Consider the following 288,358-nt stretch of genomic DNA (forward strand, 5'->3'; position numbering starts at 1 on the left):
CTTCCCCATTCGCTGAGAGTTTTTCCATGTCACTTCCTCCTACAACCTATCCAAGTCAAACTTGATCTTTGACTTTCTCTAACTTCTTCATATGAACTCAGATTTGAGTGTCATTCATACCGTTGGAATCAGGATGACGAGAAATTCGATCTGATGCTACATTTATAGAGTTTCTGCCACTTTCATTTTGAGCCTTCTTACCATGCCACTAGTACCTTTTAGAGATCCACCTGGATCAGAAAGAGATTGGTCTCTACTTCACTTTTTTTACCTTGAACCTTATCTTCCATCTTACTAATGCTCCTAAACAAATAGAAAGGCAGATTCAAAAGGATTTTTCCTATGAAATGCATCAATAGCCTAAAATGATACTGATAGATTCTCCCAAATCTACCTTCACAAGTGAAATATCTTTGTATGACCTTAAGAATTTTGATGTAGGGTTCTAGCATATATTCTCTTGGCACAATAGATCCATATTCCTTGTTCTTGTACTTTGACTTTAAGAAACCTTTGTAGTTGACTATGTCTAGAGGCATGCCCTTGAACCATTGTTCTCCTTATAGAGGAATCTTTGTAGCAGCTGAAATTGTGACATCTGACACTGGAAAACTTAGCTCTACAATATTAACATCTACCCCGGTGAAATTCAAAGAAAAATATTTGGTCAGCTGAAAACTATAACCTTGGATCTTCTCACAAAATCTGATGCAGTGAGCCTTTCAAATGCAACCCTAATTTTTCGATATGATTTAATCAAGGAAAAATCTTGAGACACAAATCTGACTGTCTCCTCCTTTGTGCTTCTTTCTATCTGAAGTTGCCATGACTCACAACAAAAGATGAATTCTAGGGTTTTTTAATGCAGTTTTTAGTGTTTGACAAGCAGCACAGCAATAGTGTAGCAATTAAGGAATTAGAGCTTCAGATGAGGACTTTATGGAAAATTTAGAATGAAAATCCCTATATTTACAGACTTGGACAGCAAAACTCAACTTTGAGACCCACATGCAGCAGCTACTTGTTTTCACCTATAGTGGAAATTCAAATACACAGGCGCAACGAGAAAGTGCAGCGCATGAGGAAAACAACTTTCTTGATGTTTGAGAGCAACAGCACAAGGTTGTTGAAACTCCTTACCATTGATATGGAATTGTAATACTCCGGGATATAGGTGGAAAGCAAAGTTTTGAATATTTGACATAAGAAAAACAGAAAACGCAATGATTATGTTAAAGCGTAGCGTATTTTTTCAGGCTCAACAAAGAAAACGCAACAAGCTAAAAGTTTGAAGTTTACAAGGTTATCTAAGTGTTTTCTTCGACCGGTAAGGGAAAATTAGACAAAATGCAAGACAAATCATCCAAGAAAATGAGGAATTGGAACCTATAAGTAGTGATAACCTTTCAACTTGAAGAGGCACAGTACCTCCCCTACAGACTTAGTGCAGTGAACTTCAAACGATGTCCAAAATGCTTTCAATGAAAAAAGAATGGATCTTCGATATTTTAGATGCTAAAACAAGTTTTTTAACTCCCAAGGTGACCAAACCTGAATTTCAAACACAATCATTGTGATTTGGAGCCTTAATCATGAAAGCACAACAACTGAAAGATGTGCAACATGTCTCATAACTGTTGTACTGGTGGTGATGTCATAGCACAATTTCATTTGACAACCTAAATGACTATCCTGACCCCACTAATTTGTGCCAATGATGAGAAGACAAGACTCACTATGACCTCACTCGTGATATTGTATGAGACATCGACCTAGACTCACTTAGCTCAATCTTCAAGGAATCAATGGCTATCTTGGCATTATCACTCAAACAATCTAACATAATTACATCAATAATAAAATCTTACATTATTAACAATGACCAGTAGCTTGATCTCTAAGAGATCATAGAAAAACCTTTACACATTACCAAAATAAATTTAAAAGAGTAAAACTGTGTTTGCCTACTATAATATAGGACACTAACAAACCCCACTGTCTACACAAAGAAAGTAGAAATTCGTCTCATAATCGTTGTTCTTTATGTTAATAACCTTATCCTCACTAGTAGTGACCCTAAACTTTTAATCCATGTGAATTCAAGCCTTAAGAAGAAGTTTGAAATGATAGAATTAGAATATTTGAATTATTTCCTTGACCTCCAAGTATTGCAAACTGAGGAAGGAATTTCACTTTCCCAATCTAAGTATCAATGTGACCTTATTCATCGTTTTCACGGGGAAGATTGTAAACCAACCCCTTGTCCCTTTTAGTCTGGAGTCAAACCTATTGTTGTTGTAAAATGTAACAAGTTTCAGTCTTCATAATTGTTATTGATGTCAATATGTATATCTTATGTAACAAACAAAAGAAGAAAGAAAAAATATTATTTTAGAGCATGGGTTTCATGCTTCTTGTTGATGGTCTTCTAGGTAAAATCATGTTCTTCATGCTTCTAGGGTTTGTTAGGTCATAGGATTTATTTTCATGAGTTTAGAAATTCAACATCATGACTATAAGACCCATCTGGGCAAGATGTACCTTGTAAAAGAATTTATGTTGAATCAAAGAAGTAAAAATAAGTCTACTAGCACACGCTGGCCCAAAGGGGTATTTGACCCACTCAAAAGACTATAAATATAATTTGTTCGACCTCATTTGCACACCAATTCAAGCTGCAATCAAGGAACTTGATCTGAAGTGTGAACATCAAAAATAAGGTTAAGAAAGGAAAGGAAAAGGGAAGCAAAAGCTACAAGGAAAAATCGAAGTTTTGCGCTAGTATTCTCTCACATGTGTGAGGTAGTAGTGTTGTTGCAGGGGGGTGAAGTTGCAAAACAACTACAAGTCCAAAATCTTGTTGCTAGGTAGTGAAATTATGAGTTTGGTACAGTTCTAAAAGGATTTGTCTCTTATCGATTTGGTTTGACTTTGACCTAATTAGAGGGTCTTTTTGGAGGGTTGACTTGGTGCAAGGAGGAGGCTTTGGTCTTGTTTGGGTATTGGTTGTCTCATTTGAAGCAAATTCTATAAGAAGAGAAGAGATTTTAAGGGTATTTCCCTTGGAGGGGTTTTACCCTATCTTGGAGCCTAACTTTTGTGTCCATTGTCTTTATTGTTTTGCTCTTGATATTTGTTTGGTGAAAAGATCTAATAAAAAAACACAAGAAGATAAATAAAGTTCACAAGCAAATATTAAGGAATAAGGAGAAATTGAATTAATAGTTTCCCTACTACATTCCCCAACAATTGTTACCTACGTTACACCCAAAATTGATGCCACTTTGTAATGTCAATTAGTTAGTAGCCTCTTATATTTGACTCATACATGGCTTGATATTTCCTTTGTTGTTGGTCTTGTTGTCCAGAATATGCAAACACCACATGAAATTCATTAGGAAGGAACAAAAAGGATACTTTAATATATTCAGAGTACAATTTAGTTTGGGACATTACAATTCAAGGGGGACTCATTGTTGGTTGGTTTCACTAATACATATTGTGTTAATGACCTCAATGATGGGAAGTCTACCACAAGTTATGTTTTCAGTCTTGGTTTTGGACTTGTCACTTGGGCTTGTAAAAAGCAACAAGCTATTGTTCTTCTTTGGTAGAAGTAGAGTATCGAGCAGTGGTTAATGCAAGTCAAGAAGTATTGTGGCTTCCACAAGTCCTTTCAGAGTTTGGATTCCCACAGCAACATCCAACATTAGGGAAATTTTGAGGTCTAAAATGGGCCTCCTAAGGAAATTATAAAATAATAGTGGAAATAATAAAATAATATTACATTACATCATCAAATTTTAGAGGGGAAAAGGTAAAAATAAAAATTTAACTCGTATTTTCAACTTATCTCTCTATGGGTTTACTCAAATTTCAAGCGGCAATACTCGTTGGATTTCTCATTTTTCGTGTAGCAGGTGTTGGAATCACAATTGTCGTTACACCAAAACCCGCAGGTGTTAGTAAACAGACGCATCGCCAGAGTTAACAGATCCTCGAGAGGCGGTTAGTCCATGTCACGAAACACACGAGGAGCATTGGATTATCCAATGCCCAACAATCTCCCCCCCAACACGAGCCGGGTGTGATTCGAACTCGAGACCTTTGGCTCTGATACCACTTGTTGGAATCACAATTGCCGTTACACCAAAACCCACTGGTATTAGTAAACGGACGCATCGCCAGAGTTAACGGATTCTCGAGAGGTGGTTAGTCCATGTCACGAAACACACGGGGAGCGCTGGATTATCCAATGCCCAACAACATGGTCCATCGAAAGTATGCAACATGGGTACTCCTTGGATGAGAAATTAAATTTTTCATCCAACGAGTACTCCCACTAAAAATTTGATTAAACCTTATGGAAATAAGTTGAAAATATGAGTTTAAAAAATAGTTTTATTATTTTTTAATCTTTTTACTTTTTTACTCCAAAAATGGTGAATCATTCCCCATGGTTGACATCATCATCTTGAATCCTATTGGTTCTTATAAAGTTTATTTTGATTGTACATTTTTCTTAGGAGGCCCATTTTAGACCTCAAAATTCTCCTAATGTCAACCTCTGTTGTATCAGAGTGCCATCAAGCTCGCCAAAGATCCAATTCAGCATCAGCAAAGAAAACACATTGAGCTACACATGCACTTCATCAAATAACTCATTCACAATCAAGTCACTGAAGTGCACGTTTTCACTATAGATGATCAACTTGTAGACATTTTCATGAAGTCTCTTATAGAAATGAAGTTTTGTAAACTTCGATCTATGTTAGGAGTTCAAGAAGTTGTCATTAAGGGGGGATAAGCTCTAATGCCTCCTTCCTTCTCCTATTGTGTCACCTTTGTAAATCCTTTATCCCAAGTTGTTCTTAAGAGGGGGTATTAGGATGTCTAGACACTTTGGAGTTAGTTAAGTTCAAGTTGGTCTAATGTGTGTATTAGGTAAAAATGTGTTTCTTAGTGTTTCTTTAGTATGCATTAGTTGCATTGTAATCTGACAGTCACAACATGTTTTAGACGTAGATTGATCTAATAGCTCATATTCTCCTTGATACTAATGGTTATTGATCCATGATATCTATTTAAAGGGCATGACAGGTCATGGTTGATGATTTATTGTGAGAACACTTATGTAAAATATTTTCTTTTTTCATTAATAAAATTGCCTCAAGTGGTCGTGTCGGTTAGGGCTGTGGATTGTTTCCCTCTCAGAGGGTTTTAACCATACAAAAATATTGGCATTGTGATCTTAGATCTAGGTCTGTGATTGGTTATTGAAGGTGTTCATATTGTATGTAATACCATGTTTACTCAAATAAATATGTTTGACTTAAGTAACATTGCACAATAGTTATACTAACTACCATAAGTATAGGTAGTGTACCCAAATACCATCTCAAAATGAGTTTAAACTCTTAAAATATTTTTAAAACAATAAGAAATTGAAACCCAATGAGTGTAGCATGGTGTGAAAAAAAAATAAAAAAAATTGAACATATGTTAACTAGAAAATGACACAAATAGAAGTTTGGAAAGGTTATGTATGCCTTCAATATTGATAAAGTAGAAAAAGTGATTTACGTAATTAAACCAATTTTTACTATTCAATTTTGAAATTTGGCGTTCAAGTGAAAATTCATGGCACTCTTCCTCAATGGGGGTGGGCTCAGTTCAAGAGAGGAGGACAGATAAGAGGGTGGTGGACTACCACCTCCCAGAGCTCTATCCTCATGGGAGGTGGCAGCCACCTTACCCATGCCCCCCCCCCCCCGAGAGTGGGCTTGATTCAGGAGAGAAGGATAGATGGTAGGGTGGTGGACTGCCACCTCCCGGAGCTTTAAACTCATGGGAGGTGGCAACCACCTGCAATGCGCCCACCCCCCTTCCCCACCCCACCCCACCCCACCCTGTGCTAATGGATATACCCTAGCATATATTTTCTCCTTGCATGTGCACATGAGATTTTCATACAACTCTGATATTGGAAAGCTAATTCATACCAGGGTAGTGCATTCAGTTTGGTTTGTTTCCACCACACAACCGTATTATCAGCAAGTATATCGTGCTCTAATTTGGGTAGACACTCTCATCTAGCTACATAGGAGCTCGTTAGGGAAACAGGTTCTAAGCCCCTCGCACCTAGACCTTGCCTTCTCTTACAATATCTGGTGTTGGTTCTCTCTTGTGTTTAGGCCTCCACAATGACTCAAAACTCTCTTAAGTCATGTCGACTCTTATGTAAACCTTTCTAGGTTTCTCTTTCTTTTTAGTGATTGCAACCCCTCTCCTATTTAGTTCAATTTGGAAACGTCCATTCTCTTGGAAATTGGGTTAAAGGAATTCTCCACACGTAGATCCCTCTATATCGGGTTGGTTTCACCAGATTATTTCAATTTTTTCAAGCATATGCCTTCAAAAGGATAGGCTCTTCCCACCCCCCATTGTTTTCTAGGGTCATATCTCTATCTGTATTTTCCCTTACAAGATAGGTTCATCCCCTACATGAGTGGCATCTCACAAACATGTTCATTGGAAATCATCCTCTGAAGATCTGCAAATACAATTCTCGCCACAATAATTTTAGTTCAGTTGTTTGGTTCTGAGTTTATGCAACAATGGAATTTGGTTCATGGTCACGTTGGAGTTGTTGGGTTTCCTTTTAGTTTCTGGATTTTCAACGACATCGTTCCCAAGTATATAATGAAGCCACATCGCGGTGTTGGTGGCCACGGAGTTGCATGGCCCTATAGCTCCAGGGAAGTTGTCTCATGCATTGTGTCTCATGCTAGGCAAGTGGCAAGGGAATTTTCTTCTTCTACTCCCTCTTATATGAGGGCGAAAATTCACTCAACTTAAGAAGAAATTTTGTAGGAGCATCCCTGCCTCTCTGACTCGGAAGTCAATGTAGCATCTATGGGTTGGGTCTCGAATGTGGGTCATAAAAGAGGAAGACGAAATCAATACCTTCAAGCTATACAACTTTACAGCCACACCAAGACATTGATTAGCAAAGTACTACTTGACAAAGGTGAGGAAACCTTTTAGCTGGCTTCGTCACTCAAAAATATTCATCAAGAGGTCAAGCATGTACACGCCCACATCCTTTCCATGAGCTCTCGTCTAAGCCCACTGGAACTACACCTCAATTGCAAGACACCTCTTAGTCCAACAACCCCAACCACCAGTGTTGTTCACATAGAGGTGCCCAATTCCTCTTGTTGATGTCTTTCTCTTCTTTTTTATGATGTTATATCTAGTCCTAGCTATGTTTATAAGTATGGCTTGAGTTCTTTCGGCAATAGAGTCTACTCAATATGCATAAATTTGTATGGTCTTTGTTTTGTGGGATTTCTAAGCTATTCAATTGTATGACTCTTTTGTTGTAGAATTATTAGGCTCTTTTGCATTTTTTCTTGCCCTTTAATTTGTGAGTCATTGTATTAATATGTTTAGACCTTATTAGGGGACCATATATCTATTATTCTTATTTTTTCGCCCTGAACCAAAGAAACAAGAATAATAGAACATAGTACCTTTCTTTTCTAGAGAAGGGCAAGATCTTACATATAACTATATTATCATTTCTTGAGAAAGGTTCACCAACCCAATTGAGGTTCACACAAAGGTGCCCTACAAGGTTCACAAACACCCCTATGAAAAAGAACTTGGTTGAATCCAAAACAAAAATAAGTTTAAAAAATTACCTATCAAAGTTAACATTTTTACTTGATGATGCATCAACTATGGTTACAAGTCATTTTATTGAAAAGATAGACATTAAAGCATAATAAGAATTGCACATCAAGAAATGGTTGACCTCTTCATGGCAAGTTCAATATTCAAGAAACCAATGTTTAGCTAAAAAAAAAGCTAAAACTAAGAAGATGCATTTTATTTTAACCAAGTTTCTCCCAGATGATAAGAACTATGATAAATTATAACCTTAACACTGTTTTACAAAGTTTCAATCTAATTATCATGGTTAATAGATCAAGTGGTGAACTGAACATTGATTTGACATTGTTTTATAAAATTGTAACTAAAAATAATGTAAAAATATATTTAAAATAAATTCTAGTTTCTCAAAACTAATCTAACTCAACAAAAGCACAAATCAGAAAATATTACTGTAATCATTTTTCTTCTATCTCAAAGTTGCACTACAAAAACCCTGCACTCAATTTGCTCCCCCAATTTTTATATATGGCACCCTACGCAATCTAATGGGAAATAGATTACATCCTTAGAATTTAAACAATCTCTTTCCTACATTGTAACTAAATGCCCAATATTTCAAATCTCATCTCCTTTCAATTTATTAAATACTTTTGCAAATATATATATTTTTTCAAAACACTTAAATTTTATTTATATATAACTTGTAATGGTTTTATTCACACACACACACATATATATCACCTACATATGGTGAAAATAGACAGAGTCCCAAGACCACATAAAAAAGTTCAAAATACACTTATATATATATATATATTGTTGAGAAATCTAGGGCATCGATAGATGGTTGATTTTTCTACTTATGATAACTGCTTGTGATAGTCTTTTTACTTCTTGATTACGGTCTTCTCTTCTTGAGTTCTTATTGTGTTCTTTTCATCAAGACAATTATCAAATCATGAAGAATAAAGAGACGAGATATAGTATATAGGCTTGTCAGCTAGGGCCAAAACCTCTCACTCTTTGAGAGGAAAACCCAAATGAAGTCTTCTTATAGAACCTTCAATTGATGAATACCAAGACCATGACAAAGACCTTTAACACTAGAGTCCTCCCAAGACTAAGTCACTAGCCTCTTCTTCTCTTCTGCTCTTCCTCTTCTTCTTCTCGACTTCCTTCAAATTCTCGGCCTCTTCTTGTAGGTCTACAACCTTACAACAAAAACGCTAGATGACTTTCGCTCCTTGAATAGTCTCCTTAAGAGAGAGACTCGTTACTCTTCTACTCGGCTTCTTCTAACAAAGTCTTCCACCCAAACAAGATCACCTCAATGTGGTTGCAATCCTTCGACTTCCTCTTGACACCTTTGGATCTACCATCTTTGCACATGAGAGGGTAAACTAGCCCAAAACAATCCACAATGATCTTCGCTATCCTTCCTTCTTGCTTCGTTGATGTAGAGGCTTCTTCTAGTATGTCTCCAAATGAGGACGAGCATCAGTATTTATAGTCGTTTGTCCATGGCAATTAGGCCGACATGATCTCTTGAAGTAGGCCGACTTCACTTTCTAGAATCATCCTTCGTTGTAGGCCGACTTGAGTGAGGGCTAGTGAGAAGGTCTCGGAGGGTTACTTACAAAGACAAGTATGACTCTTTACAATGTGTAGCATGCCATCGTTACATGACAATGACTCTTTAGACTTTTATGACTAGATGACAATATCCCTAAGGGCTCTCAATGGGAGCCTCAACTAAACATAAAATATCTTGCTTATGAAACCCATGATGCAAGTATTACAATAATTTTATTTTTCTTCTTTACATCTCTTACATAAAAATCACAATCACATGTCATTATGAATATCGAACCTAGTTGCACTTTTCAACTTATATATTGTGATGATTCCGAAAATGTCAGATCAAAATACACTAATATTCAAATTAAACATAAAGTCTCAACGCTCGCATTGATAGGCTTGAAAAAGTGATTTACTTCACCAGGCCTACTTTTTTTTCTTTTTTCTTAATATTATTGACTAGTTTACTCTATATTAATATTAAATAATGATTACCCGGATGCAGGTGACTATCGAGTTCATTAATGGTGTCAATTGGGAATGGCGGCGCTCGGCCGTGCCAGCTGCTGGCCTGCGCTTATTTCAATGTCACGACTCGGCACTTGATGGCTCACCTTAGGCGAGAGCAGGTCCACCTGCAGATTGAATTAAATGCACACTCCGGCCGAGACAAGGCCGCTACTGGTTTAAGCATGGCGCATTCGGCCCTCAACTCCAATGTTCGCACCCCGTCCTCTAGCCTTTGTCCGCCCTTTGCCAGAATCCCTTGCAGCAGAACGGTTTTTGGCACCCGTTGTTCACTCCTGTTGGCTCTGGAATGTGAAATTGGGTCTCCTTCTTCCCCTCCCCAGCCTTGCTCGTTGAAGCCTGATCAGGCTCCCTCTGTGCTCTCTCATCCTCCCGTCAAAGAATCCCATTTCTCTGAGCATCCCCTGCGCAGCCTTGCCATGGTTCGGCACTGTATGAGAAGCCGCCATGGCGGGAGTCGTGGTGGCCGTGTGTGTTCTCAAGCTCCTCAGTCCGTTGAGCAGCCTCCCCTCCCTGCTTCTCCGCCTTCATCTCGTGCCAATTCTCCCCCATCCAGTCCGTCTCGCAGACCCTTCCCGCACAATGCTTTCCAGTCGACTCATTTTAAGTTTCAGAGCAACCTGAACAGGCCCATTATCACGGCCAATATCACCATCATTTTCTCTGAAGAAGAGGCCCAGCCTCATGCTCCTGTGCGTATCTCGGCAGAGCTCTCTCAGGGCGCTCGTAGAATTGCAAGCAGGCATGGCTCGGTGCAAAACCTCGGTGAAGAAGGTAAGGCGGATGAGCGTGGCGATCAACATGAGGGTGACATTCCAAACGACACGCGGCCACCTGGTGGCAGTTCTCATGGCGCCACTGTTGCGATGGACATTACGGGTAGCGCAAGCGGCACCCGTCCTACAATGGTTACTCCAAGAGGCAGCGGAGCTGGTGATGTGGCGCGGGATGGTGAAATCTGGTATGGTAATGCTTGCCCTGTCGTTGAGGAGCCTCTGGACCCGGACATCCCCATGTGATGCCACCTGGACCCCCTTGCGACTTCTCAGAGTGTTTTGTTTCACTGCTCGCTGGTTAGGTTCGGTTGTTCTTGGTCTGATGGTTCTGGTTAAATTTTTTGTGGATTGGCAGTCTGTGGTTTCTTTTGTTGGTGTGTACAACATTTCTGTAATTTTGGTTCTGTCGATGTATTCTCACTCCTATGTAAGGTTTTTTGTTCTCTATAACTGGTTTTCCCAATTTTGGGACAGTTTTGGTGTCCTGAAGGCACCCAGTTGCTCTCGGCTGAGGCTTCTGCCTCTTTGTAATTTTATTCTTCTTTCCTTCTAATAGAATTAGTCTTTACCCAGAAACAGATAAATATATATATATATTAAATAATGATTGATTAAGTATGTTTACTTGTGGCAATGAAGGACTTGTATGTCTAATCTTCCACACTCATAGGGAAGCAAGGTAAGTAGGAAGATCGTTTTCTCAGAGGATTTGACGATGTCTAGTCATACTCTTGGAAGAATTGATGCTCAGTGGTTGGAACGTTCTCTCATGTCTCATGTGGATCAACTCACTTTTTTGGAGATTGTTGGGCTCATCTATTCACAATGAACATCGATATGCTAGATGCATTGATGCTCAGTGGTTCGAAAATTCTCTTATTGTCTCATGTGGATCAACTCACTTTTTTGGAGATTGTTGGTCTCATCTATTCACAATGAACATTGATATGCTAGATGCCTTATAGCGTGATTGGGAGTGGATTTTTGAATGCCCCTTGACTCAGTTTGATTACCATCTACCTTACTCCATATTGCATCAAAGGCATGTGCCAGACTTGGTTTTGAATGCTCAACAGGTTTCATCGGGATGCTGAGAATTGTTGGATTTGGAGACTGCATAATGTTTGGCCAATGCAAGTTTCCTATAAGCTCCCGGTGTTTGATTAGCTAGTGATCTATCAAGGTCCTTCCAAGGCTCAGTTGGCCAAGAGTGGCCTTCCAAATGGTCTCTACCTTTATTGTTTAAAACATAAATTGTGAAAAACATATTTTGGAAGTGTTTTTTTGTGAGTTTTGTTGGGATCAAGTTCAATCCCAATGGGCAAGTATTTTTGAAAGACATCTACACTGAAAGACAATGTTGTTGGGGATTCCAAATCCGTAATTTCAAGATTCTGCTGGTATCTGGCATTGTTGAGAATTTCAACATTATTTACTCTCTGGAAACTCTGCTGCAAATGTGTTTAATAATAAACTCAATGCTTTGAATGTTTTTTTCAGTTATAGAGAGGGGAGGTACATATGCAGCTGCTGTCAGAAGGCCAATTATTGATCAAATGCAACAATACGTTAAATTCCGCCACATATTCTGATTTCATCACTGTTTCAGTTGCGTGAAGGAAGAAGATGTAATTTACAAATAGCCCTATGTTCTTAATTTTTTGCTGCTAATGTAAATATTTTCCTATATATAGAAGAAGCAGCCTTTACAAATAAAGTATGTTTAGTATTTAAATTAGGCAGCTTTTAACGGATTATCCTGCGCATTTATCTTAATGTTGAAAAGCATTTGACCAATATGTTAAATTCCGACACATATTCTGATTTCATCACTGTTTCAGTTGCGTGAAGGAAGAAGATGTAATATACAAATAGCCCTCTGTTCTTATTTTTTTGCTGCTAATGTAATATTTTTCTATGTATAAAAGAAGCAGCCTTTACAAATAAATTATGTTTAGTATTTAAATTGGGGCAGCTTTTAACAGATTATCCTGCACATTTCTCTGAATGTTGAAAAGCATTCGACCAATACAACATGATATACCACCCAACTTTGATAGCTAACATGAAAATCAAGTTTGGCATTGAATGAAGTCATGTAAGCAAATCATGAAAATTAAAAAACTTAGTTTCTGTTTCCAGAAGTAGCTAAAACGTCTTTAATTTGCTTGCACTTCTCCATCTGCATTATACAGCATAGAGAATGAGATGTGCATCAAAAACATTAATTTGATCCAGAACCATTGAACGTACAAAAATTCAAACACTAGTTAGCAGCGTCTTCTAAAAAATTTTGCTACTGCCACAATTTCCTGCCCCTTTAATGAGCCTCTTTAATCAAATAGTTGACTCAATATCCAGTTACAATTTCTACGTCGAACCTTTATGCCCCTGCATTTAAACACTTCTGCATGGGCAATCTGCAAGATGGCATTCTCAATGCCATTTTCTCGCCATTAATGCTCAAGGACAAGCTGGATCAAATTTTCATTCATGCCAGTCCAAGGTCCTAGCTTAGATAACTTTAAATTGCAGTTGAGAAATCATCGGATCCAAGATGAGCTTCATTTCTGTACATCAACAATGATTTTGTGTGTAGCATCGAAATTAAAGAGTACTTCCCTCTAACAGATTTGGGTTAAACTTTTCACTGGCATTTCAATATTTTGATAACTGAGAGCCTTGCATTTACAACACGGATAGATAGATAATTTGTTTACATATAGAATATGTTCTACTAGCAAAAACTAGAATTTCTGTCATTCAAGGTGGTGTCACCAGGGAACTTGGGAGCTCAAAACTCCAGTAACAATGATCAATATTTTTAAGAACACTGAACAAAACGATCTCCTTAACAATAGATTTTACTAAGATCCAAGCATTGTGTAGAAAGCAGACAGCTTCAGCAGTAATAACAGAAAAGTAACGTAAACAATAAATGTTGTTACCAAATTGACCATTATCACCTCACCAGTTCCAGCCAACATGAAAACTTCTAATTCCCAGGCAACAGGTTACTTTCCAAACTCGTGGAATTGACCTTTGCCAACGATACAGGTTCCAATTTGGAACCTGGAAACTGCCTGGCATGGTTGTCCAATTTCACCATATTTAAAAGTTGCGTTGCAGCACCTCTAGAAAACTTCCTTGCAAAAAGGAAGCATGGAAGTGTTTTTCCGTTGCTGCTGCACCATTCTGTTCGAAACTCCGCCTCATAATAGACATGATCAATGCTCTGTAAATAAGAAACACTTGTAAGCAGAAAAGGGTAATAGGTATATTATGCAATAAAATTACAATCTCAAATTCAAGAACACAATGGATAACTAAACTAAGCTACAATAATGTTGAGGTGACACAATGGATAACTAAATTAATACTAATCTAGTCATCTTGATGTAGGTCCATAACCCCTGCTTGAGGAGATTACCTTTACCAACTTGAGTTAAATATAAATACACAACTCTCTCAATTGTAAATCATGTTTGTGATGATCTTGATCAATGGCATAATTATTTTAGAAATGTGTTTAAGAACACAGGCACTATATCGTGTATTGTGCTCTATCATTCATGGGTTTATTTCTCTCTAATGCTTGGCAATTCTCGCTAATGCACTCATGGGTTAGCTCTAGCATAGTGTGCCATATTTTCCCTTTTCATTGCAGGACTTTGGGTTTGTTGTTAGTTCAATTCAATCCCTTCTATTCTATTATCATCCCGACATGGTACCAGAGCTGGTGTGAACCTTTGCATACTATTTCATTACTGGTCAGAGTTTTTTTTTGCTGTTCACGCAGGTATCCCTTGTGATCAGATTTTGATGTCTGGAGTGCCTAACTTGAGATTGGGGCAGTTTTCATGATGTAGTTTTGGCTGGAGAAAGACACCTTTTTTCTTTTCTTTCTTTCTTTTCTTTCTTTTTTTCTCTCGGAGATCATGTCCATGGATTGGAGTGCCTAGCATTGGGGTTTACCCATTGATTATTTCTTCCATCTTTTCTTGAGCTGATCTATGACTATGAGTTAGTGACTATGTCACATGGTTCAGGTTCGAGTTTGGGTTCGGCAATGATTCAGTTTGGTTCGAATTCAAATTTTTTTTCGAGGTTCAGATGACATTGGCCATTAGGTTCGTCTACACACACACACATATTACCTTTAAAATGAAATATAGCATAAAATAGTAAGAAACCAATATCAAGAAACATTAAAAACACTAGCATGGACTTGGAAACTGCGAGGATAGATTACAAGCTTGAATTGTGACATGAGTTATGAGTTTTGAGTTATGGACTTGGTCAATAGCTATGAGGTTCATCCGACTTCAAAAAAAAAATTAGGTTCACCAAATTCCAAACCTCAAGGTTCAGGTTCAGTGAAACTTGTGACATAGGCTAGTGGCATCATCCTTTTTAAGTTTTTTGTAAATGTGGAACCAAATTTCCAGAGCATTTCATTTATTCTTAGTTTCAACAACAATCTCGGGATTTTTTGCTAGTGGCATTGTGTTAAGCGTTGTGGAACTAGGGTTTCTAGATCTCATTTTTTTCAGCAGCTGACCCAGAAAATTTTGGCTAGTGGCATTATCCTAAGTGTGATGGAACTAGGATTTTCAGGTCTGATATTATTAACAGATTCAGAGCTTTTGGTTAGTGTCATTGCCCTAAGCACTATGGAAATAGGGTTTAATAGCTAATCCAAATATTTTTGGCTAGTGGCATTACCCTAAGGGCTACAAACGTAGGGTTTCTAGATCTGAATTTTTTCAGCAGCTAATCTAGAGATTTATTGGCTAGTGGCATTGCTCTATAGGCTGTGGAACTGAGGTTTCCAAATCTGATTTTTTTCTTCCGTTAATGTAGATACTTTTTCACTAGTGGGATTTCCCTAAAAGCTGCAGAAGTAGGGTTTCTAAATCATCTCTCCCTATTTCAAACTCACCACTAGCCTTCTTCATTTTTGCAACAGAGTTTTTCTCTCTAGGCTATGCTCTTCAGCTAATGTTTGACCATCCTAGTGCAGATTTCGTACACCACAGATTTATGAGTAGACGTTGGGACTATTTTCTTTCTATGGGTCTAACAAAGGTGACTTCTTGCATACCTATCTATGTCATCTTTGAACATAATGGACTTTTGTTACAACAAAATCTAGCACCTCCATATGATATAAAGTGAGGGTACCTGCTATCACCTCTATTGAAAAATGTAACTAGTTTCGGTCTTCATAATTGTTGTACTCATTTCAATATGTATCCTATGTAACAAACAAGAAAAGCAGAAAGAACAAATTTTATTATTAAAGCATGGGTTTCATGCTCATTATTGATGGTCTTCTAGGTAAAAGCATGTTCTTCGTGCTTTTAGGGTTTGTTAGGTCTTAGGATTTATTGTCATGAGTCAATGGAGTCAACATCATGTTTATAAGACCCTTCCGGGCAATTTGTAATTGTAAAAAGAATTATTTTTGAGTCTAGAAAGTCCTAGAATCTCTAAGAGTACAAGTTGACCCTAGGATCCTCAAGTTGGCCTAAAGGAGGGAATTCGACCCCTTGAGAAGGCTATATAAAGAGCAATTCGACTTCATTTGGACATACACTCACTCACAAGTTCAATACCTCAAGAAATAGTTTAATCTGTAGCTCGGAAGCTGGAAAAGGAGAGTGAAGGTCAAGGAGAAGGAAGGACAAACTTTCCTGGTTTTTGGGCTATATCTCTCTCACATGTGCGAAAATCTAGGGTTTTTGGGCTACAGGAAGAGGCCAAAGTTGCAAGACCAAGTTGCAGTGGGACGAAATGCAGCATCTTGTAGCTGGGAGGAAGGAAACTCTATCCATACCTCACTAACCTTAGGAAGAGCTATCTTGCTCTTGGAAGGTCCCAAGAGGAGGCCGAATTAGGGTTTCTTCAAGAGCTATAAGGCCATAATTGCAGGGTCAAAGTTGCAGGTCGAGTAGCAATATTGTAGCTAGAAAATCGACGTTGCAGTGTGTAACAGCTTTGTGCAGATTCAAGAAAGAACTTGAGGAAGGGCTGACTTGGTACTAGGAGAAGGACTTGGTCTAGGGATTGGGTCTTTGTATCTCATTTGAAGCAGATTCTAAGAAGAGAAGAGTTTTCGAGTTTTCCCCTTGGAAGGGTTTTTCCCTGGCTGAGAGCCTATATTTGTTTCCTCTTTTGTTGTTGTTGATTCTTGATATTGTTTGATGAAACAATCTAACTAAAAGAACCTAAGGAAGATTAAGATTTACAAGAAAGTATCAAGGCTAAAGAAAATAAGTTTAATAAGTTGCCACTTTATCAATTTTCTAACATGGTATTAGAACTAAGGTGAGTAAGGAAGGTAGTCGGAAGGACACTAAAAAGAATTGTTGAGCAAGGGATAGGAAGCTCTCAAGGCCTAAAAGAAGAAGATTGTCTATTGAAGGGATCTGGTTGAAGACTCATTTATAGAATACCCTTCTGATCTATGGTTTCTACATTAAAGAAGATCAAAACTACATCCATCTCAAAAGGAGGATATTGATCTTGCAAAAAGGAAGTCTATTTGCAAGGCATCAATCTTGGAAGTTGTTGGTGGAGGAATCCCCAGGAACATCTTTCAAGGGCATCATCAAGAACTCTCCAAATATCTTCAAGACATCAATAAGGTTGGAGATATAATTCAATTAAGTATCACACCATGGCTGAATCTTCAAGTCATGTAGGTTATTTCTGCAAAGAGAGCAATAAGCTCATTGGGGCTTCAAACTATCTAGAAAGGAAGAAAAGGATTGACTTAATACTCACAAAGCAAGATGTAATGGGATATGTGACCAGAGAAGTTACTGAACCTGAGAAGATAAGACACAAGAACTAGAAAAGTACAAGAAAGGGGAAGTAAGAGCTAAGAGGATCATAGTTGAATCAATCAAAGATTCTCTTGTTCCATTTGTGGCAAACTTGAAGACTTCCAAGGCAATGTATGACAAGCTAGTGAATTTGTACTCTGTAAGTACCACAGGTCAAAAGAAGTCATTATGGAAAAAGTTGTATAGAATGAAGAAATCAAAGGATGAGGATATGGCATCCTTCCGCATGAGAGTCTCTCAGCTAAGAGACCATTTGCAAGGACTTGGGGTACCCATCACTGATTCAAAGGTAATCATATGTATTCTGAATGCATTGCCACCAAAATGGGGCACCTTTGCAATAAGTGTCTACTCCAAGAAAGATTCAACTCCCTTTGATGAGTTGTGGGCATAGTGCATTTAAAAGAATAAAGGATCAAGGTCAAAGGTGACACTGGATCTGATGAGAAAACTTAAGCCTTTCTAGCCCGATTTAAGAAGATGAAGAAGGGAAAGTTTGGCGAGTCCAAGAAGAAAGATATATCCAAGGTGCAATGTTTTGGATGCAATGAATTTGGACACTTTAAGAGGGACTATCCAAACTGTTGAGAAATCTAGGGCATAGTAGTTAGGGTTATTTTACATTTGATTTCTCTTTAATCCATGACATTTTCTTGTGACATTATTATTATCATTTACTTCTATTTTATCATCAAGACAAATGCCAATAAGAAGATCACAATACAAACACAAGAACACCAAATGTAGGCCACTAGCCAGGGCCAAAACCTCTCCTAGAGAGGAAAACCCACAAAATATCTTCTTATAGAATTTCAATGAAGACTTCCAAGACCTTGAACTTTACCTTGACCAAACCCCAAGTGATGAGCTAGCCAAAACCTCAAAGAATATCTCTACAGAACAACACTGAGGAAACCCTAGTTCCTCCTTCAAAACTCTCACGTGTGAATAGGCAGATACTGAATTTTCTTCCTTTCTTCCTTCGTTGGCTTCCACAGAAATTCACTCCTCCTTCCCTTCTTCGTTGGATCAGATCTCTTCTAATTCTCTCGTTGGATGAGAGATACTTTACTTGATAGATATCTCTCCAAATGAGGAGACCAAATTCCTTTATATAGGCTTTGCTTGAGGATGAATTGGGCCACCTTGGGCCAACTTGAAGAGGGTTGGTCGACCCATCACTTGGAGGCTTCTATACAATACAATTTACATTTATTATTTTTCTTTCTTGTTACATGGCCCTCCAAGGGCTAGTACATCATGACCTTGACCTTTTGACTTGTCAACAACACCCCTAGAGCACTCAATGGGTTCTTTGACCTAGGACCATAACATGATGGGCAAGAAACCCATTTCAATAATAATAATTTTATTTTACAAGAAGAAATTATTTTCTTTTCTTTTGACAAGTACATCAATAATTACATCAAGTCATGACTCAAGTACAATTTATGAAGACCGACACTAGTTACATTTCAACACTCCCTCTTAACTAGGGAGGTAATCCCATATGAGCACAGGTACAAGGACAGTACTTCCATTGAATCATGCTCATAAGAAGAGTTGGATTGGTATGCCATCTTAAGCATCAACATTATGATCAATATACAACCAGCATTGTCAAAATAGCAAGGCCTTGACTAACAAGCTCTATCTCTCAATAGATCAAAGCACAATGCTGGGAGGTTTTACATGGGACACCACACTACCTCTCAAGGCACATACCCCATCCGGATGTTCACAAGGTATGTCCTTCTAGGACCATTCCTGTCTTGGATTTACACATCCTCAAGGAATTTCCTCTTTGGTTACTCTTACCTATTGGATGCCCTACCTCATCCTCAAAGAGTATCAATCACCAGACTACTTCCTATCTCGAATTCCAAATACTCGAGGAGTATTTGTCTTAGATGCTTACCCAATCCTCTGAACACCATTCTCTCCTCATGGCCTTCACTAAGACTTCCAATTGTTAGTCCTAGTCTAGTGCATGACGCATGAAGCAGAGAACCATGTCCATCACTGCCTCTCAACCAGGGAGGAGCTCCCTCTCAACTAGGGAGAAGTGTCAATCATCAACTACTATGATGGTAGTTCTCAGAGCTCTATCGTTATCATCATATGTGCGAGCTTTCTTTGAACCTCATAGAGCCCTCTATATACAGCATTATCATGTTATAAATAAACTTCAACTTCTTCATGGAGACTTTCTTCTTCATAAATTCTTCGTACGGCAGAGGCCATCTTCTACATCACTTCCCTTCAACAAATCATAGTGTTGAACCAGCAGCCATGTCAACCTTTTTCTTCATCGAAAAGTGATCTTTTGGTCCACATCTGGTTATCCTTCATACAGTTACCTCTTTCAAGTCATGCTTCTTTCAGGGTCTTCCATCTAATCACAAGTACTTGGCCTTCTACAACCCTCTTACGGTAGCCCTGTTTCAACTCAGTCAGATGAGTTCAAATATCAAAATGAATATCAAATTAAAGTTACCTCTTTATGATGGCCCTTTGTTATGTCATCATCTTCATCACTTGCATATTCACAAACTAATCATCATCGAGCTCGAACATGGCTCCCTCTTGAACATCCAGAAAGTGATCCACCAAAACATGATCATCAAACCATTTGCAACTTGCTATCATATCTATCAGTATATCATGTCTTTATTAAGGTCTTCCTTCAATCTTCATCAAAGTCTTTAGCAAATATATCTCAGCTAGTTATCTAGCCCTGCGGCCTCATTTTCAAGATGAGTTCCATCATGTTGCAACTAAACCAGCAAGCTTCTTAAGAGGCCTGCTCCAAAAATAGAGAGAGTAGACTATAACAGTGATATCATCATGGTCATTCTTCTCAAGATGACGAACTCATTTCATGACATCTCAAAGGAGGATCCTTATTATCGGCTTGCAGCAAAATCTTTATATCGGCTAGCTGACTGCTATATCAAGCTCATGATTTCTTTCGTATGTTGTTATTAACTCTTTTCTTTCAGGCATCCACAGTTGTACAATTATACCGTAAATTTGTCTTTATACATTAGAGTGCCCAAGGATCCAATCATTATCAAAGTCCTTATAGTTCCCTTCTTCTACCATGCTTGCTAAAATAGAGGATTTGCTCATCCTTCTACCTGTACCTGCAACATTCCTTAACAAATACACCCAAGCAAAGTATACAAAGAACAAACCCTAAGGACCAAAGGTTAGGGTTTCTATGAGGGAACAGGGTTAGGGTTTTCATATGACTAGGGATTTACCTATATTAACAATTTTAACAACAGACCCTAGAGCCTAACTCTACAATAGTTTATGTTGAATCCTTCATACATACCTCAAAGTTACATACCTTTGTTGTAGTGACCTGTTATTCTGGATGCCATGGTCTCTTCATCATTTTTCCTTCAGATGTGCGCTCAATATATTCTTAACTGTATTTATTTGCTGACTTCTTGCTACAGGATCAATATGCTACTGCTCTATTGCTTGTTTATCAGTGATGCACAAATCTAGAGAACTATTTGCAAGGATATATCATTTTCCCAAGAACTTCTAGACGTTTCCAATATGTTGAAAATGATTGTCAACAAAACTTATCTTGTTGTCACCTACTGACGAAACGATAGTCCTTTGATCAAAACCTTCCTTAAAAGAGATGACTTGTCACAATTTCATGACCCTACTTACAGCTTCTGGACTATTATCTCTTCAAAGTACACTGTTGTTATTCTTGTTATTGTAGGTTGGCTTACTGAATTTTGTAGACTTGGATTGTTTATATATGTTAATTTCATCACTAATGCATGCACAGATCCTTCATACCTTCGTGGATCTCGTACCACAAGTTCTTTTCCACTCCACAGGTCAGTTCATCCTTTGATTGACTAGGCTTGAATCTTGTATATGTATACTCAGAACAGTGGATCAAAAAACTCGTCTTCTATACGTAGAGTTGTCACTTCTGTGTGGATCTATACTCCTGTAGGTATGCTTATATCATAAGTGAAGGAAATCTTGGCTTCCTTATTGTAGCCTTCTACAGCTTCTTGATAATACGGATCCACAAATACGATTCAGAACTTCGATCTAGAAAATGACGATCGCTTTGATGGACGTAGAACTTCTATCGGATAAGGGTTCTTTTCATGCATAGGTCTACACAACTTGAACTCTAGGTAAGAAGATCTCGATATTCTTATGCTTTTCATAGTCCTTCAACAAAGCCAGAAATTTGTAACTTAGTATTTCAAACTTATGCTCAAATTGGCCTTCCAACGAAACCCTAAATGAATTCAGTCTTATGCACAGGTAGGTCTTCTTTCAATAGTGCTTTTGCATCCTTCATAAACACACTCACAATTTCGATTTCTTTTAAAAAGTTATTGACTTGAGACTTCAAAATCTTTGCTTCTTCAATTCGGATTTGATTTTGCAAAACATGCTCAGAACTTTCTTTGAATGCACAGAAGTAGGGTATGGATTTTGTTTTCAATGAAACCTTGCTTCAGAACTTCAGTACTAGAACCCTTTATCAATTTTGTCTCGGATCTCCTTATGCACAAATGTAGAGCGAGAATTTTGATTCCTTTATTGACTGTCTTTCTAGGGCTATTAATGTGACATTTATGCCTAGAACAACACTCCAAAATTTCGCACTTTTGATAGAAGGCTTGGTGCCTTTCTAGGGTTATTGAAGTTGATAATAGATAGGCCTTAAATGCCTTACAAAACTCAAAACACACCTTCAATAAAGCTCAAACATACCAGAGATAGGAGATGTTCAGAAAATTCGGAGATTGCAGACCTTGTGAGGTCTCTTTCTACCTTTGCTCCACCAAGAAGTGTGGCCTCCCTTGATCTGTTAGTCTAGCCTTTTAGATCTTTATGAATAGGCCTCTTTAGGCCCTCGCTCTTCTAGATGGGTCTGTAGCCTTGTATCTACAAGTAGAGTTGGTAATCATGCCCAGTACTTTGATCTATTTTCCTCCACAAATTCGGTCTATGGTAAATGATTTCCTTGAAATGAAATGATGCCAAATTGATCTTCTTTTTGCCCTTTGTTCAAAGCCCTAGCTCTAATACCATGTTGAGAAATCTAGGGCATAGTATTTAGGGTTATTTTAAATTTGATTTCTCTTTAATCCATGACATTTTCTTGTGACATTATTATTATCATTTAGTTTTGTTTTATCATCAAGACAAATGCCAATAAGAAGATCACAATACAAACACAAGAACACTAGATGTAGGTTGCTAGCTAGGGCCAAAACCTCTCATAGAGAGGAAAACCCACAAAAATCTCTTCTTATAAAATTTCAATGAAGACTTCCAAGACCTTGACCTTGACCTTGACCAAAACCCAAGTGATGAGACAGCAAAAAACTCAAAGAATTTCTTTGCACAACAAGACTAAGGAAACCCTAGCTCCTCCTTCAAAACTCGCACGTCTGAACAGGCAGATACTGAATTTGCTTCCTCTTCTTCCTTCATTGGCTTCCACAAAATTCACTCCTCCTTCCCTTCTTCGTTGGATCAGATCTCTTTTAATTCTCTCATTGCATCATAGATATTTTACTTGATAGATATCTCTCCAAATGAGGAGACTAAATTCCTTTATATAGGCTTTTCTTGAGGATGAATTGGGCCACTTGGGCCGACTTGAAGAGGGTTGGTCAACCCATCACCTGGAGGCTTCTAGACAATACTTTACATTTATTATTTTTCTTTCTTGTTACATGAGCCCTCCAAGGGCTAGTACATCATGACCTTGACCTTTTGACTGGTCAAGAACACCCCTAGAGCACTCAATGGGTGCTTTGACCTAGGACCACAACATGATGGGAAAGAAACCCATTTTAATAATAATAATTTTCTTTTACAAAAAAAAAAAATTATTTATTTTTTGACAAGTACATCAATAATTACATCAAGCCATGACTCAAGTACAATTTATGAAGATCGACACTAGTTACATTTCAACACAAACAAGCAGAACAATAAAAGAAAGGATAGAAGTGAAGCTCCTATAGCCGAACCAATGGGAGAACCTGAGAAGAAGGCAAATAAGGAAGAAGTGAAGGATCTTTACTACTAAAGAAGGTTCACTAACTTCTAGGTTCTCTATGAATGTTTTCCTTTAGTTGATATGTTATGCATAAGCATCATAGGATAGAAGCATATGATAGTAACATGTTTTTTATGATTATGTTGCTTAGTAGAGATCATCTAGGATAGAATGTTGGACCATTTTGCATAGTGTTCATCCAGATATTATCTAACTTTATGTTAGAGGTTGTCATCTTGCTGAAATGGATCACCAAGATCTGAGAAGGACCATCATTTGGATATCCTTGGGAAAGGCATCATGATAGAAATGGTATGTATTCTATGTAATGTGGAATCATGTTGGTAAAAAGGGATGAAAGATTGAAATGGGTCAAGATACAAACCTTTTGTGAATTATAGCTAGATGATTGGATGAAAGCATAGGAATGTATGTTGAAAGGAAAAACTTTGGATAAGATACGTGGAATAAAGTTGGTTATAAAATTATGCTTAAGTATTTATGATGCTGAAATAGATCAGAATGTGACTTACTTAAGAAATGTATAGGTGATTGGGACTTGCTCCAGAATATGTATTTGATAATGATAAACATCCAGTATAAGTCTCCGCAAGAAAAGTTGTAACTTGGTAATCAAGTTCAATCCTTGGGCACTCTAATGCATGAAGGAAGTATCAAGTGGAGATGATCAATAAGGATGTTTATGGTACAAGAAGGTCACCATGGTAAGGTAAGTCTATTTCATTTATGGTTTAGTTAGTATAAGTCTCCGCAAGAAAAGTTGTAACTTGGTAATCAAGTTCGATCCTTGGGCACTCTAATGCATGAAGTATCAAGTGGAGATGGTCAATAAGGATGTTGATGGTACGAGAAGGTCACCATGGTAAGGTAAGTCTATTTCATTTATGGTTTGGTTATCTAGCTAACATATTATTTTTGGCTACCAGGAAAAGAATGTTGCAAGAATACATGATGACAGTTGGGGCAAGGTCAACTGTATGGACAAAGACTCTTGAGAATGTCTGGTACCTGGCAACTGTAAAGTCGAGATGAGTTCATCTTGGGATTGAAAGGGTAGTTGTATGAGAAGATAACCTAAAGGTCGTGGAAGATCACTTTCATGATTAGATTGAAGATCGGGAAGGGCAAATGCAATGCCTTCATGATTGAAGAAGAAAGTGGTGAGCAAGAGAGATGACAAAGAAAGTGGTGAGCAAGAGAGATGACCTGAAATTTGTCACAAGAACGAAGAGTGGAGATGGTTCCATGATACCTCAAAAGGAAGCAAGCTTGATGCGAAAGAGGGAGCCATGTAGCTATGGAGAACTAGTAGTTGATACTTTGATGAAGACAAGCAGTGAGGCTTATAATGTTGGCTTCCATTATTGAAGGAAGGAATCTCCTCTGGTTTGAGAGGGAGCAAAAGGTGTCTCCTTGAATATGGAGCAAGGATCTATTCTAAAGATTAAAGGAGAATAGGGATGTACTCTCTAGTTGAGAGGGAGTGATAATGAACATCACATGTGCATTCTCCTCTTCGAGTGATGAAGAGAGAATGACGGAGGATTGGATAAGCATATGTGGTTTCCTTGAGGATATAACATCCAAGAAAGGAAAGGGATTGACACTCTTTGAGGATGGGACAGGAATCCAAGAGAAGAGTGGTCGAAGAGGATCAATATTCTTTGAGGACTCAAGTTTGGAGATCCAAGATAAGAATATTCCTAAAAGGACATACCTTGTGGACATTCGTATGGGGTATGTACCTTAGAGAGGTAGTGCGGTATCACACATAAAGCCTCCCAGCATAATCTTGTTGATTAAAATAGAGCTTTGTCCAGTTAGGCCTCAGGGACAGCGTTGGTCACAATGATGATGCTTACAGTATAGCTTATCAATCCGACTCTTCTTGAGAACCCTTCAGTTTGAGATATGATGTTGTACTAGTTATACAATTATGTATCCCTCCCTAATTAAGAGGTAGCGTTGAAAAATGTAGCTAGTTTCGGTCTTCATAATTGTTGTACTCATTTCAATATGTATCTTATGTAACAAACAAGAAAAGGAGAATAATTATTATTATTAAAGCATGGGTTAGTGCTCATTATTGATGGTCTTCTAGGTAAAAGCACTTTCTTCGTGCTTCTAGGGTTCTTTAGGTCTTATGATTTATTGTCATGAGTCAATTGAGTCAACATCATGTTTATAAGACCCTTCCGGAGAATTTGTAATTGTAAAAAGAATTAATTTTTACTCTAGAAAGTCTTGGAATCTCCAAGAGTACAAGTTGGCCTAGGATCCTCAAGTAGGCCTAAAGGAGGGAATTCGACCCCTTGAGAAGGCTACACAAAGAGCAGTTCAACTTCATTTGGACATACACTCACTCACAAGTTTGATATCTCAAGAAAGAGTTTGATTTGTAGCTGGGAAGCTAGAAAAGGAGAGCAAAGGTCAAGAAGAAGGAAGAAGGACGATTTTTCTTGGTTTTTGGGCTATATCTCTCTCACACATGTGAAAATCTAGGGTTTCTAGGCTGCAGGAAGAGGTTGAAGTTGCAAGACCGAGTTGCAGTAGGACGAAGTGCAACATCTTGTAGCTAGGAGGAAGGAAACTCTGTCTATACCTCACTGACCTTAGGAAGAGTTGTCTTGCTCTTGGAAGGTCCCAAGGCGAGGCCAAGTTAGGGTTTCTTCAGGAGCTACATGGCCAAAATTACAAGGTCGAAGTTGCAAGTCGAGTAGCAAATATTGTAGCTGGTATATCGAAGTTGTAGTGTGTAGAAGTTTTGTGCAGATTCAAGAAAGGACCTGAGGAAGGGCTGACTTGGTACTGGGAAAAGCAATGTTGCACGAAGCGGGAGCAAAGCGGAAGCGTTTTTTGGAAGCGGGGACGCCGAAGCATCATTTTCCAAAAATCTAGGAAGCGAAGCGTCCGCGGAAGCGTCTGCTATATATATATATATTTTATATTTTTTTGCATTTATACTCAAAACAAACATCCCAAATACCAAATTAATTGTAGAAGACATGAAAACATGCATATTTTTGCATAAATCAAGATAGATATAACATCCATTGTACATTAATGATCTAGAATCTAGATTCTTCTCCTCTTGTCTAGCCTTTGCCTCTACCTCGATTGTCTAGGGATATTAGTCAACATTGCCCAATTTTGATCAAACTACCTAATTCAAGACTTAAAATATGGTAGAAAAAGCTTAACATGTTTGATCGATGATTTTGACTTGATTGAAAGGTAATTTTTTGCTAAGGGCGTGCCGCGTGACAAAGGAGTTCAACAATTAACACCACCAACACCAGGGTACATATAGGGCTTGGTGCTCTTGATTAAATGCTAATCGCATACCTTCATACTTGATATAATCTAATGAAATGCCACAATCCCATTGATCCTGAATAACTGAAAACTGTTAAGTCTGCTGAATTTTGAATAGGATATGAAATTCTATTTTCTCCATATGAAGTCCAATGAGGCTGGAACCACTCTCAAACATTCTGAGTCATTTCATGGTAATGTTAAAAATTTAAGTAAAAGGATGAAAATGAAAAATAAAGGAGAATGTCACTTTTACTTTAAGAATTTAACATTACCATGAGGGAGCATCTGCTATATTTCTATTTTTTTTTGCTTTCATTTGTCACCCTAACCCAAGGTGGACCCACCCCCAACAAGCAAACTCACCTAAAATTTAAAAAAAAATTGAAAAAAAAACGATTTTCTAAATGCTTTTCCGGAAGCTTTTCTGGAAGCGTACGGAAGCGTCTGGGAAGCGTCTGGGAAGCGCCTGGGAAGCGTCTGGGAAGCGCCGTACGAAGCGCGCTTCGGCGCTTCGGAAGCGCCAATGCTTCCAAATTTCCAGGAAGCGGCTAAAAAAGCCGAAGCGGCGCTTCCGAATTTCGGAAGCGCGCTTCCGGCCAAGCTTCCTAGGCGCTTTCGTACGGGACGCGCTTCGGGGCTTGGAACCGGGGGGGGGCGCTTCATGCAACACTGGGGAAAAGGACTTGGTCTAGGGATTGGGTCTTTGTATCTCATTTGAAGCGGATTCTAAGAAGAGAAGGGTTTTCGGGTTTTCCCCTCAAAGGGGTTCTGCAATGGCTGAGAGCCTATATCTGTGTCCTCTTTTGTTGTTGTTTCTTGATATTGTTTGATGAAAAATCTAACTAAAAGAACCTAAAGAAGATTAAGATTCACAAGCAAGTATCAAGGTTAAAGAAAATAAGTTTAATAAGCTGCCACTTTATCAATTTTCTAACAACCTCCATAGCTCTTCCTCTCTCTTTAGGTTGGCTCTTCTCCAACTCAAGTGGGTCTTCCCTAAAAGGTAGGATTGTTAGGCTATAGAATGGGTGCACAAGGTGATTTAATGAAGAGTTAGAAAAAGCAAAACAGGTCATAGTGTACTATATGAAATAGGATGACAATGGAAATAGGATAAGAACAAGATAGGAAAATGAAGGAAAAAATTAGAAATGAAAAGAGATAGAAGGTAATTAGTGCCTATTAGTCATGAGCTAATCAAGCCATAAGGCATTAGATAAATGAGAGAACTAGTGTGTCACAAACACAGCTTTGAAGTAGCTCATATTGTAGAAGAACCTTGTTTACGGTCTTCCATCAATTAGTAGTGAAGAAACTATTGGACACATTCATCTTTAAGGTGTGTACTTAATGTAAAAAGGGCCTAATGTGACATTCATTTGAACCTTACATATTTTCCAGATATGTGTTGTAAAATACTAGACTTGAAGGGCTAAGATTGCCACTCATCAATCAAATTAGAAAGGTCTTGTTTTATGGCTGTAGTGTGCTTCCAAATTTGCAACTTAAATGATAAAAGAAAGGAAAACAAATGCAGAAACAAAACAATAAATCAAGCAAAAGGAAGAGCCTCCTTAAAGTGCTTTATTTCTAGATGAATAAATTGATTGTGAATCCTCTATAAAGGATTGACAACAAGAAGAATCTATAAATAACAAGAAATGCAAATTGAAAAGCATAAATAAACCAAACATCAAAGTGGATCAATACCTCAATCTTCCATTAATCTTCAAGAGTGGTAGTACAAAGGAGCTCCATCAAGCTTCAATTCCTAAGCTTGATATCTCATCATTTCTCAACTAGTAATTCTCCAATTGCCAATTACAAATGAAATGAAGAGAAACTCCTCTTTATATAGACTGAGTTAAGTCTCTCATACAATAAAATATAGCATATTTCTAACTAACTCCATGACAAATCAACAAATAGTAAAATATTGGAATAGTAGATCCATAGTTGACAATATCAAGGCATGTGGATGTTATCCTCTTCAAGAAAGGTCACCCTCATCCAAAAATAGGCAATAATATGCAACAATAACCTCCAACTTCCAAGAGAGCAAGCACCATCCAGAAATAGCTATCTAGGTCAAATGCTAAATGGGTCCACATGGATGCATGAAAAATAGAACAAAATATTCTTCAATCTAGGAGGATGCATTCAAAGGTTCACCTAGAAGGGCTCACAAAGTGCACCCTCGAAGGTGCATGAGAGATGTAATAATAAAATAGTCCTCCTAAGACAATGCTCCATAAACAACCTCCAAAAATAGAAAATGATCCACAAGATGCATGCAGCCAATCCACACATGTGCAAATCAACTGCAAGGATGAATGTGCAAGATGAAGCAGTCAAACCCCAAAACAGTAAGTGGGAAACCTCCACTAAAACAAATAAATTATTAGGATTTTGATAATGTCAAAACTCCACAAAATAAATAAATATACACCTCCAAGAATAGTAATAGGTGTCTCCACAAGTTCGCCCTCCAAGGATATGCCCAAATCTAGTAAGATGACCAAGTAAATGCATATAATCATTAATGTGTTGCATGTGTAAATACATACAATGTGGCCCTCCAAGTATAGTAGAGATCTAATAATAAAAAAAGCCTGCATAACCATCTCTAGCTCAACCCTTCAAGTGTGAAAAGGAATCCAATGAAGTAGGTTCCTTAGCTATTAACATTAATATGGATAAATCAGATTCATTTAACCAATGAATAGCTATATCAATCTTAACATATGTGCACAAAATTATTGCTGAAATAAAACACAGTCCCCCTCCAAATAGTCACCAACTGATTAAATCACCATGAACATTTGTGTCGATGATGTAATGTCCCCTATGGATTAATTTCCAAGGGAATATGGAACAGCCTATCCAACCCCGTAGGGTATAGTCCTTCATAAAGGGGGGAACCCATTATCCAATGTTTTGGGGCAACATTGGGTAAATTTTGGGGTAGCTGGGGCAAAAAGCCCATATTGGGGGATGCACATGAACCCCTTGTTGGAAAATGTAACTATGTTCGGTCTTCATTAATGTACTTGTCCAACCCCGTAGGGTATAGTCCTTCATAAAGGGGGGAACCCATTATCCAATGTTTTGGGGCAACATTGGGTAAATTTTGGGGTAGCTGGGGCAAAAAGCCCATATTGGGGGATGCACATGAACCCCTTGTTGGCAAATGTAACTATGTTCGGTCTTCATTAATGTACTTGTCAAAAGAATAAAGAAAAGAATTTTTACTATTATTATTGTTATTGTGACTTATTAAAGCATGGGTTTCATGCTTGGGTCACCTTGTTTTAGGTAAAATTCCCCATTGAGGACTTCTAGGATTTATTCCGAGTCAATAGAGTCATTATACTTTTAAAGAAACCCTTCTTGGGCTTTTGAATCATGCAAAAAGGTTAAGTATTGAGTCAAATATGATTTATGTATCCTCCACTCCATGTCGACCTAGAAGAAGATCAAGTCGGCCTAAGGACCCTATTCGACCTCACATGGAGCCTATAAATACAAGCTAATCGAATTCATTTGGAGCATCATTCTCTCACATAAGTTTGATATCTCTTATAGCTGGTAAAAAGTGTGAAGTTCTCTTGTAGTTGGGAAAAGGTTCGAAGTCTGTTGTCGAGAAGCCGAAGTGAATGCGAGTTTGGGGAAGTCTAAGGAGAAAGGAAAAATCGAAATTTTGGTGCCTCTCTCTCTCTGTTTCGTGGTCTAGATTGGGAGATCAAAGTATCCTAAGTTTCGTTGTCCTCGAAGCCATCTGTTGCCGGAAGCTGCTACCTAGTCGAAGATCTGGAAGGCTGACTTGGTGTGGAGGGAAGGTTTGGTCTTGGTCTAGGGTGAAGAGTCTCAAAGAATACTATTGAAAGGAAGAATTATTTTGACTGGGTTTTCCACTCGAAGCGGGTTTTACCCTAGCATAGTGCCTATATCTTGTGTCTCTCGTTTTGTGATCTTCATACACACATAATATGGTAATTGCTTGATGAAAAATAAGATAATAAAGAAGTAAAAGAAGCCAACATATTCACAAGTAATTATCAAGAAAGGAGAATCAACCCCTAATATAATTACTTTGATTTTCCAACATGGTTTCAAACCTAAGGTCACGAAAAGTCGAAGAGCACTTTGTTGGCATGGATTCGCTCTCTATGATGAACTACATAAGAATGGGTTTCAACACTGTTGGAAGCTGGATTGAGAAGGTTATCTACTACTTGTTCAACAAGGGCAAGAGTCAAGGATTCTTGGTTGCTCTCACAGGTTCTCTTACTGATGATAATGCATGGATCATTGATAGTGTAGCATCGCATCGAGCCACATGATAGGTGAAAGTAAACAACTACATACACTATCAAAGGAGCCATCTTCTCATGTAGTGGAATTGGGTGCCAACAAAAGCTATGTTGCTAGAGGCCTCGGATCAACATCGTTGAAGATGGATAATGGATCGAATTTTCATTCTATATGTTCCAGGTTTGAAAAAGAATTTGCTTTTTATTGTTTAGAAGATAAAAGGGAAAGAATTTCTTTTGTTGATGGAAAAGTATTGGTTTGGGAAAAAGACTCTATTATTGATAAAGCTAGGGTTATTAGAGTTCGTGAAACTAGGTCTGAAGAGAAATTAGACCTCATCCATTCCGATGTGTGTGGGCCCATGTCTTACAAATCACTTGGAGGTCATCTCTACTATGTGACATTCATTGATGACCATACTAGAAAGACATGGCTCTACCTTCTCAAGATAAAAGATGAAGTATTTGATAAGTTCAAGGAGTTTAGGGCTGAAGTGGAAATAAAACTCTGAGGTCTGACAATGGTGGGGAATACACTTCTAAGGAATTGATTGCATATTGTGCTCATTGTTCCCTATTATCCCGAACAAAATGGATTCGCCGGAAGGAAGAATAGGTCAATTGAAGAAGGCATTTGAACGATGCTCCTTGATCAAGATCTACCAAAGTTCTTATGGGGAGAAGCAGCGATGACAGTTGTATACATTCAAAATAGAAGTCCTCATAAGAGTCTTGATAATACTACACCCGAAGAAGTATTCCCAGGAAAGAAGACGATTATGGAGCATCTCTAAATCTTTGGAAGTCCAGCATATATTCATGTTCCGAAAGACATCTGCTATATTCTCAAGGAGTATGAAGGAGGACCTCTCAAGACAAGGTTTGTCAAGGAACAAAGGTATGCTTTAAACACATTGATTTCTATATTGAAAGGATTATTCATTTGACAGTCTAATTACTAACATTGTTATGTCTAGCTATATTGAATCATAATGGTTCTTGTTTTGGGTGATTCATCTCTTGATAAATCTACCCACCCCACTCAACTGATTTTGTAGAACCATAGATAGGTTCTTCAAAACCCTAACCAAAGGGTATGTTAATGTGAATGTTTGAACCCTAAGCTGCTTAAGGATATTGTGAAATTATATTCGAAGTTTTATTGATGATGTCATGTTTTGGATTTTGGCATGATCAGGAAAATCTAAATTGTTAGGGTTGATTGATAAGGTCTAAAATCCAGACCCTTTGAAGTCTTGGTAGTGTTGGGTTTGTTATGTTTCTACATTGAAACCCTAGCTCATTAGGGTTTGATGGAATGTGTAAGCAAGACCCTTATAATGTCTTAGAAATGATTTCCTTGGTATGGGTGTGTTGTTCTGATCAAAACCTAGTCTAAAAAAGTTTGTATGTCTAACTCTTATTTGATATTATTGAAAAGTTGGGTTTGACTGACACATGATATGAAATGTATTTGCATGATGATGAAATCCAGGCATATATATATATATATATATATGTCCTTTTTGGTTGAAACCCTAGCTTGGTCTAGGTCAGATGTATTAATGTTGTTGGACATATGATATGCTTATGAATGAATATGAATTCCTAGATATGTGTGTTGACCTAGTCATTGATGGTCATAAGTCTTAGGATTTAATGGAAGTCCTTGTCTGAGATTCTAGGATGATGATATTTGGAAATCTAGGGTTTGCAGCTAAACCCTAGTAGTAGTTAAATTATCTAGTATATAACAATCTGAGATCTATTTATTTGATGATTGTTGAGATTGTGAAAATGGAATTCTAAGGTTTTGGAGTTGAACCTTAGTAGAAGTAAAATCTCTGATGTATGATGACAATATGATAATTTGAGATTTGTGTAAGATTGTTGAAAACTGAGTTTTGGTTGGGATTGATGGTTGATTGGAAATATAGGGTTTGCAACCAACCCTAGTGGAAGTTGGTCATGTTAATGACTAAGTTGTGATTGGTTTTGATTGACTCCTTTATGAAATCTAGGATTTGTATGAAACCCTAGTAAGAAGTCTAACATATGAATTTTGAAAGGTTGTTGGATGCTTTATATTTGTCTGAATTGTTTCTAGGGTTTGTTATATGTTGTAGTAAGGTATGTCATACCTTTGGAAGAAACATTGAAACCCTAGATGGAATGAAAGTTGTTATGAAGTAGTCTAGGGTTTATGACAAAGTCCCTAGCAAGATGTTGAAGAGTATATGTCTCTTGTTTGTAATTAAGTTTGGGTATCTGATATGTATAAAGTTGAAATGCTTCTGTGATTTTAATATGGCTAACTTCATGCTTCTATAGATTTGGTTGTACTTGCTATCTAAGTTGTGTAGGTACACAATCTTCAACTTGGTGAAGATGCTCGATGTGACAAGCATGATGAGGATGATAATAACTCTGATGAAATGGTTGGAAGCCGCAAAAGATTCTCCGATGACGAAAAGAAGAAGTTGATCTCCTTGAGGAAGCCTGCATAGAAGAGATCTCCCTAAGATTAAGAGGGAGTCCGGATGAAGAGATGCTTCCTGGTTGAGAGGGAGGGCATAGCTTGGTTGTGATCAATGAATTTCGGAGGATATGTTGTTGCATGAGAAGTAGGAAAGGAAAGTATATAATTGAGGAATCTTTTGACTAAGATTCGATTGATAGTCCTACTGAATTGAGGAGCAACATCTAGAAACAACCCCGGAGGTTTGTATGTGATTATGTACATGTGATAGTATATTATTGATTGGGGTTGTGTTTGTACAAGTGAATCTCTTAGAAGGTTTGATAGCGTGTTGGTTACCGATCAATTTATCGGGAGAGATTTGTCGTCCTTGATCTGTCGAATCAAGAGGTGTTGAGGCTTTGTGAGTGAAGCATTGCCTGGGAAGACATCTGGTTAGAACTTTGTGTTGATGTCTGGGTCCCGAAGTTGGAAAGGTGGTGTTGGTTATTGAGCTTTATTTTGGATACACACCTAGATGTTTGGGTTGATGGTTAGCAAGTAAGCCTTATGGTTATGGTACCTAGATGGGCTGAAAGTTTGAGTCCATCTTGTTCCCACTTGGATAGATAAACCTGATCAGAAAACTAGTCCATGGTATTGTGATGCCTAAATTGTTGAGAGACCAATGGATAGATTTCCCTAGTCAGGAATCTAGTCCCTGGCATTGCGGTGCCTAAATTGTTGAGAGATCAATGGATAGATTGCCTTGATCAAGAATCTAGTCCATGGCATTGCGGTGCCTAAAGTTCTTCATGGTTCATATATTTTGAGATCTTCCATTGTATTTGTACATTATGAATACCTCCCTAGTTGAGAGGGAGTGTTGGAAAATGTAACTATGTTGGGACTTCATTAATGTACTTGAGTCATCATGTAATGTATTTTTCAAAAGAATAAAGAAAAGAGTTTTTGTTATTATTATTGTGACTTATTAAAGCATGGGTTTCATGCTTGCGTCACCTTGTTTTAGGTCAAAGTCCCCATTGAGGATTTCTAGGATTTATTCTAAGTCAATGGGGTCATTGTACTTTTAAAGAGACCCTTCTTGGGCTTTTGAATCATGTAAAAAGGTTAAGTATTGAATGAAATATGATTTATGTATCCTCCACACCATGTGGGCCTAAGGGCCTTATTTGACCTGACATGGAGCCTATAAATACAAGCTCATCGAATTCATTTGGAGCATCATTCTCTCACATAAGTTTGATATCTCTTGTAGCTAGGAAAAAGTGCGAAGTTCTCTTGTAGCTGGGAAAAGGTGCGAACTCTGTTGTCAGGAAGCCGAAGTGAATGTGAGTTTGGGGAAGTCTAAGGAGAAAGGAAAAATCAAAATTTTGGTGCCTCTCTCTCTCTGTTTCGTGGTCTGGATTGGGAGATCGAAGTCTCCTAAGTTTCGTTGTTGCCAGAAGTTGCTACCTAGTCGAAGTTGTTGGAAGGGGTCAAAGATCTGGAAGGTTGACTTGGTGTGGAGGGAAGGTCTGGTCTTGGTCTAGGGTGAAGAGTCTCAAAGAATACTATTGAAAGGAAGAATTATCTTGACTGGGTTTTCCCCTCGAGGGGGGTTTTTCCCTGGCATAGTGCCTATATCTTGTGTCTCTTGTTTTTTGATCTTCATACACACATAATATGGTAATTGTTTGATGAAAAATAAGATAATAAAGAAGTAAAAGAAGCCAACACTTTCACAAGTAATTATCAAGAAAGGAGAATCAAACCCTAATATAACTATTTTGATTTTCCAACACCCCTCGTGTTTGATTGAGGAGAAAACCCCATGAGGAAATCTATAAATAAAGAAGAGTTGAAATCATTTTTTCATCATCAAATTGGAATTAAATTGTCTTTGTCTTCTTGAGCCTGAGGCTCTGAGGGTTTTAAGATCCCTTCTTCTTGATTAGTTTTAGTGGAGGTGATCCCACCCTAGCTAGACACTTCTTTGCTTTGTTCTAGCATAGCAATAGCATTGGAGCATCTCTAGCTTGGTCTGTTGGATTATATAATTATCAATCTATCTAAGAAGAGTATGCATTGTGGCCTTAGCCATGCTTGCAAGTACACTAATGATACATATGAATGGATCATGGCTACATGTACAAGTTGTACCAATAATTTCGACAAAACGTAGCTTTCATCTTGAAGCCTACTTAATGATAATGATATGTCCTAGAAGAGAAATGTCTTGACCCACCCACCTCTAATGCTTGTTATGAATTTTGTAAAGCATCTAGTTCAAAAGTGCCTTGATAAGCATGTCAATCCCAGATGGAAAGACTAAATATTAAATAATATGCCCTAGCTAAAGAAGTTCCCATCACACTTTTAGCTAAGTAGGGAAATCTTCCTAACCTATGAGGGAAGCACCTTTTCTCTAACATTATTTGGGTCTATATTGATGACTTCAAAGATATCCTCTGAGATAACACATATTGATGATGGTTTTGCCTTACACCTTGTTCCAATTTCATTGCCCCTCTTTGCAAATGATGTGGTTCTCCCAGCATCATCCCCCTATAGCAAAGATATTTCATTACATTGGCTCACTTCCATGATCATCATTAGCTTGAGGTTGAGTTTAACAACACTAAGGTTGTCCTCATGAACAAATCAAAGGATTTCATCTATTTGAGCTTCATTTCTTCTACAAGAGGAGCCAATTGAGATCATTGTACGACCCATACTTCATTGGGCATATGATTTAGAGGCCCTTATTCAACATGAGGTCAACATCTCAATCACAGTTGGATAAGGGATACATAGCTTTATCAATGCTTCCAAACCATTTTCAAGATATCTTATCTCAAATGTAGCCCTTTGATGCCATTATTAATCCCATTATTCTTTGTGGCCCTAGATTAGAACCAACGAAGTGGGTGTGCTTAGAGGGAGTCCAAACTATTCTACTCGAGTGGATATCTAGTTGTAACCAAAAGGTTCCTTAATATATTGTCCAATTTTGGTGCCCATATAGTATATACTCTATGTCTTGAGAGCATTTTCATACCAATCTCTTATCTTCATCAACTCCAATCCTTAGGGGATTCAACTTTAGATCAAGAGAGATAACCTCATTTACCCCTCTGCTCTTTAGAGGAGGTTTTCTTCCTAGAACTGCTTGGGATGGAGATGGAGTTGGTGCTCTCAAGTCTATTTGTTTCTATAGCGTATTAATATTTCCATTGACCATCTTCCAGTCCTTGGAGGATTCAACTATAGATCAAGAGAGATAACCTCATTTACCCCTCTGCTCTTTACAGGAGGTTTTCTTCCTAGAACTGCTCGGGATGGAGATGGAATTGGTGCTCTAAAGTCTATTTGTTTCTACAGCATATTGATATTTCCATTGACCATCTTCCCCTTGTGTGTTTTCTTTAGACACACCTTCTCATCTCCTTCCACCAAAAGGGAGATTAAAAGGAAATCGAGGACAACATTTATCAACATCTATCCTAGTTGACTTCCTCCTCCCAATCCCTCAACTCCAAGCTAGCCTTCCACAAGACATATTTTTTGCAAAATGTGGTTGGCCTTATTGTTTTACCCAGTGTCGCGAACATCTCAATAACATCCCGAACTTATCTCGAAATCACGATTTTTTGGCGTAACCGATGTTTGCCAATTTTTAAAGATATTTTTATGGTATCTTAATTTTGCTGATGTTTGCCGATTTTTTACCAATATTTTCCCGATTTTTACCATTTTTTGGTTTTCCAGACCCTTGCCGATTTTATCTCAATGTCGATGTTCGGAACATTGGTTTTACCCACTTATTGGATTCCATGGTAGCCAAATGGTCTTCAAATCACTCTTGGCGAGTTTAGGGTTTTCTCATAGTAGTTGAGAATTAAAATCGACCATTATAACCCTCAAAAGGACAAGATAGGTCAACTATGTTCCCTTCAAGAGGTTGAGACCAAGGAACACTTCAATTTTAGGCACTCCATTCACTGTGAGATCTTATCTTTTTAGAGACTCGAGTGGACCCTTGCTTAGTTTCTTCCACTATCCAAATTAGGTATGCTTCGCCTTATAAGTTAGAGAGGCAAATTTTCTTATATATCATGCCTTGCAAGCTAAGTAACCGGATTCGTTAATATAGCCTGGCGAACCTGAATCCCACGTGTCCGATATGATTCTCTTGAAAATTGTATCCTAAAATCAGATTCGATGTGTCCTATTAAGATTCGTATGAATCCTGTACGAATCCCGTGCATGGCCAGCGAATCCAGATTTTAGGATTCGTATCCCAGAAAATAACTAGAAACAATTGTCTCAGTGACCAATTTTTCAGTATTTCTGGAGAAGAATGTATGTTTTAAGTTCAGTGGACAAAAGTTTGCCTATGTAGTTTCTAGAACAGAGTTTCTAGGGTTAGATTTCTTTTGTTGGAGGCTTATTCTCATCCTCAAAAGCCAATCTCCAAGCAAATTTTGTACTGTAGATGTGTATTCCTATTCCTCCATTACTGGAGAATCATCAATATCATGTTTTCTCTAAAAAAACAACGAACTTGACAAGATTCAAGAAGTGATCTGAGATTTGAAAAGACTTAAACTTCACTGCTCATACATTTGATTTGTTTGACTGTTATTTATCCATGATATGTTTGTCCTTTAGTTGGAAAAATACTTTTAAGACTTTTAGAGAAGCGGATGTTTAATAAGTCACTGGCATTGTTGGAAGAGACATGACCCCAGATTTCAGATAATTTATCAGCAAAAATTATCCCTGAGATGCAGATATTTGAATTTTGAAATAAAAGTCCATATTGTCCAAAATTTTGTTCATCCTCTAGTAATAGGCATTTATGTTGCTAATATGCCTTAGATTATATTTCCCTGTAACCATTTGCCATTTCATATAAGTATCTTTGTCTTTTGTATGTACTATGCATGCTATAGATGAAGATCTATGTTTGAAATCAATAAATTTGTATCATTATTTAAAATTTGTGTAAGAAATATCTAATTTTTAATATATCTATATATAACAAATCCTACGTGTCCTGTTCCGGGGGGTCAATGTGTCCGAATCTGACACTACGAATCCCGAATCCCCGTGTCAGGTGACTTAGCTTGCAAGGATCCTTTCAGACTTGTTTTTTTCCGAGGTCCTTTCAGACGGAGACCTATTAAGGTGATCACCTCTTTTTTTACCTATTTCTCCTAGCGGGGGGGATTAAATTCCCAGCAGGTGCCATTCATATTAACAAAGTTAGTAGCCGAACAATCAAACAAGGCCCCCTCACACCTAATGATAGGAAATGCATACAGGTTTCTTCTTTATCCAATATATCCGAGTATCATAAGTAGGCCCATGTAATTAAGTCCAAATATGGTGCAAATAAGTTTGCAAAAGTCATCTTGATTAGTACTTCCTATTTTTCGTCATTCCTTGGAAATATAAGAGAGAATCCATTTCAGAGACCCTTTCCCGCATTCCAGAAACTCATTCAACATAGTTTATCCATATTCATTAATACTCTACATCCACTAGAAATTATCACAAACAATTAAAAAGGCATACACTAGAGTCTTTGGTTACAATTCTTTTACCTTAAATTCAAACATCAGTATTAACAGCGCCGTAAACAGATTTTTGCATAATTCTATCCCTTCATATTCTCATAGATTTCACTAGCAGTTTACTTCAAAATAATCTCATCCCCTATCTCACCATTTGGAGCCCAATGTTTCTACAGATATAATATGGTAACTTTGTGAAGCATCTAAGAACAGGTATATCATCACAGTTGACAACAGAAAGAAAACATTGAGTGGAGATTAAGTCAATTAAATATACCTAAATATTCTATATGATAATTACCAGCCAAAACTATATCTAAATATAGTATATCCATGCAGACATGCCATATGTCTCAGCTTGTGATCTTTCTGATCTACCATTCGTACAGTTGCCAAATTAACCTCTAAATTGGATCTGAGAATTGAAACTGAATAGAAAGATACATCCAAACCTTTAAAGCATCTCTAAAAGCAATAAAAACGAAAATTTCAAAAATAGTATTTCAAAGGGACAAATCATTAGAGCCCGAACTTCGGTTAAAAAATTTGCACTGTACCTTTATATTCTTAATAAGCCCGGCACTAACATCTGCCTGTCTAAACATAACAGGGTGCCAGCCCTGCACATCAAGCTTGTTTTTAGTCTGGTTCCACAAAGTGTAGGTGACGGTTCGACGTTCAAGTTCTCCTTCAAGACCTCTCATCTAAATATGACAAAACAAGAAAAGGAGTCAAAAAGCCAAATTGAAAACAAACAAGCAATAAAACAATTTGAGCACTTCTCAAACATCTAGGCTCAACTCCACTTTAATTTCCTTTCCCTGAGAAACATAGCAACTACACTGTTTCCAAAAGAGATGGGAATATTAAACAAGTCTTAGAAGTTAGAACTAATGCTGAGAAAGAAGCTAACTGCAAAGAAAAAAATGATTCCTGGACAAAGGAAAAAATACTTACAGCTAGCAGTGTTTGCACATAATGCTCATCTGGTATACAATCATGCTCTTTTTGGACCACTCTAGGCTGGACATTCATATCAAGTATACAGGGTCGTAAGCAATTAGAAAACAGATATCAATTTTAAAGGTTAAAATAAAGAAAGAAAGAAAGCAATATTTGGTTTGCAGTTAGAGAGAAAAAAAAAATCAACAAGAGATACTTGATAGTCAAGTCCATCTTATTGAGATATTTTAATAAAATACAGGCATATAAATTCTGGAGAAAGGTTTAAAGTCAGATATGATGACAAAAATAAGTGAGATATATTGCCACATGTCAATAGTATTTCAAGAAGGATTTGACAGATAGGGAAGATTAGTTCACAGAATGCATAAGGAGAAAGTTGGAATTAATTGTCATTGTAATGTTCAAAATTAATGTAAATAAATAAACTAGTAACTCGACACAGAGCCATGTGAGGTGTCAAATGCAAAATGGAAACAAAGGTCACTGCACCTTTATATTCACATACAACTGACATAGATGTTGTAATTATTCCCATTAACGCAAGCACCGTTTTTAATCTTTCTATTTATTTGTGCATGTATGTTTCTATCACAGTAATGGTACTAGAGCTGCAGATCCTACATGTGAAAGGATCCCATTCACAGTAACTTCTTGTCAGTTTCCTTTTGGAAACTGCGCATCGAATTCTGGGTCCTGTAGATTTTCTGTTTTCATTTCCTCAGCAACATATTACCAAATCCACCTGTGGACTCTAAATGATCCAAGGTCCTCATTTCCTTAGATTGGACCTGGATACATTAGGGATCTGTTTTCGGTTTGGAAATGCCGGAGGATCTGGTCAGGATCCATTTCCAGAAAAGTAAATGTTGTGGATCCTTCAGAAAAACAAATTTTTCAAATAAATAGACAACAAAAAATTAAAATAAAAGGCACAGTGTGGGGCTCAAAAGCCTAACCTTGGCCTATAGAATAAATTATGCTCCCATTCTAAAACACAGATTTCTGGGTGTTCCACGGGAGTGTACATTTCTGATTTTATGAGAGCACTTTGGGGCAAAATATATTTGGAGATCTAAAGTTTTTGAGTCAGAGAGAGAGAGAGAACATGTGCTTCCTCATAAGAGGTCATAGGTTCAAATCTAGAGGGGGGTAATGTATGTATGGCTTCATTGACTTTAATAGTCAAATCGCTGCATGGAGGTGGGTCTCTTGTCCCACAAACAAAAGGGTCTCATACACAGATAACATGTTCAAATATGGTACAGTCCCTTGTGGTAACTAGCCACTATTTGGCTAGTGGTTGACCCACCCTCCCTTATGATATTTCAAGAAAGAGAGGAGGGGAAGGGGATAACACATGCACACACAAGTCGATGTGCTAGTTCAAGTAGTTGAGTGCTTTGAGCTTCACGCAAGAAGTCTTAGGGCTAATTCCCCAAGCCAACTAAGTTTGTTGCATGCCTCATTCAGTGTCCTTGCAAGGTCAAGCATCATAATCAACACCTACAAGTTTACAACGGCTTACATCTACAAAATGCGTAGAAATGCTCAAGGGTTTCCCCACAAAGTTTTTCTTTGACAAACCAAATATATGTGTGTGTGTGTGTGTGTGTGTGTAATTCTAAATAAACACTTTGCAAAATTCCCTCTTCTACAGAATTTCCAAATGGAGGAAGGTGCCGACCACTAGCTACATTGTTAGAATGATGGTAATCTTCACATGTGCTCATTTATGGGTAACTTCCCTCTTTATTCTTTATTGTAATGTTTTATATATATGACTAGTTAGGCCTAGGGTGTGTGCCCTTGTTTTATGGGTCCATAACCCCCTCTTGAAGGGACACCCCATTTGAATTGTGCATAAACACACAATTGAGGTTATCATTTGTGTCATCTTATCACATTGATTCATAGTGATTGATTCTTTAGACTATGAGCACTATATCTTGTGTTTTGTCTTGTTCATGGGTTCATCTTCTCTCTGAGATATGCTTATGTTTCAAGCTAATTCAGCATTTGTTGGTGATTCCATTTGATTATTGTCTCTTTCTCTCACTCTTGTAATCTCAAAATGGTATCAAAGTGGGTGTGAACTTCATTTCCATTATTCAACCACTTACTCGTATCCGATTCAAAGTTGGGGCTAGTGAAAATTGGGCTAGTTTTAGGTCTAACGCTAGCTTTTTCAACCTGTTTTTAGGGTTATTTCAGATCTAAAATTAGGTTTTTGACATTTTCTGGGACAACACAATTTTCTAGGGTTTCTACCCTCTATTTCACCAACACCACTATTCTTTGGCACTTATTTGGTGTTTTTGTGGATTCAAAGACACCTTTTGCATATTTGTGCCCTCTTCTAAGTGCACCTATCATAGGTATACATATATCCACACACCTATTGTATTTGAGCATGTTTGCTCATATTCAAGCTCTTTGAGATACATGGAGTTGGATCTTCTAACTCTTACTTCAGCTATGACTAATCTTATTTGAAGTGAATACTCCCACCTCCTCTCTATTACAAGATGTTTCTTTCGACACCTCTTCAAATGGGAAATTCAATACACCCCCCTGATGGATGCCTAGCATAGCACGGATAAATCTTCCCACCTTCCATTGCATGAGCGGGTCAATGATAATTGTTTCCTGTAGATGAGCCAATCGGTGGATACATTCATTATTCCTCTGGAAAACACTTTTAACACCTCCTCAAATGGACAATTCTAGTAAGGGATATGTCTTCTTGTCCTCCAATAGATGAGAGCTCAACAATATATTTTCCAACAATTGAGCAAAATAGTGGTAACATTCTCCATTTCTATAAGGATGTCATAATTTTTTATGGTATGTTCTATGCTTGCAACAATTATGTCAATGTTTATTAGCCCAATAATAATTCCACTTCAGATTCCAATAGCAATCACAATAAATTGTAGTAGCAATCACTAGCATTCACATCATCAATAATGCATAAAAATACAAGCCAAGACAATGAACACGGTGATTTAGGCTAATGTCAAGGCAAAATCCCACAAGGGGGAAAACCCAACCAATCATTTTTATTGATAAATAATGTTGAGCAGAGAGAGAAGATCCAATTTAGTACAATGATGACAAAGTCAAAGTCATGACTTTGACTATCAAAGAAAGATGACCAACCAGTACTCAATACCAAAACAAGAAGCTCAATCTAATCCAAATCAATCTAGGTCAAAGTCTACAATTCTATAGATAACAGCAATCAACGTGCCCTAACTAGTCAAGTCAACGAAGGTCAAACAGTAGTCAAACAGCATCCAAAATTCCCGGTCAAGGCATCGAGGAACTCGGTCTCTTGAATAGGTCAAAGTCAACCCAAAACAGTGAAGAAAAACCAATCAAAATCTGTCAACATTGTGCGATCAAAGTTTGTGTTAAAAATTGACAGCCTAGGGATGAATTTATAAAAATAGAGTTTCTAAAAATATAAATTCTAAAAATAGAAAGTCTAACAATAGTAAATCACCTTCCATCAATTGGTAATCAAGTATCGTTGATGGAAAATCACTTCTGATGATAAATCAATCCTAATAGTGCAATTTCGCCTTAATCATCAATATTATCATTAATAATAATAATAATAATAATATTATTATTATTATTATTAATAAAAAGAAATTCAAGTCTCTCAATCATGAGACTCAATCATGTCATGTAACGCCCCTCAATTAATGCATATGTTACTCTCTCTCTCATTCCTCTCTCTCTTTAATGCTCTTACGCACCTCTTACACTCTCTTACACACTTGTCATAAAAAGATTCCTCTTACACCTCTTTAATGCATACGTTACACTTCTCTCCTAAATGCATAAGTTACACTCCTCTCCTTTATGGCATAAGTTACACTCCTATTTTGGCATATGTAACTCCTCCTCAAGGCATAGGAGTTACTCCCTCATGAATTCGACCTCCTTGCTCTTCCTATATATTTGTGCCTCTCATCCTCACTTGATACACTTACTTGTGCTTGTGAAAGGAGAATTTGAACTTGAGAAAGAGAGAGTTGGAGAGTCTAGAGGAAGATTGAGAGAGAGAGAAGGAGCAGATCTTGGAGAGGCAAAGTGATTCAGTGTTTGCATCAGCTATAGCGATTAGAGATATTCTTTAGATTTGGGTGAACTTCTGCATTCTCTCATTGTACTTTGTATCTCTATTGAACAATTGATTTCTAATAGAAGAAGAATTTGGTTGGGTTTTCCCCTTGTGGGTTTTGCCCTGGTCATTGACCTAACTTCTCTGTGTCTCATTGAGTTCTTGGTTGTCTTTCATTGTGCATATGGTTTATATGGTTTATGTTCTATCTACAATTATTTAACTTATTTTGCAGCATAAAGAAGTTCTGGATTTAAGTGATTATAACAACATAGAACATCAAAATTTCAATAGTTTGCGGTCGAGCCTGCAATCAACGCTGGTCAACCTGCCCAGAAATCCTCGGTCTTTGTGCCAATAGATGCGGCCTACCCAAACATAATATTTCCAAGTCAAAACAATTCAAACAATCCAAAAAATTCCTCGATCAACATTGGTCAAAGTTGGATGAAACAGAAGATAAAACAGCCCAAAAAAACCCTTTGCACGTGTGGGGAAGAAGTTGCCTCAGATATTGTACGAACCAATTAGAAGAGAGATGTTTGTGTGATGATGAGATACCAATATGAGGTGATCTTATCTTATATTTATATGGATCAACGTGGGGGTCAAGGGTCATGTCTCTTGACCAATGGAGTTGACTTGAAGATGGGGCCGACTTGAAAAAGTGCCATTTGTAGGTGAGCAAAAATTCTTATTTTCATGGTGAAGGAAGATGCCATCAAGGGTTTTTATAGGTGTAATGAGCCATCAAAGAAGGGGCTTCCAAGTGGGCTAAGTTAGCCCTTAGTTGCACTCTTTAACACTCCCTCTCAACTAGGGAGAAATTCCACCTATCAACATCCATCCACTACTATGCCACCATGTCCATCATGTAGCATCTCTGCAACTTGTCTCGTCTCTATTAAAGATTGATATCATAGACCAATAAGAAAGGATCGAAAGAGGGTGGTTCACAAGACCCTACCACCCTCGCCAAAATGACAGAGGCAAATGCTCATGTCCAGGGGGTAGAACCCCTATCAAGGTTGATCCTTAGTGATCAAGTTGTTGAACATCATGCATCTTAGTCATAGGGAATACAATAGTACTTGACGTGTCCGTTGATAGTACTAATTAACCCTAACCACATTTCCCAAATCATTGGCCAGATGAGAGGTACTTCCCAAGAGTCCCAGACTGCAAGGGTAGGATGTATGTTGGGTATTCACAAGGGAAGGTGAACCACTCACCCTGTTATAGCGAACCCCACTGGGGATGGTGAACAACTCACCCTGTCCTCAAACATGCTGGGGTATGTACTCCACAGGGGAAGGCGAACCACTCACCTTGTGCTCATATAGCTCCAAGAAGTACCCCAGCCCCCAGGAGCTCTCATAGCTCAATGTTCAACTAGGACCCTCATGGGAGGGTCTTTCCACGACTCCAAGTCTCTCTCTGAAGGCTAAAAACTTGACCTTCCCCAAAGGCTTTGTAAGGATGTTAGCAACTTGTTCATATGTCCTGATGTGTTGGAGCCTTATTGCTCCCCATTGTACCATATCTTAGATAAAGTGGTACCTAATATCAATATTCTTGGATCGGTCGTGGAACACAGGATTCTCTGAAAGGCGAATCCCATTTTGATTATTGCAATAAATGACAGTGGTAACCATCATGTGCTCAAATAACTCACTGAAGAGCTTCCTCAACCAAATGGCTTCACAACAAGCCATACTAGCTGCAATATATTTAGCCTCCATAGTGTTCAGTGCAACAGACTTTTGTTTCTAGCTCATTCATGAAATTGAAGCAGACCCCAAAGAGAAACATCATCCAAATGTGTTTTTTCTACCCACCACACTGCCACCCAATCAGCATCAGTATATCCATGTAGTCTTAGATCCCCGACAGTGTACCTCAATCCATGGTTGATAGTACCATGAAGATATCTCAAAAGATTCTTTGCAACAACCTAATGTATATGATGAGGCTCAACCATAAATTGACTCAATGTATTAACAGCAAAGCATATGTTCAGTCGTGTGTTCACCAAGAACATCAAAGCTCCCACAAGTTGTCTATATTCAATAGGATTTTCCAAATCCAGACCAGCAGCACTTCCACATAGCTTCTTGAAATTTAGTTCCATCAGTGTAGTCACTGACTTGCATTCAACCATGCCACATATTTCTAAAAGTTTCGCAATATATTTTCCTTGAGAAAGGAAAATCTCACCTGCCTTTTGCCAAACCTCCAAGCCTAGGAAGTAATGCATCAATTCTAGGTCCTTCATCTTGATTTCAGAAGTCAACTCCCTCTTACATTAATAAATGAGAGAGTCTGCACCAGTCAAAAATAGGTCATCAACATATAAGACCAAAACAAGTGGCATGTCCTTTTCAACCTTGAAGTATAAGTTCAGATCGGCATAGCTCCTTGTAAATCCTAGCTTCATGAGATAGCTATCAATCCTCTCATACCAAGCCCTAGGGGCTTGCTATAACCCATAAAGGGCTTTCTTTAACTTGAGTCTTGCATACATGTGTCCTTCTATCTTGCACTTCAAAGCCCTAAGGTTGTTCCAAGTAGACTTCTTCCTTAAGTGAGCCATGTAAGAATGTAGTCTTGACAGCGATTCGATGCAAGCTCCATCATTGAATTGCAGCAAGAGCAACTATGGACCCTGTTGTAGCTCGTTTTTCACTATGTTCAAAATTCAAAATATATGTGTGTGTGTGTGTGTGTGTGTGTGAAAGCCAAAATATCATATATATGACAAAATCAAAATGAGCAAAATATTTAAAACATGTTTATGGTGATTTCTCGAAGAAATAATCTAGGACCGAGAGCGATGCAGGATTAAAGTTCACTCAATATGGACTAGCAGGACCCAGGATTAAAGTTCACTCAATATGGAAGAAATTAAGTATCGCACAATTTGGGATAATGATGTCTCTAGTGGCATCGAGCCTCCCCACAAGAGAAACCCGACAGCACAAAATGCGCGATGGTTATGGACTTTGGTGCCCCCATAGAAGATTTGGCGGATAAACCACCTTTGTCCAATCAACGGTTGCGATTGTTTGCGATATCACTAGCCGATGGGTACCCCCGTGAGTGGTAAGCGAATTTTGTCAAAGTCTAGGACAAACAAGTGCGTTCAACAACAGGTGAGCAAGATTATTACACTACACCATCTGCCATATCATTCCTCCATGTCACCCGAGTTCCGACACCTCATCTCATATCCCCACATCATCATCACTACATCATCACAACGACATCACCAATACAACATCATCTCGAACATCTGTCACTTCCTCATTTAATTCTGTCTTTCCCCTGTTTTTTCCTGTTTACCCATAAAACCTCGTTTTTATGCTCATAATCATTTATCCGTTGTTTGTTTTGGAGCGTACCAAAATACACTTGCGTCCGCCAACTCCCCAGCTTGAATTCCAACATCAAATTAGAGTTTTCAAGTATTTATCCACTGTGTACACTTGCTCAATTGTTCAAAAATGTCAAAGAAAACCTCTATGGTGGGTTCTGCAACCCACATTCCTCTTATGGACATGGAAAAGGACATTTTTGACCCCATCTGCACTCTGAACCTTATGGAGTTGCGTTAAAACATCCTAGTTGGTCAATTAGATTCCCCTATATATTCTAGAGTTGTAAAATCAGGATTATTCTCTACAATTGTCCCTTAGACATATTTCTTCCCAGAATTCATTTCTTGGTTGACTTCTCTTTATCCTCACAAATGTTTTGTGATGAATTCACTGGAGGAAAATATCTTCCAAGTCTCTGCCTTATTAATTCAGCAGGCCCTTGATTTTCCACACTCTGAGCATTATACCTCTTTTTCTAAAGAAACCCTGGTAGCTAGTTTTCAAAATTTGTCTGTTAAGGGATTATGCCAGTTTATCCTTCCATCTTATGCCACCTAGACCTTCTACAAGCGAGCCTGCACAAGGATCAAAATTCATAGAGTGAAAATCAATCTCATGTTTTATTTAATGAAATATTTCAAAAGGACATTGTATTTTGTAATTTTTAAATTAAAGTATGTTAAGTTTTAAAGTTCAAGTCCTCACAAGGACCAAATAGGGTTTAGAGTAGTTTTCAAAAGTACTTTAAGAAGTTCATGGCAGCTAACATTTTTATAACTATCATCTTTGTAATGTAACTACAAAAAGACTTTGAAGAACCATTTTTGGGGTTCCAAATTTTGACTTCATAGAGAAAAAACTCGTGTAATGTGTTTATCTTTTCTTGGAGATTAAATAAAGCTTCCTGGATGATTCCAAGCTGCCTTTTGGATATGATATGTGTTCTTGCTATTGTAAGTCATTAATTGTTTCTTCTTCTTTTGGAAAAGTGTAATGAAGTTGTTGGTTATTTACTATAACATAGATTTACTTAATTCACAATACCTGTAAATTTTAATCAATTAACTTCAAATTGCGCTTCATTTTTTTGTGCATTCATTTTCTAAGTTTTTCATGTATTTTTCCAAGGTTTAAAATAAAATATTCTACAATTGCAGCCTTCTGTTCTAAACCTTCCACTATTTCTTTCTATCACCCTACTACAACTATTAAGTCATTTTCATGGTCAGTGAGGCCATCTTGAAAGATAGTTCTATCCCAGGAAGTTTCCTCTACATTACTGGTGAAACTCATCTCTAAATAATCATAATGGGACAACAAATAGTATTTATTATCTTTTTGTACAGATGTCCTAGGCACTGACCTCTTCTTAGCGAGAGGTTGTCTGTAGGGTTACAACATCTTTTGGCGTCGTTGCCAGGGAACTAAGAACGAAGTTATTTTTCCCTGGGTTTGTTTTTGAAAACCATTTCTTTGTTTGGTGAGCAAAGAAAGTGTGTTGGCTAAGTCTTCTCACCAAGTGAGATTAAAAATAGTAGTCTTGGATCCTAGAAGACCCCACACGAGGTTAGACACCCCACAGCGAAAAGCGCCAGATTTATCTGAACCAGAAAAATTGGTTTCACGAACAATTTGGAGAGAGAAATCTCCAAAAACCATAAGTCCCACTTTGTTTGTTCCTGGTTCCAGTTCTTTAGATCCCAGAATTCTTCACCTAGAAGAAATCACAAAAAAATTGGATTTTTCTTAAGATAGTTCCATTCCTCCTCAGTCCTTGTTTCATGAGCCTACTCTTGAAGAAAGATCTTTTGAATTTGTTTCTTTGAGGACAAAAACATTCCTTGAGAGGGTAAACATGAATAATAACGAATTAATTAATTAAATGAAAAGTCAAGGGGCATGTACCCATTCACCTTGTGACCAATCAATTCTATAAGTAAATTGTCCGGAGAGATTGTATCATCATCCATCATTTCTTATCAAACAATATATTTTATATTATAGAATAATTATGTCTTCAATTATAAACAGAAACTATTTATGCGATAATACAAGACATCATTTCAGCTCTCTTAATTGAAGAAAAGAGAACCATTGCAAGCAAAATCCTCATGATACAAAAGTAGTAGATCAACTAAGGATTGAAGGGGAGATGGAATGCCATTGTCATAAGAGAATGGATCGCATAGCACGGAACTATACATTCCAAGCTAATGATGATCTCTAGGGGAAAGTTCAAAGAAAAACTACATGTTAAATTCCTAATACCAGCTAGATTTATTCTCTCACAACAATTTATTTATAAACACTAAATCGCTGAAAATAAAATCACTAGTACTTTTAACTTCTAGAATCAAATATATGCAGCAAAAATAAACCAAGGAGATCAATCACACATTGCAAAATTAAATCACCCACAACAATTCTCCGTCATTTAATTATCTGGAAAATATGGGTTTTTCGACCCACAAAGATATAAGGAAAAATACAAAGCCCCTAAACCTGTAACACAACTCCCTCAGAATGAATTCATCCCATGGAACTCGGCCTATAGAAAATTAGCCTCCAGATGAAATCGGCCTAGAGAACTCGACCCAAATACTCAGCCAGTAACTCAATTCGCGCCCTCCTTGCGTGCCACTGATGCGCACTAGGGAAAACTCAACCCTCCAACAACTTGGCCTCCTCCAGATAAAATCAATCTCCCTCCAGAAGCTCAGCCCTGCAATCTCCTCCTACTCTGCCTTCTTGGATTCACCCCAATCCACTCGCACTTCTCCTTCATTGCGTTCCTGGTCCACATAGCCACTCACACTTCGAGAAAATAACTTTCTCTAAATGATGACTCACTCACACAACTTATGTTTTCACCTCCTCACTAGGCTTCCTTTATAATCTTCATTGAGTCCAAATCCCTAACAACGCCAATCTCCCTTCTAAAACCATCTCGGAGATCAACAATTGAGATTATTTCGAGTTTACTTAAATAATTAAATATTTATCCTTAGAGAATGACACAATAGTCCACAATAATTAATTTATTTTAGTTATTGTCCTTTTCCTAAGTTAGACTTAAGAAAGAAGACATAAATCACTTACTCCACTAAGTAAGCACCTAGAAGAGGCAAATAATGATCTTCCTGACCAATATCTTTTATTTGCCCCAACATCCATCTACTCATACACCTCCCCACAATTGTGAATCATTGTATACAAGTTCAAACCTAGTAACATATTTCCGCAATGGGGTTTGATCTTGTTTAGTTTTTGGGGCCTCATCATGTCCACTCTCTTCCTCCTCACCAAGGTACTCCTCTCTAGGGTTTTCATCAAATCCACTATAACCCACTTCTTCATCCTCTTCTTCCTCGTGATCAACCCTCCTTCTACTCTCTAACACCATAATAACCAAAAAAGGAACCAACAAGAAGAAAATTCCAAGCCATATAGCCATGATGTTTGAGTTTTGAGTCTACAAAAAAATGGAGGAATGGGAATGGAAAATAGAGAAAAAATAATAATTTATTTAGCAATGAACATAAAAAAACAAAAATGCTAGATTAGAGTGTAGATCCTACCACTTTGGCCTTCAAACCCAAGCTCCTCTCTCTTTCTCTCTCCAAGCTCCAAACTCTCTCTTGGTCTCTCCAACTTAGACAAATAGGTGAATAATGGGAGGAGAGGGGTCCTTTTAACATTTTCCCCCTCCCCTTCCCTCCCTTCCCTCTCCCTCTCCATCTACTGACCGTCGCCTCCCTCTCTTTGTCGCACGACCTGTTTTTGGCACCGATGAGAGCGCTTTTTTAAGAGGGGGAGCGATCGCTCCCCAACCGCTCCCCCTCTTGAAAAATCGCTCCCGAATCAAAGGAGAGCAGTCAATGAGCGATTGTTCTCAACCATTCCCCTAATCGCTCCCTCAAAAACAGGGAACAAAATTTTTTTAAAGGGGTCGCACTCCCAAAATGTAGCTCCCAAGCGGAGCGCGAATTGGGAGCGGATTCGAGGGGGAGGGTGCTCCCCCGCAACCCTGCTTTGGGCAATTTGACCTCATACTTAACTTCAGTAATCAACCCTATAACATAGCATAATGTTGCATTTTATGTCATTTCAGCTTCATATAGGCTCCTCGAAAGTCTACTCTAATTTGGACCCAACAATTAGCTTCAGTAATCAACACTATAACATAGCATAATGTTGCAATTTATGTCATTTTAGCATCATATAGACTCCTCGAAAGTCTACTCTAATTTGGACCCAACTATAACTTCAATTGGACCTTCCATCATTTTCATAACATGGCACTTAATGCTCTTCCATATTCATATGGTCTCTTTTCAAATTCCATCTCTTTTGCAAACGATACCTAGCATAGATATGCTTTATTTCAAATCCCATCTCTTTTGCAAACAATGCCAAGCATAGATATAACTTCCTTCTTATGTGCTTTCTTAATATTTTCATTGTGGAAATACCTACACTTCTTATGTTCTTTAATTTAATATCCATTTATACACTTGGAATGCACTGAGCACTCTCTACATACACCATCAATCCTCATATATTGTCATAAGTGAATCACTTAATGCTGCAATATCTTCCAACATCTTAGCATCCACATTATAGCATATGTTTTCCTTATCTCCAATTGTCTATGGACTTTGTTCAATTCTGAAATTCCTCTTCACTTCATTGAGTAATTTTACATGAAGTCCAATTCTGTCTATCAAGACTAATCTGCATACAATGGAGTGCTTTATTCTTCCATTGGCACCTTTAAAGTGAATTAAAGTTCATTATTCCTCTGATCGAATGCTTTACACCTTGTTCCATGCTTCTGCGATGCACTATAATATCATAGGTTGATGTACTGCTCTAAATTATTCATACATAAGTTGATGTCTCATAGCTTGCAAATTTTCAGGCATTTATATATTTTCCCACAGAGATGATTCACCCATCCCATCAGCTACACATCACCTCATGAGATCCTTGTTCTCTTGTCAGATTTTCTCTACCATACTATCCTCCATCACTTTCGTCTTTGCAAACATACTTTCCAATCATTATTACTCAATTTCCTTTCTCTATATCCAAGGATTAAGATACATACCTTACCCTTTTATGCATCTTGGTATTATTCTTGTGAATGGCTCCATGCCTCTTATTCCTATCATTGTTGCTTGGTTGTAACTGCAATGTTCATGATCCTCACAACTCTCTTATCTAACTATTGGTAACTTCCATACCTTCACTAAATATTCTCTTTGTAGCATAGAATACTAGATCCAATACCCAAGAGATCCTATGGATCTTTATACCCATCACCATTTCTTTGCTTCATACAATATACAAATATAATAACCAGGTCCTCATTATGGACCTAGAATATAGTCCTCAGTATGCACCTACCCCCTAAATTGGAATATAGCCCTTCTCATTATGGACCTACCCCTGAAATTTATCTTGAATCTAAGCTTTCCAACTCTATAAGGTTCTAGGTCAATTTTTCCCTATGTTTTCCTAGGGTTTCAACAAATTCCTCTTCCTTTTTATTTTGCAATTAATGATACAGAAAAAATTGCATAGTAGAATCTTCAAGAAAGTCATAAATAGCACAATACATATTCAACAAATCTATAGCAATTTCGACAGTCCAAACGTAATCCAGGTTCAACAATTCAATATAGTTCAATATATTCGAATTCACCAGAATTTAGACCATTGCAACTGACTAAATGTAATTCTGGTTCAACGGTCCAATGTAATCCTTCAGAGTTTAACCCACTATAACTGACAAAATCCAATTACTCACGTCTAACCCGCAATATGAGAAGACCCTTATCTGCAACCTGGAGACAACCCTCCTGCGAGTCCAAACCAAAGAGGATACCTGATTAGCCTACGACTGACAAAATCGTTTCAGGTTTCGTTTCCTGCTTCTGTGCTTCGCAAATCCTCAGGGGATCTTATTCTAATTATAGTTTTTGAACAAATCCTTACAATGTCCAGATGACCCCGAAATTTTGTATAGGATGCATGGAATCACTCCCGAATTTGGGTTTGCCAACATAATTAGTACCTTAGAATCCTCCACACTTGTCTCAGAGCGACTTGAGTGACTATCAAAGTGACTTCGATTTTCCACAGACTCAGCCAACCACCCAAATGGCTCAGTACAGGAAAGAGATCATTTCAAGGGTGACGTCTAGTTTCAAAGAATCTCCGATACATCCCAAAATAATTCGTTCAAGCAGAATTTGTATGGATTCCAATTTCAAACTTCGACCTATTCCAAGACTCACATTTATGTTTTTGCCACATGCACTAACATGGCTTTAGATAGAATGTGGTTATCTTGGCACTACAAGGAATTTCATCTTGTTTTGTTCCGCGACTACCTTAGAAATTTCGTCTAACCTCTAGATCAATTTGCATGGCCCACAAATGTATTCAAATTGACTTCCCACAAATGGACTTGTCTAAGAAAGAATTTTCCTATCTTGATGAGCCTCCTCAAACCAAAAACTTCAACGATCCTATGCCAGAACAAGTAGAAGATAGGAAAATTGTTAAAAATGGCAACTAGGGCCAAATTCCACTTTAGACAACTCATTTAATGGAGATGATGATTGCATTGAATTCCTCTTTTCAAGAGGACCAAATTTGATCTAAAGATCATCAAATTTGGACAAACAAAAATGTGTTTTTGAATTTATGCCCACACGTGTAAATTGTCAAGGTCGGCCACATCATCATGTAGGCTCATGAAGCCCAAGAGACATGTCACTTCACCCTCAACAACTTGTATGAATACAAGTGACCTCTCACCTCATTTGGTATTATCATCACTCACACATTCTTCTCTCTCCTTATCTCATTGGTTCGTACAACTATTTGGCATTCTCTCTCTCACACGTGTGGCAAGGAGGATGAATTTCAGAAATAAGTACAAGGCCGAAAATTTCAGGGGTTGACTGAAGTTTGACCAACATTGACCTGGGACTGTTTGGCCAAGTTTGACTGTGATTTTGGAGGGTTTGACTCTGTTTGACCAAGCCGCATTGATTGGCATAGAAACCAAGATTTTCTGGGTTGTTTGTCCTGCATTGACCACAGGCCTGTTACACTGCAGGGTTCACCTCATGTTGACCAAGTTTGACCACAAATTTTATGACTATTTTGGGTTAACTTTGACCACTGCTGGAGGATGAGTTTGATTGCCTTTGACCTAGCTTCAAAGGAGAAGTTTTGTTGTTGTGTTGACCATCTTTGACTTTTTGGTTGGGATTGAATTTGACTGCAAATTTGATAGGGTTGTTTTGACTTTGATTTGGAAAAGTCAACTTTGACTTTTTGTACTATCTCTATCTGTTGAACATTTGATATTATAATAAGAAGAATTGATCAAAGTGTTTTCCTCACATTGGTGTTTTTCCCCGGCTTCGGCCAAATCTGGTGTTCTCTTGTCTTGGCTTGTCTTCTGCATTTTGTTTCATGTTCTATCTACTTTTACTGTCAATGTGATTAATGGTTAAAGTGATTGCTATTGGAAACAAAATTGGAAATTGTCATTGGGTTGCTAAAGTACGTTGAAGTAATTGTGCTAAGCATAGAACATACAATTGTTGACTAAAATTAACATGGTATCAGAGCACAGGTGAAGAGAAATCCAAAGCAAGAGAGAGAAAAGCAATCACTAAGGGAGAGTTGTTAGACAAGATTATTGGACTAGCCTCAATGGCTACTACATCTTCAAATCTGAGAATCAGCTCAAGGACAAATCTGACTATCATGCATGGAAGATGACTTTGGATTTGAGTTTGGAAGAGCATGATGCCATGGACTATGTGCAGGGAAGAGTGGTGGAGCCTCCTTCAAATGCACCTGCTGCTATAAAGACGAAGTATAAGAAAGGTGAGGTCAAAGCTAAGAGAATTATCATATCATAGATTCAATTCAAAAGCATTTGGTTGCCTATATTTCTGATTTGGGAACATCTAAGGAGATGTATGATAAGTTGGTTGGGATGTTCAATGTAAACAATTCAAATCAAATCCTTTCTCAAGAACAAGTTGAAGGACATCAAGATAGATAAAGGAGAGTCTATCCAAACCTACTTCATGAGGATCACACAAATCAAGAATGACCTTCTATCTATTGGAATAGTTATTGTTGACAGGGAGCTCACTCTCATTGCACTTGGAGGTCTTCCAAGATCATAGGATGTGTTTAACACCACCATTCTCAACAATGACAAGATTCCTAGTTTCGATGAATTATCGGCTAGGTGCACTCAAGAAGAGATGAGGATGATGGCGAGAGACAAAGCTTCAAATGGAAATGAACCTACTACTTTCTCCACTCATGCAAAGAAGAAAAATATTGTTGGTCCAAGGAGACAAGGCCAAGGGTTCAAGTAGGGATTCAAAGAAGGAAGGAAAGGAAGGTGTTACAATTGTAACAGGTTCGGCCACTACGCAAGAGAGTGTCATCACAAGAAGGATACTCCAGGGGATGACGACAACAACAACAACAACAATTACAAAGGCAATGGCAATCAAAGAAACAACAAGTTCAACAATAAAGGAAAGAGGAATGCTCCTGTTGCTCGATACGGAAATGATCGACCTCCCAAAAGGATGAGAAATTCCAGGTATGAGGAAAGTAATGTTGTAGAAAAACAAAAGGAGTTTTATCTTATTTCCGCTCTATCTACTGCCTCTCCTCCGGATACTTTGGATCATTGGTTGATTGATAGTGGAGCCTCAAGGCACTTCACTGAGTACAAGGAGGCTCTCTCAAATTTGATTGAAAAGAAGACTAATTTGGAAATCATACTTGGAGATAATGCCATCTACCCCGTGAAAGGGATAGGTACTGTCACTCCTCACTTGAATCAAGGTCATATCATTCATCTACAAGAAGTGTTGTATGTACCCGATTTGAAGAAGAACCTGGTGTCTATTTCTACAATGGAAGATAAAGGCTTCAAAGTAGCATTCTTTGATAGAAAGGTATGTATTTGGCAAAGAAACCCAAAGATACATTCACTCTTGGATTTAGGGTTGATGGTCTATATCAAGTTAGAGGAAGTCCTTTGGGTGCCTTGACTTGCAACACTTCTCTTCAATCTGAATAATGGCACCAGAGATTTTCCCACCTTCATTACAAAGCCTCACCCGGGCGGGGTAAGAAAGATGGTCACAGGGATGCCCGAGTTCAACATGAATCGAGAAGGAGTTTGTCAGGCTTGTGCAGCTGGGAAACTTACAAGTGGACCATTCCCTTCTAGTGAAAGCCAAACTACCGATGTTCTTCCATTGGTCCATTCTGAGCTATCTAGTATGTGTTGCCTGTAACATCATTAGGAGGATACTTATACTATGCAATCTTTTTGAATGACTTCTCACGCAAAAACATGGATCTATTTCTTAAAGAAGAAGGATGAAGTGCTTAAATGGTTTTGCTCTTTCAAAGCATTGGCGGAGAATCAAACAGGGAAGAAGATCAAGAAATTAAGGACCGACAATGGAACTGAATATGAATCAAATGAATTCAATGATTTTTGCAGAGAGGCTGGCATTAAGAGGGAGACAATTGTTCCACACACTCCTGAGCAAAATGGAGTTGCTGAAAGGAAGAATTGAACAATCATGGAAGCAACTCGTGCCATGCCCCACGATCAAGGCCTATAGAAGTTATTATGGGGAGAAGCTACCAACATTGTTGTATAAGCTCAAAATAGGAGCCTGCATCAAGCACTGGATTTCAAGACACCCGAGTAAGTTTTCACTGGTAAGAAACCTGATGTTTCTCATTTTAGAATATTTGGTTGTCCTGTGTATTTTCATGTGCCTAAAGAGAAAAGAAACAAGTTGGAAGCATCTGGGAAGAAAGGTATATTTTTTGGCTACAATGAAAATTCAAAGGCATATAGAATCTATGTTCCTGGTCAAAGAGATGTGGAAGTAAGTGATGATGTCACCTTCGATGAAAATACTACCCTTGGGAAAGCCAGAGATCTCCCTATCCCAAGGAAAGACAATGATGATGCTTTGGAAAAACAGAATGAACCTCCGACAAATAACACTATGCCATATGTTAAAGGTTCGATGGATCCCATTGATCCACCTTCTGGTGATCCCTCTACCTCAAGGAAAAGACCTTTGTGGCTGAAAGATAGTCTCAAAGATGTTGAAAAACACACCGGTTCGAGAGGGACATTTTGTGAAACTACGAAGCCGAACAAGTATCAAGGGTACTTCACTGCTATGAGTACTATTATTCAAGTTGAGCCATGTACATTCGAAGAAGTCGTAAAGCACCAAGTCTGGAAGGATGCGATGAATGAGGAAAGGTCAAGATGAGTATGGGTCAGACGAGTATGGGTCAGATACAAAAGTTTTCCTACAAGTTGACGGTATAAGGTAGCATCAACTTCAGGGGAAGTACAAGTGACTGAAAGTTTGGCTCCAGACTAAAAGGGAGAAGGCGTTGGCTTACAGTCTTCCATGTGAAAGTGGCATAGAAGATCACAAGCGTACTTGGACTAGGAAAGGGAAATACCTTCCTTGGTTTGCAAGACTTGACCAAGAAAATAATGCAAGTGTTTTAAGTCTGTCATTTCAAACTTCTTGTTAAGGCTGGACTTCACATGGTTTATAAGGTGCGGATCACTACCAGTAAGGATAAGATCGTCAACATAAAGAACAAGAATGATAAGAGACTTACCCACTTTCTTGGTGTACACTGTAGACAGTATTGTTAGAATGACACCTAGAAAAGCCAATATCTAAAAGAAAGCTATCCATTTTGGCATACCAAGCCCAGGGGGCTTGCTTGAGACCATAAAGGGATTTCTTAAGCTGACATACAAGGCTGGAGTTTGTTTGTATATAACCAAGAGGTTGTTCCATGTAGATTTCTTCATGCAAGTCCCCATGCAAGAAGGCAGATTTAACATCCATCTGATGGACTTCCCATTTGAAAGAGGCAGCAAGGGAAAGAACAAGGCGGATAGAGTTCATTTTGGCAACAGGAGAGAAGGTTTTAGTATAGTCAATGCCTTCAACTTGTGAAAAACCCTTAGCAACAAGACGAGCTTTATGTTTATCAACTTTTCCATTTGGTCGAAACTTGGTTCTATAAACCCATTTGCATCTAACAAGTTTTCGTCCCTTTGGAAGAGGAACAAGATCCCATGTATCATTTGCCAATAATGAACGATATTCTTCATTCATAGCAGTGTCCCAATCTGGATGGCCTTAAGCTTCTGCAAAGGTGTCAGGATCATAATTCACCAAAGCTTGAGCCAGTAAAGAAGAGGCTCTATCGAACTGAGAATGTGTACGTCGTTGATCTGTAGTATCACCTGCAAGCGCACCTGCTGCATCCCGAGTAGCACCTACCCATTTTGGAAGCTGAGGAGCTCAAGGAGGATCTTGAGAAGGTGGGGGAGGAATGTCATCCTCGTTGTCATCATCTGAAGACAAAATATTTTCAGAAGTAGAAGGGATAGAGAGAGATGGCACATCCGCCGAACTAGGCTCGTAGGTCGATATATTTTCAACAAACTTTACATCTCTTCTAATGATAACAATTTAGGACTTAAGTGGAATAAGTCTATATCCTTTGACATCTTCAGAATATCCAACAAAAAAACATTTTTCACTCTTAGGTTCTAAAGCTTTATGTTTCTCATCTGGAATATGGGCCCATGCTTCACTTCCCAAAACACGAAAGTAACTTACATCTTGTTTAATTGAGCTCCATGCTTCTTCTGGAGTGATATTCTTTAAAACCTTAGTAGGAGTGCGATTTACTATGTAATTTGCACAATTAATTGCTTTTGCCCAAAAATTAAGACTAAGTCCTTTAGATTGAAGCATACAATTAGCCATTTCCTTTAAGGTGCGATTCTTCCTTTCAGCTACACCATTTCGTTGTGGAGTATATGGAACAATTTGTTGCATTTCAATTCCATGCTCAGTGCAAAAGTTGATGAATTTGTTGTTAACATATTCTCCGCCATTATCAGATCTTACCTTAAGAATTTGATGTCCAGATTGTTTTTCAACTAAGGCCTTAAAGGCCAAGAACATGTTAAACACTTCACTCTTGAGTTTTAAGAAGTATACCCAAGTGCGTTTGGAGAAATCATCAATGAAAGTTAAGAAATACTTGTAGCCAGAGAATGAAACAACTGGAAGTGGACCACATAAATCACTATGCACAAGCTATAAAGGGGTTGAGGCGTGCCAAGAGGCACATTTTTCAAAACTATCTCGATGATGTTTTCCGAGCACACATCCGGAACAAACACCATCTCTGCAAGATACCATAGGAAAACCTGTCACCATATTTTCTTTACATAGGTTTTGAAGGGAACGATAGCTTAAGTGACCAAATCGCTCATGCCAAAGTTTGCTCACTTCATCATTATGAACAATAAATACCAAGGGAAGAGTTGATGACCCAAAATTGTTAAACTTATACAACCTTGTAGAATCATCAACAATGCCAATAGCTAAAATCTGTTTAAGATCTCTTAGGTCCTTAATTACAACATCGTGAGGTGAAAATTCAATGGTTTTACCTTCCGCTGAATGAGTTATCTGATATACAGATAGAAGGTTGCAAGATAAGGTTGGAACACATAATACATCATTAAATTGACCATTGTCTAGATGAACAGTTCCAGTCCCTACAACACTAAGAGATCTATCATCACCAACATATATATTTTTGGTGTTACAATCATTTAAGAAAGAAAACATGGCTTTGTTTTTGGCCATGTGATAAGAAGCTCCAGAATCAATGAGCCACTCATGAGAATGAGAAGAAGAAGATACATTTAGTGCATAACCAGACCGAGATGCTTGACAACCACATGCAGAAAGTGTTATTCCTAAAGATGAAGTTGAAGTTGAAGAGTGCTCCAAATGGATGTTATGCTTCTTCATTGTTGCTTCCAAGGCTTCCATCTTCTTAAAGCATTTGGATTCTAAGTGGCCATCTCGATTACAAAAGTGGCAATGTCTATCAGTCTTCTTCCCTTTGTTTTTATTTGCCTTATCATTTGGTTGAAATGATTTTTCATTTTGAGACTGAAATTGCTTAGGACCCTTGTTTGGTTTAGTACCATTCTTTTTAGAGCACTGCTTCTTAGGATTCTTTGAATTTGGTTGTTGTTGGGCGGCTAAGGCTTTTTTAGAAGAGTTTCCAAGATTAAGAAGACCAAGATGTAGGAGTTTTTCTTGTTCTCTTAATCACAAAAGGCATCAAAAGAGGGGGACTTGTAGTCTTGTCCTTGAGAAATGAAGGCTTCTCTAGTAGAATGGAAGGTGGAAACAAACACAGAGTAGGTTGGTCCCAACTTAGTAATAATGCAATAGATGAGGCTACCATCTTCTTTCTTAAACTTAACACCTTCCAAGAGAAGTCCAAGGGTCTTGAACTTGGACAAAAAATCTTCAATGGAAGAAAACTTATTGGGGTCCAACGTAAGCAACTCATTTTCGAGTTGATGGGCTCTAATTTCATTTTGAATTCCAAAAACTTTAGTGAGCTGTTTCATTGCCTTAATAGGGGTATCAAGTTCTGCGATATGGAATCTACGGTCTGGAGAAATAGACATCCCTATCAACCCACGTTCTTGATCTTGCCTATTTTCCCATTTGGTTGCGTTATCTTCATCTTTAGGTTTAGTTTCTTGGCTTGAGGCTATTTTGTAAAGACTTTTACTTCTAAGTAAATCCACAATGTAGGACCACCATTGGAAGTAGTTAATGTTGTCAAGAGTAACTTGGCATGGACTTTCCATTTTAACAAAAACTAAAGTTGTAGATGTTGAAACTAAGTGTTACAATGGAAAGATCTCAAAAAATCAGGCTAATTAAAAAAAAAACGGCTTTGAAAATGGCTTCCGGATGAAGAAGTTATGGCTTTTTGAAAAAAAATTGTTGAAGATGCCGACAAAGTGTATGAATGTGCGGAAGTGAACGATAATGTTATATTTAAAAAAAAACTCCCCCCTTTCCAAACTTAATCTAATTAGCTCACTTAAAAAAAAAATTATGTGACCCACTTTTATAAATAAGTGAAAGTCACTTTTATAATGGTACTTTATGAGCTACCCACTAAATTGTAACTTAAATAAAAGATAAAGAGACTTTAGAATTATAAGTGACTCACTTTTTATAATGGGTTAGAACACTTTTACATAAAGTAACTTTAAAACGTAAGTTATATGTGCTTTTCGAAAAAGTAATTCAACAAAAAGAAAGACTTGAACTCAAGACCTTTATTCTCATAAAGTAACTTTGGACCAAGTGAGCTAGATTAAAAGGTTAGTAATTTTTGGAAAAGAGGAAGGGGTTTTTTTTAATCACTGAAGCTTTGGGGTGCGTGCTTACTTGAAAAACTCTTTTTGCCTGCAAGATAAAAAAACACACAACCCAACACGGACATACAAAAACAAAACAAACTTTATGGCTTGAAGTTAGCTTTCACCGGAAACTATATATTTTCCTCAATGTTTTTCCGAAATCACACTAAGGCGCAGCAGAAAATAGCATATGCATGAGAAAAATCCTTCCTTTTTGTTTCTGATTTGCCCAAATCGCACAGAGTCGCAGGGCAAAGAGCATACGCAGAAATGAAAGGTATGGATGCAGTAATAAAAAACAGAGAGCTAAATAAATCGAAATAAATAGAGAGATGAATAACTAAAACTACAAGTAAAGATTGTATACCTCCAAATCTTAAAAATGATGTAGCTAGGGCTACCGGAAATCTTTTCGCGTGAAACGAAAGGGGTTCCTCACTGGAACAGATGCTCTTAACACAATAGAGCAGCTATCTCGGCCCGAAAGCGGTCAGAAACAATAGATCTAGGAAACAACAGTTGAATGCAGTTGTACCAGCTTCCAATTTGGATCACCAACGAATGTGGCCCTCAAATAGCTCTGATACCAAGTAGGAATTTACAAGGTAAGTTCCTCAGATAGAACACAAGAAGACACCGCTCACAAACAGATCACAGATCAATACACCAGTATTCTTGATGTGGTTAAAACCTCAAAGAGGGAAACAGTCCACAGCCTAAGCCAACGCGACCACTTCAGACAATTTATTAATAAAAGAATGAAAATTTACATAAGCTTCTCTCATGGACGATCACCCTACAAATGACCCTCCATAGAGATCATGTACCAATCGGGTGTTAAGCCACGAATCAAGTGTTGGTAATACCGAAGAGAGAATGAACCGTTGGATCACTTCATGTCTAGAAGATATCGTGACCGTCAGATTGTAAGTTACAAAAGTACATAGTAAAGAAACACACTTTACCTAACTCTACACTAGACCAAGTTATACTAAACTATTTCCTATGTGTCGGAATATCCTAACATCCCCCCTTAAGAACAACATGGGATAGGATTGAAGGATGTAAAAATATGACACAATAGGAGAAGAAAGGAGGCATTAGAGCCTATCTCCCCTTAGTGACAACTTCCTGAACTCCAACCATAAATCGAAGTTTGGTAAACTTCGCCTCTGTGAGAGCCTTTATAAAGATGTTTGCAACTTAGATCATCTATTGAACAATATTGCACTTCAAGAACATGGTCATGAATGAGCTTTCTGATGAAGAGCATGTGTAGTTCAATGTGTTTGATGCGCTGATGTTGGACTGGATCTTTGCATAGTTGAATGGCACTTTGATTATCACACCAAAGTGTAGTCAGATGTTGCTGCTGAAAGCCAAACTCTAACAGGATCTAATGAAGCCACATGGCTTCCTTACTAGCTTCTACGGCACCACGATACTCTACTTTTGCTGAAGAAAGAGAAATGGCACTTTGTTGTAATAGGTCCTGAACCAAGAGTGAACACATAACCTACAGAAGACTTCCAATCATCAAGGTCACCAGCCCAATCGGAACCAGTGAAACCAACCAATAGAGGAGATGCTTTTACACTGTAATGAATCCCAAACTGAATTGTACCTCGAACATAACAAAGTATTCTTTTAGTTTCTTTTCCATGACTTTCATGTGGGTTTTCCATAAACCGAGCAATAATGCCAACACGGCCACTTCAGGCAATTTATTAATAAAAGAATGAAAATTTACATAAGCTTCTCACATGAACAGTGACCCTACAAATGACCCTCCATGCTCTTTAAATAGAGATCATGGACCAATCGGGTGTTGAGCCACGGATCAAGTGTCGGTAATGCCAAGGAGAGAATGAACTGTTGAATCACTTCATGTCTAGAACATATCGTGACCGTCGGATTGTAAGTTACAAAAGTACATAGTAAAGAAACACACTTTACCTAACTCTACACTAGACCAAGTTATACTTAACTATTTCCTATGTGTCGGAATATCCTAACAAAATATGAGTCTATCATGAAGAATGATGTCTGAGAAGTGGTGCCTAGACCCAAAGACAAGTTTGTAGTCACCTTAAAATGGCTATACAAAATTAAACATGGAGTTGATGGGAGTGTTGAAAAATATAAGGCCAGGTTCATTGCTCAAGGCTTCTCTCAAAAGGAAGGAGTGGACTATGACGAGATATTTGCACCGGTTGCCCGATATACCACTATCCGATCTATTATTTCTCTTGCTACCACTCAAGGATGGAGCCTACATCAAATGGATGTTAAGACTGCTTTCTTGCATGGCTCGCTTAAGGAGGAAGTCTACTTGGAACAACCTCAAGGGTTCAAAGTACAAGATCGAAGGACACATGTATGCAGGTTGAAGAAAGCCCTCTATGGGTTAAAGCAAGCCCTAGGGCTTGGTATGAGAGGAATGATAGCTATCATATGAAGCTGGCATGTACGAGGAGAGATGTTGATCCTAACCTATACTTCAAGGTTTAAAATAACATGCCTTTCATTTTGATCCTTTATGTAGATGATCTATTTCTGATAGGTGCAGACTCTCTCATTTATTAATGCAATAGGGAGTTGGCTTCCGAGTTCAAGATGAAATACCTAGGACTGATGCACTACTTCATAGGCCTAGAGGTTTGGCAAAAGCCAGGTGAGATTTTCCTTTCTCAAGGAAAATACATTGTGAAGCTGCTCGAGAGATGTGGGATGGTGGATTGCAAGTCTACGTCTACTCTGATGGAACTCAACTTCAAAAAGCTATGAGGTAGTGTTGTTGGGCCCGAGTTGGCAAACCCTTCCGAATATAGACAACTTGTGGGGGCCCTGATCTTCTTGGTAAACTCTCGTCCGGACATATGCTTTGTTGTGAATACGTTAAGTCAATTTATGGATGAGCCTCAAAACATACATTGGATTGCTGCTAAGAATCTCTTGAGATATCTCAATGGCACAATCAACTATGGACTGAGATACATTGCCAGGAATTTGAGGCTACATGGATATACTGATGTTGACTGGGTTGGCAATGTGGTGGATCAAAATAGCACATCTGGATGTTGCTTCTCATTGGGGTCTGCTTCGATTTCTTGGATAGCAGGAAGCAAAAATTGGTTGGCTTAAGCACCGTCGAGGCCGAATACATTGCATCTAGTATGACCTGTTGTGAGGCTGCTTGGTTGAGGAAGCTCTTTAGTGAGCTATTTGAGCACATGTTGGATACCACTGTGATATTTTGCAACAACCACAGTGGGATTCGCCTTTCAGAGAATCTCATATTCCACGACCGCTCCAAGCATATTGATATCAGGTACCACTTTATCCGAGATATGGTACAACGAGGAGTAATAAGGCTCCAACACATCAGGACTAATGAGCACGTCGCAGACGTCCTCACGAAGCCCTTAGGGAAGTTCAAATTCTTAGCCTTCCAAGAGAGACATGGGGTCGTGGAAAGGCCCTCCCATGAGGGTCTCGCTTGAGTTGGCCATTGAGCTTTGGGAGCTCCTAAGGACTTGAGGTACTTTTTGGAGCTATGAGCGACCATAGGGTGAGTGGTTCACCTTCCCCTATTTCTATGCTGTGTACAGGGTGAGTGGTTCACCTTCCCCTAGGATACCCCATGATGATTGACATCTGTGTAGGGTGAGTGGCTCACCTTCCCCTACGATTGACATATGCATAGGATGAGTGGTTCACCTTCTCCTATGGTATATGAGCAGGATGAGTGGTTCACCTTCTCCTGCTGATGCCCCAGCATACATCCTACCCATGTAGTCTAGGACTCGTGGGAAGTACCTCTCATCTGGCCAATGAGTTGGGAAAAGTGGGTAGGGACCATAGCACTACAAATGGACGCATCGTGTACTGTCGTACTCCCTATGTCTAGTATGCATGGTGTTCAACAACTTGATATGGTATCAAGTCTAATTGAGGTTCTACCTCTGGACTGACTTTTGTCAGTGGAGAGTACCTACACACGCCCAACTCCACCTGGAAGTACCCCAATGCCTCCATATCACCCTACTAGTCCACATGATTCACCGTTACAATCCACATCATATTTTTAGCATTTTCCAAAACTTTTAAATATAGACAGATAGATACTTTTTATATTTTCAAAAATTTACACCTGTTATGGACTTTCAAGGCTCAACCTCTATAACTCATCCATGTTATACTTTCATTCACTATGTTCTCAAATTTGACCACAGTCTCCCAATCAACCTCTTGATATCATCCAAAATTAGGGATTTTACCAATTTCAAGATTTTCCCCAATCTCCTATGCATGCCAATTTATAATTTCATCGATACTCTCCTACTGTGACTTCAATGTTCGAATATAATTTTGTCAACCCAAAATCTGCAATTGTAACCTCAATACTCTTTTTCCACAATTATCCTCGGTGAATTTTATAAAACATTTAAATTACAATCCTGTAACCTATAATTTTCCTCCTCTGCAGGCTAGTCTCTTAGCCCATGTAACCCTAGCATTGTAATCTTGGCTCCAATACCACTTTATAACATACACAACACCCTTCAATTGTTGAGGATATGAGCTAATTTTTGGAAAACACAAATTTTCTACTTCTTTTCTCTTGCTTTGATATCATAATCCTCTCTATCATGCTTTTAATGAATTAATGCATGTAATATGACAAGCAAGCTTATACAAATATAATTAACTCATTCAAAATTACAAATACAAATTATTCATGCAACATAACAGCATTTAAATCCATGACATACACAACATTAACTCCATAAATACACTAAACCATACCATTATTTTATGGAAATTACACATAAATGGGTTACAGATGTAGGATGTTCCACCCAACCATAGGCCCTCTATTTCCTGCAAACTTTCCACAACAGGGCCACGCCCTCTATTTCCTACAATCTTTCCACAACAAGACCACCCCCAAGCTAAGATTATGAGCCCAAAAAGACAAATTTCTCATATGGTTGGCTTGAGTTCTCACCAATGTTATCATAACTCAACCAGTGACTGAACTGGATACCCTTGTGGACTGGGAACCAGAAAAACTTGTGGACCGAGAATTGATTGGAACCAGTAAAAATACCAGACCAAAAAACCAGTTGACCAAAAACACAAAATATTCAAAATTTAAATAATAACATATATATACATGTCCATTCATATGAATACAAACCATTTATACACAAATAAGCAAAGGTTCTCATTTATACGACATGTAAGGGTGCACATAACCAAAATAGCATTGAGTGAAATCCATCTCTAAACTGAAAATACATCAACAAATAGGCTCTAGATGGCCTCTAGCATCCCAAAAATTATGCTACAACAAATCCCTACATATTATGAAATCAGTGCATATAAGGGCATCTTCTTTGTCAATACAACCCTCTAAGCATTAAAAAAGATAGAAAAAACGTAGCATGTCATATCAAGATTTTTGTTTGAGTGATGGGTACATTTTTTGTAGAGTCGTGATAGAGGAGTTCGACAACCAATGCAACTAACATCAAAGTAAATAGACAACTTGGTGCTCTTTATTAAATACTAGTATCATACCCTCGTACATGACAAAATCCAATGGAAACAATGCAATCCCCCCAATCCTGAAAAGTTGTTAAGTCCGTTGGATTTTGAGTGAAGTCTAAAATTCTACTTTCTCCATATGAAATCCAATGAGGTTGGAACCACTCTCAAACATCCTGAATAATTCATGGTAATGTTAAAAATTTAAGTATAAGGATGAAAATGAAAGATAAAGGAGAATGAATTGCATAACAATAGTAGGGACATAGGCTTGAATATTAGGCTAGCCTAGGGGAGAATTAGAAGTGGGCCAACCAACTGAAAAAATCAAAAATAAAAAAGAGCAAATTTTTTACGTTGTCCAACGCTGGTATAGACCACACAAAACCAATCCGGAACTAGGCGGTTTGGTACCGAACCGACCGGTTTTATTACAAAATCGGCCGATTCGATACCAAATTGGCCTATTCCGATTCAGAAACCCTAACCAAACCAGTTTTGGGCCCAAACCGATAGGACTGGCTAGTTCCCCCCTGTTCCAATCCAATTTTGATGACATTGGTCCTCACACAGTTTAATTTACCAACAACCATAGTATGTTAACTCCTACAAAAATTCCAACTTACCAACTCTTTCCCCTTCAGCGTACACAACCCCAAGAATAGGAGTCCTTCTCTGCAACATAATGCCTCAGATCCCACTTCTCTCTAAGGCTCCAACATAGACCAGCTAGAAAATCTCTCTACTAACTTACTAAGGGTTCCAGATATTCTTAATTTCTCAGGCTTGAGCTGTAATGGAGTTTCTTATTGGCAATAATTCCTCATTCACAAGGGGAAAATCACCACATAATTCTCATAACAAACATAACCAGTGTTTTGTTACAGCCATGGCAGCATAGGCTCTTCCTCAAGGCTTCCCATAGAATGATGGACATCCCTTGCATAACCAAAAGTCATGTAATATGTATGCATGCTCACAATTCACCATGTGGCTTCTTAAGAAGCCCACATATCTCACTTGGAACCTAATACAAGGTCGATATGACTTAAGGATAATACAAGGTAAATGACATAATCTTAGGAATGAATAATAATGTCTCTCTTCTCCTTGGGGCCCCCTTTCCTTCCTCTCTTGTGGAATCATAGCCTCCCATGTTTTTGTCCCTCTTCATCTGCAGCTTGTGATGTTTTTTATTATTATTAAATGTACATTTACATGTTACCTGTTAATTTGCCAGCTCGGTGACAAAATCCAACCATTGCATTAAATTCCACATTTGTTCAGGTAGGCCTAGAAGCAAAATGAGCAGGGCTCCATCGCATATAAATACAAGTCAAGTCCTCCTCATTTGGCATCACATCGCACAACACATTCTTCTCTCTCCTTCTTTAATTGGTTTGAACAGCTCCATGTTGCTTGGGAGCGGGGAGCAGAAGCGACCATTTTTAGAAGCTCCCGATTTGGGAGTGAATCCGAGAGCGATTTTTTAAAAATATATATATTTTTTATATTTTTTAATTTTTGATACATATATGTCAACAAAAACATGTAGAATGATGAATTAGACATAAAAAACATAGATTGATCATTGAACCATATCACATCAATCATCTAGAAATTATAATCGTCATCAACCATGTCCACAAGTTAGTAAAATACATATTACAACTGCAACATATTGAGTCTCATGAATCATGATTCATCAAATTCGATCTTAAAGTCTCAACTTCAAGCTTTCAAAATTGAAAATTCAATAACATTTATCATCATTGATCACCAAAGTTGTATTTGTAAGCTAAGTTTAACCATTACAAGAAGTAATATCTAAGATATTTCTAAGTCCTAACTTCTAACTGTTAACATGATATGAAATGTTATAAATTTATAAAATGAAAAGTGAATAATGAAATGAAATAAAACAACTTTAGTCTTTCACGAAGCATAATATTCATAATTCACAATCATTACCAATGAGTTATAATTACCAAGGCTCAACTTCAAACTTCAAATTTTTATTGTCATAGTGATATATTGTTTACAAAAAATATCATTATGATATGAAAGAGTCAAGAGTCAAGAGTCAAGGACTCAAAACTCAATAGTTATGAAAACTAAAGTCTAATAGAAACTAAAAAAGACAAGTAAACTGTAAATCTACATGTGGCCCTTGCCATGAGAGTCTCCAGGAGTATAAGCAGGTCATGGTGGTCTTTTAGGAGTCTCCCGCACAGACCGACGACCAAAACTAGAACCTCCACGTGAGGGTGTAGATGGAGGTGGCGACAACAAAGGAACAAGACTCGGACCTCGAGCACTGCTACTGGATGGTGGAGGTGGCATGGCTACTGCAGTTGCTTCATCTTCATCCCTTACAAGTTCCTCTTCCAGTTCTTCAATATGTACAATGCCATCCTCCAAATTGTCATCCTCTGGGTGATTGTCCCAAATTTTATATGTGGGATCCTCATAAGCCCAATCACAGTAATGACTCAACAACCTCAAGTTGTAGTGCACATAAACCAAGCTTTCTGCTCGGTTTTCATTGACTCTGTTTCTTTTCACATTATGTATGTAGCTGTAGGTGCTCCAACACCTCTTTGCAGAAGAAGTATTTACAACCTGCGAAAGAACTTTTTTTGCCAATTTTGGCAAAAGTCCATGCCTGCCATATGTTTCCCACCATGTGAGAGTATCAAATCTATCTTTTTCGTCCATTGCATGGAAGTTACCATACAAACCAGTGCCACTGAAGTATCTGCATATTTCAAAGCGCACAGCTACACATTCCTCCCTGTCAGGTACCAACTTTTCTAATGCTTCCAAATATCCTCTAGTTACCTCTGGATCTAAATGGGGTTTGGTCCTAACCCCACCCCCTGCTACAAGTTGGCCCAACCAAGATGTAGAGTAGTATTTTGGTGTAAGGATATACGCCAAGCAATGTAGTGGAAGATTAAATCTATTCCACCGTTCACACACACAATCGTGAATCAGTTTGTACAAGTCAAGATCTCTGTTATGAACAATATCTTTTATTTCCCCCAACATGGTATCCATCTGCTCATACACCTCGCTAATCACTGGTTTGTCTGTATCTGCAAACCGAATCATGTGATAAATGGGCTTGGTGAAATCCAATACTTGCCTCACACTTGTCCAAAACTGACCATCAAGAGTGGCCTCCTCCACCATTTCAAAACCTCCCCTGTCAGCTGCATTTGTAGCCCTTTCCTTTAATACCTGCCAATGTGGAATTGATACCATGCTAGCCAATGCCTCTCTTACCTTCAAAAGGCGCCTGAAGGTGAGGTAATAGCTACCAAATCTAGTCTTCGCAATCTTCAACAAATCCAATCTCGAGTGACTGCGGAAAAGGCCATGGGTATTGCTATGATTTGTAATAAATTTTATCATTTGTTTGCCTTTCTTGTACAAATCACCAATCCATTGGTATTGTTCATTTTTGTTCTTGACAATATCATGCAACAGAAGGTTCAATGTGTGAACCAAACATCCAGACCAAAATATGTTGGGGTATTTATCCTCAATAATTGTTCCCGCTGCCTTACAATTAGGAGCATTATCAATGATGACTTGGATGACATTGTATTGCCCAATACGCTCAATTGTTTCAAGTAATGCTTCTGCAATGTTGATGGCGGTCTTGAACTTGTCTGAGTAATCATGTGCAGTTAGAAAGATGGGACCACTAACAGACACAGCAAGAACACTTACCAATGGCTTGCCTTTTACATTTGTCCATCCATCAGATACAATTGACACCCCATGGTCAGTCCAAGAACTTGTCATTCTATTCAAACAATGTGATATTTTTGCTTTTTCATGATCAAGGCCAACAGTTCTTGCCTTGTCATACCCAAGGCTCTTGTATCCTTTAAGGGCATCATTTATGGCAGAAACCATTTCGTGCCAATAAGGTGAGCGAAGAACATTGAATGGTATCCCACATGCATAGAGAAACCTGTAAACCTTTGAATCCACATCATTCCTACACCCCTCATCAAGGAAATCTGATATGGTTCTACGCCTTAAAGATGATGACCCTGTGCCTCCATATCCACTGCCTTGGGAGGATGCTGAAGGAGTTCTTTGTGATTGTGAGTTTGGTTCAAAGAAACCCTTTGATTTTTTTGATTTGTATTGGGCTTCCTCCTCTTCCCTTATGTATTTGGCTCTATCCGCTGCTGACACCGTTGTACAAGTTTTCATTCCTATTTGTTTGTCTCCATCCCATGGCCTTTTCCCACAGAGGTGTCTTCTAGCACGAGTGTATGAACCTGTATAATCAGTGTTGCAATGGGGGCAATGAAATTTAGTGGTTCCACCCCCTCTCCCTGTTTCAGCCCTGTTAACATATTTCCACAATGGGGTTTGGTCTTGTTTAGTTTTTTGAGGGTCATGTTCACCCTCCTCCAGCTCCTCCTCACCGGGGTTTTCACCAATTTGACTTTCTCTAGCTTCTTCATCCCCCTCTTCAGTTTGGCCCCTCCGTTTCCTACTCTCCGACACCATAATAACCATAAAAGGGACCAGGAAGAGGAAAATGCCAAGAAATATAGCCAGGTCCATGGTGTTTGATGTTTGTAGGGTTTTGATTCTTGAATCTACAAATTAATTTAATTTATTGAGATTAATTAATTTAATTTAAATTCATGATTTTTAAACTCAATAAACTAAATTAAATTAACTAAATTACTATTTAACTAAATTAAACAAACTAAACTAACTAAATTACTAAGTTACTTACCTCTGCAGGCTTGCTCCTCGCTCCTCGACACTTGCTCCTCGCTTCTCCTTGCTCCTTTGCTCTTGCTCTCCAACAAACTCAACTCAATGAAGTGATAATGAAATTTTTTTAGGCCCATTGGGCTTTTAAAACAAAAATAATAATAATAATAATAATTAAAATTTAATTTTTTTTTAAGTCCGCGGAATTTTTTTCCGCCGGATCGCTCCCGGCGCCGCTCGAAACGCTCCCGGGTCGCTCCCGGGCTTAAAAAATCGCTCCGGGAGCGACAGAGCGACCGCTCCCGAAAATGGCAGGGACAGCAAAATTTTTTTCAGGAGCGCGCTTCGGAGCCACTCCCGCCCGGAGCGCGATTCGAGAGCGGGTTCGGGGGGGGCGCTGCCCTGCAACTATGGAACAACTCAAGAATTGCAGGCTTCTCTCACACGTGCGAAGGAGAAAGAGGACAAAATCACAAGTGACTGAAATCTGAAGCTGATTGCAACTTTGACCAACATTGATTTTGACTTTCTGAGGTGAATTTTGGTTTCATCTTTTGGGCATCTTTTTGATTGGGCAGGCCGCACTTTTTGGCACAAAAACCAAGGTGATATGGGCACTTTGATTTGGGCTGATCATAGAGATAAATTGCAAAGTTTGACTGTAGAGATTCTCTCTTTTGACCGAGTTTTTTGATCACTGTTTTGGGCTGACTTTGACCAACAATTGAGGCCGAGTTTGATTGTTGTTGACCAAGCTCTTGAAGGGTTGTTTTGATCGTTGACTGTTGATTGGTTAGGGCACACATTGTTGTTGTTGACTGCTATTAACTTGGACAGATTTGCACCAGAGTTGACTTTAGTTGACTCTTTCTCTCGTCTCTATTTTGGATAAATTGCTTAGCATATTGACTTGATTGGATACTGGTTTTGGATATTGGCTAGTCAAAGCTTGACTTTGACTCTTGGATGATGTACTCTCTCTGCTGAACATTTGAAGACAATCTAATAAAAGAAGAATTGCAAAGGGTTTCCCCCTTGTGGGGTTTTTCCCTGGTCATTGACCAAATATTATGTCTCTTGTCTCTTGGTTGTCTTTCATTGTGCACATTGTATAATTGTTCTATCTACTATTGCTCTATTGTTATTGGTTAATTGAAGAAGTGGAAATTGTAATTTGGATGCTATTGGAAATTGTTGAAGTGATAGTTGCAGCATAGAACAATTCTTGATGAAAAATTAACATGGTATCAGAGCTGAGGTGAAGACAAGCCCAAGAGACATAGAGCAAGAGCATCCATCTTCTAGCAGTTGATTGAAAAGTCATTTTGGTTTGGTAAAAATGTCTACCTCATACTTCAAGGATAATGAAAAGCTAGTTGATGCATCTACCTTTGCAGCTTGGAAGACCAAGATTAATGTCACCTTAGATGAGTATGATGTCTTGGAATATGTGGAAGGAAATATTTCAGCACCACCAAAAAATGCTCCCCAAGCTGCCAAATCCAAGTACAAGAAAGGTGAGATTAAAGCTAAGAAGATCATTATTGATTCTTTAAGAGATCATCTACTTGTTTATATTTCATCTTTGAAGACTTCCAAAGAGATGTATGATAAGATTGTTGGAATGTATGAAGTGAACAATTTGAGCCACATTATGGATTTGAAAAATCAACTCAAGGAATCTAAGTTGTACAAGGGAGAGATTGCGCAATCATTCTTCATAAGAACCACTGAAATCAAGTATCAACTCCGGACTGCTAAAAAAATTGTACCTGACAGGGAATTAGTGATGACTGCCCTTAGTGGTCTTCCTTCATCCTAGGACATGTTCATTACTTCTATCAACAACAGGGAAAGGATCCCTTATTTTTAGGAACTACTTTCTCTATGTAATCAAGAAGAAAGAACGATGGTATCTAGGGGGGGAATTCAAAGGCCAAATGAAAGAGAGCCTACTGCCTTCATTGCGCAAGGGAAGAAGAAGAACAAGAAGGAAGGAAAGGGAAATCCATCTAATGCAAGAAGACCTCCTCAAGCCAACTGAGACTCCAAGAACTCAAGAAAACAAGATAAAGATGTTGAATGCTACAATTGTCATCGAAAAGGTCACTATGCTCGAGATTGCCCTGAGAAGAGAGATGCTCCAAGAAGAAACTCTTCAAGGTCCTACAACAATAACTGTGGCTACAACAACAATAGGCCATATGATAGAAGAGATGATAGAAGCAATGGAAGAAGGAATGATAGAAGAAGGGACTCTCCCGATGATCATGAAGAAGGTTATCGTCCACAACAGAGGTCAAGAAATTCAAAGTATGAAAGTAATGTTATTAATCAATCTAAATATATCCTTATTTATGCTCTCTCTAGTTCCTCTCCTCTAGATGCTTGAGATGGTTGGTTAATAGTGGGGCCTCTCATCATTTCTCTAGGTATAAGGAAGTTCTCTCAAATTTAGTAGAGAGGGAGTCAAAGCTTGAAGATTATTCTTGGGGATAACTCCACTCATCTCGTTAAAGGCTTAGGGTCTGTCAAATTCCACTTAGATTCTGGGGAATCTGTTTTGCTTCATGATGTGATGTATGTGTCGGGATTGAAGAAGAATTTGGAATCTATATGCTTTGGAAGACAAAGGAATGAGGTTTGCTTTCATCAAAGGAAAATTACTTGCTTGGCCTGTTGGACCGTCTATGAGAGATGCTTTCACATTGGGACCTAGATTTGAAGAACTCTATAGAGTCACAGGAAGACCGTTTCTAGCGATGGTCCATGATACAAATCATCAAAACGGGTTGTGGCACCAAAGGCTGGCCCATCTTCACTATGACGCACTTCTGAAATTGAAGAAGTTAGTCTCTGGGATCCCCAATGTTCAAGCTCAACATGACGGAGTATGTCCAGGGTGTGCTAGTGCAAAGAAGACAAGGGGACCATTCCTATCTAGCGAGAACAAGATGAAAGACATCCTCCATCTCATTTATTCTAACATAGATGGTCCAATGCTCGTACATTCTCTTGGAGGCAATCTCTACTATATAACTTTCATTGATGATTTCTCTAGGAAGACATGGATATAGTATTTGAAGCACAAGGATGAGACCTTCGACATAGTCAAGGACTTCAAGGCTTTGGTTGAAAATCAAACAAGGAAGAAAGTTAAGAACTTTAGGTCCGACAATAGTGAGGAATACATTTCAAAAGAGTTCATAGATTTTTGCAAAAAGGAAGGAATCAAGAAGGAGACTATCATACCCTATAATCCCAAACAAAATGGAGTGACTGAGAAAAAAAACATGTCTGTTGTGGAAGCTTCCCGAGCCATGCTCCATGATCAAAAGTTGTCTAAGTTCCTTTGGGGTGAAGCAACAAATACAGAAGTTGTCGAAGTTCCTTTGGGTTGAAGCAACAAATACAGCGGTATATGTTCAAAACAGGTGCCTCATCAAGCATTGGACAACAAGACTCCTGAAGAAGTATTCACAGGTGTCAAGCCCAACATTGGTCATCTTCAAATATTTGGCTGCCCCATATATTTTCATGTGTTGGAAAAGATAAAAGAAACAAGTTGGAAGCCACTGGAAGAAAAGGTACATTTGTTGGGTATTGTGAAGATTACCAAGCATTTAGAATATATATTCCTGGTCAAAGGAAGGTTGAAATTAGCCTGGATGTAACATTTGATGAAGATGCTTCCCTTGGGAAAACAAGGGACCTTCCTCCGCCTCCTCCTCCTGACAAGAAGAGTGATGACATGTCTATAAGGTCCTTCCGTGCTGAAATCCAAGAAAGATATTGTTGATGATCCCATGGAGCCTATGGACCCCTTAGATCCTCCTCCATATGATCCTCTTTCCAAGAAGAGGTCACTTTGGCTTCATGACACATTACAGGATATCGAGGGACAAATTCACACCAGAGGGACCTTTAGAGAAAGCAAGAAGTTGTGCAGGTACCAGGGATAAGTTGTAGTGATGATGAATATAATTCACGTTGAGCCTCCCACCTTTGAAGAAGCCATGAAGGAACAAGTCTGGAAGGATGTTATGGCCGAAGAATATGATTCAATTATGAAGAACGACGTATGGGATGTTGTGCCAAGACCAAAGGGGAAATCCGTGTTGACTTCAAAATGGCTCTATAAAATCAAGCATGGGGTTGATGGAAGCATCGAAAAATACAAGGCAAGGTTTGTAGCCTGAGGTTTCTCCCAAAAAGAGGGAGAGGATTATGATGATATATTTGTTCCAGTTGCTCGTTACACCACCATTTGATCCATTGTTGCACTTGCAGCTAGTTAGGGATGGACTCTTCACCGGATGGATGTGAAGACTGTTTTCTTGCATGGTTTGCTTCAAGAAGAAGTATATGTTGAATAGCCTCCAGGATTTGAAGTTCATGACCAGAAGACCCATGTGTGTCGATTAAAGCAAGCCCCCTATGCTTGGTATGCTCGCATTGACAATTACTTGATGAAGTTGGGATTCACAAGGAGCAATGTTGATCCAAACCTGTACTTCAAAGTGATCCAAGGTATACCTCTCATTTTGGTATTATATGTTGATGACTTATTCTTGACAGGTGCATACTGTCTCATTCTTGAATGTAAGAGGGAGTTGGCTTCTAAATTCTAGATGAAAAATCTTGGTTTGATGCACTATTTCCTGGGACGAGAGGTGTGGCAAAGGCCCAATGAGATTTTCCTTTCACAAGCAAAATATGTTGTGAAACTACTAGAGAGTTTTGGAATGGTTGAATGCAAGTCCCTGCCTACACCTATGGAGATGAATTTCAAGAAGCTATGTGGAGAGGTTGTTGGACCAAACCTAGCAAACCCTTCTAAGTATAGACAACTGGTTGGTGCTCTGATGTTCCTCATAAACATTCACCCCAACATATGCTTCGCACTTAACACTTTGAGGTTATATGTTGAATAGCCTCCAAGATTTGAAGTTCATGACTAGAAGACCCATGTGTGCCGATTGAAGCAAGCCCCCCGTGCTTGGTATGCCCGCATTGACAGTTACTTGATGAAGTTGGGATTCACAAGGAGTAGTGTCGATCCAAACTTGTACTTCAAAGTGATCCAAGGTATACCTCTCATTTTGGTATTATATGTTGATGACTTATTCTTGACAAGTGCAAACCGTCTCATTCTTGAATGTAAGAGGGAGTTGGCTTCTAAATTCTAGATGAAAAATCTTGATTTGATGCACTATTTCCTAGGTAAAGAGGTGTGGCAAAGGCCCGATGAGATTTTCCTTTCACAAGGAAAATATGTTGTGAAACTGCTAGAGAGTTTTGTATGGTTGAATGCAAGTCCTTGCCTACACCTATGGAGATGAATTTCAAGAAGCTATGTGGAGAGGTTGTTGGACCAGACCTAGCAAACCCTTTTGAGTATAGACAACTGGTTGGTGCTCTGATGTTCCTCATGAACACTCACCCTGACATATGCTTCGCAGTTAACACTTTGAGCCAGTTTATGACTGAGCCTCACCATGTACATTGGGTCGCTGCCAAGCATGTATTGAGATATCTACATGGGACTATTAACCTTGGACTGAGATATGTCGTTGGAGATGTTAGACTACATGGATATACAAATGCAGATTGGGCTGGCAATGTTGTCGACAGGAAGAGTACTTTTTATGAGAGATTCTTCAGTGTAAATCACATAGAATATCATTTACGCTGAAGAATCTCTCATAAATTGATATGGATCACAGAAGCCTCAATTCGAGGAAGAGTACTTCTAGATGTTGTTTTAGTCTAGGATCTGACATGATATTGTGGATGAGCAGGAAGCAAAAGTCTGTAGCCCTTACCACAGTTGAGGTCAAGTATATTTCAACCAGCCTACCGACTTGTGAAGCAGTGTGGTTGAGGAAGCTCTTTGGAGAGCTATTTAAGCAGGCCCTGGACACAACAGTTATCTCTTGCGACAACAAGAGTGGGATTCATTTGTCGGAGCATCTTGTGTTCCACGACAAGTCCAAGCATATTGAGATCAACTATCATTACATCTGAGACATGGTGCAACAAGGCTCCTTCACATTTTGACAGGAGCAAATAGCCAATATCCTCACCAAGGCTTTGCCAAAAGGGATGTTCTTGGTCTTCAGAGAGCAGCTTGCACTGTTTGAGATGACCCTTTCGAATAAGGGTCCTGACTGATCAAGAACACTGAGCAGTGCTCTTCCCCCTAGTTGAGCTCCCAAGGTGAGGAATGGAGCTAATGGGCTCCTGGGGATGAGAGACCTTTGACCGATAGGGTGTAGAGACCTGGGATCTCCCCTAGTCAGAGTATGCCCCAGTTAGCATCTTGCCCACTCTATGGGATAACCTCCCCATCTGGCCAATGGGATGAGGGACTTGGGATAGAGTGTGATCCCTACCCCTTGCAGTAGGTGGATCTCGCCCAAGTTGGTGGATGCAAGTGTTCTACCATCTGACTCTTTAGGGTTAAGATGGATGATCAGGGACAATAGGGTAGAGTGTGATCCTTACCTCTAGTAAGTTGATCTCACCTATTGTCAGGGACTTTGGGATAGAGTGTGATCCCTACACTTTGGGGTAGGTTTGATCTTGCCCATTGTCTTTAGTTCCGGGTGGTAGTTATGGCTCCCCGATGATGATGGAGTCAGGGTGGTAGCTGGAGCTCCCCTACAGCGATTCTTCTTCTTTAGATTCGAAAGTGTTCAGCATGAGATGAGCAAAGACAAGCAGAGATGAGCAAGGATGCACAAGATACTTATGATGATCACATGATGCAGTTGGAATTTCTCCCTAGCTGAGAGGGAGTGTTAACTTGGCAGCTTAGTGACAAATTCCAACCATTGCATTAAATTCCTCTTTCTAAGAGGACCAAAATTGACTTTTGAAGTACTTTATTTGGACAAGGAAAAATATAATGATGGAAAACCCACATTGGCACATTTGTTCAAGTCGGCCTAGACGCAAAATGAATATCCCTCCAATGCATATAAATACAAGTCAAGTACTCCTCATTTGGCATCACATCACACAACACATTCTTCTATGTTACCGGATCCGTCAAGCCTGATGGCTGGATCCGCGGATCCCCGGATCAGAAACAGATTCGGATCCGGATCCGTAGAGATCCGTCCGTCTTCTCTCCGTGTGTAAATATATTGTATGTCGGAAAAAATTTCTCTCGGTGGGTAGAAAACTGTAATTCAGCGCAAAATTTTTAAACAGAAATATCAACGCAAGTGAATTTCGAATGTTCAGAAATGGATTAAAAATCCCTCTGCGAAAATAAACTGAGTTGTTGGACGTCATAAAATTTATTATTTTTACATTGAAATGTATTATTTTTAATACAATATATTATAAACTTTAATTCAAGTGAATGACGCTAATGATAAGAACGAGCGGATATGAAGTCCAAGAGGGATTTCTATGTTGACTGTATTATAAACTTTAATACAAAAATATATTATAAACTTTATATTATTTAATACAAATATATATTATAAACTTTAATACAAATATATATTTTAAACTTTAATACAAAGATATATTATAAACTTTATATTATTTAATACAAATACATATTATAAACTTTAATATATTATAAACTTTAATACATGTGACGTCAAGATTATAATCTACTTGTATTTATTTAGAAGATATTTTATTTAAAGTTTAAAAAGTAAGTTTATATTTTAATAAATTTTCAAGTTTAAAAATAGTTTTTCTAAAATAAGTTTAATAATTTGCTTAATATAAATAATTATAACTAATAATTAATGTTTAAATATTTATAAATGATGCATTAATTATATTATGATTAACTTAATAATTATTTTTAAAGTATTATATTGAATTTATATATTTAAAAATTTCCATATGTTTTTTTATTTTTATATAAATTTAATTAATATTTATAAATGATACCTTAGGAATTACTTATATAATAATTATTTATTGTATATAAAAATTACATATTAAAAAATTATGTTTTTAATTTTATATTTATATAAATTTTAATTTTAAAAATTATAAAATATTTTATATTTGCTTGTACTTGCCGTTTCCGGATCCTGGCTTTTCAAAAAACTGGCGGATCCGTATCCGAATCCGGATCCGGATCCGTATCCGGATCCGTATTCTGGTAACTTAGACATTCTTCTCTCTCCTTCTTTGATTGGTTCGTACAGCTCAAGAATTGCAGGCTTCTCTCACACGAGCAAAGGAGAAAGAGGACGAAAATCACAACTGGCCGAAATCTGAAGCTGACTGCAACTTTGACCAGCATTGACTTTGCCTTTCTGAGGTGAATTTTGGTTTGATATTTTGGGCATCTTTCTGATTGGGCAGGCCACACTTTTGGGCACAAAAACCAAGGTGTTCTGCACACATTGACTTGGGCTGACCGCAGAGATTCTCTCTTTTGACCGAGTTTGACTGGATTTTTTATGACTGTTTTGGGCTGACTTTGACCAGCAATAGAGGCCAATTTTGACTGCTGTTGACCAAGCTCTTGAAGGGCTGTTTTGACCATTGACTGTTGACTGGTTAGGGCACACATTGCTGCTGTTGACTTGGACAGATTTGCACCAGAGTTGACTTCTGTTGACTCTCTCTCTCTCTTGTCTCTATTTTGGATAAATTGCTTGGCATATTGACTTGATTGGATATTGGATATTGGTTTTGGATATTGGCTAGTCAAAGCTTGACTTTGACTCTTGGATGATGTACTCTCTCTGCTGAACATTTGAAGACAATCTAATAAAAGAAGAATTGCAAAGGGTTTTCCCCCTTGTGGGGTTTTTCCCTGTCATTGACCAAATATTGTGTCTCTTGTCTCTTGGCTGTCTTTCATTGTGCACATTGTATAATTGTTCTATCTACTATTGCTCTATTGTTATTGGTTAATTGAAGAAGTGGAAATTGTAATTTGGATGCTATTGGAAATTGTTGAAGTGATAGTTGCAGCATAGAACAATTCTTGATGAAAAATTAACATTACCTTGTTTGGCTCCCAGCCTCTCACCTTGTATACCTTTACATTTCTATTATGGAGATCCAACTAGGGGTATTACACTTCCCAGGCTCTCTCAATCACATCAGAGATCTGATGCAATCATTCAGCTCTGAGAGATTTTAAGGATGGTCACAACTCCTAGACCATACCTCTTGGGTGATAAAAGGGCACAGAACCAAACCTTCTCCTCCTATATCAATAACTTCTTATTTTAAATTGGATCAATTCAAATAAATTCAATCAGATTCACTGAGCAGCCAACATTGAGGCAGATTGGGTCACTAAAAAGGCCATACCCTCTAGAGGCTCTGTTCCTTTCAATCTCACCCTCACTCATACAAATTCTCAAACATTCACTTCTGAAATAGATCACACATGGGACCAAACATCATCCCAGCAGAGCTACATTCATACATGTGGTTATCTCAACTTCAAGTGATAGAGTCCTTCCCAGGCTCCCTTGATCATAACACAGATTCTAATCCAATCACTGATCACTGAAAAATTTGAAGGATCGTCACAGCTCCAAGACCATACCTCTTGGGAAGGAAAAAAGGCATGGGTCCATATGTTCTCATCCTTTATCAATAGCTTCTCATTTCAAATGGGATCGGTTCTCCATCTACAGTTGAGTGTGGCTTTCAGATATGCACTCAGCCTCTAATTCTCTCCATTAGCACTCCAGTGTGGCCCCATTCTTTGGATCGGTTAATGAAAAAAATGTGGGACATCATTCAACAACTTTATCATATGTTGAGGGGTGAGTGGAGGGATGGCACGGTGATGAGAGACAAGCTGAATTTCATAAGATGGTTAATGTAGTCCACCAGGATCTCCCTTGTCAAGGTTGATAGTAAACTCTCCCTCTCAAGCATCAATCTAAGTCCTTGGACAGTTTTGGGTTCTCTGGTTTCTATATCTTAATAGTCAAGTAGTATTTCCATAGTTGTAGATACCCAGTAAATCTTGGCAGTTTTTTGTATTAAACACAGACTTGTTCATGTACCATCAACTTTGTTCCTCTGGCCCTTTAGTTTTGTTAATGGCTTACACTGCAACATGCATTTATAAGCAAGTAGCCTTGGTGTAATCACAAGATTGTGACCTGTTTTCTCTAATAAAACATATTTTTTTCTAGAAAAAATAATATATAGGTATTCTTTTTTCCATGCAAATTCTACTTCATAATGTGTGGAACCATATGTAGTCAAGCTTACTTGAGTCTGCTTTCTCAAATGTTCTGGTAGTAGGGGCCGCCTTTGCATGAAACAAAAAAACAAATTCCATCAACATACGTTCTTGATTTGTTTTCTACACAATGTATCATTAGCTTATGATTAAAATACTCTCAAAGTTCCATTTAGATTCCTTCAAGCAATAAGTAACTGGCAAATAAACCAAAAGTGGGATTCAGAAATAAAGTTTTGCACATAGTGAATCTATAACAAGACTTGTGAAAAGACACCATATTATAATACAATAGAAAAACCAATCTTACAGTTCAGAGACAAATGGTATGATGTATTTCTATGCATTGCTACTATGACAGGAAAAAGTCACAATTCATCAGTTGTTGCATTGCAATTGGATATTCTTCTTCCATAACATTAACATCATAACCCTTAAAATCATTTTTTTAACATAAAAGCTTATATTGTATTAAAAAAATGCTGCAGTTGTATTGTCCAGCAGTCTAATAAATCATCGATACATATTTTTTCAGAAGAAAGATTCAAACATTCTCCCATCGATAGGTTGGAAGAGGGAAATCCAATCCTAGACCTACCATCACTTAGTGTTACTAGTTCCTGAGTACAAGAGTAAATTATTACAAATTTCTTACATAAAATGATGCAAAAGCAAAACATATTAACTTTTACACAGAATCACAGATCTCCCTGCCACACCTACCCCCCCCCACCCCCCTCCCTCCCTCCCCAATTAAACATGAGGGGATCCAGGGTTTGTTGGGTACCCCATGAAATTTCTGAACGTGCTTATTTCTCTCTGCACTCTCTATTTGATTTCCAGCCCCTTGTTAAAGGAGGGGAAAATGTCATGACTCATCAGCTGTCACATCACAATTGAAAATTCCTCTTTCATAATATTAGCATCATAACCTTTAAAATCATATTAACAACTTGCAATGAATTCCCAAAAATGTTGCTCCATAATGAAACGTCAACTTCTTATTATAAATGGTAAGTAATGCAGGGAGTGATCACTTAAGGCACCATATCAGCAGGCTATTCAAAGAAAACATACAAGTTATATGGAACAAAAACTATAAATTACAAATTACAGAGAGAAGTGGTATTTATTTCACACAATTTTTTTGTCATTCTCAAACACTCATTATTGCAGTTGTGACAAAAGTTCAAAACAGAGACCCTTGGTAGAATTAAATAAAATTCTTCTCAAACTATATGATAAAGGAGTTAACCACTTTATTCTCAAATTATGTATCCAGTTGATGCTTCATCATTTGAAAATTAAAATATTAAGAAACATAGGTTGACCATTAAGCCAGATAAGACATAATTGACTTTAGCTGTTTGACTCAATACAAGCGACAGATTCAGAGAAAAAAAGATAAAGGTTCATTGTTGAGGTTAAATTTGGATACCGTTTTCACAGAATGTTTTCCTAAAAAAATTCATGTCAGAGAACTTTATCCTGAAGAATGTCAAATAAAAGAGCACTGAATGATGAGTTAAACAATTCCAGGAATATTTACTAAGTTCTTTGGTTGTGCTTACATAGTCTCTCTCTTAAATGTACATTAAAACTTAACAGTAATAACATGTCCATAGTGTGCATGTACACAGCTCTCTCCTTGGAACTTAACCTAGCAACCTGCCATCTAGGATTTTTAATGAGTAGAATCGTATCCAGAGGAGGAGGATTATTGACTGATTATATTTTAATACATATAAATACACCAACACACATACCCTTAACGGAATCCCTGGTAAGTCGAGCTCCTTAATAAAGAGACCATAGTTACCAAGATCAAAATTAGAAGATCTACAAATCTAGAGTGTTGGTAAAATAATTTCAGATGCAAGAATGCATTCAAGTTTAGTTGTGGGCAAAGGTTTTCTTCCACCGAGTGCATGAGTGGTTATAAACTTATAATAGCCCAATTTTCCTAGCCCACAATTAGAACCAGGGATTCTCTAGAGAAGCAAATGTCCATTAGAAATAAAAATTCAAAAAAAATGATAAAAGAAATCTAATGCACAACCTAAATCCTATAAATGGTCCCACAAGGGAACTTTCAAGTTTGACCTCCAAAGTGACAACTCAACAAAACACAAAACGATTTCTGAAATTCTAATTAGTTGAAATCAAGTGGCTAACCGCTAAAATTTTAGGCTTTGGTATTTGTTGTCCACTGATGACAAGACTAAAGGATAAGAAGATATTTTTTTCTTGAATTTTTGAATCCAGTCAAATCAGCAAGCTTCTTTTGGTGTCTTGGTTTTCTTTTTAAATATTGGTTTCAAATATGCCATCCTTACCAGAAAATATTGCCCCTCAAGTACACCATCAACCAAGATTTTCAAAATGTGAGTCCAAACCCTTGAGAGGCAGGAACCTTGCAGACATCCAATACGTGCACCTTTGACAATAGGACATACTTACAACTAAATAGATGTAATACCAGCCCTAAGAAATTGAACTCATGGATGAGAGTTGAATGCCAAAAAGTCAATTCCTGGTTAAAATGTTGTGTATAGTGATAAATAGGAAAGGTGAACCTAGGTTCGTATCACTCTGAAACTGGGCTTACTCAAATACCTTTTGTTCTCTGAAACAAAATTTTTGCATTACCTTACAATGTCGCTTAAAAACTGGAAAGATTGTCTCGTCTGCAACCATAACTTCCGCATGCTTTCTTATTAATGTAACCCACTGCAAAGATCATACAAAATAAGACGAACACAAGTGTTCAGTCAATCTATGATCTATTTTTCATAGACTTGATCTAATCCAAATATCAACTAATCCAAAAGAACCCAAAAACAACTCACTAACCTGTGATCCTTTCCGCCATTTATCCTTTCGAATGGTTGGAGCCATTTTTGGGTTGTACCAACTAGTTTTTAGGTCTTTAAAGCTATTCATGAATTTAAATAATAGTTAAAATACATCAAATCTTTGCAATTTTTCTGACAACAATCGAAATCAACTGATTCTCCCATTGACACCATCCCCTGAGGTTTCTAACAATAGTATTAGAAGATAACAGTATCAAACCAAAACAACAAAATGCAATCTCCTATTAATGAAAATAGTCTAAATAATAAAGATTATTGACCTAGATAATACAATATAGATAGAGAATGGCACCCACATATGCACATTCATGCACTTCAAATGTTATGCTCTCTCACCTGTCTACAAAAATCTTTGGAGATGACATTACATACTCATATGTATAGCTGAAGTTGTACAAAGGTACACAACTGCAAGAAAATTTGAAAACAGGACATTAGAATAAATAATATTAAACCAACCACATTAAGAATACAAAATTACATCCCACTTCTCTAAAAACAAAACTTCTTTGGCACATAAGACATTGAAACACAACTAAAGTTGTCAACTCATGCATCTACTCTAACCCTCAATAAACCATGCTCTCTTCTGGCTTCAATATTCTCCATCACCCCCCTTTGATTGACCAAATTTACTTATTCATTATCAGATGTCAATCTGCAAGAAAATAACCTCAAAATTCCACAATTAACAACTTGTCCCTCAAAATTTGACACTCCTTGTCACCATCCATATTCTACTCTATTTCTGGTTTAACTATTGTGGGCTTCCTTCACCATTGTTGTCAACTGTAAGTTATAGACTTGGTTGCTTAAAGTTGTACATTGCAGTCTTGATCACCATCAAGTTACAATCAAATGCCCTATTCTCAACCACCACCCCTCACCAATATTCTTAGAAGTTTTAATCATTAAATCATTAAGAAACAATCATCTTTAAAAACTTGAAAGAATACATAAGCACGATCAACTCTTTTTCTTTCTTGAAAATACATTTTATTTTACATTATTCAACATTAGAGAGCACTCAGCACACAAAGTTATGCACATCATTAGGACATGCTGCTTAAATACTTAATTGATGACGACTTAGAAAATGACAAAAAGAGAAGCTTATTTTTTTTAATCATTTACTGAAGTCTGTGTTGGCAATACTGTTTATTTGTTGTCCAGATCAATAACATAATGTTGTGAGTCCTAGCATATTAGGTCACATGAATGTAAACCACTTGAAAATCAAAGAATATATATTAAGGAAAACATGAGGAGAACTTTTACAAGTGCCATTTAGAGAAGCCATATGTTATGAGAACAGAAAATGGAATGCTCACACGTGTGAGAATGGTGGTAGATGAGAAGTGACAGATGGCATTCCTTAAGAAAGTTAGGTCAGTCCTAATAATAGAATGTGTAAAAGAATGCAATCAAGCAGCCAAATTTAGAACACGTAGTATTCAAATTTCAAAACATAGGCCTTAATGTACTATAAATTTATGCCATGTGGCCCAATGTAAGAACTCTATTTATTCTATGGGCTGTCATTGAGTTTCATGAGTATAATTTGCTTTTAATGTTAGTCTTACTCTTCACAATTGGTATCAAAACACACAAACGCTTCAGAAAAATTGCTCCTTGAATTGAACAATTTAGATCATTTTAAAAATCAATTTGTGGTTGGCATAGCACCGTTAGATTTTACCTTGATCACTCAGACAAGGCTACCCCAGTTCCTGTGCAGTCATAATGAGGGCACAGCAGATCAGAGTGATTGCCCAACACTAGTCTTCTTGTGTTAATTTTAGACAACAATGGTATGTTCTATGTGTAAGACCAATTTTACTTCAATTTCTTTATTAGCCCAATATCAATATCCAGTTTAGCAATCACATCAACGTGATAGTAAAATGCAGATAGAACATAAACCTAAACAGTTGGAAGACAAGCCAAGACAAGAGGACACAAGATGTGGCACCAGCCAGGGACAAACCCCAATGTGGGGAAACCCTTGTTCAATTCTTCTTATAGTCTTCAATAATTCACCAGAGAGAGATAGTACAATTTACAAATCTGATAATTTATAACAGCAGCAAAAGAGCCTTAACCAGAAAAGTCAACACTGGTCAACAGGGCAGTTTTAACCCTCAACAACTCGGTCAACTTCAGTCATCTTTGGCCTCCAAACAGCAAGATGAAACAGCCCCCAAAACAGTCCGAAATCAGCCCAGTCAAAGTCTGGTCAAACAGTCAACCTGCAGTCAGCCCTAACCACAGTCAACGCTGGTCAAACAGTCAATGGTTTGCCTCAATTTCTGTGCCCAGAAATGTGGCCTGCCCAATCAGAGATAACCCTCACAAAACCGCAGTCAAACAGGTCAACGTTTGGTCAACGCAGCCCAAAACAGCAATCTGGAAATTCAGTCAAACCTGGTCAACATCCAAAACAGAAATTTTCTCTTCCTTTCCTTCGCACGTGTGGAAAAAGAGACTGCCCAGAAATCCATACCCAATCAATGAGGAGAGAGAGATGTGTGAAGATGAGTGTGTCCAAATGAGGATGAGGCATCATGTATTTATAGCAAACGTTGAGGATGAAGAGACGTGACTGTTGGGCTTCTGAGCCTACATGAGTTTGTTCGCTGAACTTGACAATTTGTCAATAATCAAAATAAATTCATAACTTCATTTGTACATGTCAGAATCGGATGATCTCTAGATCAATCCTACACCTCTCGGAGAGAGGAACCCAAGAAAAATATCAGCTGTCATAAATAAGATGACCCATGTGGAGTTTGGCCCTAGTTGCCAATTTTAACACTCCCTCTCAACTGGGGAGAACTCCACCTTCTAATCCATCTGCCAATCTATACGATCTCTCTCATCAATACACTGCTCTACGCCGCTGAACTATGAAGAAGAAGAAGTGATCGAGAAAGTATCATACCATTCTCCACTGACCCGAAATCAGTTCCGATCAAAAGAGAGTGTCTCATACCACTCTCACTGACCCGAAGTCAATTCCAATCAAAAGAGAGTGTCTCATACCACTCTCACTGACCCGAAGTCAGTTCCAATTGATCCAAGATCAATATCGGACATCCTAGCATAGGGAGTATGATAGTACACGATGCGTCCATCAGTAGTACTATGGTCCCCATCCTCATTTCCCTACTCATTGGCCAGATGAGAGGTACTTCCCATGAATCCCAAACTGCAAGGGTAGGATGTCTCGACAGGAGAAGGATGAACCACTCATCCTACTTACATGTCGCCAAGGGCTATCGCAGGGGAAGGCTGAACCACTCACCCTGTACACAGCAAACAACTAGGGGAAGGCTGAACCACTCACCCTATGGTTGCTCATCGCTCCACGAAGTACCCCATGCCCCCCTGAGCTCCCAGAGCTCAATGTCCATCTCATACAAGACCCTCATAAGAGGGTCTCTCTAGGACTCCAAGTCGTTCTCGAAAGGCCAAGAATATGACCTTCCCCAAGAGCTTTGTGAAAATATCAGCGACCTACTCATCAATCCCAATGTGATGGAGCTTTATTGCTCCTCGTTGTAACATATCCCAGATAAAGTGGTACCTGATATCTATATGCTTGGAGCGATCATGAAACACGGGATTCTCTAATAATCGGATCCCACTCTGGTTGTTGCAGAGGATCACAGTGGTATCCAACACATGTCCAAACAGCTCACTGAAGAGCTTCCTCAACCAAACAGCTTCACAGGAGGCCATACTAGCAGTGATGCATTCGGCCTCGGTGGTGCTCAAGGCAACCGATTTCTACTTCCTACTCATCCACGATATCAAAGCAGAACCCAAAGAAAAACAGCATCCAGAAGTGCTCTTGTGATCCACCACACTGCCATCCCAATTAGCATCAGAATAACCATGCAACCTCACATTTCCAGCAATGTATCTCAGTCCATGAGTGATTGTGCCCCAAAGATATCTCAGAAGATTCTTGGCAGCAATCCAATCTATATGATGAGGCTCAACCACGTATTGGCTCAATGTGTTAATTGCAAAACATATGTCCGGACGAGAGTTCACTAAGAACATCAGTGCTCCTATGAGTTGACAATACTCAGAAGCATTTCCTAATTTAGGTCCAACAGCACTACCACATAACTTCTTAAAGTTAAGTTCCATCGAGGTAGTCACAGGCTTGCAGTCCACCATCCCAAATCTTTCCAATATCTTCACAACATATTTTCCTTGAGAGAGGAAAATTTCACCTGGCTTTTGCCAGACCTCCAACCCTAGGAAATAGTGCATCGGTCCTAGGTCCTTCATCTCAAATTCAGAAGCCAACTCCCTCTTACATTTGTGAATGAGAGGGTCTGCACCTATCAAAAAGAGGTCATCCACATAAAGTACCAGAATGAGAGGTTTATTAATTTCAACCTTAAAGTAAAGATTCAGATCGGCCTCACTTCTAGTGAATCCTAGCTTCATCAGATAGCTATCGATCCTTTCATACCAAGCCCGAGGTGCTTGCTTCAACCCATAGAGAGCTTTCTTCAACCTACATACATGAGATTCCTAATCATGAACCTCAAACCCCTCGGGTTGTTCCACATAGACTTCCTCTTTGATTGAACCATGCAATAACATGGCCTTGACATCCATCTGATGTAGATTCCATCCTTGCAAGGCAGCAAGGGGGCTATGATCGAGCGAATGGTGGTGTATCGGGAAATAGGTGCAAATATCTCATCATAATCTACACCTTCCTTTTGAGAAAAACCTTGAGCAACAAAGCGAGCCTTGAACTTTTCTGCACTTCTATCAGCGCCATGCTTGAATTTGTAGAGCCACTTAGAAGTGACAACCGATTTGTCATGGGGTCTAGGGACCACACCCCAGACATCATTCTTCATAATTGACACGTATTCTTCATTCATAGCATCCTTCCATACTTGTTTCACGACTTCTTCAAATGATGAAGGCTCATTTTGAATGATATTGCTCATGGCGGTCAAATATCCTTGTTACCTGTTCGACTTCTTGCTTTCACGGAAAGTCCCCCTTGGTGCAATGTGCCTCTCAGCATCTTCAAGAGTCTCCCTAAGCCATGAGGTCTCCTTTTGGAGGAGGAGGGCTCATGAGGAGGATCAATAGGATCCATAAGTTCATCAACATCAGGCATCGTTTCGTCCTCTTTTTCACCCTGATTTCCGGTGTCAGCTTCTTTGTCCTTCCTTAGGATAAGAAGGTTGTTGATCTTCTTGAGGGCCATATCTTCGTCAAAGGTGACGCCATGACTTATCTCAACTTCCTTTTGACCGGCCACATAAATTCTATATCCCTTGGAATTTTCACTATAGCCCACAAAGATTCCTTTCTTCCCAAATCCACCCAATTTGTTTCTTTTCTCTTTCGGCACATGAAAATATACGGGGCTTCGAAAAATTCTAAAATGAGAGACATCAATTTTCTTACCAATGAACATTTCTTCAGGAGTCTTGGAGTCCAATGCTTGATGAAGGCATCAATTTTGAACATACACAATGGTATTTGCAGCTTCATCCCATAGAAACTTCGGTAGGCATTGATCACAAAGCATGGCACGAACAGCTTCTACAATAGAGTGATTCCTTCTTTCAACCACACCATTCTGCTCGAGAGTGTATGGCGTTGTAATCTCCCTCTTAATGTCAGCTTCTCTGCAATAATCTTGGAATTCATTGGATTCATACTTGGCCCCATTATCAGTCCTCAATATCTTGATTTTCTTCTCGAATTGGTTTTTGATCAAGGCTTTGAAGTGTCAAAACCAGGTGAACACTTCATCCTTCTTCAAGAAGTAGATCCAGGCTTTGCGAGAATAATCATCCACAAAGGTGAGATAATATAAGTATCCTCCCAAGGAGTTTACGGGCATCATACCAAATATGTCAGAGTGGATCAATTGCAATATGTCTGTGGTCTCGCTATTACTTGAGGGGAATGGTCCCCTTGTAAGTTTTCCTTCGACACATCCCGGACATACACCTTCATGCTCTACTTTGAACTCAAGCATACCTGTCACCATTTGTCTCACATCGAGTAGGGCCTTATAATGAAGATGGGTGAACCTCTGGTGCCATAGAGATGTGTTGCAAGACATGGCTCCCAATGGACTTCCTCCAACTTGATACAAAGTGTTAATCCTGAACCCAAGAGTAAAAGCATCTTTAAAATTTCTTTTCCAAACATGTATCTTTTCATCGATAAAAGCCACCTTTAATCCTTTATCTTCCATTGTCGAAATGGACACCAGGTTCTTCTTGAGATCGGGTACATATAGTACTTCTTGCAAATGAATAGTGTTACCTTGATTCAATTGAAGAGTAACATTCCCTACTCCCTTCACGGGATAGGTGGCATCGTCTCCAAGGATGATCTCTAAGTTTGTCTAATTTTCATACCTGGAGTTCCTTGATTTCTTGGAGGGTCGACCATTTCCTTGATGTCCCGCATTCCTTTTTCCTTTGCCATTGGACCTGCCATTCCTTTGGATCGTTGTTGTTTTAGTTGCCCCTGGAGTTGTTATGATAGTCATCATCTCGAGGAGTATCCCTTCTATTAGGACACTCCCTTGCATAGTGGCCAAACTTATTGCAAACAAAGCATCTTCCCTTCCTTCCATTTTTGAATCTCGATCTTCATTAACTTTGCTTCTTTGAACCTGCATTGTTCTTCCTCTTGGCATGAGCGGAGAATGCAGTGGGGTTGCTTCTATTAGAAGGCATTTCTTGCTCCACCATTCTTGTTTCTTCTTGAATGCATCTTGACATCAATTCTTCAAACCTTGGAATTCAATCATTGTTGAGTATAGTGGTTCTAGATACATACCACTCAGGTGGGAATCCTCCAAGGGTGGTGAGAGTAAGTTCCCTATCAGGAATGACTTCTCCAATCGAAAGTAGATCATTCTTGATCTCAGTAATCCTCAAGAAATAGGATTGAATGTCCTCGTCCTTGCCCTTCTTAATATCCTTCAACTTATTCTTGAGAAATAGAATTTGATTAGCATTGCTAACCTTGAACATGCCAACCAACCTATCGTAGATCTCCTTGGAGGTCTTCAATTTGGAGATATAGGCCACCAGATGCTTGTCAATGGAATCCCTAAACTGGGTACTGGCTCATTGTCGAAGTCCCCTGGAACAAGCAATGATAACGAGGAATGATGCCATTTGATGCTGGGGGGAATGTAGGAACGAGAGATAACCCTAGCCTCCAAGATCGAAAGAAAGGAACTCTGAATAGATCTTTGGCTGCTCCTATGGAACTGGGAGGTAATTTGACAAGTCGGGGGCACCCTGTTCTGTAATTGTCTAGAGATGGTCCCTCTAGTGCTCTAAGGACCTATGAACTAATGTGTGGTTCAGCATCACCGAACTCGTCTCATGGTATCCGTTGATCGCCTGGGGGAGGTTGAGAAAAGACCCAAGATCTCACTCGAGATCTGGTGCACCTTTAACCTCTACCCGTTGCATATGGTTCTAATTTGATGGGTCATAATAGGAAAGTATGAGGTGATCATCTTGGATGTCCCAAAGTGGGGCATGGTGTGCAAAAACTGAGATCTATAGCTAAAATTCTCCCTAATAAAGAGAGTTAAGCATCAATGTCCCTGGTACCTAAAGAATATAGAGAGGAAGCCTCTTGAGTCACAATATAGGCAATGATAGCATCCTTTGATCTCAAAGAGGGGGCACTTAAAAATGAGGTGTGTCTCTATCTCCAGCTCTTACAGGTGGCACATTTCGTAGATCCTATCCAACCATGGTATATGGTGGTTTGTCTCTATCATAGTTTAAAAACCAAAACCGGGTTTTGAACCAACCACCTATCTAACTGGGATAAACCGGATTCTATGAAACAAATTTGAAAAAAATACATAAAATAAATTAATAATTAATTTTAATGAAAAAAATATTTTTTAGATTTCAAACCATTAGAGACAAAATATGCAGAAATTGTTCATCCATATACCATGTAAGGGTGAATATATCAATATAGGGAGTCTCTCGAATCCCAATAGAGGCAGTGATAGCATCCTTTGATCTCATATAGGGGGCACTTAAAAATGAGGTGTGTCTCTATCTTCGACTCCTACAAGTGGCACATTTCGCATATCCTATCCAACCATGGTATATGGTGGTCTGTCTCTATCATAGTTTCAAAAACTGAAACTGAGTTTTGAACCAACCTACCTATCTCGCTGGGTTTCGAACCAGATTCAATGAATCAAATTTGAAAAAATACATAAAATAATTATTTTTTAATGGAAAAAAAATATTTTTAAGATTTCAAACCATGATTCCAAACCATTAGAGACCAAATATGCAAAATTTCTCTTTTATATACCATGTAAGGGTGAATATATCAAAATGGCACAGATTGCAATACATATCAACAACAAAATACATAATCAATGAGGCTCTAAGTGGCCTCTAGAGTCCAAAAACAATGCTACAAGTTATTGGGCCACTGGCCTACTACAAATCACTGATCAACATGATCACTCATCAAACTCATCATTGATTCACCACTACTAGAAATGGCATCATCAACAAGAGCTGTATAAACATCATCCAGCTCAAAGTCTTCAGACTTGGATACCTCAACCTTATAATATGATAGAAATTGAAAAAGCTTAACATGTCTAATCAATGAGTTTGGTTTGAGTGAAGGGTTGATCTCCTCAACCTTATTATATAGTATAAAAAGCCTAGTAGGTCTAACCAATTATTTTGCTTTTGAGTGAAGGGTACATTTTTGTTAAGGACACGGTAGAGGAGTTCAACAATCAATACCACCAACATCAATGAAGTTCAACAATCAATACCACCAACATCAAGGTACATAAAAGGCTTCATGCTCTTGATCAAATGCCAATCCCATACTCACACACACATGGCAAAATCAAATGGAAACATTGCAATCCCCCAAAACCTGAAAACTGTTAAGTCTGTTGGCTTTTGAGAGAGATCTAAAATTCTAGTTTCTCCATATGAAATCTAATGAGGTTGGAACCACTCTCAAACATCTTGAAACAATTAATGGTAATGTTAAAAATTTAAGTAAACTTTTACTTTAAGAATTTAACATTATCATTAATTCCCAGTTTTGCTAAAAGGTTGAATCAAGTTTTTTGTTTAGGTTTAGGGCTTAGGAGGGGAGGGTTGGTTTTATGGCCATGGGAGTGTTTTGGGAGGAAAGCAACCCCTAGTTTCCTCCAAAACAACTTGAAAACCCACCATCATGGGTCTCAGACTCCCCCACACACATGTGAGATCTAACCGAGCTAGTAAGGGTTGGTTTGTACCTAACTAGTAGAAATCGTCCGATTGGGTACCTAACCGGTACAAACTGGTCCTCCAACTGGTTTTTTCTATTAGTTTGTTACCTGATCGTATCTGACCGGCTTGTTTGACCAGTTTCCAGTTCAAACCAACCGGTTTTTAAAACTATGGTCTCTATCCAAAGTCTATGAGAACCAACTCGAAATTGTCCTAGTGGGATCCTAAGCAAATGCATCCAATGTTTGCATGTGCATGGGGGGCAGACTAAGATGCCATCCTACAGCTCCAAAAAGTGCTTTAGGTATGTTGCCTCAAAATCTAGCAGGTCTTGTGAGAGGCCTCACAAGACAAAAGACTAGACCAAGTGACAACACTATGAGGTGGGGCCCAATGTCACCACAGCCACCACCTCTTGCTCTTTAGTGGATTTTCACCACAAGGGAGGCTTCCTTATGTAGGTCACCTAATGGATATTCTAAGTTTAAGGCTAGGAGGTGACAAGGATAGGCCAAGGAAAGACACTCAACTTAAGGACAAGGCTCAAACTAGCATAGACAAGGCAAAGCATGCCCTCCAAAGACCTATCTAAGGCACAAGTGACCTAGGGTTTAGTGAATAAGCAATGATAACAAGCTTACCAAAGTACAAAAGGACAAGAAAAGATTGATAAGATGCATATGATTAATATTTGGGACAACAAGCATTCAAAAAGCCCCAAGTTGAAGCCTAGGGCTATAGTAGGGTTTAACCTAAGGAACAATTGCTTAGGGCTTGTGATGCCAGCCCTAAAAAGGAGGAATTCATTGTGGAAAAGGTGTGATTTTGAGGCAATGAGTATCAAACCACACGCAAAACCCTTCCAAAAGAAAAACATGCTTGCCCTAGTTGAATTCAGCCCTAACCCCAGCCTGACAACTTGCCTTAAAGGGCCAAAAATTTAGAGAAAGTGAAATTTTTGTTTTGGGAAAATTTTATGGCGTGATCACCTGTGGAAAGGCTAGTGCTAGATCAAGGGTGATGGAGCCTCGAGAGAGATCTACTTATGAAAAATCAAATCCTAGAACGTATTAAGGGAGAATGAAAAACCCTAGTTTTCATACCCTAGCTATCATTTTAAGAGGGGATAAAACCATTGAGGAGAGCTTAATGTGAAGGATCACTCAAGGGTAATCCATACAATGCTTTGTTGAGATTTCATAAAAAAATTATTCAATAAAAACTAGCACATAAAAATAACCATTCCATGCAATAGCAATAAAGATATTCAACAATATAGAATGCTTACAAGAAGATGTATGAACCAATCCTTTATTATTCCAAAATGATGTCTCCAAAGCAAGAGAATGTCTCCACAAGCAAATACTCCACAAAAGATCACAACTCCACAAGATACAAGTATTTTAGCTAGGCCAATATCTCTCAAAGAGGTCGAATTTATGCACAAGTGATGATGAAAAGACAAATGAGGTGACCTCTATTTATATGAGGTCTACCTCCACTAATTTTTGACTAATGAAACCCTTAAGACAAGTTTGACATAAAATAACCTTGGTTTACAAGCCAACCCACTAGCTAAGTAAAAAAAACCATAACTGCCCACATGTGTGAGTCGTAGCCTCTAGAAATGTTGACGTCATGCCCTTTTAGGGCTCCAAATGCCATGTCATGATGTGATGAGGTGTGAAGAAGCGTCACAATGCTAGGTTCATCCAAAATTCAAGAAATATCCCTCAAATCCTTCTCTAGGGTCCCAAGTCCAACTAGGGTGCCATCATGTCAATGGGTCTCCAACTGTCAAAACAAAGCCTCCTCTCTCCAGCTATAGGGATTCTCTAAGTGCAACAAGCCCTCCCTAGTCTCTCAATGGGAGACCATCCTCATCTAGGCTTTGAATCAAGTCTTGCCCATTAGGTTGTGTCAAGGCCAACCTAGGGGCATGTTGGGTCCAGTGGTGTCATCATGAAGAATCCTCTATGCTAGGTCAAAGTAGACCAACGTCCTAGGTCCTGAGGGTGCTTTGGGACATGCAACATCTACTCAAGTCATTAGGAGGTTGAACTCTCTCAACATTGCATCTGCTAAGCCATCTATCTCTTTGAAGAGGCCTTTGTACCTGTGGAGTGGGTGCCCTCAAGGCCTGGGTTGTTGTGGACCACTTGACAAAAACAACATGAATTCAAGTGAAAGAAACCATCCATCAAAGATTAAGATAATATGTGCATCTAAGTGGACCAAATTTGAATGTTAAGGGCATATTAATACTTCAAACAAGGATCACCTTTTGATATCTAACTAGACCAAGTCCCATAAAGGTGTTCCCTACCTTGATAGAGATGGCTAATGGCCAACCCTATTAGGTGTTTCCAACCACAAAGGGGAAGTGACAGTTCCAATGTCCAACCCTCAATTAATAGGTGTTAGTGTAAATGTATGACAATGGAAGGGAAAAGGCTTCATGGCCAAGTGTCATGGTCAAAGGGACCAACTGATAAGGAGTCCACACCCTGAGTGTATGAATGTAAAGGAGGGGGCATGAGTTATTATGCTCGGCCTACTTTTTCTACCCCTCGTGCTCCTTTTACTTCTTGATAACGCTTTGTATTATAGCATATATCTCAAGGGTTAGAGCTTGCTCTTTATGATGTAGCATTTATATTACCCCTTAAGATGAGACATTTTATCACTCATCAAGGTTGGGACACACAAGGGTTCCTTTTGATGTGAAGGAGCATCATGTGCTTAGTGTTGAGATTTATAGCTTGGGAGGTACTCCAAGCCCTAGGCTAAAGAGTTTTCGAGGAATGGGCTCCACAAATATGATTTGTGGGCTTAGAGCCCAAGCTTGGGGTTTTGTGCCCAAAGGTGTGGGGCCAAAACCATAAAGAGATTTGATGCCATGGCACTTGGAGATGATAGAGCACCCTTAGAGGAGCAAGGGGCAAATTCAAGCACCAAGAGAGCCCATGTAGTTTGAGAGAAAATATTTTTTGAATATTCATGTGGGCTTGTGCAACAAGTTTCAAGTCGACCTAAACTTAGTGATGCCCCCAAGAGCTAGTTGTTGCACACCCTAGAGAAAGATATAAACAACCCAAGTGCAAATCATTATTGTGGAGAGCATCTATAGTGGTCGCAACTCAAGAAGACTAGGGCGAGGATGAAAGGACTGGTTTGGGTATGTTTTGTTTTTATTGCAGGACCAAGTAGGAGCAGAGGTTATCCGTAGGCTCAAGGGACAGAATTGTGCAAGTTTTTGGGTTGATCTTCTTGGAGAAACAAGGTTGAAGTTTGTTGGTTTGCTACAAGTGGGACCGAGCCGTAGATTAGGGCTGGTCTGCGATCAAAAAGGAACTAGAGCAACATCCTATAGTTGCTCAAGTAGCAGCGAGGAAGGGCTGGAATGTTAGCAAGGGATAGCGAGCATTTTGGGAAGGTTTGAGGGTTGGTTGAGGGATGGTCTATTGCCCTAACCAAGCCAAAACTTCAAACTTAAGTGTGCACAGGACCATGAGTAGCAACAAGGAGGAAGTGTCTTCAAATCAGAGGTATGTTCTCCTAAGTTGATGGTTTTGCAAGGTGGTTGGTTGTCCTGGTGGAGGACAAATTTGTTGGCCACCTTGAGGCTATTAGGAGGGCAGCAAGTAGGTAACCCAAGTAGTCCTAGATCAGTTTAAAAAAGGACTTTGGCAGTCGTAAGAAGGGTGAAGATTGAAGGCTCAATGACAGATCTTTGAAGGACGAAAGAAGAAGGCCCAAGTTCATTGTTGGAGAAGGACTTTTGACAATGATAGGTGGGATCCCTCCATGTCCTAAGTGTGTCTTCATCAAGCAGAACAGGAAGGCTGGGAAGAAGTCCCTAAGAGTTGTGTCCTTGAAGGACTAACTGTTAGAAAATCAGAAAGGCGGAAAGATTTTCTTTTGTTGATAATTACTAGTGATTTCTTCGAGTTTTTATTATATTTCTTATGTTCTTCTTTTACCTTAGTTCATCAAGCAATTACCAAAACACGAAGATCAAGGACACCAGATGTAGGCACTCAGCCAGGGCTAAAACCCCTTTATAGGGGAAAATCCAGTCAAAGAACTCTTCCTTCAATAATTCAAAATGAAATAGACCAAGACCTTAGACCAACAGACCGTCCTCCTCCACCAAGTCAGCCTTCCAAGATGATTTAGTAGTCTCTTCTTATCCAGCAGCTTCAACCCAAAAATTCGACTTCCCAGCTACAAAACTTTGACCCCCACTACAGAATTTCAGCCCAACTTCAGCACTGCAGTTTTCGGCCCCTCCAACAGCTTAACAGCTTCACATATGTGATAGAGAGAGAGAGAGAATTTCGACTTCTTATGCTTGAGATAGACCTCCTTCTCCTTCGCTAGCCTTTCTCCTTCTTCCCTTGAATTTTGCACCTTTTCTTAGCCCCAAAAGTTGTAGATCAAACTTACCACTCTAGGAAGGGCTAAGGGGATACTTGGGTCAAGGTTTTGAGAATTTCTCTTGACAAGATGCATTCCAGACTTAAGGATCCCTAAGGATAAATGTCTTCTATGCAATCCTTGGAGAATTTGAATTACAAATTTGTGGGACCACGAAGAACCCAAGTGGATCCAAACTAGGTCAAGGGTGTGTAGTTGACCAACAATGGAGGGGCTTGACCTAGTTAGGGAGGAGAATAGGATCAAAGGACTAATTTTCTTTGGAAATCCAAATGCAACGATCCTAATGAGGACACTAACCCAAAGTGACCCAGGGAGAAGAATGATCCCTGAGCTAGGGCTTGCAATATCTCGGGGTCCCACCGTCGAATTGACCTCAAATTTGAAGGGCTCCTTGACAAGACCCTAGCACAGTTTTGGACCAAATTTCAAAGCTTTTGGATGGATAGAAAAGATTTTGCTTGATGCCCTAGGTGACCTACTAGGGTTAGGCCTAGAATTGGGGATAGTAAAGAAAAGAAAGATAAATTCGACCACCAAGAGGATGAGAGGATCAGTGCCTTGCTTAGGGGGCTTAATGGAGTCAAGACACACCTAGATCGAGGAATTTCGTGAGCTAAGGAGCCCTAATTCACCTTTGCTAGCCTACTCAAGGACAACAACTAGGTTATTAGAGATTTATACTTCAAATTTGCCAAAGAGATGAAGTTTCGAGGTCTTTCAACCTAAGAGGTGCCTCTAGGAACATTCACCCAATCCCTCAAGAGCAACGCATGCATTACATCACTTATTCAAGGTCCCAGAAGAATTTCGCATTACATTTAACCCATACAAGAATAATGATAACAATATACATGCATTTGACAAGTAAGATAACAAGAATAACATTAAAAGTTTACTGACATGAGAGAGAGAGTATATCTATTCATCAACTTTGCATTAGAAAGAAGCTCCAAAGACAATAACGAAAATCCAAACATCATAGTGCATCAAGGAACTCCAAAAAGTTCACCCCAGCAAAAAGTGTGAAAACCTCTCAAGAAATACTAATCCAATCCACGTGATGATGAATGAGAGAGAATGGCTTTCTTGTATTTATACAATCCTATAAGGGATTTGAATGGCCTAATTTGGACTAATAATGCCCCTAAAATAAAATAATGTGCATAATAACAATACCTTGACAAGGCCACCAAATAGCTCCATAAGATAAAAACAAGCCTCTGAAGAGGGCATAATAATCAACATAATGACTCGTTGGGCCATTGAGAATGCCTAATGAAGTCCAAAGTGTGCCATGGTGAGAGAATGGACTCCAAACATAGTGGACAAGGAGTTGGCCCCTTTTTTTCCAAGCAAGTCACTATGGTGCTCCCAAGTGGGTGCGGGGCACGATGACATCCTCATGGGTCTCCAAGTGAATCGATAATGCCTGTAAACCATCTGTAAGGGCTAGGATAATGACACAAGCCCTCCCTTTGTCTCCTGCAGTGAGACACATCCTCATCTAGACCTGGAACATCTACCAAGTGTATGGTGCAAGTGTGGAGCTAGCTAGGCATGGTGAACCAGGTGCATCATCCTCATCCAAAAGGTGGAACACGAGCAATCAATGAGCGGTGTTGGGGATCCATGAAGTAATCTTTGTTACGATGGAGGCCCATGGCTCTTAACGCTCACCCTACAAGTGCCAATGTGGCCCTCTGGAGGGTTGGACCCTGTATAGGGAGACCAAGCCCCAAATGGAGACCCACCTGCAATCTTGCATAAGATCCAATGCGTCCCCTTGCCCTCCAATACAAAAAATCTTTAGGATAATCAAGTAAAAGAGCGTACAAATCATGGAATCAATGGGGCACTTCATGGTGGCATGCCCTTCTATAGTGGGCTTTGGCGTGTACAAGTGTCTCCAAGCTCAATAAGGAGGGTTAACCAAGGACCCAATTAGGTGGTTTCAGCCTTTTAAAGGGGATGACATGTCCATGGTACATCCATCAAGTGGTAGGTGGCAAGTGATATAGTGATGGAATGGAGGGGATCAAGGGAAGGATCCAGGCCACATGTCATGGGGGCAAGGGTAGGTATTATGAGGGAAGCCCACACTTGTGTATATGAGTGCAGGAGGGAGAAAATCATGGTACATGAGTTACCCCGACCTTTGTTTTTCCACCCTTCATATGTCTTTTGTCTTTGAATGATTTTTCTTCATAACTGCTCGGGGCTCCAGGAGATGAGAGCTTGATGTGTGGTATATAGCAGTGAACACCCCCTTAAGGTGGGGCATTTCATTGCCCACCAGGGGTTGGGACAATCATGGGTTCCTTAATGTGGAGGGGGCTCATCTAGGGCCCATAGGAACTAGGGTGATGGCCATAAGTAAGGGGTAGAGCTCATGTTTGCCTTTTGCCCACATGCTAAATTTGTATGTCCTAAACATATTTTGCATTTTGTGCTACATTTCTTGTTGAGAGTGGCCAAATTGTGCTTTTTCCTTTCTTTTTAGTTGCATCAACCTTTGGGGTATCATTCTAGGCCCGACCCAAAGTGTGGGCAAGGGGAGGGGGAGGCTATAACCCCATGTGGACCCAGTGGACACATGTGGACCTGTATGGGAAAAATGATGAATGGGGTTAGAATGAGCAGAAAAGCACGATGTATATGATGTCGAGAAGCGGGTCCACACAACCAAAATCGGGATTTCCCATGTAGTGCCAACCCTAAAGCTAGTGATCAATAAAGAAGATCCCATGTGACTAGGATACAAGGCTAGCAACCCAAATCGGGCAGAGGAGACAAGAGTATAGACCTAGCCCCTCTTTCTGCCAAATCCCCCCACCAATCTAATACCCAAGAGTGTCCATAATAAGTAAGGAAAATTACTCAACTATACCAATGAAGAGTCATACCTTCAGGGTCAAGAGGCCCACCTTCAAACATACAATCATAACAAGTGGGCAAGGAACCACATGGTTGGCTTAGGTGGCAGAGATAATGGCACATCGAGCTATCTAGTGGTTGTCGGTTGAGGACCATCTAGGAGAAAAAAAATTCTCCTATACATACTACCCACATGTGGTGCCTAACAATACCATGGAAGGGCAAGTTGTAGAATTTCTTGGTGAAGATGAATTGTGGTATCATATGAATAAGGAGGTCACACCTCCCACAAATCCGAAGGCTTGGCAAAACATGCTAAGAAATCAGCCAAGGTGAAGCAAATCATCTTGATTTTGTGAAGGATCACTTGATCCCTCATCGCAGAGAAGAAGACAATGAAAGAGGTGTATGATAGCTTTGTCTCTTTGCACCATGTTTTTAACTTGTCTCACGAGATATCTCTGAAGAACAAGCTCACTGGTTCCTGCATGAGCAAGACCAATATTGTAGCAAGCTACTTGATGAATATCACGAAGTTCAGGGATCAACTCACTACTATTGGTAAAAAGATTGATGAGAGTTAACTAGTTCAAATAATTCTATCTGCCTTTTGTCCATCTTGGCATCACTTTGTGCAATGTATTTGTTCTCATGAAAAGTTACCCACTTTTGAGAAACTATAGAGTGACTTCATACAAGAGGAGGTGAGATTAGAGACGAGTTCAATGAGTTTCGAGAATGCTCAAGACCTAGGCCTCATTGGAAAGATCACGAAAGGAGGAAAAATGGAGCATCGAAGAAAGGTTGAAAGAAGAAGAAGACTCAAGATCTTCGAACCATGGGAAGAAGGATCTGAACCATGTGAAATGTTTGATGTTCCACAAGTTTGGTCACCATGCCTCTTAGTCCTTGGAGTCTATTAATGAAGCAATAGTAAAAGCAATGTGCAACGAATGCAGAAGCTTCCTCAAGAACCAATGAGCTTGCATCCAAATTGGCGACCTTCTCCATCGTTGTAAGACTTAGTACTAAGCTTTCTTTTATATCAAGCAAATTTCATTCACAACCAAGTTCATTTCTAGATATACCAAATTAAGCATCCTCGCATACCTGGTTTCTCCCGGTTGATGTCGATCCTTGGATGATGTCAATTCGTAGCTAAATCCAAGTCTTGAACTCCCACTTTGCTCCCAAACCGACTGATTCCACCCAGCCAATCTGAGACAAGCCTCTCTAGTTCCCAAACCCAAAAGACTTTGAGATCGAAGTCTTCTATTCCCGTGCCCAAAACTCCAAGAACAATGCCCAAAATTCTGTAGGTCAGTAATCAAAATACCGAGCCCCAAGGCCCATCCCCCAATTTTCCCCAACTCACAAAGTTTGTCTCCCAAAATTCTCAAATTTCCATGGCCCAAAAAAAAATCCCACACCTTCCCATTTTGGATGTTGTTTTATAGGAGGGTTTCTTCCCTCCAAAGAAACCCCACCCTCATACGATCCAATCCAATTCGTTCTTATCCAAAACAATTTATTTAATATTCCTTGAGTCAGTTATCCTTTTCTTTTAATTAAATATATTAAATGAAGTTCATTGTACTTTGTCGATTCAACTAACATGAGTGGAGGATCTTTCTAGAGTTCTTATTTTAACATACATTGACATGTCTTATCCAATTATAATACTAATAATTTATTATTTAATAAAAATAATATTAATGAAATTAAATTAACATATCTTATTGTATTATTTGATAGTTAGGGTATTAATTAATGCATTTAATAATTAATTCATTTTCCATACACTTAGACATTTTATACAATCAAATCGGTATGTATACTAGTGCAATGCATGTGTATGTAGATAGCATTCGCATACCTCATATGCATTCAAATAATCATATTCCATCGGTAACCCAAGATGGGTCATTACATCAGTGTCGTGTCTTTCTGCTAACATGATTTATGGTGTTGGGTGTTGTATGAATAATGGAGCTTCTAGACACATGATAGGCAACAAATTAGTGTTTTTGCAACTAGAAGAACAAGATTTTGATGCACAAGGGGAACTTGATCATGATGCGAAGTACTTAACCATTAGGATGGATTCTATCTCATTTCAAATGCCCACAAGAGAGGTTCTTGAGTTACATGAGGTATTATATGTTCTCAATTTAATTGAGAATCTTCTTTTGGTTTCTTGTCTTACCAGTCTTAAGTGTGTAGTTGAATTTGATGATTGGCAAGTGATCATTTCAAAAAAAGACTCATCATGGTCAAAATTTTGCCTAAGAAGTGTGTGAGGGTGGCTTTTAAAAGTTGCTAACAAATCCTATGAAGAATGGAGCTTTGGTGCATAGCAATCACAATTTGTGTGATCTTTGGCACAAATGATTAGATCACTTGTACTATGGAGCCTTGCCTCTTTTAATGGACATGGTGGAAGGATCACCTAATTTCGAGGCATAAAGGGAATAAGTAAGTAAAGGATGTGCACTCAACAAACATGCCAAGACTCTTTTCCCAAGCAGTGAGCACAGATCAAGAGGGATTCCTAATCCAATACATTCAAATATATGTGGACCCATGGCATCAACTTCGTTGATAGGTAATATCTATTATGCTCCATTCATTGATGATGCTTCTATAAAAACTTTGATTTAATAGGTTTCAAGAGTTCTAAATTCTTGTGATGAACCAAATAGGAAATAACATGAAGGTACTAAGATCTAATAATGGAGGAAAGTATACCTCTAGAAAGCTTAATTCCTTTTATAGAGAACCAAGGATAAAGAGGGAATTGGCAATGCCTTACAACCCACAACAATATAGGATTGTTGAAAGGAAAAATAGGTCCATTGTTGAGATAGACAAGGTTGTGGTTCATGACCTAGATATACGTATGGTCCTTTGGGTAAAGGCATGTAGAACAACCGTACACATCCTAAACAAGTGTCCTCACAAGGTAATGAAGGGAAAAACAACAAGGGAAGCTTTAATTGGTGACGAAGCCTAGTTATCACACTTTCATGTTTTGGTTGTCTTGTATATACGTATATTCCCAAGGAGAGAAGAACTAAAGTGGAACCCTCCAATTTGAAAATTGTTCTTACTGGATATAGTGAATCCTCCAAAGCTAACAATCAACGATCCATCACAGTAGAAGATAGTAGTGAGTTGAGACATGAAGTTTGATGAGGATGCATGGTCCTGAAGGTCTCAAGAGGCTTCGACAAATCCATAGAAATAAGAAATTTCATAAATTAATCAACAAGGTTCCAAAGGTAGAATCAAAGATTTAACACCTTCCAATTCAACCTAGTAGTGTAAGTTTTACAGAAAAATTCAAGAGTTGTCGCATGTTCATGGCCGAATGGTTCTTGGTCGCCTGCTATGCGTCCTTAGTGTCTTGTTGAGGGTTCCTTCTCCTTCCCATGTCCCCTTCCTCGTGCTCCCTCTGTTCCTGCCCCCCTCCAGGTTTGATGTTTTTGCTTTTGATTGGCCGGACAACCCAGATGGTTGCGTTGACCCAAGGAGGCTCTCTGGCAACTGAAATAGCTGCCTTCAACTCCCTAGTTGTTGCGGCCCCTAAGTTCTAGAAGCAAGGACCATCGCGCTTTGTTAAAAAAGTAGATGATATCCCAAAGATTAACATCAGCACCCCTCAAGATCATTCTCGTGCCCTGCAGCTAGCAAACTAGGGCCTTATTGGATAGTTCATGGGCCTTTGGCCTTCTCCGTGCTCGGTTCGGTCCTGGATAGAAAAGAACTGGAAGTCGCTCATTAAGGGCGAAGTTATGTCGACATTCTGTGGGAAGGGCTTCTACACCTTTGAAAACAGACTAGACAGAGATTTGGTTTTCAGGAGTGGCCCTTACTTCATGGGAGCCCAAGGGCTTTATTTGGATAGGTGGAGTCCCAGCTTCAATCCAGACTGTGATGTTCCTACCTCTGTCCGAATCTGGGTGAAGCTACCATACCTCCCCCTCCATTGTTGGAATGACGCAACCTTTCGATTGATTGGAAACTCTCTACGAAAGTATATATATTATGATGAGCCAAAGGATGGTCTATTCTCCTATGCAAGGATATGTGTGGAAGTCGGTCTAGAAAAAGGACTCCCTGTTGCAGTGAATCTCTGTACGGATAGCTAGACACATGTACAGGAAGTTGACTATGACCAGCTGCCATTCAAATGTAAACTATGTCATGAATATGGACACTTTGCCAAAAGTTGTCCAAAACAACAAGATACACCTGAAATACAACAAGGAGAAGCAAATGAACAATGGCAGCAAGTAGAAAGGAAAAAGAGGAACACAAAGCAAAGCAACGGGCCAGCAACAACCTCAAAATTGGCTCCACAGAAAGAAGGTCCAAGCCAAAGTGAGCCTACCCCCCCAATGGGGCAGACACTCTGGAGGGTGAAGTTGGCAAAGAAGAAAATAAGTATGTAGCTTTGGCATCGATTCAAGAGGAAGGTGGCTCTCCCATAAAAGTTACAGTCCTCAGTGGTACTGAGGCTGCTCTACTCTCCTCGACCTCAAAAAAGCAAAAAGAAATGCCCACAAGCCCAGAAACAACTAGTAACGCAGATGACACCACAGATGAAGAGGAAGACGACAAAGGGTTCTTATCCTCCAAAGAAATAATGGTAATTACAATATCGACGAGCTCAACAGACGAGAAATCAGAGGGCGCAAGAATTAAGGATATGGACAGAAAGACAAGAAGATCAAGATGGAAAACAAACAAAGAAATAAGGAAAGAAAAAATGGAAAAAGACAAGGAGTTGGGTTTTCAACACACCATTCCACGACAGTTAGCCGATTTGGGGGCTAAAGGAGGCAAAAAGGGAAGTGTAGCAGGCCCTACAAAAGGGATGTCATCCACAAAGGGTAAATAATGAATATTATCTCCTGGAATTGTAGGGGTCTAGGTTCTGGAAAAAGAATAATGGAAGTGAAATCACTAATACAAAAGGAAAGACCAGTAGTCACCCTCCTCCAGGAGACAAAGTTGAGCGAGATAGAAATCTCCTCCATTCACTCCAAACTTTGGGGTTTTAGCAATATGGAAGCGAAAAGCTTGAGAGGTGCTTCGGGAGGCCTCTGCACAATGTGGAATCCAGCAAAATTACAATTGGTAAGCTCTATAAAAACCATACACTGGATTGCAACTACTTTTAAGATTTTAGAGTTGCAACAGACCTTTGTGATCAATGTATATATGCCTGTTCACTTTAAAGAGAAACAGGAATGCTGGAAGTCATTGATGGAGTTAAAAAACATTGATTATGGGCGCAATTGTATACTGGGAGGAGATTTCAATACTTCCATGGGTCAAAATGAGAAGTGGGGAGGCTCCACTGTTAGGGATGCCTCCCAGGAGAATATGGAGGACTTAATACTCAATCTTAATCTTTTTGATGTAAAACCTCCTAAATTCCTTTATACTTGGAATAACAAGCGCTCAAGCCCGGGCCATATTGCGGTTAGGCTTGATAGATTCCTCGCCTCTTATAGCCTTCTCTTGTTGAATTCATGCCTGAAATCCTTTATTCTCCCATGGTGTGGCTCGGACCATCGTCCAATCAGCCTCCTTATTTCGCCCTCCCTTGATCTTGGGCTTATCCCCTTTCGGTTCTCTCCTCTGTGGTTGGACTTTCTTGGGTTCTCTAATATGGTCTCACTTTCATGGTCAGTTTGGGATGAGGGCAGCCCAATCCCTATCTGGGAATCCAAATTAAAAGGCTAAAAGGAGATATTAAACAGTTGTTAAAAGAAAATAAAGCGAAAAGGCAATATGCAATAAAGGATACAGAGAAACAACTAGTTGCGATTCAGAGGCAAATGGAGACGGCCTCGATTAATCTAACAGACTTCCAAAAAGAAGTTGAAACCTTTAGGGCTCTTCATGGCCACCTCAGAAGAGAAGAAGAGTACTGGAGACTAAAGTCCAGAAATAACTAGCTCATGGTTGGAGATAGAAACACAAAGTTCTTTCATAAGCAGGCAAAATTTAGAGAAAGCAAAAACAACATTTCTCAGATCCAACATGGGGGACAGACTCTAAGTAATTTCAAGGAAATTAAGAAAGTTGCGCTGGACCATTTCAAGAACCTCTATCAAGAGGACCCCCAAATAGATCTTGAAAGTGAGGAATATTTTCTGGAAATTGTCCCTGCTCCGGTTTCTTCTGAAATGAATGCGGCCTTAACTTCCCCTCCGACTTCTAATGAAATTAGATCAATTGTGTTCTCCTTTTTGCCTGACAAAGCACCTAGCCCAAATAGTTTCTTTGCTAATTTCTATCAAAATTTTTGGGAAGTGATCAATAAAGACCTGTGTCGTATGATAGGGTACTCCTTCAAGAGATATATAATGGGGGGAGGAATCAACACTTCCTTCTTAGCTTTAATTCCTAAGGAGTCCAACCCCTCCTCCTTTGCTAGATTCTGGCCTATCTCTCTCTGTAATGTCTTGTATAAGGTCATCTCGAAATTGCTTGCCTCTAGGCTCAAAAATCTTCTGCCTCTTTTGATCTCTATCAACCAAGGGGGATTTGTGCCAGGGCAACAAATCTTTGATAACATAATTCTACTGCAAGAGGCTATAGATAGAGGGGATCAAGGAATGATGATAAAACTGGATATGGCAATGCTTTTGATAGGGCCAGACATAGCTTTCTGCTGAAAGTTTTGAGAAAGTTGGGGTTTGATGCAACCTTTATAAAATGGATTGCTCTTTGCATCTCTTCTCCTTGGATCGCCCCTCTAGTCAATGGTTTAGTGGTGGGCTTCTTTAAATCCTCCAGGGGACTGCATCAAGGTTGTCCTCTCTCCCCTTTTCTCTACATAATAATGGTCGACTCGCTGAGTAGAAGATTGGAGATTGATCGGGATTCTCACCATCTTCCGGGGATCAAATATAAGGAGGGGATAAGAAGTATCAATCATGGACAATATGCGGATGACAACATTCTTTTAGGTGGTGCCTCAATTGTGATTGCCAAGCGCTTCAAAGTAAATCTAGAGAAGTTTCACAAAGCCTCGGGAGGAGCCACGAATGGCATCAAAAGTCATATATATACTTAGAATATCTCCCATCGGAGGGTAAAAAGGATACAAGAAATTTTGGGATTCAAAATGGTGGGGGATTGGAAAGATTTTAACTACTTAGGAGTCCCAATTTGCCTAAGAAGTGCAGCTCCCTATGCTTGGCAAAGGGTTCTTGACAAAATATAGTCAAAAATTGTGAACTGGGGAGGATTCTAGCTAAATAATGCAGGGAGGACTATCCTAGTGGAATTTGTGCTATCATCCATCCGTCTATATCAATTCTCAGCTCTACAGGCTCCCAAATATGTTCTGCATCAACTTGGAATATATATTCGGAAATTTCTATGGGAGGGAGGAAAGCAAGAGAATAAAAAATTTCACCTGGTGAACTGGAAAACTATTAGAATGCCAAAGCAACATGGGGGGCTTGGTATCAGAGATCCTGCCATGGTTAATTCGGCAATGGGAGCCAAGCTCTATTGGATTCTGAAGACGAAGCCAAATCACTGGTGGGTGCAAGTAATGAGAGCAAAGTATTTGCATCAGTATAACAACAAAGAGAAGCACATGAAAGTATCACAGGGTTCCCCTATCTGGAAGTTAATGCAATCATCTTTAGCTCTCATTTTGAGCAATCTCTGTAAAATTCCAGGAAAGGGTGATTTGATCAATATTTGGTCGGATTCGATCCTAGGACTTCCCCCCTTGGGTTTGGATCCCTCCATCTCCTCCCTAAGGGATCACTTGATGCAGTGTGGGGTGGTCCATTTAGATCAAATCTCCAGTTGGGATGGTCAAGGTCTATGGAAAGGGTGGAAATTGGAAAATATCCCGGAAAACCTGATACCTTTACGAGATATTCTAATAGAGAAACTAATTGGATGCCCCCTCCCTTGCACAATCAATGGAGGACAGGTGGCGGTGGAAGAACTCCACATTCTCGATCAAGGAAGGTTACTCCTAGTTGCTATTCAACTCCCAAATTCCCCCCAAATCCTTAATCTGGAATAAAATTTGGAAAACAAATGCTATCCCCAAAGTAAATTTGTTTTGTTGGTTGTTAGCTCATAAAAGAATCCTCACTGTGGAGAATCTCCAAAAAAGAGGCTTCATTAGTCCCTCCCGATGTCCTTTATGTGAAAACTCAGAGGAAAGCATCCCTCGTCTCTTCCTCTATTGCCAATTTACAAGATTGGTTTGGTCGGTGACCCTAGGGCCATTTTTCCTGAGAACTAGGTGGTCGGTTGATCTCCTTAACCTCTTTGACTCTTTGCACAAGTTTTACCGGGGCCAAAGGTTCCTTCAAGGACCTTTGGATTGCCCTCCCCAAATATGTTTGCTAGCAAATGTGGCTATCAAGAAATAAGGCAATCTTCAGTTCAAATCACCCTCCAGCCAGGATCACTACTCTAAAAGCTCTCTCATCTTATTTTGAATTTCACAGACCAACTCTAGAACCCTCTCTTGATCCTAATGAATTGGATTGGCTCCCTCCTTGGGCTTGGCCTCCGTCCTCCTCATCCCCAAAGAAACTGCTGTAATCCTGCCCTCCTTGGATCCTTCGTTTGACTCAAGAAGGACTTGTTGAATGGATGCATAATTCAAATTCATGGACTCTTCAATTTGATGGTGCCTCAAAAAGAAATCCTGGGGTGGCAAGAGGGGGAGGGATTCTCATTAATCCCGATGGAATAATTGTTGATCGGTGTGCTTGGGGTTTGGGCAGGAAGACAAATAACCAAGCGAAAGCCTATCAATGATATTTTGGCCTCATTCTAGTGCAGCAAAAAGGAATCAAGGAAATGAATATCTTGGGGGATTCTCTCCTAATTATAAAGCACATGAACTCAAGCACAAAAGCCCAGAATAACAAGTTAAATCAAATACTAAAGAGAGCCCTTTGCTTGCACCCTCTCTTTGATCATCTGCAATTCTTTCATTTATTAAGAAGTCTAAATAAGGAGGCAGATATGTAAGCCAATATGGCTTGCCAAGGGAAAGAAGGTTGCAACAAGGTAAATGGAACTGAAGGCCATCATCCCATCTCCTAAACCCGAGCATGAATGTCTTGAATTTGATGATAAATCTCTCGTACTACACTAAAGGCCAGACACAAAAGTCTTATGCCTTGGAATTAAAAGTTATAATAATACATGCCACCCCTCCCCTCCCTTGGAGTAAATTAGTCATATCTCCCCTTGTGCCCTCCTCTCTCCTTCTTCTCCCCCTCTTCTTCCTCCACTCCTCCCCCTCTCTGATCCCCATCATCCTGCCCCCTCTCTCCATTCCTCCCTCACACGCTGCCTCGCCTCCGTCACATCCAACATCCATATTGGTGCCCCCTCGTCCCTCCCATCTGGCAGCATTTGAGCATAAGCCTTACCTCCCCATTGACTCGTGGTTGCATATCTAAGCAGCGTGGGACACTTGGTGCGGAGCAAGGAATAAGTGTGAGAACTTTATGTGTGGATTTTCGCATTCAATTTCGTAGCAAAAGCAATCAAACCAACTCTATGTGGGATTCCTCATATCAAGAGCCTCATTTAATTCCTCTAAGCTGGATTAGAGGGCTCGCATGAGGGATAGTTAATTTGCTTATGGTGGAAGTCGTTTCAAGCCTCAAGATAATCATGGCAATGAATTGGGACCCCAAAGGTAAGCATGCAATCTCTCGGCTCGGCAATTACTATAAATTGGGGAATAAAGGTCTTAAATTCTGATAAATAAAGGATTTTGTCTAGAAGGTCATAGGTGGGAAGACTCTCTGGCAAAGCCCGGATTGTCTATGGACGATTCTGGTTGTTGAGAGAATTGTCAGAGAGTTTCAGTCTGGTGAGTGCTAATTGTTGGAGATAAGTGCCAAGAGAGAATTGTTGGAAATTTTGAGTCTTGCTTTGGCGTGATTCTAGGTGTTGTGGTGTCAATTGGGTCTTTGTTTTTTGTTCCACTATGTCAATTGGGTCCCTGTTTCTCATTTGCGGAAATTGGGTCTTTGGTTGTTGTTCCACTGTGTCAATTGGGTCATTGTTTGTTGTTCCACTATCTCAATTGGGTCTTTGTTCCTCCTCAGTGGCAATTGGATCACGGTCTTTGTTCCTCTGTGGAAATTGGGTCACTAGTTTTCCCTTGGTACATCTCTTTCCCTTCGATATCATGGATTCTTACTTGTGGAGCTATCGACGTCGACGCTCGGATAGTTCAGTGGGCCATTTTGATCGAAAATGGCAGAAGTGCCCACCTCTAGCTACATTCTCCCCTCGTGCTTGTGGGCCTTATGAATTGAGGGAGAGTTTGGCTGATCTTCGGAAGTGTTTTCAGCAGCAACGCGAGGAAGCTTGGGAAATGCAAGAGAAGAGCATAGAGAAGAACCAAAAGATTAGGCAACTAGAAGATGAGGTGCATGCCCTGCGCAGTCAAATTGAAGATCTGCAAATTCAACTGGTTATGAATAACTCTCAGAATGTCGAGGTATCAACTGGAATTGACCTTAATCGGCCTGCGGAAATGGATGACTAGTCTACCTCATTTGCCTGTGTTTTATGCTGAATTTTAAATGTATTTTGATTTTAGGGTAGTACTACAAAGTTTATACAAGTATACATGTAAATGCGCAATCACAGTTTGAAATTTTGAAAAGAAAAGGGGCTTGTTCAGCCAGTATACAATCACAAATGCCCTTGGATGGCAATGTAACCGAAATGTAACCTCCCGTTGTTTGCTGCAACCGGGTGTGGATTAATATAAATCTACTGCTCTTTACTGTTAAAAAAAAAAATCAACCTATTAGTGTAGATATATATCTTTTTCATGCATCCCTCTCTCTCTCTCTCTCGCTTCACATTAAAATTTTATTAGTAGAGACACTTGGATTTGCTAGCGTTTTTGTATTCATCATGTGTATTTCAAAGCCTGAAGATATCCCTCATTCAACTAGATTGATCATTGTTTTCTTGTCGATTAATGAACCCTTGTTGATAGATTGTTCTAGTTTTTCCTATTATATCTTCTTTTCATTTTTTAACTCCGTTATTTCTACGATCAAGATTTGACTATGATTTCTAAGATGAGAAATTTCTTCAATTTCCACTACTAAATCTTTGTTGAAATTCTTTTTAAGACCTCATTTTTTCCATTGAGATTCTGACGGTATTGATATCTTGCTATTCCACATTTTAATTTATAGATATCTACAACGAAAATTTTGTTTTGAATAAGTAGGCACTGATTATGATCCTTAAGATGAGAAATTATTTATCTTTATTCACTAAAACCTTGTCAAAATTTCCATGGAGTGCCCGCATCTCCTGTAATGACTTATAATTATCATGAATGATCACAGTTACTACATCTTTCAAATCTTTATATGAGGAGGCTTCCAAGTATGACTTCATTGTAATGTACTAGAATGTTATCTTCTTTTTATTGTAGGATAATGTTAAAAAATGTCTTCTTCATGTTTAAGATGAAGGTCCCTAATGTTTCCATCCAAGGTGAAATTAGAACTATGTCAGCTTCTTTTGTCACATTGAATCAGGATATGAAAATATAATCATCAATTGTTAGTTGGAGATTGTTTATTCCACATTCTTTTTAGTTAAAAAAATCACAGTTTTGTATTATACATATTTCTGAAATTAATAATTGATTTGCCAAATCAGCATTAATGTAATTGTCTTTTTCTTTCAAACAAATAGCAATGCTAATATATTTTTCCTAAATAATCCCCTTAATTTTTAATAGGCTGCAAATGCTCTTTTCATAACCATAATAAAATCTTCCTTGGTTTTGGTTGTTAAGCTTCATTTTGTTTTCCTCGAAACTTCCATAAAAAGATACCACTGTTATAAAAGCTTCTACCTTTTTTGATACCAAGTGGATACACCTAATCAATGTTACCAAGCCAACCAACCAACCCAATTCCAAAGGCTTTTTGAATGAAACCAATAGTTTGTTTTGTACGAAACCATGGTTGCTTTTGTATGAAACCGTGGTTGGATTTGTACAGAACCAACCAATTTCCCATAAAACTGGCCTTTTTGGTATAAACTGGCCAGCCCTGTAAAAAGACACTTGGGCCCACAAATACAACTTAGACAAACAAAAAATTAATTAAACAAAGAAAAACCTTAAACCTAATAACCCTATGCTATTTTGGTTATAGTGTAAGTTTTAAAACTTTTCAAGTGACGAAATGCATATAGTGTTGCTAAAACAGCACAAAACAAACCCATTTTTTTTCTTCAATGGGCCACTAACCCCCATGCCCCCCTAGCCACGGAGGTGATCGCTCCTACCAACCCCCTTGCACCAGGATGAGATTAATTCTACCTCAAAAGAATACAACACAAATCCAACAATGCGTTATCTCTCAAGGTTACTTTGAAAGTGTTACACCATATCTGAGGGTGCTTCATGACATGTGGGGTACATGGTGTATGATTAGCCCTTGGATGCTCCCTAATGGATTTGCAATTGGAGATGGTATACACAATGGTTTCTTGACCTAAATTGAATGCTTGTGTGACATTTTTCCTTGGAGTGTTGGAGATCTTTACGCAAATTTGTAACAATATAGTAACCACTTGTGATTCTAAATTCCAAGAATCACAATTCTATTGGTAGGATTTGCATTAAAAAAATCAAAACCCTTGGTAGGAGGTAGCATCGTTATGCAAATATGTAAACAAAATTTGGAAATGTGTATTGCACATTCCAAATTCACCCAATATTCTTTCAAAAAACACTAGGATCATACAAATCCTCAAAACGAAACATTCCCACTAGCACAACATTAAGTATTACATCCACAATCACACAACTGCGGACTTGCCATCATATTCTTTGTTGCACCATCCATCTCAATCTTCTTTGTTTAACTTTACACAACACTTCATGTGATGCTTCAAGCTCGGGTTCAAGCCCCATGCCATCATCTATCGAGTTATCGAGTTTCTTGTTTTCCTTCTAAAATTAATAAAACTTTATCACATAATGATATTACATCAACCTTTATAACTCCAACTTTTATTTATGACTTTTCTTAAGAAATCAATCTCTCTTGGGACAAGACATTGTCTCTCTCCTCAAACCCAATAATGCATTGCCTAGAAACCCTTGTAATGTCCTCAAAACTTTGGCAATCTACACGGTTTCATGGTCTTCCTCTAATACCAATTAGAATTTTTATATGGGTGCATACATAAATTCGAACAAATATATTTATGGAGAATAATAATGTCCAATATTAATGTTGTGACTATTACTTCTACCCTTATCACCTCAATGTTACAATGGTCACATATCTCACGTATAAAGTGGCATAAATATCAATAACTCCAAATATTATTGGAGTGTTAATACTCTAACATTGGGCGACCAAGAGTCCTTGAAAAGGGAGCTTATCAATTTTACATGGTGTCATGTCTAAATTTGCTATACCTAATTACATTGATAGGCATCCCTCATATTGGAAGGCAACGAAATAATCTATTTTTTTAATCAAAAATCCCAATCTTTAGGTCCAGAATCAAAGATGTTAGCATATTCTCCCCGTCTCCTTTACATCAATAGATTGATTTTTCAATATTAACTTCCTTGCATTTCTAAATCCAAATGTTTATCATTATTGGACCTGTTTACCTTTTCACATTTACAAATGGCATCGTCATGGCTTATGAAATGGATCGTGGGTGTGTGGCCTAGCTTACAAAACACAATATGGGTGCATTCTTGGTTGTGCCTCGTGTGTAGAATTCAAAATAGGGTTTTGCCTCTGCACTATGGTAGTCAATATGCAGGAACATCAAAGGAGGCTACTTACACTATTTTTCCCATTATAAGTATTGGTATTCCTTCACATATTTCCCAGTCAAAGTCTTCCAACTTTCAAAGTTCTTGATTTTCCATACTGATTGACATTATCTTCTCTCACCACTACATCATTCATCATATCATTTGTGATTAAGAGCGTATTTCACTATCATATCACATCATTCTCTCCCATAAGCCTAAGCAAACTCATAGATTATCTAGTTGTAGGTTCTTATCATGCCCATAGCTTCTCTTATTGCCATTGCCTACTAGTTGTGCTAGTTTAAATGATGTCAATCAAAGTCTTGAGATTAATCTTTTTTGCCTTTAAACCAACCCCCTCATTCAAAAAAGTTGGCAAGGAAAAAGCTCATTGCCTCATCTACCTCAACCATTCATATGAAAGGGAGGACCAAAAAGGAACTCAAAAGATAGGAAACAAAGATTTAAACAAGGCTCTAGGATCTCAACCCATTTTATTGGTGTCTTTCAATAAATAGAAAGGTTGATTTGAAAACCACTCATAAGTCTCTTTGCTCATTTTTTTATTTGTTGTTATGTAATCACTTTGTAGGCATGTTAAAGAAAGAAATCCTATTGATAAGAAGAAAAGTTCAAACCAAGGACACTACCATGAATTTCTAGGATTGATGTACAATTTGAAAATAGGAATCCTTAACAAGTATGTATTTTCCACCTTTAGGTAAAGTCAAGGAATTTTTTAATGATATGTTACAAAGTAATTGTTTCAATAAAAAACATTAATTTATATTATGTTATCATTGAGATACTATATTAATATTTTCCACAGAATGACCTTTAAGGAAAATCGTCCCATCAACATCTACCCACACTAAAAAAAAAGAATACTTTATCCAAAAAGTACATAAAATCTCCTAGATCACAGAGTTGTAACTATACCAATGCATGTATGAGCCAACCTCAATAACTACCATGTTGGATCTATATTAGCTTTGTACCTCTATTTGTTGAGAAATCTGGAGGGCAATAATTAAGATGATTTCTCTTTTCTTGATAATTGCTTGTGATGTCTTTTACTTTTTCGTATTTATTAGCTTCTTCTCTTATCATTATGTTTGTTCTTATCATCAAACAGCTACCAAAACAAGAAGAACAATAGTACACAAGAACACAAGATATAGGTTGCATGCTAGGGCCAAAACCTCTCCACTTGAGAGGAAAACCCATAAATCTCTTCTCTTCTTATAGGTTCTTCAATTGACGAATTCCAAGACCTCTAGACCAAGACCAATACCCTTCCAAGACTAAGCCCGACCTTCTTGATAATGTGCTTCCTTTGTCTAAGTCAAACGCAATCAAATATCTTCCAGCAACACAACTTCGACCCCTAGCTACAGAATTTCGACCTCTACTGCAAGTCTAAAATTTTCGGCCCCTACAACTGCTACTGCATCCACACATGTGAGCGAAATTTAGCCTTCCAAGGCCTCCCGGGAGCTTCACTTGACTTGCTTCCTTATCTAAGGCTAGAGAGTGACCTATTAGGCTTCTCTTCTAGCAATTTCAATCTTCTTCCTGCAACTTGAGAATTTCGACCTTGAAGTAGCAAACCCTAGCTCTTCTTCTTCGCACGTGAGAGAGAGAATTAGCCCAAAACTTCTTCCTTCGTCCTTCTCCTTCTTCGCTCGCCTTCTTGTCTTTCTCCTTCACTTAGATGATGTGAAGTGAATGTGTGTCCAAAGGAGGTCAAGTTCCTTCCTTTACATAGGCTTCTAAGGCAGACGTCGCTCCTCAAAATAGGCTGACTTCTTAGCTGCCAAGCCAACTTGGTCTTGGAGGGTATTTTGACACTTTTAAATACAAAAATAATTCTTTTTACAAGTTACAATGTGCCCGATGGGGTCTTCAACATATGACAATGACTCTTTTGACTTCTTGACCTAGGACAAACCCTAGAAGCACTCAATGGGTGCTTGACCTCTAAAATAAAAGACCTTGAGCATGAAACCCATGCTTCAAAATAACAATAATAATTTTTCTTTCATTTTACAATATACAAGAATCAAAAGTACATTTCATATTTATGAAGACCAAACCTAGTTACACATTTTTCAACACTCCCTCTTAACTAGGGAGATATTCATAAATAGTACATGGACATTCTCAATCTGAAGAGATCTCTTAAGAAGAGTCGGATTGGTAACCCATCTGTTTAGCGTAATATCAACCAGTTACCAGCATTGTCGCATAGCAAGGCCTTGACTAACAGCTCTATCTATCCACAAGATCGGAGCGCAACGCTGGCAAGACCAATGATTGATAGACACCTTGATCATTGTCTCTCAAGGCACATACCCCACCCGAGTGTTCACAGGGTATGTCCTTCTAGGACTATTCTTATCTTGGATTCCTAGTCCTCAAAGAATATCGATCCTCTACGACTACTCTTATCTTGGATGCCCTACCTCATCCTCAAAGAGTATCGGATGCCAGATGCTTAACCAATCATCCATTCTTTCTTCCCAAGAGAAGACAAGAATGATGTGTCTATCTCTCCCTCTCAAGTCTAAACTAGGAAGGATATATCAACTAATCCAAGTGTGTTGCTCAAATACCCAATCTTTGTATTAGGAAGAGATTTTGTCAAGATGTCAACTACCTGTTCATCAATGGAGATATACCATAGCTGCAACACACCATCTTGCACCAACTTTCGAATGTAGTGATACTTGTTTATATGCTTTGTCTTTCCAGGAAACACTAGATCTTTAGACAACCTTATACAGTTGGTGTTGTCACAATGTATCACTATAGGGTCCATTGGTCCTTCAAACAAGTCAGACAATAGCTTCCTCAACCAGACAGCTTCTTTGCTTACTTCACAGGCTTCAATATATTTAGCCTCAACACTACTCAAAGCAGTCGATTCTTGCTTTCTGCTCATCCTTTAGACCATGGAGGATCCCAAACTAAAACATACTCGTGTAGTGCTTGTTCCATCCTACTCAGTGCCTCCCCAGTCGGAATCTGTATATCCAATCAAGTGGACATCATTCCTTCTATCAAACTTCAGGCAGTAGTGGATTGTTCCTTGCAGATATTTCAGTATATGCTTGGCTGCTATCCAATAATCATGCTTCAACTCAACTTGGAACTGACTGAGAACATTCACTGCAAAACATATGTCCGATGGAGTATTCACCAAGTACATCATCAGCCAATCAATTGTCTATACTTGGTTGGATCCACTAGGCTCGATTTAGAACTCCTTAACCTTTTCAAGTTTGTGATCATGGGGGTTGTCATAGGTTTGCAATCCATCATGTCAAACCTCTTCAGCATCTCGATCACATACTTTCCTTGACCTAGATAAATCTCATCAGGTCCCTGCCAACTTCCAGTCCCAAATAGTAGTGCATCAGCCCTAGATCCTTCATGTCGAATTTTGCTGCCAGTTGCTTCTTGCACTCTTGGATTCGACTTTCCACATCAAGAGAAGATCATCCACATACAGAAGAATGATTACAGGCTCATTCTTCACAACCTTGATATAGAGATTTGGATCAGCATAACTCTTTGTGAAGCCCAATCTTTGTAGGTATGCATCCATCCTTGCATACCATGCCCTTGGTGGTTGCTTAAGGCCATATAATGCCTTCTTCAACTTGCAAACATAAGCCTCTCTATCTTTGACTTCAAATCCCAAGGGTTGCTCTATATAGACTTCTTCATCAATTGTGTCATTTAGGAATGCAGTCTTGACATCCATTTGATGAATATTCCATCCCATCGATGCTGCCAAAGAGACCAATGAACGTATAGTTGTATACCTTGTTGTAGGAGCAAATGTCTCTTCATAATCGATGCCTTCTTGTTGAGAGAAGCCCCTAGCCACAAATCTTGCCTTATACTTATCAATACTTCCATCTGTCGCATGTTTAATCTTGTAGAGCCATTTGGAAGTCACCACAAATTTGTCTTCAGGCCTAGGTATGATCTCCCAAACTCCATTTTTCATTATCGATTGATATTCTTCATTCATGGCATCCTTCCATTCTTGATGTTTGACAGCCTCTTCAAAGGTGGATGGCTCTGCTTCTATCAGCTTCGTTATGTATGTTGCATACCCAGAATATCTTTTGGGCTTCTTACTTTCCCTAAATGTGCCCTTGGTTTCTCCATGTCCCTCTGCATCTAAAAGAGTAGATTTCAACCAGTTAGGTCTCTTTCTAGTTTCGGGGATGACCACAGGTTGCACGGGTTCACTAGGACCTTCATCTTCATGATTTGATTCTTCATCCTCCTGTGTGCCTTCCTCTTCGAATATAGGAAATTCTCTATGTTGCGTGAGTTTTTGGAACGTGGGAACGTTAGGAACTTGGGCACAGGTGTCCGCAACAGCTAGAAGTTTCCCCAAAATTTACAGGAAATAGCTAATCAGGAGCGATAATATTATATAATAAAAAATTAAAATTATTTTTTTAATTCTATAATTTCTATAACAACCAAAATTAATATTGAATCAAAATATTCAAATATTAAAATCAATTTAGATATATAAATAATAAATATATAATCTCTCTTATATATAAATATATTTTTTGGGTGTCTCTCTCCCTTTTATATATATAAAATGTCAAGTTCATTATCAATTCTCTAACATGTTTCTTTAGTTATTCTTAAGAGAAAAAAACAACTCTAGTGTTTAAGCATTGACTGCCACATACAATATGCACACACAATCTTCTGCGATGTATATACATAAACAACAAAAAGAAATACTCATCAGCATGACATCCCATATATCGCCCTTACGTCAAGGTGCCACACGCTTCCTTAACCCATCATGAGATTGCTCCAGTTTCTCAATTAAGGATGTCTTTGGCCTTTCATCCTACGAAGGTTTCAACATAGGTTCATGTTTTGTGGGCAATTCAGCATATTTCTCTACAGGATTTGTATTCCCCAACCCTAAGGAACGCTAGAACTCCAAAAAAATCAGTCTTCAAAGCTCCCGAAACTTTCCCCAGCTCCCATTGTAGCTCCCGCTAAAAAGGAAACGTCCCCAAACAGTGCCAAAGCTCCCGAGAGGGCGAGAACCATCGAAACGGGTTTCCCACCTCTCGGGAGTGGTTTCAGTGTAATAGAGGAAATTCTTCATCATCAAAGTCCATCGGGAGATCCTTTGATTTCTTATATGCAACACTTTCATCAAATATCACATCTCTACTAACTTTTATCCAGTGTCCTTCCTTTATTATAGGCCTTAGAAGAATCAGTGTAGCCAACAAATGTTCCTTAATGCCTGAAGGATCCAATTTCTCTCTTATCCTTTGGTATGTGAATATAGACAGGACAACCAAAAATTCGAAGATGGTCCACACTTGGTTTCTTCCCATTGAATGCTTCTTCGAGAGTCATGTTATCTAGTGACCTGTGGGGAGTTCCATTTTGAATGTATACAGCAATCTTAGTTGCTTCACCCCACAAAAATTGGCAAATCTTGATCATGTAACATGGCTTTTACACTTTCTTCAATAGATCGATTCTTTCGTTTTGCAACTCCATTTTGTTCAAGATTATATGGCACTATCAACTCCCTCTTAATCCCAGACTCCTTACAGAAGGCTATGATTCTTTTGAAGTATATTATCTTCCATTATCGGACCTTAATATCTTTATTCTCCTCTCGTAAGGTTCTCCACTTCATCTTTGAATTCTTGAAATTTGACAAATACTTCATCGTTGGATTTCATCAGATAAACCCAAGTTTTTCTTGAATGGTCATCAATGAATGTTACATAATATAAGTGACCTCCAAGATGTTGAGAAATCAATACTAGTAGAATTAGGGTTTGATTTCTCTTTCTTGATAATTAATTATGAATTATGTTGCCTTTTTTTACTTCTTTATTATATTATCTTTCATCAAGCAATTACCAAATTTTGTGTGTATATATATCACAAGAACAAGAGACACAAGATGTAGGCACTCTGTTAGGGGAAAACCCATTCAAACTTCTTCCTTTAGTAGTTAAGACGAGATAATCCAAGACTCTTCAACCTAGACACAGACTTACCCCAACCACCAAGTCAGCCCTCCCTTCCAACAACTTCGATCTAGATCTTAGACCCTATAGCAACAGCACTTCAACCCAACAAATCCAGAATTTTGACCTTCCTAGCATCAAAACTTCAACCTTCCCAGCCACAGAATAATGGCCCTACTGTAATTAAGATTTGGTTACAATTAAGTCTTCCAAAAGTCTAAAATTGGTAGGGACCCTAAACCCCACACTCTTTTAACTTTTCCAAGAAGACAACACACTCAAACATATCCCACACTCCAAAATTTGATGGATAAGTCCAGAAAAATTAAGTTCTTTTCTTATGCATAATAGGCTCCCTTCATCAGAAAATTGATACGGAATGAAAACATTTTAGAGGCTAAAAAACAAGATAGTTATTACTCCATAGTTAATAATTCATTGTTCTAAATTGAATAATCTTTCTTAATATGCATATAGAGTAGGGTCTACATTGAATCATCTTTCTTAATTAGGCATATAGCTAATTGTTTATTAATCACTAATTAAGTTATCGTATTTACTAGCCTCTAGCTTCCATAACATTTCCTCCCAATATAATTAGACAATGTCTCCATTGTCCTCCCGATTTAAGAGAGGCACTACAGCAACGGAAATGTGACAATGGGTTGCATGTCCAATAAGAAATGATGTGTTGTCTTGTACTTGCTGAAAATGATCACTCATCAAACTGAAGAAGGTTGTGGGAGCCTTGAAATAATATTATATTGTTGGGGCTATGGAGGACCGATACTAAGGGAGTGAATACTTAATGATTACAGAACCCTATGGTACAAGGGCTTTGTGTCCTACATTACAAACACATGTGTCTTCTTGCATGGAACAAGACTTCTATTCCAAGTGCAAAACTAAAGTAGGAAAATATCAAGTCATCTTGCACTAGGCAAGACTTCTCGAATGACACTATGCTTCAACTTTGAGTGTGAAACTAAAGTAGGGAAAAAATTAAAATTCTCATTACAAGACCTTATTTAATCGTCAACTTTCTTCAATATAGTTGCTTATCTTGCTCTCTTCTTTCTAATTCTTGCTTTAACTAGTATATGAGATGTCCTCTCTTATGGAACACCATTTCCAACCTAAAGATCTTGACCAAGAATAACTTGACCAATGCTTACAATTTCTCCTTCTTGAGCCTAAAGAGACATTACCATTTCATTACACACAATCATTAATCCCTGTGCTACTTTTGCTCAACCATTCTTCTTCCATTGAAGTTGCGAGCAAAGGATCCCCTGAGGGTTTTTTTAACCATATCTTCATGATTTTAGCAATTGATTCTATCATTTGTACTTTCATCTGCTATAATTATTTGTGCTCTTGTACTTATTTACACAATGTGGATTAAGATAAGATAATTTTATTAATGTCCACAAGCTCATCTCATTCTTTCGTGAAAAGAAAAAAATAAGGCAATAGGTCAGGAGGAAATTAGAAACCCACTCCAACACTAGTTGATACTAAGTTATCATATTTACTATCCTCCAAATTCTCATACCAAGAATCATATACATTCTTGATATTTTAAGGTGTTTCTATTATGTTTTTTTCAAGGAAGGATTTCTCATGTAGGGTTACTATTAGAAAAGAAAACAACTTCTCACATATGCTAATTTCTAGAGTCCCCAATTAGTATTTATATTAGCTAACCCCCCTCATTACGTACAAAACACTAGTCCACTAATAAGCTTACAGGGAGTAAAATTATTTTAGAAGTTGTAAAAATTGAGACAAATTACATATTTTGGGCTTTTGTGTAATATTCTAATTTCTTCATATTGTATCTTTTATTCAACTCTTTTTCACCCATCTCTTAAATTTCAAAAGTTGTTAGTCATCTTTTTTTTGAAACATTGAAATCCTAAAGCTTTAAACTTTAATCTTTAAACTATAAGTTTGTTACCTTGGCCCCTGTTTCCACAAAATCTAGCAACCTGATGCAACACCTCACTAGGCACTCTAGATCTAAGGCAACAATGAGATCAACCACCATGGTTATTATCCCAACAAGGGCAGCTTTCCCAATAGGCCCGAGAGATTAACCCAAGGAATCCCAAGATAAATACCCTCCTAGGAACCTATTAATTACACTCCTTAGAAATGTATTCAATAAGGTAGGGCTCAGGGTGAAAATGAGGTAACGAGTTCAAAGGACCTATGTCTATTTCTAAAGGGAAGAGATAACTCTAGGAGATATTCAAATAGATTCCAAACACATGCTAAAATTAATTAAACAATTGTTGTTAGAAATTAGGGTTTGAAATAAAGACACCCTATATCATGCAAGTTTTATGACAGCAGCAATAAAAACAGCTTATAAATGATGATAAGCAATAAAATATCAAAATTTATTAAATAGGTAAACAAAAGAAAGGCTACAAAAAATCAACGGTTGAAATGCGCAAAACAACTATGAAATCTGAGATGTCAGCTCTAGAATTATGCCTGAAAAATGCATAAGAGATTATATTTTTCTTTTTCAACTTAGTAGATGACCTAACCCTAGGTATATGACATTGAAAATGTTTTATGCTATTTAATGCAGATTTTGCAAAAACCTTGACCCAATATACCATAAAAAATAAAAAAGAACAAATTTTAAAGAAGATTGACACACAATGACTAGTGCCTTCAATCAATTGGGTATATATGGCGTCAAAAGGATGAGATCAAAGGTGAAAGACCTTCAATAAATAAACAGAAAGAGAGAAGCTCTCAATACTTTCACAAAGAGGAGATTTAAGGTCGAGGAATGTTATTCTAAGTTTCCTTGATAGATACTCGATGACAAATCTTGCATATGGAGATTTTAGAGCCATAAAGACAAAACATATCATGAAGACTTCATAAAAGCCATAATTCTGCAACATTAGCAAAATGGAAGAAAATTACTCACAAAAAATTAGCACCATTCACCAAAGCATCACTTCAGCCATTCAAAAAAAGTCTATCCATGGAGTTTTATCTTTTTTAAGACAATTTGCTTCCCAGTGATCTATCGCTTCCAAGAGAAAGAGAAAGAACTAGTGCACACTCCTCAAGAGAGAAAAATGAGTGTGTGTAACAATGATCCAAGGCTAGAGCAACTTCCCTCTATCTATATTAGGGAAAGCAAGTCAAATTAGCCTTAATTTGCATTAAAAACCCTAAGAATATAACTTAAGTGTTCATAAGTACAATAGGTCATAAGTCGACCTAAAACATAGCTATCTCAACATAAAAACATAACAAAAGGCTCCCCTTAACCTAATTTAAATGTTGTCCAAGCATGATGTCACCCTCCATAGGTGAAGATCTCCCTCAAGCAAGGTGCCAAGGATGGGTCTTCGAGTGCTCCTCACTCCCAGCCATCCTCAACTCCCTCAAGCAAGGTGCCAAAGATGGGCCTTAGAGTGCTCCTCACTCCCAGCCATCCTCCAAACATCAAAGGTGCATCCTCAAGCCATATCTCTCCTCAACCATATGTCATCATCAATAAGCCCCACATCATCACTCGAGGCCATGCAAGGGGTGATGTCATCAAGAAGGAGAGTACCATCCCTCCAAAGGGATCACAAGTCATCCTCATCATCAACAAGGTCCAAGAACAAGGCAATGCCCATCAAGTAGGTGCAAACCAACCTAGCGACAATGAGGCTCAATAGAGCACATCATCAATCCTAGGAACATATTGGCTTGTTTGTGTAGCATTTCAACTTTCAGAGAGAGAAGGTGACAAATATCTGTGCTAGACCATCCCAAGGTCAATGCTTATCTCAAGGTGGTCAGCATTATGGCAACAAGGTATAGAAGTGCCATCATGTTGGGTTGGACATCCTCATCAAGTTGCCAGAGAAGTCTCGACTCTCAACCATCCCTCAAGGGATAATCAAGTGTACCTAGGAAGCAACACCTAAAACATACCCTCAAGATCAAGTGAGATCATCGTCATATGTAAAATAACCATAAAAAATTCACAGTGGACCATATTTAATGCAAAAGGCACAAAAGTACTTCACACAAGTAGTGTCTTCAAATGCCTTTCTAATTGATGATTTGTAAGCAAGTTACCAAAACTTAGATATGGGAGGGTTATCCATAGGTCCTATTAGGTTCTTCCATCCCTAAGGGGAGGAACAATTCCTAGGTTAACCCATCAATCAATAGGTGCATGTAAAAAGTGGTCATGGAATGAGACAACTTCATGGAAGAATGCCACAGTCTTGGTGCCAGCTTATGGAGTTCCAACATCTTGAGTGAATAATGTGAAGAGGGATCAATCGTGGGACCTAAGTTACCCCTTTCTTCGGCCTATTTTTACCACCCTTCTAGTGCACCTTTTACTTTAATGATTTTCTTTTCTTCGAAAAGCATAGCTTGGGCTAGAAGCCTCAATAGATACATCAAGTACCCTTAAAGATGTAACATTTCATTGCTCATCAAGGTTGGGACACTAATGAGGGGAATAGAGTCCAGTTTAGGCTTTTGTCCACACACTACAATATTGCCCCAGCGATATTTTGTTATTTTCTTCCCTTGTAGCTACATAGGATATTAACTTTCTTTCAACTACATCAACCTCTAAAGGGCAAAGTTTTCAAGCCCTTGCTCAAAGATGAGGACAAATGGGAGCTAGTATCGACGACAAATAACAATCAACCCAAAGAATGGAGATGGATCATAAGGGATAAGCGGAAAATGGTAGCATGTATTATCATGGACATGCTATATGAGTTAGTGCTTCCTATTCGTGTCCCTCCTATACAATGGAACGAAAGGCCTCAAGGAAGGTTACACTGGACTTGAGGCAAAGGATACCCACCAAGGTGAAGTGTGGGAACAAGAATACAATCAAGAGCATTCAATCATCCAACTTAAATGGTGATCCATACTAGAATTCCCTTAACATTAAATGAAAGCACAAAATTAAAGAAAAGGTTAAAGAAACCTATGATAGATGACACACCTTCCTTCAAGAAGTAAGCTAGATTTCAAAAGCACTAACTAGAGCATTGTTGGAGGGATTTACGAGATAGCTATTTGTAGAACATGATAGGGTTGTTGGCTGGCAAGCTTAACACGCAAGAGAAAAGTTTTGTCCTATGGGTCAACCATTTGGGTTGTTAACAGCGCCAAAGATCAAGAACTTTCCAACCTCTACCACTTTTTTAAACCTACATATATATTGATCTAAACAAGGGTCTTCCAAAAAAATTATGACCAAAATACTAAAAGTGTAGTTGGGCACAAGTGTTGGACTATGAATATATTGCTTTCCATTGCATGTTTTGTTGTGAGCATAGGGACATGGCCACTTATTGCCCAAAGGCTAGTGCTTCCTAGGGAAAAAGCAAAAGAACCGTAAGCCCACAAGGTGGAAAGACTTTGTAACCTATCACCATTGGATGCAACCAATCAAGGAGCAAGAGAACTTTGATACTATAGTCGTTACAAATGACCCCGCCCCCATCCCTTGCAAGGGTCTATGAAGTGATTGACCTCCTGAGGGTGAAAAGATGCCCCCTTTGCAGAGACCAATCTCCTTGCTTGGTTGCCTTGGCAAGGGAGAGCAGATGAGTAAAAAGGTGGATCAATTGAAGAAGGAAAAGGGACCAACCTCTTGGCAAAAATACTAATGAAATGCAATCAAAGTTGGCAGAGACTCAACATTCTCAAAGAAGTCTACTTCACAACTCACTCAAAAAGGTTGGATTGATATTAAAAAAAAAGGACTTGGGCATTTCATTGCATTGTATGACCCTTGAATCATGGAATTTGAAGACTACCCTTCCTTAAAATTTGTAAATTCACCAAGCTAGTACCAAATTTTCTTTGATAGAAATGTATTTATTTACAAAAAAGGGCCTTACAAGGCATTAATGCCAATATTGCCACACATTCAACCCCCACTTGAATATGAGGCAAAGAAGTCGATGTTTGTGCTTACGCTTCAAAGAAGATCCTTGCATTCCATTTCCAAGTTCCATCCAATTTTGTGTTGAATTATTTAAACATCAAAATTTTATGTGTTTGAACTTTGAGTCATTATACAAGTTGTAAAGTATTACCATCATTATGTGCTCAATCCCCTAATATGGGATGTAAGTCATGATTATATTCAAAAAAATAATAACATACCATTCATAGCTCTCCCATTGTACATGCACCTTAGATACCAACAAAACCTCCCATGAAGAAGACAAAGTGTTAGAATTGAGAAGATGAGCATGCACAATTTATAGAGAAAATCATGTTCCTAAGAAGAGAAGCAAGAGATAATTTTTGCAGGTGAAACAAATGTATAAAACCAAGCATGACAAGCATTGGACATAAGGTATAGTAGTGTTTTCCAAAAGAAAGATTTGAAAGTTGTCTATTAGAAGCTGAACCCTATAAGATACAAGCCATTCAAGATCTCAGTTGCAAAAACAGGTCCATCAATATACTTAGACATTCAACCTTGGATATGAACCAACTAATCCATCAATTTCAGACAAAGAGTGCAACCAGTTGTGCATCTTATTGGAGATTTAGTCCTAGATATTTATGATGTTTGCAACACATACATGATTCTCCAGATAGAAGGAAAACAAAGTTCAAACTAGTAAAAGGTGCCTTGGAATGTGAATGCAATGATAACCACAAGAAAAAAATGGCACCAAGTGTGAATGCAATGATAACCACAAGCAAAAAAATGTACGTTAAAACAACTTCAGCAAGGACCTCCACATCTTAAGGATCAATTAATGGCCGCTACCATCCAAAAAAAGGATGTTTGATCTGCCAGTTGTTGTCAGCCCAAGATTAAATTACGCCATTGACAAACCCAGCAACATGTTAGTCCAGGGCTCAACATATCAAGAAATAAGATATTAATGAATTGGTAAAACCTAATAACACAAATACTTCTTTAACAGAAACTCCCCATTCTTTGGGCCAGATTGAGGTCAATCTCATTGGGACCGGGACGTGTCACTCTCAGCATCCACAAGTAAACCATCTAACAGAATGAACTGCGAATTGAACCTGATCTATCAGTGGTGAACTCTCACAGATTTACCACTAGACCACAGCCCAACTAACACAGAAGTATTAACATAATAAAAGATCAGAAAAGCTCGAGAGTTAAAAAGGTAAAAATTTAAAATAAAGGGTGGGCCATGTCTTCCCTTAAGTGTCAATCTCGGCAGCAGCTTTAAAGACTACAGAAAGAAACTGAAAAGAGGCTTTAACAAGCGACTTCCAACAATTAAGTTTTCGTTGAAACTTGGCGATGGTTGGAAAAGCTTAAAAGCTTAAGTCTCTTACCTTCTTTTCTTCAGATCTTGTGAGAAGTGTTAAGATGGCAATGCCCCACCAGTGACTGTGATCGGAGAAGAATAAAGCCCTTCATAGCATGTTGCCAAAGCTATTTGCTTATCATTTATTCTAAGCCACACTAACCTGAACACATGTTCTGACTACCATTTTGAGAAAGTTCACAAATAGTTACCTATCTGAAACCAAAATGAATCTCTGGTTAGCTGGATCTTCGAGTGCTTTCCTAAGTAGAATACGTTCCGCTTCTATCATACTGGCTTCTCCCCAAAGTACCTGCAAATTTCCATTAATCCACAATGGTGTGAACAATTTCAAAAAATATTTGCAATGCTTTGTACACAGATTCTGCTGGCTATGCCCTTCCAAAATTGTTATAAAATTGATCTAATCTGAATATGTCATCATGTGCACTGCTGCTAAGATTTGCTGTGCAAGAAACATGGACTGAACTACAAGTACAACAAATATGCATGCTAATGCGTTCCTTTAAAGTGTGATTTTCAGCTACCTAAATCGGTTGTCCACTTCATAAAAAGTCAATTCATTAGAAGGGCACAATATCTATTATGCAACATGTGGATAAATGACAGACCTGTATGCTATCACTAAGCTGCCGACCGTAACAAAATGTACATGCTGTTGTCATCTCATTGTACACAAACCCTGGTCTTGAATGAATATAGATCGAAAAATTAGTCTCCTCTGCCTCCTGCACAAAGCCACCATACAATTGATAATTCCACCCTTAACATTATCTTTAGTACAATGCACTTAAATTTTTCCAATGTGAACTTAAAAATTAGATTCCTCTACTGACCCTCGCCAGCATATTGCATTGAAAATAACAACTCAAGCTTTTTGAACTAGTCAGTATTTCTCAATTTAGACAAGAGAAGATGGATCATCATTTAATTATCCTTTATTTTCATGCGCGATCGTAGCTGTTACAAATTGTGAAAACATCTTCACAGCAGTTTTTTAATGTAACAGAGGAATATACAGCTTTTATGCGTTTCTTACATACAATTGATCTAAATTTCAGTTATAGGGCATCAATTACAGATTCCTCTGCCTTCATCGTAACATATGAGGTATTTAAAGTTAAACCCGGTGAAAAACGTATTAACATAGTAATTCTTGAGAATTTTTGAAGACAGGAGTAAGAACAAAATTTAAACCTTGAAAAAATGTTGCCACATGAAATCCAGAGGAAGACGATTCCGCGCAAGAAAAAGAAAGGCGACCTTTGGCTTGATGGAGAGAGATTTGATTAAGTTCGCACGATTTGAACTCAATTGGGACCTAAATTGGGCCTCCAGCTTGAACATGAAAAACACAAAAACGGCGGCCACGAAGAGGACCCCAAACTTGTACATCCATCGATAATTTCGTTGGAGTTGATGGCTGGGCGCCTTCTTCTTCATCGCCGTTCAACGCCGATTCTCCCCTCTGCTGCTGCAACGCCGAACATTAACATACACAAATGCGATAAAATATTGCAAAGTTGGGGCGGATGCTCTTTCCGGACTGTCGCACGGAATGCTTTGGGAAAGTATCAATTCCATTCAGAAAAAAATGCATGGTTTGCTTCATTCATAATGACAGTGAAGCGAGAGAGGGTCCGAAATTGAGTCCCCAACCGCGCCTGCCATGATGTTGCTCTTAGTGGCCGGAAACCGAGTGTTTGTTGCCGGCGAAGACAAGCCGTGAAATAGAGCGAAAGCGATGCAAATTTACGCCACGCATCCGAATCGCTCTTCCCGGGGGTTTTACGCCGCCTCGAGAATCACCGGACGACACCTGCGCATCAAACCCTCCTAAATCAGCGCAATCAACTGAAGAAACACGGTGCGGTAAACCGCTTCTAAGCTGGCGGGACCCGGCAATAGGGGTTATTTCGTCGCCTTTGCATGTGGGTAAATAAAGCCGGTTTGCCGACAACGTTGATCGGGGGGAGAGATCTGTTAGAACACGACGTAAGTCTCCGTCGAGACAAAAAAGAAAAATGGAGTCGTCAAATTGGCGTGTGACAGAAGGAAAAGCGTGACGCTACCGCGCAGGCAGCATGGCAGTCCGTCCAGCGGTGCAGGTGAGGCGACTCTTCTTTTAGCCGTATCTAAAAAATAAAGAAATGTACTTAAATCCCCTCTTCCTGTCTCTTATTCCTTTCCAGACAAGCCGCTTTAAGACCTCTATTGCTGAGAAAGAGGGCATTGTTTCCACGCGGACAAGACGAGATTCGTTTCTAACTTCCTACGTGGAATTGCCAAGGCTACACTTTCCCGCTTTACGCGGCCACGTGTTATTAGAGTCTAATTTGTCGTTTCTCATGGTCTTCGTCGGCGTCCGCAACGCCAACATTCCAGAATGTTTCAACTGCACTGTTTATTCCTTGATTTATGGAATTGAATCTTTTTCATTTTAATTTGGAAATTTTCTCACACTCATTTCTCGTTATTGGTTCTTCCAAGGCACGAGTCTCACAATTGATTTGACCATGTGACATTTAGTTTCTTTTTAACTAACCTAATATTTATAGTTGAATTTTGTAAAATAAAAATTTACACTCTTATATAATTAAAAAAAAAAAATATTTTACAAAGTTTTATTAGAAAAAAACTTGATAGTTTTATTGCATAGGTCTAGTTGTATTGGGCATCAAGATAACAACTTCACATATATCTCGTATGCTCTCTATGTAAATATCATCAATGTAATAGCCTTGTGCATATGTAGTATGTTATTGACGTGTAGCAAGATGTTGTTATCTTGTATGTTCTCTATGTGAACCTTGTTATCTCGTAACAACCTTGTTTATATGTAGTATGTTATTGAGGTGTAGCAGGATGTTGTTGTTTGTGTTGGTCATGTGTCATTTATGATGTTAGTGAAAATGATCGAAATTTTTACAGGGGCCTCCACCACTGCCAAAAGTAGTTCACGTGCCTACTTGGCCTTGAGGATTGTTAGAACTAGCTAGCCTTCTCAATTATGGCCACTGTAAACCCTTATGGAGCAAACCCTTGTGCTTCTATCGAGATTGTCATGCCCACAACCACCAAAACAAATTGGCCTTCTTAATTGTGGCCACTATAAACCATTGCGGAGGAAATCTTGTACTTCTAGCGGGGCCACTAACTGTTTATCCAAAATGCCAAACAACTCAAGCACCTACCGGGCCTTGGACAACTGCCAAAACCAGTTAGACAATGTGTCCCTTTTGCAGAACTACCATTGAAATTTATTTCAAGGCCCTCTACCACCGTCAAAAGCAATTTGCATGCCTACTAGGCCTTGACGATTGCCAAAACTAGTTGGCCTTCTTGACTGTGGCCATTGTAAACACTTATTGAAGTAACCCTTGTACTTCTAGCAGGCCTGACATCCCTCAACGATGACCACTAACTGTTTATCCACATCGACACTTGCTTGACCATGTTCCTTCTGCATCAAGGCAACGATTCCGTGCAGTGGGACCGAAAAAACCTAAAAAGAGACCAAGACAGGAAACAACTCATTTGTGTTTGAATTGTAGAGAATGAGCATTAGGATTGTGGTTTTTTACTCTGTTGCTCTAGCTACGACTTGACTGCATGTTTCAAACTATCAAATCTATGGCCAACTAGCATGGTTTTCTGTCAGCGTAAACTCACCCTCATCCTTTTCTACGGTCAATTTAATTTATTTCCCCCTCAATTATGGTGATGTCATGTCTATGTTTAGTCTTTGTTTAATGCTTTTTGCATTAGTTAATTTGCCTGATATGACCCTTGTAATTAAATCATTGTAGAAAGTTTAAACCTTTATGGTTGTAGATTATAAGTGGGTTAGCTATGCACACAAGGTCATTCCTTCATGTTAATGCTTCAAACTTAATTTTTCAGACATTGTTTCAGGAATTGTAAATAGTAGGTTTTCCAATGTCTTGATCATGTTCTTTTGATATTAAAGAATCTATTGCTTCTCAACGGTGGTTTCAAGCATCTTTGTTAACCTCCAAGATCATATATCACCATTTTTAAACTTGCTTCTATTTAAGATCACTGAACAGGCCCTAGCCAACAAGAGCACTCAGAGAAAACTATGTAATTTGATGGCTATAGGTGGAAATCATTGTTGTAAAACAAAAGGGTTTTATCCTTTAAGTGGAAATCACTTTTTAATGTGACATATTGGAGTTTTTATTCCCAATGAAGGTTTTCTCAAGTTTAAAAATGTGTTAGTTGTGTGTTTTCCTATTGTGAGTTTAGAAATTTTATGCACCATTACTTCTCATCAAACCAATGAGCTTTTTAAAAAAATTGATACAAAGAGATAGGTCACACATCAATGTTAGACAAACATCTGCAATTTGATGGTTGTTGGTGGAAACCATTGTTGTAATGTTTTATCCCTTGAGTGGAACACATTTTTCATGTAAAATAATAAAGGTTTTATTCCTAATGAGGGTCCTCTCAAGTTTAGAACTATGTTCGTTGTGGGTTTGGAAATCTTATGTAACATTACTTCTTGTCATACCAATGGGTTTGCTGGAAAAAAATTGATAAGAGAGACAAGTCACACATCAATGACAAACGAACCTTTGTAATTTGATTGTTATTGGTGGAAATCATTGTTATAAGATAAAGGGGTTTTATCCATTGAGTGGAACACATTTTTTTATATAATATCGATTTAATTTGTTAATATTTAAAACTAATGACCAACTGTGAAAGTTGGTCATTATTGTATTGCGGTAGTAATGTCAATGTTCATGTATTTGTTGGGATTGTTTTTTATTGAGTTGTAGAAGGTTTGAGCCTTTATGGTTGTAGATTATAATTGGGTTGGCTATGCACACAAGGTCATTCCCTTATGTTATTTCTTCAAACTTTACTTTTTATATATTGTTTCACGAATCGTCAATAGTAGGTTTTCCAATGTCTTGATCACATTCTTTTGATAATAAATAATCAATTGCTTCTCAATCATCTATCACCATTTTTAAACTTGCTTATATTTAGGAAATATGTGTATCTTGGTTTCTAGGGCTTTTAGGCATCTATTCCATCCCTGTAGCTTTAATTCTTTTCAATTTCTAGGAGAACACTTAGCATCATTGGTGAAGGAAACAAATGTGGAATGTCGACGTTACCCTTTGTTTACCAATAGGCAAGATTCATGGTTCTCCTTGATTCACGAAGATGTTGTTTAACTAGATATTCTATTCTTATAGTTAAATCCGGACCATTGGGAATGAACTTCAACTGAAAAAGTGGCCCCATCTCAGTGTAAGACTGTCTCAGAAATTGATATCTATAAACATTCCCTTATCTCCTACTTAGAAATGAGCCTATCCTATGTAAGAAATAACTTCTTTAGATAAATGATTAAGTACTGAGTTGAATTCTCAACAAACATGAAAAGGGAAATTGTGTTAAAAGGCCTCTTATCCTCTTATGCTTGGGTCATTATAGGTTCTATGGTCAAATTGACAACTTTGTATTCATTTTTTGTATAATACAACATTAGTTTGGAATCTCGAAAGACTTGCCAACTCACCAACAGAATATGAAAGTTGACCAACGACTTAATGAATGGCATTGATTTGATATCCCTTCAGTAGAAAAGGTTTTGTGGTTTGCTTCTGCAATATACTTAGTGATATGCAATTCAAATTTGTAATTCAACCACTGATATGCAAATCAAATTATTTAGTGACACTCACATTTGTTGAGCCTTCTTTTACATCAATAGGAATTTCTGCTACAATTATAATGCAACCTCGAATGGCATCTGTAATATGTGGAATTACCTATAAACCATGAAAAACATATATAACATTTAGGAAACATTTATGGTAGTCTTTTATCATTACATAGTTGCAATCCCCAATACAAATAGAATACATAGTAGTTGTTGTGGAAAAAAGAATTTTATATATTTCTTCATTAAAGCAAAAAATCACACATACATCTCATACTTATACAATATTCTTTCATAGGTAGTTCCCCCTTTGTTCATTGTTGGTAACAAATTGAACAAATTTAAATTATGTGAGTAATATTAAACAAGAAAAAAATAAAACTTTACAGATTCAAGCATGTGAAGGTCACCTAATATATCTTTGAAGTGGTGGTATTTTTATTTCGAGTCAATGTCACATCTAAAAAGCACTCAGAATTACCAAGATCCAAACCAACCTTTCAAGAAAGGAAAAAAAATAGGAATCAATGGCCAATTTGATACATTACATTTGCTCGGAGGAAAAAGCAAAAATAAATGTATGCATTCCAGAAAATGAAATAAGTAGCTCTATCTCAGTAATGTATTGCCAAACATGATATAATAGATAGATTAACAAGTAGGAGAAACATAGATGGAGGGATTTAAATAAAGCACTCTAAGTTGGCAAGTAGGAGAAATAGAGATTGAGGAAATTAAATAGAATACTCTATGAAATTCTTTCAAAAACTAAGCCATGGATGCATATTTCCCTTGAAAAACACGAAAGAACACAAAGGCATGTCTTCCAAGGCTATAGTAAACCAAAACCTATAATGTGCCTACACAACGAAAACCAAGAACACCCCACTTAGAAGATCCTTGTTTTGGCGATTTTATTAGGCAGATCAAGATAAAGACCAATAAAATCTAATGTAAGCTTAAGAGCCTAGTATGGAAATCCTTTGTACTACAAACACCCAACAACACAAAGATTACCATCAAGAAGAAAGATATAGAAGCACAAAAGGGAAACATTTTTGCTAAATTCCAAAGGCATATCCCTACATACTTGATCCTTGCATACTATTTCTTTGTACTTATCTAGTTAATTATATATAAATTTCAATGATGATGGATGGTGTTTTCTAGCTCCCTATGAGTTGTACACGATGTGCTTGGTAGTTGTTGGGTTGTATGCCTCCTCATGTCTTTTCTCTCTCCCCTATAAGCTGCATAACCCCTCACACTAAGTGAATTGAATGGGTATTGCTCTAGAGTCTTGAGTAAGAATTCACCCTTTCACGGATTGGTGGATTAGAGTGAGTCTTAAATGAGTGGGCCTTGGGTTGATGGTATTGGCGTACAAGAGTCTCTCTGCTTGACATAAAACACAAGGTTGTGTCATCCATGTTATAATTTGAAATCAAATACAATGTTTACTTGAGAGTGTTGGGCTATTGGTATTTTTATGTTGTCTGGAAAGAGTAGTGTGTACTTTATATACATATTAGTTGAGTTTAAGAGTTGTTGTGTGTTACTAAGTAATGAGTTGTTCCTTGAAGTGTTAGTAAGCCTGTTTGAGATCATCACTCTAGGTTTTAGTTCAACCTTACACAACAGTCCAATGATAGACATAAGTTGTTATTCTTGTCAATGTCTTTCTCTAGAAGCACTTGAAGAAACCATAAGGACATTCTCCTATTTCTTAAAAGGTTGATAGTATCGTCTTCAAGAACCTTAGAGAATTGATTGTGCTTCCCTATGTCAAAGAAGTATACAAAATATCAGTCACATAGTCCATGTTGGTTGAGTGTAGTTTTAATTGAAATTGGATCTTTACTAAATTTAAGAACTATTTGATTGGAATCTCCAATTGATGACTATTGGCATAGGAGAGTAAGTGAACAACTTTGATCACACCTTTCTATTTTACAAACTGAACACAATCATGATTTGTCATATGTCAAATAAAAGGAAGATCTCTTTTGCATTGTACCACAACCACACATTTTGATAAACTAAGTCAAGACATAGGGAGGTTAGGGTTAAATACAACACTTTATAACAAAACCATGTGGACATAATTAAAGTAGAAGGTTCCAAATCTAAATAATGTCTTGCAAAGGCTAGCCAACCTAGAGACTATTGAAGATTTCATCTTGTTTTCTTTGTCTTGACTCTTGATATGGCAGAGGCACTATTGCTTTACATTATATAACCATTTTAATTTCACCTTATGTGCTCTGTCCTGATATGGCAGAGCTAGTATCATTTTTCTTTTCATATAAGTTTCAATGTTGTGTGTGCAATGTGAAAAATCCATGATACGCTTTATTTTCAGTCATAACACAATTGCTTTAGTGCATAAGTTTTTCTCAGTTTCAATTTGTCTATTGGTGTGTTTGATGCTCTTTACAAGCCACTAGAAAATCCTTTTCTACCACTCTTATGCCATTGTTGACTTGTGGCCCATCGAGAGTGCTCTTGTTGGCTAAGTGATGAGCACCAATAGTGCAGCAAGAATGTTGTAACTCCTGGGGCTGCCAACTTTACTTCATCAACCCGGGGTTCGTACAAACTTGGAGGTGGCAGTGTTGTATACACAAGTAGATGCAATGAGTACACTTTTTGTCACTGTTGAGATGGGAAATAGACCACTAGGGTTTCTCAAACCAGCCTTCTATTGATTTAGAAGAAGTTTGATTACCATCTGAGAAAGGAGAATTTTACCCTAATTGAGAGGATTGAAATGCTACCTACTACAGTAAAGAAAGACTGAAATAGATGCCTAAAACACACAACTCATATAGCTATTTGTTAAGATTCCTTGCTTTAGAAGAATGCTAATCTAACACATGTGAAATCCTAACTAATCCTAAGCATGCAATTTGATCTAATCAAACACTTAACTGTTGTGCACATGAATAAGCATAACAACCTTTTTCTTTTTGTCTTTTTTTTATGAAAACATGAGTGCTAATCTTTCTTGATTGTATGGCAGGGGGGTTAGGGATGGATAGAGATGGTTGTGATGGGTCAGATGGCTTGGGAGGCAAGCAGGGGTATTCTCCTAGCTTTGTGATGCATTTCTCACAAATCGGGCTCAAAACAAGCCACTACAGGTCGTCCTATAGGATGTCTACAGGATGTCCTAATTCACCTACAGGATCCCCTGTTTCTTATAGGAACAGGCCGAAAGCATAAGGAGTGATTTGGACAGTGGTATGGAGCTTAGGGAAGGTGAGTGGTGGCGGGAATAAGGCAAGGAGGTGGTTAGGACTCACTCAGAACTCAAACTGAAGTTGTATGATGGTTGGATTTGCTCAACAAGCATGGCAAGTTGTCCTTGTGAAATGATAACTCGAATTGTGAACTTAGTGGCCTTTGGAGATCATGGGTGGGTATGGTTTGGCTGAGACTAATGATATGAGGTCTTCCTGCAATATTGAAACTCCTGCAACATATACATTATTGTTGGCATTTATCCATAATTCATGTCAAAACAAGAAAGGTTTACATCAACATAGTAAAACAGAATTTCATCATTTATTTGCCTAGTTCATGCATGGAAATGCTTGAAGCCTATTATGAAAGCACCATGAAATCTAATCCAAAGCTTAAGATATCAGAAATGACAACTGCAACCTATCTCTTAAAACTGAAAGATGTTGACCTAATTAGCAAAAAAACCCTAAATTTCATAAGAAACCAAAATTCTGTCTTTTTGGGCTGAATGGGAGTTTTTCCTCAAACCATGGTCCTTGAAGGGAGGAATGAGGCAAGATACACCTGTTATCAGCCTTTTTGATATTTCTTTATCTCTCTAAAGCTACTGTTAAAGCTATGCACAAATGGAAGCAAACTAATCAAATTCACTAATACTTGCAATGTAACAATGCCAAAATCAATTCAACAAGTAATCTATGAAATAACCTAAGCATACAAGTATAGTAAGAGGAACCTTTGTTGCTAGGGTTGGGCCCTAACCCAAGAGATTCAGCCCTCTAAGTCAACTTAATGCTGGATCAAGGGAATGCTCATTTTCATTAACATATCAAAAAATTACATAACAATGTTTTGCCACAATCCTTCAACTCAAAAGTGCTTAGTTATCTTGCATAAAAAAATCTGAATCCTAATGAGGCTCTAGGCCTCCTTATTTATACAACTGAAGTTTCCAACAATTTCCTTAAATCCAAGGAGGATTGGCTCCCAATCTCAAGATAAATTGGTTCTTTAACTATCACTAGCTCGGCTACTAATGATCCACATGACTCGGCTGCCAATTATCCACATGACTCGGTTGCCTGCAACTTCGAGCTGGTGTGATTTGATTGAGGGATCTTCGAATGAGTGAGGACTTAATGAGGAATATCCATCTCCTATAATCTCTCCTTCTTATCTCATTCAAGTTCCTGCACCTTAGATAGCCATAATTTGCCATAACTTGCTCCCAAAAACCTGCAATCAATGCACATTAGAGCACTAGACATAACATCTTACTTTTACTCATCTCATTAAGCAAAATATAATTAAAACATGTAAGGAATTATGAGAAGAGTTGATCTTAGTAAGTTTGGAGGCGTATTAAGGTCCATATATTTTACCCAATGATGAGCCTCATCATCACCCCATATTGAAAGTGTTGCTCATGCTCTGAGCAACTCAATATATGTCCATGTCCTTCATTTCTCTGGTGGCTTCCCTGACATCCCATGCTTCTGTTGTAGTCTCTTCCTCCTGTGAATAAAATCCTGCCTTATTCTCTATCTCTTCCCATTGATTTCTTTCTTCTTCTTCTTTCCTTCCTTCCAACATTCCCAAAAGAAATGGTGGACTGAGCCTCAAGCCAATCCAATTGACTTTGAGTCTTTGTAGTGTCTACTTATACATTGGGGTTCTATTTAGTGCCTCACTCATTCTGTTAGGAGAATGCTATTCTCTGATTTTTAGGCTGTAAGGAAAAGTGTTCCATCTCCTTTGGCAGGCTTGCTGGTTGTCTTCTCCTAGCAATCTAAACATGTCTTCAAAGTGTGTGACTTCATGTTCCTATACAACAAGGTACCTTGGTGCAAGCTTGGGATCATTTGCAACGAGGTTGTGTTGATGACAGACATTGGGTTAGATTGTTCTACTCTGATCATAAGGGGTTTTGTCTCTTCTTTTGTCATTACCTTTTCCACCTCTGTAGCTCTTGCCTCCTCATGATTCATCCATGGTGTTAAGGCCATCAATTGCAAGTCCCCTAGCTTTGGATTTGGATCCCACTTATTTAAATCTATCAAGGCCAAATTGTGTAGGTAAAACTCAAATATTTTTGCTTTATCTTCCAAGGTGCTCTTATCACAAAGATCAATGAATTGTCTATAGTCTTGGAAGGGCATAATTCCCCTTTGTGCTAGGGTCTTTATCTGGAACTGTAGACATTGTTCCTTGAGGTACAAAGCATAAGACTTTGTTGGCATCCTGCATTGGATTCCTCCATGGACAAACTAGCCATAGTTTCCAATTGGCTTTCCCTTTCTTGTAGTTTCTTTCTTAGCCATGTGTTCTCAGCCTCTAGCTGAGATTTCATCATTTTTTCTCTATCTCTTATGTTGCTTAGTTCTCTGCGCATCTCCTACAATTTCTCCTCCATGTGGCCCACATCCTCTACCCCTTTGATTTGGCAATTTGCATCCACCTATGTGTCCTTGCCCTCTCTTTTTCAAGTTCAAAGAATAGGGGAATGGAAAACTTATGTGGTATCACCCTACCTCCTTCAATGAACCTATAGTAGGAGCTGAGGTTTGGCTGTGGGCTAGGTTCTCTCAGTTCTTGGCCTTCTTCCTTTGTTTCTTGTTGAGTAATTCCTTCTTGGTCTCTTTTTTGTGTTTCCTGTAGGTTTGATAGAGTTTCCTGTAGGATGGCCTCTACTTCTTGTAGGCCTGCCTGTGTCTCCTGTAGGAGACCTTTTCCCTTTGATGAGGCTGACCTCGTGACAAGCCTCTTAATATAGGTAGTTGGAGACTTGGGAGAAGCTTGTTTTGATGATCCTTCTCCTTCATTTTTCTTTAGAGGGGCTGCCTTCTCTTGTTGCTTTGGTGAATCCTCAATGACAATTGGAGTTTTGGTGGGGTTTTGAGGTCTTCCTTGTCTAATCCTAGTGCTCTTTCTTGTTTGTTTGTCTTTGCCTCTTCCCCTTTGATTTGACAGGTGTACTTAGAGCTGTAAGAGCAGTTGTTGCCTCTTTCTCTGTAGGCTCTAGGGATACCCTTGGTGATTCTTCTTCCTCTCTGTCTTGAGCTGTAGACCTTTGTTCATCCTTTTGTCCTCTTTCCTCTTTTCCATTTTCTTTCTCATCCTCTTCTTTGTCTCCTCCTTCCTCTTCTTTTTCTTCCTCTATTTCTTCACTCTGCTCATTTGTTTCTTCTTTTGTTTCCTCCTCTGTCTCTTCTTCATTTTCCTCCTCTGTCTCTTCTTATCCCTCTTCTATTTCTTCTTCTCCCTCACTAGCAGTAGGGCTTCTGTCATATTCAATAGCTTGAATTGCTCCTTCTGCCTGCATGTCTGTAAATGTTGTCCATGCAATAGGGAGTCTTAAGTTTTGTAGAGCATCTTCAAGGATGAGTTTGATCAACCCATGATGGGCTAGTTGTTGATGTTTTCCCTCCTGCACTTTGATGCTCATGTCTATCATGGATTGTAGAAGAAAGTAGGGTATACTCAATCTGTTATGAGGAGGTGTGTTCTCTCCAAATCTCAGTTCTTGGAGGAGTCTGAAGTGGTATCCATACACTACATTGTATCTCCCTTCACATGAAATATATTTGATGAGGTGGTAACTGACTTCATTCCAAGGGTATGGAATGCTCTCCCTTCTAACCCCATTTTTGTCCTCTATTGGTTCTTCTCCTTCCAAAAAGAAACTTTTCTTTGCAAGGGTGTTGTTACCCTTGTCTTCTTTTCTCCATGGTAACCCTAGGGGGAGTGTAGTGATTTTTCTTATAACCTCAGGGGTAATTGCTACTAATAAACCCTTCACCACAGCAGTGGCATTGGTCCTAGTGAGGGGTGCGAGTGAGTGGGAAAATTCTCTGGCCACATCATCATCATATACTCTCATCCTCTCAAAGAACCCATCCATTGATGTCTTGTGAAAATTTCCACCACATGAGGATGTTGGTGGATCCTTGTTGTGTTTGTGGGTTCTCTCTTGTTGAAACCTCCTGTAAACTTTCCCTGGTATATCCCTGGTAATTGTAGAGGATTGTGTGGATATAGTTGAAGAATTCTTAGTTTTCTACGTTCTAGTGAGGATAACCCTCGATTTGACCTCCCTTAGTGCCCACTAATAGCTCTGTAGGTTGATTCCTCTATATCTTGTAGGCTTCCTGTAGGTTTCCTGCAGCTGTAGATGTTGATTATATCCTATAGGTGTTATTTCAGGAAGGACGAGAGCAACCTCTTCGTTCGATGAATTCTCGAAGTTGCTGTTGCTTTCTTTGTATGGGAACCAATGTTTATTTCCATATATGGATGATTATGTGGGGTGGTACGCTGGTTGTTTAAGTACGAGCACCTCCTTTTGGACCATTGGTCCCACTATCAGTCCATCATTCCACCTTACCTCGTAATTATCTCCCACTCCTATCCTCCATAATTTAACCCTTTTTGGCTTTATTCCCTTTTTTTTATTTGACTTTTGCCACATGTGGAGTGGTCTAACTCTTTTCTTCTCGTCGACTAGCTAAAGGTGGCCAAGTTAATTGGCCACCTTTACTTATAAAATCAACTCTCTCATAATCCTACAATTTTGATCATATCGTACTAACGAGAGAGCATGAGTAAGATGACATACCTGTGGGTAAGGTGCTTCGTTGATGATGCATGCTGGAGAGTGGTGCCTCTTTGCTGTGCTTTTCAATCTGCATATTTTCACTGTGTATTTGCCTCTTTTGATGCTTGTTCCTTTTGATGTGCAAGTGTTGGACCTTATTTCTGGTGAGATCTAGAGGAGATTCTTCATCCTTGTAGTCCCAGTCCTGAAGATGGCTGCAATCTTTGTGGTTTCCTTTGTGGGATAGGCTGTTACAGGATGCCAACAAGATGTCTTGTAGCTACCTCTCCCTTAAACTTTCATATTTTTCCTCAACTCTGAAGCATAAGGGATGTTGAGATGAGTGGATAAGGGTGGTAGGGAATGGTAAGTGAGGGATGTTTCCCTCGAGTATGGTTCCTCTTTCCCTCTTCTCTCTCTTTTCTGTTTTTTTTCTTCTCTTCCTTTTTTTCTTTTGTAATCTATATTTTTGAATTGATTTCTTTGATGGATGCAAGGGCGACATGGTGATGAAAGGAATGGCTATGGTGTGGTGAAGTAAATGGTTTTTCATCTAGACACAGGCTTGTGTCATCATCTTGCTCCCAGACTGCCCTTCTTTTGGTTTTCAAGGTCATTGTCATTCCTATAGGATTACACAGAATCCTGTAGAAAACACAGAGTTTGTGTGAGATGAGCTGGAGGGGTTTAGAAATGGAAGACTAGGTGAATAGTGGAAGATATGAGATGGGTGGATTAAAAAATGGCTCTTGCAGGTCCTACTATCCTTATCATGTTGTGCTTATCCTCCTCTTGCTGACCTGCAAAACATAATTTCCATCTTTTGTATCTTTTCTCTTTTTTCTCTTTTTTTATTTTTATTTTTTGTAAAACAACTATTCTGCCTCCAAGGAGGTTTTCATCCTAGTTTCCTGCCTTGGGTTCCTCAAAAGAGGTTTTCACCCAGAGATATTTTTATTTTTCACCTTTTTTTTCTTAAACACCCTTGGGCCACCTCAAGAGGCTTTCTACCCAATAGTGGGAATCTTTTTTTTTTTTTTTAGGGACGTGGTGGGGTGGAAGCTGAGACTTGCTCTACCACCATCACTGTCTTGCTGATGTTATTGATGAATTCTTGCTTTGACAAGGGCTTCTTGTAGATCTTTAATCTATACCCATTGACAAGCAAAGGGATAGCCTCTGCATCAATGGTTCTTATTTGCACAACACCATTATCATGACACTTTTCTATTACATAAGGCCCTAACCATCTAGTCTTTAACTTGACTTTAAAATCCTTGTACCGAGAACAACAAAGCCCAATCACCTTCTTGAAACTGTTTGTCTTTTATATTCTTGTCATGCCAAATTTTCCTCTGAACTTGAGTCACCTATGTGTGCAGGAGGGCCTGCATCCTAAATTCATCTAACCCATTTAGCTGGAGCAATCTTTCTTGTTGTGCCCTAGTGATATCTAGATCCAATTGTGTTGCCATCCTTAAGGTGTTATATTCAAATTCAATGGACATCAGGGCTTTCTTCCCATAGACCATCTCATAAGGAGTGAAGCCAGTGGTGATCTTCCAGGTGGTATTGTAGGCCCAGGTGGCCTCAACTAATCTATCTGCCCAATCCTTTCTGTTGCTGCTAATCACCTTGGTCAGAATGCCCTCCAACACTTTGTTGGTTACCTCCACTTGCCCATTAACCTGTGGGTGGTAAGGAGTGGAGGTTCTATGCTCGCTTAACAGATTTTCAATCATGTGAGATGTAAATTGACTGCCTTGATCAGTGACCAATTCTCTAGGGTATCCAAAATTATAAAACACATTTTCCCTTAAGAATTTAGCCACCTTTTCTTCTGATGATGCTTTGATGGCTTTGGCTTTAGCCCACTTGCTTAAGTAGTCAGTGCGCACAATGATGTATTGCTTCTGTTTGGACGGAGGGTCAATGGGTTGGATGAAATCCATGCCCCACTTATCAAATGGCTCGAAAGTCACTTGAGGTTGTAGAGGCATCTCATCCCTTGGGGTAGGTTTCCCCATCCTTTGGCGCCAATCACAATAACTGGTATACCTCCTCACATATTGGTGAAGAGTGGGCCAATAATAACCAGCTTGTAATACCTTGAATGTTGTTCTTTTGGCTGCAAAGTGACCTCCACAAGGCCCATCATGATAGGCCAGAAGGATGTCGAAGACTTCCTCCTCCCTGACACATCTTCTTAGAATTTGATCCAGACCTAGCTTGAAGAGATTGCCCCCAATCCAAGTGAATGGGGCGCTCTTTCTTATGATCCTGCTCTTTTCCTTGGAGGACAAGTTTGGTGGAAACTGTGCAGACACCAAGTAGTTTGCTATGTCAGCAAACCATGGAGACAAAACTGAAATGGTGAATAAATTTTCATCTGGTAACTGATCATCAACCATTCCTTCCTCCCCTGCAGGAAAAGTCAATATGGATAGAAAATCTGCAACAACAGTCTTCTTGCCATGCTTATCAATAATAGTTAAATCAAACTGTTGCAATAAAAGTAACCATCTAATATTCCAGGCATTTACATCAGGTTTATTCATCAAGTATTTAATTGCAGCATGGTCAGTATGTACAAATGTTTGGTACTCGGTAATGTAATGCCTAAATTTATTCAATGAATGCACAACAACTAGGAGCTCTTTTTCAGTCACTGTGTAGTTTAGCTCAACTTTCGATAGATTCTTACTCATGAAATAAATGACATAAGGTAGCTTGTCAGCTATCTAGCCTAGACCTACTCCTATGGCTTTGTGAGAGGCATCAACATGTATTTGAAAAGGAAGAGCCCAATTTGGGCCTCGGAGAATAGGTGCAGTAGTCAACTTGTCCTTTAGGGTGTCCAAGGTCTCTTGACAACTTTCTGACCATAAAAATTTGGAGTCTTTAGCCAATAACCCAAATAAAGGAGAAGCTAACTTGCTGAAATATTTTATAAATCTACTATAATATCTGGCTAAACCTAAAAAACTTCTGACATCCCTCTGTTTTTGTGAAGTCGGGACCCTTTTGATGATGGATATCTTATTTGGGTCTACCTACAATCCTTCCTGGGATATTGAGTGACCTAGAACAGTCCCCGCAGTCACCAAGAACTCACATTTTTCGTGACTAAGGGATAAGTTCATTTGAATGCATATGTTCATCACCTTACCCAGGTTAGAGAGAGCCTCCTGGAAATCACACCCATAGGGTGTAAAGTCATCCATATAAATTTCTAGTGCATCATGGACCGACTTTGTAAAGATACTCAAGACTGACCTCTGGAAAGTGGCAAGGGCATTACATAGACCAAAAGGAAGGATCCTATAAGTGAAAGTACCCCAAGGACAGGTGAGGGTTGTTTTATCATGGTCCTCTGGGCTAATTTGGATTTGATTGTACCTGTTGAACCCATCTAAGAAAGAGGAAATATTTTTCCCTTCCAGGCCATCTAACACTTAGTCAATGAAAGGTAGAGGGAAATGGTCCTTCTTTGTTGCTTTGTTTAACTCTCTGTAATCAACACAAATCCTCCACTTTCCATTTTTCTTTGGAACCAACACCAAAGGAGACACCCACTCACTGTCTGAGATAGGGTAGATGAATCCTGCATCCAACAACTCTTCTTTGACTATATCCTTGAGAGCTGGATTCATTCTCCTTTGGGGTTTTCGGACTGGTTTGCAACCTTCTTTGATATAAATGTGGTGAGTACACACCGAGGGGTGCACTCCCTTCATCTCTTTGTAATTCCAAGCAAAGGCATCCAAATGGTCTCTTAACATATTACATAACTCTTCTTCTTGGTGTGCAGAAAGCGAGGGGTTGATTTTCAGTGTTCTTTCAAGGCCGAATTCTATTGTCTTGACATGAGAAGGGTTTGAGTCAGCTAAGCATAGATCAATCTGATGGTTGTTCCTGATTTCCTTCATTATTTCCTCTAGAGACATGGTGTTGGGAGTTGGATTTTGGAGGATGTGTTCAATCAAGTCATCTTCATCAGGCTATCCTCCTCCCATGGAAATTTCTAGGGTATAGAGTTGGGTGGAGTAGACTTCATCTTCTTCCTCCTCTTCTAGCCATAAAGGTAAGTCATGTTATAGAGATGGCTGAGTAGGAGGGTACATGACCAACTGCTTGGATAGATGGCCATTTTTATAGTCATGTTTCCAGCTCTGCAACTGATGTAGGCATCGACAGTGGCTAACCAAGGCCCCCCAAGTATGAGAGGATAACCATTAAATTTGGTCTTAAGTTGGAGAACTACGAAGTCTGCAGGGTAGTCCCAGGAGTCAATGGAGACCATCAGATCCTCAACAATCCCCTCAGGGGCTACTTTGGATCGGTCTGCAAGTTGCAAGACTGTCGTGGTCTTTCTTAATGAACCTTGTCTCATCATCCATGTGCTGCCCATGGTCAGAAACCAAGCAGCCTACATGTATCAAGAGTGTTTAAGTCTCGACTCAACCCATGCCCAAGTGTTGCCACTAAGGCATCAACATCGCTGCAACTCCATTAACTCCAAAGGTTTACATCAACATAGTAAAACATAATTTCATCATTTATTTTCCTAGTTCATGCATGGAAAGGCTTGAAGGCTATTATGAAAGCACCATGAAATCTAATCCAAATCTTAAGATATCAGAAATGACAACTACAACCTATCTCTTAAAACTAAAAGATGCTGACGTAATTAGCAGAAAAACCCTAAATTTCATAAGAAACCAGAATTATGTCTTCTTAAGTTGAATGGATTTTTTCCTCAAACCATGGTCCCTTAAGGGAGGAATGAGGCAAGATACACCTATTATCAGCCTTTTTGATATTACTTTATCTCTCTAAAGCTATTGTTAAGGTTATGCACAAATGGAAGCAAGATAATCAACTTCATTAATACTTGCAATGTAACAATGCCAAAATCAGTTCAATAAGTAATCTATGAAATAACCTAAGCATACAAGTACAATAAGAGGAACCTCTACTACTAGGGTTGGGCCCTAACCCAAGAGCTTCTCCCTCTGAGTCAACTCAGTTCTGGATCAAGGGAATGCTCATTCTCATTAACATATCAAAAAATACATAACAGTATTTTGCCACAATCCTTCAACTTGAAATTGCTTAATTATCTTGCATAAAAAATCCGAATCCTAATGAGGCTCTAGGCCTCCTTATTTATACAACTGAAGTTGCCAACAACTTGCTTAAATCTAGGGAGGCTTGGCTCCCAATCTCAAGATAAACTGGTTCTTTAACTATCACTAGCTCGACTGCCAATGATCCACATGACTCGGCTGCTTGCAACTCAGAGCTGGTGTGATTTGATTGAGGGATCTTTGAATGAGTGAGGACTTAATGAGGAAGATCTATCTCATATAATCTCTCCTTCTTGTCTCATTCGAGTTCTTGTTTATTTGTAAACCATCAAGAATTTTGGCCTCTATTGGCTTTGTTTAATGGACCTATGGTTATCTTTTGCTTTCTGACTGTAAAAGTTAGTCCTTATTGTATTGTAGTAGTAAGGTCAATGTTTATGTATTTGTTGGGATTGTTTTTGATTGAGTTGCAAAAATTTTGAGCCTTTATGGTTGTATATTATAATTAGGTTGGATATGCACACAAGGTCATTCCCTCATGTTATTGCTTCAAACTTAATTTTTCAAATGTTGTTTCATGAATTGCCAATAATAGGTTTTCCAATTTCTTGATCATGTTCTTTTGATGATAAAGAATCAATTGCTTCTTAATGGTGGTGTTAACCATCTTTGTTAAGCTCCATATCATCTATCACCATTTTTAAACTTAGTTCTATTTAAGAAATATATAAATCTTGGTTTTTGGGGCTTTTATTCGTCTAATCCATCCCTATAGCATTAATCATCCTCAATTTCTAGGAGACCACTTAACATCAGTGGTTAAGGAAAAAAATGTGGAATCATGGCATTGTCCTTTGTTTACTTAACATGCAAGGATTCTCGGTTTTCCTTGAATCACAAACATGTTATTTAACTAGATATTATCTTATTGTCTTGAACATCCTTTGTTCATAATATATGCTTTGGTGGGGTCAACATTTAATTATCCAAGTAACATGCACAACATGCTCTTGTTTTGAGTAGTATTAAGTTTTCCTCTGTGGTCAGGCCCAAAATATGATTACCCAGACAATATGCGTAATCTATTGTTTCCAACAACATGGAGTTTTTTGTCTCGTCAATGGCTATCCTATTAAGGATATATAAAGTTATATCTCATGGAATATTTGCCAACATTTCCATAAGTTGACTCTCTTGGGCATAACAAGTAAAACTCCTATTTCAAGTCATGAAAAAGAGAACTAACTTATAAACTATTTACATATCTCTTATGTTATCTTCCACTACTCACATAGATGTATACATCATTTAGTTCAGATTTGAACAAAAGATAAAAGTCCCTTTAGCAAAGTCCTCACAGAATACCATCATATTACAAATCAAAGAGTCCTCAAAAGGACCTTTTCAGGTCAAAATCTTAGTGCCTTTAGTGCCCTTAATGACTAGACATAAAACCCACGTTACTGAGCTTTAAAAAAGGTTAAATGGAGAGAAGGTTATAGGATATATTTTCATAAATATAGGGTTGTTGCATTTTTTGGAAATGTGATATTTATTAATAAAAATGTGTACATAAATAAATATACTGTTGTTACATATTTTTTTGGAAATGTGATATTTATTAACAAGATCAATAGTTGCAAAGCAGCTAGTCCCTACCTTTCAGCTATAATTTACATTTTTATTTCTTTTTTAATTTGACAATAAAAGGGAAAATTTTGGAATCCTAATTTCCTCCCTAAGATCAATGCCTTCTATTAGATCCTAGCTCATAAGAAAATTATGATTGCGGAAAATCTTTTAAAACATGAAATGATGGGGCCCTTCATGGTGAGTATTGTGAAAAAATAGTCAGGAGACGATAGATCATATTTTCCATGAATTTTCCTTTGCTAAGGAAGTTTGGGGATTGATTTTCAATCATCTCAGATCTCAAATCGATTAGACCAACAATATTCTAGATTTGGTGGGGGGATGGTCCATGTGCTATATGGGATCATTTATAGGGAAGAAGATGATGAAAATTATATGGGAAGAATCTTCAAAAATTGTGTGTTGGAAGCTGTGGTTAATTAGAGATAAAATTACCTTTCTAAATGAACCAGAAAACAACATTAGTGTAGTTGCAAGGGCTATCAAGCTTATAAGGGAAACCTTCTGAGCTAAAGAAATAAAGGAGAAGGATTCAAATATGGATGTCTAAGAAACAACCTAAGTTAACTCTTTTAGTATCTCATCCTCTCCTAAGGACTTGTATAAACCCAAAGAGACTTGGAAAATAAGGAGCTCTGATTAGGAGTTCAGGGAATATATTTCCCAACACAAGAAGTATACTTTATTTTTTGATGGGGCAGCAAAAGGAAATCTATGGGTGGCAGGAGCAAGGGGGTGATCATTCACTTTGAGAAACATCAAGAATTCAAATTTTCTTGGGGATTGGTGTTATACAGTATTTTGTCACACTCCCAGTCTCGTATCCTAAAGTGTCACACTTTATGTCGTCAATGTCGTAAGTGTCACAAAGTGATGAACGTTATCACAAACAATGTATTCACCATGAAACATGTTTGGAACATCCCTAAAGAAAAGGAACAAAACTTGCCTTGAAAGAATTATGAAGATCTTGTAAAAAATATTGTTTTGCAAGCCCAACGCTACTTTTATCAGGCAAATCGGTGTTGCTAACCTCTGGCATCACACATGTCTAGTGCTTCCAGGGCTACTTCTCTCAGGCAAATCTACCCTAGTCCTCTTCAGGCATGTTTTCCCAAAATGGAGGACAATCTTATCTTACTAGAAAGATCGAGAACGACGATGTGGCTTCAAGTAAATGAAGATTGGAATGAGATCTCCCATTCCTGGCCCTTGATCCTATTTCCATGGATCTCTCCCTTGAGATGTGGAACTCCTCCATCTTTTCATGGATCCTCAACTCCCTCTCCTTCCCTATAAATGAATTTCCCACCATCCACTAATTGTTAGTTGTTAGCTGTTGGTTGGTTGGTTGCCATCCTTGTGCTGAATTATGCTCAATGCTGCCCATTTGCAAAGGAGAAAAGGTGTTTGAAGGCTAAGGATTGGACTTGGAATCTCACTTAAAGGAGGCTTCCAACATCAAGGCTTCATTGGTTGTAATGCTCCCTTTTTCATCTATTAATAATAAAATATATGTCTTCTTTCCATAAACGTGTCAATTATTGTCCATTTATTGTAATGCTCCTTGATCTGTTACATAATTTGTATTAGAAAATGTTATGATTTGCATAGGTTTTGTTGTCTCCACTTGATCTTTCTTGCAGGAACTCACCTACACCAGCAAAGAGGAGATCGTGAGCTTGGAAGCCAAAGAGTCAAGGTTGACATTAAGGGTATTAACATCATAGAGAGGTAGGACATCTATCCTCCTCTACATTTTCTAGTATGAACTAAGAAAGATTGCATGTAATTGTCTTTTGTAGTTCCTATATCCTCCCATAGGACTAGAGGGATCGTTTTTGTCCGCAGAAAGGATTGCCTACACAACAAAATGGTGACTTCATTGGGGAGTACATAACCCTTCAAGCCTCCTTTGCCTTTGGTCTCTTTTGATAGGTTTGGCCAACCTATTAGTGATCCATAACTTTGATTGATTGTGGATCCACATTATGAGTGGTGTGCGTTTAGAGTTTCAAACCTAGGTCTCTACTCAAGTTTGTTTGTTTTCTCCTAAATGTTTCTCGCCCATTACCCTTTTTCCTAAGAAATAGAGCACTGTCAACGCGGATTTTGTTGATTACAGTTGCGCCAAAGATCTTGTCAACACGAATTTTGACCATTACAATCACGTTGGTCCAAAAAATGAGATTTTTAGGGTTTTTGACAGAAGACCTAAAATGTCTTGATCTCTAAAGTATTTCTCCTACTCTGTGTCCATAGAATTTTGTGGTTTGCAAAAGTACGTCCCATGTTTAAGTAGTGAAAATGAACTTTGGTTGAATCTTTAGTTCTTTTGGTAATCGAATTTACTATTTTTTTGCTTGCATGTGTTATTGATTTGCTGTCTGATAACCATTTTTAGTTCTTTTGGAAATGGGAAATAAGTTGCATTTTCATTTGTTAAGCCTTCATCTCAAAGTTGATCATTACTTCTGGAAATTGCATTCCACTAGAAAGTGGTCTTTGAGATTGTCATTGAGCTTATATTATATTGATTAGTGTTGAAAGCTAATAAGTGCATCCTCATTCATTTTAAAAACAAAAAGAAATCATGTAGGTGAACTTTAGTGAATTAAATTTATTTACTTTTTTGTTGTTGCATTGGAATTGTGAAATTGAAAGATCTGATTGGGAAGATCTTGTTCGCTGCATATTTGATTGCTGCATCAATGCTTGCACTTCTTCCCTACACTAGATAGCTTTCAACGAAAATGAAAAGAGTCAGTTTTTCATATTAGTTGCATCGTAGGCGTGTTTAGGTGACATTGATTTTGACCCTTGAAACCGAAACATAATCCAAGATCAGCTTTAAAATTCATCTCAATTAACATAAGGAGCATTTGGAACATTAACACAAGCATCTAGAGGTATAGGCTAGAGATGTGTTCCAACATCGTTAAACATAGGAGTTGTTGTTGTTTGTTGGCATTGCACCCCAAGGGTGAAATCTCGTTCCACGTACATAAGTGTATAGATTATTCTCCATGTACCTTCGGGTATATCAGACGACACTCCACGCATGAAAAGTATAAAGGAATGCTCTAGTTGAATGGTTACGCATTAGACAACACTACTACAGACTGCACTCCCATGTACCATCGAGTATATTTTGGGAGTCCCCTACAGGTTGTTATCGATCCATAGGTAACCGAGTCTGTCGCCTTGTTTACTGTGATACACCGAACACAAGGTTCAGGGAGATTCGCTGCCATATGTTAAGTCCTTGGTTCGCCAAGGTGTATATTGCAGATCACGGTTGCTTGGTAAACCCTTTTGCCTAGTTCCCCCTTTCTTTTGTTTGTGTCTTTAATTTATAAAATTAATTAATTGATCGCGGAAAAACATACTTCTTGTGGAAATACTCCTCAGTAGATCTTAGGTTGAGACTAATGGAAACAGTTCCTGAGTCCACCAATCAAAGAAACCCCTCTTACGGGAATCCTAGTCCTTTTCCTTCTTTTGGAGATAATTGTGCTCCTTATATGGCAATGTTGTCCCTTCCTGTATTTACCATTGGATTTCCAGTTTGGTTATTTTCAACCCCTATGATTCCGAATGTCCAAACTGCTTCTCAACCAGGTTCTCCTCCACCTGAACGATATCAATCTCCAATTGATCCTAAAGTAGACTCTTTGCCTCCTTCGCCCATTCAGTCTTCTTCCTCTTCATTTGGTGAAAGCCTGAAAGTTAGTAATGAGGTGGATAAGAAGAAGAAGAAAAGGAATATTAAGAAGAAGAAAAATAAGTAGGGTGACAACCAAGCAACCATTGTTATGGATGCAACTAGTAGGAAGGGGAATCATGATTGTCGTTAGACCAAAACCCACAAGTGTTAGTCAATGATTGCATCACCAGAGATAAGTATCCATAAGAGGCGGTTAGTCCATGTCGCGAAACACACAGGGAGCGGTGGTTTATCCAATGCCCAAAAATCTCCCCCCCAATAGGAGCCGGGTGTGTACCGAACTCATGACCTATGTTATGATACCACTTGTTGGGAATCACGATTGTCATTAGACCAAAACCCGCAGGTGTTAGTCAACGATTACATCACTAGAGATAAGGATCCATGAGAGGCAGTTAGTCCATGTCGCGAAACACACAGGGAGCGGTGGTTTATCCAATGCCCAACAAAAACTTTCCAATCAACCCCGCAAAGTCAAATTCCCTTGCAAGTTATGTAAGGGTGACCACCTTCTTAGAGATTGTCTTGGTATTCCCAAGGTATTAGAAGTGTGGTCCACAAGCTCACATCAACCTTTGCCATTAGCCTTTGGAGATCATACTGGTGATAAGCCCTCAACTAGTGATAGTAAGGTCCATGGGAAAAAGGGTAAAGTCAAATTTCCCTGTAGGTTATGTGAAGGGAATCATCCTATTCACCTTTGTCCTTATATGGATGAAGCCTCAAAAGTGTTGGACAACCTTGTAGCTTCTCAGCCTCGTCTACCGACTAGTTATCGAAATCTTTCCCCTGATCCTCCTCTAGTTGACCAAGCGATTGATTAGAATTCATCTCTAGTTAATCCCACTCTCTCTGAATGTGAATCCTGTGAGTCTGTTCTTGACCAACCATTGGTTGAGAAAATGGTTGAATCGATTCCACCTTCAGTTGACTGTACTTTTCCCGTAGAGAGTGAACTTCATGCTGGTCAAGTTCTTCTTGTTTCTTCATATTCCAATGAATTGGGGGGAAATCCTCACGTTCCCATGGTAGAGGGGGACGATCCTCGCATTCCCATAACGCAAGGGGGCAGTTCTCCAATTCCCATGGCACCCCCTCCAAGCTGTATGGTCACTTCCTTTGATTGGAGTCGATTTACAAGATATCGTCTTCCTTCTTACGTGCCCTTTCAAATCATAGTACAAACTTATAATATACCCATACCTAGCACAATCATAGATGAAGGCGCATCGGTTTGTATTGTGTCCTCGACTACTTGGTAAGCTTTAGGTTCTCCGTAGCTTGTGTCTATTACCTAGAATCTGTTGGATTTTGAAAGAGGAATCGGTCAACTGTTAGGGATCCTTCCTAAGTTGTCTATTACTTTGGGAGGAAAAATCATCTATATTGATGTGATGGTTGTCCAAGGCCCTTTGGATTTTAATTTATTCCTTGGTTGTGACTATGCTTATGTCATGGGGGCTCTTGTCTCTTCTATGTTTCGAGTAATGCGTTTTCCGCATCAAGGAAGAATTGTGATCATTGATCAACTTTCGTTCATTGGTCCTAATACGACTCCTAATCAACCATCTTCCCTAAATCGTCCTTGTATGCAAGTGATATAACCCTCGCCATAGGTTAATTATATGGCCACCTGTTTCGTGCCCGCGTCTACTAATGATCTAGTCAGTGATATAGTGCATCATGTACTGGGGGCATTGGAGCCTGATCTTTCCATTGGATCCCTTGATATGTATCTCTTCCAGAGCATTGTTCTCCCATCTGATGAGAATCTCTTGGAAGCCATGGCCTCTTATGGTCCATGATTAAAGTTTTCAGAGAAGAGTTCCTTTACTTGTGTTAAGCTCCTTAAAAACGAATCAAGGTTTTTGGAGCAGAGTTATTTTACTTGTGTCAAGCTCATTAAAAAATGAATCAAGGATTCTCATAGCAGAGTTCCTTTACTTGTGTCAAGATCGTTAAAAAATGAATCAAGGTTCTCAGAGTAGAGTTCTTTGTCTTGTGTCAAGCTCCTTAAAAAATGTATCAAGATTCCCGGAGTAGAGTTCCTTATATTGTGTCAAGCTCCTTAACAAATGGATCAAGGTTTTTGGAGCACAACTTCTTTTCTTGTGTCAAGCTCCTTAAAAAATGAAATAAGGTGTCGGAGCAGAGTTCCTTGTCTTGTGTCAATCTCCTTAAAAAATGAATCAAGGTTCTCGGAGCATAGTTATTTGTCTTGTGTCAAGTTCCTTAAAAAATGAATCAATGTTCTTGGAGCAAAGTTCTTTGTCTTGTGTCAAGCTCCTTAAAAAATGAATCAAAGTTATCGGAGCAGAGTATCTTGTCTTGTGTCAAGCTCCTTAAAAATTGAATCAAGGTTCTCGGAGCAAAGTTCCTTGTCTTATGTCAAGCTCCTTAAAAAATGAATCAAGGTTCTCGGAGCAGAGTTCCTTGTCTTGTGTCAAACTCATTAAAAAATGAAACAAGGTCTTGGAGCACAATTCCTTTACTTGTGTCAAGCTCCTTAAAAAATGAATTAAGGTTCTCGGAGAAGAGTTCTTTGTCAAGCTCGTTAAAAAATTAAACAAATCCCCTTCCAATTATAGTCTTTGATTAGATCTTGTAAATTCCCAGTCGAGTCTTTCACTTGATCTTGTAAATGAACCTTCATTCCATCCACCTGTTAGTAACCAATAGTTTACTTGGGTGAATGAAATGAAGCTTGGGAGGAATGTACCTCGAATTGGGTCATTATGCTGGGGGCATGCAATCTTATTCCAAGCATATTTTGTCTCTGTTTCAAGCTTGTGTAAAAATGAAACCAATCTCAAACATAGTTTTTCTTTGTTTCAAGCTTGTGTAAAAATGAAACCAATCTCAAGCATAGTTTTTCTTTGTTTCAAGCTTGTGTGAAACTGAAACCAATCTTTAGCATAGTTTTTCTTTGTTTCAAGCTTGTGTAAAAATGAAACTAATCTCAAGCATAGTTTGTCTCCGTTTCAAGCTTGTGTAAAAATGAAACCAAATCTAAGCATTTTTTTCTCTTCATGTTTCAAGCTTGTAAAAAATGAAACCACCTTCAAGTATCCTCAAGCATAATTTCCCATGTTTCAAGCCTGTGTAAAAATGAAACCATTCCCACTTTACCTCTCGTGATTTTCATTTTTTTCAACTTGTTTTTGCTAGATGAGCCTTTGTTTTTTCATTCCATCGCCATCATCTCTTTGGACGATCATACTCTTTCACTTGGTTGTTTTACTCTTGCCTGGGGAACATTTGCGATGAGTGTTCTTATTAGCCAACCTCTTGACCTTTGCATATTTTGAGCAGTTCCATCATGACCAAAACCATTTGTTATCCATTTATACCACTCGTTCCTCCAGGTGGAGTCCTCTTTTATCTCTTTTCAGACTCTCAAAATATGAAAAGATTGTAGAGAACTTGTGTTTTTGAACTTGTAAAATTAAATCAAAAGATGTCTACTCAGTATAATTTTAACCCTTTTCCAAACTGAGATAGACTAGCTACAAAAAAGGAATACCTTAGTTGAACATGGCTAAGAGGTTCTCTTGAGTATTGTTTTCTACCTTTTCAGACTTAAGAGACTATCTACGAAAAGGGACATTTGGAGTTTTCTTTTCTCCTCTTTTTCAAACTCTCTAAACATGAAAAAGATGTCGAGTTACCCCTCCATCAGACTCATAAAACTAAAATGATGAAGGACTTGTCACCATGATGAGACTAAGCTACTCCTTCCTAGGGATCGTTAAAAATACTAGGATGGATTCATCCGAAGGATGAACTTATACGACAAGCATATGGTATCCTCTTCAAGCTTGAGATTAAAAATAAAGAGGTACTCACTAGAAATAGTGGGGGAAATGGAAAGAAACATATATCCTGTATTTTGTATGAAAGGCAGTATGTCGCTCTTGAACATGACACTTATTTGTATCTCGTGTTAGGTTTGGGGTATCCTCACTTTGTCACTTGGCTTACCGGGTTTGGGAAATCCATTTGCCTCTCATTTGATTATATCTTATTGTCACCATGACCTATGATCCTATTTTGAGTCAAATGTTGCCAAATTCCGGAGTCGTTTCATCGATATGTTCAAGAGAAGTCCCATTTGCAAATTTAAACCACTTATACCTTGTTTGAATTTTTCTACAATAATCCTGAATCACTGTGGCCAACTCTGCAAAATCCTATGTTTTGTGTCGATGATGTGGGAAACATTATGGCCCTCCTTCGATTGATCACTTGCTGTTGACTCTAACTCATTATCCATGAAGATGATCTAGAAACTCCCTTTTAGTACCTTGGAGCTTACATGCCTCAATGGCAGGTTCTTTGCATTCAACAATAGGTTCACATCATTGCCTCCGATCAAATAATTCTGCGAGTGTTTGACTTCAGCTTCATTGTTCACACTCATGGATTGTGTTGATGTACCTTGAGAACCATCATCATCATTGGTGGTTTCTCTTGTGCATGTTAACGATTTAAATCATTGGCCAGTAATCAGGTGGTTTCTACCATGTTTGACTACAAACCCATTTATTCGCATGGTGAGATTCGTACTTTGGTTGGATCGAGACAGAGATGAAGACCATGGGTTTCATCTAATAAATCCAGGCTGCATGGAGTTATTAAGTATTAATTATTTTAAACATGATCCTTTCTATACAGATGGTTGCGTCCATGCTATGGATCCATGTATTGTTAGATGCTTACACTTTAAGCATACTTACATTGGAGATGTCAGATATATTATATTATGTGTGATTTGTAAGTCTCTTGACAGTGGTTCTCTAAGTGCTTGACATTTTTTGTAAAGAATTTTAGCCATCACTTTCCGTTCTGACTTCGCTTTAGGGGGAATCTATTATACAATATTTTGTTGCACTCCTAGTCTCATATCCTAAAGTGTCACACTTTGTGTCATCAATGTCACAAGTGTCGAAAAGTGATGAAAGTTGTCACAAACAATGTATTCACCATGAAACATGTTTGGAACATCCCTAAAGAAAAGGAAGAAAACTTGCCTTGAAAGAATTCTAAAGAGCTTGTCAAAAACCTTGTTTTGCAAGCCCAGCGCTACTTTTATCAGGAAAATCCATGCTGGTAATCTCTGGCATTACACATGTCTAGCACTGCCAACGCTACTTTTATCAGGCAAATCTACACCGGTCCTCTTCAGGTAGTTTTTCCCAAAATGGAGGAGAAGCTTCCCTTACTAGAAATCCTGAGAATGACAATGTGGTTTCAAGTAGATGAAGATTGGAACAAGATCTCCTATTCCTGGCCCTTGATCCTATTGCCATGCATCTCTCCCTTGAAATGTGGAACTCCTCCCTATTTGCATGGATCCCCAACTCCCTCTCCTTCCCTATAAATGAATTGCCCACGATCCACTAATGGTTGGTTGGTTTCCATCCTAGGGTTGAATTATGCCTAAGTGTTGCCCATTTGCAAAGGAGAAAAGGTGTTTGAAGGCTAAGGCTTGGACTCAGAATCTCACTTGCAGGAGGCTTGCAACATTAAGGCTTCATTGGTTGTAATGCTCCCTTTTTCATCTATTAATAATACAATATATGTCTTCTTTCCATAAATGTGTCAATTATTGTCCATTTATTGTAATGTTCCTTGATTTGTTACATAATTTGTATTAAAAAATGTTATGATTTGCATAGGTTTTGTTGTCCCCACTTGATCTTTCTTGTAGGAACTCATCTACACCAGCAAAGAAGAGATCATGAGCTTGGAAGCCAAAGAGTCAAGGTTGACATTAAGGGTATTAACATCAGAGAGAGAGGTAGGACATCTATTGTCCTCTGTCTTTTCTAGTATGAATTAGGAAAGATTTCATGTAATTGTCTTTTGTAGTTGCTAGATCCTCCCATAGGACTAGAGGGATTGTCTCTGTCCGCAGAAAGGATTGCCTGCACAACAATTGGGGAAGGCGATTACTAACGTTGCAGAAGCATATGCTCTCTACCAGGGATTAAAGCAAGTTGTGTAATTACAAATACAAGAGATAATAAAGGTTAGAGATTCGTTTCTCATTCTCTCCAAAATACTAAATGGATCTCTCTGTTTTGATCTCAATCTTGCTCAGATCATCAAAAGGATTCTTCATCTATTCAGTCTCATTCCTAGAAGGTAATTGCATAAGGGATAATAATGTTATAGCTGATGAATTGGCCAACCTGGGCTCCTCTCTCTCTAAAGGAGAGTTGGCCCCACTCACTTAAGTATCACATGGATTGGATGAATTTTGTAATAATGATCAAGATAAGACAAGGGGGAGGGTCACCAACCTTGGTCCCTCAGCCATCAACACGAGAAACACATGCACTCTCCCTAACATGCAATATATTATCAGTTTCTCGAAGTGATGCAGAACAAAGGGAACCTGATGAGCAGGGGGCATGGAGGTTCGGGTGATGTGAGGACTCCTCTCTTGACAATGTTGATCCAAAAACCTATGGTGAGGGTGATGTCATGTCCTACTAGTTTTAGGGGAGGAACATGATCTCATGACTGTTTGGACGATGAGGATCAAAGGAACAATACTTCATGGAGGACGATAGCTCCTCTGAAGAGTCCAACCGCAGGGGAAGGTACAATAGAAATTAATGATTTTTGTGTGGGAGATGATGGAAGAGTGGCACTGTCAGCAGTTGGGAATGGATTTTAAGGCTTATAGTTGGGAAATTATATATTTCTGTGAACATACAGTGAGAACCTCCGCCTGCAGATTTTGACTCTTCCTTTGGAGTTCTCAGATCAAATATTTGATGTGTGCTTCCCTGGGATTTAAGTTTTATTGGAAGAAGAGTGATGAGAAATGGGAATCTTCAACAACTTTGGTTCCCCTACTAGTTTTAAGCTTTAATAGTTGTTGTCAGATGTTCAAGTTAGTTTAGTTCTATAGATGTCATGGTCTCATTGTCCCTATTTCTTTTAACTGAATTAATTCTCGCTGGTAAAGTGTAACGCCCTCCTCCCACATCTACACAAGTAATCGGCCAATTGGGGTAAACATGTGACAAATAGTTACTATGATATGATTCAACTCCCTATGTGTCAGTTAAGGAAGTGGAACCGATGGAACACAATAATGCAGAAATTCCATACCTACTACAAAACCCCTAGGAGCCATCCAAACCTTCCAAGTGACTATCCCCTAAGAAAAAACTAACTTTTTAATGCATTAATCCCCCAGTCATTCCCATGACATGGACATGAGTGCGACTTGGACCCTACAATTGCTACCACAAAATGGGTATGCCTGCCACTGAGGACTTTCCCAAGCAATTTTGAACCTGCGACTCCGACTTCTATGCCACTTTTTCAGGCCTAGAGCTCAGGTCACTGCCCAAAACTCCAAGACATTTCCAGAAATGAAAGATAATAGTGAAATAATGATACAAATGTAATTAATTGAACAAGGAATTGACTGGACCCCTACTAGCCATGACATTCATTTTGTCAAGAATGTCACAAATATATATTCTCCAGGTTTAAACAACATATCTGAGCAGATGGTTCTCATACTTAACTGAGAATCACTAAGAAGCTTTGATGCCTCATCACAATAACTGCATTACCATCTATTAAGTCACATATTCATTATACATTAAGTGATTAACCAAAACATGATGAGAGCCATACATTTTCACTATCATAAAACTTAGTCATAACCAACATATGACCAACAAAAATATCAAGGATATAACAAACTTATAAGCCCCATATAAACAAGTATATTTACCCATAAAATACCAAGGAAGAAGATATCTCTTATTGATGATTGTATAAGTCGACTAGGTATGGGAATTCCACGAACCACCTGACCGTAGACTAGGATGAACCAGATATTTCTTTCAGCTAGTCACCCCTATGCCATATTCCAAGCATGAATGTGGGATTTCATAAAACAAATCAATAAAAACCATCAAGGGCTTTTAGAGGCCAAAATACCTCAACCCTCAACCAATGATTCCACCTCACAGTCAAACATTACTAACCATCACCATATTGATCTCTACCCAGGTTGTCTAGGGCTCCAGAGCGTTTGTTCCAACTTGAATTCTAGGACAAGTAACTCAACCCACTATTGTTGTTGGGATCCAGAGCGATTGTCCAACCAAGGCTCCAGGACTGGTAACTCAATCCACAACTGTTTTCGAGCTCTAAAGCATTTTTCCAATAAAGGCTTGAGGACTAATAACTCAACCCAAGTTGTTACAGGGCTGCAAAGCGCTTGTCCAACCAAGGCTCCAGGACTACTAACTCAACCCAAATCGTTACAGAGCTCCAAAGTGTTTGTCCAACCAAGGCTCCAGGAACTAATAACTCAACCCACAACAATAAAATCAGGAGAACAAACCCAAAAAACAAAAGAAAATGAACCCACAACACCATGGCTATCTAGGAAATGGCAAGTCTAGGCAAATCCATTGCCAATCCAGGCAATCCTCCATGCCAATGACAAGTCATAACTGTTAGAGTCCTATAATAATAGGATTCATAATTTTGAATTGACTATGGTTAAGTCTTGTAATATTGTACATACCTTTGCTTTCTACAAATGTTTTCCATATTAAAATTAAAAAATGTGAAGAGGGTATGTCCTAAAATAAATATCAAAGGACAAAAAGAATAAGAAAAGATCAAAAAAATGAAAAAATATGAACCCCAAACAAAAACAGATCATGAAAGTGTGCAAGTCCAAGTGCCACTACTCTTTACTTTACTGTCTAAAATAATGGTTGTGTGCAGCTTGTCATACATGCCACAACCTGTGATAGTCAAACTACTTAATCTTGACTACTTCATGCTTTAAATTTCCTGTTTATAGTTAGAGAATAAAGATCTGGCCAAACTGTTTAATCTTGGCAGATTAGTAGATAGGTAGAGAAATAAAATGTGCTCATAAGCTTAATCTAAGCCATTGGAAGATATAAGGTTAGAAGTAGATAGTTTACTTTTCAAAAGAAAAAGGAAAGGAAAGGGTCTGCTAGCTTAAATGCACCCAACAAAGTGAAGAAAAAATGTTAGGGTAAGTAGAAGAAAGGTTGCAGAAAGTACAAAGTTGATTGAAGCATAAGAACATCTATCATGTTTAATCATGTGTTTCAGTGTGCAGGAGCAGTTATGAAAGTAAAAGGATGCTTATAAGCTGATTTGGTTAACTTCCCCTTCATTTCATTTCACCCCCCACTAAATACTTACTAATTTCCCCTTTTACCCCTTCATTTCTTATGAAGACACCTTTTCCCTTCATTTTCACCCTTGCCCCTTGGTTTCACACATTCCCTAGCAAATTACCCTCCAAATTCATTCCCCTACCCAAAAACCCTTTTTCCCTAGTGTGAAACCCCTTTTCCCCTTTAAAAAAATCACTTTCCCCTTGATTAATTTCCCTAAATTTCCCTAAAAACCCCAAAAAACCCCAAAAAAACCCTTTATCCTAAGTTTTATTCCCCCCTGCATTATTAATTAACTCCGCAAATATCATTTTCCCGAAAAAACCTTGGCCCCACTTCACAAACCCACCCATTACAGTTTAACCCCACCTCAGTCATTAATTAATTACAAATCAATTGTAATTAACCCCTGGGCCCCGCTAATTTCCGCCCCAATTTCCCGCCGTGCAACTTCACCGCACGACAGCCGTCAGATCTGTCACCCCCAGATCTGACAGTGCGCATCCATATTGCGTCCATTCACCTCCCGAAGTTTACCCGCCCAAGAGCACGTGATATGAGCGGTTTTGCCCCTTTTGGCTACGTGGCAACACTGCATTAACTCGCATGCTCTCGGGAAAATACTGCCCGATGGCCAAAAGCGGTGTGATGGCCCCTAAACCCTCCCCCCGCGTAAGCCAAAACCATCACTGTTCATTATGATTTTCCGCGCCAATTTCTAACCGCTGCCGGTTAAAAGGCCGCAGACCCCCATTTTTACCCTTTTTGCTCAATTTGCTCTACGAAAGCTTCCAAGCCTTCCTGCGCAAACCCGAGTTTCTGCAACCGAATTCAACCGCCGAGTACCTTCCGAGTACACCCTGAACGCCCAATTCAGCCATCCACAACATACCTAAAGCCACATTACCCTCTGCGGCCGCCATCAAAACCAGTTTGTAGTTTGAACCTCAAATTCCAGGTATTTTGATAACAAACCAGAAACGACCCTGTCAAATCCAAGAATATAGAGTTAATTCAAACATTAAAGTAATTGAATTTAATTAATTTCCCTTGAATTGAGAATATTGTAGAAATTTTGAATAATAAACACTTATTCACAGAGATTATCCCGATTATACACTATTGCGGAATACATGCATAATACATAACCTCCTCTACGTTGATCATCAATTTAGCAGCATTAAAAACAATGAAACATCAATCGCATGTGCACATTAACACAATATGTAACTCGAGTAAAGCTTACAGCTGAAAACCCCACACTATCTGTATATTATAATGATTGAGAACATGTAACAATACATAGTACAATACTCCTCACAAGTACTCAGTACTATCTCCACCTGTTACACACAAAACTAGCTCAGATCCGAACAAGTCACAGGTTCAAATCTCCTCCGCTGCTTTGCCTGCCTCCACTGCACAATCCCAAGTGAAAATCACGTGAGCACAAGCTATAATTCCTTGGTATTGGCCCACACTGCGCAGTCCTCATTGGCATAACTCAATCCCATTGATTGTGCAAGATCTCATGCACAACTATAGTCACAACTGATAGCAATCTCAACCTCTAACACTTGTCTCCACTAAACTATACATGCAATGAGTTAACTGATGTATTCTTCAGTTGCATTATGAGTTAATAATTAGTGAATTAATTAATATTTAATTCACACAACTCTCACTAGTGTATTCTTTAGTTAGAATAAAATACAACTAGTTCAACCAAGTCAAACTGAACACAACTCCATCAACTCCACAATCAACTCCACCAAACTCAACCACATGAGTTGTAACTGATTTCCTGCATGCAATAGCTCAACTGACCCACAAAGAAAGCGTATTTCCTTCTGACAGCTGCATGTGCCACATCTGTAGCTCAAACTGAAGTGCTCCAAGAGGATAAGATAATGTTTATAGTCCAAATATTATTATGAGACAATAATATTCGACTGTTTTATTTTTAGCCTGGCAGTCTAAAAATAGAAACCTGCCCATATGTCTAAAAATAGAAGTCCATCTATTTTTACCAACATGACCAGTCATCCACAAATAACATACTGCAACTCATAGACCATGATCCATATGTCTAAAAATAGAGCGCCAAAAATAGCCTGCGGGTCCACTTAGTGAAGGCGACTTCTTTCCACTAAGCTCCATCATCTTATTGCATTCTCAACAAATATTTCCCGCTAAATACCCAAACCCCTATCCTGCAAACTTCCATTACCCTATCACTGCACTTGAGTTTTCAAAACCTCACTGCTTCAGCCTATATAAGCTTGATTCCCACATTTATCCTAAAGATGGCTGCCCAGACCTCTCTGGATGTCAAACCTGTGTCAACCCCTCACCTAGACATTGACCATTTGGCCCTAGCAGACAAGGATTTCCAAATTAAAGACACTGCTACTCCAAGCCACCTTCTGAAAATCCACTGCTGGAGTAAGGATAGGTTCCTAAACCATGTAGATGACATTCACCTTTGGGAATCCAATTTACCCAAGTACACATTCCCAGAATTTCACCCATTCCCTGATATTGTACATTTTTGTCATGCCTACTATTTCCTAAGCCAAAGGGCTATTGTGGTGCCAAACCAGCAGTTCTATTCACCATTACTGCTGAATCCATCAACCAAATGTTACAAATCCAGCCTAGCCCTAATCAGACCCCTCTGTCCATTGGAAACCTATTGGACCTGTACATCACACTAGACCTAGTCAAAATCAAGCAAATTTTCTAGAATTTCATCATTGAGGAATGCCATACTCCTACAGACACTCCACCCTATGTTGCCACCATTTTTTCAGAGACTAGTAGGCGCATAATCACCATGCTCTCATGCATCCTAGGATACACATTAGATGAGCATGTGGATGAGATCATCATGGCCTTCCTGTCCATTTTCACTCTAGGCAAGCTTCCTGTTATTATGTATGATTATGCTTAGTTCATTGTAGACAGAATGCATGAACAATTCACCAGACTGCCCACTGAAAGAGTTTTCAAATACTCTTCAGTGTTGTTTTATATGTTTTTGTATTACCAAACAAACAAGTTCCCTGTGAGGATCCAAAAATTGGACACCAAGGGAAAGGAGAGATCAGTCATCTACTGGACACCGTTGGTTCAGAAGTTTTCCACAACATTCACCACAAAGACTCCATAAACTCCTTTGTGTACCCAGTCATGAACATGCTGACTTCAACTACTTAGCCCAGAATCAGCCAAGACATTAAGAGAGTACTGTAATTGGCTAAGAACAACAAGGTGGGAGATTGGTACTTGTACCAAAACCACACTAAGATCAAAATTTATGGCTGCGAGCTAGCCCCCTATAAGTTGCCTAAATACCTCCCTATGAGGATATTTACCCTTGAATATTTCAGACAAACCATCAATTCTAATGAGGTCCACTTCCTATCTGCTAGGAAGAAAATAGAGTTCAAGGTAAAAAACCAATTGGGCCCATTCATTTGCAACAACAGAGAGGCTAGACCAGAGGCCAACAGGTTACTTCAACAAATGAAATTTAGAAACAGTTTCATATGGCATTATGACCCTCATGGGGTCATAAACAAGCTCATACTTGGGGACAAGTTGGGAGCATACATCCACCACCCAAGACCTAACATTGTACAGTTTGCTAACCAGGATGAGTGGGTGGAGAACACCTTGATTGATACGGACAACACTGTTGTGGATGTATAAAACACACTCATTGATCTTGAAAGACAATTTGATCACAACTCTTTCCTACAGGTTCCAGAACAAAGAGAGCCAATGAACATTCCTCCTGTCCTTTAGACCCTAGCCAATGAAGTGAAGAATCCTAAGAGGAGCAGGGAGGAGGCATCTAGCTCTACCATGGAGACTACTGATGAGATGTTTGAGCCACGCAAAAGGCCCAATTTGAATCCTGTGTCTGAACGGGAGGAGAACATTGCATCAGAGGAAATAATTGACACTCAGGCAATGGGGTAGAGAAGTAATGAAATAGCTGAAACGGTTGCATCAGGTGAAACAGAGTAGCCATCAACCTCCAATACATAGATGATAGAGAGACAACAAAGTATGGAGGTTTCTTCCTTGGTCAGTCCAGCTGACAAGGAAAATTATATTAAAGACAGATTCAAAGAGATAAAGATAAGAAATGAGAAGCTAAAAGCAGAGACATATGCCCAATACCTCAAGCTTACACCACCAAAACAGACCAGATTGATGTCAGCCTTTGACATCAAAGCAGGGAAAATGCAGGTGTCATTTTTGCAGCCCACTATACAACAACCAAAGACCTCGGCAGACTACAAGAAGACTAATTTTGAGGTGTTGGTTAGGGATGTTCATCCCATTGATCAGATAGAGTTCCATAAGTAGGTTGGAGAAATGATTTACTCCACCCTCATAGAAAAGGCCATGGATGCCTTTAATTTGAAAGATTCATTGGATAATGTGACAGCCCAATTCAAGATGGAAAAGGCCTCCTCACAGGCCAAAGATAACAGGATAAAATCATTGGCGGACTTGGTCATTGAACTTGGCCATGATCAAAGTGACATTAAGGGTATTGAACAGTTGATCAAGAAGAAGAATGAGGACATAGCATCTCTCAAGAAACAACTTAAGCTGCATCCTTCACAGCACCCACAGACAAAGGAGGTCCTGGAAAGTCAGAGTAATCATAAAGAGATGATGGACCTAGTGCTGCAACTGAATGATCAGTTGAAGGAGATGGAGAAAGAACTAGATAGCTTGATGCAACTCAAACAAGCTAGTCTGGATAATGCTCCTGCAACTGTCATTCCAATAGTTACCACAATTGTACCTTCTACATTGGCAGCATCCTTAGCTCCCACTACTCCAATGGCCACTGCACTACCTACAACTACATCAGCAACAGGATCAACAACAACAGCCTCCACAGGTGATGAAGCAAACAAGTTGGTCAAAGCAATGGAAGAAATGTCCATTCAGACCACTGAGATGAATAGACTTAAGGAGAAAGTCACCAGCCTGGAGACAGATTGCAGACTTGCCCAGATCATGCATAAAGAAGAACAACAAAAGGCTACAAGGATGAATGAAAGAATAAAAAGCCTGGAGAAAGAACTGACACTGAGTGAACCTATAGGTAAGGCTAAAGAGCAACTGTGGGCCAATATCATTGACTCTGTCAATGATATTTGGCCATCCATCCAGGTTATTTTTGAACAAATTGATTTAATAAAGCAGGCTACAGAAGCCATTCAGAGAGTCAAGGAAGAACTTGGAGATATGCCAGAGGAAGCTACAAGAATCATCCACTTCCTCAACTCCAAGAATAAGTATGAGCTGCAAGAACTTGAGATACCTGATAGGACAGGTACAATTTTGGAAGTCAGAAAAGTCCTCACTAAGAGGAATTTGATGTTGAACTTAGAAGATAAGTGTCAAAACATGCAACTAGCCATTGACAAGTTCATGGTTAAGTTTGAACTTTTGAAGGAAAAAGGATTACCTAATCCCTTAGTTATAAATGATAAGTTAATGGCACGTGAGGATTACAATAAGAAGATCAAGGAAGTGGCCAGAGAATAGGTAATCACTTCATCCATGAAGGGCTTACCAACATGCAAAGTATTATATCAAACTTTTGAAAACTTGTTTTACCTCTAGCATGAGGTAAAACACCTGTTTATTAATAAGCCTACTTTTGCCAAATATACAGAGGCAGATGAAATATATAGAAAGATGCTCAATATCCAATTACCAGATGAAGAGAGATGGGAAAAACTAAATGATTTACTATAGTAAAATACATAGTAAAAATATAAGTCTACGGTAAAAAGTGAAAGAGCATAGTAAAACGATATTGACAGGTCAGCAAGGTCAAAGAGTATCAGATCAAAGGTCATAAGTAAAATGACATCCAGCGTGAAGACCAAACAGGCAAGTAGCTTAAAGGGCAAAAGATCGAAGAGTAAAAGACAACAGAACCTAAATAAAATGGACAGCAAATATCAGTTCAATCGCTATATCTATCTTCTTGTATGAAGATATTTCCGTTTCCTAGAATAGTTCTCATTGTAGTTTGAGATATTTTGTAAATTCTTTTTGTATAAATACTTCATAAGTCAAAGTATTATGGTGGATTATTTTACATTTGTAGAGTTATTTTGATCTTAAAACCTAAGGGTGATTGTACCACTTTCAAGTCAACAGACTGGAGCAAGTAATAAAATCATTTCGCTACAGGATTCATGAGATGAGCTATTTGCAGTGAAGTATCTTCTTTGTTTGATTTTGTTACCTTCTTATGTGTTTCATAATCTTAAATGTGTTCTAAATTTGAATGAATTAACTAAAGATATCACTCAAAATTTGTTTAATTACACTCTGTTTTGTACAGTTAGTCATTTACATGTTTTCCTCTGATACCCAGATTTGAGAACCCTTAATTGCTCTCCCATCTCGGTTGACTTCTTTCATTCCTTCTAGAGTCCGGCCTAGGGAACCCTTAATTTCTCCCTGGATCCGATTTGAAACCATTTCACCATTTAGCCTTTGAGATCTGCAGTAACTCATCTATCTTTCCCTGTAGACACTGTTTTTAGAACTGAATCCAGTCTTGTTTGTCTGACATTCGACCCCATAGCCCAATGGTAAAAGCAAACCTCTGTTCATCTAAGTAAAGTGATCCCACCACCCAAATTCAAACCAAAACCCAAGTGCAAACAATAACTAGCCTAAAATCATCTTAACTAAAACAAAGTTAAATTATAAAGAGAGAGCCCTCTCTGAGCATCAGGAAGGCTAGGTCCTGATCTCCAAAAGTGGTTTGTGGTTACCTTTGACTTTTCTTCCTTCTTTAACTTTGAAATAAATATCAGAGTGATAACAATAACTAAGAAACCACATGCATATGCCATGCATGCCAGAAATAGTGAGGAAAACATATATGCAACTTGGTTCCTGCAAGCAATAGCTGTTGTAGCTGTTGATCCTTATGTCCTCTTGTGCTTTCCTACTCTTCCTTTTCCTTCTTGCTCCAAAACTTCAAGTATGCCACACTCCTCCAAGAGTGCTCCAATAAAACTCTAAGTGTCCAAGAGTACGAGAGAGACAGAATAGAGAGAGAGCTCCAAAACTAAACTAAAAAAAAAAGGAGTTACAAACTAATCCTTGAAATCCTTTTTATGAATGATGCCTCTATTTTCTTCATTTTCCTTCATTTTCCTCCTCACATGAAACCTGTGACCTTTCACCTTCCTTTTCTCCTAATTTCCATTATTTTCATAAATAAATGCTAATAAATGCCACTTTTCCTTTCCAAAGACTTTTACATTTCCTTTTCAAATTTCCTTAGCCATTAATTAACCACAAGTGATCCCCATAGCTATGTTTTTTCCCAACATTCAGCTTGGAATACATGTCCCATGACGAAGTCTTATTTTATCTTTATTAATTTTTACATGGATTTTTTACTAGGGTTGTTACAAAACCCTCCCCCTTGGTGGAACACCGTCCATGGTGTTTAACGACACCTTAAACCAATAATATTGTTGTAAATAAAAACATACTACCCATGGAGGTTTATAACGTAGCTCATTGCAGTATTTACAATGATCAACCTGTTGAGAAGCAAATCAACATGACAACATAACAACATGACAACTATAATAGATTTGGAGAGCGAGCTCTGTGTAGGGGCGAGGAGGCTGAACCCTAGCTGCCTCTGCCCCTAGTTTCGAGCCTCTGCATCTTGGTCGAGATCCGTTGGTTTTCCGCTGCTGCAGACAATGCAAGTCGGCTGCGTGCTGGCTTGTCTTTGGCTGATATTTGGAGTGTTGAGGGAATATGGGCGTGGAAGACCTGGCTGACACTGTTCTTGTTTCGTGCCACTGCAACTTGGCTGGGTGTCCTGGGGCTTCTGAAGGCTGCTGTGGAAGATCGGGGGCAGTTTGTATTTCTTCTGGTTCGTCTGATACATGAGGAGAGTTTGAGGGGGCAGGGGAGGAGTGGCTACCCTGGCAGCTTTTGCCCCCATTTCGTGCCTCTCTTCCTCGTCTGGGCTTTGAATTTGAGCTTACTTGTCACAGATTCTTTTATCAGGAGCCTTCATTTTTGCCTGTGGTAGTCCGGTGTTGGGTCTGAGCTGTTCGTGCTGCACAGACGTTCTCTTGGGTAGACTGTGATCGGTTTATGCAGGGTTTTGGCTATCTGGCCTTTGTGGGCATATGCGTCTATCACGATTTTTCCGGATAATGTATTTTTCCCCTTTGGGGTTTCTGGGCACCTGTTTCTGCAAGATTGCTGGGGTTTTCTCAAGCACCGAATAGAGAAGGATACATAGCCTGCATCTGATCCACCATCTCCCATATAACTTCATCGGTCCAAAATGCTTCCACTGCACTTTAACCTACTCAATTTCTCAGTTCTGAAGGATGAGCGTATTTATTTGCAAAATGCACTGAGGTTCTAGCTGAAATTATCCTTCTAGCTCCACCTGCAATACAAACCAGTCAATCACATGATCAACTTATTTAGCATACTTTTATAGCAATGATACATGGAAAACATCATGGAATCTCACTGTCGAAGGCAATGAAATTCGATAGGCTACTGGCCCAATCCTCTCAAGAATCCTGAAAGGTCCACAAAAACGAGGTGCCAACTTGGCACACGATCCAATATGCAAGGAACTCTTCTTTGGCTTGATGCACAAGTACAACTGCTCCCTAACCTAAAACTCCTTAAACAACCTACTCCGATCTACATAACTCTTATTCCTATCCTGTGCTGCTTTCAGATTCTTCTTGATTACTTGCATTTCCTGTTCCATTTTTGCCAACACGCTCGGTCCAATCAACACCCTGTTAACTGGATCACTCCAACTGATGGGAGTATTGCAACTATGCCCATACATTGCCTCAAATGGACTCATCCTTAAATATTCCTAATACCCATTATTGTAAGTAAACTCTACTAGTGTAAGGTACTCTTCCAACTACCACTGCTGGTGCATCACATACATCCTCAACATGTCCTCCAATATCATGTTGACCCTCTTTCTATGTCCATCTGTTTGTTGATGATAAGTTGTACTCAAGATAAACTCTGTACCTAAACCTGGAAACAACTCCTTACAAAACTCAGAAGTGAACTTCACATCCCTTTCTGACACAATATTTTTTGGAACATCATGTAATCTGACCACATCCCTGATGAAGGCATGTGCTACGTTAGTCACTGAGTATGTATAATTCACTGAAATGAATTGCACAACCTTTTTCAACTTGTCCACCATGACCATGATGGAATCATGCTATTTAGATGTCCTCAGTAAACCTGTGAAAAAGTCCATGGAAATGACATCCCATTTCCACTCTGGACTCAGAATTGGTTGTAGTAGTCCTCATGGATGCTTACACTCGGCTTTCACCTACTGACAATCCAAGCACCTAGCCACGAACTCTATCATGTCTCTCTTCAAATTTGGCCAATAGTAAAACTTCTTCACTGTTGTCATTGTCTTTTGATAGCTTGGGCGATCTGAATATGTTTTCGCGTGAATCTCCCTCAAGGTCACCTTCTTGAGTTCACTATTATCTGACACATATATCTTATCTATAAATTTGACTAATCAATCTATCGTGAGACAATATTCCACATTCTGTGCACCTGTACCACTACTTGTACCATTACCTGCTCATGTACATGTACCTGTACCATTACCTACACCTGTACCTGTACTTGTACCATTACCTATTCTTGTACATGTACTTTATTGCAATCTATGATGAAGCTCCTGTTGACAGTGCTGGACCCACCAACATGTAAGGGGATCTCCCCGGTAAGAAGTCTCAATTAGACCTCAAACTATTTGGTGTAGGAGTCCCAGCAGTGGTCGTAAAGCAATGCCTTGACCGCGATGTCGCACAGAGGCAAGTAAGATAACTCTATCAGTAGCAAGGGTGTGATCATTACAGTGAGTCAAGGAAGGTGTATGAGAGGTTCTAACACAGGTGGGTTGAGATGAGGGTGAAGATGAGTTCTAGGTTGAAAGGGATCAGTCCCAACTCGGCTAAGAACACACAACACATAGGACATACACAGCTTCCGGTGGAGCAGTCCACTCGGATGCGATAGTCACAACATACAAGGTAAGATAACACATACAACACTCACGGATCAGTCCGAACGAGTGCAACGGTTGTTACAGCAAGGTTCATGTGAAAGGTCTGTCTGATGTCCAGTAGAGAAATCGACACGGATGGGACAACATTCGCAGCATATACAACATATTTCCATTAATAGATTATGCATTACAACAAATGAACCAATTCAGATGTAGAACACAAGTTAAAGCAACATGCATTACAAGTGTTAAAGATCAGTCTTATGAAAGATACAATACATGTGTGAAAACGTGTTGGCTCTTATTATATAAAGAAGTGTAAGTTCCAATCATACAATACACCCATGTAAACCTGCTAGCCCTAACAGTGGAACGTTACAGCCACATTCGCCTACTCCTCCAAAGAGATGAACTAGCTTCGTGCGGTGGAGAAGCCAAGGCGCGTTACAATACTATCCAAGCACTTTCCAAGATAGTCTTATCAGAAGCTTGGTTGACCAAAAGCCTATATATGAGTTATGAGGGACTATTTATAGCAAAGGGTGGGATGACCCTTGACATTCCCCTTTGTGACCGTTCAACTACCCTCATGACTCTTCACCTACTCTATGACTGTTACATCTAACTATTGACACTTAACTTACACTTGACATGACTTAACATTACAATGCATATGTTCCCATGTGAGACAAAATGGCTTGAGCAAGCCATGCAAGACATCACTGGCACTCAGTCCATTGTGATGAGACCAAATCTTTAACATGCTTGTGATGGTGAAGGTGGTGAGCTGATGCCAAGCTTGGTCGTCCGTGATGGTGCGCATGCACCTAATGGTGACATCTTGCTGAAGTGAACTCTTGTCTCCATTGTGTCTGGTGCATTGGTTCGGCTCCTTCATCCAATTCGTTTGCTAACATGCGCATGGTATTCTTGGGTGCGGCTGAACCGAAACACACTGATGCATAGTGTCTGTGCTGATCCTCAAGTGTGTGCTAGTGGTCATGCTCATCAACTTGCTGAAGTACATGTTCAGCTCGAGTTGGACTTGCTTCTTGTCTTTGTCTTGGTGAGTGTGTTGAATGGGTTGGATTGCATGCATGCACACAATCACATGCATGCTAGTAAATCCCTTACATGCGATCACCAACACTGCTCACCATGTATGCTCCATGTTAGTTGTTCGGATGGATCTTTAACTTGTGCAGGGCAATTTCATCCGTGAGTGCACGTTGCACCCACTATTGTTCCTGATCCTGCTGCAACTCATTCATCTGTCTGTGCAGCTTCATGTTCTTCCTTGAGTTGCTACTTCAACACATGCAACTCTTTCTTTGTTCCATTCTCTGTCTTTGCGTGACCTTCATGTCACACTGTCACCTCATAGTCTGAGTCTCCAAAGTTGCTTTCATTATCAGTGGATCTGCTTTATCTTGCAACTTTGTCCCGCCTCTGTATTTTCAACAACCTTCCTCTTGCATTCACTACATTTGGTACGCTGTTGCTTGCTATGATGTTGTTGTTGTCATATCTTGATGTCCTTTTCTATGAACATCTTGATGTCTTCGTGAGTAGTCAAGCTCATAAACACTTGATCCACTGCATCCCCAAGTGTGCTCTGAACGGTGTCCTTGACTCTTCTCTCCTGGAAACATTGTACCTGTGTTGCTGAAAGGCAGATAAACACCTGTGATACTTGGAGACATGGCAACACTCATGGCTAGCAACCTGTCAGTCGAAAACCAAAATGAACTTGAGCACTAACTTGCAACATACCTGCGTGACTGATCATGAAGGTTGCACAATTTCCGCTGGGAGGTTGGGAGACTGACTGCTAAGACTGTGCAAGGCAGAGTCTGGGCTGTCAAGAGGCTGACTGGTAGCTGGAACTGCGTAATGCATAGTCTAGCCTAACTATTGGAATTGCACAATGCACAATTTCAGCTGGCAATGACTGCAGGCTCAGTGACTTCATTGCGCAATTTTCTGGGCCAACAGTCACTGTCCCTCAGGATTGCACAAAGCAGGCTTGGGGAACGACAACTGGGTAGAAATGTGAATTTTTGGAGATGAAGGCAGAGCCTTCCCTCTCAGAATTGCACAATGCTATCTAGGTGAGGCTCTTGGTGAGGCAAAGTCCCGGCTAAGGCTGCCCAGACTCGCCGACGGGAAACTGAAAGGGAATGTGAGTGCGAATGCATGGTGATACTGAGTGTAAGCATGAGTGAATGATGATGCATGCACACGATGAATGATAGATTCAGAAAATGAAACAACATGCATGTGGGTGAGGTGAGTTGTCGAATCAGCGATCGTTCATGAAAAACAGTTTCTTGCATGCGACAAAGTGAGATAGCAACGAAAACAGAATCAGTGATAGGACAAGCTAGTATACATGTAAATGACAACAAGCACTCAAAGAAATCAAGCAAATAGTACTCACACAAGTGAAAACACAAAAAGATACAGAAATGCAACACAAGGCATGGAAAGCGGTTCATCCCAAAACTGCTGAGCTGAATGTGCTGATTGCTCCTAGATGTGATGTGGGATGTCAGAGCTGCCAGGTTGATGTGAGGGATGAGCTCTGCGGCATTTGGTTGATGAGTTTTGACAACATCGAGGTTGTGACGTGCATGCCACAACTCTAGGGAAAGCAACACTTGGTGGGAGGTTTCTGAAACGATCCTTGCATGTAACCTCCAACTGCTAAACATAGATCCCTGGAACAAGGGATGCCTTTGCATGCTGCCTTGGGAGAATCAACCCATGCATGCAAGTCTATTTTCTCGGTCCCAGAGGGAACCTGTCAACTTAGCTGTGCATGCAAGAGACTGCTTGACTGGTTGAAGGTAATGCACATTTCTGGATGGGAGTTGGGCTGACTTCCCAGGAGATTTGTGCAAATTCTGGGCAGAGCAGCTGATTGCTGCCCAGATTTGCACAAATTCTGGGCTGAGTAGTTGACTGCTGCCTAGATTTGCACAAATTCTGGGCTAAGCAGCCCTGCTGGGGAAAATTGCGCAATTCCTGCTGGGAGTGTTGACTGGCAGAATTGCGCAATCTTGGAGCCCAACAGGCTGCCAGACATGATTATAAAATTTCTGGAGGGAAGGATTGTTTCCCTCCAGAAATGTGCAATTTTCTTGGGGAAGCTGCTTAACCTACAGTTGGACCAAGTCCGAGTGAACAGCCTGTGAGGGGAATGGATCAAGTTGTGATCGACATGTTTCCTTTGTGAAAGAAAAACACTGAAGCTTGTGATCTTGACGAAGCAAGGCAAGCTGCTGTGAAGGTTGGAAGGGAGGCTCCAAAATGAAGTTAGGGCAAAATTTTGGAGGGTGGTTGTAGCCTCTACAACACTTGGTGACACACTGGTAGAACTCCAGCTCTATGAATGGACCTTGTTCGTGAAAGGAAAGTCTAAGACCTCCAGAAGTATTGTTAAGCTCTCAGCTCATCTTGGTTTCACACTAGCTTGATTGTAAGATGTAGCATCTGCCAAGCTCTTGGTTGATTGACACACATTCCAAGCGAAGGCAACATAGTTGTTTCGATTGGGGTTGAGGGGTATATTGGTACATAAGTAGTATAGTCGTTAGAGTCTTGGTTTCATCTCTGGTGTTGCTCCGCTGCCTGCAGGCATGGACAATACCTCGACAGAGTCACATAGGAACACAAGCATGGCTCTGCTGCCAGCGAGCCTGGTCAGTACTGCGGCGGAGTTACTTGCATCACCTCCCTTCGTAGGAAGCCTGTCTCTTCTTTCACCTTATTCATTTTTCATTTTTTTCAAAATTCTTTTAACTGTGCATAACACTTATTCATTTTAGAGGCAGAAGAGGGATCCCGGATTATTGAGAGCAGAATAGGTTGTTCCAGCAGAGAAGTATTTTATATATATCTAACATGCCTGTTTAGGTTTTCCCCCTCACCTTACTCTACTTGACTGTGTTGACAAGGGTTAACCAAAAAACAACCGACTAGAGTAGGTGACACCGGTTAGCGCATAAGCGTTGTGTTTTCACCAAGGTTCACTTCGAACAATACAACGTATCATGGACTGAAAGTAACAAGTTCTTCATACAGAGGGAGGATGAGAGATAACCAAGTAGTGATAGAGGCACACAACCTCTTGTACTTTACCTAGCTCGTTTCAAGAGTCATACATGGTTTCACGTGAAACTATCCTACGAATCAAAACAAGCGAACTAACAAACAACAAAGCAAAGCAAGAGCATAAGCAAAAGCAAAAGAAAAGCAAGTAATAAAACAAGCAAGCAGACAAACAAACAAACAAAAGTAAGTAAGAAAACAAGCATGCAAGCAAACAACTCAAAAGAAAACACTACTCCTACTCCTAAGCTAACAGTGCATGGGTCATCTCACGTGAAGTGATACTTGCAATGTAGCCATCGACGCATTGGTTGACCCATGTTGGTGAAGGCAAGGTTCACGAACAAGACAACTATGTGAACCAGCAAACAAAAAAGATGTAACCGTGAAGACAAACACACTCCGAGCTTACAAGTGACCACAGAAAAAATATGAGTGATAGTGCATGACATGCATTATGTGGTGCTGCCATGATGTTGTGCTACACTGCATGCATATGTTGAGTGTATGCATTCTCTAGACTGTGACATGTAAGAAGACATGAGAAAGGTATACCACTTGTGTTGTGCATGTGTGCTTGCTATGTAAGATTCCTCCAATGCATGAGCAATGGGATCGTGTAGTTCGAGTGGAGGAAGCGAAATCTCGGTGTTTGGTTGATCTTTAGTGCAAAGTAGAGAGTGATGAGGAGCCTTGAGTTCTTCAACATTTCCTGACCAGAAGTGAGACCAACCTCAAGAAAATGACGGCCTAACATAACCATCAGCTAGGGCTAAAGTGCCTTGATAGTCCAGCGGGTTTCGACCTCATGGACAGATAGATCATCATAGACCAGTGTCTTGGATAGATTAACAATGGTTGAATCAACATCGTGATCGGATGAGGAAGTGAATAGATCACGAAAACCAAGATCAGAAAATTCAGGATGTTTGTCGGCATCCTCATGATTTGATCAATTAGGCCAGAAGGGTAGATGAGAAGCAAAGATGTTCACCCTCTGTGTTTTCAAGAAAGATAAATGACATATTGAATGGATTTTCCAAGGAAGATGTGTCCTCTCCGCACTGTAATGACAGACTGACATCCGAGGTGTCCTATGAATGATCGGAAGTAGAAGAATCCGAAAATGAGTTTTCATAGGGAAAATCAGTAGTGGCAGAATCACAAGGGATGCCAGGATGAAGCAGATGAGGCGTGGCTAGAAGAGTCACCCTTCACCGCGGGCTCTTCTTTAGATTCCCACACACACTCATCATGAATGATGGCGCAAGTTGGCTGCATAACACCAACTTCGTCGACAACTTGATCCTTGTTCACAGCAAGTGAGGAGTCTGAAATGGGAGAACAAAAGATAGTACAATCCGAAGGATCAACAAAATGTGAGGACGAAGGTCGAGGGAACGAGTCCACATGACAACCAATAAGCTTGCAAGCCAAATATGCAAAAATACCAAGAGCAGGTGGGGTGGGAGGATGTGACAATTGAACAAAGGTGTGAGCATGATCTCCCAAATCACTCCACGATGGTGGAGCTGTTTGATGAGGTGAAGGTGGACAGTCACTTGTGACAGAAATTGTGTCTGCTTGTGATTGTGCAGCTCCATCACCGAAGTGTGTTGAGCGGGGTTCTGATATGTGAAGAAGATACTCAAATCTTCCATCAAGAAATTCCCAATCAATATCATCTTTCGGGAATCAGTATGAAAGATTACAAAAGTGTGTGTGGAACTGTTCAACGGATTCATCAGGTGCTTTTCGTAATTTCAGAATTTCTTTGTTGAGTGCTTGACAGTCGAAGTGATTGAAAGCACGCTCTATCTTTGCGACTAGATGAGAAAGAGAATGAATGGATTTTTCGGGTAGCATGGCACACCAGTGCATTGGGTGCCCTCGAAGTGTGTAGATGAACAACACGCAACTCATGTATTCTTCAAAGAATCCATGTCTTTCGCATGAGCCTACAATGCCAACCGTGTGCCTTACCAAGGCTACGTAGCCTCCACCATCAAATGTTTTATGAGACAAGTTATCCGAGAGCTTTTTCGGGATGATGAAATTGTTTCCATAAGACATACATTCCGGAAGAGCAACTCAATAGTTAGTCATGATAGATGTGTAGAGATTCAAAACAGATGTGAGGACTCATCTTGTCATCTGTCCCTTCTTCTAGCGCCAGAAATGTTGATGGTGCTGGACCCGCCAACATGTAGGGGCATCTCCCCGGTAAGAAGTCCCAATCAGACCTTAGATCGTCTGGTGTAGGAGTCTCAATAGTGGGTCGTAAAGCAATGCCTTGACCGTGATGTCGCACAGAGGCAAGTAAGATAACTTTGTCAGTAGCAAGGGTTTGACCGCTGTAGTGAGTCAAGGAAGGTGTATGAGAGGTTCTAACACAGGTGGGTTGAGATAGGGGTGAAGATGAGTTCCAGGTTGAAAGGGATCAGTCCCAACTTGGCTAGGAACACACAACACATACAAAGCTTTTGGTGGAGCAGTCCACTCGGATGTGGTAGTCACAACACACAAGGTAAGATAACACGTACAATACTCATGGATCAGTTCGAACGAGTGCAACGATTTTTACAACAAGGTTCATGTGAAAGGTCTGTCTGATGTCCGACAAAGCAGTCGACATAGATGAGACAACATTAACAGCATATACAACACATTTCCATTAATAGATTATGCATTACAACAAATGAATCAGTTCAGATGTAGAACACAAGTTAAAGCAACATGCATTACAAGTGTTAAAGATCAGTCTTACAATAGATATAATACATGTGTGAAAATGTGTTGGCTCTTATTATATAAAGAAGTGTAAGTTCCAATCATACAATACATCCATGTAAACCTGCTAGCCCCAATAGTGGAACGTTACAACCACATCTGCCTGCTCCTCCAAAGAGATGAACTAGCTCCGTGCAGTGGAGAAGCCAAGGCGTGTTACAATACTGTCCAAGCTCTTTCCAAGATAGTCTTATCAGAAGCTTGGCTGACCAAAAGCCTATACAATGAGTTATGAGGGACTATTTATAGCAAAGGGTGGGGTCACCCTTAACATTCCCCTTTGTGACAGTTCAACTACCATCATGACTCTTCACCTACTCTATGACTGTTACATCCAACTATTGACACTTGACATGACTTAACATTACAATGCACATGTTCCCATGTGAGACAAAATGGCTTGAGCAAGCCATGCAAGACATCAATAACATTCGGTCCGTTGTGATGAGACCAACTCTTTGACATGCTTGTGACGGTGAAGGTGGTGAGCTGATGCTAAGCTTGGTCGTCTGTGATGGTGTGCATGCACCCCATGGTGACATCTTGCTGAAGCGAATTCTTGCCTCCGTTGTATTCGGTGCATTGGTTCGACTCCTTCATCCAACTCGTTTGCTAACATGTGCATGGTCTTCTTGGGTACAACACACACACTGATGAATATTGTTCGTGCTGATCCTCAAGTATGTGCTAGTGGTCATGCGCATCAACTTGCTGAAGTACATGTTTAGCTCCAGTTGGACTTGCTTCTTGTCTTCACCTTGGTGAGTGTGTTGAATGGGTTGGATTGCATGCGTGCACACAATGACATGCATGCTTATGAATCCCTTGCATGCGATCACCAACATTGCTCACCATGTCTACTCCGTGTTAGCTGCTGGGATGGATATTTAACTTATATGGGTGCAATTTCATCCATGACTGCACGTTGCGCCCACTACTGTTCCTGATCCCGCTGCAACTCATTCGTCTATCTATGTAGCTTCATGTTCTTCCTTGAGTTGCCGCTTCAGCACATGCAACTCCTTCTTTGTTCCATTCTCTGCCTTTAGGCAACCCTCATGTCGCATCATCACCTCATAGCCTAAGTCTCCAAAGTTGCTTTCATTATCAGTGGATCTTCTTGATCTTGTAACTTTTTCTAAACTCTGTGTTGTCAACAACCTTCTTCTTGCATTTGTTGCATTAGCTACGTTCATTGCATTCGCTGCATTCAGTATGATGCCTTCAGCTGCTGTTCATGATGTTGCTGCTATCATATCTTGATGTCCTTGCCTATGAACATCTTGATGTCTTCGTGAGTAGGCAAGCTCATAGACACATGATCGACTGCATCCCCAAGTGTGCTCTGAACAGTTTCCTTGACTCTGCTCTCCTAGAAACATTGTACCTGTGCTACTAAGAGGAAGATGAACACCTGTGATACCTGGAGACATGGAAACACTCATGGAAAGCAACCTGTAAGTTAAAAACCAAAATTAACTTGAGCACTGACTTACAACATACCTACGTGACTTATCATGAAGGTTGCACAATTTCCACCAGGAGGTCTGGAGACTAACTGCCAAGACTGCGCAATGCACAGTCCGGGATGACTGGCTGCTGGAACTGTGCAATGCACAGTCCAACCTGATTGTTGGAATTACACAATGCGCAATTTCAACTGGCAATGGCTGCAGGCTCAGTGACTGCATTGCATAATTTTCTGTGCTAGCAGTCACTGTCCCTCAGGATTGCGCAAAGCAGGCCTGGGGAACAGCTGCTGGGTAGAAATATGCATTTCTGGAGAGGAAGGCAGAGCCTTCCCTCTCAGGATTGCGCAATGCTGTCTTGGTGAGGTAGAGTCCGGGCCAAGGCTACCCAGACTCGTCGACAGGCAACTGAAAGTGAATGTGAGTGCGAATGCATGGTGATACTGTGTAAGCGTGAGTGAATGATCATGCATGCACACGGTGAATGACATATTCAGAAAAGGGAACAACATGCATGTGGGTGAGGCGAGTCACCGAATTAGCGATCGTTCGTGAAATACAATTTCATGCATGCGACAGTAGTGAGATAGCAACGAAAACTGAATCAGTGCTAGGAAAAGTTAGTATACATGTAAATGACAACAAGCACTCAAAGAAATCATGCAAATAGTACTCACACAAGCAAAAACACAAAAAGAAACAGAAATGAAACGTAAGGCATGGAAAGCAGGTTCACCCCAAAACAACTGAGCTGAATGTGCCAACTACTCCTAGATGTGATGTGGGATGTCAGAGTTACCAGGTTGATGTGAGGGATGAGCTCTGTAGCATCCAGTTGATGAGTTTTGGCAACATCAAAGTTGTGACATGCATGCCACAACTCTAGGGAAAGCGACAGTTGGTGGGAGGTTTCTGAAATGATCCTTGTGTGTAATCTCCAACTGCTAAGCATAGATCCCTGAAACAAGGGATGCCTTTGCGTGCTTCCTTGGGATAAATAGCCCATGCATGCAAGTCTGTTTTGCTCGGTCTCGGAGGGAACCGGTCAATTCCACTACGCATGCAAGAGACTGCTCGACTGCTTGAAGGAAATGCACATTTCTGGCTGGGAGCTGGGTTAATTGCCCAAGAGATTTGTGCAATTTCTGGGTAGAGCAGTCAATTGCTGCCTAGATTTGCACAAATTCTTGGCTGAGCAGCCTTGCTGGGGAAAATTGCACGATTGCTGCTGGGAGTATTGACTGGTAGAATTGCGCAATCTTGGAGCCTAGCAGGCTGCCAGACAGGATTACACAATTTCTAGAGGGAAGGCTGGTTGCCCTCCAGAAATGCGCAATTTTCTTGGGGAAGTTGCTCAACCTGCAGCTAGACCAAGTTCGAGTGAACAACCTGTGAGGGGAATGGATCAAGTTGTGATCAACAGACTGTCTTTGTGCAAGAAAAACACTGAAGCTTGTGATCTTGACGAAGCAAGGCAAGATGTTGTGAAGGTTGGAAGGGAGGCTCCGAAACGAAACTAGGGCAAAATTTTGGAGGGTGGTTGTAGCCGCTACAATAACTCCATATACCTGACATCCAACTGACTAGCCTGCAAGATCCTATCCTATAGATTTGTCCCATAGGAGCTCATAGCTGTGTTGAAGCCTAAAAAATTGTTGCAACAACATGGGGGAAAACCACCCGGTCCGGACCTTGGTTAGCAACTCCTTTTCCGTTTGGTGTAGTGGCTTCGATTGGGGATAATGGGACCAGTTTCCAAAAAAAGATTTTGATAGTGTTGGTGGGGTGATATATGATGTAACGAGAAAATGATTCAGCTAAGTGTAATATAATTAACTAATAAACTCATGCATATATCCTAGTTTAACACTATTTAGTTATGAATATACCCGGGGATTAAATATAATATGTGATCTACAATGATGTCCTACAACAATTAGTAATAAAGATCATTCAATTGCAATAAGAAGTTAAATTGTTTAACAGTAATCGTTTTGGATAAAAAGTTAGAAAAAACGATTGAGAAAGATATATCACATATAAAATCATTCATGTATTCATAATAGAGTCAAAACTAACATCATACAAAAGTGCAATGCTAAACTATAATTCAGACTTTCACACATAAAACAATTTAAAGAAGAAGTATTGCCCGATACATAAATAAAACAAGATCATAAGATAAAAGTACCATATATGATGAGTCCTGCTCATATGCTTCAACAATATTGACCCAATTTCAATCAACCCAACACATTCTAAGAGTACAAAAGTGCATTTCAGTAGAGCATGCTAGATATTTAAAAGAAAATAGATCTTGTTCCATTCATTCCATCAGAACCTCCTCAAAAGTACAGAAGTGCAATGTTTCAAAGAATGTTTCTGATAAAATTTCTGGACCCCTCTCTAAATGCATGAGAGGGGTTTAAATACTAAACTATAGGTCCTAAAATAGATTATTACAAAAATAACTGAGGAGGTTTAAACGACCTTCCTCAGAATATGCAAAATAAAACTAAAAGAAAATAAATTAAATGACTAACTCCTTTGGACTTGATCTCTAAGATCGCAAATATCAGTCATTGGCTTGAGCTGAGTCGGTTGGCCGATTGCAGATTTTAACTGCCCCACAAATATAGCGTCTGTTAGTGCTGGCACCATCTTTTGTGTTGAGGTTGTTAAGCACCTCAAGGTCATCCACTGGCTATGTGGTTTCACTAAAAATTGCCAGTATGCTTCCCAATTCAGCCTGCTTACCTGTCTGATTGCCTCCTCCTTTTCCTGCGTTGTCTATCTCCACTGCTGCTCTAACTGTTTGACATTCGGAAGAAATCCTGGTATACATTATGTAACTAGATTGGCGCTATGAAGATTTTCGTTGATGGCTTCTATTATGCTGTTTTCTACTGTCCCAGCTATTGCTGTTGCCGTTTTTTCTTGTTTCAACCGAGAATCCCAATTTGTGAATAAGATGTCTTTATGAGATTACTCCAACTTTGGTAGGCCAGCCTTTCTCCCATCCTCTAATTCTTGCCATGTGATAAAGTCAGAAATCCTTTTAGGGATTTCGTCATACTCAAGTCTCATGTCAACGACTTGGTTTGTTAGCTTATCACTGGTTTTGCAATAAGGACTTATCTGCGAGATCTTCTGGCAAAGTACTTCCTTCTGTTGCATTAGTTGGGAATTATTACTAAGCGCTTCCCTTAAGAACTCATCGATTTGTGAATTATCCTTAAACTTATCTATCATAGCTTGTATCTGCGCATCTTTTTCTGCTAAGTTGGCTTGATGTTGTATTCTCATCTGTTCAAATTCCCGTTGGAGCCGGGCTACTTGTAATTTTGCTTGTTGATTGGATTTTTCTTAAGCTAATTATTGTTCTAACAACACGATTCTTTGTTCCTTTTCCTTAAGCAACATTTGGATCTCTGTCGCTTTTTCAATAGTTGTTGTGGCATAGGCTCCTGCGAATTGCGGCAATTTTGTGAGATTTTCAGATGGGTCCATGGGCGAGTGTTGGTACTATTTTGTTGCCATCCTTTTCTTCTAAAAATCCATCATTCATCCATCATTTTATTCCATAAACCCCTCATAGTCCATTGAAATTGATCAATTAAGCATTATAATTGTTATTTTACATTAAATTTAATTTGTGGATTTTTATGTTAAAAATTAGAAATTTTCAACAAAATTACGGGATGTCATGACTTTCTGTAATTGGTTTATGTTGTGACACGTGGCATAACAGGAAAATTAAAACCGAGGTTAGGGACGTGATCACAGATGTACATACATGGCGAAAGATCTATTTGGCATCACATCTGGAGCTCCTGGATACATGGTCAATGCTGGTCAAACCCAACCTTTTTGGTCATAAAAGCAGCAAAAAGCCAGAGTTACCTAAACTGATTCCGTTTTGCTTTGGAAATCAGTTAAGATTAGAAAAAAAACAAAAATCACCTTTTTGATTGTAAAAGCAGAAACATCTGCGTGATAATGTATGTACATTCGATTGCAAATCGGACTGCGTGATAAGAGACATTAAGCGTATCATATTGCATGGTATTGTTACTAGAACTCTGTTCTTGCATGTAATTGATTTCCAGACTTTAATCACAGGCAGCGTTTGATAATTCTAGTGTTTTATGTGTTAACGGTTTCGACGTCTGAAGCTTCCTAAGTGTACCATCAACGTGTGGACGGACCCTACGTGGGGACTGGTATACTTCCATTTTATTTTCATAGCATTTAGACTTTAGATCTGAATAGCGTTGATGCCATTTCTTTGCTTGTGAATTAATTAATTCGATTAGAAGTTCTTGGGTTATTGTATGATTCATGGTGATAGCTTGAAACTTCAATTGCTAAATTATTGAACAAGATCTTGTAAAAGATTTAATTGATCACTGAATTTCGAAGTATCTCTGTGGACTCCGTTTTCACATTTGAGTCTTAGTATGCTTAAAAGAGTTTTTGGTTTTCATGAATGCTTAGTGTGTTAGTTGGAAAGAGTTTTTGTGAACGATATCCTTGTAAGAGGATTGAAAACTCATACTAGTAACACTTTGTTTTCTTAGAACAGTTGATTAAATTAGGTGATATAAGTGTTTGAATTGTGAAAGGAAACATATTCCAATCTCTTGTAAAAGAGTGCTGTAGCCTGTCACAGTAGGCACTTATCTAGGTAGATGAGATCCTTTTAGGTCTATAGACTGTAGACACGTGCCTCTAAGTTTACCTACCTTGGTTGACATTAAATTTAGTCTAATCTAGATCCCTGGATTGGTCACTACATTTTGGCGCCGTTGCCGGGGAGGCGCAGCTAGAGGATTTCTAAAAAAAATAAAATAAACAAAAACATAGATTTAATTTAAATTCATTATTTTAGAAGTCATGTTTACTTATGTCTAGATCTAGAGATGATAAAGGTAGATTCATAAAAACCCCCCATCCAAAAACTAACCTACCACTAGGATCAGACCCTTTAGGAAACATTGAACACACAACACCAGCTGGGAAAGTCACCATACAAACACTAGAGGATAAACAGAAATCAGGGCAAAGACTCACACTCATTGAGAGGCAAATTCTATTAGCACATGAATCACAGAAGAAACATCTCCCTGAATCCTCTATAAAAAGAAAAAGTAGCACAGTAACTCAACGATCTCTCCTTGAACTTCTCTTTGAAACAAGTGACACTGAACAAGAAATTAAATCAACAGAGGAACCTATCAAAATGGCTGAGGAAGGAGATGGATCAGCAAGAGGACAACCAAATCAAGGTCGAAGAGAGGAGGAAGAGTCAACCTTTAAATTTCCTATTCAAGAACCAGAAGAAGATGACGAAATAAAAATGAAAAACATACCTCCATCTGTGCTACCAAACTTTTATGGCATGGCTTTAGAAGACCCAGATTCATTCTTGTTTGAGTTTGACATAGTATGTCGAATATATGGTTACACAGATGATGCCCATAGGCTTAGACTCTTCCCAGCAACATTAAAAGCATCAGCATTAAGATGGTTCATGGGACTTGGTGAACATGCAATAACTGATTGGGATGGCATGAGAAAAATATTCCTAAAGAAATACCAACCTTATTGCAGATCGAAAGATTCTAAAGATGATATCCTTAGGATGAATCAACAAGAGGATGAAAATTTAGAGGAGCATTTGGAACGATTTGTTTACAATTTGCAAAAAGCAAAACATAGGACCATGTCTCTTGATCTGATTCGAACAATATTTTTGAAGGGCATTCGAGAAGAATACTTAGATGATCTTAATTTGATGGGCAAAGGTGATATTTCCACTTTACCTTTCGAAGAAATTGCTGATTTATGTGAAAAGTACTCAAGGAGAAAAGCTAGATATGGAAAAAGAGCTCTATCATCTAAAGCCACAAAATCTGCTTCAGCAAGTGTCACAAGGGCTGAAATAGGAAACCTGTTAGAAGAATTCAAAACAGATCTATTAAGTACCTTAGGAACTCAAATTGACACTCTGAAAGCCAAGAAAAGACAAGAAGAGGAAGATCAAATAATGGCTGTCTTTTGTCCAAAATGCCGGAAGAAACATGCCTTGAAAGACTGCCCATTAGAAAACATTCAAGTTTGTGCCTTTTGTACTGAAAATCATGATATATTTCATTGCTCTAAAGTCAAGATTTTGCAGAATTGTAATGTGGAAGCAGCTAATACAGATATGGAGAATGTGTATTTCATGGGCGCTAAGAGACCGTGGCAACCTAGACCTCCACCTCCAGGTATGTTTCCAAACCAAAATTTTCAATTTCCTGCACAAGATCAGATGTATGCTCAGAATTCTTGGAATGTGCCCATGCCATGGCAACACCAAAATTACCCACAGCAACAATGGAGACCATTTCAGCAGTACTCTGAACAATATCAACCATATCCTCAACCATACCAACAATATTCTCAACTATATCAACAGTATCATCAGCCACATTCGCAATATCCTCAAACATATCAGCAATATCCTCAACAGCAAGTTGTTTATCAACCCCAAAACACTCAACAAGCATTGCCTGCTCCTCCACCAATAAATCCACCCCACTTACAACTCCCATCTAACCAACAACCTCCTAGACCCACTCAGATTCCTGCTCAGCCTGTACCAAATCCAAATAACAAAGCAGAGAGACCAACCTATAATGTAGATGAGGGACCATCATATCCCACATTACCTTTACAAAATATCAATCCGAGGTCTGGTAAGGTACTTCAAAAAGAACCTCCAATAGCTGAAAAACAAGAAGAAAATGAAGAAAATGAAAATGAAACTCCAACTCAAAAGAAACAAAATGATGACATCAAAAATAAATAAATGCAACCGTTGCATCCACCACCTTTTCTAGAACGATTGGTCCAAGCAAAACTTCCCATGCCTAGACCACGGTTTGATGTTTTAGATGAGCTAAAGAATGTCTATATAAAAATTCCACTATTGCAAGCCATAAAAGACATTCCCATATATACTAAAGCAATCAAAGAACTGTGCCTCAAGAAACCTACTAGGAAAAGAATTGATCCATAAACTATTCATGTTATTGGACATTTAGCTGGCCTTATGACAAAAACCATTTCAATGGAAAAGTATGTTGATCCTGGTATTCCCAGAGTCACTACAATCATTAACAACATACCTATTCCAAACACCTTAATTGACCTTGGGGCCGCAATAAATGTGATGACTCTTGAAACAATGAAAACACTGCAGCTCACAAACTTGCAGCACACAACAATTGTTCTAGAACTAGCTGATAGGTCTAAAGTGATTCCTGAAGGGATTTTGGAGGACATAATTGTCTCATTGGACTCCTAGGAGTATCCAGTGGACTTTTTAGTTCTTCAGCCAAAATCTAATTTAGAAGGACACCCCATCATCCTTGGTAGACCATGGTTAGCAACTGCTGATGCATTTATAGGATGTAGATCAGGTAATATGATTATTTCATGAGGAACTGAAAGAAAACAACTCACTCTTTACCCATCAACACAATCACCAGCAGTAGCACACAATTTATGGCTTGACGATAAATACAATGACAAGGAAGAAGTTCAATCTGTTTTCAGCATCAATCAAATCTATGATTTTCAAGAACATAATAATGATGATTTGGTAGAATTGTTCCTTTCTCAACCTGATATTTCTGAAGAATTAAGAAATGAACAATACCATGCTGCAGATGAACTTTTGGCACAGAATTTTCAGGAAACATGCACCATTCAATCTTTGCAAACAACATTTCAGAACATTTTTCCCATTCAATCTATCACAAACACACAGAGCAAGACCATAGAGATTAGTCCAGGAAAAACTTTGAATATTAGCACTCACCTAGACTCATCTCAAGAGGAAAAATTGATCCAATTATTGAGAAAATACCAGAGAGCATTTGCTTGGGACTACACCGATATGCATGGAATTCACCCTGAAACATGCACTCACCATATTTACACGGATAGTAATATCAAACCAGTGAGGCAACCGCAGAGAAGAATGAATCCTATGCTTCAGGATATTGTTAGGGATGAATTACAAAAACTATTGAAAGTCAATTTTATTTATCCTATCTCTGACAGTCAGTGGGTATCCCCATTGGTAGTAGTGCCCAAGAAAAATGGCAAGTGGAGAATTTGTGTTGATTACAAACAATTGAACAAAGCAACCCTCAAAGATTATTTCCCACTACCATTTATTGACCAAGTGCTAGACACATTAGCTGGGAAATCATCATTCTCTTTTCTTGATGGTTTCAGTGGCTATAATCAGATCAGGATAGCATTAGAGGACCATGACAAAACCACTTTTACTTGTCCCTGGGGAACTTATGCCTATAATGTTTTACCATTTGGACTTTGCAATGCTCTAGCTACATTTCATAGAGCTGTATTAGCTATTTTTGCTCATTTAGTTCATGAATGTGTTGAAGTGTACATGGATGATTTTTCAGTGTATGGTAATTCATTTGAGCATGCATTAGATAAACTTGAAAACGTTTTGAAGAGATGTATTGAAGCTAATCTATCCCTGAGCAATGAAAAGTGTTTTATGATGTTAAATGAAGGGATAGTATTAGGACACTATATTTCTTCTCAAGGCATTAAAGTTGATCCATCAAAAATCCAGATCATTGTCAATTTGCCAATTCTGAAGACTCAAAAAGAGGTAAGAAGTTTCCTTGGGTATGCAAGCTATTACAGAAGGTTTATTGAACATTTTAGTAAAATAGCTTCACCTCTATTTAAGCTTCTAGCAAAAGATACACCTTTCAACTGGAATGAGAATTGTCAACAAGCTTTTGAAACACTCAAAGGAAAGTTATCAACCACACCAGTCTTAAAAGGACCTAACTGGACCCTACCATTTCACATCTTTACAGATGCATCTGATACTGCGGTAGGTGCCTCATTAGGCCAAAAAGAAGAGTCTTTCAATTATGCCATCTATTTCATTAGCAAAAATCTAACACCTGCAGAATTAAACTACACAGTCACTGAAAAAGAAATGCTTGCCATCATACATGCTGTAAATAAATTCCGACATTACATCACTGGTTATGAGGTTTTTGTACATACTGATCACTCTGCCATTAAGTATTTAATGAATAAACCAATCACTAATGGCAGAGTTACCAGATGGCTGTTATTATTACAGGAATTTAATATTACAGTGTTGGATAGACCAAGTAAGGAGAATCAGGTGGCAGATTTTCTTTCTAGACTGCAAAATTCAGGTGAGGTTGTTCTGGTTGAAGATTCTTTTCCAGATGAAAATTTATTTGCAATTTCAATAGTGAATCCTTGGTATGCTGACTTAGCCAATTATTTATCCACAGGAAGAACACCTCCATATTTTACTCCAAAGGAAAAGAAGAGGCTGATCAAACAAAGTGCTAGATACTCATGGGTTAATGGCGATTTATTTTACACTGGTTATGATATGATTATTAGACGATGTGTAAGAAATGATGAAATAATTGATATTTTAAAATCTTGCCATGATGAACTGTGTGGTGGGCATTTTGCAGCCAAAAGAACAACATTCAAGATTCTCAGTCTTGGATACTATTGGCCATCTATTTTTAAGGATTCCAAGAAGTATGTGAAAAGTTGTGATAGCTGTCAAAGAATGGGTAGACCAACAGCTACAGATGAAATGCCACTTCAGCCTCAAGTACATTTAGAGCCATTTGAAAAATGGGCTCTAGATTTTATAGGACCCATCAATCCAGCTTCAAAAGGTAAACAATACATCCTAGTATGTACTGATTACGTGACAAAATGGGCTGAAGCCAAAGCACTAGTCCGGGCAACTGAACAAACAGTGGTAAACTTCATTTTTGAAGAAATTTTTGTAAGGTATGGAGTACCAAGGGAGATAGTGATGGATCAAGGTACTCAGTTTACCTCAAATCTGGTCAAATACATCACAGAAAAATATAAAATCAAGCACAGGAAAAGTACACCTTACCATCCACAGGCCAATGGCCAGGTGGAATCTACCAATAAAACATTGGAAGGAATTATCACTAAGACAATAGCAATGAACAGAAAGAATTGGGAAGAGAAGCTCAAAGATGCACTTTGGGCTTACAGAATCACGTGGAAAAACACTACAAGATTTACACCATATCAGTTGGTGTATGGAAAAGAGGTAATGCTTCCTATTGAATTTCAAATACATACTTATAAGATGGCTGTAGATTTAGGAATTGATCTCAATGAAGCACAAAAAGAGAGAATTATGCAATTGAACCAATTAGATGAAATGAGGCAGCAAGCAGAGGAGACAGTAATCCTAATGTAGAAACAAATGAAGCAGTGGCATGATGCACACATAAAAAAGAAATAGTTCAAAGAAGGAGACTAGGCTTTACTATCTGACTCTAAATTCAGAGATCATAAAGCCAAATTTACCACACATTGGATGGGCCCATATGAAATAGTTCAAGTCTATGAAAATGGATCAATCAAGCTTACTACCATTGATGGAGAAGGCAACACCTTTCTTGTCAATGGCCACCGGTTGAAACTCTATCATAAGCCCATCAACAAGGAGGATTTTATTCACACTGTATCTCAGCAAAGGGAGGTTGAGATATTGCAGCCTTCAGCTGTGATATATCTACCTTAGTTCATTCAACTTCATTTAAAAAATAAATAAAAAAATATTGTAAATATAAAAATAAATAACTAAAAAAAAATAAAAAATGAAAACAATAATGGTTTAGATGTAAAAATTAGACTCTAGCACACTCTAACCCATAATTCGTACTAGAAAACCATTCATTTGGCTGGTAAGAATTCCTTGTTCTTCTTGTTTACTGTTTTGTTTATCACTTCAATAATGACTTGAGGACAAGTCAAAGCTTTAGTGGGGGAGAAGAATCAGAAGAGTTAGCATTTTGTTTTCCCTATCTCATCTCCTCATTTACTTCAGTATTCCAATAAAAGAGTTGTTCTTGTTTTTGTTCTAATCAGAGGGGCCTGTTCAAGCAATATGCAGTGGGACCTGTTCAGAAGACTATGTTACCAGTACCAATATTAGAGGGACCTGTTCAACAAATATCAGAGGGACCTGTTAAAGACTACATTCAAGATACACCAGGCTACTTAAAGGATGCTTATCATCAAGGCTACATCAACAACAAGGATAAAAGAAGCTGCACAAACATAGTTCTTCAGAGTTCTTTAGAGTTCTTCAGATTTTAAAGGGACCTGTTTTATCCAATTTCATCTCAAAGGGACCTGTTTTGGACAATGAAGACCAGTCATATTTGGACAATGAAGATCAGTCCTACCTGTGCACACCAACTCAGCCATTGTCAACCAACAAGTGTAATGTATTGGTGAAGTTTTTATTTTTAACATTTAAAATTCTTGAATTATTTTAGTGTTAAAAATGATGATTATGATTGCTTGTTATCAATTTCAAAAACCCCTATACCCATCACCCTTGTAACATTCCTAACTACTCAACTCTGCTATCACTCTGTTATCATAGCTTATTGCCATATTCCTACTATGATTTTCAAACCTTTTCTTACACCACTCTTCAAACCTTGTTGTCAACTCCTCATTTTTTTTTAAATCGGCCATCAAACCTTGTCATCGATCCATCATTTTTCAATCGGCCAAGTACCAACACATAGTAGACAAGTGGTAAACCATTGGAAAGAAAAGTGGTAAACCATTGGAAAGACAAGTGGAAAACCATTGGAAAGACAAGTGTTAAATGATTTCGTTCATTTTTGAATGTGGATAGTCTGTTGACCCAAGGCGACAAGGCGGCTCATGAAACATATATCCGTTATAATCACCACAACACTCTTTACATGTATATGGTGTTCTCATGATTGTACCTATGCAAATCAGTACCGCTCCTCTGTCTTTATGATGTGAATGCGCCTTCAACTCTACATTATCATTATAGCAATTGGGTGTCGGCTGTTAAGTTTTCATTTTGTAAAACATCAGCTCATAAAAGCGCATTACCATGTGAGTGTTTAAACTCTGAGTTTTCAAAGAGGCCGAGCGTTACCATGTGAGTGTTTAAACTCTGAGTTTTCAAAGAGGGCCGAGACAGCAGGCGCTACAAAGGGAGAGCATAGCACAGGCTTACCACAAGTTTCTACCACCGCCCAAGCAATTAAAGAAGGAAATCCTAAGAATCGAGGGCGTTACCAAGTCGGCCAAGTGGAACACAAGAAAAGAGGTAACACATTGCAAAACCCTGATTGAATTGCTAAGCATAAACAAAAGGGTTAGAACATAGATTTTTTTTTAAAATGACCAATAGAGCAGAGCCTGAAACGTTTGATAGTTCACAATATCATGATGACTGTGTCACGATTTTAAGGGAAAAACACTGGTTACCCTTTCTAGAGAAATTCAATGGAAACAATGAAGAAGTGACAAAGCAGTTTGCATTCACATTCAATGGAGAGAAAGCATTAATAGGAAACTTCTATCTTAGAATTTCAGAGGATACCATAGCACAAACATTGGGAATCAGTCTAGAAGGGGAAAAGTGTTTCAAGACCAAACAATTTAAGGAAAAATCATGGACTCAGTTTATGTCTAGGTCAAGGGTTTCCTCTGTCAATTGGAAAAAGGGTGTTCCCAGAAGTTGGCTAATTCACCCTTGGGACGAAATGGTATACATTATTCAGAAATTTGTTACATGTGAAGGGCGTTATAGTATAGTGTACCTATATCACATCAAACTTCTGTTGCACTTAAAAGGTCAATGCACCATCAGTTTACCTTACTTCCTCTTGCAGAGTTTGACTAAAATGGCGAAGACCATTCAGAAATGAAAGGGTAATGAAGATAAGAGTTTATGTCATTTTGGGTTGATCAAAATTCTAATTGAATTTGAGTTGCAGAGGAGAGGAAAAACATGGAAGGAATTCTTAATTGCCAACCAAATTAAAGAAGATGAACAGGAACAGCAGCAAGAACGCACTGAGTTTATGCTTGATATTGATGAGGAAATCCCTGAGCGTAAGTCAAGCAATGTTCCTCAACCCAGCAGTGGTGTAAGGACAAGAAAGATGAGGCAAGAAATTGCCAAGAAAATTGAACAAGACAAAATATTCAGTACTTATACAAGAAGATCAAGGAGAATACAAAAGAACCAAACACACGATGATCAACCGGAGTCAAATGCAAATGCACCAATGGACATTGAATGCAGTTCTCATTCACAGCCATAACAGGAAGTAGAAATGGAAATCGAGAGTAGCAAGGGAGAAAGGAAAGAGCCAATACCTACAAACAAGAAACAGAGAAGGTTAGAGAAACAAATTGAAGAGCTAAAAGAGGAATTGATGGAAGCAAACATGCTGGAGAAGGTCATAAAGAAGGAAAATGAAATGTTGAGAGCTTAGAGCAAGAAGATTCAATAGAAAAATGAGAAACTGAAGAAGCAAATCAAAGAACTTAAGGTTGATCAAACTGAAACGTGCAAATGGGCAACAAAATGGTACACTCAGAAAAAAGCTCTCAAAGAAAAATATAAGAAACTGAAACATGAGTTCCAAGTTCAGAAGGATGCCCAAGTTCAGAGGAGTATAGATGTCTTGCTACAAGCGGCAGAGGCACAAGCAGGAACATAATATAAAGGGAGCACATCATGAGCACATTAGGATTAGCATGAGGACATGCTAAATCATTGAGCTTGGGGGAGATGTTGGTACTATTTTATTGCCATCCTTTTCTTCTAAAAATCCATCATTCATCTATCATTTTCTTCCATAAACCCCTCATAGTCCATTGAAATTGATCAATTAAGCATTATAATTTTTATTTTACATTAAATTTAATTTGTGGATTTTTATGTTAAAAATTAGAATTTTTCAACAAAATTACGGGATGTCATGACTTCCTGTAATTGGTTTATGTTGTGACACGTGGCATGGCAGGAAAATCAAAACCGAGGATAGGGATGTGATCACAGATGTACATACATGGCGAAAGATCTATTTGGCATCGCATCTGGAGCTCCTGGATACATGGTCAATGCTGGTCAAACCCAGCCTTTTTGGTCATAAAAGCAGCAAAAAGCCAGAGTTACCTAAACTGATTTCGTTTTGCTTTGGAAATCAGTTAAGATTAGAAAAAAAACAAAAATCACCTTTTTGATTGTAAAAGTAGAAACATCTGCGTGATAATGTATGTACATTCGATTGCAAATCGGACTGCGTGATAAGAGACATTAAGCGTATCATATTGTATGGTATTGTTACCAGAACTCTGTTCTTGCATGTAATTGATTTCCAGACTTTAATCACAGGCAACGTTTTATCATTCTAGTGTTTTATGTGTTAACAATTTCGACATCTGAAGCTTCCTAAGTGTACCATCAATTCGTGGCCGGGCCCTACGTGGGGACTGGTATACTTCCATTTTATTTTAATAGCATTTAGACTTCAGATTTGAATAGCGTTGATGCCATTTCTTTGCTTGTGAATTAATTAATTTGATTAGAAGTTCTTGGGTTATTGTATGATTCATGGTGATAGCTTGAAACTTCAATTGCTAAATTATTGAACAAGATCTTGTAAAAGATTTAATTGAGCACTGAATTTCGAAGTATCTCTGTGGACTTTGTTTTCATGCATTTGAGTCTTAGTATGCTTAAAAGATTTTTTGGTTTTCATGAATGCTTAGTGTGTTAGTTGGAAAGAGTTTTTGTGAACGATATCCTTGTAAGAGGATTGAAAACTCAGATTAGTAACACTTTGTTTTCTTAAAACAGTTGATTAAATTAGGTGATATAAGTGTTTGAATTGTGAAAGCAAACATATTCCAATCTCTTGTAAAACAGTGCTGTAGCCTGTCACAGTAGGCACTTATCTAGGTAGATGAGATCCTTTTAGGTCTATAGACTGTAGACGCATGCCTCTAAGTTTACCTACCTTGGTTGTCATTAAATTTAGTCTAATCTAGACCCCTGGATTGGTCACTACAACGAGTCCTTCCATACGATGTCCATTGGTTCATTATCCGGAGTCGTAACAGATACAATGTCCAACTTTCTTTTCTTCCTCTGTCTCTTGACTAAAACTTTGTGGGTAGGACTATAAAATACATCTAGCAGAGGTATTTCTTCAATTCCCAAAACAATTTCTGAAGTGGGAGTAGCAAGAATGATCTCAACATCCTGAGTGGTTGTAGCTCTTTCCACTATTGTTTCTGGAGTTGACTTGTGCTGGGTTTGCTTAGGGGTCTGTATCTCAGATGTTTGCTCAGGGTTTGAATATGTGCGAAGATTTTTGTTGAACTATTCCGATTCCTGTTCCAAATCAATAGTTGGGCTTTTACCTGACTAAGTTGACGTAGAGGCAATTTCTGCTTGTTTCTTTGCTGAGGTTTGCTCGAACGTCTCTTCTGTAGTTCCAGTTGTGTCCTTCTCAAACTCTTTATTTGCGTTTCCTCTTCCATTTTAAGGCTGTTTCTCTAAGTGCTATGAATCATGCATAGATCTCTCTTGGGTTTCTTCTTCAGAGTTTTCTTTGGAGATGTCCTCCAAGCTTACACTGGGAATTGACTCTCTTATTGGTTCTATCTGCAATAGGTCCAATGGGACCTTAAATAATAGTTTTTCCCTATACACATGGAAAGCCCTAAGATCATCCGAGGTTAAAAGTACCGATGCCAAATGTAACACTTGTGAATATGTTTCTGCCTGTAGGAAGAGGTCATCAAAGGCGTCCCCTTCGTGGGTGAACTGCTTTACTTTTACCATAGTAGTAAAATCCTTAACAATGTCGTTGGGTCATACGGCCTTCCCGGAAGTGTAGCTAATTTCAGAGATTTATAATATTTGTTTCTTTGCATGCATGTCCAAAATCATGTAGCGCAATTGCACCACATTGTAACAGAAATGTAAGCCAAATGGCCTTCTTCTGCTCTTTCAGTCCTCTGCTTAATCCACCTTCCCCTATTGTTTGGTTGGCTATTTCTTTGGCCATTAATTTATCGGGGACATAATATGGAAGAGCATGGGGTGAAGAAATGCTCTCAAATAATCTGATGTAGGTAAATGTTTCTTCCCCAAACCATTTGGCTCTTAGCAAGATATCTACCTCAGCCTCTTTAGAAAACCTAGGGGCGGTTCGGTTTTACACTTCTTTATGGATGGGTAGCATAACTCCTTGAAAGATTTTATAAAAATGGGGGTGAAATTGAGATTCCCACAAAATATTATGGTACATATGGATGGGAATCGGGTCGTATACAGTCCACTTCCATCCCATGTTGGGAAATTTAGAACTAAAACATATTGCATCCATTACAAAAGCAACCATGAAAGAGAGGGGAAACAATCTTAGAGAAGAATTTTTCTTCCTTCTATATTCTATAATAGCCTTAGCCAAATTGTCTGATAGAATTTGAGCCCAGTTCATTATTGTTGCATTCACTATTGCATCTATCAATGGGAGCCATTCTGGGGAAAACTTGGTGCTATCGGGTTTACCGAACAATCTACATAGCATTACTACTGTGAAACTATGAGGGGGAGAAATGGATGCCGTAGAGTACATACCCGTTTTATCCCATTTGAGCTTGCCTTCACTTGCTGTCTAGGTTTGCGTGACGTCTACCGGGCCTTCATTTTCCTTGGCAAATTTCTCAAGGAACTGTTTGTTGTAGAGCTTCTACAACTCTGGTAACTGGTACATTATTCGTAGGCTGTCTGTTGAAAAAGACCCCATGACCTCTTGCCTATGATTCTTGAATGTTCGATCTGCAATGTTTGCCTCATCAATTACCCATTTGACCATGTCCGTATATGGGATTATTTTTGGTCGTGCAGCTATGGGGTGTAGGAAAGAGCATGTTGTTTCGAAATAGGAGGCATCAGATGACTCTTGGGCATCTGCCGATCTTTGTTTCTAGTGGCCTGGGGTGCTCCTCTTCGAACAAGTTGTACATGGTCTCCCATGTCGTGGTTCCTCCATCTGTGCTACACATAGTATCGGAGGAAAGAGGGATCATTTATGATTTCTCGAATGCAGCTGCCTTTCCCTTCTTTCCCATTGTTTCTAACAATGCTCCCTGCGGATTTTTCCTGAAATGGAGCTGTTATCACCCCAAGAAACTCTCCTAGGTTGTATCTCAGAGATGCTTGGGAACATTACAAACTCAAAAAAATGTTGGAAATGGGTGAATGGAAGGAATGATGCATATTCAAGCCAGATAACCACTTCTACTATGCTTAACCCCAGACATGGGTGAACACCCCCAGACTACAAGGCTTTAGACCACCAATTACTCACAGTTTGAGGATTAAGTGAACATGGAGAATACTGACCACACCAACAGATGCACAAGACCATGTGATGACTGGCTGCAACCAGTAAAGAGGTCTGCAAATCTATTTCCTAATGCATAGATAGGATGACAGCTCTCTGGCATTAAGTAAACAGAAACCTGCATAACACATTCAATGATACATACTAGACTTCAACACAGAGGTGGGATGACAGCCCCTCTAATGCTAAACATCAAGAGCACATGAAAAATTCATAACAGGCACAACCTAGAACCGAGTAGAAATGGAAAGTGAGCAATTAACAACAAAAGAAGCTTGTATTAGCTGAAAATGAAGACGAGACGTTGCAAGTATCACAGTAGTTACAGTCTCTAGAAGTTGGACCTTACATCAAAACTACAACCATCAACCCTCATTACATCTATGTTTTGGATATATATAGAGGTTGATTACAAAAAAGCTCTGCTATTCTATCGTGGAGGGGTCATAATGGACTACCAACCACATTAACTATCTAAAATGGGCCTCTGTTACAATCTACTACTTCAATGAATGAATTTGACATTCTCTGGTACTCTGTTGTCCTTCTTGAGCAGGTGGAGTACAATATGGAAGACATTCCATAACTGATAAATGCGTTTAGCTGCTCAAGGCTATCCTTTTCTTCTTGGCCATTCTATCTCTTGAATGCAGTGGTTGAAGATGGAATGCACCAGGTACTGGTAGGTGATCTCCTTCGTCCTTTGGGAGCGCAGAACAATCAAAGGTGGCATACTGTATGGCGGATGGAAGATCTGGTTAGTAGAGCAGGATTGGTCATCAGAACGCGTAGATCAACGGTGGAGATGGTTTTGCAGGAGGAATCGAGCAGAAGCGGGAGCGGGCGGTTGTGAGCCGTTGGATCTGGACGCGACGGATTCGACGGTCATCGGGCAGGAAAGATGCGTGGGGTTTAATGCGCGGGGAAGGTGGTTTCAGTGGCGGGCGGTATTCCCCGAACCGCTTATCAGAGGTGGGTGGTATTTGTACAAAGGAGCGCGACCGCAATCAGCGTGTGACACGTGGCATATGTGACGGGGGGGAAACCGCTTTCCCCGCGGGTTAACGTGCGGGCAGCTTACGGGATTGGGAGGAGCGAATACCGTTGGATCGTGAGGTGGAGGATCGGACGGCGGGGATTAACTTCACATGCTTTTTGACTGATGTGACAGGGAAAGACTTTGCGGGTAGCGCTTTTTGCGAAGGCGCGCGGTTATATGGGTTTAAAACCTTAGCGCTGAGGGGCTTGACGGAAAAGGGGCTTACACAGGGTTTTAGAGGCAAAACGGAGGTAGCGGAGTTTATAAGAGCGTAAGCAGAGTGAAGGGGAATGGGCGGGATGGCTGCTGCAAATCCCTTTTTGATCATAGACAACCCGATCAGGCCTGCATTTGACCTTCAAATGTTGAAATAAATAGCAGAGCTAACACTGGCTCCTTCTGGGGATGAGATCCTCCCTGTGAGGTCTCAAGAACCTGCAGATCAATGCCTTTCTGATGAAAAACAAATTAACAAAATTCCTAGTGTTCCATTGGGCATGGAGTCTACTTTGCTTACACTAAACTGATAAAGCAAAATATTTACAACTTTAAGGCCAAAAGACCTTAAATCACATAAATTTTCAGAAAACGCCCATTAACTGGGCCATCAAAAACTCCCTCTGCTCCCATACTTTTCAGTATGAAGGTGTTGTTCCCTTGAATCTGAGAAATGATAAAAGGCCCTGTCTAGAAAGCATCAAACTTTCCGTGATTGCCTTTCTTTTCTTTCAGTGCATCCCACTTCAGAACCAAGTCTCCAACCCAAAAATTATCTGCTTTTGTCCCTTTGTCAAAAGCTTCCTTGATCTTTTTCTAATGTGTTGCAACCTTTTCAACCAGCTGTTCTTGGATTTGATGTACCTCTGCCAAATCAGTGATCCTTTTTGCCATATCTTCTTCCTCATTACATTCATCTTGCAGGAGCTTTGCCACAGGGAGAGTTAACTGAATTGGGAATACAACTTCAATGCCATATACCAGCTTGAATGGAGAATTCCCTGTGGATTTCTTAATGGTCACTCTGTTAGCCCACAGTGCATACTTGAGCTTAGAATCCCAATTCTTTTTGTTGTCCTCCAGTAGCTTCTTAATTATCCTTATCAGGCTTTTATTAGAGGATTCTGCTAGACCATTGCCTTGAGGATAATATGAGGTGGAATGAACCAGTTTAATACCCATTGAATTGCACATATCCACCAATTCTTTTGCTCTGAAGGCTGTTGCATTGTCTGTGACTAATTTATGTGGACAACCAAATCTGGTGAGGATATTCTCTGTCAAAAACTTCATGACCACATTATGATCAAAATTTCTGGTAGGGATTGCTTCAATTCACTTAGTGAAATAATCAGTGGCTACTAATATCCATCTGTGTTGGCCACTGGAATGTGGATTGATTTCTCCAATGAAATCCAAGCCCCACTGCTGAAAAGGTCCTTTTGCATGTATTGGTTTTAAGGGCAGGGACTTCAACTGTTGTTTCCCTTCAAATCTTTGGCACCTGTCACAAGATTTAACAAATGAAAAGACATTAGAAAACAAGGTGAACCAATAATACCCAGCTTTGAGAATCTTATGGGTAGTGGTATTCCAATAATGGTGCCCTCCACACATGCTGGAATGAAACTGCTGCATAACTTTTATTAACTGTTCTTTCTCCAGACACCTCAAAAGCACTCCAGATGGATCCCTCCAATAGAGCAGATTTTCATGGATACAATATTTTGCTGCCCTAAGTTTCACAGTTATGACTTGACTTTGAGTAAGGCCTGGATGAATTTCTAGCTTCAGCAAGAATTTAAATATTGTAGAATATCAATCACAAGAAGCTAGATTTTCGACCAGTGTCTGATTCATTTCTGGTTCAGCTGCTTCCTCTTCTTCTGTTTGACTATTTTTTAAAATTGAGCCCATGAGGTTTATGTCCAATGTTCTGCAATTTTTTTCAGCTAACACCCTGGCAAGACCCTGACCTCTGACAAGTTTGGTGGGCTTTAGTTCTATATTAAATTCAATTAACTTTGCAATCCATTTAGCCCTTCTTCCCAGCATTAGGCTATGTTAAGACATCTTTTATTGCAATAGAGGGTACATATTCAATTATCTTGGAATGCAGAATGTAAACTCTGAAAGCTTTCAATGATTTGATAAGAGCATATGCTTGTTTCTCAATAATGTCATACCTCAGCTCAGCATCCCTTAATGTCTTGCTGAAAAATGCCACTGGATGCTCTGAACCTTCTTCATCTGCTTGCAATAAAACTGCTGCAAGGGTGTCTTCAGAGGCAAATGAAAATATATGGAACTCCTTGCTGTAATCTGGACTGCTTAGAGTGGGAGCTTCCATAATGGCTTTTTTAATAGACTCAACTGATTTTCTTGCTACACGAGTACATCTGACCTCTGACCCTTTCTTCAACATGGAGGTAACATGCTTCACTAGTTCTGCAAAATTTGGAATAAACCTCCTCACAAAATTAATCTTGCCCAGAAAGGACTGGATGTCTTTCTTTGATCTCAGGACAGGCAGGGTCTGTATTGCTTTTACTCTTTCTGGGTCAATTCAGACACTTGCACCAGAAACAACATGTCCTAACAACTTGCCTTCTTCTAAAGAAAATTGTGATTTTTTAGGATTGACTAAAATCCCAAACCTCTTGCACTTTAGGAACACTTTCCTCAAATGTTGCAAATGATCTTGATGGCTGCTGGAGTATACTGTTATATGATCTAGGTAGATGAGGACAAATTTATCCTTCTCTCCTACAAATGCTATATCCATAGCTCTCTGAAAGGTTGCTCCAACATTCATCAATCCGAATGGCATCTTGGAATACATAAAAGTGCCCCAAGGAGTGGTGAATGCAGTCTTCTCTTGGTCATCTGGATGCACAACAATCTGATTAAACCCTGAAAATCCATCCAAGAAAGACATTACTTTGGCTCCTGAGACTTTTTGCAGCAAATGCTCCATCTTGGGTAGAGGATAGTTGTCTTTCTTAGAGCATTTGTTTAAGTTTCTGAAATCAACACACAGTCTGATTTCTCCACTTTTCTTCCTCACTACCACCAAGTTGGCTACCCATTTTGAATATCTGAGAGGGACTATGATCTTGGCAGCCAACAACTTTTTAATTTCTTTTTCAATCAAAGGAAGGAGCAAAGGATTTATTGGTCTCAGCTTCTGTTTAAAAGGTATGGTGTCTTTCTCTAGAGGGATTTTATGCTAAATAATCTTTTTATCATAGGTTTTCAGGTCACTATATTCCTAGGCAAACACATCAACAAATTGCTTCATTAAATTGCAGTATTCAGAACATTGATCAACAGATAGATGAGTGGACAGATTTATGTATCTAGGCTGACCTGGAATCCCTATATCATGCTTATATACTGCAGATTGATCTTCTTTTTGGGCAGCCTTGTAAGGCACATCATTATGGTCAAACAGTATTTCTAGAGGAATTAAACCCTTACGAATATGATTACTGGGAAGCTGGACAATGCTATCTTTACCAATTTTATTTCTAAGCTGGAATTGGGGACTTTCTTGCAAGGCTTCATTTTCTTGGTAAATTTGCATTTCAGCGAATTCATTAATGACTTGCAGAAACCTATTTATTTCATCATCATCTTCAAAAACTTTCCAATGCTAGAAATTATCAGGAAAGGATGGCCTATATTTCATTTGGACTTCATACACTAGTCTGGGAAGCATGGGATGGATAAACAGGCTAGCAGACACAGCAAGGGAATCAACAAGCTGATTTTTGGCTCTAGGGATATATGAAATACAGAAATTATCAACGGAATCTTTGAGTCTCCATAACTCATCTCTGTACGCTTTCAGCCTTGGGTGCTTTGCTTCAAATGTTCTGTTTACTTGCTGAATGATCAGATCAGCATCTCCAAACACCTTTAGATTCCTAATTCCTCTGTCTTTTGCTACGTTTAGGCCCAATATCAGAGCCTCATACTCCGCTATATTGTTGGTGACTTGAAAAGCCAGCTTAAAAGACAGATGTGTGCTTTCTTGTTCTAGAGATACCAGCACCACCCCTGCTCCTGCAGTCTCCCTGGAACATGCTCCATCAAAGAACATCTCCCAAACTTGACTTCCTTGCTCTTCTTCAACCTGATTTGTTGGTTTCTTGAGCTGCATTGAGGCCTTCTGGGATTCTTCAATTTAGAGAATACATGCTCCAAAATTAGTGTCCACAACATATATGAGATGATTAGAAGGATTCTTTTCATCACTGGTGATGTATGCCAGTTGTGCTTCTCTGTACAATCTCCTACTTTCTCCTCCAAAAACTGGGATAGTAGCATAAGATAGATCATTCTGTAATGTCCCACCTAGTCTCTTAATCCATCCTCTAGACAGCAGCATGCCAAACTTAGAAGGGACATCTGCTACAACAATATCCATCATCATACTTTTCATGGGAAACTGAGTTAGGGTAATGGCTAAGTCTTTAATCAACCCCAGAAATTTCACCTTTCTTGAATCAAATGAGAATAAATCATGATATGGTCTGGTGATGTCAAGGCCTAACTCTTCCATGATAGCTTTAGGCATCAAATTGTGGCTAGCCCCTGTATCTAGCAGGCAGTTGTGGAGGATTTTGTCATGAATGGTCAAGGAGACATAAAAAGATGGAGAATTATTATCAGCAGGTTCAATCATGGGACTAAGCACAATTGTAGGCTTGTCATCTTGAAAACTGACAGAGTCAATGGAGGTTTGTGTGGTCTCCAGCTCAAGAGCTTCAAGGATAGGCTTTCTAAACACTTCACTCTTTACCAAATTTACCAGAGGCACAAATATTTTTAACTTCTGGACTTCTGACTCAAAGCTGAAAGAGGAAGATGACTTATCAGAACCTCTTAATTCTTGAACTGGAGCTTTGAGGATGACTGGATCAGCTGTTGGTCTTCTCTGCCTGATATTCTGTGACTCTGTTTGGACAACAGCTCTTTGGGCAGGGTTCTCCTTGACATTTTTTGCATTCGACCTTAGGTTGTATCTTTGTTGTTCACCAGTCTGCAGAACAGCCTCTGTGTCCCATTCTTGACTTATTTGGTCCTGCAGCAGTGATTCTTCATATGCAGCCAATGTAAAAAAGGCAGCACTGCCTTTATCTTCCATGCAATGAATTTCATCCTCATCTTCAAATTGTTCCTCCTCCATGACTACATTTTGAAAAGGAGCTTTAACTTTCTGTTCTTCATTTGGTTCCCTACCCTTCTGAATGATTTGCAACTGTTCATTTGTTCTTCTGAATGGATTTGGATTTCTTGGAGAAAATTTGTTCTGCTACCTTGTCTTTCCTGAATTCTGCTCAACCTTTAGCTTAGATATTTCAGCAGCCAATGACTTTATCATTTTATTCATTTTATCCAATTTGGGTTTTGAAGATGAAACAGAGGAAGAAGAAGCCTCACCTCTCTGCCTCCTTCTATCAACATGACTCTTTAGCTTTTTTGCAACCATAATATTGGATTCCACCTCTAGTGCTGCATCCTGCATGTCGGCTAGAGTGGCACATCTTCTTTCTCTCAACAATAGGTAGAAATCAGAGTCAAAAGAATTGGCATAAGTAAGTTTGGCAGAGGTGGGGGTAGGCTTTACCTCAGCTGGTATCTTACTATACATACGATTGAATCTTTTATTAAAATCAGGCAATGATTCCCCATTTTCCCTCTTCAGGTTACCAAACTCAGTATGGTAATATAGCAAGTCCTTTTTATCTCCCTAGTGCTTCAAAAATGCTTCATCTAAGGCTTCAATATCAACAATAGATCCAGGGGGCAATTCTCTAAACCACTTTCTAGCCTCTCCATCAAGGCTCTGTACAAAAACTCTCATCCACACATCATTTTCACTTATATCTAAGTTATCAGCATAACTATAAAAAGCCTCAAGGTGTTCTTCAGCTGTTACTCCCTCTGTGCCAGTGAACTTGGGCATATATTTCTGATATTCTCCTGCAGGCATAACGTTCAAAGGAACGGGCAAGACCAGAGGTCCATACCTGGCAGCTACAATTCTTTCTATCTTCGTAGGTGCTTGCTGGCCTGCCATGACTGGGGTATGTGGAAGGACACTGGCAGATTGAGCAGTATGAAACAATGAAATGGATGACAGAGACAAAGGGATGTTATGGACTGTATGGGAAGCTTTCTTTGGACTAAGATTCAAAGGGGAACTAACTGAACAAGGAGCTGTATGAATCTCTGAAGGAAGTTTCTCACTAGCAACACTAGGCTCAATATCTTCAAATTGTATATTCTCAACTACAGCCTTATCTTTCAGAGATGCATAAGTTTTCTTAGGCTTACCTGATCCTGATGCTCCTTTCTGTGATGTTTTTTTCAGTTTAACAATCTTCTCAGGGTCCGACATTGGAACAATTGGTGATTTCTGAGGATTTCTTCGAGTGTGTCTCACAAACTGAGCCAGGACTATAATGTGGAGTCGCCAAAGGTTGGTCTTCCTCCAGTGGAGTCGCCAGATAGATGACTACAACCTGAAATGTGTCCAGACTTTGTCTATCATCAAAATCTGGAACTGTGTCGTCTCCCAGGGAAGCTGAGCTTCAATCACCTCTCCCTAGCAACGTCGCCAATTAATGTTATCACCCCAAGAAACTCTCCTAGGCTGTATCTCAGAGATGCTCTGGAACATTACAAACTCAATAAAATGTTTGAAATGGGTGAATGGAAGGAATGATGCATATTCAAGCCATATAACCACTTCTACTATGCTTAACCCCAGACATGGGTGAACACCCCCAAACTACAAGGCTTTAGACCACAAATTACTCACAGTTTGAGGATTAAGTGAACATGGAGAATACTGACCACACCAGCAGATGCACAAGACCATGTGATGACCGACTGCAACTAGTAAAGAGGTCTGCAAATCTATTTCCTAATGCACAGACAGGATGACAGCTCTCTGGCATTAAGTGAACAGAAACCTGCATAACACATTCAATGATACATACTAGACTTCAACACAGAGGTGGGATGACAACCCCTATAATGCTAAACATCAAGAGCACATGAAAAATGCATAACAGGCACAACTTAGAACAGAGCAAAAATGGAAAGTGAGCAATTAACAACAAAAGAAGCTTGTATTAGCTGAAAATGAAGACCAGACGCTGCCAGTATCACAGTAGTTACAGTCTCTAGAAGTTGAAACTTACATCAAAACTACAACCATCAACCCTCATTACATCTGTGTTCTAGATATATATAGAGGTTAATTACAAAAATGCTCTGCTATTCTATGGGTGGAGAGGTCATAATGGACTACCAACCACACTAACTATCTAAAATGGGCCTCTGCTACAATTTGCTGCTTCAATGAATGAATTTGACATTTTCTGGTACTCTGTTGTCCTTCTTGAGCAGGTGGAGTACAATATGGAAGACATTCCATAACTGATAAATGCGTTTAACTGCTCAAGGCTGTCCTTTTCTTCTCAGCCATTCTATCTCTTGAATGCAGTGGTTGAAGATGGAATGCTCTGGGTACCGGTATGTGATCGCCCTCGTCCTTTGGGAGCGTAGAACAATCAAAGGTGGCGTACTGTATGGAGGATGGAAGATCTGGTCAGCGGAGCAGGATTGGCCGTCGAATCCCGCAAATCAACAGTGGAGATGGTTTTGCAAGAGGAATCGAGCGGAAGCGGGAGCGGGCGGGCGTGAGCCGTTGGATCTGGATGCGGTGGATCCAACGGTCATCAGGCAGGAAAGATGTGTGGGGTTTAATGCGCGGGGAAGGTGGTTTTGGTGGCGGGCGATATTCCCCACACTGCTTTTCGGAGGTGGGTGGTATTCGTACAAAGGAGCACGATCGCAATCAGTGGGTGACGTGTGGCAGATGTGACGGGGTTGAAACCGCTTTCCCCGCGGGTTAATGTGCAGGCAGCTTACGGGATCGGGAGGAGCGAATACCATTGGATCGGGAGGTGGAGGATCGGACGACGATGATTAACTTCACATGCTTTTTGACTGATGTGATAGGGCAAGACTTTGAGGGGAGCACTTTTTGCGAAGGTGCGCAGTTATATGGGTTTAAAACCTTAGCGCTGAGGGGCTTGACGGAAAAGGGGCTTACACAGGGTTTTAGAGGCAAAACGGAGGTAGTGGAGTTTATAAGAGTGTAAGTAGAGTGAAGGGGAATGGGCGGGATGGCTGCTGCAAATCCATTTTTGATCATAGACAACCCGATCAGGCCTGCATTTGACCTTCGAATGTTGAAATAAACAACAGATCTAACAGGAGCAAAGCAGAAGTTATCGAATAAACACAAGTAAGAATGACAATGAGAATGAATGATACAGATAACCTAAAAAGTGACAAGAAAGGAGTTTTAATTAAACGCAGATGAAAAGATATCGTATCACGTCGAGCCTCTTTTTAACATAAATGCCATAAACCTATATTAAATAGCCACTAATGGTTCCTTATCACTGCCTTTATTGCTCATTAATGTATCGCATCGCAAAACGAGAAGGAAAACTTTTAAGTTGACAGACTTAAATTTTGAGAATGCCGATTTTGCGATTGTGATGCAATATCGCAAATTGCATTATCACATATTTGATTGTGCACTTTCTCAAAGTTCTTTAGGATTTTGTGGGATGCGAGATGCGAGATAAGCAGTATATTCTTTTTCACTTAGAGCGTATCTTGTTTGAAAGAGTAATTACCTTATAAAGCGCTTTTCACTACGTGGCAGACTTAATTACCATTAATGACATTGGCTTCTATTGGGTCTGGGCTTCTATCGCATTTCGCAAGATCACGCAGTTCATAAGATTTAGACCCTTTTAAGTATCTTGACGCGATGCGGTAAGGTTGACTTGTCCTATCACAATATCACATTTCACACGTTTCAACATGCTTTGTGGGTTTGCGTCCTTTGTGAGCGTTGATGTGCAATTGCGTTACAAGATTTATTAAATAGGAAATGCCATAAGTATTAGATTTAAATGAAAAGCCCAATGATATCTAAGTTAGGCAAAGTGATATTTTTTATCGCAATTCGTGGGTTTTGCTTGTTAACAAGGTTTTTGACACACTTGGTCCAGCGGTATGCGAAAAGGCAAGAATTGTTAGTTTTCAAAGGGTTTTGACTTGATATCTTGCTTTATTCTTAAAAAAGCTTAAAAGAAAGTGTCTAAGTGCTAAATTTCTTTTTAAAGGATTTTATCAAGGGTCCCTATTTATTAATAGAATATTAGTTATTACATCAATAAATGGGGGGTTGTTGAATAGCACAACAATTGGCGATTCGTTGGAAGAACCAATTATCTATGACAATTTTTTGAAATTTCTAAAAACTTCCAAAATAAAGGTAGTTCAGAAAATAAAAATACATGAAATATAAGATAAGTAACATTTATCTGAATAATAAAAAACAAAATCTACCTAATTATCATCCATTTGATTATCCTCTTCAATATGAAAATTTCTTTGTCTACATCAGTCATTACTTGGTTTTAAAGATAAAATAGGGGGCTCTCGCAAATTAGCTTTTAGATGTACTTAGTTGTCATAGGTAGAGCCTCTGTTGCCAGCAGGCGTCCATAGCCTCGATAGGGTTACCTTTTAACCAGCAATGATTCAGTATCCCATCTAGATAAGAGTGCAATTTTTAAAGATAAATTCAGATTCATATACTTACTTTCTTTCTCATTCTTTTCTAAACAATTCCTTTTTCTCAAAATTTTCATTTTCTTCTTAAAGGTCATTGTCTTGGTTAGGTGGCCAAAATTGACAATGTCATTCATTTGTTGTAACTTTAACTGAACAAGCTCGCTCGTAATGAGAACCCTTGTCTTTTGATTAACATAATCTCAAGCCATTAACCTATTTTGATATGCAGTGTTAGTGATGTCAGCATGTTACTTCCCTATGATCATGGTAAGTCGGCTCTTGATGAGACCTCTTATCCTTTAAGTTTTAAGCATGTTTTAGAATTACACTCTAAAAAGTGAAAGCTTACTAGATGGGGAGAATCATTGACTCCTTAAGAGTTTCTAGATGATGATTATAGAGTTAAAGATGCTTCTCTGTAGAAAGTCTTTGATTTGTTATAGATACTTTTATTAACTGATGGTAGAACAAAGGTTTCTTAACAAAGTTGAGGTTTTATCAAAGGACAAGTAATTTTGGTAGAGAACAAGCAATTTCAGAGTAATCGAAATTAGCTCATGTTTCAAATGTAAAAATCATCTTCTTCTCTACTTATACAAGCGAAAAGTCAAAATATAATAGAGATTATTATTGTAAAGGCCAAAAGTAAATGCTATTCAACTTTTATTTTCCTAAAAAGTAAAAGCAATAGTATACAAGGGATATAAGAGATTATCTTCTATGAAAAATATTTCTTCAGAATCTGCCCATTAACAGGTAGAGAACCTCTCTTGCCTGATAAATATTTCAATAGAAAGGTTGATGGGCCTATTTGTTCCACAATCTGAAACGGGAAAAGCCACATTCTTTGGAATTTGGTATGCTTATCTTTTTCCTCGTGTGCTTTATCCCATTTCAATACCAGGTCTTTGAGCTGAAAGGATTTTGAACTTACAAAATTCTCATCAAATGAAGATTTGACTAACTGTTGATGATGTGCATGTGTGATTTTGGCCTTTTCCCTTTCTTCTTCAAGCTTGAGGATTTGTGATTTTCTTAATTGCATAGAAGAGAAAGGAGTTTCTTCAATAAATTGAACTAGGGCTAGAAAGGGAATAACTACATTTGTAGGGAGGATAACTTCTTTCCCATATACCAAATTAAAAGGAGAAGTGCCTATTGAGGCCTTCTGTGTTGTTTGATCTACCCATGAGCAAATGTTAAATATTTGTGCCATTTTTTTTAACTTTGATCAACAGTTCATTTGATGATTCTTATGAGATTTTTTTTTGTATATTCAGCCAAGCCATTTCCCTGAGGATAACAATTAGTAGAGTATTTAAGTTTAAAACCTCTTTTAAGAGAAAATTCTGTCATATCATTACCTGTAAAAGAAGACACATTGTCAAACATGAGGGAAGATGGTAGACCAAATCTAGTAATAATAAATTGGTCAATAAATTCAATGATGTTTTCAGAATTGGCTACCTTAAGTGGAATTTATTCCACCCACTTTGTGAAGTAATCAGTTGCTGTAAGGATATATTTATGCTTCTTGGAGGAATGAGGAATGATATCACCTATTATGTCTAGTCCCCATTGTTCAAATGGTTGTTCAATGTTGACCGACTGCAATGGTAATGCGGGTTTCCTCTGTCTTCCAACAGTTGTTTGACAAATTTTACATTTCCTTACATATTCATGTGCATCTTTGAATAAGTTTGGCCAATAATAGCCAACATGTAGGATTTTATGTGTGGTTGTGTCCCCTCCAAAATGTCCACCAGCTGGTCCATCATGGAGTTCCTGCAAAACCTTTTCTGCCTTAGATTTTTCAAGAAATCTGAGAAAAACAAAATCATAATTATTTCTAAACAACACATTATTGATGATTTCATATTGTTTAACTTTTAACATCAAAGCCCTTTTTCTTTTGTAACTTAGTTGCGTAGGGGCATATCCATTTTTCAAATAAAAGATGATATCAACATATTTGGATTCAATGTCATTGAGGCTTACCTCATATACTTGTATATCATCACCCTAATCTTGTAGTGTTGGTAAGTTGGATGCTTTTGCTAAAATTATGCAAAAACCTTGACCTTTTACAATTTTAGCTGGTCTGATCTCAATGTCATATTCTTGCAGTGTTGTTACCCAATTTGCCCTTTTCTCACCTACATCTCTTTGTATTAATAAATTTCTCACTGCTGAGAGTGGAACTACTACCTTGGTGTGAGTTTTGAGGAGAAAGGGTCTGAAATGCTTTATTGATTTGAAAACAACGAAAGCTTGTTTTTCAACATCTGAATAGTTTAATTCAACCCCCTGCAAATTGGAGCTAAAGAAAGAAATTGGTGCTTCGGCTTTGTCATCATTGACCTATGTTAATATAGCTGCATATGATTTCTCGGAAGCAAAGGTATATAAAATGAAATGATTAGAAAAATCAGAGTTGCTAAAGAGGGAGCATTTATGATTGCTTGTTTAATCAGATCAAAGGCTTCATGCTCAGTATGTCCCCATTTAAAAAGAGATTTTTTCTTAATCATAGATTGGAGAGGTAAAACAATTCGTGAAAAGTCAGGGACAAATCTTTTGACAAAATTTATCTGACCTAGGAAAGATTGCATGGATTTCTTGTTATGAGGTAAAGGGATTTTAGAAATTTCTCTTATCCTATCAGGATTAATGTGAATTCCTTCTTTGGATACAATAAATCCAAGGAGCTTTCCTTCACTTAAAGCGAAGAAATATTTCTTGGGATTAAGAGAAATTGCATACCTGTGACAGTGCTTAAAGATTTGTTTTATATCCTTTAAATGGTTCCTGTGCATTTCTAATACTTAGTTATATCATCTAAATAGATTACCACTGATTTATTCACCAAACATTTGAAAGTTATGTCCATCACTCTCTGAAATGTTGCACCAACATTGATTAATCCGAATGGCATATTTTGATAGGCATAGGTGCCCCATTTGGTTCGAAATGTGGTCTCAAGACAGATATCTAGATGTACTAGAATCTGATTATAACGTAAAAATCCATCCAAAAAAGACACTAGTTCTGAGCCTGCAACTGATTGCAGCATTTGTTCCATAGGAGGTAATGGGCAGTTGTCCTTCTGACAAGATTTGTTGAGATTACGAAAGTCTATACATATTCGAATATCACCATTCTTTTTTTCGATCGGAACGATGTTGGAAACCCACTTTGAGTGCCTGACAGGAAAAATTATTTTGGCTTTGAGCAGCTTATTCAATTCAGATTTGATCTGATTTTCTAAATTCAGGTGGATCTTTCTTAGCTTCTGCTGTACCGGCTTTTCATCGGATATCATGGGAATGGTATGTTGAATAATGGAAGTGTCATATGTCTTAAGATCTTCATAGTTCCAAGAAAAGACATTCTTGTATTTCTTCAACAAATGAATGAAGGCTGATTTTTCATCTGGTGTAAGACCAAGTCCTAGATTGATATTTTGAGGTTTAAGGTCAGTTCCAAGATTAACTAATTCAAACATGAAAGTTGACTTTGAAGTTTTGAGTTAGTGGGTTCTTTGAACCTGTCCTTAAGATCATATAAGTCTTCTAGCTTAACCATAGACTTAGGTATGGAATTCATAGTTGTTTCTTGCTTAAGTTGGTTGTCATGTTGATCTTCATCTATTATCTGGTCGTCATAAGAGCCTTTAGATGTTAGAAAACTTATGATATCTAGATCATTATTAAAGACTTGCCAATTGGTGATATTGTTGGGAATAGAAGGCCTAAAAATTAATTCAATAGAAAAGCGATCGGGGCTATAATCTCTTGGTGGAATGAGCTTGGATGCAACATTAGCCAAAAGATCGGCACTTGCATTTTGGAGTCTTGGGATAGGGGAAATATTAAACGCTGTAAAATGAGAAGTGAGGTCCTAGAATAACGATTGATAATGTTTCAAATGTCCAGACAGACAGGGTATAGTATTTATTACATGTTTTACCATAATTTTTGAATTTCGAAATACTTGAAGATATTTTATATCAAGGCCGATGGCTTTATACAGCCCTTGAACCAATGCTTCATATTCGGCTGTGTTGTTTGTGCATTCGAATTCAAGCTTGCATGCTAACATAGTTTTTTACACTTTTGGGCTAACTAATATGCATCCCGCTTCAGCTCCATTGTTAGATTTAGATCCATGAAAAAATAATTTCCAAAATAAATAGCTAACTACAGGATTATCTACAAAATTTATACACTTAGAAGCATCTGTTTGGGAATAATTTTCAACTTGCGATATAACAGAATTTTCCAAGAAGGGTGAAGTATTTGCATTAAAATTTCCTAGAAATGATTCAACTAAGTAATTTACAATGATATTACTGCTGTATGCGACTGGTTCATTTTCTCCCTCCAATTCGGTGACAATTTACTTTTGATGTTTCTCTTGGTAAACCCTTATTTGATTTGGCTTACCATTATAGGGAAGCCACATGTGGGACCAACTGGTTGCGAAATATCCATGATGATTTTCTAACCAGTCTCTACTAAGGATTAGGCCATAGAATTTGAGGATATCAGCCACAAGGATGTCAATGACTTGACACACTTTCGGGTTTGATGAGAGTCTAATAGTGAATTGATTGAGTTCTCCTATAACTTCGACATGGGATCGGTCTAACTGCACAATGCAAACAACAGATTTTTGGGGCTCCACATTTAATTTCGCATAGACTGTTCTTGGTAGAATGTTGGATGAAGCTCCAGAATCAACTAAACAATTGTGTAGATTTTTGTTGAAAACTTCAAAAGTCAAAAGAAATGGAGGAGTATGGGATTTGGATCTTCCTCCTATTAGAGCAATATCAGTAGGATTGATTCTGTCTAATGAGGTAGTAGAAGGCCTTCCCATTTCTTGAGTAGCTTGCGAGATTACAACAGCGGGAAGAGGAGAAGTAGGGACTGCTTTTAGTTCTTTGAGCAATAGCTTATGTTGATGTTTTAACTTGCTAAGATCATGGAATGTGATGTTCACCCTAGTCTTTTTCATATCTTCAACGATGTTGTATTCCATTTCATCAGAGACTAGCAGGGTTTTAGCTGAAGGTGAAGAATTTGTTTGAGGAGGAGTGGTTTGAGTGGATTTAGGCGAAGATTTCTTACCTATTGCTTTGTCTTTGGGAGCCGGAGTTGATGCCTTCTGCTTTGGATTTGTTTGTGGCAAATCAACAAGGCTTCTACTCCTGGTTGCGACAGGTAATGCTTCTTATGCTTCTTCATTGGGAAGGATAAAATCCCACATTCCTTGTAACTCAACTACTTCTTCATCATCTGTTTGTTCTTCAGCCGTTGAGACTTCTTCTTCCTCCACATCTGACTCTGTGTTTGATATGGTACTTGGAGGCTTAGGATTAGAGGTAGGGTTTCTTTTGTATGGTCTGAAAGGTTTCCTTGAGGAAGTCTCTGCTACCTGTTTCTTGATATCAACCATTTCATTGGACATGGTTTTAAGGACTTTTTGTAGACCTTCAAGATCAAAAGGATCTTTAGGTGCTTTTTTCTTGGATTCGTCCCTAAAAGTTACTTTCTTGGATTTTCGTTCTTCTAATGCATTCTTCTTATCTAAGGCTAAAATGTGTTTTTCTACAACTATGGCTTCTTTCATGTTTTCTGCCAAAGTTGGTTTGGCAACTCTATTGACAAAAATAGTTGTGTTTGAGGGAAGAGCAGAAATGTACCATTCATTTTGGACTTCATCACTAGGCTTGGATGCCGTTGGGATTTTATTTAATAACTTATTAAAACGTGAATTGAAGTCCTTAATGGGTTCTCTAGGTTCAGCTTTCAAGTTGGAGAGATCATTGATAAGAGTAGTCATTGATCGGTCATCTCCAAACTTGGTTAGGAACTGCTCTTGAAAGGCATCCCAACTATTAATGGAACCAGATGGTAATGAAAAATACCATGATCCTACTGATCCTTGTAAGGTATAAGGGAATAATCTTACAACAACATCTTCTTCTACTACTTCGTTGAGATTTATGGACAACATAAAGTTGTTTATGTGTTCTTCAACTGGTAGGCCATCATCAGGATTGAACTTTGGTAACCACTTTTTTGGATGGGCGGGAAATGGATGTAAGGGTCCTGCCATCCGAACAGCTCCTGGATTTGTCCATGGTCTTTGAGCCATCGTAGGTATCTGTGTAGAGGAAGATGTTCTAGTAGTTGAAGGTGATTGGGTAGAGGAGGCTTGTGCTCCAGTACCGGTGTAAAAAACGATTTGGAGTTGTGAGGCTAATGGTTGATTTTGTGATGAAGTGGATGGAATTAATGAGGGTGTTGCAGGTGATGATGAGAGAACCTCACTATGGGATTCAAATTGTGTCTTCTTAGCTCTCCTTCAGTTTGGTAGAGGGAATTCAAATGGGGGGATCCTAAATTTTTCACTCTGTGATCTAGTTAACCTTTGAGAGGAAGGAAACTGAGAAGAAACACTAGCTTGGGATAACTCAGATTCTTCTTGAGATATTGAAATCCCCTGCAGCTTATGGATCAAAGACTGGACTTCAGGGGTTTCTATAGAAGAATATTTATCTGACTTCTTTGAGATCACAGTAGTGGATTCTGAGGATTTATTTACAACTTCTCGCTTAGGATTTGGATATTTAGAATGCGATCGAGAAGTTGGAGGAGATGGTGAGGGAGTTTATTTTTTTTGGTTTTGTTTTGTTGAAGCAAGATTAGTTCCTTCTATTTCATAAAAACAAGAATAAAATTACAGAATTTACAAGAACCCTGAACACCAAGAGGTTATAGGGAAACAAAGGGCATGAAGCCAAAGGAGCGCATCACCCCGCTAAGGGAGTTTTACTCTTAGAATGAAATATTTATTTGAATTTACTTGCCATTCATAGTTAGGCTCTCCTTCTAGCACCAAAATGTTGAAGCCTCGAAAATCATTGCGACAACATGGGGGAAAACCACCCGGTCCGGACCTTGGTTAGCAACTCCTTTTCTGTTTGGTGTAGTGGCTCCGACTGGGGATAATGGGACTAGTTTCCCAGAAAATAATTTGATAGTGTTGGTGGGGTGATATATGAAGTAACAAGAAAATTACTGAGCTAAGTGTAATCTAATCTAACTAATAAACACATGCATATATCTTAGTTTAACACTATTTAGCTATGAATATACCCGGGAATTAAATACAATATGTGATCTACAATGATGTCCTACAACAATTGGTAATAGAGATCATTCAACTATTGTGTTTTAATAGGGTTCACAGCAGCCTCACGCAGCAGCCCTAATCGCAGCAAGCTCACACAGCAGCACACAACTGCCCTTAGTGGCCTATTGCTGAAGAACGATCAACATGGAATCATCAGAGGACGAAGAGCCTCCCTCAGATAACCATCAAGAAAATGAAGGAACAACAAAAGCTTTTGCTTCTCTCATTTCTGAAATGGGTCCGATAAAGAACTGACCATCAGTCACCAAGTTTGTTAAAAGATTAGAAGACATCCCAGAAATATCACTCCCTCCAGCTCTTCCTCATAAAGCAGCACTCTCCCTGGTGGAACGTGGATTAGTTGGGCAGTTTATAGGGTTATGGCCATTGCCCAAAACGGTCCAAAAATGGGTAGAAAGGAACTGGTCTGCAACAATAAATGGAAAAATCTCAATCAAGTTCTGTGGAAGAGGATACTACACCTTCCACTTTGAAACCAAGGAGGATCAAGATCTAATATTTAGGAATGACCTGTACTTTATGGATACAAGGGGTTTGTATCTAAACAGATGGACGTTGGATTTCAACCCAGAAATGGATATACCCAATGTCGTCCCCGTTTGGGTCAGATTGCCGCATCTTCCCCTCCACTGTTGGGGAGACGATTCAGTTAAAGCCATAGGAAATGCAGTTGGGAAATACATAGACAGGTGTGAGCCAAAGGAAAACATGCATGCATGTGCCAGAATCTGTGTAGAGGTGGATCTAGGAAAAGGGATTCCAGAAGCCATCAAAATCAAAGTGGAACAGTGGATGCATATACAACAGTTGGACTATGAACAAATCCCCTTCGAATCCAAGGTATGTCATGAATATGGTCAATTTTCTAATAGATGTACAAAAAAAAAGATAATGAAAATGAAAAGATTGAAGACCCAGAAAACAACTGGGAACAGGTCAAAAGAAAGAAGGCAGTCCATAAACAACCAAATCTTTCTTCTACGCAACCCTCCATATCCTCTGATCTCCATCCTCTATCACCAAAAGCTAACAACAATTCTCTTGCTAGCCTCAACCCTTTTGAGCCACTGGATCCCTTTGTCCCCCCATCCCCCGGACCCAGATCCAGATCCCCTCACCACACTCCTTCCCTCCCCGGTGCCCTCTGGCCCCAACCACCCAAATCTCACCCCCTCCCTTAGTAGACAGAATCCTAACTAGAAAGCAGTCAAAGGAAGCTCTCCCAAATGTAGAAAATAAAAAAAAAAAGCAGGAAGAAAGACAAACAAAGAGCTAAGGGATGAAGCAACAACAAAGGAAATGGAATTAGGAACATAGAAACCTATGGAAACCTTCTTAGGAAGGAACACAGGAAACAACGAAAAAAGCTAGCAAAGAGGGAAAGGAGCCATGCACCACCCAACAAGCAAATAATGATAGTGGTCTCCTGGAATTGCCGAGGATTGGGATCATCCGTTAAAGAAAATGCCACAAGAGACATTCTGGCAAAAGAAAACCCAGACATCCTTATGATTCAGGAGACAAAAACAAATAGCCAAGAAACTGAAAATATCAAAAAAAAATTCAGAAATTATGAAGGTGAAGCAATACAGGCAATAGGAGCGTCAGGAGGTATTTGCACAATATGGAAGAAAGGAATATGGGAATTAATACACCACAAAAAAGATCAGCACTGGATACAAATGGATCTAATGCAAATCAGTACAAAAGAGAAGTATAGTGTCATCAATATATATGCCCCAAACCACTACAAGGAAAAAGAGCAATGCTGGGCCACCATAAAAGAAGCACTAAAAGAAACGCAAATAGGAAAAATAATTCTAGGAGGAGACTTAAATTTGGTAAGAAGTATAGAAGAAAAGTTTGGAGGCATATATCACACAGACCCATCCAGGGATGCACTAGAAGAAATAATGGAACAACACAATCTTTTAGACATCCCCCCCAAGCAACGGGAAATACACCTGGAGCAATAAAAGAGTGGGAAAAAGCAACATAAAAGAAAGGTTGGACAGAATCCTGATACAAGAAAACATAGCAGCAACGTACAGTGCCATTAAAACAAAAATCCTCCACACCACGGCATCCGACCATAAACCGGTGGCAATAGTCATGGGCAAAATGGAAAATCAAGGACCGCTCCCATTTAGATACAACTCAATTTGGGACAACAATACAGAAATCAATGAATTAATTAAGGAAGCATGGGAGCCAAGAGTATCAGGATCACCACAATATATTTGGGAGACAAAATTAAAAAATGCAAGAATCAAGTTAAAGGAATGGGCAAGAGCAAATGAAATTAAAAAAAAAGAAAAGAAAAAAGAATTACAGCAGAGAATGGACAGCACGCAAATTGAAAAAGAAGGCAGAGAAGAAGGCAAGCAATATTATCCAAGAGAAAAGGAAATCTTTTGGGAAATATACAGGGAAAACAGGAAAGAAGAAGAAGAGGTTAGATTGAAATTCAAAAGCTTGTGGCTCAAGGCAAGGGATAAAAATACAGATTTTTTCCATAAGTCAATGAATATTAGAAGACCAAGAAATCAAATAGAAAAATTCCAAGTGGAAAATCAAGAGGTAAAAGGTGCGGAGGAATTAAAAAAAGCAGCCCACAAGCACTTAAAAAATTTACTGTCAGCAAAAGAAGAAATGGCTGAATATGAAGATTTCCTTTAGCACACAAAAAAATAAATAAAAAGAGATCAAAATGTAGAAATGTGTAAAGAAGTCACAGAAGAAGAGGTAGTGGCAGCTATATGGAGCCTGCATTCGGATAAAGCCCCAGGGCCTGACGGATTTACAATAGCATTCTTCAGATCTCATTGGTATACAATCAGAAAAGATTTTGTAAGAATGGTGAAGAATTTTTTCAAAATAAAAAAATAGGAAGCAACACAAAATCCTCCTACCACGCTCTAGTCCCAAAGGAGTCAAATCCCTCCACCTTCAACAGGTATCACCCTATATCTCTGTGCAATTCCTCTTATAAGATAATAACAAAAATAATTGCAAATAGAATCAAGGAAGTGCTACCAATAATCATATATGAAAATCAAGGAGGATTTGTGCCCAACAGGCAAATCATAGATAATGTAATTATTGTACAGGAAGTTGTACACTCTAGTATGCTAAGGAAAGAAAAAGGCATAATAATTAAATTAGATATGGCAAATGCATTTGACAGGGTCAACCATCCATATCTCATGGCTGTTCTTCAGAAACTAGGTTTCTCAAGAGAAATAATAGAAGTCATCCAGGCATGCATCTCCACCCCTTGGATTTCCCCCCTCATAAATGGAAGGCCAAGTGAATTTTTTCAAAGCACAAGAGGACTCAGGCAAGGATGCCCTCTCTCACCCTTCCTATATATTATAATGGCTGAAACTCTAAGCAGAGCTTTGGAAAAACAAAGAAAAGAAAGAAACATTACAGGGCTCAGAATAGCAAAAAGAGTAAAAACAATCAACCACTCACTTTTTGCGGATGACACCCTGCTGCTGGGAGGGGCATCAACAATAATAGCAAGAAGGTTCAAAAAAATTTTAGATGATTTTTTACAGGTTTCAGGTGGGCTTCTGAATAACACAAAATGTAGAATATATGGATGGAACACCCCCCCCAGAATCATGCAAAGGATTTCACAAATATTAGAAATCCCAGTACAAGAAAAATGGACCCATTTCTTTTACCTGGGACTTCCAATCTCAAAAGAGAACATGAAGGCAGAAATATGGACTAAGCAGATTGAAAAAATGAAAAACAAAATTCAGAGCTGGGGTATGATGTGGTTAAATATGGCAGGAAGGGTTATTTTAATCAAAGCACTCCTTGCAGCACTACCTATCTACCAATATGCAATAATCATGGCCCCAGCAAGTGCACACAAACAAATGGAGTTAATCTTAAGAAGATTGCTATGGCAGGAGGGGAACAAGAAAACAAAAAATTCAGCTTGGTGAGGTGGGAGCAAGTAGTGCTACCATATGAACAAGGAGGCCTTTCTATTCGGATACCTGGACTCATGAACGCAACCCTGGGAATGAAGATAGTATGGAGATTGATCACGGGAAAAGAGAGCTGGTGGAAAAAAACTCTCATCTCAAAATACATGGATGGTTCAAGGGAAAGATTGCTTAATGGAAATATCCCAACAAGAAAATGTACTCAAGCTTGGAAGCTAGTAAAAAAAGCAATTCCTCTAATGAGTAGACACATCTCTAAAACCCCAGGAAATGGAAAAACAATAGGGATATGGGAGGATAGAATCATGGGAAAAGAACCACTGAAGACTCATACAGAAATAGAAGGCATCCAAGAGTGGATGAAAGGAAAAGGTATTAACACTCTATTCTCAATTTCTCTATGGAACCAAAAGGATTGGCAAGACTGGAAACTCTCAACAATACCTGCAAATCTGGAAGGGCAATGGAGCAAAATCAAGCAACTCCTAAAAGGGGCAGCACCAATCAACTATGATGAAGAAGATGGATACCTCTGGGATCCTAGTGGTGGGCATTACACAATCAAGACGGGATACAAAATCCTACAAGAACAACCAAACCAACAAGATTGGGACCCTTGGAAAATAGCCTGGAAATTTGAAAGCTTGCCTAAGATCAAAATGTTCATCTGGACTCTTTTAAAAGGGAAGGTATTAACTAGTGAAAACTTTAAAAAAAAGTTTCCAAGGTCCATCAAGATGTCCATTATGCCAACAGGCTGAAGAAAACATTCAACATTTATTTCAAGAATGCATTTTTGCCAAAGAATGTTGGCAACAACTTATAAGCCCCTTGGAAATAAGAATAAATTTTGAAAAGCCATTGCTGGATTTTCTACAAACACTAGAGAAGGCCTATCCATATACAACAAAGAAGAAAGTCACAATTCAAAGAATATGGAAATGCATCCCAGCAGTACTATGCTGGCAAATTTGGTTGACAAGAAATAAGTGCATCTTCAAAAACCAAACTCCAAGAATAGGGAAAACTCTATCAAAAACGTGGGGATTAACTTCTGAAATCCTCAACGTTAAAGGAACAACACCAACAGATCACAACATTCTACAACAAGAAGAGCGAGATTGGCTCAGCAAAGCCATAATAAATAACAATGGACAAAAAGGACAGAGGAAAGAAAACTCAGGAAATATTTGGAAAATAAGAATGAGTGAAGAGGAACTAGAAATATGGAAAAAAAATCAAAACAGATACTGCCTCTACTTTGATGGGGCCTCAAAGCATAATCCAGGAAAGGCAGGGGCAGGGGGATTAATCCTTGATCCTAATGGGAGAGAAATTATCACATATGAATGGGGAATTGGACAAATCTCAAATAATAAGGCTGAAGCATACAACTTGTTGATGGGATCAAGAATGATTAAAAAAAGAGAAATACAAAATCCTATAATAATAGGAGATTCAACCATAATAATAGAGGCAATGGCATGAAATAAAAGCCCAAGTAATGAGTTCATGAACAGAATTCTTAGAAGAATCAGGAAGAACCTTGAAGACTCTGGTGATGTAATCTTCAGACATGTCTTGAGAACACATAATCAACAGGCGGATTATTTTGCAAATCAAGCAGTGGAAAAAATTGAAGGGAATATTCGTGAAAATCAGGAGGAATATCACAACTCAGTCCCATAATAATCAACAAAAGATCATAAGTATGAGGATCCTCAAAAATAAGGAACAAATTACAATGATAAAAGAAACAAAAAATAAATCAATAGTCAAAAATCATCAAAGGACACTCTGTTGTAGACAAAGGCAGAAAGTCACGAGAACGCAATGGAAACAACTCAGTAGTTCAGAAATTCGCATGAGTATAGGAAGGCAACAAGATTACAATCTTGGTCACGAGAATCATGCTGCAGACCATCCCATCGGAGGTAGTCACTGGAGTGCTCAGAAATGCTATAAAAGCATAAGGAAATCGAATATTTCAAGCAAGCGTTTCATGCAAATTTGTGCTCACTCAGAGTTTCTTTTCTCCCCAGTTCAGCGATCAGGGCCGTCAATCTCTCCAAGCCTTTCGCACAAATCTATTACCTCCCTTGCCTCTTTGCGAATTAATTTGCATGGAGCGAAGTTTGGGAATGAGAGTCGTCCGATCGATAGATCTAACGGTCATCGCAAGGGGAAGGCACGCGGAAGATAGCCAGCGAAAAGGTGGTTTTCCTACAGGAAATGGTATTTCAGGCGAGCAAAAAGTAGTAAGTGGTAATTCGGGTTGGGCACCCGATTCCATTAACTGCTCGACACATAGCAGCGGAGGAGAGAGGAAAAACAGCTTTTTGGGCGGGTAACCACCATGCAAGTGGTCCACCCGAAATCATTGTCAGCCATTGGATCCAGTGGTGATGATCAACAGTGGAGGATCGTCGATCATTTTGTTGACCGGGTGAAGTCACTACCATCGGATCTAAAATCAGATCAATGGCTTGGAGCAGAGTATTCATATTGCATTGGCGGATTGTTAAAGGGGAGCGAGAGCCATCCGATCGATAGATCGACAGATCTAACGGTCATCGCATGGGGAAGGCACGCGGAAGATAGCCAGCGAAAAGGTGGTTTTCATACAGGAAATGGTATTTCGGGCGAGAAAAAAGTAGTAAGTGGTAATTCGGGTTGGGCACCCGATTCCATTAATTGCTCGACATGTAGCAGTGGAGGAGAGAGGAAAAAACAACTTTTTAGGCGGGTAACCACCGTGCAAGTGGTCCACCTGAAATCACTGTCAGCCGTCGGATCCAGTGGTGATGATCAACGGTGGAGGAACGTTGAACATTTTGTTGACCAGTTGAAGTCAATTCTGTTGGATCTAAAATCAGATCAAAGGCAGAGAGTTAGATCTGATGGAGTAACGGACGACAGAGATCAGAGCGGTGCAGGGAAATGCGATGAAGTTTGGATTGTCGGAACAGAGAGCTGGCAGGGAATGGATGTGCCAATTTGCGATGGGCCGATACTCCGATGGCCGATGAAGCGCAGATCGGAGATCAGAGAATACAAAGGAGCAACGCTCCCATGGAAGGCATTAAGCAGAACTCGACCTCAGTTCTATTATGTCACATTCAGAATAGCAGTCAGGAAAGCGCAGAACAAAAGAAGCGTGGACAACAATAGTGAAGGAAGCAGTAGCTCAGGCAAAATAAGACTCAGGAAGCACAACAGAGAAAGGAACAATAAGCATCACAAGAGGAAGATCAAGAATGATTCATCGACTGCAAGAGTCACTCAAGGATCTCAGAAGAAGCAGTGGCATACTACAAAAATAACACAATGAGCAATGAAGGAGAGAACTCAGTCAATTATGACAAGAAGAACCAGCCAACTCAGGAACAATCAATCTACAAGCCATGAAGAAGTTACAGTGAATCTATGATTTGTAAATTTACTTTCCTAGTAGGTTAGTTTGTTAGGCAGTATTCAAGAATAGTCATAAAAATACATGAAATTTTGAACTCAAGCATAGGAGAGGGGACTGTGCTCCCATCTCATTGCTTAGTTTACTATCATGCTATAGTCAATTGTATTAGGAGCTTGCTCCCACACAACTTTTGGTAATATATCAACTATCTGACCTTGTTAAAAAAATAAATAAAGATCATTCAACTGCAATAAGAAGTTAAATAATTTAAAAGTAATAGTTTTGGATGAAAAATTAGAAAAAATGATTAAGAAAGATATATCACATATAAAATCATTCATGTATTCATAATAGAGTCAAAACTAACATCATTCAAAAGTGCAATGCTAAACTATAATTCAGACTTTCACACATAAAACAATTTAAAGAAGAAGTATTACCTGATACATAAATAAAACAAGATCATAAGATAAAAGTACCATATATGATGAGTCCCACTCATGTGCTTCAGCAATATTGACCCAATTTCAAGCAAACCAACACATTCTAAGAGTACAAAAGTGCATTTCAGTAGAGCATACTAGATATTTAAAAGAAAATAGATGTTGTTCCATTCATTCCATCAGAACCTCCTCAAAAGTACAGAGGTGTAGTGTTTCAAAGAATGTTTATGATAAAATATCTAGACCCCTCTCTAAATGCATGAGAGGGTTTTAAATACTAAACTATAGGTCCTAAAATAGATTATTACAAAAATAGCTGAGGAGGTTTAAACGGCCTTCCTCAGAATATGCAAAATAAAACTAAAATAAAATAAATTAAATGACTAACTCCTTTGGACTTGATCTCTAAGATCGCAAATATCAATCATTGGCTTGAGTTGAGTCAGTTGGCCGATTACAGATTTTAATTGCCCCGCAAATATAACATCTGTTAGTGCTGGCACCATCTTTTGTGTTGAGGCTGCTAGGCACCTTAAGGTCATCCACTGGTTGTGTGGTTTCACTAAAAACTACTAGTATGCTTCCCAATTTAGCTTGCTTACCTGTCTGATTGCCTCCTCCTTTCCCTGCGCTACCTATCTCCATTGCTGCTCTAACTATTTGACATTCGGAAGAAATCCTGGTATACATTCCGTAACCAGATTGGTGACATGAAGATTTTCATTGATGGCTTCTATTATGCTATTTGTTGCTGTCGCTGCTATCGCTATTGCCCTTTTTGCTTCTTTCAACCAAGAATCCCAATCTGTGAACAAGATGTCTTTATGAGATTCCTCCAGCTTAGGTCAGCCTTTCTACCATCCTCTGATTCTTTCCATGTGATAAATTTAGAAATCCTTTTATGGATTTCGTCATACTCAAGTCTCATGCCACGACTTGGATTGTTAGCTTATCACTAGTTTCATAATAAGGACTTATCTCCGAGATCTTCTGGCAAAGTACTTCCTTCTGTTGTGTTATCACTCTGATATTTCTTTTGAAGTTAATGAAGGAAGAAAAGTAAAAGGTGACCACAAACCACTTTTGGAGATCAGGACCTAGCCTTCCTGATGCTCAGAGAGGGCTCTCTCTTTATAATTTAACTTTGTTTTAGTTAAGATGATTTTAGGCTAGTTATTGTTTGCACTTGGGTTTTGGTTTGAATTTGGGTGGTGGGATCACTTTACTTAGATGAACAAAGGTTTGTTTTTACCATTGGGCTATGGATTTGAATGTCAGACAAACAAGACTGGATTCAGTTCTAAAAACAGTGTCTACAGGGCAAGATAGATGAGTTACTGCAGATCTCAAAGGCTAAATGGTGAAATGGTTTCAAATCGGATCTAGGGAGAAATTAAGGGTTCCCTAGGTCGGACTCTGGAAGGAATGAAAGAAGTCAACCGGGATGGGAGAGCAATTAAGGGTTCTCAAATCCGGGTATCAGAGGAAAACATGTAAATGACTAACTGTACAAAACAAAGTGTACTTAAACAAATTCTGAGTGATATCTCTAGTTAATTCATTCAAATTTAGAACACATTTAAGATTATGAAACACATAAGAAGGTAAAAAAATCAAACAAAGAAGATACTTCACTGCAAATGGCTCATCTCATGAATCCTGTAGCAAAATGCTTTTATTACTTGCTCTAATCTGTTGACTTGAAAATGGTACAATCACCCTTAGGTTTTAAGATCAAAATAACTCTACAAATGTAAAATAATCCACCATAATACTTTGAATTATGAAGTATTTATACAAAAGGAATTACAAAATATCTCAACTTGCATTGAGAACTAATCTAGGAAAAAGAAATACCTTCATGCAAGAAGATAGAGACAACTATTGCACTGCTGCTTGCTGTCCCTGTTATTTAGGTTCTGCTGGCTTTGCTCTTTGATATTTTTCCCTTTAAGCTACTTGGCTGTTTGGTCTTCACGCTGGATGTTCTGTTTTACTTTAATCTTTCATCTGATACTCTTTCATATGATACACTTTAACCTTGCTGACCTGTCAATATCTTTTTACTGTGTTGTTTTACTTTTTAATATACATTTATATTTTACTGTGTATTCACTACAGTAAATCATTGAGTTTTTCCCATCTTTCCTCATTTGGTAATTTGATATTGAGCATTTTTCTATATATTTCATCTGCCTCTATATATTTGGCAAAAGTAGGCTTATTAATAAACAAGTGTTTTACCTCATGCTGGAGGTAAAACAAGTTTTCAAAAGTTTGATACAACACTTTGCCTGTTGGTAAGCCCTTCATGGATGAAGTGATTACCCGTTCTTTGGTTACTTCCTTGATATTCTTATTATAATCCTCACATGTCATTAACTTATCATTTATTACTAAGGGATTAGTTAATCCCTTTTCCTTCAAAAGTTTGAACTTAACCATGAACCTGTCAACGGCTAGTTGCATGCTTTGACACTTATCTTCTAAATTCAACATCAAATTCCTCTTAGTGAGGACTTTTATGACTTCCAAAATTGTATCTGTCCTGTCAGGTATCTCCAGTTCTTGCAACTCATACTTGTTCTTGGAGTTGAGGAAGTGGATGATTCTTGTTGCCTCCTGTGGCATATCTCCAATTTCTTCCTTGAATTTCTAAATGGCTTTTGTAGCCTGCTTTATCAAATCAATCTGTTAAAAAATAACTTGAATGGATGGCCAAATATCATTGACAGAGTCAATGATATTAGCCCACAATTTCTCCTTAGCCTTACCTATAGGTTCATTGAGTGTCAGTTCTTTCTCCAGGCTTTTTATTCTTTTATTCATCCTAGTAGCCTTTTGCTGTTCTTCTTTATGCATGATCTGAGCATGTCTACAATCTGTCTCCAGGCTGGTGACTTTGTCCTTCAATCTATTCATCTTAGTGGTCTGAATGGACATTTCTTTCATTGCTTTGACCAACCTGTTTGCTTCATTACTTGTGGAGGGTGTTGTTGTTGATCTTGTCTCTGATGTAGTTGGTGCAGATGTCGGTAGTGCAGTGGCCATTGGAGCAGTGGGAGATAATGATGCTACCAAAGTAGAAGGTACAACTGTGGTCACTGTTGGAATGATAGTTGCAGGAGCATTATCAATACTAGCTTGTTTGAGCTGAATCAAGCTATCTAACTCTTTTTCCATCTCCTTTAACTGGTCATTTAGCTGCAACACTAAGTCCATCATTTCCTCATGATTGGTATGGCTTTCCAGGACTTCCTTTGTCTGTGGGTGCTATAAATGAGGCAACTTGAGCTGTTTCTTGAGGGCTGCTATGTCCTCATTCTTCTTTTTGATTAGTTTCTCTATGGCCTTAACATCACTTGGGTCATGGCCCAGTTCAATGACCAAGTCCTCCAAGGACTTTATCCTAGTGTCTTTAGCCTGTGAAGAGGCCCTCTCCAATTTGTATTGAGCTGTCACATTGTCCAATGAATCCTGCAGCTTGTAAGCAGCCATGGCCTTTGTTGTGAGGGTGGAGTAGATCATTTCTCCAGCCTGCTTGTGAAACTCTATCTGATCAATGGGATGAACATCCCTGGCCAAGACCTCAAAATTAGTTTTCTTGTAATCTGCTGAGGTCTTTGGTTGCTGTACAATGGGCTGCAAAAATGAGACCTGCATTTTTCCTTCTTTGATGTCAAAGGCTGACATCAGTCTGGTCTAGTTTGGTGGTGTAAGCTTGAGGTACTTGGCATATGTTTCTGCTTTCAATTTTTCATTCCTCATCTTTATCTCTTTAAATCTGTCTTTGATATCCTTTTCCTTGTCAGCTAGCCTGACATAGGAAGAGATCTCCATACTCTGCTGTCTATCTATCATCTGTGTGTTGGAGGTTGATGGCTGTTGTGTTTCCTCTGATGCAGCTGCTTCTTTACTTCTCTGCCCCATTGCCTCAGTGTCAGTTATTTCCTCTGATGCAATGTTCTCCTCATGTTCAGACACATGATTCAACTTGGGCCTCTTGCTTGGCTCCACCATCTCATCAGTAGTCTCCATGGCAGAGCTAGATGCCTCATCCCTGCTCCTCTTAGGATTCTTCTCCTCATTTACTAGAGTCTGTATGACAGGAGGAATGTTCATTGGCCCTTGTAAATCTGGAACCTGTAGGAAAGAGCTCTGGTCAAATTTCTTTTCTAGATCAATCAGTGTGTTCTCCACATCCACAACAATGTTGTCCATATCAATCAAGGTGTTCTCCACCCACTCATCCTGGTTAGAAAACTATTCAATGTCAGGTCTTGGGTGGTGGATGTATGCTCCCAACTTGACCTTGAGTCTGAGCTTGTTTATGACCCCATGAGGGTCATAGTGCCACATGAAACTGTTTCTGAATTTCATTTGTTGAAGTAACCTGTCGACCTCTGGTCCAGCCTCTCTGTTGTTGCAAATGAATGGGCCCATTTGGTTTTTCACTTTGAACTGGGTTTTCTTCCTATAAGCTAGGAAGTGGACTTCATCAGAGCTAATGATTTTTCTGAAGTATTCAAGAGAAAATATCCTCATAGGGAGGTATTTGGGCAACTTATAGGGGGCTAGCTCATAGCCATAAATTCTGATCTCAGTGTGGTTTTGGTACAAGTACCAATCTCCTACCTTGTTGTTCTTGGCCAATTGCAGTACTCTCTTGATCTCTCAGCTGATTCTAGGCCGAGTCTTAGAAGTCAGCATGTTCATGACTGCGTATACAAAAGAGTCTATGAAGTCTTTGTAGGTGAATGCTGTGGAAAAGTTTTGGACCAAGGGTGTCCAGTAAATGACTGATCTCTCCTTTCCCTTGGTGTCCAATTTCTAGATCCTCACAAGGAACTTGTCTGTTTGGTAATACAAAAACATATAAAACAACACTAAAGAGTATTTGAAAACTCTTTTAGTGGGCAGTCTGGTGAATTGTTTATGCATTCTATCTGCAATGAACTGAGCATAATCATACATAATAGCAGGAGGCTTTCTTGGAGTGAAAATGGACAGGAAAGTCATGATGACCTCATCCACATGCTCATTTGATGTGTATCATAGGATGCATGAGAGCATGGTGATTATGCACCTGCCAGTCTCTGAAAAAATAGTGGCAGCATAGGGTGGAACGTTTGTAGGAGTATGGTGTTCCTCAATGATGAAATTCTGGAAAATTTTCTTGATTTTTACTGGGTCTAGTGTGATGTACAGGTCCAATAGGTTTCCAATGGACAAAGGGGTCAGATTAGGACTAGGCTGGATTTGTAGCATCTGGTTGATGGATTCAGCAGTAATGGTGAATAATAACTCATGGTTTGGTGCCACAATAGCCCTTTGGCTTGGAATATAACAGGCATGACAAAAATGTACAATGTCTGGGAATGGGTGAACTTCTGGGAATGTATACTTGGGAAAATTGGATTCCCAAAGGTTGATGTCATCAGCATGGTTTAGGAACCTATCCTTACTCCAGCAGTGGATTTTCAGAAGGTGGCCTGGAGTAGCAGTGTCTTTAATTTGGAAATCCCTGTCTGCTAGGGCCAAATGGTCAATGTCCAGGTGAGGGGTTGATACAGGTCTGACATCTAGAGAGGTCTGGGCAGCCATATTTGTGATAAAATGTGGGAATTGGGCTTATACAGCTTGTGGAAATGAAGTCTTGACAACTCTGGTACAGGGATAGGGTAATGGCAATTTGCAGGATAGGGGTTTTGGTATTTGGGGGAAATACTCTCAATTCAAGGGAAATTAATTAAATTCAATTACTTTAATGTTTGAATTTACTGTATACTTTTGAATTTAAGAAGGCTGTCTGTGGTTTGTTGTCAAATACCTGGAGTTTGAGGTTCAGACTGCAAATTGGTTTTGATGGCGGCTGCAGAGGGTTCTATGGATTCAGTCATGCACTAGAGGGCTGAACTGGGCTTCTGAAGTGTGTTCGGGAGGCAATTGGTGGTCAGAACTGGTTGCAGAAGCTCGGGGGGCGTAGGAAAGCTTAAGACGCTTTCGCAGAGAAAACGAGCGAAAAGGGTGAAAATGGGGGTCTGTGGCCTTTTAACGGGCAGCGGTTAAAAATTGGTGCGGAAACTCATTTAGTGAACAGTGATGGTTTTTTCTTTCGGCGGGGAGGCGGTTTAGGGAGCCATCGCACCGCTTTTGAGCGATGGGTGGTATTTTCTTGAGAGCACGTGACTTAATGCGGTGTCGCCACATAACCCAAGGGGGCTCGAGCAATACCGCCCATATCGTGTGCTCTCGGGCCTGTAAAGGTTGGGAGATGAATGGGCACAATATGGGGGAGGGCCGTAGGATCTGTAAGATCCAACGACCATCGTGTTGCAGAGTTGCACAACTAGAGATGGGGGAGACATTTAGTGGGGCCCGAGGAAGTAATTTCACTCAAGTATAATTAATTAATGGATAATTGTGGGGTTAAAATGTAATGTGGGTTTATGAAGTGGGGCCAAGGTTTTGTCGGGAAAATGATATTGTAGCGGAGTTAATAAAGTAATGCCAGGGGGGGTGGGGGGTAAAACTTAGGATAAAGGGTTTTATGGGTTTTTTTTGGGGTTTTGAAGGAAATTAATCAAGGGAAATTGATGTTTTGCATGGGAAAGGGTTTCACATTAGGGAAAAAGAGTTTTTGGGTAGGGGCATGAGTTTGAAGGATATTTTGCTAGGGAATTGTGTGAAACCAAGGGGTAGGAGTCAAAATGAAGGAAAAGGGGCTTGCATAAGAAATGAAGGGGTAAAAGGGGAAATTAGTAAGTATGTAGTGGGGGTGAAATAAAATGAGGGGAAGTTAGAGAAATGAACTTGTGAACATCCTTTTGCTTTCATAACTGCTCCTGCACACTGAAACACATGATTAAACATGATAAATGTGCTTTTGTTTCAATGAAATTTGTACTTTCTGCAACCTTTCTTCTACTTACCCTAACATTTTTTCTTCACTTTGTTGGGTGCATTTAAGCTAGCAGACCCTTTCTTTCCTTTTTCTTTTAAAAAGTAAACTATCTACTTCTAACCTTATATCTTCCAATGGCTCAGATTAAGCTTATGAGCACATTTTATTTCTCTACCTATCTACTGATCTGCCAAGATTAAACAGTTTGGCCATATCTTTATTCTCTAACTATAAACAATAAATTTAAAGCATGAAGTAGTCAAGATTAAACAGTTTGACTATCATGGGTTGTGGCATTAATGACAAGCTACACACAATCATTATTTTAGATAGTAAAGTAAAGAGTAGTGGCACTTGGACTTGCACACTTTCATGATCTGTTTTTGTTTGGGGTTCATATTTTTTCATTTTTTTCATTTTTCTTATTCTTTTTTTCCTTTGATATTTATTTTAGGACATACCCTCTTTACATTTTTTAATTTTGATATGGAAAACATTTGCAGAAAGCAAAGGTATGTACAATATTACAAGAGTTAACCATAGTCAATTCAAAATTATGAATCCTATTATTATAGTACTCTAACATGCTGCACTAGTTGGGAATTAAGGCTGAGCGCTTCCTTTATGAACTCATCGATTTGCTGATTATCCTTAAACTTATCTGTCATAGCTTGTATCCGCGCATTTCTTTCTTCTAAGCTGGCCTGATGTTGTATTCTCATCTGTTCAAATTCCTACAAGAGTTGGGCTACTTGTAATTCTGCTTGTTGATTAGATTTTTCTTGAGCTAATTGTTATTCTAACAACAAAATTATTTGTTCCTTTTCCTTAAGAAACATTTGGACCTCTGTCGCTTTGTCAATAGTTGTTGTGGCATAAGCTCTCGCGAGTTGCAACAATTTTGTGATATTTTCAAATGGCTCCATGGGTGAGTCCTTCCATACGATGTCCATTGGTTCATTATCTAGAGCTGTAACACCTACAACATCCAATTTTCATTTCTTCCTCTGTCTCTTGACTACATATTTGTGGGTAGGACTATAAAATACATCTAGCGGAGGTATTTCCTCAATTCTCAAAACAATTTCTGAAGTGGGAGTGGCAGGAATGATCTCAACATCCTAAGTGCCCATAGCTCTTTCCAATATTGTTTCTTGAGTTGACTTGTGTTGGGTTTTCTTAGGAGTCTGTATCTCAGATGTTTGCTCAGGTTTGAATCTATGTGAAGCTTTTTGTTGAACTGTTCCCATTCCTGTTCCAAATCAATAATTGGGCTTTTACCTGACTGAGTTGATGTAGAGGCAATTTCTGCTTATTTCTTTGCTGAGGTTTGCTCGACCGTCTCTTCTATAGTTCCAACTGTGTCCTTCTCGGACTCTTTATTTGTGTTTCATCCTCCATTTTGAGATTGCTGCTCTGAGTGCTCTGACTCATGTGTAGATCTCTCTTGGGTTTCTTCTTCAGAGTTTTCTTTGGAGATGTCCTCCAAGCTTACACTGGGAGTTGGCTCCCTTATTGGTTCTATCTGCAATAGGTCCAATGGGACCTTCAATAATATTTTTCCCTATACACATGGAAAGCCCTAAGATCATCTGGTGTTAAAATTACCGATGCCAAATGCAACACTTGTGAATATGTTTCTGCCTGTAGGAAGAGGTCATCAAAGGCGTCCCCTTCGTGGGTGAATTGCTTTACTTTTACCATAGTAGTAAAATCCTTAACAATGTCGTTTGGGTCATACTGCCTTCTCGGAAGTGTAGCTAATTTCAGAGATTTAATAATCTCTACTTCTTTGCATGCATGTCCAAAATCATGTAGCGCAAATGCACCACATTGTAACAGAAATGTAGGCCAAATGGCCTTCTTCTGCTCTTTCAGTCCTCTGCTTAATCCACCTTCCCTTGTTGTTTGGTAGGCTATTTCTCTGGCCATTAATTTTTCGGGGACGTAATATGGGAGAACATGCGGTGAAGCAATGCTCTCGAATACTCTGATGTAGGTAAATGTTTCTTCCCCAAACCATTTGGCTAATGGAAAGATATCTACCTCGGCCTCTTTAGAAAACCTAGGGGCAGTTCGGTTGTACACTTCTTTATGGATGGGTAGCATAACTCCTTGACAGATTTTATAAAAATGGGGGTGAAATTGAGATTCCCACAAAATCTTATGGTACATATGGATGGGAAGTAGGTCCTGTACAGTCCACTTCCATCCCATATTGGGAAATTTAGAACTAAAACAGATTGCATCCATTACAAAAGCACTCATGAAAAAGGGGGGAAACACTCTTAGAGAAGAATTTCTCTTCCTTCTATATTCTATAATAGCCTTAGCCAAATTGTCTGATAGAATTTGAGCCTAGTTCATTATTGTTGCATTCACTGCTACATCTATCAATGGGAGCCATTCTGGGGAAAACTTGGTGCTATCGGGTTTACTAAACAATCTACATAGCATTGTTGCTGCAAAACTATGAGGGGGAGAAATGGATGTCGTAGAGTACATACTTGTTTTATCCCGTTTGAGCTTGCCTTCGCTTGCTGTCCAGGTTTGCGTGACGTCTGTTAGGTCTTCATTTTCCTTGGCAAATTGCTCAAGGAACTATTTGTTGTAGAGCTTCTGCAGCTCTCGTAACTGGTACATTAGTTGTAGGCTATCTGTTGAAAAGGAGCCCATGACCTCTTGCCTGTGATTCCTGAATGTTCGATCTGCAATGTCTACCTCTTCAATTACCCATTTGACCATGTCCGCATATGGGATTATTTTTAGTCGTGTAGCTATGCGGTGCATGAAAGAGCATGCCATTTCGAAATAGGAGGCATCAGATGACTCCTGTGCATCTGCCGTGGCCTTTGTTTCCAGTGGCCTGGGGTGCTCCTCTTATAACAAGTTGTACATGGCCTTCCATTTCGTAGTTCCTCCGTCTCTGCTACACGTAGTATCGGAGAAAAGAGGGATCATTTTTGATTTCTCGAACGCAACTGCCTTTCCCTTCTTTCCCATTGTTTCTAACAATGCTCCTTGCAAATTTTTCCTGAAATGGAGCAAAACGGAAGTTATCAGATAAACACAAGTAAGAATGACAATGAGAATGAATGATACAAATAACCTAAAAAGTTGACAAGAAAGGAGTTTTAATCAAACGCAAATGAAAAGATATCATATCACGTCGAGTTGCTTTTTAACATAAATGCCATTAACCTATATTAAATAGCCACTAATGGTCCCTTATCGCTGCCTTTATTGCTCATTAATGTACCGCATCGCAAAATGGGAAGGAAAACTTTTAAGGTGGCGGACTTAAGTTGCAAGAATGTTGATTTTGTGATTGCGATGCAATATCGCAAATCGCATTATCACATATTTGATTGTGCACTTTCTCAAAGTTCTTTAGGATTCTGCGGGATGCGAGATGTGGGATAAGCAGTATATTCTTTTTCACTTAGAGCGTAGCTTGTTTGAAAGAGTAATTACCTTATAAAGTGCTTTTCACTATGTGGCGGACTTAAGTACCATTTATGACATTGGCTTCTATTGGGTCCAGGCTTCTATCGCATTTCGAAAGATCGTGCAGTTCGTAAGATTTAGACCCTTTTAAGTATCTTGATGCGATGCGGTAAGGTTGACTTGTCCTATCGAAATATAACATTTCGGATGTTTCAACATGCTTTGTGGGTTTGCGTCCTTTGTGAGCGTCGATGTGTGATTGCGATATGGGATTTATTAAATACGAAATGCCATAGGTATTAGCTTTAAATGAAAAGCCCAATGATATCTAAGATAGGCACGATGATCCTTTTGATCGTACTTCACGGGTTTTGCTTGTTAACAAGGCTTTTGACACACTTGGTACATTGGTATGCAAAAATGTGAGAATTGCTAGTTTTCAAAGGGTTTTGACTTGATATCTTACTTTATTCTTAAAAAAGCTTAAAAAAAAGTGTCTATGTGCTAAATTTCTTTTTGAAGGATTTTATCAAAGGTCCCTATTTATTAATAGAATATTAGCTATTACATCAATAAATGGGGGGTTGTTGAATAGCACAACAAGTTGCTATATAATTTATCTCCATCTACCTGCTAAGAGCATCTGCAACCCTGTTCTCTTTACCTTTAATATACCTGATCTCATAGTCGAACTCATTGATCGTGGCCAACCATCTATCTTGCATGACAGTTAGATTCAGTTGGTCAAATAGATATCGCAATCCACTATGATCACTCATCAATGCAAATCGTCTTCCCAATTCATGAATGATCGTTGCCAACTCAAGATCTTGTGTCAGATTGTTCTTCTCATGCTTATTTAGTTTTCGCGACTCATAGCACACTACCTGTCCTTCTTGCATAAGGACTCCACCAAGCCCTCTCTTTCAAGCACCTATACATACCACAAACTCTTTGTCTGGATCTGCAATCTTTAACATTGGAGAATGTGTCAATAACTGTTTTAACTTCTTAAATTAGCTGCACATTCCTCTGTCCATTCAAACCACTTACCTTTCCTTTGGAATGATGTGATAGGATAAGAAATCTGCGAGAAGTTCTTGATGAACCTCCTGTAATAACCTACTAATCCCATGAAGGACCTTACCTCATCCACATTCCTAGGAGCTGCCCACTCCATGATAAATCTTACCTTTTCTGGATCCACTGTTATGCCTTCCTTGGAAACCACATGTCCCAAGTAATCTATCTCAGTCTAAAAGAAACTGCACTTGCTAATATTAGCATACAACTGATGCTCTCTCAACAATCTCAACACTGTTACTAAATGTTCGGTGTGATCTTCTTCATTTTTAGAATATACCAATATTCATTAATGAATACAATAACAAACTTGTCTAAATAAGGACACAACACACTATTCATCAAGTACATAAAAGTAGTTGGAGCATTAGTCAAACCAAATGGAACTACAACAAACTCATAATGTCTGTACTTGGTCCGGAAAGCTATCTCGTGAATGTCACCTTCTTTAATGCATACCTGATGATATCCGGATCTCAGATCAATCTTCAAGAACACTACTGCTCCCTTCAACTGATCGAAAAGATCGTCAATCCTTGGGAATGGATTCCTGTTCTTAATGGTTACCTTATTCAATTGCCTATAATCAATGCACAACCTGAGAGTACAATCCTTCTTCTTCACAAAAAATACTGATGCACCCCCATGGTGATACACTTGGCCTAATGTATCCCTTGTCAAGCATTTCCTTCAATTGCAACTTCAACTCTACCAACTCCAACATGCTCATCCTGTAAGGTGCCTTAGATGATGGTGTTTCCCTTGGTACCAACTCAATAGAAAAGTTTACTTCCCTGTGAGGTGGCAAGTCTAATATATCAGTGAGAAATACATCCTGAAACTGCTGTAGAACCGGGTACCTGCTCAAGACATCTACATCCTCATCTTCCTTAGCTTTGTCACTAGAAATATGCACTACAAATAAAACACACTCTTTCCTGTGACTACGATTTTCCTGCATAGTTGTCACCGTCCTAACTGATGTTGCTTTCTTCTTACCCTATAAGATTCTCGGTTCTCCATTGTCATCCAAGCACTCAATAGCCTTATCATAACAATCCACATTGGTCTACGAAGATACAACCAGTCCATGCCCAACAACATAATATATGATCCCAACGAAAATACATTCAAATGTGTTGAGGTAGGAATATCATTGAAATAAAATGCACAAGCTCCTACCCAATGATGAACTTGATTCTTTGTACCTGTATCCAATTGTACTAACCAGGACTCTGCATGTACTTATTTATTCAAACCACACTTATCCACCAGGTCAGGATTAACATAACCATAATTAGATCCAGGTTTAATCAAAATAGAAACAAATTGATCACAAAGCTTACCATCCATCTCAATAATAGACGCTTGGTGATCTGCCTGCCTGTGATCCAGCGCTGCATAGATCCTAGGAATACTTCGTCCAACATCTCCCATTGTCTGTGCCTCCTGAGCACTGTAGATCTGCAATCTACCACCTTGATGCCGTGGACAATCTCTCCTACGATGCTCTCCACCACAAGTCCAACACCACACGGGCTCCCTATTTCCACTCTTATTCTACTCCTTAGACCGAAGTCCCTATCCTTTGCCAGATGTATTGAACTTATTAGGTGGTGCGACATCCACTTTATTACTTGTATCCGCTTCTTGTCCCATTTTCCTCTATTCTTATCATTACCCTTCCAATCCTGCTTAGTCTCAGATCTACGCTTTGATTTCTCATAACAATGTTTTAATTTTCTAATGGCTTCCTCCAATTATTTAGGCTTGTCGATCTCAATCCTATCTTTGAACGTTATTGACAACCCACTAATGAATCTCTGAATCTTGGCCTTCTCCTCCTTGAGGTAAGGCACAAACCTTAGTAGCTCCAAGAATCTGCTAGTGTACTCCTCATCGGTCATAGATCCCATCTTTAGCGCATAAATTTTTTTCCGTGTCGTCATAATACATCTCCAATAGATACTTATTCCTGAATAGTCTCTCAAATTCACTCCAAGTCAACTCCTCCTCCTAAATATTTCTGACATTATTTACATCTTCCCACCAGATATCTGCTTTACCTTTAAGACTGAATGTAACTATTCTGGCCTTCATGTTCTCTAAGTAATCATGCAATATGTAGAACTTATCCTTTCCAAGAAGCCATGCTTGTGCATCCTATGACTTCTTCATCTCTCCATCAAATGTAGGTGGTTTTTCTTTATTGAACTCATCTGACAAATATCCCTTGTCACTCCTCCTGTAAGGATGATGACAATGACTATCAGAACCAAAACTAAAAGTGTATATCACCTCTCCTATTCGGAGTGTCCAAGAACCTACCATCTTTGATTGTGTCACCTTTATCCGACTTGTGCCCACTAGGAGACCTACTAGCATATGCCCCATTAGTTTTGTCTTCCTGCCTATGGCTGATCCGAATTGGCCCCTATCACTACAATTCTGACAAACTCTAAAGGATTAGCATTAGCCTCTACTTGTTTCTCTTATGCCTATATGATTCTGTCATTATCTTCTTTGCAACTCCTTATTTCTGCCTTCAAGCTTCTTAGTGTGTCTACTAAGTCAGAAGAATTCCCAACACCACACTGCTCATATGATCCATAAGGAGAATCTTGTGAAGTGTATTCTACCATTCTACTAGTCATCTTGATCTCTTTCATGCAAGGCATCTTATCTCAGCTAAACCAAAGCATAAACAAACCAATGTACCGTAGCATCATTCGGGGAGGATATCTCCTGCAAGATAAACCAATCAACATAATATATGTATAATCATAGCCATAATAGCAAGTAAATATGTATCATATATATAAAACAACATATAAACATCATTCCAACCCTAGTCCAGTCATCAATGCACGACCATATCAATCACATACCATGACCTCATGCCTGACAACAACAACCATACAAATGTACACTTGACAACAGGTAAGCACTTGAAATGGATAAACAACGCATAACCATTCATGCACTCATGACGACACATTCCACCACAACACCATAAACCTTCACATGGCAACATCACTACAACCATGACCAACACCATGCATATGCAACAAGCACATAGACCACAAGCATAAGGAACACATATGTAACTGACATAAATGCATGAACAACACATTGCCCATCCAGTTCGAGGGGTGAACCATGCTTCTGGTACCACTCTGTGGTATCAGATATCACACAAAGGGAACAAAAACCAAACATTACCCAAAGAGAATGAAACCTGCTCTGATACCACTTTGTAACACCCTCCTCCCACATCTACCCAAGTAACGAACCAACCAGGGTAAAAATGTGATGAAGAGTTACTATGACATGATTAAACTCCCTATGTGTCAATTAAGGAAGTGGAACAAATGGAACACAACAATGCAAACCTTCTAAACCTACTGCAAAACCCCCAAGAGCCATCGAAACCTTCCAGGTGACTAGCCCCTGAGACAAAATAGCTTTTTACTACATTAATCCCCGCGTCACTCCCATGACATGGGCATGAGTGCAGCTGGGACCCTCCAGCCGCTCCCACAACATGGGTATGCCATCGACTAGGGACTTTCCCAAGTATTTTTGTGTTTGCGACTCTGACTTGTGTGCCACTTCTTCAGGCCCAAGGCTCAAGTCACTGCCCAAAACTCCATGACACTTCCAAAGTTTAGAGATAACAATGGAATAATGATACAAATGTAATTACTTGAATAAGGATTTGACTGGACCCCTACTAGCCATGATAGGCATTTCATCAAACATGTCACAAATATGCATTCTACAGGTTTAAACAACATATTTGAGCATAGGGGTCTCATACTTATCTGAGAATCACTAAGAAGCATTGATGCCTCATCACAATAACTGCATTACCATCTATTAAGTCACATATTCATTATACATTCAATGATTAACCAAAACATGATGAGAGCCATACATTTTCACTGTCATAAAACTCATTCATAACCAACATATAACCAACAGAAATATCAAGGATATAACAACCATATAAGCCACATATAAACAAGTATATTTACCCATAAAATACCGAGGAAGAGAGCTCTTATTGATGATTGTATAAGCCGACTAGGTACGGGACTTCCACGAACCACCTGATTGTAGAATAGGCTGAACCAAATATTTCTTTCAGCTAGTCACCCCCATGACATATTCTAAGCATGAATGTGGGATCTCATAAAAAATTCAATCAAAACCATCGAGGGTTTCTAGAGGCCAAACCACTTCAAACCTCAACTAGTGATTCCACCTCACAATCATACATCACTAACCATCACTAGATTGGTCTCTACCCAAGATGTCTAAGGCTCTAGAGAATTTATTCCAACCCAGCTTCCAGGACTAGTAAGTTAACCCACAATTGCTCCTAGGCTCCAAAGCATTTGTCCAACCAAGGCTCCAGGACTAGTAACTCAACCCACAACTACTACCAGGCTCCCGAGCATTTATCGAACCAAGGCTCCAGGAATAATAAATCAACCCACCAAGGGCTATAGAGCGTTTGTCCAACCAAGGCTCCAAGGCTAATAACTCAACCCAAGTTGTTATAGGGCTCCAGAGTGTTTTTCCAACCAAGGATCTAGGACTAGTAACTCAACCCAAGTTGTTACAGGGCTCCAAAGTGTTTTTCCAACCGAGGCTCCAAGAACTAATAACTTAACCCACAACCATAAAAACAGGAGAACCAACCAGAAAACAAAAGGAAATGAACCCACAACACCATGGCTATCCAAGAAATGGAAAGGCTAGGCAAATCCACTATCAATCCAAGAAATCCTCCATGCCAATAACAAATCATAACTAATAAACCACATGCATATGCCATGCATTTCAAAACTAGTGAGGAAAACATACATGTAACTCGGTACCTACAAGAAAAACCCACTTTAGCTGCTGATCCTGATGTTCTCTTATGCTTTCCTTCCCTTCCTTTGCCTTCTTGCTCCAAAACTCCAAGTATGCCGCACTCCTCCAAGATTTCTCCAAGAAAACTATGTGTCCAAGAGCATGAGAGAGAGAGAATAGAGCGAGAGCTTCAAAAATGAACTGACAAAAGGTTACAAACTTATCCTCAAAAGCCATTTTAACAATGAGGCCTCTATTTTCTTCATTTTCCTCGTCACATGCAACCTGTGACCTTTCACCTTCTTTTTCTCCTAATTTCCATTGTTTTCCTAAATAAATACCAATAAATTCCACTTTGCCTTTCCAAATCCTTTGCCAATTTCCTTAGCCATTAATTAACCACAAGTGATCCCCATCACTATGTTTTTGCCCAACATTCAACTTGCAATACATGTCCCATGACCAAAGTCTTATTTTACCTTTATTATTTCTTACATGGATTTTCGACCAGGGTTGTTACATAAAGTGATCGTGACTCCCCCATTGCTAGGTCTCAGTATTAGCATCCACAAAGTTGAGGCAACTTGGGAAGCTGGTTTGTGCTTTCTTTTAGGCTTATGTTTCCACCTGTCGGTTTAATCCCATAAACTTATGGATTCAAGGGGGGAAAACAATGGGTTGGACACAACCCTCTAGATAATGTAGCAATAAATCATTGATTTAATATAAGGAATGTAATCCCTTCAAACTCGTCTACACATCCTCGAGGATGAATTTGACTTTTCACGTTATCAAATGGAGGAGATGATGACATAGTGGGAAAAGGACAAAAATGTAAATTCTGAAGACATAAGTGTTTCCTCTGATAATCAACCACATAATTAACATATACAAATCTCATGAAATGTAAATGTTGTTTTTTGTTTGATCAATTTGGGCGCATGTATAAGAGATATAGGGAGGACAATAACTCTGGTTGCCTAAATAAATTTTACTTAGGAAGTAAAGATAGGCTGGAGATAGAAATAGTGGTTTTGAGAAGCAACCTTTTTTATCTATTGTATCTTGTACTTCATTTGAGCTTTTCGCTCAGAATTTTTTAATACAAAAATTATACTTGGTTCCTATTTTAAAAAAATTGGCAATAAAAAACACTTTGGTATAATTTTTTGAAATAATTATACGATCTTTAGTTTTTGATAGAAGGGTAATACAATGTAAACACTACATTGCACATTTAAACATGACTCAATTTGTTTCACAATGTAAATGATACACTGCACAATTAAACATGAATCTATATGGAAAAACATTAATAGAGTTTGTGGAGCTAATCAACAAGTTTTTGGTGTTCATTGGGAATGTGTTCCTCCATTTTTCCATTATCTAGATTGGTTATAAGAACACCACAAACTAGAATTAATACCGTGCCCATTTCTACAAACAAAGATAAATATATGCCAATTACAACCATATGAGTACACAAATAATAACATGATGTACAATGGGATAACACACTGCTTGTCCAAAGAGAGTTAGGGAACACATTGTTTCCCAAAAAGAGAACATTTGAAATGGAGAAAGATACAATGATACAAAAACTCAAATTGACAATCTTGGGACTACACTACCCATCAAAGACACCCTATAAAACTAGTTGGATCAGATCCTAATCAACTAATAATTAAATACTTTGGGATGCACATTAGTAGGATCACAATAGAGTCAAATCATAACTGATATAATTTAATATCTGAATTGTTGTGGTTGGGGCACAACCAAGTGTCTTAAAGATCTTGGCTATCCTTCAAAGCATAATGATGAGCCTCCACCCTCTACTGCCCATGTGGTATCAGGTGCTTGTGTTGGTAATTCATTTTCCTTTATTGCCTTCATTACTCCTTGTCTGTGGTAATTTAGTGGTATAGTCCCCCTTTGTGGTCTTGAATTTCAGATTTTGTGCTATTAATTGTTTTATTGTTGTAGGTTGATTTTGTATTATGCATATAGACCATAAGGATCTCATTTAGAGGGTTCTTTAATGCACCAATGGTTTTGATAGGTTGTAGTGGTACATATAGTGGTGGAAAAAATCATGGTAACTTGTGCACCATAAATATGCTTTGATATTATGACTTTAATGTCATGGATATGTTTTTACAATTCACGTAGGACATGCATAATAGTTAAGCCTTAACTGACTATGCCATGAATAAAATTCATTATAAGTACAAATTGGTTCATTTCATTGATTGCACTCTAATTGCTTTGGCTCTGACATAAAAAAGATAGATTTTATAGGTTTCATGACAAGAAGTAAGCAAAACTATATTTTGATTTTCCAAGCTACGTGTAATTACAACTCAATGAAAGTCATCACCTATGTTTCATAAATTTATACAATGAACAACTTTTGTTTATTTTAACTAATGTTTTGACCTCAATGAATAATTATGCATTAATTTAAAAACATTTGGACTTGTATTGAGAAGGTAACATTTTGATATTAAAAAACAAGTGCTACATAGTAGTTAGTACCTGTCGCTTATTTTAAATATAGCTAAATTAAAGTAAAAAACAATAAAGATTTGTTGATTGATAGATGGATAAACTCAGAATTGTGTTACTATTTTTGTCTTTATCAATGATGTTGGGCCATGAGGACATCTGAGTTATGATATGCTTTCCCACTATTTAAATAACAAAATATATATTCTCATTATTCAAATTGAAATTTGAAAATATCCGAATAAATTCAAAATCTTAAATTAATTTTAAATTATAATTTATAATGGTAAAAACTATGATTTTATTTAACTGTATTTATTCCACACTATTATGAGAATTGCAACTTTTTTTTGAGAAGTTCAATGGAAACATGTTGCATGTTGGATGTCATTGTCACAACTCATTTTCTCAAAGGATAAATTAATGTATTATGTGTGTAATGACATATTCTATTATAACATTGATAACTATAATAAAAATTAAAGCATTGTAGTCAATGCTTGTTGGTACAATGTATGTCGCTCATGGTTGTTTATCATGGGACAATGTCAAGTTGAGTATCATGGGACAATGGCCTTGAAGGGACCGTACAATTATCCTATGGATGTGTGATCCCATCGATAGATGTTTACAAAAAGTGATTGTGCATTGCATTCAGATTTGAGGTATACATGAAATGAGTCCACACATGTTAATAACTTAATGTCGAAGATTGTTCTTGACATCAGTGAGTTTTATTATACACATGTACTTATTACATAATAAGAGTTTAACCAATTAGACTTAAAATAAATAAATTAAAATATTATCAAAAATAATAAAATTCAATTTTTAATGTTAAACCATAGAGAAGATGCAATTTTTTTTGGCCAAATACAAACCAATAACTTGTCAAACAAAAAAATGATTGCGTATATATTACCTGTGGTAAGCATAACAAGAGGTGGTTAAAGCCCCTTCTTCAACTAGTGAACTTACATCATTGCATAATGACTTTGAAATGACATAGAATGTCCAATTAATATTTTTCCATTTTAGATAATTATAGGTGGTTTTTGTATGTAATTTTTTGCTAGTGCAATGTTTGTAATCTCGTTTCTTTATTTTGATGGTTATTTCATCTCAATTGATGATTGAGGGATCGATGTTCACTATCAACTTTATCCATATCTAAGTCATCATTTCTAGATATTTCAGGGATTACATAATATAGGTTCTACGAATGTGACTTGCATTTTATGCTTGCACATATTGTAGGCAGGCATTCAAAATAGTAAATGTGACAATAATTCTTCAATAAACAAGTTAATGTGAGTCTTCCATAATTGTAACTTTGTTTCTTAGATGCTGCAAGCAAGTCATTAGCTTATTACTGGAAGATTAAAACTAAAGATTGTAGAGTAGTTTTGTGTTTCTTCCAAGTTTCTAGCATTGTTAATAATTATAATTAACATAATATTTTTTTTTGAAATTATTATATCAATTACTAGGGATTCTTTAGGTTTTTAGATTGTCTTGAGATGGAATATAAAGAAATATAAAAGTTTAACTTTTAAACGTGATAGGGTTCAGGGTGGTTTTTTATTCAATGATATATTGGAATATATTTGTTACACAGTACTATGTCACACCTCCTATTCACTTCCTGTCCATACCCCGAAGTGCCACAACATTGAATACTGTGCAACATATCCATCATGATATACAGACCAAAGCCTCCCTAAAGAATCAAAGGAAAAATTCCCTAAATCCATTCTGAAGAAGGTTGCCTAAAAACCCAATTTTAGCATTAGTGCGTTTTGCTCCACTGCCTGCCCGTGCTGATGGCAGGTTGCTCCGTTATACACTCGTGCTGCTAGCGCGGGTTTTCCTAGGAAAACCAGCGCTGAACCTCCTCGGTCAGGTTTTCCCAAATTGGAGGAGAAGCTTCACCTACTATAACCTTCGGGAACAACGAGCTGGATATTGGTTGTTGTTGATATGGTCGAGCTCTCTCATTTGGGCCTCTTGATCTTATCATCATGGGATTTCCCCTTGAGATGTTGACGTTCCTCCCTCTTTTGTGGATCCCTAACTCCCTCTCCCTTCCTATAAATTCACTCCCTTCTATCCCCAAATGGTTGGTCATTGATGGATGCATCCCTATGTTAATATTTTGCTTACATGCTACCCATTCTAGCTTGGAGAAGGAGTGCTTGAAGAGTCTTTGATTGGACTTGGACATCCACCAAAATTAGGTCTCCAACATTATGGCATAGGTTATATGCTTCCCTTTTTAGCTTATTAATATATACATCTGATGTTCACTTTCCATAATTGTGTAAATGTTTACGCTATTAGCTTAATGTTACTTGATCTATTAAGTAGTTTCTGTTTGATGTATGCCATATATGCTCTTGTATCTTTCATAGCTCTTTGATCTTCCTTACAGGTACTCAGATGTGAAGAACAAGTAAGGAGCGAGGCCTAGAGTGAAATATTCAAATCCATCTCCAAGGATCGAGTGATTAGCATCAGAGAGAGGTAGGTTTCTCCTTCTCTCTGCATTTGTCAAACGTAAGCTAGGGAAGTGTATGTTAATTTGTTTAGTTTGTTGCTAGACCCACTCATTGGGCTATAGGGATCACCTCTGTCTTCAAAGGAGATTTTCCTTCACAACAAAATTGCGACTCCACTAGGGAAGCTATAGCATTTTCATCCTCCTTTCTCAACTGATATCTTGATGAGTTTGACCAACCATCGTGTTCTCAGTTAGTTTGGGTTTGTATAGGTTTGCACAATCACTGGTTGCTATCTTAGAGTGCTCAGTCTGGAAGTGTTTGTGAAATTCTTTTTTGTTTTTTTCCTTATTCCTTGTCCAACGTGATTTTTTCTTTGACAGATGTGCTTCCAACCTATTTTTTATTAAAACATTTGCGTTGATCCCCTGCTCAATGCCAATTTGGCCATAACAGCTGCATTGATCCCTGAGATTGGAAAAAAACCTAAGGTTTCTTTGTCAAACTCCAGTGTGTCTGAGCCCCTGAGGTCTTGTTTTGTCTTGCATGACTGGATTTATTGATGTTTTGATTGATTACCTCATTTTATTAGCAAATTCTTACTTCTTTGAACTTTCAAGTGTTTGAGTGAAATTGGATTGATTTTAGGGTTTATAGGTCGTTTGATTGTCACTTTCCACTTGTGAGTGTCATTGAGTCTCTGGTTTGCTGAATGCTTAGATTTGTTTATCCAGTAAAATCACTTGAAACATTGATTTACATCTGTTTCGTTTTGTCTTGTGCAAAGTTGTTTTTCATTTGTACTAGGTCATCTTGCATTTGAAATCCATATTTGTCATTTATCAAGCATAGATTACATTGTTTGGTTTAAAAAATGAAATGAGTACACTTGCTTATCTATTCGAAAGAGAAAGTGAAAGACATTTTCATTGAGTGATTTTTAATTTGGTGTTACTTTGATTGATGCCTTGTTTACATTAGGAGTATTTTGAATCAAAACCTTCATTTTTGCCTTAGTTGAAGCTTAGTTGCATGTGAGGATCTGAAAATCAAAGAGAACATCATATAGGTAAAGTGCATCTTAGTAAAGTAAAAGTCATTTTTGCTTTCATTAAATTGCATATTCATTAGTGTAAGTGAAGCTTAGTTTTGCTCTCGCATGTTGCATTTGGAAAAGTTAGTGGAGGCATATTATTTGGCACATTCTCTTGTTTTATGCATTAATTGATTGAAATTTCTTCCCTCTCTAGTGTAGAATTCATTGAAATGAAAGGTTTCATTTTCTCATATAGTTGCATTCCAGGATTCAGGTGACATCGTTTGAGCCAAAAATTGAAACTTAATTTAAGAAAAGCATTAAAATTTACTGAATTAACCTAAGGAGCATTTGGAACTTAACACAAACATTTAAAGGTATAAGCTAGAGATGTGTTATGGTGTCTATAACCTAGCAGTTGTTGTTAAATGCCTGCATTGTATCCCGGGGGTGAAATCTTGTTCCAGTACGGAAGTATATCGGAGGTTCTCCAGCACTCTTGGGTATATCAGAGGCACTCTAGTATGACAAGTATATGAGAACACTCTCACCAAATGGTTATACATTAGACAATGATAACAAGGACTTGTGCTCCCCGTACCGTCGAGTATATATTGGGAGACCCCACCAAGTTGCTATCCTTTAGCCACAGGTAACTGAGTCAGCTGCCTTGTAAATGTGATACACCAAACACAAAATTTGGGGAGATCGACCGTCATATGTTAAGTCCTTGGTTTCGGCTAAGGTGTATATAACGGTTCACGGATACTTGGTAAACCCTCTTGCCTAGTACACCCTTTTTGATTTATTTCTTGTTTTTAAGTTCTAAAATTTAACTGCCCATGATAACATGACTTACCTATGCAGTTATCCTTGGCCTCACATTGCCTAATTAATAGTAAATTTTAATTGTAGGCTCAAATCAACCACCCCTTATTATTTTTGAGAAAAGGTCATCATGGATGAACCACCGGGTTCACCTTACATTTCCCCTTCATCATCTGACACTGAAGGGTCATCATAAGGAGTTCATCCTGAGATTTCACAGTCACTTGAAGCCCAAGGTATTGAACTTGGAATTATCCCGAGTATTCAACCCCTTACTTCTTTTCCTCCACCTCGAGACTCACCATCTCAGGAATTTGATCCAGAAACTCCTGAGCATCCACAAAGGTTTGTTTTATTCCCTTTGAATTCGCTTTTTGATCCATAGGTTATATCTCCTCAACAACCTTATAGTCCAAATGATAATCTTGGTGTGCCTTTCGAGTTATCTCAACGATCATATCAGATTCCCCCTCGCCAACTGTTTCCACCCATGGCTTTAGAAGGTGAGTTTCCAGCCTCTTCTCAAGGTCCTCTAAAAGTATCAGCCACTCATACTCCTGGTGTTGAAAATGATTCTGAATATGACTTTCCACCTGAAGGTTATCCATATGTGGGAAGTGTTGCACCTCCACCACTGCCTGAAAGTAGTGAACCTTTGTTTTTAGCTGGTTATACCTCTTTGGCTCAATTGGTTTCAGGTACTCCAAGTGCGTCTTCACTTTATCACAATCCCATTTGGTCGTCAAGCGCCATGCCTACTTCTGGTCCATTTGTTTCAAACGTGGCCTCTCAAATTCCTGTACTGACTACAGTTTCATCAGTTCTTGTACAACTGACAGTTACGGTTGGGGAAATTAATGTCCCTATAAGTTCCTCAGGTCCTCTATTAAGTGGACAATATGTGCCACCACCTATCCCACCGTATGGGGGGAAGCAACCACCTCTGCCTTATGTACCTCCTATTTTGGGTGGAGCTTATGTGAGTGCTCCTTAAACTCACACTACTGGAGCAGTAGGGCCAACAATTTTACCACCCGGGTCAATAGTTACAACAACAAACTTATAATCCATATGCTTCACAAGTCGTTTATCCACCTTATGGTTCTCAACGGCCCATGGTGGGTCAGTATCAAGCTTACCCTGGTCAAAACCCACCTTTTTGGGGGAAATATCAAGTTCCTTATGGTAAAAATCCACCACTTTGGGGGCAAAACCCATACCAAAAAGGATGGAATCCACAAGCTGGGCCTTATCAAAGGCCTCCCATGCCTTTCAATCCACAATTTCCATTTCTAGCAACGTTGGAACTACCAGATGTGTCAAGACTCACTAATGATCCAATACTTAATTCACCATATTGGCCTTCGGTTCCTACTAAGATTCCTGGCAATTTTCTGAAATTTGAAGGAAAGTATGGAGAAGACCCCTAGGCCCATGTTATGACTTACCATTTATGGTGTTCATCTAATTCCTAGGTTGAAGACTCTATTCATCTACGTCTTTTCCAGTGAACCTTGACGGGTGTTGCCGCGAAATGGTACATCGAGTTACCTTGAGGTGCCTATCAAGACTTCAACTATTTGGCAATGGCCTTCCTTACTCACTTCCAGTTACCAGTTCACTATGAAACTGGTACCCATCTACTTACGTCTTTGAAACAGAATACTGCTACCCACATCTCTGATCATATCCATGAATGGAGACGTCAACGTTGCCTTATCAAGTTTGATATACCTGATGAGCTGTTAACTGAATGGTTTACCAAATCATTTATCAACAAAATTACCGAGGACATAACTATGGGAGGTTGTGTAACCGAAGATCAATCCATTTCCCATGCCCAATATTTATATTTGGTGTATTCCTGATTTGGGACATTATATGATCTATTTCCTGATGCTCTGAGACCATCTATGGATCGAGCATCTTCTAAACCTCCGGATGTACCACTTGCCGGTGGTATTATTGGATCAGTGACTCAAGCTTCCAGTGAAGCTTCTTCGAAGCAAAAATCCATTTCAACTACTACATCCAATCCTCCTTTGAATCCCTCTCCAAATTTTGGTAAAACCTTTGAGGTTAATCTCGTTCAGTCTACCGCTGCAGACAAAGCCTCCAAAGGTAAAAAGAAGGGTAAAGGAAAAGAAAAATCCGATACCCCAAAACAGGATGTTCCAAATTCATCTACTGATGATGCATCTAAATGTAAGCCAAAATATCCTTGCCTCATTTGGGAGGAAGATCACTATCCTAAGGATTGTCCCCGTTGTGCGGAAGTTAGTCACTTGTTAAAAGGTACTCAAGGGACATCGACTGTACTGAAAGAACCTTTTCCATCATAGCAGATCCAATTGGTCGAACAACCACAATCTTCTACATATTCGGGTTCTCAGGTTTATAAGAGTTGAATAATACCTATTTTTGTTGCCACCTTGTCAAAAGACTATTCGACTCCTCCCAAATAGATTGTGGAGAAAAAAGTTATTGATACACCTTCTACTTCTGCTCCACCGAGTTCTAGTCCTCTTCATATTGAGAGACCTAGTAATGACTTCGTTATCCAACCACCTCCCAAGGGTGTCCCTTAGAAATCATCTTACAATATGAATGCGTGAGATGCCCAACATTACAATATTGTCCATCACAGTGGAAAGCATTATTATCCGCTGTAGGAGGAATTGACTCTACTGATTCGAGTTTGATTACTTTTGACCTAGAAAATCATGTTCCACGTCTTCCCAATCAACTTGCGTTTTTAATCCAAGTAATTATAAAAGGGAAGATGATTCATCGGACTGTGATTGATGAGGGAGATTCCACCTGCATCATGTATGTTTCATGCTAGAAAGCTATAGGCTCTCCACCTCTCAACCAATCTTCGAACACCTTAGAAGCCTTTGATGGTAGAGGATCTCATCCTTAAGTTATTCTCACGAGTTTTCCCATCACATTGGAAAGGAAAACTATTGAATTAGAAGGAGAATTCATTGATGCAAATTTAAATTATAACCTTCTACTTGGATGAAATTGGACTCATGTTATGTTTTGCGTGGTTTCTTCATTGTTCCATGTGCTCCGTTTTCCTCATGAGGGGAAAATAGTCATTGTTGATCAGCTAGCCTTTTTCTCTTCTGGTTCTTCGAATGGAAACATGCCATATGTGGGAAATACCGACATCCATTATAGGAGTCCTGGGGTGGTTCCTTTTAAAGACTCTCCTCTTATGGCAACTTTTCCCTCCCACCTCCAAACATTGCTTTTGTCAACATGATCTCCACTTCCTACGATCCTTGGATCGTTCCTTCCCCCGATCAGGTTTATTCTTTTGGCGATGTCATGCCGCTCATACCTGTAGAATAAGCCTATCAAGTTGTTTTTTTGGCTTTAGCGACCGCTTCTGAAAGTCATACTAATCTTAGTATGCATCTAGATGCGTATTCACATTCCCCTTGGCTTCGTTCTTGGTATTCTCTAGATCCCTTGAACAAGACATTTCCCATTGATGAGAGTATCACCAAGGTTATGTCTCTTGAGGAAACTCCCTACAATGATGCTCATCATCGTTCCTCGTTTTTCCCGAGTCTCGGAGAGATTTCATCGTGTTTGGATACCTTTATTTCGTGTACACTCACCCATCCACTTCAAATGACCATTTTTTTGGATGAAGTTTTGTCTTAGGGAAACCTGGGGATCATTACTACTACCATGCCTATCGACATTTATGTTAAACCAGGAATTGTCGAGAACATCCATGTCAGGGTTTCTTGTTCTCTTGGTGAGATCAAGATTTACACTGCCCTTTTTAAGGAATTCCACAATGTCTTTGCCTGGTCATATGAAGAAATGCCTGGCATAGATTCGAGTATAGTTCTGCACGAAATTCCTACCTATCCAGATGTGAAGCCTATTCATCAACGACTTCGTTCAGTGTACCCTAGAAAGGTTGCCGCTATTAAGGGAGAGGTTGAAAAAATTCTAAACGTTAGTTTCATTTACCCCATTGCATTGACAGATTGGGTTTCAAACATTGTCCCTATGACTAAAAAACAAGGAACTATTCATGTTTGTGTTGATTATCGTGATATCAATTGGGCGTGTCCCAAAGAAAATTATCCAATTCCTTTTATCGATCAAATCATTGATGAGTGTGCCAGGAGTGAGATTTTTTCTTTTATGGACAATTTTTCTGGCTACAACCAGATTAACATTCTTCCCGCCGATCAACATAAAATTGCTTTTATCTGTCCATGGGGAACCTTTGCCTACAAGAAACTCCCTTTCGGTCTAAAAAATGATGGCACTAACTTCCAACGAGCGATTTCTTAGGCTTTTCATGACATTAAACACATGATTCAATGATATCTTGACAACTTACTGACTCATTCTGCTAAGCGTCATGATCATCCTAACCACTTACGAGCAATTTTTCTTCGTTGTAGACACTATAATATTCGTTTAAATCTGCATAAGTGTGTCTTTTGCATTGAATCTGGTCATCTCCTAGGGTTTTTGGTATCTAAGGAAGGCATCCAGATTGATTGCCTCAAGGTTGAGGCCATTGCTAATTTCCTTCGTCGTTTTGTACCCAATTATGCTGAACTTGCCAAGGGGTTTACTCGTTTGCTGAAAAAGGGGATCCCATTTATTTGGGATGAAACCACTCAAAAATCTTTCGATGCATTAAAGAACACCCTCTTTAGTGCTTCTTTGCAGCACCCACCAACTATCAATGTGATTACTTCTTGTACTTGGCGACAACCGATAATACTATTTCCATGGTACTGGTGCAAGATGATGATGATGGAAACGGAAATGTGATCTACTACTTAAGCCAGAATCTTATCGATACCGAAACTCGATATGCCCATGTTGAGAAACTTGCTTTAGCAGCTGTTTACACTGTTCAACGCTTTTGACGCTATATTCTCTTGCGGAAAACTACTGTGATTTCCGATTGCAACCCCATGACCTACATCCTGACTCGTCAGTTGCTGGGGGGAAAATATTCTAAGTGGATTTTTATCCTTTAAGAGTTTGATTTGGAGTTTGCTACAACCAAATCAAAGAAATCATTGGTTTTCGCTGAGTTAATTTGTGACCTTCCATTTGCAACCACATTTGTGGCTTTTGATGAGCTCATTCTCGATGAGACTCTCTTTCTCATTAACACTCTTGACCCATGGTATGGGGATATTGTCTATCTCTAGACCTAATTTTTTCGATCAGAGTTGTCCAATTCTAAACCTCATCACATTCGACATCAGTCCCAACCATATCGAATCATTAGTGATACTTTGTACCATGTTGGTGTGAATCCTATCCTTCGTAGATGTTTGACACTCGAATAAGCTGAGAGAGTCCTCAATGACTACCACTTTGGAGCTTATGGTGGTCACATGTTAGGGTATGATACTGCTCAGAAAATCCTCCATGATGGTTATTTCTAGCCTTCGATCTTTAAAGATTGCATTTTAGCAGTCCAAAAATGTCACGCCTGCCAGATTTACAACTGTAAATAATGCACCCCACCTGCATCCCTACACCCAGTTGTTACTGTTGGCCCCTTTTCTAAATGGGGTATTTATTTCATGACATGTAACCCTCGCTCAGCCGGGGGGCATGGTTATATCATCGTTGCCATTGATTATTTCACTAAATGGGTTGAGGTGATGCCCACACGTGATGCTAATAGTAAAACTGTTGCTCAATTTCTTTTCAACCATGTCATAGCTCGATTTGGTGTCCCTCAAGCCATCGTTACTGATCATGGATCTCATTTCTGAAATTACATGATGGCAGAGCTTACTGCTCGGTTGGGTTTGTGTCATGACAACTCAACTCCTTATTATCCACAGGCCAATGGCCAAGTTGAGGCAGTCAACAAAGTCTTGGTTACTATGCTTCAACACACCATTGGGATGCATAAATCAAATTGGAATCTTATGCTATTTTTAGCTCTTTGGGCTTACCAAACCACAACTAAGACTACCATTAGATTTACACCATTTCAGCTAGTGTATGGTCTGGAGGCAACTCTTCCAATTGAGTGTGAAATTCCTTCATTGAAACTAGCCGTCGAATTACTCCCTGATACCTCACCTAAAGAGGAACATTTACTTTACCTCAAAAGGCTCAATGAAACTCGTCGCTTTGCAGTGTTAGTAATTGAAGCCCAGAAGAAATGAGTTAAGGCTTAATACGATAGAACTGTTTCTCCACACGTTTTTACTGAGGGTGACTTGGTCTTGCTTTATGCTCAAGCCAATGAAAAATTGGGAGTTGGGAAATTCAAACCAATGTGGCATGGGCCTTACATTGTCAAACGAGATTTACAAAATGGCGCCTATGATTTAGTGGACTATGAAGGAGATTATTTGGCTGAGCCCCGAAATAGGCTTTACCTAAGGAAGTATTATGCGAGATTATCCATGTAAATACTTATGTACATTAGTGTGTTTTCGTTAGTGTGTAGTGTGGTTTTGGTGTTTTAGTTGCTTTTGCAAATGTTTTCTTCTGCTTACCTCATGCTCTACTTGGTTTGCAGATGTCATCCAATCGTTACATCGCTTTTGCTGAGGGTGCTCATCGTAGTACACATAATCTATCTTCTGTTGCATGGGCAATCTATGACCCTAATGGTGAGTTAGTGAATTTACAAGGTATATATTTAGGTTGAATGACTAATAACATTGCCGAATATAGTGCGGTCATCGAGCTTTTGTCAGAAGCTATTGCTCTTGGTATTAGAGAGTTAATCATAAAACTTGATTCACAGCTCATTGTACTACATCTTAATGGACAATATTTAGTTAGATACCCTCAAATTTTGAGAATGTATTTGCAACTTTGTTTATTGGAACGAGAATTTGATTTTATTACTTATCATCACATTCCAAGATGCATGAACACATTAACAGATGCATTGGCTGACTGCGTGTTAGATAGACATTTGGGAAACTTGTAAACTATAAAGAATCACATATCAAACATGGTAAACATAAAAACATGTATATATATATATATATATGCAAAAGGGTTTTCTACATCAAAATAACAAAATTTGTGTTTCAAGACACATGGATTTATAAGCCTACAACAGTGCAGGAAGTAAACTAGAGTTGGCTATTCACTGTTATGAAACCAGCTCACAAAAAGATAGAAAAGGTAGATGAACGCCTTACAATTCAGCCTCTTCGAGGGGGCAACCTCCTTTACATTAAACAAATGAACAATTCTTGGATGATACGAATGACAAGACCTCCTTTCTATATATAAGAGTCTAAGGGGTCATAATATAATCAGAGCCGACATAACAATAATAATGTAAGGGCAAAATAATAACAATAGTGGGCTTCTATGGGGCACAATAGTAACAATATGGGGACTACATGGGTACAGCCATATAATAAGGGGGTTGTACTAATAACAATAAGGGGTTACACTAGTAGCATAGGGGCCTAACATGCCCCTCTCCTTCAAAAAGTGTTGTCCTCAATGCTTGAGTAGTTCTTGATGCTTCTGTATAAAATTCTTGTCGTCCCATGTGGAATCTTCAACGGTTAAGTTCTTCCACTTGATGAGATACTTTGAAATTGATCGATTTCGTAGCTGTCGGGTTCTTGTTTCTATGACTGCTCCAGGTTCTAATATGATTTTTCCTTCCTCTTCAAGTTTTGGAAATATTGTTTGAATTTGGATCTTCCGCAACTTTTGAATGAGTGGCCACACTTCTTCACCCTTCTTCCATTCATCCCTTGCTTTGTTTATCCAATCTGGTTGGATAATAGAAATAGCACAAAACAATGCTTCCACATCCTCATCCTTTCTTGAGAGTGCATATGCAACAAAATTTTTGCTTCCCTTTTCTATAGATGATGTCAAAGTCATAACCCAACATATTTGTGACCCATTTTTTCTGTTCTTCTAAAGATAAACTTTGTTCTAAAAAGTATTTAAGACTATCATGATCCATTTTTGCCTTGAAATGTCTTCCCATTAGGTAAGGTCGCCATTTCTTAAGTGCATGTAGTATTGCCAACATTTCCTTCTCATAAATAGCTTGCTTGAGATGTAGCCATAAAAATAACCAATCACCTACATCAAATTTTTTTTCTCTGTGATGTTGATCTACCTGTTGTTTCATTCGATTCTGCACCAAAGTGGTGTTATCCTTTAAAAGTTGGAGAACTTGTTGTTGATGCTCGAAGTGATATTTCACTGCTTGAACCTTTTTCTTCTTGATATGTCCTTCTATCTTTAGAGTTTGAGGAGTGGTAATTTCTTCCAATGCTTTACAAGATATGGTCGGATTCATTTCTTGAAGCTCGATGTGATCTTTCACTTCTTGAACACTTTTCTTCTTGATATGTCCTTCTATCTTGATAGTTTGAGGAGTGGTAATTTCGGCCAATGCATTACAAGATATGGTTGGATTCATTTCTTCTTTCTCGATGTGATCTTTCACTTCTTGAACCTTTTTCTTCTTGATATGTACTTCTATCTTGAGAGTTTGGGGAGGGGTAATTCTTGCCAATGCTTTACAAGATATGGTCGGATTCATTTCTTCTTTCTCTGGGGTTGGTTCATGGTGTATATCCTCTTATTTTGATGCTTTTTGATCCTTTTCTTCCTCCTCTTCATAATCTATGTAAAATAATTTCTTCTCAGCACACTTATGACCTTTAGTGCATTTGCAATCACAATTGTAACAAAGCAATTTTTCTCTTTTTTCTTCCAATTGTTGTGGTGTAATCCTTGTAGGTTGTGGAAGGCTAGGAGAAACAACACTTCCATCTTTATAGTTGTGAGGGGTAGAATTCCTTGTTACCATAATTTTGTTTTCAACTTTGTAACAAAGCCCTTTTTATCTTTTTTCTTCCAATTGTTGTGGTGTTGCTCTTTGTATTGTCATAATGTGCTATAATTTCCTCCATGAAAATTGACCACGTAAAAACTTGTTTATGAGAACAAAGCCATTTATACCATAAATATTGATCTTGTTCTAAATATGAAGATGCAATACATACCTTTTGTAATAGTGGTACACCATGTAGATCAAAATATTTCTCCATCTATAGTATCCAATTTACCGGATCCTTGCCATCAAACTTCCTCATCTTGCTTTCTCTTGATTTTAGGAGCTCGATCTTAAAACGACTGTAACTCTGTACTTTCGGATCTTTAAGTTTTGAAATTGCAACCTATAGTAGTCCTTTGTGTCCTCTTTCCAATGCCACCAGTCTGATCGAAACTAGATTCTCCAAGAAAGAGTTAGGAACAATCTCCCAAGATGACCCGATTATACACCTTTTCAAAATAACAAAATTTTATGACTTGCCACATGTCACTATTTTGACCTTTGAATTTGAAAAATACACACAACAAACTACAGTTTTTCCTCTTTCTACAAATTCTTACGAAATTTTAATCTGATGCTCAGAGAGAAAGTTATGACGATTTTGCCCAGGTCACCTGTTTGAAATGTAATTCGGGAGTCTGCAAAAAGGCCCACTTCCTCAGATCATATCTCCACAAATATAGCTCAAAAAGCTCTGAAATTCGGACCCGAGGTTCAAATGATTTCAACCCAAATGGGTATTTTTTTAGCATCTAAAATGTCGCAGAGAAAAAGTTATAGCGCAAATGTCACGATGACCTGTTTGGAGCAGCGAAACCTTAGAATCCAGAGCTTTGATACCAAATGTTATGAAACCAGCTCAGAAAAAGATAGAAAAGGTAGATGAACGCCTTACAATTCAGCCTCTTCGAGGGGGCAACCTCCTTTACATTACACAAAGGAATAATTCTTGGATGATACAAATGACAAGACCTCATTTCTATATATAGGAGTCTAAGGGGTCATAATATAATCAGAGCCAACATAACAATAATAATGTAAGGGCACAATAATAACAATAGTGGGCTTCTATGGGGCACAATAGTAACAATATGGGGACTACATGGGTACAACAATATAATAAGGGGGTTGTACTAATAACAATAAGGTGTTACACTAGTAGTATAGGGGCCTAACATTCGCCCACATGGTGCGCATGATAGCATGAGACAACCCTAATGACTCAGCCCAAAAACCGACGCAGTCTAGTGGAAACTCTTATTGTGTGTCTCTGGTAGCATAATGACACCTCATCAATTGAGGCATACTTTGCAATCCCCCTAGTCAAAACTTCCATGTTACGCTCTACCTCGATGATAGGATCTACTCCCTCCTAATAAGGAGGAGCCTCCTTAATCTGTCATGGCACTCGCCTGGCTATTGGAGAAACCCCTGGAGGCCTCTTCAGTCCCACATCTACACAACGTCATAAGTCAAATATCAATACACATATAAAAAAAATAAAAACTTCAAAAACTTCAAAAATAGTTTCTGTGCCCTTGGGGGAAGTGGAATATATGGATCTCCTTGGAAATTCGTGCCTACATACGCCCAATCATCGACCATGATTAGCTGCTAACACAGCCATCCAAAAAATTCCAGAGGGAATGACATATGCTGACCGTGTCCATGTCGAGGCATCAACTCTCCCCATCTGAGTAATCGTGGATCTCTTGGCACCGGTGGATCCACTTCCAACCAATGATAACAGAACAATGACACAAGTTCTAGGATGAACATCACCAGAATAGATCCAAAACCAAACTGTTTCAAATTCCTTGACTTGCACTTGGTTAGTTGGCGCTTCATGCACACCAACAAACCTTTGCTCCAATTGAATATCATGGGATTTAGGCACTCGATTGCATACTGGAAATGAGACTTTTTTGCCTCATGCAATGCTTTCACCCCAACTACTTGGGCCATGGTGTGTAGGATTGTTCGCAGTGGGAGGTTAGTGATGGTCTTTATGTCAATTTTCCCACTGTGGGTCTTCTTGGCCCTGGGATAATGCCTCGCAATGAGAATATTCGTGCTCTCTCCTCCAATGCATGATCCAGAAAACTGCATCCGTTCTCCATTTTTGGACAAACTAGTGATGACATAAATGTTGATGACCTCTATTTCAAGCTCTTGATCCCCGAACATGAACAATTAGTGATCTACATCCCACCAAATGGTCAGGTGCTGCAATAACTCAGGTTGTGATATGATCCCTGGAATCATGAAGAACTTGATCAATCCACATGCTCGTAGGGCATCAATACAATCTTGATCTTGCATAACCTGATGGCTTTTAGCTTCATGACCCCTCTCTTTCCATTCAATCACTATTTTGGACTAATCCTGCTAAGAATAAACAAACCAACATTTCATAAGTATCCATGGAGAGAAAATCCAAAATAAACTATTCTATAGGGAAGGTTTCACTTTAAAAGTTTCACCTCAACACCAGGGCGTCTGTTTATGGGTTTTCTTGCGCTGCCAGTGCGAGGGCCTAATTGACCGCAGGGTGAGTAGCACGAGTCTGATGGGTGAAACCTGCGTTGGTCACCCACGATATGAATTTTTTGCAAGTCTTCCTTGTATCTTAACCTATGGATAACAATGCATAACATGACTACCAAAATAAAGGTAAGGGCTAGATCTCTTTGTTGGAAATAATACTGAGAGGGGGGGTGAATCAGTATTATCTAGCAATTTAATAAATCTTCCTTATTTGATCTTTGAATTATTTTTGCATGTCAGTACCATAAAATAATGAGCATGAACAAAGAAAAACAGATAGTCACACCAAAGAACACAAGATGTAAGGTGGAAACCCAATGTGGGTGAAAACCACCTGCTGCAATATGTCTCTATCTTCTTTCAAATTAGAAACTTCTTTTACAATGATTTTGTACTGGTGCAGACCTTTACCAGTACGCAGGCTGCAACCTGCAGAGAGCTACAACTCTCTCTCTCTCTCTCGTTTTCCAGTCTACTCCTGGAAGGGAGCTACAACCCCCTACTTCTTTTCATAAAGCATCAGATGATCAACAAGTACATAACAGTTACAGTCTACTACAGATATCAGATCAGAAATAACAGAAGTAACCTAGAACACCTTATCAACAGAGAAATTCAATCAACAGAACATCTTAAGACAGAGACGCAGTTTTTCCTTCTGTGGCCTGCGACCAGACGCAGTTAACCTTCTGCTCCTCTGCGTCCACATGCAGATATCCTTCTGTTGCGTTGCGTGCCCACGCACTGGTCCTTTAACTGCTCTGCGTTCTGTTGCTTCAGGGACGCATCCAGAAACACTATCGCGCCGCGTCTTCTTGCTACAGGGACGCACCCAAAAACACTATCACGCCGTGTCCTTTTGCTTCAGAGACGCACCTGAACCTTGATCGCTCTGTGTCCCCACGCAGATCTCCAGTCACTGAGCTGCGTCCCAGACGCACCTGAACTTCGTCTGCCCTGCGTCCCCACGCAGATCTCCAGATTCTGCACTGCGTCCCGGCGCGCTTTCCTTTCACTATGCCTGCGTCCCTTCAGGTATGAATGATTTCAAGACTTTAAGTGTAACCCAAACAGTCAGATCTACAGATCTGATCTTGCGCCAAAGAGATCTCTGTCTTTTAGTAGATTCGCCTTTTAGATCTAGACCAGATCTCACCCAATAAGATATTCAACCCAAGACATACACAAACCAAATGATCTCCTTTGCTTTATATAGGCAAGCTCCTCCTCAAAACATGGAACAATACCATGAGCCGACACCATAATAACACAATACCGTCGGCTAGATACCAAGAGTAAAACACAAGAAACCCCCACGTGGGCTTTTTTTTTTTTTTGCCTCGAAAAGTGTGCACTGGGTGGACGCACCTGCTGAATGGCTGGCCTGCGACTCTGGACGCGGTCCCTGCATGGTGTACCTGCGGGTACGCACCTTCTGAACTGATATCCTGCGTCTTTCTTAATTTTACATAAATTGAGAGCCTTGTCATGGGAGTTGCCATCAAGTACAACATCTGTAACATATAGCCATACCAGAAAACATAATGCCAACAATCTCCCCCTTTGGACTTGATGGCAACCTTACAAACTTCAGCTTCATTCTCCCCCTTTGACATCAAGGGCAAAGGGGTATACTCCCCCTAAGATCATGCTCCCCCTGAACCAGATCTGTAACAAAGAACCATAATCCTCCATGAAAGAGATAGAGACATATTGCAGCTATTTCCAAGATCTCCTTCTGACCATCCTCCATAATGCCAACAATGCATTATATGCTCCCCCTGAACCTGTACCATCAATCAGAAAAGGTTCAACAATAAGATGATGCATCAACAACCCCCAGCTTTTGCCTGAGGTACTCAAAAGTGTCCCTGGGCAATGGTTTGGTGAGAATATCAGCAACTTGTTCCTTAGAAGGAACATACTCCAACTTGACCTTCTGTTCAAGCACTTGTTCCCGGAGAAAATGATATTTGATTGGTATGTGCTTGGTTTTTGAATGCATAACCGGATTCTTTGAGACGCTGATTGCACTTGTGTTATCACATAAGATGGGGATAGGTGGTGTACAAGTGATTTGAAAATCCTGCAAAGTCTGCATCATCCAAAGAAGTTGGGTGCAACAAGATGCAGCAGCAACATATTCCGCTTCAGCTGTAGACAAGGCAATCGAACTCTGTTTCTTGCTGAACCAAGATACCAGTCTGGAACCCATAAAGAACGCACCACCACTTGTGCTTTTCCTGTCATCCACGCTTCCGGCCCAATCTGCATCTGTATAAGCATGAAGAGTAAGATCTGTATCTCTAGGATACCATAAGCCATAATTTTGAGTCCCTTGAAGATATTTGAAAATTCTCTTCACTGCCTGAAGATGAGTCTCCTTCGGATTTGCCTGAAATCTTCCAACTATTCCAACTGCATGCATGATATCCGGTCGGGTACCTGTCAAATATAGTAAACTTCCAATCATAGATCTGTAGGTTGGTTGATGTACTGCTGCAGATTCATCATTTGCACTAAGACTACATCCTGTGACCATGGGTGTACATACTGGTTTTGCATCTTCCATGCCATATTTCTTCAAAATCTGTTTGAGATACTTGGTTTGAGATAAAAAGATTCCTCCTTCCTTTTGTTGGATTTGTAAACCAAGGAAATATGTCAGTTCTCCTAGCAAGGACATTTCAAATTCTTTCTGCATGACCGAGGCAAAGCTTTGACTCATAGCTTCTTCATTGCTGCCAAAAATAATGTCATCTACATACACAACAAGTATTAGCAATTTGTCATTTTCAACTTTTATATAAAGATTGCTATCTGCTGAACCTTTTGAAAAACCTTGTTGATGAAGATATTTGTCCAAGCGGTAGTACCAAGCCCTTGGAGCTTGTTTGAGACCATAGAGAGCCTTTTTCAATCTGCATACAAGATTTGGATCATTTCCAAGAATGAACCCATCTGGCTGTTCAATGTATACTTCTTCTTCCAAGTCTCCATTCAGAAAGGCTGATTTCACGTCCATTTGAAATACTTTGAAGTTTTGAAAACTTGAGAGAGCAAGGAACATTCGGATGGCCTCAAGTCTTGCAACATGAGCAAAGGTTTCTTCAAAGTCTATTCCTTCTTGCTGCGCATACCCTTTACAAACAAGTCTGGCTTTGTTTCTAATTACTTCTCCATTTTCATTCAATTTATTTTTGAAGACCCATTTTGTTCCTATAACATTTTTATCCTTTGGTCTAGGAACCAACTCCCAAGTGTTGTTCTTTTCGATTTGCTCAAGTTCTTCATCCATTGCTTTCACCCAACATTCATCTTTGCATGCTTCTTTCACATTTTGTGGTTCAGTAGAGGAGAGTAATGCCAAATAGCTTGAGGCTTCTGCAACTGTTCTTCTTGTTTGTACACCTGCTTCTTTCTGCCCCACAATCTGAGATTCTGGATGATTCTTCTGAACATATCTGGATGGAGTCTTTTCTTCTATTCTTGTTTGCTCCTCTGGCTCTTCTTGAGGTTCTTCTTCTTCGTCATTCTGTCTTTGAGGGTAGCCTTCATCTTCTTCGATGTCTTCATGATGGACTTGCCTAGGAATGTATCCCTTCTCATCAACCACTACATCAATGCTGTCAACAATTCTGCCAAGTCTTTTATTGTAGCACTTGTATGCTTTGCTATATGGAGAGTAACCAAGAAGAATGCCTTCATCTGCCCTAGGTTCAAGTTTGCCAAGCTGCTCATCAGTATTCTTGATATAGCATTTGCTCCCAAAGATTTTGAAGTGCTTTACCGAAGGAGTCCTGCCACTCCAAAGCTCATGAGGAGTTTGAGTGCTGTTCACCCGGACATTTGTTTTGTTGAGAATAACAACCGCAGCATGTGCAGCTTCACCCCAGAAAGTTGCGGGAGTTCCTGATTCATCAAGCATAGCACGAGCCATTTGTTGGATTGTTCTGTTCATTCTTTCAACAACTCCATTTTGCTGAGGAGTTCTAGCTGTAGAGAATTCTCTCCTTATCCCAAGTTCATCACAGAAATCGAAAAATTCATTTGAAGTAAATTCCCCACCTCTGTCGGATCTGAGGCACTTAATTTTGTGACCTGATTCATTTTCAACCAAGGCTTTGAAGGATTTGAATTTTTCGAATGCTTTATCTTTGTGCTTCATAAGTCCCAACCAGACAAACCTGGAGAAATCGTCAATAAATAATATCAAGTATTCCTCTCCTCTAGGTGTTCTTTTCCTGAATGGACCACATGTATCTGTATGAACTAGCTCAAGAGGCATGCTAGCTGATCCTTCTTTCTCTGGAAAGTTAGTTCTGGTTTGTTTTCCAAACTGACATGATCTGCATATGGTGTTGTCAGGAATTTTGATATCTGGAAGATCGCGAACTGCCTGATATTTGCATGCTTTCCTTATTTGTGAGAAGCTTAGATGTCCCAACCTTCGATGCCATAACCAGTGCTCTTCATCCTTGCTCAGATAGCATTGTTGTTGTCCTTCTTCAAATATGTACAGATTATTTGGAGTTCTTTTGCCTTTGAGTACTGTTTTACCTGTATCAAGATCACGAACAAGACATCCATTCAATCTGAAAATAACCTCGGTTCTTTGATCACACATCTGGCTGACACTTAGAAGATTATGCTTCAATCCATCAACATACAAAACATTTCCAGCTTTGACCTTTTCTTTTAACTGAGCAATGCCTTTTCCTTTTATAGTTGCAGGAGTATCATTTCCAAAAGAGACTTTCTTTCCCTTTTCTAGAGCAGAATAAGATTCAAGTTTTTCTTTATCACCTGTCATATGCTTCGAACATCCACTGTCAATGTACCATAGATTTTCTTGTCCCTCTGCATAAAATGCTATTCCACATCTTTCTGTTTGAGGTTCCTTTATTCTCCATGTTTTGGTGCTTGAGGCTTGCTCCTTTTTCTGCTGAAACCTGCTCCTGCATTCAGATTCTTCATGACCAAAGTTATTGCAAATAGAACATTCGACTTCATTTTCAAGAACCGAAAAGTTGTTATAGGTCCCTTTTGTAATCCCTGGCATACTTCTTTGTTTTTGAGCTTCCCTAGTCATGATTCTTTATATGCAACACATTGAACTGCTTTGTGACCAAAGTTATGACAAGAAAAGCATTGTCCATTGAAGAAACTTCTGCGGTTATCGAATCTACCAGCCAACTGATTGTAATTTCTATTTTCATCTATCCTTGGACCAAATTGAGAAGATTTTACCTGTGGCTGGTTCACCCTTAAGATGGATTGCCCTTGATAGTTTCTGTTTGTAATTCGTCCCTGCTTTACCTGATGATATTCATTGTTCTTTTGCTCATTTCTTCTTGCTGCATCAAGATAACTCTTTGAGGTGGATGCTTGAGAGGTTTCTCCATTGTAGCCCAGACCTGTCTTGTTTAGAGGAGACCGTTGCACATTGATAATCTTATCCAAAGTTTCAGATCCTTTGACAAACTTAAGATTAATAGCTTTTGTTTTCTCAATCTCTTTTCTAAGACCAACAATTTCTCCTTCTAGTTTTTCAAGATGTTTTTCCTTTTCATCAATTTGAAATTGTAGAGTATCAATGATCACATTCTTTTCTTCTATACATCTCTTGAGTCTAGTGATTTCATCATAAAGGTTATCCACATCTATAGCATCCATATAATCATCATCTTCAAATGCCATTAATAACTTATATTCATTACCTCGTTCATCTTCATCACTGTTTGATAGACCATCACTATCTTCATGGGTGTAGTAGCTTTTCTTATTTGCACTTTGTTTCTTGTTCCATCTAGCAGGTTCCTTTCCTTTATCCTTATAAGGACATTTTGCAGCATAATGACCTACTCTTCCACAAGCAAATCATTTGAAAGGTAGCTTACCTCTGAACCTTCCAGAACCCCTTTGAAGATTTCTGACAAAATTTGATTCTTCTTCCTCTTCTTCTGGAACATGGCTTGCTTCATAGTAATCTTCTTTGCCTGATGCCTTGAAAGAAGCTTCCCTTCTGTCTGATGGACCTCCCTTTCTCATTTCATAAGCAGTTAGAATTCCATGTAGCTGAGACATAGTGAGAATTCGGAGATTTTCCTTTTCTTCTATTGCAGATACTTTAGATTCAAACTTGGGGGATAATGATCTTAGAATCTTTTCAACTACTATAGCCTCTTTTATTTCTTCACCCAAATTTTTCATGCAATTAACAATCTCATCTACCCGAAGAAAATAATTAGCCACACTTTCATCATTATACATCTTGAGAGTCTCATACTGAATCCTGAGAGTTTGAAGTTTAGCTCGCTTTACCTGTTCATCTCCTTCATAGCTCGTGACCATTTTGTCCCATATCTCTTTTGCTGATTTGAAGTGCATTACCTTCATGAATTCTGTTTGGGATATACTTCCTAATAGAGTACTGACTGCTTTTGCATTTGTTTCATACTTCTTTTTCTCAGCTGGATCTGTAGGAGTAGCTGAAGGAAAAGCATAGCCTGTTTCTACAATGTCCCAAACTTCTGTACCAAGAGATTGAAGATATGCAGTAACTCTTACCTTCCAATAATTGAAGTTTGTCCCATCAAAAACCGGTGGCCTGATTGATGCTTCTCTCTCGTAGTTGCTCATGATGAACGATCTACCTTCAAGCGATCAAGCTTCTCTAAAGGACCTGCTCCGATACCAATTGTTGGAAATAATACTGAGAGGGGGGGTGAATCAGTATTATCTAGCAATTTAATAAATCTTCCTTATTTGATCTTTGAATTATTTTTGCATGTCAGTACCATAAAATAATGAGAATGAACAAAGAAAAACAGATAGTCACACCAAAGAACACAAGATGTAAGGTGGAAACCCAATGTGGGTGAAAACCACCTACTGCAATATGTCTCTATCTTCTTTCAAATTAGAAACTTTTTTTACAATGATTTTGTACTGGTGCAGACCTTTACCAGTACGCAGGCTGCAACCTGCAGAGAGCTACAACTCTCTCTCTCTCTCGTTTTCCAGTCTACTCCTGGAAGGGAGCTACAACCCCCTACTTCTTTTCATAAAGCATCAGATGATCAACAAGTACATAACAGTTACAGTCTACTACAGATATCAGATCAGCAATAACAGAAGTAACCCAGAACACCTTATCAACAGAGAAATTCAATCAACAGAACATCTTAAGACAGAGACGCAGTTTTTCCTTCTGTGGCCTGCGACCAGACGCAGTTAACCTTCTGCTCCTCTGCGTCCACACGCAGATATCCTTCTGCTGCGCTGCGTGCCCACGCACTGGTCCTTTAACTGCTCTGCGTTCTGTTGCTTCAGGGACGCATCCAGAAACACTATCGCGCCGCGTCTTCTTGCTACAGGGACGCACCCAAAAACACTATCACGCCGCGTCCTTTTGCTTCAGAGACGCACCTGAACCTTGATCGCTCTGCGTCCCCACGCAGATCTCCAGTCACTGAGCTGCGTCCCAGACGCACCTGAACTTCGTCTGCCCTGCGTCCCCACGCAGATCTCCAGATTCTGCACTGCATCCCGGCGCGCTTTCCTTTCACTGTGCCTGCGTCCCTTCGGGTATGAATGATTTCAAGACTTTAAGTGTAACCCAAACAGTCAGATCTACAGATCTGATCTTGCGCCAAAGAGATCTCTGTCCTTTAGTAGATTCGCCTTTTAGATCTAGACCAGATCTCACCCAATAAGATATTCAACCCAAGACATACACAAACAAAATGATCTCCTTTGCTTTATATAGGCAAGCTCCTCCTCAAAACATGGAACAATACCACGAGCCGACACCATAATAACACAATACCGTCGGCTAGATACCAAGAGTAAAACACAAGAAACCCCCACGTGGGTTTTTTTTTTTTTTTTTTTGCCTCGAAAAGTTTGCACTGGGTGGACGCACCTGCTGAATGGCTGGCCCGCGACTCTGGACGCGGTCCCTGCATGGTGTACCTGCGGGTACGCACCTTCTGAACTGATATCCTGCGTCTTTCTTAATTTTTCATAAATTGAGAGCCTTGTCATGGGAGTTGCCATCAAGTACAACATCTGTAACATATAGCCATACCAGAAAACATAATGCCAACACTCTTACCTGTAACAAGTGACTTGACGAATGGTGTCATGGATTGGTCGTGCTCCTTGCCTGAAAATCAAGGTAAAATGAGGTAAAAATGCCACAATTGCAAATTGGTAAAATGGTAAAAATAACTTACTTTTTGCCCTATTTATAAGTTTTAAATAATCTTTTTACCAAATTAGGTCAAAGTTCACTCATTTTTTAATATTTTTCCTCGAAATTGGTAATGTGCATTTCCTTGTGCAGTGACAAGTCATATGTTCTTGGTGACGGCGACTTATCTTGACTGATTCAAAGAGTTTTATTTTATCACTCTTTTAGACTCGTAAAAAATAAACGAAAAAGCGACCCCCTAGTGTTATCTTTAAGCTCTTTTTTGACTCTCGTCGTTTTGAACTCGTTAAAGTAAATGAAATGACGTCTACTCAGTATAAGTTTAACCCTTTTCCAGAATTGTACAAAAAAGGAATACCTTAGTCAAACATGGCTAAGAGGTTCTCTTGGATATTGTTTTCTACCTTTTCAGATTCAAGAGACGATTTACGAAAAGGGAACTTTGGATTTTTCTTTTTCTCTTCTTTTTCAAACTCTTTAAACACGAAAAATATGCCGAGTTTCATCTCTGTCGAACTCGTATAACTGAAATGACGCAGGACTTGTCACCATGACGAGACCGAGTTTCTCCTTCCTATTGTTTGTAAAACTTACTAGTATGGATTCATCCGAAGGGTGAACTTATATGGAAAGCATATGCTATCCCCTTCAAGCTTGTGATAAAAAATATATCTAGTACTCACCAAAAATGGTGGGGGAAAAAGTGAAAGCGATCATCTCTTGTATTCTATAAAGGCAACATGTCGCTCTTGAACATGACACTCATCTGTTTCTCATGTCGGATTTGGGATAGCCGTACTTAGTCACTTACTTAGTCACTTGCCTTCCTAGGTTTGGGGAATCCATTTTTCCTCTCATCTAATTATACCACTTCGTCATCTTGACCTCTGATCTTATGTTGAGTCAAATGCTGCCAAACTTCGGAGTCGTATCACCGATATGTTCAAGAAAAGTCTTATCTGTTGGTCTTTACCACCTATACACTGTATGACTTTCTACCATAGTCCTGGATCACACTTGTCCACTCTACTATATCCTTTTGTTTCGTGTCGATGATGAGGGATTCATTATGGCCCTCCTTCGACGGATCACTTCCTGTCGACTTCAGTTCATTATCCAGGAAATATGATCTAGAAACTATTTTCCAGTACCTTAGAGCTTGTATGCCTCAATGACAAGTTCTTTGCATTCGATGACATGTTTACATCATTGACCTTTGATAGGATGATTCCACGGGTGTTCGACTTCAAATTCATTATTCACATTTGTGGATTATGTTGATTGTACCTTGAGAACTATAGTCATTATTGGTGGTTTCTCTCGTGCCTGTTAATGGTTTACATCATTGACCGGTAATTAGGTGGTTTTGTATCATGTTCGAATTCGACACATCTATTCACATGTTAGAATTTATACATTGATCGGTTCGAGAAGGAGCAAAAGACCCTCGATTTTGTCTGATAAAGTCTAGGTTGCGTGGAGTTATGAGTTATTCATGATTGTATACATGTTTCCCATGGATGGATGGCGGTGACTTGTTGTGGCCAGCAACACCCCCCTTTATTCAATTAAGTATCAACCATGATACTGAATGAATGGGGACCCTTAGTTAATTTTTATGAAAAGCAAGAGTTTCTTTTTGAAGATACAATCATACGCTTAGAAAAAGCCTCTTGGATATTTTAAGCCTAAGTCTATGATAAAGAGAAAAACTTTAAGGTCGCATTGCAAAAGGATAGGAAACACTTTCATTTCCCTTTTTATGAGCACCACCCTCGTGTTAATAATGACATCGCATCGCAAAATAGTAATGCTCATAAAGAAAAACTTAAAGATTCGCCGATCTGCGATAACGCCGATCGCTAGATCGCATATCGCAGAAATGAGCCAGGCAAGATTTGGTAAACATCAAATTTCTGCGATCTGCGATATTGCGATCGCTGCGATGCCACATCCATGCGATTTGCGATGATGCGATTAGCGATCGCGCGACATGCGAGATTACGTCAGCAAATCATAAATCACTTCGGTACGAATCCTTCGGGCGCGCCATTCAAAGAAAAAACCACTTACTATAATCTGACCCGAAATCATGTGCTTTTAATGATAGTAAATGAATTAGTTGTCAGTTATTAAATGGATTAAAGACGCGTGCCTTGGTAGAGATTTGCTTCACGTAAGGTGGCATATTTGATTTATCTGTTGCATTTAAAACTCTCCCATCACCTTTCTGGATCAGTCATTTCCATTTCACTCGTAATCTGCAGGAACAAAGCGCTAAGACGACTCAGACAGAAACGCAAAGAGAAATGGGAAAGAAAAATAAAGCTCAAAGCTCCGAAGCGAGGGAGAAGACCAAGGAGATGGCGCCCCTGTACACAGACACAGCCTGTAACAGAGACACAGGGATATCAACATGGGAAGGCATGTACAGGCTGCTAGAGGAAGAAAAGCCTAGAATAATGAAGGTGAATGCTGTCGCGGGTGCACCACGCTCTTCTGAGGCATCCTTGGAGGACCTAACATGTTCATTCCTTCACAGAATAGCGGCAAGACCCAAAATTCTACCATACACAGATATGATCAAGTGGATACTGGATGATGCAGAATTGAAAAACTGACAATTCAAAGTTCATGGACATGGGCTCGTGGAATCGTTTACTGCGCAAGATTTGAAGCTTATGTATCATCTTCCTGAACCGCAAGCGACCTATAATGCACAATTTGTTAAGAAGTTCGCGGCGGAGAATCCAGATCTATCAGACACCACTAAAGAATGGTCTAGAAGAGACGAGCCGCTAAAAAGGGATAAAAACGGTATGTACAGCACCGGTTCCCTCACCTCTCCATATTGTTTTGCTGCGGCCATGCTCTGTAGGTTATTTGGGATGCCGGATATCAACAAGTTTTCATCTGAATAGCTGCCATTAATTGATGCTGCCACTAACGCCGACATCCTAGATTGGGCCAAAATCGTTTCTGATACTCTATACACGGCTGTTCTCAATTACCGATCTAAGAGATCCTTGTCTCAAAGGGTCTATCCTCCTTTTTATCTGTCTGCCTATATTATGGATTCTGTTTGTCTTGTATCTGAATTTCCTACTATGGGTTGGAAATGGACTACCCAAGACCCATTACCCATCCATGTTTATCATAAGGTCTTATGGGATTCCCAGTTTACCCCTCACTTTTACCAGATTTGCCATGGGCTTATTTTGCCCCTATATAGAATGATATATGATAAGGACCCCCCAAGGTGCTCTCCCGAGGCCCAAATCGACATCATCCCCATCGCGAGATGGTTTGGGGAAGAATGGTTTACTTACATTAGAGTTTTTGGAAGCACTGTACCTCCACATGTCCTACCTCTATATGTCCCTGATAAACTTTTGGCCCGGGAAATCGCTTATCAAACCTATTCTGAAGGCGGCCTGACCAAAGACCTAAAGGACAAGAAGAAGGCCATATGGCCTCAATTTCCCGTAACTTGTGGGGTCTTCTCTTTGTTCGATGTAGGACACGCTTTTGGCGAAGTGGAGAATGTGACGTGTCTTCAATTATTTAAGTTCCCAGCAAGGCCATTCGACCCAAATGATGTGGCCCAAGAATTCACAACGAACGTCAAGATAAGAGTGTTCTCTGGAAAGAAGGATCCGTTTGATGATCTGTTTCAGAGTAAGAGTTCGCTCAAAGAAATTTTATGGGAAGCTCAGTCGAGGTTGTCTCGAGATGACCTCCAAAGATTCACGTTATACAGAGAAAGAAGGCTGGCCAGTATTCCACTAGAGAGGCTGCGACTACCTACTAGAGAACCAACTACAAGCATCAGCCTCAGTGAAAACTCCAGCACTTCCAGATCTAAGTCCAACGCCGCGCAAGAAGTATCTGAGCATCCTGAAGAGTCTGTTCACGACCAAGGAAAAAACGAAGAAACAACCAAAGACACAGCTCAGTCAAGTGCAATGTCTCAGCAACAAGTTATCGCCTCACCACCAAGAGATGTCTCCCCTCCTGTCATCGAAGCACCACTTGTCACGACAGAGCTAGATAAAGAGTGGGAAACCTTCAATGAATTGATCAATCTTGAAGGGCAAGTCCCGAAAACACCTGTGAATAATACACAGGTGGTGCAAGAAGTCATTTCGACCATAGTCAGTAGTGTCACAGAAGTTGAACACCTTCCTATCGCTCCAACCTCAGAACTTCTACTTAACGTAGAAGAAATTCCCCCACTGGATGTATTCTATAGTCCCCAACACAAAACAGTTGTAAGGAGACAGAGAAAGAAAAGAAAGCTTGAGAATACACTGTCTCAAGAGGCTGAACATTTGCACGTCTTATGGAAAGACCCCAATAATAATCCGACTGAAAATCTTACGAAGTTGTCTCAGATTGCAGGAGCATATGCTTCTGCAACTATTGATAAGGCCTCTGAAGTTCAACAACTATTAAAGGAACAAGAAAATCATATACAACTGCTACAACAACAGTTCCAACAAGCCAACACAAACACTGAAGCTTCCAGACAGCTTGAAAAGCTACAGGAAGACTTTCAACAGATGCGGATAGGCTATCAAAGGAGTCTCGAAGAAAAAGAAAAACAATTACAGACTTTGCAAGAAACGCATAAAGATGAGCCTAAGCTGGCAGAGTTTATTTCAGAATCTATCGGCTTGAACGAGCAACTACTGCAGCAATAGGAAGAGTTGGGACGTAAAATATCACAGTGGAGTCACTATTGTGCACTGAGCGACAAAATCACCAGTCAAGTGGTGGACTTGCGGAGTGACTATGATCAGAACGACAAGAGGGTGACAGAATATTTGACTTGGCAAGATGATGAGGAAGGGAAAAGAGCAGGTGCACCCAGGATTAATGAAAATCATAAAGAGTTGCTCTTTAATAAATGGGACGATCAAATCAGGCGGGCGGAGCAAGCAGCAGAGACAGCAGTGACACAGGCAAGCATTCTTATCGACTGTGTAAATGAGAATTTACACAGGGCAAATTTAATTGCAGAGACCACCCCGGGGTACCTACCAAACAAGTTGCAACTGGAAACAGAATGGAGGCAGAAAGCACAGGCAAAAGGGAAGGCAATCCAAGCATTGGTCAGGCTGAATTGGGAATGTTACTGGACGTATTTGGTTAAACCGCACAACCAATGGATGACGGTGAAATGCATTACAAACTCAGCCGAGAAGTTAGCACCAGCTCTCGTAGATGCCGTTTTCGCAGCCCAGCTCAGCGCAGAAATCAGTCAGCCGACTCTTCTCAAGCCTATGCTGGACACTTGCAACTTTAAAGACCAAGCTCATAAGTGATTTCATTTAGAATGTTGTTTTTTCTCTTTTAACTAGATTAGAAAAAGGACGGTCATTTGAAAACCGTATCCTAAAATTTTGTAATGATACTATTATTAGAATTAGGAAGTAGTATTTTAACCCTTCTCATTGCATTGGAGAAGGGTCCAGAAATTTGTCCAAAACTTGTCCTCGGAACATGCACTTCTGCACCCTCAGAGGAGGTTTTGATGAATGGAAGGATCGAGATTTATTTATGTTTGCATTTTAATGTCTGCTACTGATGTTGCACTTCTGTACTCTTAGTAGGCGTTAGAAGTAGAGATAAATCATTATTGCTTGAGGTTTGTGAGTGAAAATCAGTCATAAATGGTACTTTTATCTCTTGACGAATTTCTGCTTATATTCTTAGAGTGATATGCAGTTTTAGTTGTTTATATGTTGATGTATGAATGTCTGGGTTACCATTTGGCACTTCTGTACGGTGGAATCATTTGTTTGTGCTTGACATATGAATGACTTATTATGCGATATGCTGTTCACAACTGTTTTGCCTAACTTTTTATGCAGAATGGTTCATCTTAATTGGTTTATATTCTTATGATAGCTGAATGATCTTTATTACCAGTTATTGTTCGAAATCTTTTTAGATCGCATAATAGAAGACATATATCTCGGATTAGCGTAGATTAGATGTGTTGTTTTCATTAGATTACAATAGCATAGAGTCAGTTTACAAGTTAGATTTAAGTTAGCTCTAAAATACTTCTAGAATCAGCATAATCAAACTCTACACACACACATACCCCCTTGTATTGGGAAACTGGTCCCATTATCCCCAGTCGGACCCGCTATACCAAACGGACAAGGAGCCGCCAACCAGGTTCCGGACCGGGTGGGTATCCCCCTTGTTGTTGACCCGATTTCCGGGCCCTCAACATATTTGGCGCTAGAAGGAGGGCCTGAACGTAGTGTCTGTTGGAATGTTTTCCAAATTATAAAGCTTGAAACAGGATGGCTGCTCATAGAATTCCTATTTGGAGTTGCATCCATGTTCCTACCTCTTCCAACACTCCACTAGATGTGGTAAGGCTCTTGTCTCAGGTAAAATTAAATGGTAAGAATAATTCTTCTGCGTTTAATCATGCCCTTCAGTTCATTCAAAAAGTTTCAAGTTCTGATATTCAGAGAATTGATGAAGGCGTTTTGTGCAGAATTTTTACTCTTACATTCACAGCGGAAGCTAGAAAATGGTGCAGAACCCTCCCAATTGCATCAATCCACAGCTGGGACCAATTCGTCAAGACTTTCATTTTGGAATTTGATTGTTATGACTACGACCATGTATATGATGAAATTTACTATCTACGGAAGCAAGATGAACCAGTAAGGGATTTTAATATGCGATTTCATCTTAAATGCCTAAAGTATGATCTCAAGAGTGAGCTCACGGATGAAGAATCTTCAGATTATGATGAGTATTCCCTACCTCCTATGTCTGATCAAGCAGAAATTAGTTCAACCTTTGTTTCATTTTCTTTTAATATGAATGAGCATTTCAAGTCAAATACACAAATCATCCGTAATGAAGAAAATCTGCAAAGCCTAGGAGTCATGCATGCTCTAATGCCAGAGAACAAAAATGAAAATACTGAAAGAGAAACTACCTTGGAACCAGAAGATGACTCTGACACAAAGTCAGACAATATCATTACGAATCAATGAATGTAGATGCCAAGGTTAGAACAGCGAACTATTTCTCTTTCAAAAAGTATCAGCGCACAAAGGTATGATCTAAAGCCCGATGTTTATGATGGATCTGATGAACAAAGTTTTTTTTATGATGTTTTCAAATGCATTATTCCAGATTCACATTTTTCTCTTTATCCCGATGTTTTTAGTGATGACAATTTTTCCCCTCTCAACATTAAAGATATCTCAAAAAACACAGAGGGTTATTCAAACGACTCATCATTAGGTCTTCAAGATAAAGAGACAGCTTTAGCACATCCTTTGATTAATGTCAAACAAGAGCTGCTTGACCTCCCTTATCTGAAAATATATAATGAAAAAGAGGAACCTAGGGAAATCTGTAGAGTCTTTCGTGATAGTTACTTTGACAACGATGATGTTGTTGAGTTATCCCAAGTAACTCAACTAGGTTCAGATAATGAGAAACAACTTGAATCAGAAATCATATCAAATGACCCTCATTTCAAAGTAAAAAATCATTTGGATGATTTTACTATCCAAGACAATACCCCGATCTATGATTCATATCATGAGGAAAACTCCACTCCTGTTCGCAATCATAACTTATTTCCTGATTCACAAGACCTGGCCAGTTCTTGTGAGGAGCAAGATGTTACAAGTAAGTCCCAGTTGTGCTGTAACACTATTTGTACAAATAATCATTCATTTCATTATCACTTGAACTCATTCTGTACAAAATCAGATTTCTTTTTAAATTCTCAAACTTTTGAGAGATTATGTTTTAGCGATTTATATATGAGAACTTTCATTTCAAACGAAATCGCTAAAAGCCCAGCGTTAACAAACAACAGGTTACAAGCCATTGAAACTAAAAAATCATTTTCACAATCTGACTTGTTATCCTTCCTATTGCGAGATCATCAATTCATAACAGAAATTCATCCTAATTTTTATGATCCAATAGGTATCCAGTTGGAAAAAAGTTCTCATGAGAAAGGAAAATCAGACAGAATTCCAATTGAGGTTATATGTTCTTATTCCACAGCCAATATTTATGATCCAAGGAAAGTTTGGTTCTTTACACTGATGTTTGGAAGTTTCATACGGCTAGGAATAAAAATGAATAGATGGTTCCATTGGAAATATCATTTCACATAGTTGATTTTCTGTATATAGTTAGAATAGGAGTAGGAGCAATTTAGCTAGGTTATTAGGTTTGCTTTTAATAATTGATAGGCAAAGTTATTCTGTACATAACCCTAGGGAATGCTTGCCTCTCATTGCGTGAAATATTTTTCTCCATAATAATGTTTGCTTTGGTTAACGGCATTTGGCATTTACTAAAGACACCTTTTCTCTGTTAAAGATTTTTGAACTTCTGCTTCTGAGGCGATGAACAACAAATCTTTTAGGAATTTGATCTTTATTATCAATAGAACTTTAACCCAGATATGATGATAGTTTCAACTGCAAAAAATTTAAAGAAAGCTATCTCAGTGAAGAATTTGTTTTAGGTCAGCACAATGAAAGGTATCAATATTAAAATAAAGATTCTCTGTAGAAACAGCCATTACCAAAACAGCCCTATCATTGTCGTCCAGAACTTTCTTAAGGAAAGAAAATTTGACTTCCTCCCTGCTAAAGGAAAACGCAGCATTCAGAGGAATAATCCAAAAAGACACTATATCTCAAAGAATAAGAGGTCTCATCGCGAGCCGGCTTATCATGATCACAGATATTATAACTTGCTGACTTTGCCAAAACTGTCTACCAAAACAGGGTAATGACTCAAGATTGTCGCAATCAAAAGACAAGGGGTCTCATCACGAGCCAGCTTGTTCAGCAAAAGTGTAAATCAAGTGAATGACTGTGTCATAATTTGGCCACCAAACCAAGACATTGTTCTTTAGAGAATAAAAAAGAAAAAAGTGTCAAAAAGGGATTTTCTCTGAAAAAGTTGTAAATAACCTTAAGCAGGATAAAGGATCATTGCTGGGTAATAGGTAACCCTGTCGAGGCTATGGACGCCTGCTGGCAGCAGAGGCTCTGCCTGCGACAAAGGAGCATAATTAAAAAGCGCTGATACATAGGGAAGACTTTATTTTATGTTTTACAAGACCAAGTAATGACTGATTTAAATACAAAGACAAGCTGAAGACGCAAGTAATTGAAATAGAAAGAGGTTGAAACGAAACATCATTGACAGTTTAAAGTATCATTTGCTTTATTTTTTTATAATAAAGTTCAAGTTTTTCTTTAAGAAATTTTTTTCAGGAGTTTGAAAGCGTCAATATAAAAGTAGAGATAACTGGTTCTCCCAAGTGAATCGCCAATTGTTGTGGCCAGCAACACCCCCCCTTATTCAATTAAGTATCAACCATGATACTGAATGAATGGGGACCCTTAGTTAATTTTTAGGAAAAGCAAGAGTTTCTTTTTGAAGTTACAATCATACGCTTAGAAAAAGCCTCTTGGATATTTTAAGCCTAAGTCTATGATAAAGAGAAAACCTTTAAGGTCGCATTGCAAAAGGATAGGAAACACTTTCATTTCCCTTTTTATGCGCACCACCCTCGTATTAATAATGACATCGCATCGCAAAATAGTAATGCTCATAAAGAAAAACTTAAAGATTCGCCGATCTGCGATAACGCCAATCGCTAGATCACATATCGCAGAAATGAGCCAGGCAAGATTTGGTAAACATCAAATTTCTGCGATCTGCGATATTGCGATCGCTGCGATGCCACATCCATGCGATTTACGATGATGCGATTAGCGATCGCGCGACATGCGAGATTACATCAGCAAATCATAAATCACTTCGGTACGAATCCTTCGGGCGCGCCATTCAAAGAAAAAACCACTTACTATAATCTGACCCGAAATCATGCGCTTTTAATGATAGTAAATGAATTAGTTGTCAGTTATTAAATGGATTAAAGACGCGTGCCTTGGTAGAGATTTGCTTCACGTAAGGTGGCATATTTGATTTATCTGTTGCATTTAAAACTCTCCCATCACCTTTCTGGATCAGTCATTTCCATTTCACTCGTAATCTACAGGAACAAAGCGCTAAGACGACTCAGACAGAAACGCAAAGAGAAATGGAAAAGAAAAATAAAGCTCAAAGCTCTGAAGCGAGGGAGAAGACCAAGGAGATGGCGCCCCTGTACATAGACATAGCCTGTAACAGAGACACAGGGATATCAACATGGGAAGGCATGTACAGGCTGCTAGAGGAAGAAAAGCCTAGAATAATGAAGGTGACTGCTGTCGCGGGTGCACCACGCTCTTCTGAGGCGTCCTTGGAGGACCTAGCATGTTCATTCCTTCACAGAATAGCGGCAAGACCCAAAATTCTACCATACACAGATATGATCAAGTGGATACTGGATGATGCAGAATTGAAAAACAGACAATTCAAAGTTCATGGACATGGGCTCGTGGGATCGTTTGCTGCGCAAGATTTGAAGCTTATGTATCATCTTCCTGAACCGCAAGCGACCTATAATGCACAATTTGTTAAGAAGTTCGCGGCGGAGAATCCAGATCTATCAGACACCACTAAAGAATGGTCTAGAAGAGACGAGCCGCTAAAAAAGGATAAAAACGGTATGTACAACACTGGTTCCCTCACCTCTCCATATTGTTTTGCTGCGGCCATGCTCTGTAGGTTATTTGGGATGCCGGATATCAACAAGTTTTCATCTGAATGGCTGCCATTAATTGATGCTGTCACTAACGCCGACATCCTAGATTGGGCCAAAATTGTTTCTGATACTCTATACACGGCTGTTCTCAATTACCGGTCTAAGAGATCCTTGTCTCAAAGGGTCTATCCTCCTTTTTATCTGTCTGCCTATATTATGGATTCTGTTTGTCTTGTATCTGAATTTCCTACTATGGGTTGGAAATGGACTACCCAAGACCCATTACCCATCCATGTTTATCATAAGGTCTTATGGGATTCCCAGTTTACCCCTCACTTTTACCAGATTTGCCATGGGCTTATTTTTGCCCCTATATAGAATGATATATGATAAGGACCCCCCAAGGTGCTCTCCCGAGGCCCAAATCGACATCATCCCCATCGTGAGATGGTATGGGGAAGAATGGTTTACTTACATTAGAGTTTTTGGAAGCACTGTACCTCCACATGTCCTACCTCTATATGTCCCTGATAAACTTTTGGCCCGGGAAATCGCTTATCAAACCTGTTCTGAAGGCGGCCTGACCAAAGACCTAAAGGACAAGAAGAAGGCCATATGGCCTCAATTTCCCGTAACTTGTGGGGCCTTCTCTTTGTTTGATGTAGGACACGCTTTTGGCGAAGTGGAGAATGTGACGTGTCTTCAATTATTTAAGTTCTTAGCAAGGCCATTCGACCCAAATGATGTGGCCCAAGAATTCACAATGAACGTCAAGATAAGAGTGTTCTCTGGAAAGAAGGATCCGTTTGATGATCTGTTTCAGAGTAAGAGTTCACTCAAAGAAATTTTGTGGGAAGCTCAGTCGAGGTTGTCTCGAGATGACCTCCAAAGATTCACGTTATACAGAGAAAGAAGGCTGGCCAGTATTCCACTAGAGAGGCTGCGACTACCTACTGGAGAACCAACTCCAAGCATCAGCCTCAGTGAAAACTCCAGCACTTCCAGATCTAAGTCCAATGACGCGCAAGAAGTATCTGAGCATCCTGAAGAGTCTGTTCACGACCAAGGAAAAAACGAAGAAACAACCAAAGACACAGCTCAGTCAAGTGCAATGTCTCAACAGCAAGTTATCACCTCACCACCAAGAGATGTTCCCCCTGAAGCACCACTTGTAACGACAGAGCTAGATAAAGAGTGGGAAACCTTCAATGAATTGATCAATCTTGAAGGGAAAGTCCCGAAAACACCTGTGAATAATACACAGGTGGTGCAAGAAGTCGTTTCGACCATAGTCAGTAGTTCCACAGAAGCTGAACACCTTCCTATCGCTCCAACCTCAGAACTTCTACTTAACGTAGAAGAAATTCCCCCACTGTATGTATTCTATAGTCCCCAACACAAAGCAGTTGTAAGGAGACAGAGAAAGAAAAGAAATCTTGAGAATACACTGTCTCAAGAGGCTGAACATTTGGACGTCTTATGGAAAGATCCCAATAATAATCCGACTGAATATCTTACGAAGTTGTCTCAGATTGCAGGAGCATATGCTTCTGCAACTATTGATAAGGCCTCTGAAGTTCAGCAACTATTAAAGGAACAAGAAAATCATATACAACTGCTACAACAACAGTTGCAACAAGCCAACGCGAACACTGAAGCTTCCAGACAGCTTGAAAAGCTACAGGAAGACTTTCAACAGATGCGGATAGGCTATCAAAGGAGTCTCGAAGAAAAAGAAAAACAATTGCAGACTTTGCAAGAAACGCATAAAGATGAGCCTAAGCTGGCAGAGTTTATTTCAGAATCTATCGGCTTGAACGAGCAACTACTGCAGCAACAGGAAGAGTTGGGACGTAAAATATCACAGTGGAGTCACTATTGTGCGCTGAGCGACAAAATCGCCAGTCAAGTGGTGGACTTGCGGAGTGACTATGATTAGAACGACAAGAGGGTGACAGAATATTTGACTTGGCAAGATGATGAGGAAGGGAAAAGAGCAGGTGCACCCAGGATTAATGAAAATCATAAAGAATTGCTCTTTAATAAATGGGACGATCAAATCAGGCGGGCGGAGCAAGCATCAGAGACAGCAGTGACACAGGCAAGCATTCTTATCGATTGTGTAAATGAGAATTTACACAGGGAAAATTTAATTGCAGAGACCACCCCGGGGTACCTACCAAACAAGTTGCAACTGGAAACAGAATGGAGGTAGAAAGCACATGCAAAAGGGAAGGAAATCCAAGCATTGGTCAGGCTGAATTGGGAATGTTACTGGACGTATTTGGTTAAACCGCACAGCCAATGGATGACGGTGAAATGCATTACAAACTCAGCCAAGAAGTTAGTGCCAGCTCTCGTAGATGCCGTTTTTGCAGCCCAGCTCAGCGCAGAAATCAGTCAGCCGACTCTTCTCAAGCCTATGCTGGACACTTGCAACTTCAAAGACCAAGCTCATAAGTGATTTCATTTAGAATGTTGTTTTTTCTCTTTTAACTAGATTAGAAAAAGGACGGTCATAAAACCGTATCCTAAAATTTTGTAATGATACTATTATTAGAATTAGGAAGTAGTATTTTAACCCTTCTCATTGCATTGGAGAAGGGTCCAGAAATTTGTCAAAAACTTGTCCTCGGAACATGCACTTCTGCACCCTCAGAGGATGTTTTGATGAATGGAAGGATCGAGATTTATTTATGTTTGCATTTTAATGTCTGCTACTGATGTTGCACTTCTGTACTCTTAGTAGGTGTTAGAAGTAAGTAGAGATAAATCATTATTGCTTGAGGTTTGTGAGTGAAAATCAGTCATAAATGGTACTTTTATCTCTTGACGAATTTCTGCTTATATTCTTAGAGTGATATGCAGTTTTAGTTGTTTATATGTTGATGTATGAATGTCTGGGTTACCATTTGGCACTTCTGTACGGTGGAATCATTTGTTTGTGCTTGACATATGAATGACTTATTATGCGATATGCTGTTCACAATTGTTTTGCCTAACTTTTTAAGTAGAATGGTTCATCTTAATTGGTTTATATTCTTATGATAGCTGAATGATCTTTATTACCAGTTATTGTTCGAAATCTTTTTAGATCGCATAATAGAAGAGATATATCCCGGGTTAGCGTAGATTAGATGTGTTGTTTTCATTAGATTACAATAGCATAGAGTCAGTTTACAAGTTAGATTTAAGTTAGCTCTAAAATACTTCTAAAATCAACGTAATCAAACTCTACACACACACATACCCCCTTGTATTGGGAAACTGGTCCCATTATCCCCAGTCGGACCCGCTATACCAAACGGACAAGGAGCCGCCAACCAGGTTCCGGACCGGGTGGGTATCCCCCTTGTTGTTGACCCGATTTCCGGGCCCTCAACATATTTGGCGCTAGAAGGAGGGCCTGAACGTAGTGTCTGTTGGAATGTTTTCCAAATTATAAAGCTTGAAACAGGATGGCTGCTCATAGAATTCCTATTTGGAGTTGCATCCATGTTCCTACCTCTTCCAACACTCCACCAGATGTGGTAAGGCTCTTGTCTCAGGTAAAATTCAACGGTAAGAATAATTCTTCTGCGTTTAATCATGCCCTTCAGTTCATTCAAAAAGTTTCAAGTTCTGATATTCAGAGAATTGATGAAGGCGTTTTGTGCAGAATTTTTACTCTTACATTCACAGCGGAAGCTAGAAAATGGTGCAGAACCCTCCCAATTGCATCAATCCATAGCTGGGACCAATTCGTCAAGACTTTCATTTTGGAATTTGATTGTTATGACTACGACCAGGTATATGATGAAATTGACTATCTACGGAAGCAAGATGAACCAGTAAGGGATTTTAATATGCGATTTCATCTTAAATGCCTAAAGTATGATCTTGAGAGTGAGCTCACGGATGAAGAATCTTCAGATTATGATGAGTATTCCCTACCTCCTATGTCTGATCAAGTAGAAATTAGTTCAGCCTTTGTTTCATTTTCTTCTAATATGAATGAGCATTTCAAGTCAAATACACAAATCATCCGTAATGAAGAAAATCTGCAAAGCCTAGGAGTCATGCATGCTCTAATGCCAGAGAACAAAAACGAAAATACTGAAAGAGAAACTACCTTGGAACCAGAAGATGACTCTGACACAAAGTCAGACAATATCATTACGAATCAACGAATGCAGATGCCAAGGTTAGAACAACGAACTATTTCTCTTTCAAAAAGTATCAGCGCACAAAGGTATGATCTAAAGCCCAATGTTTATGATGGATCTGATGAACAAAGTTTTTTTTATGATGTTTTCAAATGCATTATTCCAGATTCACATTTTTCTCTTTATCCCGATGTTTTTAGTGATGACAATTTTTCCCCTCTCAACATTAAAGATATCTCAAAAAACACAGAGGGTTATTCAAACGACTCATCATTAGGTCTTCAAGATAAAGAGACAGCTTTAGCACATCCTTTGATTAATGTCAAACAAGAGCTGCTTGACCTCCCTTATCTGAAAATATATAATGAAAAAGAGGAACCTAGGGAAATATATAGAGTCTTTCGTGATAGTTACTTTGACAACGATGATGTTGTTGAGTTATCCCAAGTAACTCAACTAGGTTCAGATAATGAGAAACAGCTTGAATCAGAAATCATATCAAACGACCCTCATTTCAAAGTAAAAAATCATTTGGATGATTTTACTATCCAAGACAATACCCCGATCTATGATTCATATCATGAGGAAAACTCCACTCCTGTTCGCAATCATAACTTATTTCCTGATTCACAAGACCTGGCCAGTTCTTGTGAGGAGCAAGATGTTACAAGTAAATCCCAGTTGTGCTGTAACACTATTTGTACAAATAATCATTCATTTCTTTATCACTTGAACTCATTCTGTACAAAATCGGATTTCTTTTTAAATTTTCAAACTTTTGATAGATTATGTTTTAGCGATTTATATATGAGAACTTTCATTTCAAACGAAATCGCTAAAAGCCCAGCGTTAACAAACAACAGGTTACAAGCCATTGAAACAAAAATATCATTTTCACAATCTGACTTGTTATCCTTCCTATTGTGAGATCATCAATTCATAACAGAAATTCATCCTAATTTTTATGATCCAATAGGTATCCAGTTGGAAAAAAGTTCTCATGAGAAAGGAAAATCAAACAGAATTCCAATTGAGGTTATATGTTCTTATTCCACAGCCAATATTTATGATCCAAGGAAAGTTTGGTTCTTTACACTGATGTTTGGAAGTTTCATACGGCTAGGAATAAAAATGAATAGGTGGTTTCATTGGAGATATCATTTCACATAGTTGATTTTCTGTATATAGTTAGAATAGGAGTAGGAGCAATTTAGCTAGGTTATTAGGTTTGCTTTTAATAATTGATAGGCAAAGTTATTCTGTACATAACCCTAGGGAATGCTTGCCTCTCATTGCGTGAAATATTTTTCTCCATAATAATGTTTGCTTTGGTTAACGGCATTTGGCATTTACTAAAGACACCTTTTCTCTGTTAAAGATTTTTGAACTTCTGCTTCTGAGGCGATGAACAACAAATCTTTTAGGAATTTGATCTTTATTATCAATAGAACTTTAACCCAGATATGATGATAGTTTCAACTGCAAAAAATTTAAAGAAAGCTATCTCAGTGAAGAATTTGTTTTAGGTCAGCACAATGAAAGGTATCAATATTAAAATAAAGATTCTCTGTAGAAACAGCCATTACCAAAACAGCCCTATCATTGTCGTCCAGAACTTTCTTAAGGAAAGAAAATTTGACTTCCTCCCTGCTAAAGGAAAACGCAGCATTCAGAGGAATAATCCAAAAAGACACTATATCTCAAAGAATAAGAGGTCTCATCGCGAGCCGGCTTATCATGATCACAGATATTATAACTTGCTGACTTTGCCAAAACTGTCTACCAAAACAGGGCAATGACTCAAGATTGTCGCAATCAAAAGACAAGGGGTCTCATCACGAGCCAGCTTGTTCAACAAAAGTGTAAATCAAGTGAATGACTGTGTCATAATTTGGCCACCAAACCAAGACATTGTTCTTTAGAGAATAAAAAAGAAAAAAGTGTCAAAAAGGGATTTTCTCTGAAAAAGTTTTAAATAACCTTAAGCAGGATAAAGGATCATTGCTGGGTAATAGGTAACCCTGTCAAGGCTATGGACGCCTGCTGGCAGCAGAGGCTCTTCCTGCGACAAAGGAGCATATTTAAAAAGGGCTGATACATAGGTAAGACTTTATTTTATGTTTTAAAAGACTAAGTAATGACTGATTTAAATACAAAGACAAGCTGAAGACGCAAGTAATTGAAATAGAAAGAGGTTGAAACGAAAGATCATTGACAGTTTAAAGTATCATTTGCTTTATCTTTTTATAATAAAGTTCAAGTTTTTCTTTAAGAAAAATTTTCAGGAGTTTGAAAGCGTCAATATAAAAGCAGAGATAACTAGTTCTCCCAAGTGAATCGCCAATTGGAATGGCCAGCAACACCCCCCCTTATTCAATTAAGTATCAACCATGATACTGAATGAATGGGGACCCTTAGTTAATTTTTAGGAAAATCAAGAGTTTCTTTTTGAAGATACAATCATACGCTTAGAAAAAGCCTCTTGGATATTTTAAGCCTAAGTCTATGATAAAGAGAAAACCTTAAAGGTCGCATTGCAAAAGGATAGGAAACACTTTCATTTCCCTTTTTATGCGCACCACCCACGTGTTAATAATGACATCACATCGCAAAATAGTAATGCTCATAAAGAAAAACTTAAAGATTCGCCGATCTGCGATAACGCCGATCGCTAGATCGCATATCGCAGAAATGAGCCAGGCAAGATTTGGTAAACATCAAATTTCTGCGATCTGCGATATTGCGATCGCTGCGATGCCACATCCATGCGATTTGCGATGATGCGATTAGCGATCGCGCGACATGCAAGATTACGTCAGCAAATCATAAATCACTTCGGTACGAATCCTTCGGGCGCGCCATTCAAAGAAAAAACCACTTACTATAATCTGACCCGAAATCATGCGCTTTTAATGATAGTAAATGAATTAGTTGTCAGTTATTAAATGGATTAAAGACGCGTGCCTTGGTAGAGATTTGCTTCACGTAAGGTGGCATATTTGATTTATCTGTTGCATTTAAAACTCTCCCATCACCTTTCTGGATCAGTCATTTCCATTTCACTCGTAATCTGCAGGAACAAAGCGCTAAGACGACTCAGACAGAAACGCAAAGAGAAATGGGAAAGAAAAATAAAGCTCAAAGCTCTGAAGCGAGGGAGAAGACCAAGGAGATGGCGCCCCTGTACATAGACACAGCCTGTAACAGAGACGCAGGGATATCAACATGGGAAGGCATGTACAGGCTGCTAGAGGAAGAAAAGCCTAGAATAATGAAGGTGACTGCTGTCGCAGGTGCACCACGCTCTTCTGAGGCATCCTTGGAGGACCTAGCATGTTCATTCCTTCACAGAATAGCGGCAAGACCCAAAATTCTACCATACACAGATATGATCAAGTGGATACTGGATGATGCAGAATTGAAAAACAGACAATTCAAAGTTCATGGACATGGGCTCGTGGGATCGTTTGCTGCGCAAGATTTGAAGCTTATGTATCATATTCCTGAACCGCAAGCGACCTATAATGCACAATTTGTTAAGAAGTTCGCGGCGGAGAATCCAGATCTATCAGACACCACTAAAGAATGGTCTAGAAGAGACGAGCCGCTAAAAAAGGATAAAAACGGTATGTATAGCACTGGTTCCCTCACCTCTCCATATTGTTTTGCTGCGGCCATGCTCTGTAGGTTATTTGGGATGCCGGATATCAACAAGTTTTCATCTGAATGGCTGCCATTAATTGATGCTGCCACTAACGCCGACATCCTAGATTGGGCCAAAATCCTTTCTGATACTCTATACACGGCTGTTCTCAATTACCGGTCTAAGAGATCCTTGTCTCAAAGGGTCTATCCTCCTTTTTATCTGTCTGCCTATATTATGGATTCTGTTTGTCTTGTATCTGAATTTCCTACTATGGGTTGGAAATGGACTACCCAAGACCCATTGCCCATCCATGTTTATCATAAGGTCTTATGGGATTCCCAGTTTACCCCTCACTTTTACCAGATTTTCCATGGGCTTATTTTGCCCCTATATAGAATGATATATGATAAGGACCCCCCAAGGTGCTCTCCCGAGGCCCAAATCGACATCATCCCCATCGTGAGATGGTTTGGGGAAGAATGGTTTACTTACATTAGAGTTTTTGGAAGCACTGTACCTCCACATGTCCTACCTCTATATGTCCCTGATAAACTTTTGGCCCGGGAAATCGCTTATCAAACCTGTTCTGAAGGCGGCCTGACCAAAGACCTAAAGGACAAGAAGAAGGCCATATGGCCTCAATTTCCCGTAACTTGTGGGGCCTTCTCTTTGTTCGATATAGGACACGCTTTTGGCGAAGTGGAGAATGTGACGTGTCTTCAATTATTTAAGTTCCCAGCAAGGCCATTCGACCCAAATGATGTGGCCCAAGAATTCACAACGAACGTCAAGATAAGAGTGTTCTCTGGAAAGAAGGATCCGTTTGATGATCTGTTTCAGAGTGAGAGTTCGCTCAAAGAAATTTTGCGGGAAGCTCAGTCGAGGTTGTCTCCAGATGACCTCCAAAGATTCACATTATACAGAGAAAGAAGGCTGGCCAGTATTCCACTAGAGAGGCTGCGACTACCTACTAGAGAACCAACTCCAAGCATCAGCCTCAGTGAAAACTCCAGCACTTCCAGATCTAAGTCCAATGCCGCGCAAGAAGTATCTGAGCATCCTGAAGAGTCTATTCATGACCAAGGAAAAAATGAAGAAACAACCAAAGACACAACTCAGTCAAGTGCAATGTCTCAGCAGCAAGTTATCGCCTCACCACCAAGAGATGTCCCCCCTCCTGTCATCGAAGCACCACTTGTCACGACAGAGCTAGATAAAGAGTGGGAAACCTTCAATGAATTGATCAATCTTGAAGGGCAAGTCCCGAAAACACCTGTGAATAATACACAGGTGGTGCAAGAAGTCGTTTCGACCATAGTCAGTAGTGCCACAGAAGCTGAACACCTTCCTATAGCTCCAACCTCAGAACTTCTACTTAACGTAGAAGATATTCCCCCACTGGATGTATTCTATAGTCCCCAACACAAAGCAGTTGTAAGGAGACAGAGAAAGAAAAGAAAGCTTGAGAATACACTGTCTCAAGAGGCTGAACATTTGGACGTCTTATGGAAAGACCCCAATAATAATCCGACTAAAAATCTTACGAAGTTGTCTCAGATTGCAGGAGCATATGCTTTTGCAACTATTGATAAGGCCTCTGAAGTTCAGAAACTATTAAAGGAACAAGAAAATCATATACAACTGCTACAACAACAGTTGCAACAAGCCAACGCGAACACTGAAGCTTCTAGATAGCTTGAAAAGCTACAGGAAGACTTTAAACAGATGCGGATAGGCTATCAAAGGAGTCTCGAAGAAAAAGAAAAACAATTACAGACTTTGCAAGAAACGCATAAAGATGAGCCTAAGCCGGCAGAGTTTATTTCAGAATCTATCAGCTTGAACGAGCAACTACTGCAACAACAGGAAGAGTTGGGACGTAAAATATCATAGTGGAGTCACTATTGTGCGCTGAGCGACAAAATCACCAGTCAAGTGGTGGACTTGCGGAGTGACTATGATCAAAACGACAAGAGGGTGACAGAATATTTGACTTGGCAAGATGATGAGGAAGGGAAAAGAGTAGGTGCACCCAGGATTAATGAAAATCATAAAGAATTTCTCTTTAATAAATGGGACGATCAAATCAGGTGGGCGGAGCAAGTAGAAGAGACAGCAGCGACACAGGCAAGCATTCTTATCGACTGTGTAAATGAGAATTTACACAGGGAAAATTTAATTGCAGAGACCACCCCGGGGTACCTACCAAACAAGTTGCAACTGGAAACAGAATGGAGGTAGAAAGCACAGGCAAAAGGGAAGGCAATCCAAGCATTGGTCAGGCTGAATTGGGAATGTTACTGGATGTATTTGGTTAAACTGCACAGCCAATGGATGACGGTGAAATGCATTACAAACTCAGCCGAGAAGTTAGCGCCAGCTCTCGTAGATGCCGTTTTCGCAGCCCAGCTCAGCGCAGAAATCAGTCAGCCGACTCTTCTCAAGCCTATGCTGGACACTTGCAACTTTAAAGACCAAGCTCATAAGTGATTTCATTTAGAATGTTGTTTTTTCTCTTTTAACTAGATTAGAAAAAGGACGGTCATTTGAAAACCGTATCCTAAAATTTTGTAATGATACTATTATTAGAATTAGGAAGTAGTATTTTAACCCTTCTCATTGCATTGGAGAAGGGTCCAGAAATTTGTCAAAAACTTGTCCTCGGAACATGCACTTCTGCACCCTCAGAGGAGGTTTTGATGAATGGAAGGATCGAGATTTATTTATGTTTGCATTTTAATGTCTGCTACTGATGTTGCACTTCTGTACTCTTAGTAGGCGTTAGAAGTAAGTAGAGATAAATCATTATTTCTTGAGGTTTGTGAGTGAAAATCAGTCATAAATGGTACTTTTATCTCTTGACGAATTTCTGCTTATATTCTTAGAGTGATATGCAGTTTTAGTTGTTTATATGTTGATGTATGAATGTCTGGGTTACCATTTGGCACTTCTGTACGGTGGAATCACTTGTTTGTGCTTGACATATGAATGACTTATTATGCGATATGC

General features: G+C 38.9%; 1 protein-coding gene across 1 annotated transcript; it reads right to left on the reverse strand.

The window, feature by feature from the left end:
* Positions 1-12,672: 12,672 nt before the first annotated feature.
* LOC149169519 (glycosyltransferase BC10-like) lies at positions 12,673-131,164 on the reverse strand. Its single transcript, XM_089428721.1, has 10 exons — positions 130,471-131,164; positions 129,885-130,001; positions 129,465-129,565; positions 85,755-85,826; positions 85,396-85,477; positions 85,192-85,272; positions 82,572-82,613; positions 40,136-40,201; positions 39,736-39,882; positions 12,673-13,797 (listed from the first exon to the last, which is right to left on the reverse strand). Exons 1-10 carry the CDS (start codon positions 130,714-130,716, stop codon positions 13,558-13,560), a joined length of 1,194 nt encoding a protein of 397 aa, XP_089284847.1. The 5' UTR covers positions 130,717-131,164; the 3' UTR covers positions 12,673-13,557.
* Positions 131,165-288,358: the final 157,194 nt, after the last annotated feature.

The sequence above is a fragment of the Pinus tabuliformis genome, chromosome 4_2 (genome assembly GCF_031772625.1).
Source record: "Pinus tabuliformis cultivar Carrire ecotype Pingquan chromosome 4_2, CPIR1, whole genome shotgun sequence".
NCBI lineage: Eukaryota > Viridiplantae > Streptophyta > Pinopsida > Pinales > Pinaceae > Pinus > Pinus tabuliformis.

Excerpts from the sequence above, each read along its gene's own strand:
- LOC149169519 (XM_089428721.1), bottom strand. The coding sequence starts at position 130,716 with ATGAAGAAGAAGGCGCCCAGCCATCAACTCCAACGAAATTATCGATGG. Across the intron at positions 129,566-129,884 it reads AGCTTAGTGATAGCATACAG|GTACTTTGGGGAGAAGCCAG; the intron begins GTCTGTCATTTA and ends GGAAATTTGCAG. Across the intron at positions 40,202-82,571 it reads ATTTGAGAAAGCAGACTCAA|CCTAGAGTGGTCCAAAAAGA; the intron begins GTAAGCTTGACT and ends ATGAATGTCCAG.